At 44.8% G+C, this 282,023-nt stretch overlaps 4 protein-coding genes and 1 pseudogene across 5 annotated transcripts; 2 read left to right on the top strand and 3 right to left on the bottom strand.

Annotated features, from left to right (window-relative positions):
- Positions 1–31,507: 31,507 nt before the first annotated feature.
- Positions 31,508–32,224, bottom strand: LOC123841694 (nuclear transport factor 2-like). Its single transcript, XM_045871235.3, has one exon. It carries the CDS (start codon positions 32,160–32,162, stop codon positions 31,779–31,781), a length of 384 nt encoding a protein of 127 aa, XP_045727191.1. The 5' UTR covers positions 32,163–32,224; the 3' UTR covers positions 31,508–31,778.
- A 31,132-nt stretch (positions 32,225–63,356) lies between these two features.
- NINJ2 (ninjurin 2) lies at positions 63,357–141,901 on the top strand. 2 transcript variants are annotated; one of them, XM_064590360.1, is made up of 4 exons: positions 63,357–63,449; positions 140,052–140,283; positions 140,797–140,981; positions 141,511–141,901. In XM_064590360.1, the coding sequence occupies exons 1-3, from the start codon at positions 63,417–63,419 to the stop codon at positions 140,961–140,963; spliced, it is 432 nt and encodes a 143-aa protein (XP_064446430.1). In that variant the 5' UTR covers positions 63,357–63,416; the 3' UTR covers positions 140,964–140,981; positions 141,511–141,901. The 2 variants fall into 2 exon arrangements, with proteins under 2 accessions (XP_064446430.1, XP_045730043.1); XM_045874087.3 differs by lacking the exon at positions 63,357–63,449 and adding an exon at positions 105,732–106,086.
- LOC123845037 (U4 spliceosomal RNA) lies at positions 136,311–136,383 on the top strand (annotated as a pseudogene).
- Positions 141,902–142,638: 737 nt separating the features above from the next.
- B4GALNT3 (beta-1,4-N-acetyl-galactosaminyltransferase 3) lies at positions 142,639–233,116 on the bottom strand. The gene is made up of 20 exons (XM_045871226.2): positions 232,917–233,116; positions 168,213–168,316; positions 167,111–167,188; positions 160,278–160,373; positions 159,708–159,798; positions 159,192–159,292; positions 158,577–158,644; positions 156,650–156,728; positions 156,458–156,524; positions 154,650–154,793; positions 153,549–153,658; positions 152,495–152,595; positions 152,179–152,240; positions 150,717–151,512; positions 148,721–149,040; positions 147,910–148,063; positions 147,585–147,657; positions 147,025–147,178; positions 146,294–146,420; positions 142,639–144,858 (listed from the first exon to the last, which is right to left on the bottom strand). Exons 1-20 carry the CDS (start codon positions 233,083–233,085, stop codon positions 144,750–144,752), a joined length of 3,003 nt encoding a protein of 1,000 aa, XP_045727182.1. The 5' UTR covers positions 233,086–233,116; the 3' UTR covers positions 142,639–144,749.
- An 11,348-nt stretch (positions 233,117–244,464) lies between these two features.
- CCDC77 (coiled-coil domain containing 77) lies at positions 244,465–270,759 on the bottom strand. The gene is made up of 13 exons (XM_045874086.3): positions 270,637–270,759; positions 269,292–269,346; positions 267,815–267,868; positions 265,558–265,801; positions 262,589–262,731; positions 256,176–256,272; positions 255,200–255,275; positions 254,165–254,256; positions 252,592–252,740; positions 247,742–247,961; positions 245,916–246,041; positions 245,663–245,815; positions 244,465–244,879 (listed from the first exon to the last, which is right to left on the bottom strand). The coding sequence occupies exons 3-13, from the start codon at positions 267,850–267,852 to the stop codon at positions 244,733–244,735; spliced, it is 1,485 nt and encodes a 494-aa protein (XP_045730042.1). The 5' UTR covers positions 267,853–267,868; positions 269,292–269,346; positions 270,637–270,759; the 3' UTR covers positions 244,465–244,732.
- Between the last annotated feature and the right edge of the window lie 11,264 nt (positions 270,760–282,023).

The following is a 282,023-nucleotide window of genomic DNA, read 5'->3' as shown; positions in this document are numbered from 1 at the left end:
AAGGGAAATCCTATGTACTTCTTCAATATCCATAAATTAACATTCAGTGATAATTTTCTGAATCTAAAGATGATGATTTTACTGAACATATTTTGCTTAATAACCTTCACAGTCAGGCTCATTCTGAAACTAAAAAGAGTATTCGGTAAATTTAATAATAGCAATAATATTATCGTCTTCCAAATATATGTGTTGAGGCCAATTGAAGATATCGTAAATGTGCTTTCCTAGAACAGCTGAGAATTAGGAAAAGCGCTCCAGCTTCTACATGGAGTAATACTCTACAGTAGACAGAAGTATACGTTCTAAAACACTAATAATTGTCCTTAAATAGTAGTCTCATTTTTCTTCAACTTAATCACAAAGCTCATAAAATTATACACAATACAAGGAAACAATAGAGGAAAAAGATGAAGAGAAAGGAACCTGGGCCATTCAGGTTAGTAATGGATGAGACCTTAGCAAATTTCCTTTTGCAGAGCTGGACCTTTCATTGAATTGAATTAATAATAATGCTATTCCATTGTCAAGAGTGGCAGGTGACCTCAACCTACTCCCTTTGGGACTTCCTGTGAAGTTCCTTTATACCTTCTCTAGGAAAATTCTAAAATGATTATTTCTTTTCCCCTCTACTGCTTTCCCTCCCTCTTCTCTCTCCCCTAAGATAGTTCTAAATTTTTTGTGTGTGCGTATCTAGATTAGGTTCCCTCTGGAGAGGAAGTATGCTGAACACATTTTGTATGTGGTGTAATTTTAATTCTTTGATAAGGGTGCTAAGCAATAGTAACAGTCGTGATGATAATAAGGGGCCAGGTTAGATAAGCATGTGGAATCTAAATTTGGAATGTAGGGGTTTCCTAGAGAAAGGCAAGATAATGTTGCCTTATAGCTTAGTACATGTTGGGAGTAGCTTCTCGAAGTAGACATTTGCAACTGCCATTTTAGCTCTCTATCTGAGCATCTTTACAGCTCTTATCACTGAGCTTTGACAGAGGTATTAAGCTATGACAGAATAGATTTGGAGAATCTTACCACTTGTCTCCGCCTATAACAAACCGGGATAGGTTGAAGTGTTGGGCTAGCTACCCAAAAGAATCAGAACACAAATGCTAAGTCTTGATAAGAAAAAATAAAGTCAAGGGTGCTAATTGGAAGGAGGCCCAAAAGGCTAAACCCTGGCCCAAAGGAAAATTTAAAATCCTGTAAAGATTTAGCCCCTATTTTATGCTGAATCAATTTTGATTCAATTTTTTAAATGGAAAAAAATGACCTGCCTCTTCAGATTCCTGTGGTACATGGTTATTACCTAGAGATAGATAATATTCCAAAAAAAGATTGGCTAAGATGTTTTCAAGTGTACATGTCCTCTCCAGAGGCATCTTCTGGTCATCAAGTTACATGAATGAAACATCATGTAATGACTTGTGGAAAAACACATCAGCTAGTCATGGGGATTATTACTGATATTTCTGCAGGCTTAAACCGTGTTTCAACAATCAGATGTAAGCCTTCTGTAAACAAGATCTGTGCCTGATAATGATTCTGTCCTCTACAATATCTGTGAGGGAGCCCTGGTCATAGCAGATGTTAACTATTGATTAATTCAAAATGTTAAATTTAACTTTGTGTATACAAACCACTCCCACCATACATTCATACAACAAACTAGGTATTTAATAAATACTCTGTTCACTATAACACCAAAAGCCATATTTTTAAAAATTACATTATTTTATCTCTTTAAAGGCAAGAAAGCTTTTTATTTATTGCAGTCTTTAAAAAATGTTATTGTTTTATTAGTGCAACAGTATACATGTTCTTTTTTGAAAATTTAGAAAATAAAAATAAAAAAGTAAAAGCCACTCATAATTCTACCGCAGAGAGAATAACCAAATTATCTGATATTTTCCAAAAATATTTTCCAGTATTTTTTCTATGCTTTTATTTTTATGCTTTTTACATGGTAATTTTTTTTTACCTAAGAATATAATCATATTTGCATATTACCATCAAAATTATCACTAATATTTATTTACAATGTTATTTTATTTTATTTTATTTTTTTTTATTTTTTTTTATTTTTTTTTAATTTCTCTCTTACAGTTTTTTTTTGATTTATTTATTTTTTTATTCTTATGGTAATCCCCATACATTACATCATTAGTTCTAGATGAAGTGTTCCATGATTCATTGTTTGTGCATAACACCCAGTGCTCCATGCAGAATGTGCCCTCCTCAATACCCACCACCAGGCTAACCCATCCTCCCACCCCCCTCCCCTCTAGAACCCTCAGTTTGTTTTTCAGAGTCCATCGTCTCTCATGGTTCGTCCACCCCTACAATGTTATTTTAAATAACAGCATAGTCTAGGGGCACCTGGGTGGCTCAGTCGGTTAAGCGTCTGCCTTCAGCTTAGGTCATGATCCCGGGATCCTGGGATCGAGCCCCGTGTCAGGATCCCTGCTCAATGGGGATCCTGCTTCTCCCTCTCCCTCTGCCACCCCCCTCTGTCCCTTTCCCTGCTTGTGCTCTCTCTCTCAAATAAATAAATAAAATCTTTGAAAAAAAAAAATAACAGCATAGTCTAACCAAGACTTATTAAACTCTACTTCATTATTGGACTTTTAGGTTGTTACTAATATTTCACTATTATATGTAATATGCTTTTGGAAGATCTGTTTCTAAATGGAAGCTGTGAGCAGTGAGCAATAGAGATCAAATAAAATGTGAACTAACTTCACTCCTCCAGAGGCCTTTTTCCTTTCTCCCAAGGTTGGCCCATCAACAGACCTTCTTTAAGAAAGATTTTTTAAAATTACTATTTAAATACTAAATATAAGATCTAGAGCTTCATTTGCTTTCGTTCTCCATTCCTGTTGGACTCACCCAGTCATCTGCTTTACTTTAACTCATCGTTTTACTCTCCTCCTTCCCAAAATTTAATTTCTCTCTTCACACTAATACAATGAGTTTACTTCATAAGAAGACCACTTCAAAGTCTATGCAATCTAATAATCCTGTGGCATTTTAATCACATGTAGAAGATATACAATTGGACTGGATATTATCACTAGAACATTCTCTTGAGGAGTTAGGGGGAAGACCAAAAAGAACATCTTGATGAGATTCTGTTTGTTGGTACAAGCTTTGTGTTAAAAGCTTTATTCTTATTGATAGAAGCTCTGTAATGAGCTCAAATGAAATACTTCAGTAAATGTTATGTTAACTAGACTTACTATGGTGATCATTCTGCAATATATACAAATATAGAATCATTGTGTTATACATCTGAAACTAATATAATGTATGTCAATTACACCTTAAAAAGAAAAAGTTCAGTAAGGAGGAGAGACGACCTGTCAGTCTGTGTTGTTTTGGTCACATTAAGGCTCTCAAACTAATATATTTTTTCCATGACCATTGAGAATAACAAGAGTTGACAATGGGGAAAAGGTGGGGAAGGAAATAAGTAGGAAATTGTGACAAATAGACACGAGAGCCAAGCTCCATTTTAAAGGTCAACAAATCCATTTAGATATTATGATACCTTGTCAGCTCCTAACACACTATAAGCTTTTGGTATTTATTTAATATTAACTGGGATTTTAAAAAGACCTTCCCACTCAGTTTTTATATACAGTTTTTCACGTAAAAATAAAGGCACAGAAACAAACAGTCCATGTTGTGTCAAATAAGGTCTGACCTACCGAATTCTGACAACAGTCCATTCCACAGTTAAAATCCCTCATCAACAATAATCCCTAAACTAGCAGCTGGCAATTTATGTTGCTCTCAATTTAAATGAAGCCAGCAGTCCTAATCCTCACCTTTAATTTAGGATTAAATAGTTTTCTAAGTAGGGGGTGCCTCTCCATGTTTTTAAAAGGGGATGATGCAATGGCGTACTCAAACTGGTTATGATAATTGGTCTTTAAGGGGTTATTGTTCAGGACAGATCAATTTTAACAGCATCTTGTATTTTCCTGGTATCTTTCAAACTCAAAGCTCTTCTCATAGTCATACTCTTATGTCCATTTTCCCACAGTCCCTCCGAGGAAAGAGAAGAATGGAATAAAGCAGACGGGGAAACTGCAACACAGGGAAGAATTTAGCCACCCAGCCAGTGGTTAAACTGGCCTAGTATGTTCTTTGGTGTCCACATTAGAGCCTCCATGTAGACCACGTCACTGGATCTTACTGAATCTTAGCATGTTTCCTCCTCGTATTTACTGGTTAGAAAGAAACTCGCCTATTTTAAAGCCTACTTTTCGAGAGGCCTGGGTGGCTCAGTTGGTTAAAGTGTCTGCCTTCGGCTCAGGTCATGATCTCAGGGCCTGGGATCGAGTCCCATGTTAGGCTCCTTGCTCAGCAGGGAAGCAGGGAGCCTGCTTGCTTCCCCGTCTGCCTACCTCTCTCTCTCTCTGACAAATAAAAGTCTTAAAATTTTTTTTTTTTTTTTAAAAAGCCCCTACTTTTCTGGGCAAAGAGCAAGTGTTAAGGGTGCTCTATTCATTCTCTTTGACTCATATGTGCTGTGGAAGCAGGGTAGAAATCATGAGAGAGGAAACTAAATTCACACGTGAATTCTCAAAACAAAAACAAAAACATATCTGGGTTCAAACCCTGTCACTTAATAGCAATTTAACTGTACAAGTTCCTGAGCCTCCCTCAGCCTTTTTCCTTATCTATAAGATGGGGATGACAACAGTACCCACCTCAGAGGTTGTTAGGTCAAATAAATAAGTAAGTAGATACAAACAAATTCAGAACAGTCCCAGGCTGTTAGTTGTTAGTGATACACAATTTGCATAAATCTTCTTAGGAGGGCCACTGCTGCATAAAATGGTAAATATGTGTCAACCCTAAAATTAACTCCTTGTAATAATCCTCATTTCATTTTCTTTTTTTTTTTTTTTAAGATTTTATTTTTAAGTAATCTCTACACCCAACGTGGGGTTCAAACTTACAACCCTGAGATCTGGAGTTACACACTCCATCAACTGAACCAGCAGGCCCCCATCTCATTTCCTTTTCTGATAAGAGTACTACCCTGGTAAAATTTTTTTTTTTTAAGATTTTATTTATTTATTTGACAGAGAGAGAGACAGCGAGAGAGGGAACACAAGCAGGGGGAGTGGGAGAGGGAGAAGCAGGCTTTCCGCCAAGCAGGGAGCCCGATGCGGGGCTCGATCCCAGGACCCTGAGATCATGACCTGAGCCGAAGGCAGACGTTTAACCGACTGAGCCACCCAGGCGCCGCGTAAATTTTTTTTTTAAATGCCATAAGACATAGTGTCATTTTATTTATTTATTTATTTATTTATTTATTTATTTATTTATTTATTTATTAAAGATTTTATTTATTTATTTTGACAGAGAGAGACACAGCGAGAGAGGGAACACAAGCAGGGGAGTGGGAGAGGGAGAAGCAGGCTTCCCGCGGAGCAGGGAGCCCGATGCGGGGCTCGATCTTAGGACCCCAGGATCATGACCTGAGCCGAAGGCAGACGCTTAACGACTGAGCCACCCAGGCGCCCCTGTCATTTTATTTTTATCAAGGCTTATTACAAAATCCCTCAGGTTATTTTTTTGGACAGGATGGAGAAATGTGAACTGAAAGGTATCAAAAGAATATTGGTGACATGCTGAAAGGAGGTCTTCAGGAACATGCCACACAACTCTGTTCTTTGCCTATATTATTCAACAATTTAATCAGTGACTTCTACAAACACTAAAAGAAACAGGAACTAAATTTTCAGATGACATGAGGCTTGAAGAGACTGCCGATTAATACTGTATCAAACCAATATTTTGAAAGATCTCAATATTTTAGGGCGCCTGGGTGGCTCAGTTGGTTAAGCAACTGCCTTCGGCTCAGGTCATGATCCTGGAGTCCCGGAATCGAGTCCCGCATCGGGCTCCCTGCTCGGAGGGGAGTCTGCTTCTCCCTCTGACCCTCCTCCCTCTCATGTTCTCTGTCTCTCATTCTCTGTCTCTCAAATAAATAAATAAAATCTTTAAAAAAAAAAAAAATCTCAATATTTTAAAAGACATGGACAATGAGTCAAAATGATCAAAATAAAAGTTTACAGAGATAAATACAAAAGATCTAAACTTACATTTAAATAGTCATCTGTACAAGCAAGCTTTGGAGATATTTCATTAACAACAACAAAAAAGAAAAGGAAGGAAGGAAGGTAGGTAGGAAGGAATGAAGTCCACTATTTGCCAAAACTGATAAGCTGAATGTTCATTTTTTAAAGAATATTTTACTTATTTATTTATTTGAGAGAGAGAGAGCATGGGTGGGGTGAGGGGCAGAGGGAGAAGCAGACTTCCCGCTGAGCAGGGATCCCAATGCAGGGCTCAATCCAGGGACTCCAGGATCATGACCCGAGCCGAGGGCAGACCCAACTGACTGAGCCAACCAGGCGCCCTGACAAGCTGAATATTCAAATGAACAAACATGAGATAAAAGAAACCTTAGAATTTATCAAATATTCAGTTCAGGAAGGTGATAGACCTATTATATTCCATAAATTATGGAATTTAATAACTGGGGTGTACAGATACAGGCTTTAGACAATTCTCAAACTCCCTGAACAGCCTATGCAAATGGTGAGTTTTTTTGTCTACGTTTTTTTTGAGTGGGCGTAGTTTTCACTGGAGTCCCACAGGTGTGTCTTTGACGTCTCCCCCATCAAAGAAAAAGAGCTTAAGAACCACTAATCTATAATATGGTGTTCAGTTCTGAGCGCTATTTTTAAAGAAACTGATAAAACAAGTCCCAGTTAATAGAGCCCAGGATGGCAAAAGGCTTGGAAATCATGTCTTATAAAAACAGTGGAAACCTAGGAAACATAGCATGGATAAGAGAATTTTGGGGGGGACATGATAACATTCTTCAAATGTCTGAAAGGACTTGTGTGTGTAAAATGGATTAGATTTATTCTGTGTGGTTCCAAAGGGCAGAAGGGCAGAAGTTACTAGGAGACAGATTTCAGCTTAACATAAGCAAGAATTTGGTAATGATTAAAGCTGCCCTAAATTAGAATCAACTGTCCTGTGAGCCAGTGAACTCCTTGTTACAGGAAATGTTCAAACAGAAACTGGGTGACTGATCTTCAGTCAGTGATATTGAAGGGAATTTCCACATTGGACAGTAGGTTAGTCTCGATGACCACTAAGGACTCTTTCAATTCTAAGATTTTTTGACTCCCTGATCCTTGTCAATGTTAGACAAATTCCCTAGCACCTCTCCCCACCATCCCCCAATAAAAAGGAGAAGTGTTTTTATCTACATTGTGGTTTTTTGGTTATATTTAATGAATATATAATCTAGAATATTACCTTCCTAGAAGAAAAAAATTGACTTAAATAGAACCATAAAACAGATAAATAAACTATGACCTAAGGAAACTAAATTATTTGTCCCAAGATTCTGACATTCTTTTACTAGCTAGCCATGTTAAATCTACAATACTCTTGGGCGCCTGGGTGGCTCAGTCGTTGAGCGTCTGCCTTCGGTTCAGGTCAGGATCCCAGGGTCCTGGAATCGAGTCCCACATCAGGCTCCCTCCTCGGGGGGAAGCCTGCTTCTCCCTCTCCCACTCCCGCTGCTTGTGTTCCTGCTCTCGCTATCTCTGTCTCTGTCAAATAAATAAATAAAATCTTTTAAAAAAAAAAATCTACAATACTCTTTTTAAGCTGGCAAATGCTTGTGGAATACAGAAGGCTCCCCAGTCCCAACAGGGATTTAATTTTCCTGATAATTTCCTTATAAAACCAGAGTATTGTATACCAACTCCTTTTCATAATTCAGGTTCAAATTAGAAAGTTTGAGGAGTCTTTCTCCTCTCTTGGCCTGCCTATCTTTTAGGATACTTATATATATGATAAAGGAGACAAAAGGATAAAGAAGCTTAGGGGAAAAAGTGTGGGGAGGGATGTTGGGATAAAAATTACTGTCTAAAACTTGAACTTTGGATTATCTTTGGATTTTGTTTTTCCATGTTATTCCTTCTCCCATTATCAGTTAACCTACAACAATGCATCACATATTTACTGAGAACCTACTATGCGCGAGGCATTTTGATCATCCAAATAGCCATCAAAGGGATTATAAAAACTGTGCTATGCCTCCACCATATTTGCATTAAGCTTAATAGAGCCTTGAAGAAGATTAATGTTACGGTCAACATATCTTTTGCTGTTGTTGTTCCTGCCAGCACAAAATGGAAATAAACTGGTAGCTAGGTTCAAGTGTTTGTACAACACATACTGGGAATAAAACTAGCTCTGTTCATTCTAAATATTCAATAGGTGATTGAGAGATTAGTAAATTTCACAACTATGTATAAAATATTGGCAAATGACCAGGATGAATTTAGCAAGATGCTTAATTAGAAAAAAATAAACATAATGCAGACCCATAGCTAACATCATACTTAATGGTGAGAGACTAAATGCTTTCCACTAAGATCTGGAACAAAACAAAAATGTCTGCTCTTACCAGTTCTGTTCAACATTGTCCTGGAGGTTCAAGCCAGGGCAATTAAACAAGAATGGATTGGAAAGGAAAACTATGTCCATTTGTAGATGATGTGATCTTATATATAACAAATCCTAAGGAATCTACTAAAAAACTTAGAACCAGTATCAAGTTTAGCAAGTTTACAAGATACAAGATCAATGTAGAAAAATTTTAAAAAGACTATCTATTATTGCATTCTCCCCCTGGAATTGTCCTAATCAGGGTTCAGGTCTAGCTGCAGATTGGTCTTCAATCCAAGATTTGTAATAACTTTTTAGAAAGTTAAGCCTTGGCAAGAGCTAAAATAATTTGGGTTATCTGCCCTTGACTTTATAGACATCTCCTTCTGTGGGGATGCAGAGGGAAAGGAGGGTCTAAGTGGAACTACGGCCTGCTTCCAAATAATGTCTGGGAAACAGGCTGAAGGTAGAGTCATGATTCCACTCTTCCTTCAGAGAGGGAGTTCTGATTGTGACATTTCTGTTTCCTTTCTGTCTTTCTCTTGGTTAGAGGAGGAAGAAGTGGAAAGTAATTTTGAATGATGGTTGGTTCATATTACCTCCCTTTTACTTACTGTTTTTGTTTTTTACCCTCCCATTATTAGGGCAATAGCCCTTGGCCTGTCCTGAATAGGTATGAGGGGGGGCTAGGTCCAGCAGGTACCCTGAGGGAATAAACTAACTCCTTTCTTTTCTGGGGTGCGAATGCTCCCTACCATATAGTTGACATGTTAGGAATTCTCTCTTTCCCTACCTATTTTCCCTCTAACAGCAGAATTCCTATCCTTCCTTCCTTCCTCAGTTAAGTATGTTGATCACCCTGTAATTCTATTATGTCAGAGTATGTGTGTGTATGGGGGGAAGGGGTTCTTTACACATTTTTGTGGTTTGTGGCTTTTTCTTCCACACATTAGTTCCCACCACTCCTGTCCTGGGGCATTGGGATCATTGGGGAAGTGTAGTGAAGCTCACCACTGTCCTTTGTTTTGGAGATTATTATTTTGCCTAAGTAGTCCATCTTATACAGGTTGCCAACTAACTGTGTATTCCCTTTGCCCCTATGGCTGCTGGTATAAATAAACTGCATCTCTCCATTGGTAAACAGTACTAATTAAAATTTTTAAATGATTTTTTTTATTTCAAGTTTTTATTTAAATTCCAGTTGGTTAACATATAGTGTAATATTAGTTTCAGGAGTAGAATTTAGTGATTCATCCTTACACACAACACCTAGTGCTCATCACAAGTGCTCTCCTTAATACCCATCACCCATTTAACCCATCCCCCACCCACCTCCCCTCCAGCAACCCTCAGTTTGTTCTCTATAGTTAAGAGTCTGTCTTATAGTTTGCCTCCCTCTTTTTATTTTTATTTTTTTATATTTTATTTATTTATTTGACAGAGAGAGAGACAGCGAGAGAGGAACACAAGCAGGGGGAGTGTGAGAAGGAGAAGCAGGCTCCCCGCTGAGCAGAGAGCCCAACTTAGGGCTCGATCTCAGGGCCCTGGGATCAGGAAATGAGCCTAAAGCAGATGCTTAATGACTGAGCTACCCAGGTACCCTCCCTCCCTCTTTTAAAAGAATTATTCATTGGGCACCTGGGTGGCTTAATCGGTTAAGTGTCTGCCTTCGGCTCAGGTCCTGATCCCAGGGTCCTGGGATGGAGCCCCAGGTCAGGCTCCCTGCTCGGTGGGGAGCCTGCTTCTGCTTCTCCTGCTTGTACTCTCTGCTTCTCCTTCTCTCTCTTCTGCTTCTCCTGCTTGTGCTCTCTCAAGTAAAAAAATAAAATCTTAAAAAAATAAAACAAATAAAGAATTGTTTATTTTTAGAGAGAAAAAATGTACGTGCAGGTGAGCGGGCTGGGCAGAATCTTCACAAGCAGACTCCTTGCTGAGCTTGATCCCACAACCCATGAGACCATGACCTGAACCAAAATCAATATAGAGCTTGATCCCACAACCCGTGAGATCATGACCTGAGCCAGAATCAAGAGTTGGACCACCCAGGCACCCCTGCCTCCCTCTTTTTAAGATGACTTAAAAAAAAAAGATCAATATAGAAAAATCAGTTGTATTTCTGTACAATAACAATGAACAAATTGAGAAAACAGTTTCATTTACAACAGCATCAAAAAGAATAAAATAATTAGGAATAAATTTAGCAAAAGAAGTGCAAAACTTACACACTAAAAATTATAAAACATTGTGAAAAGAAATCAAGGAAGACCTAAATAAATAGAAAGACATCCCATTTCATTGATTGGAAGAGTTAATATTGTTAAATTCAATACTCTCCAATTAAACTACAGGTTCACCATCATCCTTACCAAAATCTCTTGCAAAAATTGACAAGCTGATCTTAAAATTTTATGGAATCTCAAGGGAAGAGCAAACAATCTTGAAGAGCAAAGTTAAAGCACTTGCACTTCCTGATTTCAAGAACATACTACATAGCTACAGTAATCAACATAGGGTAGAATTGGCATACAGATAAACATATAGATCAATGGAATAGAATTGAGAGTCCAAAAAATAATCTCTCATATTTATGATTAGTTGATCTTTTTTATTTTATTTTTATTTTTATTTTATTGTTATGTTAATCACCATACATTATATCATTAGTTTTTGATGTAGCTGATTTTCAACAAGAATGCCAAGACCAGAGTGCCTGGGTGGCTCAGTCAGTTAAGAGCCAACTCTTGATTTCAGCTCAGGTCATGATCTCAGGGTCCTGAGATTGAACCCCATGTCAGGCTCCATGCTGGGCGTGGAGCCTGCTTAAGATTCTCCTTCTACCTCTGCTCCCCTCCCCCACCACATGCTCGCTCTCTCTCTTTCTCAAAAAAAAGAATGCCAAGATCACTCAGTGGGAAAGAATAGTCTTTTCAACGAACAGTCCTGGAACAATTGGATAGCCACAGGCAAAAGAATGAAATTGAATATCTACTTCACACCACACACACAAATTAAATCAAAATGGACCATAAACCCAAATGGAAGAATTAAATCTATAAAACACTTACTAGAAGAAAACATAGGAGTGAATCTTTGTGACCTTTAGTTAGGCAAAGATTTCTTATATATGACACCAAAAGCACAAGCAACAACAAAAATAGGTATATTGGACTTCACTGTTGGTAGGAATGTAAAGTAGTGGAGCTGCTTTGGAAAACTGTCACTTCCTCAAAAAGTTACACACAGAGTTATGATGCAATTCCTGCAATTCCAGGTGCAATTAGGCTATTTATATATTTGATAAATGGAGATCAGAAGGATAAAGAAGTTTATAAAAATTCCACATCAAGGTGCATAGCCAAGAGACATAAAACCTATATCCACACAAAAACTTGTACATGAATGTTCATAGCTGCATTATTCACAATAGCCAACAAGTAGAAACTATTCAAATATCCATCAACTAATGAATGGATAAATGAAATGTTGCCTATTCACACAATGAAATCTTATTTGGGCATAAAAAAAGGATGAAGCACTAATACATGTACAATATGGAGGAATTTTGAAAACATTATGGATAATATGCCATTAATTCCAGCCAGTATAGTAATCATTCTCATACATTATAGTTTTCATTTCTAGAAGTTCAATTTGGGCCTTTAAAAATATCTTTCATGTCTCTATTTGATATACCTGATTTTTCCTCTAGCCTTTTGAACCTACAGAGTAGAGTTATAACTATTGTAATGTTCCTGTCAATTCTTTTTTCCTTTAAGACTTTATGTATTTATTTTTATTTTAGAGAGAGCGCCAGTGGGGGTAGGGGCAGAGGGGAAGGGCAAGGGAGAGGGAGAGAATCTCTAGCAGACTCAATGCTGAGTGCTGAGTCCGTCGCCAGGCCTAATCCCATGACCCTGAGATCACGACCTGAGCTAAAACCAAGAGTCAGGCACTCAACTGACTGAGCCGCCCAGGCGTCCCATTGCCTGTCAATCTAACATCTGCATCACTTCTGGATCAGTTCAATTAATTACTTTCCTCATTATGGTTCATATTTTCCTGCTTCTTTGGATGTCCAGTAATTTTTTATTAATGCCATTCTTTGTGAATTTACCTTGTGGAGTGCTGGATATTTTTGTAGTTCCATAAATATTACTGAGTTTGTTTGGGAGCACAGTTATTCAGGAACAGCTTGATCCTTTCAAGTCTTGCTTTTAAAATTTGTTAGGCAGAAGCCAGTCTCTTCAATAAATGGTGCTGGGAAAATTGGACAGCCACATGCAGAAGAATGAAACTCGACCATTCTCTAACACCATTCACAAAGATAAACTCAACGTGGATGAAAGACCTCAATGTGAGACAGGAGTCCATCAACATCCTAGAGGAGAACACAGGCAGCAACCTCTTTGACCTCAGCCACAGCAACTTCTTCCTAGAAACATCTCCAAAAGCTAGTGAAACAAAAGCAAAAATGAACTTTTGGGACTTCATCAAGATAAAAAGCTTCTGCACAGCAAAGGAAACAGTCAACAAAACAAAGAGGCAACCCACAGAATGGGAGAAGATATTTGCAAATGACACTACAGATAAAGGGCTGGTATCTAAGATCTATATAGAACTTCTGAAACTCAACACCCAAAAAACAAATAATCAAGTCAAAAAGTGGGCAGAAGATATGAAAAGACACTTCTCTGAAGAAGACATACAAATGGCTAACAGACACATGAAAAAGTGTTCATCATCATTAGCCATCAGATACTACCTTACACCAGTTAGAATGGCAAAAATGGACAGGGAAAGAAACAACAAATGTTGGAGAGGTTGTGGAGAAAGGGAAACCTTCTTCCACTGTTGGTGGGAAGGCAAGTTGGTACAGCCACTTTGGAAAACAGTGTGGAGGTTCCTCAAAAATTTAAAAATAGAGCTACCCTATGACCCAGCAATTGTACTACTGGGTATTTTTTTTTTTTTAAGATTTTATTTATTTATTTGTGAGAGAGAGAATGAGAGAGAGCACATGAGAGGGGGGAGGGTCAGAGGGAGAAGCAGACTCCCCGCCGAGCAGGGAGCCCGATGCCGGACTCGATCCAGGGACTCCGGGATCATGACCTGAGCCAAAGGCAGTCGCTTAACCAACCGAGCCACCCAGGCGCCCTGTACTACTGGGTATTTACCCCAAAGACACAGATGTAGTGAAAAGAAGGGCCATATGCACCCCAATGTTCATAGCAGCAATGTCCGCAATAGCCAAACTGTGGAAAGAGCCGAGATACCCTTCAACAGATGAATGGATAAAGAAGATGTGGTCCATATATACAATGGAATATTACTCAGCCATCAGAAAGGATGAATCCCCAACTTTTACATCAACATGGATGGGATTGGAGGAGATTATGCTAAGTGAAATAAGTCAAGCAGAGAAAGTCAATTATCATATGGTTTCACTTATTTGTGGAACATAAGGAATAGCATGGAGGACATTAGGAGAAGGAAAGGAAAAATGGGGGGGGGGTGGAATTGGAGGGAGAGATGAACCATGAGAGACTATGGACTCTGAGAAACAAACAGGGTTTTAGAGTGAAATCATGTGGTATTTGTCTTTGGCTGAATTATTTTGCTTAGTATTATATGCTCTAGATCCATCCATGGTACTACAAATAGCAAGATTTCATTCTTTTTTTTACAGCTAAATAATATTTCACTCTGTGTGTGTCTGTGTATGTGTGTTTATCTCATATTTTCTTTATCCATTCATCTATCAGTGGACACTTTCACTCACATTCATGTGCTGGTGAGTATTCTGTTGAATACTTGAAAGGGACCTTCTGAAGATATCTAGATTTTTGTTGTTGTTGTTAGTCATTTTTCTCTCTGTGCATAGCTGTCTCCTATCTGGTATTCTACCTTACAAATTCTAGCTGTCTTGATCTCCCTAGACTCTCTGCTCCATCTCCTCACCCCAGGGAATTTGCCAGGCTCTACCTCAATTCCACTTTTCTGTGCCACCATCTGGAAATTTTCTCAAGGCCATAAGCTAGGCAATCATAGGGGCTTAATCTCATTTATTTCCCATCTCTCAGGGTTCATTGTTCTTTATGGCCTGATGTGCAATGTCCTGAAAATAGTTATTTAAAAAAAACATTTTGGGGGCGCCTGGGTGGCTCAGTCGGCTAAGCGGCTGCCTTCGGCTCAGGTCATGATCCCAGGGTCCTGGGATCGAGCCCCGCATCGGGCTCCCTGCTCGGCGGGAGGCCTGCTTCTCCCTCTCCCTCTGCCTGCCACTCTGCCTACTTGTGCTGTCTCTCTATCTCTCTGTCAAATAAATAAATAAAATCTTTAAAAAAAAAAAAAACAGGGTGCCTGGGTGGCTTAGTTGGTTAAGCAACTGCCTTTGTCTCAGGTCATGATCCTGGAGTCCTGGGATCGAGTCCCGCATTGGGCTCCCTGCTCAGCGGGGAGTCTGCTTCTCCCTCTGACCCTCCCCTTCTCATACTCTCTCTCTCTCTCTCAAATAAATAAATAAAATCTTTAAAAAAACAAACAAACAAACATTTTGTCTAGGTTTTTAGTTGTTTTGGGTGAAAGGATAAATTTGGCCCTTATTATTCCATCTTCATAGGAAGTGGAAGTCCTCGCTCATGTGAATTTAGCAAAACCATAGAATTAATTGGCTCACATCATATAACCACAGAAACGAAGAATCTATACTAGCCTTAGGGTTGACTGGATCTATTGACTCAAATTATACCAGAATACCTTTTCTTCCTCTCTCCCTCCATCTTTCAATCTCATTTCTACTTCTATACATTGACCACATTCTAGTGGAGGACATGCTCAGTGTCAGCTCTAGAGCTGACCCCGACAGCCAACATGCCAAGGACTAAGAGGAAACTCCTTTTCTATCTCCAACTTGGATAATTCTGTGGAAGGAGTGACCTGACTAGGTTACATCCTATGTCTATGTACCAACCACTAAGACTTGGAGGGTACATTATAAAGAATTACCCAACAAACAACAAAAAATACATATCATCTACCTTACCATTGTATACATAGGTATAGGCATTTCAAAGAATTCTCTTAGAACAACTTCCTAGAAATTGCTGTGTCAAATAAATAAATAAAATCTTTTAAAAAGGGCGGGGAGTGCCTGGGTAGCTCAGTTGGTTAAGCCTCCAACTCTTGGTTTCATCTCAGGTCATGATCTTGCGGTCGTGGGATCCAGCCAGCCCCATGGGCTCTGTACTTAGCAGGGAGTCTGCTTCAGATTCTCTCTCCCTCTCCCTCCTGCCCTCTTGCTCTCACTCTTGCTCTCACTCTCAAATAAATACATAAAATCAAAGAAATTGCTGTGTCAAAGGTTCAGAAAAAGATTTTTTCATAATTGTCAACTTTCCCAGCAAAAAGTTTATACCATTCTACCCTCCCATCAACACTGGATATTAGTTTTCATTGTTGCAAAGCTGACAGGTGAAAATGGTATTTCACTGTGCTTTTAATTTGCAGTTCTTTGCTTAGTCCTGGAATCAAATATATTTTTTTTTAATATTTTTTTTTTAAAGATTTTATTTATTTGAGAGAGAGAGAATGAGAGAGAGCGAACACCTGAGAGGGGATAGGATCAGAGGGAGAAGCAGACCCCCCGCCGAGCAGGGAGCCCGATGTGGGACTCGATCCCGGGACTCCAGGATCATGACCTGAGCCGAAGGCAGTCGCTGAACCAACTGAGCCACCCAGGCGCCCCAAATATTTTTTAACAGACATTCATTCAGGGCGCCTGGGTGGCTCAGTCATTAAGCGTCTGCCTTCGGCTCAGGTCATGATCCTGGGGTCCTGGGATCGAGCCCCACATGGGGCTCCCTGCTCTGCAGGAAGCCTGCTTCTCCCTCTCCCACTCCCCCTGCTTGTGTTCCCTCTCTCGCTGTGTCTCTCTCTGTCAAATAAATAAATAAAATCTTAAAAAAAAAAAAAAAAACAGACATTCATTCATGCAGTAGATATTTATTGAGTGCCAACATGTGACAAGTACTGTTCTAGACACTAAATGTTTATTAGCCTTTTGTATTTTTTATGTTGGGACTTGCTTATCCTTTGGTCATTTTTCTACTGAGACGTGTGTCTTTTTCTTACTGATCTGTAAGAATTTCTTACATAATAATGATATCGATTCTGTCACATAAGTAGCAATATTTTAAATTTTAAGTCATCTGGGGGCGCCTGGGTGGCTTAGTTGTGAAGCATCTGCCTTCAGCCCAGGTCATGATCCTGGAGTCCTGGGACCGAGCCCTGCATCGGGCTCCCTGCTCCGCGGGAAGCCCGCTTCTCCCTCTCCCACTCCCTCTGCTTGTGTTCCCTCTCTTGCTGTGTCTCTCTCTGTCAAATAAATAAATAAAATCTTAAAAAAAATAAAAATAAAAATAAAATAAAATTTAAGTCATCTGTCTTTAATTTTGTTTTTGACAAGTTTTTGATGTACAGCTTTTTAATATATTTGCGTCAGATCCTTTATGGTTTCTCTCTTTGATGATGACACACTCATTTTTTAGCTAGTTACATCTCGCACGTTAGCCAGTTTCTGTTCAAGATTCACCAAATGGTATGTAAAAATCAGCTTTTGGTACGGATCTCTTCTAGAGCTTAATCTTAGCCTGCTTTGTATAAGACTCCCAGGGCTGCAGGCAACAATTCAAAACATGGTTTCTCCCAAAAGGCTAATTAAGAGAGGGAGTACATCTGCTGTGTTCACCAAATTCATCACAGACTTGGGTTATAAACTGATGTTCTGGTTGATGATGTTCTCTGATTATTAATTTAGAAAAATCTATAAATACTGATATTAGTAAGTTAGGTAGCAACACATTCACTTTTCATCTAGAACCTTTTAAATTTTGGCTTGCTAATTTATTTCCTGGTAGTCCCAGGAGAAAAGCAAGAACAACTGCACCCACAAATGTAGATTGCAAAAGCTGCTTCTCTTATATAAACTCATTTGGCTAAAACAGAGATCCTCCTACCTTTTAATCAAAATTAACTTGCATATTCAGTAATAATAATAGCTGGAACATGAAGACTATGGCTTCTTGGCTGCGTTAGAAGGGGCCAGCTGGGGTGTGCTGGCAGTTTTCCAGCCCCAAATATAATTTTTTTTATAACCTCTGAAATACACAAAACTTTCCTTCTATCTTTTGTTTGGCAAAAGTGGAGTTCAATCGAACTTTCTGCAATGATGAAACAGCCTATATCTATGCTGTTCAAAATGGTAACCATTAGCCACATGCGTGGCTATTAGGCTCTTGAAATGTGGCTAGTAAGACTGAGAAATTAAATTTTAAAATTTTTATTAAAGCTTAATTAATTTAAATTTAGATAGCCAAATGTTCAGTGTTATAGAGTTAGCAAGTAAAAATATGGGATATCCAGTTAATTATTTTTTTTTTTTAAGATTTTATTTATTTATTTGACAGAGAAAGACACAGCGAGAGAGGGAACACAAACGGGGAGTGGGAGAGGGAGAAACAGACTCCCCGCCGAGCAGGGAGCCCGATGTGGGACTCGATCCAGGGACTCCAGGATCATGACCTGAGCCAAAGGCAGTCGCTCAACCAACTGAGCCACCCAGGCGCCCACCAGTTAATTATTTTTTTAAAGATTTATTTATTCATTTATTCTTGGGAGAGAAAGCCAGCACAAGCAAGGGGAGAGGCAGAGGGAGAGTGAGGGGGAAGGAGAGAAGCAGACTCCCTGCTGAGTGTAGAGCCCAACGGAGGGCCCAACCCCACGACTCTGAGATCATGACCTGAGCCGAAATCAAGAAGCAGATGCCCAACCATCTGAGCCACCCAGGCACCCCAGGATGTCCAGTTAATTGTTAATTTCAGATTAGCAACAGATAATTTTATAGTTGAGTGTATCCCAAATAATGCATGAGACACATTAAAAAAATTTTCTGTTTTTATCTAAAATTCATATTTAACTGGGTGTCCTATATTTTATGACTAGTGGCTACCATATTAGACAATGCAGGTATGGATGGATTGTCTTGTTTCTTGAAAAGTTCTTCAAAACTACTCAGAAACTCCTATAGGATTAAATCAAGAAGGAAAAATGGTTATGGTTGTGTTTTGGCAAGAAAAGATAGCCTGACATTTTTAGTTAATTGAAGTATAATTGACATACAGATTATATTCGTTTCATGTATACAAAATAATGATTTGACATTTGTATACATTGTGAAATGATCACCACAATAAGTCTAGTTACCATACAAAGTTAAAAAAAAATTTTTTTTGTCTGTTGAGGACTTTTAAGATTTACTTTCTTAGCAACTTTAAAAAAAAAAAAAGATTTTATTTACTTTTTTGAGAGAGAGCGTGAGCACAAACAGAGAGAGGAACAGAGGGAGAGGGAGAAGCAGACTCCCTGTTGAGCAGGGAGCACAATGAGGGGCTCAATCCCAGGACTCCGGAATCATGACCTGAGCCAAAGCAGATGCTTGACTGACTGAACCACCCAAGTGCCTTTTTTTAGCAACTTTCAAATTTGCAATACCATATTAACTATAGTCACCATGCTGTACATTACATCCCCATGACTTATTTATTTTATAACTGGAAGTTTGTATCTCTTGATTCCTTTCACCCATTTTGCCTATTACCTTATCCCCCTCCCCTCTGGCAACCAATCTGTTCTCTGGATCTGTGAATTTTTTTCTTTGTTTGTTTTTAGATTCCATATATAAGTGAAATCATATGGTATTTGTCTTTCTCTGACTTATTTCACTTAGCATAATGCCCTCAAGGTCCATGTCCATATGTTGTTGCAGATGGCAAGGTATCATTCTCTTTTATGGCTGAGTACTATTCCATTACATATATATATGTGGTATATATAATATAATGTGGTATTCCATTACATATATATATATGTGGTATATAAAATATAATGTGGTATATCTAAAAAAGATATGATATATCACACATACATATTAATCACATTTTCTTTATCCATTCCTCTATCAATGAACATTTAGGTTGTTTCCATAACTTGGTAAATAATGCTACAATGAACAATGAATCTTTTCAAATTAATGATTCATTGAAGTGGATCATGACCTGAGCCGAAGGCAGACGCTTAATGACTGAGCCACCCAGGTGCCCTGAATGAATGTCTGTTAAAAAATATTTGATTCCAGGACTAAGCAAAAAACTGCAAATTAAAAGCACAGTGAAATACCATTTTCACCTGTCAGCTTTGCAACAATGAAAACTAATATTTAGTGTATAAAAACGCAACTGATTTTGCATATTGATTTTGTACCCTGCAGCTTTACTGAATTTATAGTTCTAACAATTTTTTGTGGAGTCTTAAAGGTTTTCTACATATAAAATCATGTCACCTGCAAAGAGTCATACTTTTCCTTCTTCCTTTCCAATTTGGATGACTTTTGTTTATTTTTCCTGCCTAATTGCTCTGGCTAGGACTTCCAATACTATGTTGAATAAAAGTGGCAAGAGTGGGCATCTTTGCCTTGTTCCTAACCTTAAGGGGAAAACTGTCAGCTTTTTGCTGTTGAGTATGACATTAGCTGTGGACTTGTCACATATGGTCTTTTTTTATGTTGAGATACATTCCATCTATATACACTTTGTTAAAGAGTTTTTTTATCATAAATTTATGTTGAATATTGTCAAATGCTTTTTCTGCATTAGCTGAAATGATTGTATGATTTTTATCCTTCGTTTGGTTAATGTGATGTATCATGTTGATTGATTTGTGGATGTTCAATCATCTTTGCATCCCTGGAATAAGTCCCATTTGATCATGGTGTTTGAACCTTTGAATTTATTGTTGAATTCAGTTTACTAATATTTTGTTGAGGGCTTTTTCATTTATGTTGATCAGTGATATTGGCCTGTAATTCCTTCCTTCCTTCCTTCCTTCCTTCCTTCCTTCCTTCCTTCCTTCCTTCCTTTCTTTCTTTCTTTCTCTCTCTTTCTTTCTTTCTCCTTTCTTTCTCTCTTTCTTTCTCTCTTTCTTTCTTTCTTTCTTTCTTTCTTTCTTTCTTTCTTTCTTTCTTTCTTTCTTTCTTTCTTTCTTTCTTTCCTTTCTTTTCTTTCTCCTGTGGTGTCCTTGTCTGGTTTTAGTATCAGGGTGATGTTGCCCTCATAAAATGAGTTTGGAAGCATTCCTTCTCTTCAGTTTTTTGGGAGAGTTTTTTTTTTAAAAGGCTGGGTGTTAAATCTTCTTTGAATGTTTTGTAGAATTCACCAGGGAAGCCTTCTGATCCTGGACTTCTGTTTGTTGGAAGGTTTTTGATTACTGATTGAATCTCCTCACTAGTAATTGATCTATTCAGATTTTTTACATCTTTATGATTCAGTCTTGGAAGATTGTATGTTTCTAGAAATTTATCCACTTCTTCTAGGTTGTTCAGTTTATTGGCATACAATTGTTCATAGTAGTCTCTTGTGATCCTTTGTATTTCTTCGGTATCAGTTGTAATTTCTCCTCTTTTAATCTGTTTCTGGGGAGGCTTACTGAAGATGTAGGTGGCTGAAATATCTCTTAAGTAATCTTCCAGATTTTTAGGACAAACTTCTAGCTTTGTTGAGATTGGCTTTTTCTGTTGCTTGGGAAGAATGTGGCCTGAACTGCCTTTTTCCTGACAGATGGGGCAAACTTCATCAAAGCGGGAGACTGAGCAGTTTCTGGAATGTGAGAGGACTTCCTAGGCTTGGTTGCATTAAGTGGGATGACCAGACTGGCAGGTGCCTGCAATTAATCTTCCTATTCCTCAGTAAAATGCAGATGACCCAATGAGATACATAGATCTTTAAATACCCTTGGGCTAATCCAATCCTGGCCAACAAAATAGTCACTCATTATAGTGAAGGAATACCAAGAACCAATTTCACCCTCTGCTAGGAATAATTACTTCCTCTTTCTTCCAGCAGGCCTCTCACTTATCCCTCTCCTCACCAACTTTTCTTGCAAGACTAAAAGTTGCTCTTTGGAATCTTGGGAGTGGACCTTGACACCTCTGATTCACAGCCATTTAATCCTGTGGAATTTGACTAACATCTCTCTTATGGCCAGCTGTCATCCATTCATCTCTCCTTTGGCTTTGTGCCTTCTTTCAGCTTAGCTGCAAAGTGGGAAATGAGAGCAGAGCAGAAGGTAGAGCTTATATGCGTGGAGTTCTATGTACTAAGCACTATATTGGGTACTTCACATTACCTCATTAAACCTCACAGTAATGGTAGAAGATGATAGATAAATAGATAGACAGGCGATAGATAGATAGATAGATAGATAGATAGATAGATAGATAGATAGATAGACAGATGGATCTTGTAAGCCAGTGAGTACTATCTGAAGTTTAAAATAATACCAAATAGCAGACTCCTGGTGCAAAGTCCTAGAATATAGCATTATGAGGCTGGGTGCCCATTGAGCATGATAATGTGCCTAGGAGATCAGGATAGGATAATACATATCTAACGCACAGATTCTGTTTTTCAGATGGATCCTCAAGAATCATTCTGACCCAGGCAAGACTTATTCTGCCTACATGACTTTAATCAAGACTAGTTCTGGAAAAGACTCCATATTAATGACTATCAGCCACAGTTTAAGTGTCTATCATGAGCCCTAAAATATAGGTATGGGAAAAGATTTGAAAAAATGTGTCCCTCTTTCAGAGAATTTATATAGTCTAGTTAGGAAGATAAGGTTAACATAGAATACGTTTTTATGACATTTATTGTTCTTTCTCCTGTTATAAAAGCAATACTAGTTCACAGTATAAAATATAAAAAAATTAAATAGAAGAAAATAAAAATCATCCCAAATCTCCCTACCCAAATTAACCATAGTTAAAGTTCTAGATTATAAATCTTTACACACATACATCCCCTTCCCCGGCCCTCCACAAACAGGCATACTACCTCTACTCTCGCCTCACACTTAGTCATAGGAGGAGGTTCTTATGCAAGTGGGTCAGAAATTCTGCCATTTCTTCTTTCCCTTCTAGAGATGTCTGCCTGGGAATGTGATTTGGCTTAAAGTACAGAGAGAGCTTTTTTTAAAAGCTACTTTATGTTCTCAGTGTATCCATCAATCAACTGTCAGCTCTGTAGAGGCTCCTGTTTCTTGTGCAGGTAGGCCTCTTAGGCTTATATTACCATTTAAGGTGAGGGGGAAAGGAAGTGACTGACATAGTTCTGCACCAACAACATAAAGCTATTCCCATTTGGGCAGAGAAGGTCAGTAAATACTATGTCGCATATGGGGAAATGGTTTTCTTCCATAAAGTAGCTACAAACTACATTTGAGAGTTAATATGAGTCAGGTATGCATGCATGCATGTATGTGAGGCAGAGAGAGAGAGAGATATTCTGGATGACTAAGAAGAAATCCTCATTCTGTATTTCTCAATGGTGGTGAGATCTTTAAAAAATCTCACAGCCCACTTTGGACTCATCTGCTGAAGGGAAGGCCCCCTGTGGTGGTAATCTAGGCTAGAGGGCCTAAACTAGGAGCCCCATACGGTGTTGGCTTATGCAGTGTTTAAAGTTTAAATTAGTAGTCAGTGTGAAACCACCAGAAGATATCCATAAAATGTAGGATTTCCAGCTTTTTTTGAAAGAAAGAGAAGTAAATAAATAAAAAAAGATCTGGCAATCTTGGGCTCTTTTTTTTTTTTTTTCTTTTTAATTAAGGAGATTAGCCCTTCAGGGTATCGTACTTTTTCCCCAGATTATTGTCTTTTTAATTTTTTTTTTAAAGATTTTATTTATTTCTTTGACACAGAGGGAGAAAGTACAAGCAGGGGGAGCGGCAGAGGGAGAGGGAGAACCAGGCTCCCACAGAGCAGAGAGCCCGATGTGGGGCTCGATCCCAGGACCCCGGGATCGTGACCTGAGCCGAAGGCAGATGCTTAACTGACTGAGCCACCCAGGTGCTCCTTGGGGTTTTTTTTAATTGTTGCATGTTTTTATTTCTGTGCAGAAATTTTAAGTGGTTATCTAGTCAAACTTACCAATCATTTCTTTTATGGCTTCTGAATTTCATATCTTGATGAGAAAGAATTTAGTTTCCTGTATTAATTTGCTAGGGCTGTCATAACAAAGTACCACATAGACTATGTGGCTTAACCAACAGAAATTTATTTCCTCTCAGGTCTGGAGGCCAGAAATCTAAGATCGAGGGGTCAGCACGGTTGGTTTTTTCTGAGGCCTCTCTCCTTGGCTTGTAGATGGCGGCCCCCTCCCTGTGTCTTCACATAGTCTTTCTTATCTCTGGGTCCTGACCTCCTTTCTTCTATGGACAGCACTCAGATTGGATTAGGGCCCACTACAATGACCTTATTTTAACTTCATTACCTTTATGAAGACCGTAGCCCCCCAAATAGGATCTGATTTTATTTTATTTTCTAGATAGTAACTTAATGTCCCAACTCTATTTATTAATCATATTTTCCCCCAAATTTTGAAATTCTTTCCTCTTACAGTCAATTTGCATGTATACTTGGGTCTATTTCTGGATACTATTTTATACCACCAATCTGTCTATTCCTGTGCCACTACCAAACTTTTAATTACAGTAATTTTATAATATATTTTAATTTCCTAGGGCAAATTTTACCCTGTTATTTTTCTCTTCCAGAATTTTCATCACTATTTTTGTATATTTGCTTTCAACAATTACTTTAGCATTGCTTTGCCTTATAAAAAAAAAAAAATCTGACGGCATTTTTATTGTGATAGGGTCAAATATGTAGATGAATTTAGGAAACACCTTACATGTTCATATTATTGAGACTTTACATGTCTATATTATTTCTTAGCATTGTATACTTTTTTGTACTGCTTAAATTTTTAACCATGTACATGTATTCTTTTTTATAACCAGAAAAAAGTTCATTTCCATTCTAAAAAAATTTTAAAAATAAAAGACTACAACAGGGGTAAACAATAATTAGCAGAGATAAATTTATCTAGACAAGCATTTGGGAGCTCCTTAAATCCTAAACCCCACAATTATATCTTCCTTTCTGTTTATGGATGTCTTGCTTTCTCACGGTTGGCACAGAATAGATTCAGCAACACAATTGACATAGTCGGCTTGTTATACTAATGAGAAATGTGAGTTCTCCCTTCTGCTCTCATTTCTTCAAATTTAAAAGATATGCTACTCTCTTGAACGTTGTCTAGGCTGAGAGAGGCAGACTGTAAACTTGGCAGGCATCCCTAACATTCCCCAGCCAAGGCCGTCATTGTCTGACTAAACTGAAAAGGGTCAGGTTTCTAGTGACAAAGGGGCAGCTTTGGGTCCAGCTCCAGCCTCACCAGCAACCAGCTGCTTTTCTCTGGTGAGCTCAAGTGTCTTCCCCGCCCCTCCTGAACACACGCATGCCCAAGGAGAGACCTGTAGTGAGCAATCAAGCACCTTAAGTGGATCATATGCCTTTTTAATGTAGTGAGAAAGTGATTAGGTGTTACGCTTCTTTTTAAGAGATCTTTTCTAGCGTTGTTTCTTGGTTTCCAGGTTAAGTGAAGGCTTCCTAGTTCTATTTTCTTTCTTGCCCCGTTTCCTTTCATTCATTCGTTCATCATTCATTCACTCATTTCAGCACATAGGTGAGAGTAATCATTCTAAAATATAAGTCAGAACCGTGTCACAACTCTGCTCATAACCCTCCACTGATTTTGTACCTCACCCGGAGTAAAAACCGAAGTCCTTACAGTGGCCTACTTTGGGCTCTCCCGGATCTATTCACGGATTGCCAACATCTATGACCTCCTCGCCACCTTTTCTCCCTATCATTCACTCTACTCCAGTCACACTGGCCTCCTTGCTGTTCCCTTAATGCTGGAACTCTCTTATCTCAGCTGGCTACCTGGGTCACTCCCTCACCTCCAGTGCTTTATGCAAATGTTACCATATGGGTGAGGCATTGTCTGGTCACCCTACCTAAAATTGTAAGCACTGTACTCCCAGCCCCCCTCCTGGCTTAATTTTCCTTCCTTGAGCTTACCACTATCTAACATAGTATAAACTCAGTTTCTTATTTATTATCTATCTCCTCTTACTAGAATATAAGGTCCATGAGGGCAGGATTTTTTGCCTGTTAGTTCTATTGTATCCCCAGAGCCTAGAACAATGCCTGCTATAAAGGCATTCACAAACATTCACAGAATGAGTGAACAACTTAGTAATCACGCTAGGTTGGGATCAGGGCATTCATCCATCTTCCAGCTGCCTTTCCCCAAAGCCACAGAGGTTTTGGGGTCTCTGGTTCTGTCTCATAGAGCAAGAGTTCAACTTTCATGGAGCCATTATATTAAGATGTGGGGATTCCCAGAGGCACCACTGACCTTAGAATTTTTTTCAGCGAAATTGCTTTATTTGCAGAGTAAATAATTAAGATCGCCTAAAAACAAAAGAAAGATAATAAACAGAATCTAACTTTGCCTACATTCGAACCTTTCTTTGGTTAATGGGAAAGAATCTCTTCTAGTAAGGATGTATTTACTTATCATGCATTCATTGTCATCTGATACACAGCACTATGAAATCAATTTGCTTCTTAGTTCCCTTAATGAGGATGTGGGGGACGGTGCTCAGAGACTCATTTATTCAACAAATATTTATTGAGTGTCCACTAGAGCAGAATCAGTCTACAGTGCTGGAGATAATTCTTTCCTTCATAAAATTTACAGTCTAATAGGGGAGATAGACAGTAAGCAGATTAATAAATATATAATCACAAACTGAAGAAAGCACACTGAAGGTAACAAGCAGAGTACTGTGATAAATGATAACTAGATGGACCTTCTTTGATACAGGTAGGGAAGGCTTGTCTGAGGAGATACTATTTGAGCGGCAATTTGAAGATAAGGAGCCAGCCAAGATGTACATGGAGACAGAGAGCTGATGTGTTCTCAGAACTGAAAGGGAGCCAAGGTGGCTGAAGCAAAATGAACAAAAAGAAAAAGGACCCAAGGATGTTGAAAAGATATGGCTAGATCATGCTAAGCAGCTTAGATTTTTTTTTTTTTTTTTAAGATTTTATTTCTTTCTTTGTCAGAATGAGAGAGAGAGAGAGCGCGCACAAGCAGGGTAAGCGGCAGGCAGAGCGAGAGGGAGAAGCAGACTCCCCACTGAGCAGGGAGCCCGACGGGCTCGATTCCAGGACCCTGAGATCATGACCTGAGCTGAAGGCAGACGCTTAACCAATTGAACCGCCCAGGCATCCTTGAAGAGCTTAGATTTTATTCCAAGTGCATTGTGAAGCCATTGAGGAGTTATTAAGCAGGTGATGGCCTAACCCAACTTACTTTAAAAAGATCACTCTTGAGGTGCCTGGTGGCTTAGTCGGTTAAGTATCTGCCTTCTGCTCAAGTCATGGTCTCAGGGTCCTGGGATCAAGCCCCTTGTAGGCCTCCCTGCTCAGCATGGACCCTGCTTCTCCCTCTCCCTCTGCTGCTCCCCCGCTTGTGCTCGCTCTTTCTCTGTCAAATAAATAAATAAAATCTAAAAAAAAAAAAAAAATCACTGTGGCTCCTTGGAGTATGATAGCCACTAACCACATGTGGCTACTGAGCACTTGAATTACGGTGAGTCCAAATTGAGATGGACTATAAGTGCAGAATATACGTTATTTTGTGTACTTGAAATTTTTCACTTAAAATCACATTAAAATGTAAAATATTTCACTAATATTTATATTGATTACATGTTGATATATTTGAATATGTTTGGCTAATTGTCAAAATTAATTTCACCTGTTTCTTTTTAGTTTAATGTAGCTACTAGAAAATTTGAAATTACATATGTGGTCACATTATATTTTTATGAGACAGTGTTGCTCTGGTTATTTATGAAAAACAGGTTGGAGGGAGAGCAAAAGAGGAAGCGAGAAGACCAGGGCTGAGGCTATATTGTTGGCATTTAGAACTGATGGACTAGTTGGGTTAGGGTGTTATCGTGGGAAATGGGGAGAAGCAAATACATCTGAGATATGGTGGGGGTTTCCATAGAATTTACTGATGGATCAAGGATGATTTCCACATTTCTGAATTGAGCAACAGGTTACATGATGGTGCTAAATACTGAGATGAGGAAAACGAGGGAAGGACTGGCTTTGGGGTGGTAAAGTCATGTCAAGCCCAGTTTTGGACATACTAAGTTTGAGCTACCTGTGAGCCATTCCAGTGGAGATGCCAAGCTGGCAGATAGTGATCTGGGACTGGAGCTCAAAGGAGAGGTTTGGACAGGACTAAAGAGAAAATTCTGAGTTCTCAGCACATACATGGTATGGAGGGTTAAGAAGATAGTGTCAACAGAGAAGAGAAGAGGGCCCAAGGACTGAGCCCTGTGTGGCTTACTTAGCTCATGTGCCACAGCGACTGTTGGGGGCTGAGTAGGAGAAAAGGGGCCTGCAAAGGAGAACAAAAGAAACAGAGACCTATGATCAACACGAGGGCAAGATGGTGTCATTGAACCAAGAGAGGAGCTTGAAGAAAGAATAGTTCTCTGCTATGGCAAATGTTGCTGAAAGGTCAGAGAGACAAGCACTGAGCAGTACTCACAGGTTCAAGCCACAAGGAAGCCATATACTAGGAATAAGCACGACAAAAGCCATTCATCCGTGGCAGGTGGGAAAGGAAGCAAGGTATTAAATGGAAGGTGAAGTAGCAGTGTGTGAAGACTTCACTCTTTAAAGAAATTTGGCTCTGAAGAGAGAAGAGACAAGGAAGTCACCCAGAGAGAGATGAGGAATCAAAGGGGAGACAGGAGTGTGGGAATGATAATAGATGGAGTGAGTTTAATGATGAAGGACAAGAAAGGTATAACTAGAGGAGCAAAGTCCTTGAGAGCTGAGAGGAGTTGAGAGCTGGGACAGGGGTGCAGGGAGAGAAAGATTTACCCCAGAGCTAATGAAGCTGAAGCCTCAGGGCTCCTTACTTGCATGGGCCTCTTTCAAGACCTAGTTTGTATTTGTAATTTTGTATTTTATTTTCTTAAAAAGGGGCTTCAGAACCAACCCCCCCGCAAACCTGGTTTTGCTCTGGCAAGGAAGGAGTGACTTTGGTTAGGAGGAGAGATGGCCCAGTGTTTCCCAAACTTGAGTGATGACAGTAAAGTAAAACAATGAAACAAAGTCTCAATATACCAAAAAATTTATCAGAGGAACCCCAGGAACTTGTGTTCCCAGCTTGAGAATCACTGTTCTGCTGGAGACATTCACATAGGAAAATAAGAATCTGAACTCTGTGTCTGGCTTCATCTCTGCCATGTGTGAGGCTGGCTTCTTAAGTAGGTGTTATGACAATGAATGCAAAGTTCTGTGAGTTCCTCCAATGAGGTGAATCTTTCCGTTAGGTGAACTGTCATACTTGTTTTTTTTTTTTTTAAAGATTTTATTTATTTATTTGACAGAGAAAGACACAGCGAGAGAGGGAACACAAATGGGGAGTGGGAGAGGGAGAAGCAGACTCCCCGCCGAGCAGGGAGCCCGATGCGGGGCTCGATCCTGGGACTCCAGGATCATGACCTGAGCCGAAGGCAGTCGCTGAACCAACTGAGCCACCCAGGCGCCCCCTGTCATACTTGTTTTGCATCCCACTACTTACCGCGCCTTGGTTTCTTGCAGCTGCAGCTGAGACTTTCTGTCTTTAACCCATACCGACAGGACTTTTTTTTCTTCCATTTCACACCAACGACGTTTTCCAAATGAGATTTAAAGACATTGATCACAGCATCCTCTTTCTGAAGCTCTCTCTGCTTGGTGGGGTTTGGATCTATCAATGATTGTTCTCTGTGGAAGGTATAAGCAGATACAAATGCAACACTTGGTTAGGCAAAGACAGTGCTTTTATCCCCATCTTACGAGGGTGCTCAAGATAGCAGATCAGCAAAATTAGTGAGAAAAGGGAAAAAAAGAGGCTGGTCTGTTTCTGACATTTGCTGGGCCCGAGGCACAAATACAGACAAGGAAACACACTATAGATTGAATATTTAAAATTTACAATTTATAGTAACAAACTTAAAAATCGTATATCCTTCTACCTTGACAAATATATTTTTATAATGTTGGCTTGGTTTAAATAGAAAATTTGGACTCCTTGGATTTCTTGCTGGAACACAACAGTGTGAGGTGAGCCAGCTGCCAGTCCTCCCCATGTTTTCTTCCTATTTCTGGCTCAGAAAGTTTTAGGGGCTGATGGAGCAGTAGCTACAGAGGGACTGGAGGTAGAGGATATAGAGAACTTCCCAGTCTCACCCTTGAGCTGAGTTGAGCATGTGAGGAGATCCTAGTTTTTATTATCATTATAGGGATTCATTTCTCAGAATTGGAAAAGATGCAGGGATGCTGGGGTCAACTGAGGAAAGAGCTCAGGTTGTGTGTCCTAGCCAATGCCCTGCACACCATTGGGTTTAACCTCACCTACCACTTGAGGTCCTCTCCCACGAATGGCTGTCCAGCAGTACCAGGCCCCTTTCCATTGGGCTTGACAAGATCAAATCAAAGGTACAAGCAGAGATAAAAAGGCATGGCAAGAAGTTTTAAAGAATGGGTCCTGAGACACGGTATTTTCTAGTCATCCTACAGCATATGTCCCTTTACAAGCACAGGATTAGGTACTTGCAATCTGAACATGTGGTGCAGGTTGGGTGCACCAAGAATATCTAGAGGAAGTGGTGGTGGGGAGAAGTAGTCTAGATATCTAGACTCCGAGAGTATCTCCAGAGTTTCCATCCAGATAAGAAAATAAGCTTCAGCCTGATGTTAGGCTCCTTTGTCACCACTAGGATGGTAAATTGAATTTATCCAATCCTGGTAGCTGCCTTGCTTTCTAGTATTTATGTCAAAGAAATAATGAGAAGCAAAGGGAGCTGCCAGGGGACATGGTACTGCCGGGTAGAGAGAGTCTTTTTGAAAATAAAGTCAAAACATGGGGCGCCTGGGTAGTTCAGTCACTTGAGTGTCTGCCTTTGACTCAGGCCGTGGTCTTGGGGTCCTGGGATGGAGTCCCACGTCAGGCTCTCTGCTCAGCAGGGAGTGTGCTTCTCCCTCGCACTCCCTCTGTGTTCTCTCTCTCTCTCTCAAATAAATAAATAAAATCTTAAAAAAAAGAAAAGAAAAGAAAGTCAAAACAGATAAAACAGAGCCAACAGACTCAGGAAGACAGTGAGCATGAGCAAACAATGTGATGACCATGGACTCAGCCTTGCCCAAAGCTTAGGAACTAACATTTACAGCTGATAAATTCCTCCTCCTTTTTTCTTTCCTTTCCTTTCCTCTTCTTTTCTTTTTCTTTTTTCTTTTTTCTTTTTTTTTTTGCATGAGTTACTTTAAGTTGGTTTTCTGTTATTCACAACTGGAAGAGTCCTGACTAACCCCCAGAGTAAGGCCCTATATTCATGAATGGAGAGTTGAGATGAGTTGATTAGTACAGGGAAAATATTTCCAAATTATTGCCAGTCCGTAAGTATGGTTTAAATTGGATACATTACTTTGAATAAGAACTGATAAACATTCTCTGGGAATCTGTATAAGCACTTGACCAGAAGGATTGGGTAAGCCATTCTCTGTAACCCCACTCCTTACATACAACAACAGTTGCCTGAATTTTTCCTGAGTGGAAAGCAAAGAAAACAAAAAAGCTAGATATATCTATAAATATCCACCAACCAGCTGACAATAAGACAGTTTTTTCTACTGACTCCCATGATAAAGGCCATATTGTCTTAATTATGTGATCACACACAAATACTTGAGTTCCTACTAGGTGCAGAGCATTAGGATCAATATGGTGGCAGATACAGGGAAGTAGAAAACATTGGTCCTTCTTTTTTTTTTTTTTTTTTTTTTTGGTTAAGAAAATTTTGTGGTTTTATTGTATCATGAGGCATTATTGAAACATCCGAACAAATCAATATCTGGGCGGTGAGGCAGCTGCTTTCTCCTTCACTTCTTTGGGTTACTAGAGCAACTTGTCAGTAGATTAAAAAAAAAAAAAAAAAAAAAAAGACAACCTTTTGCATTACTTAAGTCTTTCCAAGGCATGCGCTGGTACAACACAAACTTCTCCTGTCAGAAGTAACTAGTCTAGCGTCCAAACATCATGCACAATACCTCGGTAGCAGCGCACTGCGCCCGCTCCCGCCGCGGCCCTGCTCGTTTGTGTATGATATTTGGGGCATCTGGAGGAGTGTGAATAGTATCAGGAAGAGGAGGGAGGAGGAAACAGCATGAGTGCCTGGCTGGGAGGAGGTCAGCCAAAGTTGTGCAGGGCAAGCCTGAACATGTCATTGGTGCAAACCCAAGCATCGTTGATGTTCTTTAATAGGAACATCTGGTGGAACCCCATGATGGGGTCTTCATCAGCCTTGAGCTGGCCCACAACCATGCTGATGATGCAGCTATCTGGCGTGGGCTGATGGTCCTGTGCCGTGATGCTGTGCTGGATTTTCTGGAACAGAAGGCTAGACAACTTCTCCACAATGGCAGCTTTCCCCTGGAATTGCTGTCCTTCCCACGTAAGGCATGATGCGTCAATATAAATTGCCCCTAGTTGGGTTCTGTCGTTATCAAATAACTGGTAGTAATGTTGAACGAAGCTGGATCCAATCTGCTCCCAAATTGGCTTGTCTCCCATTCTGGAGCGTCACCCGGCCTCGTTGAGACCCGAGGGGCTGGCACGATGGCGGCAGCGGCGGCGGCGGCCAACATTGGTCCTTCTTTCAAGGAGTTTATAAAGTTAATTGGGAGATAAAACCTAAATAGTGTACATATAAAGTTAAAAAAATATGAGTGTTTGGAAAAGAGTTTGGCAGTTTGGCAGTTCCTCAAAAAGTTAAACATGGAGTTACCATTTGATTCAGAGTTCAATTTCTAGGTATTTACCCAAGGGGAAAGAAAACGTATGTCCACACAAAAACTGTACACGAATGTTCGCCGCAGTACTATTCATAATAACCAGAGGTGGAAACAACCCAAATGTCCATCAGTAGAGGAATAGATAAACATAAGCGGTATATCCATAAACTGGAATATTATTCCGTCATAAAAAGGAATAAAGTATTATGGTACAAAAAGAAATGTAGATATGGTCTTTTTTCCAGGTTCCTGGCACAGAGCTCCTAATACCCTTGGATTTTCCTATGTGATGGGGTGATCGGAGAGTCTTTTGTTATTCATAACAAACCCCTTTCAACTAACCATACCTGAGTTCATATTAATGGGGTGACTCTTGGTGGGCCCCTAGAGAGCTTCATGATGGGAGCTGGTTGCAACCAAGATCAGCCATGATTAGAGTTGGAAGTTTCTGTCCCACTCCCAACATCCAGGGAAGAGAAAGAGACAGAAGCTTGAGTTCAATCACCAATCCCTAATGGTTTAATCAATTAGTAATGAAATGTCCATAAAAGAACCCTAAACAGCGAGGTTCAGAGGGCTTCCAAGTTAGTGAACACATCAAAGTGCTGGCATGGAAATTCTGTACCTCCTCTCGCCGTACTTTCCCCATGCATCTCTTCCATTTGGCTATTCCTGATTTGTATCCTTTATAATAAACTGGTAACAATAAGTAAAGTGCTTTTGTGAGTTGGAGTTATTCTAGTGAATTATCAAACCTAAGATGTGGGTTCATGGAAACTCCTGAATTTGTAGTTGGCTGGGCAGAAATATGGATAGCCTGGGCACCCCATTAGCAGGTGGTGTCTGAAGTGGGGTTTAGTCCCACAGGACTGACCCCTTAACCTTGTAAGGTCTGATGTTAACTCCAGGGGTTAGAGTCAGAATTGAGCTGAATTGTAGGACACCCAGCTGGTAGCAAGGAACTGGTCCATGTCAAGAAAGAACCCCAGAAGCACTGACGCATGCTACAACATGGATGAACCTTGAAAACATTATAGTAAGTAAAAGAATCCAGACAGAAAAGGCTACATACTGGGGTGCCTGGGTGGCTCAGTCATTAAGTGTCTGCCTTCTGCTCAGGTCATGATCCCAGGGTCCTGGGATCGAGCCCCGCATCGGGCTCCCTGGTCGGCAGGAAGCCTGCTTCTCCCTCTCCCACTCCCCCTGCTTGTGTTCCCTCTCTCGCTGTGTCGCTCTCTGTCAGATAAATAAAATCTTTAAAAAAAAAAAAGGCCACATATTCTATAATTCCATTAATATTAAATGTCAAGAATAGACCAGTTATATAATCGGAAAGTAGATTCATGGCTGGCAGGGACTTGAAGGAAAGGGAGAACTGGAAGTGGCTGTTAATCAATATGGGCTTCTGTTTGGAATGATAAAAAATGTTTGGGAATTAGATAGTGGTGATGAGGGCATAACTTGGTGGATATACTGAAAACCACCAGATTGTATGCTTTAAAAATAAACAAATAAATAAACTTTTTGTTTAAAAGAGCAAGGGGAAGGACACGGTTATACGTGAGAACTTATCACACCAGTTCTCCCTGCATAGAGCAATGCATTGTGAAGGAAGCACTATAATGACACACAGGACAAATTATAGCCTCCAGTCAACTGACGGTGCCTTCAAATAGCTGATTCCATAATGGCTATTTTCAGGCTATTGCCTTAGCTTAGCCTGATACAGAAACCAAGAGTTTCTATCTTAATCACATAGCCAAATCTTTGCTGACTCCCAACATCTACTTTCCTCTTAGTCTTTTTTAACTGGTTATAAGAAATCATTTGTTATTTTCACCTAAAAATAGATACAAGAGATATCAAAAGACTAAGGTTGATGTATTAGCCCATGTTCCTCCTGGAAAGCAAGGATTGAGACCAAGCCTCGAGTAAAAGTATTTGGGGCTCGGGGACAGTAATCCCACAGAGGTAGGGAGAGTAAAACAGGAAAGGAGAGAAAACCAATACAAAGGTGTAATCTCAAAATGGTTGTTATAAGAAACTGCATCTCTATCTCTTTAGGGCTTTTTGAGGAGCTCTGTGGAATGGCCTCAGAATTATCCACCTTAGATCAGGAGGGATTGGTTCTTGATCACATTGGTCAAGGTTTGCTTTGTGGGGCACAGATTCCCCTGCACTTCGAGGTGGTGTGTGCATGAGTGCTGGGTGGATTTGGTAGGAATTCCCTCACCTCAGTCTGAGTTCTGGGGCAGAACATAAGAATTATGCCAGAGAGAAGTTGGTTGCTTCTCCATGGGACTTACACCATTGGTTTTCCTGGTTTTTAGGCCTTTGGATTTGGACTGGATCTATACCACCAGCTTTCCTGGGCCCCCATCCGGCGCAGTAGATCATGAGACTTCTCAGCCTCCATAATCATATACTCCCTTTGATGACACTGTACTAGAGGACATCAAATGCATGTGACCTCATGCCTAACATGGATCCTTAACTTGAAGTTAAGAGAATAACAATAAACTGTTCAGCTACTGAGAGATCGTAGGAACCTCTTTCTTGGTCTCTTAGATTACTCCCTCTCAGGATAGCTGACTACCATATTGTGAGGATATTCAAGCAGCCCTATGGGGTAAAGAAGACCCTATGGGGAAGAGCTGATGTTTCCTGCAAACAACCAGCATCAATCTGTTAGCTATGGATAAGGTGCAGTCTAGGAAGCAGGCCCTCACTGAATACTGAAAATGCTAGCACCATGATCTTGAACTTTCCAGCCTCCAAAACTGTGAAAAATAAGTTTCTGTTGTTCATAAGCTAAAAAAAAAAAAAAAAAAAAAAAAATCGGGGCTAAAGTAAGAGGTGAACCAATTAATAATTTTAAAAATATTACAACACCTTAAATTTACACAATGTTAATGCCAAATATATTTCTGTAAAAGAATTGATGCAAAATTTTAAAAATGTTATAGACAATGAAGGCTAAGAGATCAATAAAAGAAAGAATCTTTTCAGGCTGCTGACATATGGATTATAACAGGTGAAACTTGGATTTGTAACATGAACATAGTTCTGTATCATAGTTATCGGGTTTTATTACCATATACTTAAATATATTTTACTTATATATCGCTTACAATGTAAGTAGTTCTCACTTTCCTTACAACGCAGGGAGTCTAAAATCATGTAAACATAAAAGAAAATAAGATGGGGGAAGGAAGTCTTTTAAACAAATGGTGCTGGAAAAACGAAATATACACAAGCAAAAGAATGAAGTTGGACCTTTATCTTACACCGTATATAAAAACTGAAAAAAATGGACCAAAGACCCACATATAAGTGCTAAAACAAAAAGTGCTTAGAGGGTGCCTGGGTGGCGCAGTTGGTTAAGCGACTGCCTTTGGCTCAGGTCATGATCCTGCAGTCCCGGGATCGAGTCCCGCATCGGGCTCCCTGCTCAGCAGGGAGTCTGCTTCTGCCTCTGGCCCTCCCCCCTCTCATGCTCTCTGTCTCTCATTCTCTCTCAAATAAACAAATAAAATCTTTAAAAAAAAAAAAAGTGCTTAGAAAAGACTTTTGAGAAATTTCCATGACATTGGATTTAGCAATGCTTTCTTGCATTTGACACCAAAAGCACAGACAGCAAAAGAAAAAGCAAATAAATTGTACTTCATTAAAATTAAAACACCTATGCATCAAAGAACACAATCCAGAGAGTGAAAAGACAGCCCACAGAATGGCAGAAAATATTTGCAAATTGTTTTTTAAAAGGGTTTAGTATCCAGAATATACAAAGAACTCCTACAATTCAGCAACAACAAAAGACACTGCCCGATACAAAAATGGGCAAAAGACTTGAATAGATATTACTCCAAGACGGATAACTAGATGGCCAGTAAGCACATGAAAAAATGATCAATATCACTAGTCATTACAAAAATACAAACCATATTAAGATACCACTTCATACCCATTAGGAAAGCTACTATTTAAAAAAACCAAAACAGCTGAGAATAACAAAAGTTGGTAAGGATGTAGAGAAATTGGAACCATTGTACTTTGCTGATGTGAATGTAAAATAGTGCAGCCGCTATGAAAAACAGTTTGAAACAAAACAAAACAAAACACAGTTTGACAGTTCCTCAAAAGCTAAACATAGAATTACCGTATGATCCAGCAATTCCACTTCTGGGTATACACCCAAAGAATGGAAAGCAACAACTCAAATAGATATTTTGCATCCATGTTATAGCAGAATTATGCACAATAGCCAAAAGATAGAAAGAACCATGTGTTCAAAATATGAATGGACAAACAAAATATGATTTACCTATGATGCAATATTATTCAGCCTTATAAAGAAAGGAAGTCGGTACAAAAAGAATGAACCTTAAAGATATACTATGTGAAGACAGATATTGTATGAATTCACTTTTATGACGTGCCTACAGTAGGCAAATTCATGGAGACAGAAAATAGATAAGAGGTTACCAAGGTCTGAGGAGGGAGGTATGTGGAGTTATTGTTTAACAGGTACAGAGATTCTGTGTGGCGTCACAAAAACATTTTGGAAATAGATAACAGTAATAGTTACACAACACTGTGAATGTAATTAGTGTCACTGAATTGCACACTTTAAAATGATGAATTTTATATTACATGTACTTCGCCATAATAAAAAAGAACAAGAAAGAAGGAAGGAAGGGAGGAAGGAGGGAAGGGAGGAAGGGAAGGAGGGAGGGAGGGAGGAAAGGAAGGAAGGAAGGAAGGAAGGAAGGAAGGAAGGAAGGAAGGAAGGAAGGAAGGAAGGAAGGAGGGAAGGAGGGAAGGGAGGAAGGAGGGAAGGGAGGAAAGAGGGAAGGGAGGAAAGGAGGGAGGGAGGAAAGGAAGGAAGGAAGGAGGGAAGGAAGGAAGGAGGGAAGGAAATAATACAAAAAGTTCTTCAAAGGGACTTCTTCGGTAACATCCAGGGCAAATCTGTACCATCTTAAATTAACAAGACCATTTTCAGGGGTCTCTGGGAAAGACAAGCAGATGGATTTGAGCAGGACAGGTAATTCTCACTTGCGTGTCAAATAGGGCACCTACAGCTGCAGAGCCGGATAGCGACAATGCTTTGAGAAAAATAGTTGCAGGCTGGGCAGTTGGCTAGGGTTACTCAGAAATTGAACCCCTACAAGGTTTAGCTTTCCTTTCCACCTGTTTGTTTGGCTCCTCTTTCTTTGTCATGAGCCAAGGTCATGAGCCAAGGCCAAGACCAAGTCCAGATAACCACCTGGCACCCAAGGATTCAAGGGAGACTGATGCGCTATCACAGCATCTCCTCAGCTCCTGCCACGGGCTGCCAGAATCCTCCGTCTGATGCCCTATCTGTCCTGCACTGCCATCTTTGCTTTTAAAATGTCAGTCTTTGAATCCTTCCAGGCATTTATCCCCAGCGTTGCTGAATGGGGCTCAAGAACTGTTTTTCTGGTTCTTCCTGCTTAGCACCTGCCATTACGATTGTCCTCTGAGATTCACAACAAAAGGTTCTTCCGAGCAGTTTCCTCAGGCTGTGGTATGCGACCAGCTCCAGCTGGTTTGGAGCCATGAACCCCGGCCCTCTCTCCACTCTCTTCCTTTATTCTGCCTTCAGATCTTCTTTGTGGGACCCAACAAGTGCCTGTCCCTGCCGCCGCCACGTGTCAAAGCTTGTGGCAGGCACTCCTGTATTTGGCACCCTTTCCCCTAAGAACTTCCTGCTTGTTCTTTTCCATGATTCTTCAAGGCTTTGTCCTTCTCTGCTTGACTATACTTCCAGGGATCATTTCTATGGTTCGTCCTTCTCTGCTTGTATCCTGTGGGGAAAGATTTACCTCTCTCCCTCAAAGGCTTACGCTGGGCAGGATCTCAGATCTATGATCATTTTCAGAGAACTGTGTACACAGGAAAAGTTTGAGCAATGTTCTCTTCAATGCTGCCCTGCCAAAACTTAATTTTGACATCTTGCCACATAAAAGTTTTCTTTAACTGACATAAAATTTACCATAAAAATTACCATCTTTGGGGCGCCTGGGGGGCACAGTCAGTTAAGCGTCCAACTATTCGTTTCGGCTCAGGTCATGATCTCAGGGGTGTGCGATCAAGCCCCGTAGCCGCTCCTCACTCAGCGTAGAGTCTGCTTAAGATTCTCTCTCCCTGGGCGCCTGGGTGGCTCAGTCGGTTAAGCGTCTGCCTTCGGCGGCGCGAGTCATGATCCCAGAGTCCTGGGATCGAGCCCCGCATCCGGCTCCCTGCTCAATGGGGAGTCTGCTTCTCCCTCTACCCTCCCCCTCGACTCATGATATCTCTCTCTCTCACTCTCTGTCTCTCAAATAAATAAAATCTTAAAAAAAAAGAATATTCTCCCTCTCCCTCTGCCCCCCTCCTCTCTTTAAAATACATCTTTTTTAAAAAATTACCATCTTAGCCATTTTTTAGGGTACAGTTCAGTAGTGTTGAGTACATTCACATTGTTGCGCAATCTCCAGAACTCATTTCATTTTGTAAAACTGAAACTCTACCCATTAAACAGCAACTCCCCTGTGTCCTCCCCACCACCAGCCCCTGACAGCCACTGGTCTACTTGCAGTCTTTATGAATTTGACAACCCTAAGTACCTCATATAACTGGAGTCACACAATAGTTGTCTTTTTGTCATTGGCCTCTTTTGCTTAGCATAATGTTTTCAGGGTTCATCCTTTTTCTAGCATGTGTCAGAATTTCCTTCCTTTCTAAGGCTGAATAATATTCCACTGTATGCATGTATTTCATTTTGTTTATTTATTCATCCATCAGTTTTGGCTCTTGTGAATAATACTGCTATGAACATGGATGTGTAAATGCCTCTTTGAGACCCTGTTTTCACTTCTTTTGGATATATACCCAGAAGCTGGATTGCTGGATCATATGGTAATTCCATTTTTTAATTTTTTGAGGAATTGCCATATTGTTACATAAAAGTTTTAGAGGATAACAAAATCACTCAGAAATGATGAATGGAAACTGGGCTAAAGTGATGCAAGATGAGGAGCGCCTGGGTGGCTCACTCAATTAAGTGTCCGACTCTTGATTTCGGCTCAGGTCATGATCTCAGGGTTGTGGGCTCGAGCCCCACATCGGGCTCCACTCTAGGCACGGTGCCTGCCTGGGATTCTCTCTCTCCCTCTGCCCCTCCCCGCCGACTTGCATGCACATGTGCTCTCTCTCTCTCTCAAAAAAATAAAAAAAAAAAAATCATGCAAGATGATAAGTCTGGAATCTTTAAAATTTATCATCAATATTTTCTTTGTTCTTAGATTTTCCATAAGTCTGCCTCTTTCCTTTCATTTCAGTCTACAGAGTGAAGATTATGCTCTTTTTTATGTGCCTGAAGCCTATGGTAATGATCTCAGTTTATTAGAGAGTGTCTTTGGGATCAACAACTGAGGAAGAAAGGGGAAGGAAGTAAAATTGAGTAGAAGGAGAAGCTGAGTTGCCATGCAGGCCTGATGACAGCCACATCCCAATCCACAGGGAAGTGTAGAACTAAGATGGCTCATCAAGTAATTCGATGTTTGACCAAAACAGCAGTCTTTATACCCTTCTTGGTCATTGGATATGGGCTGCCTGAGAAGAACATGACCTTGAGCTAGGCTCAAGAGTTAGGCTCTCTGCAGTTGAGATAATCTCTGAAACATGTAGCTGTCGGTCACATTTCCAATAGCTGGGGCCATAAATCATTCTTTGAAGGGAGGTCTGGGCAGCGTACCACCATATCCATCACAGTAGTTTTTGTGAAAGCCTGCTGAGGGAAGTTTCAGAAGCACAGAAAATCATGGGCCACAGACACCAGTAAGAATGTGGCTGTGCAGTGCTAATAGAAGCTATATCATTCACTGTAAGAGAGTCTGTGTGGTGGTGAAGAGCGTGGACTCTAGAGCCAGAATAGCTGGTTTGAATCCTTGGTCCTATACTTCCCAGAGAGGTGAACTTGGTCAGGTTACTTGTCCTCCCTGTGCTTCAGTTTCCTCCTGGGACTAGGGGTCCTACTTAGAATCTATCTCATATACGTATTATAAGAATTAAATGAGTTAATGTGTATAAAGTGCTTAGGATAATGTCATGCCCAGAACAACCGTTATTATAACATATTACAGATATACAAAGTCTTATAAAAAGCTTTGAGTGACCACAGGGTTTTAGAACCAACAGGAACAGTGGGAAAGGAAGTTGAGAGATTCAGAGGGCTGGTAAAAAGAATAACAAAAATGAGCAAGGAAGAACAAGAGGTTGAGAAATGAGATACACCAAGAAAATTAAAAAATGGGAAAAAATTGTCCAATTGAATATTAAATCAAAGGGCAAAAAAATAAACAGTTTGAGAACATGACCGGGGAGTTGGTTCTCTGAGTACTCTGAATATTTAAAGGATCTTACTTTCAGCAAAATTGCTTCTGATTCCCACTCCCTCTTTCCAATCATCCCACCATAACCTTCCTTCTAGTCACTTTTCAAGTCCCAACCCCCTCCTGACCAATTATGAGGAATAGTCATTGTAGGAATATTTCTAATGCAAACATAGTACACTCTATTAATAGAATGTGAATGTTGCCATGAAGCAGGTCAAGCAAAAGATGAGACAAGATCAACACACGAAAGATGAGTATAAGCACATCATTCCATCAAGTGGTGGCTAAAGGCAAAACACATGTACTGTAAGAGAAAATGGAATTTGAACCCATGATCATAGGGGCACCTGGCTGGCTCAGTCAGTGGAGCATGCAACACATGATCTCAGGGTTGTGAGTTTGAGCCTCATGTTGGGTGTAGAGATTACTCAAAAATAAAATCTTAATGGGTACCTAAGTGTCTGCCTTCGGCTCAGGTCATGATCCCAGGGTCCTGGGATCAAGTCCCATGTCGGGTTCCCTGCTTGGCGGAGAGTCTGCTTCTCCCTCTCCCTCTGCCCCTCATCCTGCTTGTGCTCTCTATGTCTCTCTCTCTCCCTCTCTATCTCTCAAATAAACAAAATTTAAAATAATAAAATAATAAAATAAAATCTTAAAATAAAAATAAACCCACGAGCATAATGTTAAGGAAATAGACACTCCAATCCCTTTCACACTGGGCCATCAAGTAATCCAGAGGAGAAGCTGTACCTAGTAGGAGCATAATAGAACTGCCAATAGCACACAGAATCTCTCTTGATTCTGTGACAAACCGAAGACTGATGAAGTATATAAAAACCACACATTTTTCAAGCTAGAACATATAAAAAAAGAGTATCTTGTATACTTAACTGAAAATGATCTTTAATTGTTCTGACTCAGTGATAGTCCTGTCACTGTCTCATCCATGTGGCTGGAACTCTCCTCCCCAAACATTTTGGTCCTACTATGCTTATGCAGAGGACTGTGGGATTACATAGAGCTAACCCCACCCAAACCTCTGAGAAGAGTTCTCTTTGTTAAGTATGGTCTGAGTTTTAGGCCAATTATTTGCATTTTTTTTGTGTGTATGATTCTGTGTTGTATTGGATACTAGATTTCTCTCCTGACTTCCCAGCATAACAGCACATCTTTGAAAAGTGGCTAAGCTCCTGAGAAAACTCAGAATCAAAAGACAGGAGCAGGAGCGGATCCCCAAGTTCAGAGCTCCACCTTCAGCTGCTCTGCCAACAATGGAAGTATTATTCTCATCCCTCCATCAGCAGGATCCATTGTTCCCTGGTTACAACAGGAGTGAGATAAATAGCAGCTGTGAGCCCCTGCCCTTCCTCCTCCAGGCCTGGGTACTGAATGTGAGAAGCCTGGCATTAGTGCAAAGTGTTCTGACAGTTCTCGAAAGACAGAGCTGATGAAGATGTGGGCATAAGATCCACTCTTTAAACACCATATATTATCTGCAAGGAGACAGTAGGAGAAGGCTGAGATGTTACAAAACTATCATCACTAATATTTTCCTATATGCTGCATATGAAATAACTAGAGAAACAACATAGTTTTGCCTGTAATTTCATTTACATATATTTGCATTTGCCAAGCCTTACATAGTCTTCAAGCCAATTTTCAAGCTTTTCTCCTTCTTTTCTTTTCTTGATTTTTATGGTTCCTTCCTGCACCTTACCACCTCAGATTCCTTACAATACACACTCAATACTCAGTTTTCATGGTAGTTATGTTCTATGAAGTCACTGTGAATGCTGAATTAGTGAATACTGAACCATCGCTCCCAGGGGAAATACAGGGTTCAGTTCCTACAAGTCTCTAGTCACAACATTTGCACTAACTGATCATTCATGTGTGTTTCTGTTTAAAGACATCTTATCTAATATATATTATTGATTCATTAACATTGAGCTTACAGCCAACAGCCACTATAACTCTTGCCTGAATAAAGCATATCTAACACATTTTTTCTCTGTAAGGCAAGTCATATTCTTCTTGCACTTAAAAACACTAGACAGGGCGCCTGGGTGGCTCAGTTGGTTGGGCGACAGCCTTCGGCTCAGGTCATGATCCTGGAATCCCAGGATCGAGTCCTGCATCGGGCTCCCTGCTCAGCGGGGAGTCTGCTTTTCCCTCTGACTCTCCCCCCTCTCATGTGCTCTCTCTCTCTCATTCTCTCTCTCAAATAAATAAAATCTTAAAAAATAATAATAATAAAATAAAATAAAAACACTAGACAGCACTTGAGCACTATACTTGGAGGTCTTTTAAAACAACAAAATCACCAACAAAGAGTACAGAATTGTGAAAAACATGGCACTACATGGACCTTGAATAGGACATTTATTTACAGAATGAGAGCTGAAACAAGAAGGCGGAACTTCATATCGTTTGACAGCTGGGAACACGCATGTGCTTCAGGCAGCTCACATTTTTCACAGCTCTACATATGTGTACATATGAACTCAAAAGCATTGCTAGAGGGGCACCTGGCTGGCTCAGTCAGTAGAGCATGCAACTCTTGATTGCAAGGTCATGAGTTCAAGCCCCATGTTGGGTGTGGAGCCTATTTTAAAAAAAGGCATTGCTAGATTGATTTTGGGACTACAGATCAATTTTAGCAGATAAACAAATTCACAAAGACACAATCCTGTAACTGTACACATTAGTGAATGAGAATGTTTTGTTGGTGAAATCTTGCCATGGAATCAGATATCAAGAAAACATGGTTCTATAAGCTTTCCGAATATGGAGAATTCTAAGTCCACTTTGGGATGTGTCAGCCTTCCTATAGAAGAATGACACCGGCACATTCCCTAACTCCTGTCATGAAAACATATACTGGGAGATGTTTTTCCACTATTGGACATGTATTAGCTCTAAGCCCATGATTCTCAAGTACTGCCCCGGATGGACTGGCAGCAGCAGCATCTCCTGGGAATTGGTTAGAAATGAAAATTCTTGGGCCCCACTCCAGATGTGCAAAATTGGAATCCCTGGGGGAGAGGTCTAGCAATCAGGGTTTTAAAAGTCCCTCCAGGAGACTCAGCTGCACCCTCAAGTTTGAGAGCGCTGCTCTAAGTCTTGCAGTTTATATGGTCTGCCCACCGCCCCCGACGAGCTAATGGCCCATTGTCCTTTGGTGTAGGAAGAGCCAGGGCTTGATAGTCAGAAGAACTGGGGTCAAATACCACTTCTGTCTTTTATTGTGGGGAAACCTGAAGTAACTTAAATACTCTGCCCCTCTAGTTTCCTCATCTGTAAAAATGTGGAGATTAAAAGAAACAGTAGTAGATGAAAAAGTGCTTAGCACACAAAAGGCCCTCAGTAGACAACAGCATTCTTTTATTTCACTCCCTTTATTATTCTTTCCTGAATAAGACAAGAATGGTGAAGAAAAAAAAATCCCAGAGAGACAGTTTTCTTTCTTTAGAATAGAATAGAGCTTGGGGTTTTATCTCAGAGAAAACAATGATCATTTTCACCATGCTCTGTCCTCCATCTCTCTGCCCTCCCTCCCCGCTAAAAGCTGGTACTCTGGTCTCAGTGTAGCCACAGGGGGGGAAACTCGCTAAAGTCCTTCAAAGAGAACCCAGACTATTTCACTGAGTTCCTGTACCTTGATATACATTTAAAAAGTAAGTCATCTGGACTCATTCCTATTTCACTTCTATCTTCTACTTCCACCTGGAGACTTTTTGTTCTACTCTTCCGTTAGACTAAGACACGAAGGTTTCCACTCAGTTGGCTTGGTAGGATCCCTTGAAGACTTTCTTTGAAAAACAGATGAGTATGGGCTACTGCCAACTAGCCCCCCGACTCTCCCCAGATACAGCTGAGGACCACTCGTGGTTCAACCTACCAACGCTTCATCTTGAATCATGCAGTCATTAAAATCAAAACAGAGCCCAGCAAATTGTTGTGTTCAGAGATTGTAATTCTGCATATTGGAAGAATCTTTTCTTTGAAATTGCCTGTTTCGCTTCCTCCCTAGAATTGTAGTTCATCTTCTTTGGCTGCCGGCAGTGACATTATCTTCCTGTCCTTAAGGTCTACTGGGGTCATCTTGTAGACCTGCAGTTGTTGCCAATGCATAAAAGAGTTGTCCCAATCTTGATTCCTTTCCCCTGAGCAATTGGTAATGTTCAATGTGTTCATCAACATTTACGATGAGGAAGAGAGGGCACCAATCCTGGAATTTTAATGGGAAAAACCAAGGAGAATTTAATGGGAAAAACCAATTGCTCTGTTCTATGTCAGGGAAATTCCTTAATATGGGTTTCAAGACACCTCATCAGCCTTCCTCCACTCCAACCCACCTTAACTTTTTTAATACTCAACTCAGACTCTGTTTCAGCTAGACAAACGTGAATGCCATTTCCTTCCCTGTGAAATTTTCTTCTTTGAAAAACAGAGCTGGGAGAAGCTGAGACCCAGAAAAGAGAAATGATTTATCCAGATCATATTTGGTCCAGGCCTTTTTATCCAGCATTATACTTCCCATTCCTACTCCTAAGCCATTATCTTAGTCATTCCTTGTTACCATAAACCTTGCTTTTTCCTTTCTACCAAAACCTGTGTTCAAACTTTTCAACTCTTTCTGAAAATTTATCTTGTCTAAGAACCTAAATCTTTCTCGTGTTCATCTGGCTCTAGTCACACCATTTACTCCAAGAATTTTTTTCTCCTCCAGGTATAGGATTATAGACTGTAGGGCCGTAGAAATTTCTGACTTAGAGGGCCCTCCCAGTTTTTATAGATAAGGACCCAAACTAGCTCAGTCATTAGTCTGAGATTACTAAGCTAGTTAAAGAACAAAGCCAAGTCTTTGAGTCCTTAGTTCAAAAGTCTTCTTTACTACATAATAATATCTATTTGTGCTTCTTTTCTCTATCCATATTCTTATGTCTTTTCATGAGGTTCATACTTCTGATTTCTTTTGTCACCATTACTATCACCATAATCATAATCATCATCACTCAACAGGCCCCCAGAACTCCTTGCACAGTGCCAGTGGGTACTCTATACGAATTACTGATTGTCCAGCTCCTTAACTCCTTTTCCTTATATCCCAGATGATCACAGCTTTATCACCCTGTAAGTGTCCATCACCCACAAGCCTCAAGGATACCAGAGTTGGTACAATGAAAGAAACATTGCTACTGATGCAGGAAATCCACTTGTTTCTTGGAAACACCAAGTATCAAAATAGAACTAGCTGAACTAAAAGAGTAGCAAGGATGGGGACCACAGGAAATATAATTTCATGGACGTTGACCCAAGTCTTGTTTATTAGAATTCACAGGACCCAATGCCAACTAGTGCAGAGATGCTGAATTTCAGAAGAGCCCCTTATACCTTGGCAGCAATGAATACACTGGACACAGTGGACGACAATGAGTTCCTGACTCAAGCTGAGCCGACCCGATTCTCTTATGGCAATTTTTAAAAAAGATTTTATTTATTTATTTGAGAGAGAGGAAGAAAGTGAAAGAGATCACAGAGGGAGAAGGAGAAGCAGGCTCCCCACTGAGCAGAGAGTCCGATGCAGGGCTCAATTCCAGCACCCTGAGATCATGATCTGAGCCAAAGGCAGACACTTAACTGACTGAGCCACCCAGGTGCCCTTCTTGTAGCAATTTATAATTAAGACCTTGAATTACTGGTACTTGTCCTTTAGGAGCCAGAATTGTGAAGGATATAAGGCTAGAGCCCAGATGGTCATGGCTGATGATGCTCTGAAAGAGAGAGGATGCAGCAGAATCTCAGGGAAGCAGAGATGAGACCCTCAAAGAAACAGATAGCAATCTTGGGTCCTGATCATCATTCCTGCTTCCATTTCTTTGTGATCTCTAAGAAACCCAGTCAATCCACCAAACCCCTTCTGCTTATACTTCTTCCTCTTTTTCCCCTTGGCTTGAACCAGTTGAGTGGGTTTCTTTTGCAACCAAGAAGTGTTAACTAAAGGCTTCTTCATAGAGACAACTGCACATAGTTGGGAGACCTGCCAGGCACCTGCACGTAGTTGGGAGGTCAGGGAGAGGGTTGCCAAGGATTTGAAGGCATTGTTTCCTTCTCTGTAGGAGGTAGTAGTTGTCAGTGTGTGATTTTCTGTGATTCAGATCACACAATCATGGATATTTTCCTTGAACCCACCCCCACCCCCACCCAGGTAAACACAGCAACCGTCGCCATCCTTCAGCATTCATGGAACATCATTCCCTTGCTTGCACTTCCTTCTGAAGAACCTCCAGGACACTTTTGTTTGAGTGGAGACAGAAACAAGCTCAAAGCCCTGTTGCAGTGAATCCAACTGATTTTTGGCTTTTTGCCTCTAATGTCTCTGTTGGGAGGGAGAAGGGGATATTGCAGAGATTCTCCAACTTCAGTCAGTAGAACACTACCCTTATGATTTCTGACATTTCCACATACCACCTATCATTTGCTTAATATTTTAAAAAATATACTTTTTAAACTTTTTTGCTTATCCTCACCTATAATATTCATTAAAGATACCATGGGTTTGCTATGCATATTGTATTTTTCTAATATATATTAAAATGCAAAACTATTGCAATAAAAAATATCTTTTAGTACCCAAGATCATCTCATGTGTGCCACTTAAGGAGACATGAGTGGAGCATGGGCTCTGGAGTCAGACAGGCTTGTGTCAGGTCTTAGCTGGGCCGCTTAATGCGTGTATGACCTTGGACAAGTCACTTAATCTTTCTAAACTTAAATTTTATCATAATGAATATGTCATCATCAGGATTTTGGTATGGATTAAATGGGATGTTTAAGTATAGTTGGTTTCAACTGCGTAGCACAATACCTAGCACGTGGTTAAGTACTCAACAGATGTTGTTGCCATACCCTCTATTTCTTGACTTTATCTACCCCCCTTTATTTCCCCCTTCTTCTCTTCTCCACATGTGTTTGAAACAGGCACCAGCATAAAATGGGTTTGCCTGCTGAAGTGTATGGAATTTCTATAAATCCTTTCAGAGACCAGGATGGAAAGCTAAGTGTGAAGCATCTGCTAGGTCCAGATTTGTTGTATCTAATGATCTGACTCATTATCCTATTATGCTGATGTGGCTGAGATAATGGCATTGTTTCTATAGAACCTAGTTTCCAGGGTGTTCAAAGCCCTCATGGACATTATCTAACTTTTCCCTGTTAAATGTGGACAAGTGTTATCTTCCTCAATTTTCAGGTGGTGGACTCAAGACCCCAACAGGCCTGGCCCAGTTACTCAGCAACACTGACAGACCACACAGCAGAGGCCAAGATATTGCTTTAATGCAGCATTCCCCATCTGACATGGAAGGGGTAAGCACAGAAAGTGTTCCGTTCTCAAATAAGATTTGTACAATGAATCCAGTGTTGAACAAATCAAACCACTTTCTTTTCTGCAAGACTTGTCACCCTTTAATGCCCTAAAATGCATTATGATTCTCCACCAGAGATGCAGAGAATACTTACTTTTTCAGATCGACTACTACGTATACGTGCTTAGCAATTCTTAAGATTGTTTTCTTCGGAGGACTAGTTTGGAAACAGGGCCTTCGTTGATCCTATTGGCATAAATTCTATTCCACTAATTCCTTTCCGTTATAAAATCAAGCTGCTCTTGGAATGCTGAAAAATAACCATTTCTGAAATTATTCTGCCCCCACATCACCCTTGTCCCACCCTGGAGACTGAGATTTCATTCCTGTATCACAGGCCATTACATGCCTGAGGAACCAATTTCCTCCACAGCCTGTCTTCGATCACGTGCTTGCTCATGTGTCATATTTTAACTCTTTATTTGGTTCCTTGTTTCTTTCTGAAATGTGTATCATTTTTTAAATTTTGAGACCTTAAAATAATATAAGAAAATAATTATTTCTAATTTTTTAAAATAAGATCCCGAGAGAAAGTAAGAGTTAGAATTATACAGGAATGAAGCCAAATCCTACTGCAGCCAAGTCACACAGCAAGAGCATCGCAGTCCTAGAAATAGAAGTGAGGTACCCTGTGTCCTGACACTAGGCTGTTTTTCACTGATGTGATTCCTTTGCTTACATTGACGGGTTAGGTGTCTTACTGAGCCCTTCAAATTATCTTGATTCTGTGTTTCCCATTTGGATGTTTAGTATAAACTACTGTGTGGGAAGGAGAGGAAGAGATAGTAGTAGAAACATCTGCTTTAAAAATATGAAGTAGACCCAAAAATATCTATCTGCAGAGAGAACCCCCTTATTATACCCAAGTGGGAGATCAGAACTAATCCCAGGTGATAGACTCATCTTGGTTATACTGGGCTTTTACTTAGCATAGTAGTTGTGTAAGGATTGATGAGGAGACTTCTCCTGCAGTTGGGGTTCCCTTGCTGTGGGAGAAATAAAGCACAGTCAACAGAAAGAGCCCGAAAAGGAGGAAATCTGACAAAGAGAAGATTCGTGCTTTAATCACTTTTGTTTTCTGAAGAGGTTTGAGATAGCTTACACAAAGTATATGCATACAATAAAGTTAGTATCAGGATTGTTTAAAGTAAAAGGAAGGTTTACTTTAAAAAACCCGGAAGGCAACCATGCATACTGAGGACACATTTGTCTCTGAGCTTCCTGGCAACCATAACAAAAAGGGAAACAAGTTAAAAAGAAAGGTGGATGCCTACCAATTATCCACAATAGAAAAAGATTTTCCTGGAACCAAACTTTAAAAAATTCTTTTTCTCATATAGGACCTTATTTTAGGGGCTATTACACAATCTAATGGGTGATGTCTTGGATGGTAGCTTTATAACAAATGCAGAAAATCTTCATAGGACTATTTCGTGTAATAAGCTTGGATTGGAGTCAAGATTATTATAGCAAGACCTAATGGCTATGGCATTAGATGGGTCTTTTTTTTAAATTTCAAGTTTTTTATTTAAATTCCAGTTAACATAGAGTGTAATCTTAGTTTCAGGTATAGGATTTAGTGATTCAACACTTACAACACCCAGTGCTCATCAAAGTGCACTCCTTAATCCTCATCACCCATTTAACCCATGTCCCCCACCCCAACCCCCCAGTAACCATGAGTGTGTTCTCTATAGTTAAGTACTTCTTTCCCTTTGCACCCCCATGTTCATCCGTTTTGTTTCTTAAATTACACAAATGTGTGAAATCATATGGTATTTGTCTTTCTCTGACTGACTAATTTTGCTTAGCATAATACTCTCTAGCTCCATCCATGTCATTTCCAAATGGCAAGATTTCATTCTTTTTGATGGCTGAGTAATATTCCATTGTGTATATATGTGTATTTTCTTTATCTACTCATCAATCCATGGACATTGGGGCTCTTTCCGTAATTTGGCTATTGTTGATAACACTGTGAAGAGCAAGACACTTATTATTTCTAGGCCTCAGTTTCCCCTTCTTTAAAAGGGAGGAACAGACTTATACATCAGAGGAGAGGTTAGGGAAGCATTATCAAATTCATCTGGAGTTTTTTCTTTTCTTTTTTTTGAAGATTTTATTAATGGGGCATCCAGGTGGCTTAGTTGGTTAAGCGTCTGCTTTCAGCTCATTGTCTCAGAGTCCTGGGATGGAGCCCCCCGGCAGGCTCCCTGGTTGGCAGGGAGTCTGCTCCTCCCTCTCCCTCTGCCACACCCCTGTTTGTGCTCTCTCACTCTTTCGTGCTCTCTCTCTCAAATAGATAAATATAATATTTTAAATATTTTATTCATCCATTTGAGAGAGAGAGCACACAAGCTGCACACACTCATACTCAAAGTGAAGAGCTGTTAACATTCAGCTATATGTTCTTTAGACCTTCAAAGTAAAAAGAAGAAAGAAAACATTACAGGTAAAGATGAAGTCCCTGTATCAGTTAGGATGGGCTAAGCTACATTGCAGTAACATACAATCCCACACTTTTAGTGACTGAAAACAATGAAGCTTTATTTCTCAATTGTGCCTCATGTTCACTGTGGGTCATTCGGGAACTCTGCTATGCATTGTCCTCACTCCAGGACCCCGGCTGAGGAAGTAGCCTGAAACAGTGAAATCTGAAACATCGCTGGTCATCTTAGCAAAAGGAAAAAGAACAAAGCAAATTCTACATTTGGTTCTTAAATCTTCTGTAGTTCAGATGAAGGCTCTCATTTGAGAAAGGATGCTTGGAGTATAACCTAGAAGTAGATTGCAAGGTTTTAAAATATAGACATTTTCAACTTTTCTAGATATTGCCGAATTATTCTCCAAAACATATCTTGAAATTTCCATCAGATGTGTATGAGAGTTCTCTTTTCCTTACATCTTCACAGCACTTGCTATTGTCAAACATTTTACTTTTGGCCAATCCCGTGGGTGTGAAATAGTATCTTATTTTTGTTTCAAGTCGCATGTTCCTGATTATCAGTGAAATGGACTGTTTTTTTTTTTCATAGGTAGCAACTGACTTTTTTTTTTTTTAAGATTTTATTTATTTATTTGAGAGAGAGAGAGAGAACAAGAACAGAGGGAGAGTGACAGCAAGAAGCAGAATCCCCACTGAGCAGAAAGCCTGGCATGGGACTTGATCCCAGGACCCCTGGTATCAATACCTGAACCAAAGGCAGATGCTTAACCGACTGAGCCACCGAGGTGCCCCAGCTACTGCCTTTCTTTTCCTGTGTATCATCTATTGAAATTCTTGGTCTATATACTTTCTGGGTTGTTTGTGTTTTTCCTGTTCATTTATAGCAGTTCTTTATACGTTTTGAATCTAATGATCTGGGGCGCCTGGGTGGCTCAGTCGTTAAGCATCTGCCGTCTGCTCAGGTCATGATCCCAGGGTCCTGGGATCGAGCCCCGCATCAGGCTCCCTGCTCAGCGGGAAGCCTGCTTCTCCCTCTCCCACTCCCCCTGCTTGTATTCCCTCTCTCGCTGTGTCTCCCTCTGTCAAATAAATAAATAAAACCTTTTAAAAAAATGAATCTAATGATCTATCTGTTACATAGCCATATGTAATCCAGATAATCCTGGTATATCTTCCACCTACATATCCCTCCCACCCACCACCACCACTAATGTCTATCTCTAACATTTTATGTATCCATGTCATGACTCCACACAAATACAAATATACATCCAAGCCTAGGAAATTTTAAACCAAGCTAGGAAGAGTTCTACTAAATATATAGATGCATTTTATATAGTCTTCTACCCCTAAGTAACCTCTTCCTTGAACAAAGGACATATTCTGAATTAGCCTAAATTGCAAAGAACTTTTGCATGGTAAGATCTGGACAACGCTAGTTTTGGATAAACACAGTTACTGTTACCCAAAGATCAGCCAGTTCAAATGGTCTCCTCAGAGAGGCCTTCTTTGACCTAGTGGGCAACAGAACTGTTTAAAATAAGCTGGCCAGGGACGCCTGGGTGGCTTAGTCATTAAGCATCTGCCTTCGGCTCTGGTCATGATCCCAGGGTCCTGGGATCGAGCCCCGCATTGGGCTCCCTGCTCCGCGGGAGGCCTGCTTCTCCCTCTCCCACTCCCCCTGCTTGTGTTCCCTCTCTCGCTGTGTCTCTGTCAAATAAATAAATAAAATCTTTAAAAAAAAAAAACTTAAAAAATAAAATAAAATAAATAAAATAAGTTGACCAGTCCTTTAAATGAAACTGGCCTTGTGGTTACTGTCTGACAGATCAAGGCGGAGCGGTCAACGGTGCCCTGTGCTCACGAATTGGCAGTGGTGTCTTGAAAAGCGAACATTAGTTTAAAAGACATTCTTTTATTTTTTTTTAAGATTTTATTTATTTATCTGACAAAGAGAGAGACAGCGAGAGAGCGAGAGCACACACAGGGGGAGGGGCAGAGGGAGAGGGAGAAGCAGGCTTCCCGCGGAGCAGGGAGCCCAATGTGGGGCTCCATCCCAGGACCCCGGGATCATGACCTGAGCCGAAGGCAGACGCTTAACGACTGAGCCTCCCAGGCGTCCTTAAAAGACATTCTAACTGCAAAAATAGTGTAGTAATTACAGGAGTAAATGGAGAGTCAAATTTTTCCTAAAACATCATCATTTTTAAATTGCCTATGTGCAGGAGTGTGTTAAGATCGTGAAGTTATGGGGCTCCTGGGTGGCTCAGATGGTTAAGCATCTGCCTTCGGCTCAGGTCATGATCCCAGGGTCCTGGGATCGAGTCCCACATCCGGCTCCCTGCTCGGCAGAGAGCCTGCTTCTCTCTCTCCCTCTGCAACTCCCCCTGCTCATGCTCTCTCTCTCTGTATCAAATGAATAAATAAAAAAAAATCGTTAAAAAAAAAAAGATCGTGAAGTTATTTATGGTATTTTCCCCCTTCTTTCTAGTGCCTAAATATTCTATAATAGAATTATACTATATTAATAATTACAAAATCATAATGAGAACCAAAACCAAAATGTAACCACTGTGATTAGGATTCTCAGTTTCTCAAGTAGGCGTTCACCTCGAGCGGGGGGAGACATCAAAGGCAGAAAAGTTTAAGGGTCTTTCCTATCTGCAAGCTTTTCAGAGTAAATTTGAAAGTGCTAGCAAACTGCAGACTTATCTAGGATCAGGGGAGGAAGTGGCCAAATGCTTTGACTGACTAATGTAGAGAGAAATAACTGGTGATGGAGTGGGGAACAGAATGGAGTGAGGAAGTAAAATGGTGGCTCAGCCAAGTTCAGAGGGTCCCGCACATGGTCTTCCTTTTAACTACAGTTCACACGTGGGAAGAAGTGTGTACAGTGCTAGGCCTTACCCCTTCCCCAGTTCTTGATCCCGGGGACCACACACATGATTGAAGTTTCCATTGAGGAATTAAGGCCTCCAAAGAAAATTTAACTTGCAGTAACTGAAGGTTGGCTCTTGGCTTAGAAATCCCTGGCTCCGAGAAAGACCTACCTACTATGCCCTTTCTTCGTTACACTACTGAAGTAGCTCTTGAGCTCCAGGTTACAGATGTGGCTACTGAGACTTAGTGAAATTAAGTAAATTTCCCAGAATATGGAGTGGCATATAGTAAGGTTGTTAATATTAAGTTCAGAACTGGCTCTTTTTACATGTAACTCCATTGATTGTTGAGGGGGAGAGGGGGAATGCACACTCTCTGGAGTGTGTGTGTATGTGTGTGTATGAGTGTGTGTGTCTAAGAGGGAGGTTGAAATATGCAAAGAAATCTTCTTTAAGGTGGAGGACATTCAGAGCAGTGGGGGGTGAGGTGTTTATATTCCATTTATCAGATGGGGGATATGGGTTAAGTCTCTATGGCCACACGTTCCTGCTCTGGCCCATTGGTGCTTTATATTTAATATAATCTTGCAATGAAATTATTCTCAGTTCTTTGTCATCTGGAGCTTCACTATTTCTCACAAGTAGCCACTATTTTTCTTCTGTATTTAACGTCGTAGTCTATGATCTGAATGTTTGTGTCCCCCACCAAATTCATGTGTTGAAATCCTAACCCCCAAAGGTGATAGTATTAGTAGATGGGGCCTTTGTGGGGTGATCAGTCCATGATGATGGAGTCCTTATGGATGGGATTATTGCTCTTATAAAAGCACAAAGCTCCCTAGCCCCTTCTGCCATGTGAGGATACAAAGAGAACTCCGTGGCCCAGAAGAAAGGCCCTCACCCAACCCTGCTGGCACCCTGATCTCAGACTTCCTGCCTCCACAACTGTGTGCAAGAAATTTCTGTTGTTCGTAAGCTACCCCAGTCTGTGGTGTTTCCTTATAGCAACCCAAATAGACTAAGACGCAGAAGGGAAAAAGGCATTCATGATATAAAATGGAAAATAATGCAATATAAGATTTTATATATATTATAATCTCGATTTTATTAAAATTTTTTTGCTAGTTCATGTTAGTACCAGAAGCAGTGCCCTGTAGTTGGAGACAGCAAGGGCTTGCAATCAGAAAAACTAAGGTGTGAGTATGATCTCTGCTACTCACTAGCTATATAAATTCAGCAAGTTTTATCTGCAAAATGGAGGGGGGTGGGGAAAAGAATTACATTTATTTTAGGGAAGCTGAATTAAATTAGCACTAATTCAAGTAAAATACTTGACACATGGAAAGCACTCAATAAATGATTTGATTACTATTTTGAGGAGGGAGTATAACGAGCCAGCTTCATGGTTGTATGACTGTGTAGTCACGTAGGATATAAAGCAATTGCCTGCCTGGTCCTTGGAAGGGCTCTGTACCTTGCTTGAATGCTCAGCTGTTGCCACCTTAAAATTCGTAATAACTTTTGAACAAGGGGATCTACATTTTCATTTTGCAATGGGCCCTGCAAATTATGTAGCTGGCTCAGGGAAAAGGCACACACACACACACACACACACACGCGTGCACGTGCGCGCACACACACAGAAGAGATTGAAAAGCAATAAAGCAGAATGTTAATAGTGTTTATTTTGAGTGATTTTACAGGTTCTTTTTATTTCATCCTTTATTCTTCTGTATATTCTACATTTTTCATACTTTAATCAGAAAAAAAGTGAATACATGTTCCTTTAGAAACTTCTCCCCATTTTGCAGATGAGTGAAACCAGGGTAACAGATAGGAAATGAGTCACCAAAGATCACAAAGCAGTCGATGTCGCATTACGACCAGGGCTCAGGAAACTGCACTTCCAGTTCTGCACCCCACTGACGTGGGTCTGAGTTACCCAAAGTTTTTCTAACAAGAATCTCTTTGGGCGTCTGGGAACCCAGCAACAAGCACACTCTGCAGAGAGGGGGCCCCCTCCGAAGCCCGGGGTCACCCACTCTGTGCTCATCTGCACGGGCTGACCTCCATGGGAGGTTCAGAAGTAGAAACCCCCATCCCTGTTCTCAAAGGGCTTATAGACTAGCTGTATAGGAAATAGTGGTATCAATACACTTGTGCGAACTCCAAATGTAAGAAGTGGTGGGGGCGGGGCAGGAACTGGCTGTCAGAGGAGAAACAGATCATTTTGCACAAAATCTTTTCAGTAGTCTATTTGTTCGCAAAGCAAACATGAGGCGTGCTGGAGTTTTGCTCCTTTTGATTTCCCCCAGTTACTCTCTGCAGGGGTTTCCAAAGGCGAACAGTGTGAGAAGAGGATCTAAATGCACAGGATAATTCGGTTCATGTGTTTCATAGTTCACGGAATTAAAGGTCTCTTTGACAAACTCCCACTGAAAAGGACTCTTCATGTCCCCTTCACAGTAGCTCAAGCGACAGACAGCTCACCCTGCACGTTGAGCTGATTTTTCCCTTCTGCGCTTTCTCTTGCCCTTCTGCTTCTCCCAATCAGAGCCTTTTTGTTCTGCGGCCCACCTTGAGGCTTCTGTGAACATCCCTGCGTTTTATCCCCACTTCACCTATCCCTTCCTCCTCCAAGAACCAGACTTAGCATTTAAGTTCCTCTCAGCAGCACAGAACATCTTCATAGCTGAATGCCTTTTACCAACCTCTAGAACTCACCTCTGGCAGAATTATGTAGTCCCAGACTAGAGGTTCTGGGCTGAGATAAAGGAAGTCAAGAGAAAGACTCAGACGTGTCATTCAGCCAGGCTTATAATGACGATATTCATAGGAAATTTAATATTAGCTCCATTTTTTAAAAAAATTTTTCTTTTTAAGTAATCTCTCCATCCAACGTGGGGCTCAAACTCACAACTCCAAGATCAAGAGTCGCATACTATACCAACTAAGCCAGCCAGGCACCCCGATATTAGCTTCATTTAATAAGTGCTTCTTACTCTGCGCCAGACAAGCAATTTGCTTTACATCCATGATTTGATTTATTTTACTCCTCACATGATCTTTATTTATTTATTTATTTATTTTAAGATTTTATTTATTTATTTGACAGAGAGACAGACACAGCGAGAGAGGGGACACAAGCAGGGGGAGTGGGAGAGGGAGAAGCAGGCTTCCCACTGAGCAGGGAGCCCGATGCAGGGCTCGATCCCAGGACCCTGGGATCATGACCTGAGCCGAAGGCAGACGCTTGATGACTGAACCACCCAGGCGCCCTCCTCACATGATCTTTATAAATGAGATACTTAAGATCCCTGTTTTTACAGGGGGAAAGGAGGCCAAGTGACTTGCTCAAAAACACAGCTCGTCAAAAGCCATAGGGCAAATCCTAATGTACACTCTGGACTTGGGGTGATTGTGATGTATCCATGTAAGTTCCTGAATTATAACAAACGTACCATTCTGGGCCCCCACGTTGATAGTGGGGGAAACTGTGCGTGTGGAGGGGCATGGGGCATTTGGGAACTCTCTGTATTATCTCCTCAATTTTGCTGTGAACCTAAAACTCCTCTATAAAATAAAGTCTATATTATAAAACACACACAACTAGTAAATAGCAAGGCTGGGGGTAAAAACTAGATCTGTCTCCTTGGGTTGATGATGAATTTCTGTCATCAACAACCTACTCAGCCCCACGGCATAGGCAGCAATAGCAATCGGGTGCGCACATGCGTGCGTGCGTGTGACGCCTATCGTACATCCCGCTGGTGTATCTCTGTGGGTGGCAGGGTTGGGGGTGTGTGTTAAGTAGTACCATGTGGAGGAACAAGAAAGGATTGGAAAGAAGAAATCTTGAATTGAGTCTTCACTCCATCACGTGGTGGCTGAGTGATCTTGGGCAAGTCACTTTGGTTTTAGTTTCGTCAATTGTAAATTGCAACTGGGTCATTGTGAGGGATAAATGAAATCAAATACATACAGAGTTCCTTGAAATTCTAAGCCACTATTCCCATGTTAGTTGTCATTCACACACTCACACACTCACATGTACGGACCGCTGTGATTAAAAGGGTAACCAAGAAATTCAGTTTCTATTTCTCTAATTTCACCTTCACCACTAAGCTGCCTCTGTCATCGGTCAGATGAAGTGCTGGGACTGCGACCTCCATCTCAGAGGGTTTGTTCCGTCTCTGAGCTCTGATTTTCACACCACTCAGAATCCCACTGCTGTGCGCCTGAGCCTCCTGCCCCCGCCCTCTCCCCCAGTCTTCAGAGCTGTATGCCGTCCTCGTGCCCCTTCCCCCATGGCACCTTCCAGCCTTCATCCTCCCCACACACCCAAGCCAAAGTCCTTCGTGCTCTTGGGAAATGGCGCAACAGCGACTCTCACTTCGTAGAACACTGTCGGCTGAAAAGGCCCCATGGGCCAGCATCCCATCTGCTGCTGGGGTAAGTGGCCATAATTTTGACGGTGCTTGTTAAATCTTCTTCCTATTTTTTTATTTTTTTAATATGTCATTTCATGTGACTTATGAATGCCTAGCCCTAATACACCCAAAGGCCTTTAGAGGCTTATAAACTATGCCACCTGCCCAAGAATACCAGTGGTGCCCAAGAGGTCCCTTAAGGGATAACTTGAGAAATAGTGGGTGGGACAAGAGTGAATATGACTCCAGGATCTGAGCAGCTTCACTTTAACCTGCCCCCCCTTTTTTTAGGGGTGGGGAGGAGTAGAGGGAGAGAGAGAATCTTAGGCAGACTCCACACTTGATATCACAGCACTGAGATCATGACCTGAGCCGAAATTGAGAGTTGGACGCTTAAACGACTGAGCCACCTAGGCACCCCTAACTTGCTTTATATTAACTTCTGCATAAGATTTCATTTTAAAAAATGAAAAAAGGGTTCCTTGCTTTAAAAAGTTTGAAAACCATCGGTGTCTCTCTCCTGTTACTAAGCAGAGATCAGTTAATACCCTCCCTTAAGCCACCAAGAAAGTGCCAGGCACCTTTTAACTTCATCACAGAGGTGAGAGGTGGCCAGTGTTCCATATCAACACGAAGAGGCTCCGTTCTTAATCATTCATCGAAGAGTGAGTCACAGTTAAAATCCCCCTACCCTGAATGCAAAAGAACAAAGGGAAATTTTACTCACCACAACCAAGAGCATCCCCGGGGCTCGTGGGGGCATTCCCATGAGACCTGTGTGTCCTGAGTTCCTATTTATGTCAAATCAAGCTTTTGCTTAATGAGCATCTATCAAGAGATGAGTGGCCAGAATGGGAGCATTAAATATGTTATGGCCAGTGTTAAGCAATGTGTTAAATATACCATATTTTGGCCTCAAGCTCCATTGTCCAATATGGGAGCTGTTAGCTATTTAAATGTAAATCTATTAAAATTAAATGAAAGTTAAACTTTAGATCTTCAGCCACACCACCACATTTCACGTGCTCCATACCTACATATGGTTGGCGGCTTCCAGGCTGAACAGTGAAGGTGAAAATGTTCTTAACATTTGGGTCATAGCAGAAAGTTCCAGTAGGCAGGGCTAACATCACCCAATCTAATTCTGAATTACCATTTGGCCAACCTGGGCCCCTCATCAATCCCTGAACTGGTAGCTCCCCAAAAGTTTCCCTTTCCATCCATCCTGGCCCTAGGGTTTCTGGAACTGAGTCTGGAAGTGGGTGAATGACTGTGTGAATGAGCATAAAGGATTTTGTAAGCATATTCTGAAGTGTGCCTTTAGTCTCAGTTCTGTATTTTGTTTGTTCTATGTCTGCCCTGCCTGGTCTCATTAGCAGAGATAACAGATAGGGATCATTTTTCCTAATAATTTTCTTTTCTTTTTCTCCTAATAATTTTCTAATTATATAAGTACTCCATTAGTGATCTTTAACTTTTACATATCAAAATTCAGACCAGGATCTGAGATGTTACATTGTCGCACAGGAAGTGACTAATAGTGTTAATAGAAACAGACTTTTAAGAGCTAAAGGCATCTTAGGACGCATCTTTTTTGACAGCTTCACTTTTCACAGAGGAGAATATAAGACCCAGAGAAGTTGAGTGACTTACCTAAGAACACACAGTACCTCAGAGCACACAGAGGAACCTACATCACCTGGTTTTCACCCTGGGGTTTTCCTCACTGTTCACCATTGAGGATCTTCTTTTTTTTTTTTTTTAAGATTTTATTTATTTATTTGAGAGAGAGAGAATGAGAGAGAGAGAGCAGGAGGGGGGGAGGGTCAGAGGGAGAAGCAGACTCCCTGCCGAGCAGGGAGCCCGATGTGGGACTCAATCCAGGGACTCCAGGATCATGACCTGAGCCGAAGGCAGTCGCTTAACCAACGGAGCCACCCAGGCGCCCCATTGAGGATCTTCTTATTGCTGGTGTCTTCACTACACTGCCACTCTTTGCTCCCCCTACCTAGCAAGACACCCCTAGGGTCTCACTGTAGGCCACGCATTCCATGACTACTTTCTGAGTCGCTCTGCTCTGAGTGTTTGTGCCTCTATCACTTCAAGCATATTCTAAAAAATATCCTCCCCAAGAGGCCGCTTCCCTAAAAATGTCCCCTGGGCTTCACACTGCAAAAGTCACCCTAGCAGTAAAGAACAAGAGAAACCTTTCCTATCGAGATTGGGTAACGTCCAGGTAGGGAGAGTTTCAGTACCACAGCCAAATGTCAGAGCACACTTCACAAAGGTTAACTTTCCATGCCTGTGTCTCAGAAGGGTAGGCATTTTGTGATTTTTATATCCCCATAGTTAGTGTTTAACATACTCTCCTTACAGTAGTGGCTCAGCTGTGACCTCTCAAGTGGGAATCAGGTTTAAAAGACATGGTCTGAAAGACTGGACATGGTTGTGATAATTAGACCTCCAGATTCTCTTTCTGTTTATATTCTAGAACAGAAGTCAGCAGACTGTGACCTGTGGGGCCAAATCTGGTCCACTATCTGTTTTTGTAAATAAACTTTTATTGGAACACGGCCATACTCATTTGTTTATATACTGTCTATGGCTGCTTTCATGCTACAATAGCAGAGCTGAGAAGTGGCAACAGAAACCATTTGGCCACTGAGGCTAAAAAATATTTGCTCTCTGTCCCTTTTCAGAAAAACATATTTGCTGACCCCTCCTCCAGAGTCACAGTAGATAAACCACTTTCCAAATCCAAATTTCCTTCCAAACGATGCTTATGAGGTAGGGGAAGGTCCAAATCTGGAAAGGCCTTACCAAACCAAAACCAAGCTGTTTCCTTTTAAAATCAATAGGAAATTGGGGCGTGGGGGTGGGATGGGACTATGTTCAGATGCTTTTCTGTTTGGTTTTCTTGTTCTGATTTCCTCTCTATTTAGCCAGATGCATCCCTATTATCTAAAGGATGATTGAGATTATCACAACAGGAATGCAAAGAGAAAGAAAGAGTTGGTATTTTGCTTCTGACATCCAAAATGAGGTTTTCCAGCAAGATGATATTTTGGTTGTGTTTTGTCAAGAATGAGAATTTTGTCAGGTTTTGCTGAGAATGGGGATTTTCTAAATTTCTTTATTTCCTCTTAGAATTATTACCATAACGTTCCATATAAGGCATGTCCCAACCAAACAGGAAGGGAAAGAAGACAAAGCCCGCCTTTTCTGATTCTGGATTATGGGAATTATGGGAAGAACTAAAGTAGAGAAAGAGAAAGCACGTATTCAGACATGTGTCTCAGTCTTTCTTCTCTGAGCCAAAATCCTGGATAAGAGCATGGACTCTGAATCCTAATTACCTGGGTTTGAATCTCGGTTCAACCTCAGGCAACTTAACCTCTTCGTGCTACTGTTTCCTCATCTATAAAACAGGGGTAATAATATTACCTATCTCGCAGAATTGTTATGGGAACTAAGTAAGTGATGTGTGTTAAAGTGCTTAGAATAGCATTTACCACATGCTGTAGTTTTGGGGGATGGGAGTGACGGCTATTACCCATAGATCTTTGAAGGAATGCTGACAAGAGAGTTGGCTCCGTCTGTCACTCCTATTTTGGAGTCTAGAAAGAGATCACCTTAAAGGCTACCCTTGCACTAGCTGGAGCAGCCACATTAAAGCAAATCCTTTACCAGAAATGGGGCTGAGCTTGCCTCTCTCCAGTGTCAGTCCGCAGCTCTCTGTTCCCGTGTACCTAAGGGAGAAGAGCTGTAGCCCAGTGTCTGGTAGGAGAGTGTAGAGGGGATCGTCTTAGAGGGGTGGGCCACTGAGCTGGTACCACGGGGACGGGAACACGTATGAGTCTTAGCAGGTCTCAAGATGGTCCACATCTCGGGAGCTGAGATAGGGCCAAGTCAACAAGGGAGCCCACAGGGTCCTGATGAGCAGAGAGAGAATGGACCATGAGTTATCCTGGCCACAGACATCAGCCACCAACAGGAGTGGGAGGCCCAGGAACAGGCCCAGGAACAGTCTCTCCCCAGCAGTCACCAGCTCAGGGGGCAGCTCAGCCCCACCCAGCAGCTCCATCGCAGAAATTAGCAGAGGCTCCAGGGTACATCGAAAAGCCATCACCCCTCCACCTCCAAGTCTATATAAACCATACCCCTGTTCCACACACCCTAGATGCCTTCTTTGGGGGAGAGGAGTGGAAATTGGAAAGGCTAAGCATTCTCTCTAAACTGGACTGTTTACCGTTTAAATTAAATCCAACTGTGTTTATTAGACTAGACTGAAATGTGATCCTCATCCCGTTGACCAACCCTCCCACTCACCACATGTCTAGCAGTGCGGGGACATTACATCATTTAATAGAAACAAAGAATTGCCCCCCCCCCCCCAAAACACACACCTTGGGCAGCACATTTAAGTGTGGTGAGAGTAAATTTGTGACTCTGCTACTCTCCTCGCTCCCTTGAAACTCTGAATTGGATTATTCCCATTTAACACTGTCCCCATCCTGCGCACTCGCAGACATACCCACGCCCACACGAACACAAGCCGGTGTCTAAAACTAACTTCAGGGACCAGCCAGAAGAGTTTTAGGCTCTAAGGTAAACAAGAGAAAGAAAACCTTTCCAAAAAAAGACTCACTCCTGGTAGCTTTATTTTAAAAGTAGGGAAGAATGCAACGACTTGCATAAACAGAATTTGAAGGTATAACTTTTTCCTACTCTCTTTCTGTTGAATCAAGGGAGAAAATGAGGACATCAAGTAACCTGTCAATAAAAGTGTATTGCTTACTCTATAGAATAAGGCTTATGCTTCAGAGCCTATTAAGTCAACTACAGTTTTTTTTGTTTTTTTTTTTAACTTTCAGGGATAAGGGGAACAAGAGGAAGAAGTCTCTAAGCCTCGGTCTTGGGAATATGCTGTAGTCCACCCAGCCTTGGAGACTGGCAACCTCATTCAGCTCCACCAGTGTGAAGTCAGCCAGCATCCTCAGGCTGTTTTTCAATTTCCTTGATAAATCCACAGGGTTTCTATGCCATTAAGTAAAACTACTAACTCAAAGCAGGCTGAGTGACCTCGGCTGGCCCCTCTGGGGCTGGAGGGGCATTGGCGCCACTAAAGAAAACAATGCTGTCACTACAACTCAAAAGGCCACCTATCAATGTATCCCATGCCACCCCCAGGAGTGCATATGTGTGCACGCGTGCGCACACACACACGCACACGAGCACACAAGTGTATGCATGTGTACGCTTCCCGCAGGGGCTGAGGCCGGGACAGGCATCCCACATCCGATGGATGAATAGCAGGTCTGTCCCGCCCGCCGTGTGCTCTCTCCCACCCAAAGAGAGCAGTCGGGACTCAGACAGCAAAGCCGGGAGCAGCCCACGCAGTCTTTTAGCAGCACTGGTGCGTGTGAAGGCACTTGAGGGCAGCAAGATGGAATCAGAAAGAGAAATCATCGACCTCCAAGTAAGTTCTCTCTGGGAGAGAGCAAGGAGAGGGTGGAGATGGGGAGCAGCGGTAACGCTGAAGGAAGGAAGGATTAGCGTTTTGGTCACTTGATATTCTCCCCCTACCCCCCCTTTCTTTCTTTCTTACTCACCCCCTTCTCCAAATGTTCCCTAGGCTTTGTCTCTTTATTCTCTTTCCGTTTCCCTGTCTGGTTCTTTGCTTGTTTTGAAATATGTGAGAAAGGGATTGTTTAAATCCCTCTTGGCCTCTGCTTCCTCTTGTCAGTCAAAGAGCTAATTAGATTCGCGTTACCAGAAGATGATTTCACATTCGGCACAGATCTTTCCTCCAAACCCAGCACAGTAGAGACTTATTTGGGAGCTGCCGGGCCGTTCTCTGGAGACAAGGAAAGATAGGAGTTTTAGAGTTAAGAAGAGAGGCAGCTGGCCAACTTTGCGTCTTACAGGTTGGAAAAAACTGGAACCACTCCTCGGCTCTCTCCACAAAGCTCTGCTGTGTAGGACAGAGTGTCTTACTCGGCCAGGGCAAAAAAAGGGAAGCCAGTATAATCGGCTAGGAGGAAGCAGAGATGTGTGTCCCTGGCCACCTGGGACAGGCTGGGAGGGCATCAGATGTTCCGATCCATCATTGTAGGGGAAGGCAATGGGTGGTTGTGGTGTGAGGAGAGCCAGGTCCCTGGAACTGGCATTCCCTGACTCTGTCTAGTGGATGAAGTCAACCCTTCTGTGGGGATCACAGAAGTTGTATGGTAAAGTTTCATAGAGTTGGACAATTACAGAGTAGAGAAGGACTTCTGAGACCAAGGTTTTTGATCATGGCATCTGTCCTTCAGGCAAAAGCTTCAACAACACCCTGGTGTATGCTTCAGGTAGAAAAGGAGCTGCTGTGTGTGTTGGGCAGGGTGATGTGGGCCTGGCAGAGCCTCCGCCCCCAGCCCCACCACCCCTGAGACAAGACCAGGGAAGTCCTAAGATCACCCGGAGTACTGTGTCAAAACCATTGGTCCAGGACAACAGCAACACAGGGTCGTTTTCCCTGATTGTCATATAGCCCCAAACGTGGTCCCAACTCAGGGCTTGATGATTCTGCCGCCCAGAATACTCTTTTCCTTGGCTGGCTCCTTCTAGTACATTCAGATCCCAGCTCAAATGTTACTGCCTCAGGGAGACCTTCCCTTCACCCTCTGTAGAGGAACCCTCCTTTCAATTTGTCTTTATCGTTTGCTTTGTTTCTTCCATAGCCCTGCTCACTATATGAAGTTACATTGTTTGATTACTTATCCAATCTCATCAATCTCAGAACAGAAATGCGATTAGAGCAGGACCTCCTGTTTTTTCCATTGCTGTATCCCTAGTGCCCAGGGCGATGCTTGGTACACAGTAGTTGCTCAGACAATAAGTGTAAGTGGTTGACTTAAGGAAACCATGAGTTAGAGGGGATCCCCTGACTCAGAACCTCAACCCAGGTCTTCTGACCCTGGGGTGTATTTTTTTTTTTTTTTTTAAGATTTTATTTATTTATTTGAGAGAAAGAGAGTGTGTGAGCGCACAAGCAGGGTGAGGGGCTGAGGGAGAGGGAGAAGCAGATTCCCCACTGAGCGGGGAGCCTGATGCCGGCTTGGGCTTGCTCCACAATCCCAAGGTCATGACCTGGGCCGAAGTCAGACACTTAACTGACTGAACCACCCAGGCGCCCCCCTGGGGTGTATTTTCTTTTTATTTCCTCTAGTTCTTGCCTCCACTGGATCCTTAGTAGCTAAGGAAACAGTATTGCTCATTTTCAGTCTCTGAAGAACAAGTTTCTTATGCTCTGATGAGTTAAACAATCCCGAGCTATGGGCTAAAGACTCTACATTTGAAAGAACGATTCAGAAAGAAAGAGATAGGCGGACCTAAGGAAGAGAAAATTACTGGCCAGGCCTTGATAAATGTGTCTATTTCTAGCAGGTAACTGAAGTGTTAGGGTGCCCTTCTCTTCCTTGCTAGAGTTATGCTCTCTTCTCCTATTACACTCTTTTATTATATTCTGGTATCTTATTCCCACCTTCCTTTGGTCATTTATTTCTTTGGTTGGCCAGAAGGTCATCCATGAGTTTCCACATCTTCCTGTCCAGCTCTCTGGATCCGATTAGGTCTTGGAACCTTTTCAGGAACAGTCACTGCGATCTTCTGGGAAGAAGGCAAGTGAGGATTAAGGAGAGGCGGCAGTACCTGTCCCCTGGTAGTATGATTTTACCCTCTCCTCACGTGGCAGCTACCACAGAAAATCCAGAGGAAACACATATATAAAGACCCTAGAATATTATGTACAGAGTAAGTACTAGTCCCTCTGTTTCTGAGAAATGTTTTCCAGGGATGGTAAAGATATATTGACTGTAGCTAAGCCATTTCATTAACAGATATTTACTAATCAATGACTCTCTATTTCCCTCTGTGCTTGCTAGGTATGGAAAAGTGTTCTTATTTTATGAGGTCATTATGGTGGGTTGAATTCTGCTTGAGCTAAATAGTGCTACTCTGTTTTAAAGCCCTGAGACTAATTCTTTTTTTTTTTTTTTAAAGATTTTATTTATTTATTCATGAGAGACAGAGAGAGAGAGAGAGGCAGAGGGAGAAGCAGGCTCCCAAGGAGCAGGGAGCCCGATGTGGGACTCGATCCCAGGACCCTGGGATCATGACCTGAGCCGAAGGCAGACGCTTAACCATCTGAGGCACCCAGGCGCCCCCTGAGACTAATTCTTAAACTTGCAAATGTATTATTTACCCCAGGAAAGACAGCTAGAAAGTATGTGAATGATTTATTGTTTTCCACCCTGAACACCTCAAAACCCAAGTTCAAATAATGATGGCACAGTATTTAAACCAGGGCAACTCTCTTTACCGTATAAATATCGATCTCCCCCTTATAATCCTGATCTTGGAGACTTCATTTATGTTCAGTATATAGATTAATTCCTATTCCTCACTATCCCATTACCAAAACAAACCAAACCAAAGGGAGAACAAATATTTATTGAGCTTCAACACTGTACGAAGCACCCAATAAACCGTGATACCTGACCTTTGAAAGCTTATAATTAAGTGGAAGAAATATACACAACTTTAATATAGAGAAACTGTTCAGATAAAACAGTATTTCCCAAAAATGTGGTACAATACCACCAATGGGTAGTAAAGGGACTACCACTCGCTGAGAATTTTTTATTGGAATGGCCATCTTTATAGTTTTAGTGTGTATTACAAAAAAGGTAACGAATTCATCAAACCTGTGATTTCAAAATTTTTATTGCTCAGGATGAGGCTAAAATAAGTGGCATGATAGGTTTTAAGACCTTATTCAGACCTTGTGAATGTCACGGGCACACCCTGAACATTTTAATAATTATATCTGCCTTAACTGTTCAGAAGTGTGGCTGGCCTGCATGATATGAATCCCAGGTGTGTGTGTGTGTGCGCATATTGCCTCTTTCTTTTCATTGAAAGATTGCAAACAAGGTACAACTGACATTTGGGAAACTCTAATCTAAAAAAAAATAGCAATTGAACCCTTTATAATCAGTGTTGGAGGTGTTTCCGAGGTCCAAACCTGTGCGACTGGGATGGGTTCCTCTCCTTCCTCACCCTGAGGCTGTGGCATCCAAACTTCTGCCCTCTCTCTACCCTGAGTGCCAGCCCCGCCAGGGGGCTAAGGTGGCTCCTCTTCTAGGCTCTATACTTGACTAGCTTTCCATCTTTCCCCCAATCCCAGAGTCTGGATGTATAAAGGGTGGAAGACAATTGCTTTCCTCCCCTTCAACCAGTGTTGTAAGCCCACCCCAAAGTACAGAGTTCAAGCCACTCTCCTTGCTCCTTCCCAAAATGGAGCTCTTCTTCTGCTGACAGATTTACCTAAGTGGATGCAGTCCGCTGGCCCCTTTCTTCCACCTGTGCTGGATATTGAGGGTCACATGAAGATGGTCAAAGATGGTCTCTTAGGAAGGGAACGAAGACTTGTACACACTGAATGCAAATTCAAGGTGGAAAGGGTTAAGTACAGCAAGAGACAGAATGCAATGGGAGTGGAGGTAAAAATTACTTATGAGTAGAAGGAGGGTGATAGAAAAAGTACTCTGGAGGTATTTCCAAATGGAAATTCCAGAAAACAGTTTGGTAGTGTATATCAAGAGACTTAAAAATGACCCAGAATGGGGCACCTGTCTGGCTCAGTTGGTGGAGCATGTGACTCTTGATCTCAGGGTTGTGAGTTCAAGCCCCGCGTCAGGTGTAGAGATTACTTAAAAAAATACAATCTTTAAAAAAGAAAAATGACCCAGTAATCCCACTTCTAGAATGGGCCTAGTAATCAGACATGTGTTCAGATATATAAGGATGTTCACTGAAATATTGTTTATAGCAAAAAGGAGTATCCAACAATGAGGGAATGATTAAATAAATTTTGGTACATCTGTAAGTGGATATCATGAAATAATTTTTTCCAGTGTTTGGCAATAATATTTAAAGGAATACCAAAATGCTAATCATATGTAAATCAAAAAAGTAGGATACAGAAGTGTATAAACCTTTTATCCCAATTTCCTTTAAAAATCATATAGAGTAAATAATGTTCAGGAAAACTAGTCACAAGAAATACACCAAAATGTTAATGCTGGTTATTTTGGGGTTATAAATGACTTACTTTCTTCTTTTACTTCACTTTTATTTTTACTTTTCTTTCCTTTACACATTTGCACCAATGCATATATTTAGAATAGGAAAAAAACCTGTAGTTTAAAAAAGAAAATTAGAGAAGCAGATGTGCCTATATGCAAATGAGTAAATCTGTGAATATGAGCAGATATATACACACATATATATTTATTCCCGACTCTGATTACCATAGAAAATAAACAGCTGACTAGTCTTTTGTGTAAGTAGGCATCTCTTTGTAAGTGGCCGTCCCTCCTTTTAAAAGTTTTACATGGCATCTCCACTCTTGTTTTTTATGTCTCAGTATGCTTCAAGAACAGACTTTAGGGATGTGAAATCCAGGGACAGACCTGCAGACCACTGAGTTTCTGTGCAGCCCCTTCAGAGGGACAACATCAGATACAAGTAGGAGGGGGTGAGGTGGTTGCATCCTGATTTAAGTAGATCTTATACCTGACAACTGCAGTAACTTGTCCTTCTATCACCTAAAGAAAAATATAAAATCATTTGTATTCAGTAGAGAGACAGATACAAAGGTGATAGCTAGCTAGCTAGACAGATGACAGAAGGATTTGGGATGACTTCTTTTAGTCATCACTTAAACTTTGAATAAGACTTTGACCAGTAGAAGGTATTCCGGTGGTGAGAACAGCGACAACAAAGGCTGGAAGCAGAGCATCACAGGGTGTATTTGGGGAAGAACGAGTAGTCCAATTTGTTTAGGCTCTATGGTGAATGGGGGAAAAACAGTGGGAAATATGATTATAAAGGTAGGCTGGAACCAGATCATGATGGACGGTGAAGGCCACGTTACTCTCCTCAAGGATGAGCTGACCGGTGACTCTGGTGACTGATGTTCTTTGCTCCGCCAAAGCACCTGAGCTTGCAGGTGGGGATCCTGGAAAGGGGTGGGCAAGGAAAAGGAATGAGGCTATGCCTCCCTAGACCTAAGGTCCCTCCCAGAGTTGAGTTTCTTCCTATATGGGACCTGGAGGGGCCATTAGTCTAGTAGACCAAAGGACTTGTTTTATGGAAGAAAAAACCGAGTCCGGAGTCGTGATGTTTAACTAGGTCTTAGAATCCTCACATACAATCTGCTCAAAGTCAGCCATGACATTGGGCAGAGTATCCAATGGACAACAAAATACTCAATATATACCATATTTGTTGACTAATTCATAATTCAGTTTGCCATGCACAATGAGAGGCTCTTCCAAATACATGATGGAATCTAATCCTCCTAACAACCATCCAGTGGTCCTTACTCCACCTTTAATGGAAGAGGAAATGAAGCTCAGAAAGGTCAAGTACAAGATAGCAGAGCAAGAAAGTGGCAGGGCGAGGACTCAGACCTAGTTTTTCCATTTGCTATACTCTAGCTCAGTGGTTTTCTTTTCTTTCTTTCTTTTTTTTTTTTTGAATTCTTGAATCTTTATTTTTTTTTCAATTCAATTAGACAACATATAGTATATCATTAGTTTCAGATGTAGCGTTCAGTGATTCATCAGTTGCGTGTAACACCCAGTGCTCATCACATCACGTGCCCTCCTTCATGCCCATCACCCTCCGTGGTTTTCAAATATGGTCGCTGGAGCAGCCGTACCCCGTCACATGGGAACGGGTTAGAAATGCAGATTCTCAGTTCCCACTCCGGACCTACTAAATCGGGAACCCTGGCGACCGGGCCCCAGCAATCTGTATTTTAACCAGTCCCTTGGTAATTTTGATACACTCTGAAGTTTCAGAATCACTGCCCAGATACATTGCTGACTGGGTGTGGGGGGGTTGGGGTGGAGGCTCCAAGCCTGGGCCTCCTTCCTCCCAGGCAATCCCAGATAAGCCAGCGGGTAGCACTTGTGCTGGACCTGGAGTAAAGGCAGGGATCAGAATCAGGCAGGGTTGCCGGCAAAGCAAGAGGCCCAGGCTGGATGGGATGCCAGGCAAGAGGAGCTCCCTGTCACTTTCTGAGAGCACAAAGGATCTGAGTCCCTTGTTTCAATATGGGGGCACCGCCGCCCTGCTATATACCTGTGGGGATTTCTACCCATTCGATGAGAGATGGTGTGGGCTGACTCCAGCCTGGGGAAGAGCATGTTAGACAAGCCTCGGGAGAGGAAGCGGAATGAAGGGCCCAGGTGAAGAGGGATGTCTCTGTCCTGTCACCTGGCCTTGCCTCACACGGAGGGAGAAGAGCAACCGTGGGCAAGGGTGGGACTTGCCCATAGGGCACAGACACCCGGGGTGGAGGTGAGGGAGGACTCCCTTCCTGTAGGGGTGGAGCAAAGAGAGCACAGGAATGGGGTGGGGGGGAGGAGGAAGCCGGGCCGGGGCAGCCGCCAGGTGGGAGTGAGCTGCATCCTGCAATCTGGAGCATCCGGACGCGAAGGCTAACCCGAATCCTAAAGCCAGCCGTGAGCCTCAGAGCTGGCCGCCCCACCGCCAAGGGAACGGAAAACCCTGGGCCTCTGCAGAGGTGAACTCCGTTTCCAAAGCCCCGTGCAGGGAACCGGGACTGCTTAGCCCCAGGCCCAAGACTCTGGCCTTGGTCTTTGTGTGTGTGGGCTGGCCTTGTCTCCCAGGCACCGAGCCCAGGGACTCATCTTCTGCCTGGGCACCCATTTTCCGTCCTCATCTGTACACAGCTGGGCTGGTGTCATTCCCGCGGCCAAGATTTCCACACCCACCGCCCTTCAGCGGCAGTTTCCTAGAGATGTGACCGCCCCGTGGTAGGATTCAAACAGGGCTGCTTCCGGTCCGAGGGAGAGCAGGGCAGGGCGAGGCGGGGCGGGCAGTGTTGGGCCTTTAATGCCGAGTCCTGTCGGTGTCTCCCACTTTTCACAGCCGTCTATATCCTTTAGTGCTCATCCACATGCCTTGCGCTGAACTGCCTTCGACAGGGTTTGGGGTGGGAGTGGGGAGCAGCTATCCTGCAAGGCCTGGGACTTGTCCTGGTTGCCACAGCAGAACCTCTGGGAACCGGATCCCAGGCTGCTCCCAGCAATCGCTGCCAAGCCAGCTCCTTCCCAGCCCCGTGGAACCTTCAAGCTGCAAAGCTTGGTGCTTTCAGGCCCTCGAGGAGCAAGAATTGGACAGGAGCTCCAAATCCTCTGTCCAAGCTGAGATCGCACGCGTAGGGAAACATATCCCGCTGGTTGTGGGGGTACCTGAAGAGGAGGCAGGATGGGACGGAGGAGAACTAAGGGTGAGATGCGGTTTCCAGTGGCGTCCCAAACCCCAAGAGTTCAGTGTGGCCTGTAGGGTCCCCACGTGCTTTTCCCAAGAGTAGCCACTGAGACCTGAAGATGGAGAGAGAGAGAGAAGCAGAGAGACAGAGAGCAGCCCTGTTATTTTGTTTTCCATTCTCCACGTGATCTGCAGTACTTTTCCTCCTTCCCATTAGAAGTCGGCCTCCTCCCCTACCATCCTGATGTGACCTACTTATCTACTCCCTTTAAAGGGAGGTACTCTGGAAGGCATCCCAGTCTAGGGCGGTTCTGTCTGATTCTCAAAGAGACAAGCTGTCTCTTTAATGAGGGAAATCCAGAGGCGGTAAACTGGGGGTGGGGGCGGGGGGGGCGGGGCAAGGTAGCAGGGAGGTTAGGGAAGGTTGGGGAAGAAAGGCAATGGTGGAGAGCCAGGAGAGTGGGTCCGCGGTGTGGCTTTGACATCATGATGGATTTGTGCCATGACTAAGGGAAATGGGTTCTGGACCGGCTAAAGACTGGTGGAAGCAGCAGATGTTGACGGCTGGAGAGAGTGCGCACAAAGAAGTAAAAATAAAACAAAATTCCAGCTCTTGCAGGTTTCCCACTTTCTGCTGCTAGTTCACTGAGCTATCTAATCTCTGAGCCCCAGTTTCCTTATCTGCAAAATGGGGATAATAATTTCTACCACAGAAAATGGATGAAAAGATGAAATTATTTATCCCAGCCTCTGTTCCTGCCTCAAGAAAACCCAACCAGGTCTCAGAATAATGGCACATATATAATAACAGCTGCCTCTTGTTTAAAAGTACCTATTCTGTGGGAGGCACTGTATATAAAGTTTAAATTCCAGGAGGAATGTATTATGCCCAATAAGGAATCTGAGGCTCAGAGAAGTTAAAGCACTTAACGCAAGGTCACACAGCCAGCAAGTCGCAGAGCCGAGGCAGTCTGCTTCAAGTGTGTGCTCTTAACACACCTCCCCGAGACTGTAAAAACCCCAGCCTTCTTGAGAAAGGATTTGTCCCCAGATCTTAAGTAAATCTGGAATGCTGAGTCAGATAGGGGCTGGAGGAATCAAACAATAATTGGGTTGTATAAAGCTATCATTTTATGCTAATCTTGGCACCAAGGAGAGATTGTCTTGCAGTCTGGAAGTCTATAAATGCCTATCTGGTCTCCAGCCACTGGCCCTCCAGCCTGGCCTCCCTCCAATCCATTCTCTTCACTGTAGCCCCAGAGAACATTTTCCTGCTTCTATCAGTGGTTCCCAGCTGCCCCCAGGATTACATCCAAACCCAGTGTGGCCAGGGCTATCTTGTCCTTGGTAGGCCCTAGGCTTGGGAGGCCCTACTCCATTTTTATCAAATATATTAAAGTATACCCCTATCGTTCACTAAATATGAATTTTTTAATGTAAAAATTTTGAAAGGGTTTTTAATGATTTGAATGTTGAAATGACTCAAACGCTCAGTTTTCGCATGTAGGTGCCACTACATTTTTTTCAGTTCTCAAATAATTGGGGCCTTTGGAAAGCTCATGAGTACTACTTACACACATGGTGTCTAATAGGTGAAGCAGCCCTCGCTGCAGCCCCTTGCCACTTTCCCTGCATGCCAGGCGTTTGTAAATACTGTTTTCCTTGGCTTAGAATTGGGTTTCTTCTTCCACAACTATACCTGATCACACCATTCCCCCCTCCCTCATTGCCCTGCAGTTTATTTGACCTTAGTTCATAAGTGCTTAACCTCTCAGCTTCCTTGTCTATAAAATAGGAATGTGATACCTACTTTATAATGCCTTTAAGAGGGTAAAATCAACTAACACACCAAAGCCTTGCTATACAAAGTATGATTCCTGCACCATCACAGGGGAGCTGGTTAGAAATGCAGAATCTCAGGCCCCACCCAGATGTACTGATCAGAATTCTCCAGGTGACTGGAATGCACATTTAAGGTTGGGGAGCACTAGACTACAGCACTTAGAACAATGCCTGCTACATGATAAACAATACATGCTAGCCATTGTTATTATTATTGTTGTGCTTCTTAAAGGTCAATTTTTCATAGTTGTCTCCAGTTTCCCTTCTGACCCTACTTTTAATAACCTCCAAACTCTAGTTCAGTGCTTTTCAAATGGAGCCCCTGCTCCACACTTGCATCCTGGGAGCTGGACCATGCCTGGCATTTCAGCCAAATGCTGAGGTTACAGTCAAGATCTCTTTCCTACTACATTCAGGTAGCTTCCCGCCATCTACAGAGGGAGATAGCTAAGGAAATTGCAACAGGCTGTGTCACGAGGACTACCAAAAAAGGGATACAGGGGTGCTGTCAGGGGCAGCTGACCTACACTTATCTAAGACCTAAAAGGGGAGTTGGCCAGTGGTCTCCACAGTGGACTGACTGCTCCTACGGGGTAAAAGGGCCTGAAAAAGTTATCTTTGCTCTAAGGGATAACTACGGCCCTTGCTGTTTGCTCCCCCAAACAAACAAGGGAACCCATGGGGGTTTGAGTCTAGACACTACTTGGCGTCCTGGTATGAAGCCCAGTCACGTAGAAAAAACTATGGCTTCGTTGCAAACCGGGCCTTCAGAAGTTGTACAATCTCTCTCTCAGAAACTTGGTTTCCCCGTTTCCAGAACTAGAATAATGATACCACCCCCCCTAAGGGGCGGGGGGGGGGGGGCGGTGGAGATTGTGAGGATTAGGCGAGAGGACAAAAGTCAAGTTGCGGGCACGTGGTAGGGGCGGGATCAAGTGTTCCTTCTCGAGGAGAAGGCGGATTTAGGCCTGAGGGCCGGAGCTTCTGAAACCGTAAACAGTCCTGATACTTGCAAATCACCACCCTCCCTTCCCCTCCTCCAGCCCGGGCCTGGAGGCTGAGGTCCGCTGCGGGCGTGCTCGGTCTCTCGACTGCGGAGTCGGCCCGCAGCTGGAGGGGACGGGGTCAGTTAGGGTCACAGGTGGGCTGGTTTGGGACGGAAGAAAAGGCGCAGTGTTTGGGGGCAGCCCTCGGTGGATGCTCTGAAAGCTCCAGAACAGAGCCGGCAGTGTGGCCACGGCGAGCCTCGGGCAGCCGGCCTGCCCTTAGGAGGTGCGCTCACTGGCAGAGGCCGCCCTGGGAATGTGAATATTCCTTTCATGAGGAGACCGCGTCCGGGAAGGGCCCCCGGGGGAGCGCGCCGTCCCCTGCCCCAACTGGCCCGGGCGCCTGGGGGGGACGGCTGAAGAGGCCGCGGGGGAGGCCCGCGCCGCGCGGACCCCTCACACCCCCAACCCGGGCCCGCGGGGCGGGGCCGCGGGGGCGGAGGGCGGGGCCGCGGGGGCGGAGGGCGGGGCGAGCTGGCGGCGGCGACCGCAGGTCAGCTGACTCCCGCCGCGCGGGCGGAGAAGGGGGAAGCCGGCCGAAGGGCTCGCTGTCGGGGGACTTTTGGCCTTGAGCTTTTGTTTCGCGGCTGTCCCTCTTCCTTCCCCTGCAGAAGGCCGAGGGTCGTCCTCACCCTTTGCTGAAGCAAAACACCCCCTGCCCACCCCGGCTCGGCCCAGCCTCCGGCTCCGGTCCTGACCGTCCGGCTGGCTTCGGGTCCGGGGAAGGCCGAGGGGCCCCTTCCTGCTTCTCCCCCTCCCCGAGCGCACTTGCGGATCGCGGTGGGTGGAGCCGGGTCGCGGCTATTTCGGTTCCTCCTTCGCCTGGAGTCCTCGGTTTCCTGCTGAGTTTCCCTTAGGCATCCCTTCGTTGTTAATAATAATAGCTACCATTTTCTGAGCACTTTATATCAAGCAGGCACTTTACATATTTACTTTTCTATTTCAGAGCAACTTTGTAGTTATCGTTAACCCCAATTTACAGATGAAAAAACTTGAAGTTCAGAGAAGTTAATTTGCTGAAAGTCACAGCAAGCGAAGAGTTCAACGGGGATTCACATCCTAGGCTGTCTGACTCCATCGCTGGGCACTTTCCCCCCTGTCATGCTCTCCGGGTGAGGCCTTTGCCAGGAGCATGTTGAAGACTGATGGTGGGCAGCCAAATTCTACCCTAAAGCCACATTGTCTTCAGAAACACTTTTGGGGGGCGCCTGGGTGGCTCAGTTGGTTAAGCGACTGCCTTCGGCTCAGGTCATGATCCTGGAGTCCCGGGATCGAGTCCCGCATCGGGCTCCCTGCTCAGCAGGGAGTCTGCTTCTCCCTCTGACCCTCCTCCCTCTCATGCTCTCTGTCTCTCATTCTCTCTGTCTCAAAATAAATAAATAAAAATCTTTAAAAAAAAAAAAAAAAAAGAAACACTTTTGGGGGCTAGACTAGGAAATAACCTAGCTCTGGGGCAATATTAGAAAAGATTCCCCGAGCGCCTGTTTGTTCAGCACAGAGATCTAATCAAAACTAGTGATCTGGAACCGTGAGAGGCATCCTGGCTTAGGGCACATTCCTCCTCCCTTGCGCATACCCCTTCTTCTCCCCTTCATCCTGCCGAGAAAGAACAAGCCATTGCCTTTGTCCAAAGCCTCTCCAATTGGAACTCACCTGTAAACCAAGCATAAACAAAAACAATCTTGAGAAGGGGAAAGTGAGGCACCGGGAGCAAATCAATACAATCGCTTTCTGGTGCTCGGAGTGCTTGAGAAGGACAACAGTCTCCCAGGTCCCATCCTCCTTGTGCTCCTCAGAGTAGACACATCTCATGTCCTCAGAACAACTTCTCAGTGAGAGGGTAGGACTGTTTGAGAAGCAGCTCTGAAAGCCAGAGAGCATTATGAAAGACAAGGATTTTTGTTTTGATGAGACATCAGTAAAGGCAGGGGCTGGTGTTTAGTATTTTAAGATAGAACAAGCAAATTGTCAAATAATTCCACCTCGTAAACATAATTACATAAGAGGGAAGCCTGAAACCCACCTGGAGGACCTATATCAGAAGATCCCTGGACACAGGGCATGCAAACAATTTATGATCACTTCTCACCCCCATTTCCAACCTACAGCCCTCCATTCCTCTGCTACTGAAATTAGAACAAGTCTGCAGCAGTGAAGTGGCGGCGGGGGGGATGTTTTTTTTTTACATATGAGTAAACACAAACAGGTCATTTAAAAATAAGGAATACCATTGAAAAGGGAGGAAACGTTACTGACTAGCTGAGCACAGAAGGTTCTGGAACCATGAAAAGGGAGGTCTGAGCCAGCCAGCAGGGCTGTTTCTCTATAGTGTATTGTACTAGAAGAAATACATTTTAACTTTTCTCTGGCCAGGAGCCCTGATATTTACCCTTTCTTTAAAGCTTCAGTTTCCACATTTGGAAAATAAGGACTTTGGATGTGAGGGTTCCTAAGCTGCCCCCAAGTTTGGAAACTCCTGATTCTGCAATACCCATATTTTCATTAAGTGATGCTCAACTCCTCCATCTCAATAACATGTTAATCATCTGACTAACTGCTCAGCTTTCCGGCTTTATGAGATCATCACTGCCCGTTCCAAGTGCATTTGGCTGCCAGAGAGCAAACATTCCATGTGTGAACTGGGGATACATATTGCTGTGATAATAGCTGGCAAATTTGAAGCATGCTGATTTAATCTGAAACAGCACTAAGCTCCAACACACTATTGGGGACCTGGGCCTGGAGCAAAGCGTCCTAATTTGCTTTCAGGTAGCATCCGTCAGAATGCCTCAGGGCTTTGAGAAGGTAAAATATGCCTACCTACGATCCTCAAAAAGTTCTCTGGTCCACGCCCCACCTTCCATCAGGTAGGATTCGTTACACCTGGACCATCATCAGCCTTGCCTATGAGGCGGAGGTTCCACCTGTGATGATCCAAAGTTGGGACTACCACCGTCCTCAGGAGGCACTTGCCAAGGAAATCTATGTATATCGCATGACTAAATACAGACATGGCAAATGGTCATGATCTCTCAGTAACAGCCCACACATACTTTCCAGAAGGCATCAGTAGCTCCTTATAGGTACCTCGGAACTTCAAATCCATAGATGAGGCCATAGGTTAAGGTGGGGAACAGGATTTTTTTTTCCCTTTCCAGTTAATTCTCACACAGTGATCTGAGTGCCATCGTTGAGGCATACCAAAGATGTAGAAACACAGAGACGGTAGGAGAGGGGTGGGGAAAGAGGCCATTGATTGGACACCTTTAGCATAGTGGTTAAGAATAGAGGCTCTAGAGCTGGACTGCTTGGGTTTGAATCCTGGGTCTTCCACTTCCTTGGTGTGCTGTCTAACCTAAGGTAAATTACTTAACCTCTCTGTGCCTCACGTTCTTACAGGACTATTAATTCCCGTAGAACACTAAGAACAATGTCTGCTTCATGTCAGTGCTACATAAATATAACATTATTGCAGGAAGTCCCATGTTAACTGCCTTATTACTTAACATTAACAGCAGTTCTTTTTGAAAAGGAAATTACTGAATTCTACTCCACTAGTTATAACAATGTCTGTGGCCAGGGGAAAAAACGAGGAAGGAAATAAACAGATATATAAACCAAACCCTTGTTTCTTCTACTAGTCCCTTCTGCATAAAGGGTTTCATACTGTACCTGATAGCTTTTTCTCTTTTTGACACACTAATATGAATTGGAAGTCTCTCCATGTCGGAGAGATTCTTTTTAACTTCATTCTTTTTCACTGCTGTGTGGTAATATGGGTATAGAATAGATTATTTACACAGTCCCGTATATTTCTTGTGTATCTCATGTTTACTGTGTACAGTACCAAATGTGGGAGGGAAGCATAGGTGGTAAAGTAGCCTAGACCATAGTTCTCCAAGAAGCTGGTGGGGAAATTCGGGACTTAGACGAAATCATCACAGACCAATACAAGAGGTTATGTAATAAAATATTAAATGGAATTCAAAACTAAGTGTCATGCTTGTGATTTAATAGGAAATAACAATACATTGTGTATCACAATGGAGCCTAGAGCCTGCCACCTGGCTGGGATAGAGAGGAAATTCACCCATTAGTTCTCATTCTTCCAGCCTCATTGAAAAATGACTCAAGACAAGAAAGACAAGTCTACACTCCCTTAACAAGCCGAAACACAGCGGAACACTGGTGTCTCAGCTAGAGGTGGAATGCGGCAGGCCTACACATTCTCTTGCAACTCGTTGGGCATGTGGGCAGTGCCTCCCTAGAGCAGTGCAGGGGTTTGTTCTCACCTCAGCCTCTGGTAGAGGCTCCTATTGTTCTCCTTGAATCCCAAGTGGTGCAGGTAAGCTCTTTAAGGCACAGCGACTCTGCTCAAGGAACCCATGTGAGAACTTTTTTTTTTTTAAAGTAGGCGCCACGCCTGGTGTGGAGCCCAATGTGGGGCTTGAACTCATAACCCTGAGATCAAGACCTGAGCTGAGATAAAGGGTCAGATGCTTAACCGACTGAGCCACGCCGGTGCCCCGAGAACTCCCTTTCTTGAGATCCTCAGTCCTTTGTTTGGCTCTGCTTCCTTTGGAAGAATTCACAGGGTTGTGAGAGCAGTTGCCCCATGGGGCCTAGTTAGGGACATTCTGTGCTTAGGTATTCATAAGCTTTAGCCAAGGCTGTATTTCTTTTACCCCACCCCTAAGCACAAATCACTACCTAAACCAGTAACACCTGGTTGCCACAGAGAATTAGATTGTGTCAAAGCCTATACTTGATATTCCTTCTGCAAGGCCCTACCCAGCATCATCTCAAGACCTTGGTTGGGGTAAACCTTTTGCCTCTATCCTTGACCACCTGTACTTCCATGCTTGCCTTTCTGTCTATATTGATGGGATAGTTGATAGTCAGTTAATAGAAAAATATTTATTAGGCATTTTGGCTCTGTACAAAGCATGGGGTTGGGGATGCTGGCAGAGGGAGAGTTCTAAGAAAAGTGAGACGGGACGCCTGGGTGGCTCAGTCCATTAAGCATTCAACTCATGATCTCAGCTCAGGTCTTGATCGCAGGGTCAGGAGTTCAAGCCCTGCACCGGCCTCCACACCAGGCGTGGAGCCTGCTAGGAAAAAAAAAAAAGAAAGTGAGACATGGCCTGGGCTTTGGGGGCTTAAAACACAAGAATGCCACACAGTAGATCCTGAAATGGTCAAGGAAGACAGAGCAGATGCTATGTGCTTTGGGAGGGCAGAGAAGCAAGCCCGGAAGGGAATGGGGGGCCCAGTCAAGAGTCACTGTTGTTGGGGCGCCTGGGTGGTGCAGTCAGTTAAGCGTCTGCCTTTTGGCTCAGGTCATGATCCCAGGGTCCTGGGATCGAGTCCTGCATCGGGCTCCCTCACCGGTGGGGAGCCTGCTTCTCCCTCTGCCTGCCATTCCCCCTGCTTGTGCGATCTCTCTGTCAAATAAATAAATAAAATCTTTAAAAAAAAAAAAAAAAGAGTTGCTGTTGCCAGGAGCATCTAGTCTCACCTCCCAAATACTCCATGCCAGCTTCTTCTGGCAACCCTGGGGAGTCAGTGCAGTAAAACGGAATAATCCACTGTGGCAAACAGATCAATATTTTGCTCACGGATTCACAGAAAGTCAGTGTTTCCCTGATCATTTGGGCACCAACATGACTAGACTATATTTTTCCTGTAATATTTTATTTTCCAATAAAGAAAAGTAGAAAAACTGGATCAATGAATATTTGTAAACTCTTCCCCTTCATTCAACAATTTTGCTATATTTACTTTATCTCTTTTTATAGATGAACCCTCTTCCCCATTAGGAAGGAAGTTGCAGACATCATCCCTAAATACTTTAGCACGTATCTTCCAAGAAGGGTATTCTTCCACCTAAGCCCAATGTTAACTATCACTGGAGAAATTTCACATTCATATACCGTTCATATTCACTTTTCCCAATTGCCACACAACAATGACCTCTAGAGCTCTTATACAATCAAGGATTAGTCATTGCATTGGGCGTCTTTAATCTGCACAGCACCCTACTCCCTTTTTTTGTCCTCTCATCATCTTGACATTTCTGAAGAGTGCAGCTGAGTCGTTTTGTAGAATGACCCACATTTTTTTTTCTTTTCAAATTTTTTATTTAAATTCTAGTTAGTACCCATCTTTCATCTAGCCCATCCCCCACCCACCTCCCTCCATCAACCCTCAGTTTGTTCTGTCATTAAGAGTCTCTAATGCTGGGCGCCTGGGTGGCTCAGTTGGTTAAACGACTGCCTTCGGCTCAGGTCATGATCCTGGAGTCCTGGGATCAAGTCCCGCATCGGGCTCCCTGCTCAGCAGGGAGTCTGCTTCTCCCTCTGACCCTCCCCCCTCTCATGCTCTCTCTATCTCATTCTCTCTCTCAAATAAATAAATAAAATCTTAAAAAAAAAAAAGAGTCTCTAATGCTTTGTTTCCGTCTCTCCTTTTTCTTTTCTCCCCCTTCCCATATGTTCATCTGTTTTGTTTCTTAAATTCCACATATAAGTGAAATCATACAGTATTTGTCTTTCTCTGACTGACCCTATTTCATTTAGCATAATACACTAGCTTCATCATGGCGTTGCAAATGGCAAGATATCATTCATTGCCTTTCTGTCTATATTGATGGGATAGTTGATAGTCAATAGAAAAATATTTATTAGGCATTTGGCTCTGTACAAAGCATGGGGTTGGGGATGCTGGCAGAGGGAGAGTTCTAAGAAAAGTGAGACGGGACGCCTGGGTGGCTCAGTCCATTAAGCATCCAACTCATGATCTCAGCTCAGGTCTTGATCGCAGGGTCAGGAGTTCAAGCCCTGCACCGGCCTCCACACCAGGCGTGGAGCCCGCTAGGAAAAAAAAAAAGAAAGTGAGACATGGCCTGGGCTTTGGGGGCTTAAAACACAAGAATGCCACACAGTAGATCCTGAAATGGTCAAGGAAGACAGAGCAGATGCTATGTGCTTTGGGAGGGCAGAGAAGCAAGCCCGGAAGGGAATGGGGGGCCCAGTCAAGAGTCACTGTTGTTGGGGCGCCTGGGTGGTGCGGTCCGTTAAGCATCTGCCTCTTGGCTGAGTAATATTCCATTGTATATACATCACATCTTCTTTATCCATTCATCAGCTGATGGACATTTGGGCTCTTTCCATCGTTTGGCTATTGTTGATAATGTTGCTATAAACATTGGGGTGCATGTACCCCTTTGAATCTGTATTTTTGTATTCTTTGAGTAAATACCTAGTAGTGCAATTGCTGGGTCATAGGGTAGCTCTATTTTTAACTTTCTGAGGAACCTCCATACTGTCTTCCAGAGTGATTGTACCAGTTTGCATTCCCACCAACAGTGTGAGGGGTTCACCTTTCTGTCACTCTTCGTTCTTGCCAACACCTGTTGTTTCTTGTGTTGTTAATTTTAGCCATTCTGACAGGTGTGAGATGGTATCTCATGGTTTTGATTTGTATTTTTCTGACAATGAGTGATGTTGAGTATCTTTTCATGTGTAAAGATTTTTTAAAAAGTATTTTTATTTATTTTATTTTTTAAAGATTTTATTTATTTATTTGACAGAGAGAGAGACAGCGAGAGCAGGAACACAAGCAGGGGGAGTGGGAGAGGGAGAAGCAGGCTTCCCGCTGAGCAGGGAGCCCGATGCGGGGCTCGATCCCAGGACCCTGGGATCATGACCTGAGCCGAAGGCAGATGCTTAACGACTGAGCCACCCAGGCGCCCTAAAAAGTATTTTTAAATAATCTCTACACCCAACGCGGAACTTGCACTTACAATTCCAAGATCAGGAGTTGCATGTTCTACCGACTGAGCCAGCCAGGTGCTCCTGGGCTGATTATTTCCTCATGATTGGATTCAGGTGCTATTTCTTTCTTTTTAAAAATTATTGTGGTAAAATATCTGTACCACAAAAGTTATCATTTTAACCACATTTAAGCATACAATTCAGTGGCATTGAATACATTCATAATATGTACAATCATCACTACTACCTATTTCCAGAATGTTTTCATCATCCCAAACAGAAATTCCATACCCATTAAACAATAACTTCGCGTGTCCCCTACTCTCAGCTCCTGGCAACTTTCTATCATTCTACTTTCTATCTCTATGAATTTGCCTATTCGAGGTATCCCATATAGTAACATACAATACTTGTCCTTTTGTGACTGGCTTATTTCACTTAGTATACTGTCTTCAAGGTTCATCCATGTTGTAGCCTGTATCAGAATTTCCTTCATTTCTAAGGCTGATTAAGATTCCTTTGTATGTATATACCACATTTTGTTTACCCACTCATCTGTTGACAGACAAATGGGCTTCCTCTAACCTTTGGTTGTTGTGAATTTTGAATACTATGAACATTTGTGTACAATTATCTGTTTGAGTCCCTGCTTCCAATTATTTTGGGCATATACCTAGGACTGGAATTGCTGGATTATATGGTAACTCTATGTTTAACTTTTTGAAGAACCACCATACTGTTTTCCATAGCGGCTGCATCATTTTACATTTTTACCAGCTTCCAGTTCTCATGAGGTTTCCCATTTCTCCACCTCCTCACCAATATTTTTTCTTTTTTTTTTTTAAATAATAGTCATCCTAATGGGTGAGAAGTGGTAGCTCAATGTGATTTTGTTTGTTTTTAAAGATTTATTCATTCATTTATTTATTTATTTTTAATTTTTTTTTAAAAGATTTTATTTATTTATTTGACAGAGAGAGACACAGTGAGAGAGGGAACACAAGCAGGGGGAGTAGGAGAGGGAGAAGCAGGCTTCCCGTGGAGCAGGGAGCCTGATGCGGGGCTCGATCCCAGGACCTGGGATCATGACCTGAGCCAAAGGCAGACGCTTAATGGCTGAGCCACCCAGGCGCCCCTTATTCATTTATTTATTTGAGAGAGAGAGAGAAAGAGGGAGCATGAGCATGAGGAGGGGGGAGATGGAGAAGGAGAAGCAGGCTCCCCGCTGATCAGGGAGCCTCACATGGGGCTCAATCCCAGGACCCCAAGATCATGAGTCAAGCCAAAGGCAGATGCTTAACCTGCTGAGCCACTCAGGTGCCCCCAATGTGATTTTGATTTGCATTTCCCTAATGACTAATAATGTTGAGTATCTTTTTATGTGCTTCTTGGCCATTTGTGTATCTTCTTTGGAGAAATGTCTGTTCAAGTTGTTTGTCTGCATTTTAATTGTTTTTTTGTTGTTGTTATTGTTCTTTAAGTTCTAGAAGTTCTTTCATGTTTTATGTATTAATTCCATATTAGATATATGATTTGCAAATATTTTCTCCCATTCTGTGGATTCTTTTTCACTCCCTTGATAGTATCCTTTGTACAGAAGTTTTAATTTTGGTGACGTCCAAATTACGTGTTTTTCTTTTGTTGTCTGTGCTTTTGGTGTCATATCCTAAAAGTCATTGCCAAATTCAATGTCATGAAGATTTTCCCTTATGTTTTCTTCTAAGAATTAGATAGTTTTAGCTCTTTTTAGGTCTTTGATTCATTCTGCCTTAATTTTTGTATATGATGTAGATAAGGGTCCCATTTCATTCTTTTGCATGTGGGAATATCCTGTTTTTCTAGCACCATTTTTTTTTTAAAGATTTTATTTATTTATTTGACAGAGAGAGACAGCGAGAGAGGGAACACAAGCTGGCAGAGTGGGAGAGGGAGAAGCAGGCTCCCTTTTGAACAGAGAGCCTGATGCGGGGCTCGATCCCAGGACCCTGGGATCATGACCTGAGCCGAAGACAGACGCTTAACGACTGAGCCACCCAGGCGCCCCTCTAGCACCATTTGTTGAAAAGACTGCCCTTCCCCCATTGAATAGTTTTGGTACCCTTGTCAAAAATCAATTATTTCCGGCTTATTATTTCTGACTCTGTTCCATTGGTCTATATGTCTGCTCTATTCCATTTTAAGAAATATATGGTTTCTTCCAAACTCTTTCTTATCCTAGTACCCACTCCATCAAGGAGGGAATAAGGAGGAAAAGTCTTTTTTTTCTTTTAAAGATTTTGTTTATTTACAGAGAGAGACACAGTGAGAAAGAAGACAAGCAGGGGGAGTGGGAGAGGGAGAAGCAAGCTGCAGGGAGCCCGATGCGGGGCTCGATCCCAGGACCCTGGGATCATGACCTGAGCCAAAGGCAGACGCTTAATGACTGAGCCACCCAGGAGCCACCAGGAGGAAAAGTCTTAAACGCAAAAGAATTAATTAATTAATGTTATGGTGCCCTGGATTTGAATGCTAGGAAGAATGCAGCATTCTGGAGGTGCCCAATTTTCAGACTAGCATTCAAATTGTCAGTGTTGAACAAGCATTTTATTCTATTTTGAACCCATCCCTTGCTATCTTAGGCACAACCATTCTTTACATTTTTTCCCTGTGTTACCAAACTTAGAGGACCCAAATATGCTTGCAAGTTATGCTGTCTTGAAATCCCATGTGATGGGAATGAGAGTGAGTCTGTATGTGCATTCAGCCTTTAATTCATGAAAGAAGAATTGCTATTAGTCAACAGTTATTCATTGAGCACAATTTATGTGGGACACTGTAACATAAAATTTATATCCATTGTGGCTTTCAGTGTAATTGGGGAGGCAAAGAAGGTATATATATGGGTAATTACCTAGAGATGGAAAAGCTGAAAAAGGAAATAGCTGGCAAAATCTCCAAAAGTGGGGTCTTTCCGGGATATTTAAAGAGGAAGAGTAAGTTCAGGTTCAGAGGTTGAAGGGGAAGAATACAGGGCATTAGAACGAAGGCAGGAATGAATAAGCTATCTGGAGACAGTGAGAAGGCCAGCCCAACTAGATCAGAGGGTGTGTGGGAGAGAGCACTAGTGGATAGGTGCGGTGGGGCTAAATTATGTAGGATTTTTAAATAATCAGGCAGAGGAGTGTGCACTGGATTTAGTAAGACAAGAGGATACCCTTAAAAGTTCTTAAATGACATGATTAATTTTTAAAATAAAGGATGGTGGTACTATTTTAGGTAGATTTGTCCAGGAGGGAATGTTTTTAGAGAAGAGGAATTGATTCAGTTATCATAAGACTTCCCTGGAAAGAAAAGTAGATCTTTGCCCCAAGTCCAATGTCAGATTGAGGTGTGTTTCAGAACCCTTGTTAATTGAAATCCACTGTTAGAAAATGCACTGGTGCCTGGGTGGCTCAGTCGTTAAGCGTCTGCCTTCGGCTCAGGTCATGATCCCAGGGTCCTGGGATCGAGCCCCGCATCGGGCTCTCTGCTCCGCAGGAAGCCTGCTTCTCTCCCACACCCCCTGCTTGTGTTCCTGCTCTCGCTAACTCTCTCTCTGTGTCAAATAAATAAATAAAATCTTTAAAAAAAAAAGGAAAGAAAATGCACTGGATCTAAAATCCTGTAAGGTCTTGCTTGCCCAAGTTCAAGTAGACCCACTAATCTTTCATGTTAATGGCTTAAAATTTCCACTCTTGGTTCTGGTTTGGTTTGGCGCTCTCCCCAGATTGCCTCACTGTGGTGCCATGTTTCCAAAGCTACCAAGCTACGGGCAGGGCTGTAATTTTAGTTTCCTCGTTTTTTACAAAAGGTCAAGTTTTCTAAAGCTATTAGTGGATCAACTAGAATTTGTGTTGAAAAGGCACACAAAAACTGGGGACCACTGCGGTTGACCTTTAGAGCTTTTGCCCCACCTCCATTCCCCTAGATGCTCAGCAGGACCTAGCACTTTCTCTTCACTCAGTGCTCTCCCACAGCAGCTGAAGATTACCTGTGATGCACACAAGTGGTTCAAGCTGCTCAGTCCCAGACAGGAATGCCGAGCCTTGCCGGTTGACACATTGGGGGTCACAGGAAAAGAGAGGATAAGCAGGAAGTGTTTCATGGGCTAGAATCATGGGATATGAAAGGACACCCCGTGAACATTCCAGAGCTCAGGGCTAGACAATGGCATATGAGGAACCATTATAGGCTGATTTCCCCTGTGGTCAGAGGTTGGCTGCATTTTTATCCTCCCTTCCCTGCCTGAACACTCCCGACACTGGAATTTCTTCAGATGGCTACTGTGTGTGGTTTTCAACCAGGACAAACAAACAAACAAACAAACAAAAGGAGAGAGAGAGAGAATTTGTTTTCCTGTCTGCTTTTGCTGAATGGAATCTCTGATTCTACTTACTGGTCATGCCTTGGATACCCTGGGGCTGGTTAGGACTTTAAACCCTGAGCACATAGAACTAGCTTTACTTACTCCTTTACCACAGCCTGAGCCTGAACACAAATTTCATCCTCCTCCTCCCCCACAGCGTCCTGTCAAACTATGGCTAATTCTGCAGCCAATTCCCGGCTAATGTTCCACCCACAAATTGCTATTTCAGCTGAACTTCCCCAACTTGAGCATCCTTACCAAATATTTTGGGCTTTCTCACAATCTAGTTACTTTCTCAACTGCACACCTTTCTGGTATAATTTTGAAGTGGTGAAAAATTTCCCCTCATTTTAAAGGGCATATAGCGGGCACCTGGGTGGCTCAGTCGGTTAAGCAGCTGCCTTCGGCTCAGGTCAGGATCTCAGGGTCCTGGGATCGAGCCCCGCATCGGGCCCCCTGCTCAGCAGGGAGTCTGCTTCTCCCTCTGCCTCTGCCGCTCCCCCTGCTTGTGCTCTCTCTCTCAAATAAATAAATAAAATATTTTAATAAATAAACAAATACATAAATAAAGGGCATATAGTAAGTTCAGCACCGCCCCCCCCCCCAAGAGATGTTGCAGAAATCTGGAGTTCTACCCTCTTTATATCTAATTCCAGCCTTCCAGGAGTTTCAGTATAGGATTTCTCAAAACCTTTGTGCTTTGGTGTTTTGTTTTTCACCTTCTTTTTCCCCTAACTGAAAATGGGGTGAGGAGCAGGAGAAGGGATTGTGGATCACTGTGATTAAAAAACAAAACACAGAGAAACTCAAGGAGAGTCTTGGCACTTCCCGTTTCTAATCCCAGGGAGCAGGAGGTAGAAGCAACTCTCAGGTGAGTAAATTTGCAGATGCCCATGCATGTCCGGAACATTCCCCAAGGGTCATTAGAGACTGTCCAGCGGGGGCGTGGAGGCTAGTCTTCCGTTTTGATTTTCTTTCAGATCTTTTGTCCAGAGAGCATCCTGTTCTGTTATATACATACCCACTACTGCCCTCCAAATTGCTGGGTGGAGTACAAGACTCAAGTGCCTGGCATTGGGTTAGAAATAGAAAATGAGCTGGCAAGACCCTGGTCCCAAACCTGTGATGGGCTGTTGCTGAGTCCTCCCCGACAAGCCCTCTGTACTTCGCCTTTCCTTCTTCCCCTCCAGAGCCCCAGGGCTCAACCCCTTCCTTGCTCAACAGTTGAAGGCATTTTACAATGTTTTCAAATACACCCTTGATCCCTGCACACATTTAAGAAGCAGCTGCTTCCCCTCCAGAACATTAAGCAGAAAGCTGACCCTCTTCCTTCTCCCTGTCTTCTCCAGGAGGGGACATGCCTGAGCTGGGGCCTCTCAGAGGGGAGCCTGTGGCCCAAGATGCACACACCAGCCTTTGAGCAGGAAAAGCCAATGGGGAGTGGGGGCTGTACCCAATGGGGATTTGCATTTTGCAGGCGATATTTTATTTATTTATTTATTTACTTATTTACGTATTTATTTATTTTTAAGTGAACTCTACCCCCAACATGGGGCTCAAACTCACAACCCTTAGATCTGCAAGAGTTGCATTGCAGGCTATGCTTAGAAGCAGCTGTCCTGCTTGTAGAAAGCAGTGGCCCACTCTGGCTATACTTATCTTTTCTTCTTTCTTTCGTTTTTTCTTCAGCCACTTTCTTTCAGGAACTCGATTTTCAGGTGTTTACCATTTCCTGTAAAATGGAAAGAAAAATGTTGCCTTACAGGCATGTGGCCCCCAGTGCCTTCTCAGTGTCCTGAAGAAGGAATGGGGAGCAGTTTGGTAAAATTTCACTCGATCTTATAGTTACCGGAGAATAGGAACTGACGTGAGGCTTTCGGGACGGCAGGGACTCAAGTTCTCGTTTTCATCACCTAGACATTGGTGGACCGATTTAGAAGACAGGATTCCTGGGTTGTGTTCCCACTTTCAGCTTATCAGACCCATGCTACTTCCATCCAGGTAACAGCATGGTGGTCAATGGAGCCAGACTGCCAATCCCACATTACTGGTTGTAGGACCTGCTTACTAGTTATGTGAACTTGGACAAGTTCCTTAATAACAGGATCTGCTTCATAGGATTTTTTTTTTTTTAAGATTTTATTTATTTATTTATTTGACAGAAAGAGAGACAGTGAGAGAGGGAACACAGCAGGGGGAGTGGGAGAGGGAGAAGCAGGCCTCCCACTGAGCAGGGGAGCCCGATGTGGGGCTCGATCCCAGGACCCTGGGATCATGACCCGAGCCGAAGGTTTTTTTTTTTTGACAGAGAGAGACATTTATTTGACAGAGAGAGACACAGCGAGAGGGAACGTAAGCAGGGGGAGTGGGAGAGGGAGAAGCAGGCTCCCTGCTGAGCAGGGAGCCAGACTGGGGAGGGGGACTTGATCCCAGGACCCTGGGATCATGACCTGAGCTGAAGGCAGACGCCCAACGACTGAGCCACCCAGGCGCCCCCCGCCTCATAGGATTATCGTGAGCATTAAGTGCAAAGTGTGTAGGCTAAGGACTGGCATATATCGTGGAAGCATTCCTGTGATTATGGGCTTTCTCCTCTCCTTGGCTATAAAATGAGGAAGTGCTCAAAACTGTCGTGTCAATCGTTCTGCAGTCAGACAGGAAGAATATCCATTGTGTGTGAACACCCACTGTAAGTACCATTCTGAGCACAGAACCATTTGGCTCCTACCCTCTGGGAGGGGAAGAGAGTCCTCAGAGAGTTTCTCAAAGAACACTCAAAAAGGGAAAAATCTGCACCCTGCTTTCCCTGTGGAAAATGTCATGACACAGAGGCCTGTCAGAGGCTCGGGGACAGTGGTCACTTCTTCTGGCAAAGCGGTTTGTCAGCTGCGCCTGGGGATCGAAGGAAGCTGTGGAGGGATCATGCAGGCCGCTACAGGCTCAGCCTCGATCCTTGGACTGCAGCTCCCTGTCTTAGTGCCTCGCCTGTCTCTGTGGACGTCTTCACACCCTGAGGCCTCGTTCTGGAACAGGATGTGAAAAAGGAGCCGGAAGGACAGACAGGACTGCGATTTTGGCAAGGATCCCTTGAGCAGCTGATGAGTTCCGCCACTAGGCCCCAAATCCACCCCCAGGGGATTCTGGCTCCCCCTCTGGGCCTAGCCCCACACTCAGAGCCCAGGTTCTAGGCACACCGATGTCCTCCCTCATGTGTGTGTGGCATGCCATGGCTATGCTCTCCCAGTCTTCCCGGCCTCTCCTGAGCCCCCAGCCCATTCTAGGCTTTTATAATCAGAGTCCTCTTCACTCTGCTCCGTCCATCCAAAGCCTACCCAATCTGTTAAGGTCCACTTCAATCTCACCTCCTCCATGATGCTTTCCCTGACCTCACTGTCCTAGGTTTCCTTGTAGTGGAAAATAGAAATGTGGTTAATTCTATTTGCCCCAAATATTTGAGCACCTGTTCGATTGCAAGGCACTGGGCGTGGATGTTGGGGGCATCTATAAAAGTAAAGGACAGGATCTTCTTTTATCAAGAAGGTTAAACTCTAGGGCGCCTGGGTGACTCAGTCGTTAAGCGTCTGCCTTCAGCTCAGGTCATGATCCCAGGGTCCTGGGATCAAGTCCCCCTCCCCAGTCTGGCTCCCTGCTCAGCAGGGAGCCTGCTTCTCCCTCTCCCACTCCCCCTGCTTATGTTCCCTCTCGCTGTGTCTCTCTCTGTCAAATAAATAAATAAAATCTTAAAAAAAAAAAAAAAAAAAGAAGGTTAAACTCTAAGAGAATGGCCTGGAAAATCCCCTATTGCCATGTTGCTTTTCAGGTCTGTTGTTATTATTTAACTTAATAACAATAATAATAATAAACCATTGGGGGAACAATTGTTATGTGCCAGTACTGTGCCAAGAAGTTTACATGAACTATTTGACCCTTGATAGTACTCCTGTAAGGGAAATGCTATTATTTGAACCAGGCAGCTCAACTCCACTGTTCATACTCTTAGCCACGCTGCCATGTTTTTCCCGAGGTTTACCTTTTCTGCCCAACAAGCGTGAAACTCTTTTGAAGCCAGGCGCCTTGTCTCACCCTTCCTCAGCCCCTGTAGCCCTTAGCGCGTTGCTGCCTTTGGAGGTAGGTCGCACATAGGGGTGGTGAGTCGTCAGTCAGGATTCAGGGACGCCTCGGTGAACAGGCCCTGTGGCCAAGAGAAGACATTGCCCCAGGTTTCTTAGTTCAACAGAGCCGGACAAAGAGATGAGGAATCCAGGGCACCTGGGTGGCTCAGTTGTGAAGCGTCTGCCTTCGGCTCAGGTCATGATCCCAGGGTCCTGGGATCGAGTCCCGCATCAGGCTCCTTGCTCAGCCGGAAGCCTGCTCTCCCTCTCCCACTCCCACTGCTTGTGTTCCTGCTCTCGCTATCTCTCTCTCTGTCAAATAAATAAATAAATAATTAAAAAAAAAAAAAAAAGAGATGAGGAATCCAGGGTCCACATCTGCAGTGTACGAGCTCTCAGCTCACTCGCGGCCTCCAGGCCTAGACCAACATTACCCGCGAGGCAGGCAGCTAGGTACTAGGTGGGCTTTATCTGAAGACCCCTGTAGAGCATGCATGTAGGTCCATTAGGAACAGGCCCAGAGGTTAACAGTTAATGTTTACCAAGACCAGGAAGTCCCCAACATTGCCTAGAACTAAGAATGTCCTGTCTTGAGGACAAACTCATCTCATCTTCAAATCTACAAGCCTTCGGCCAACCTTACGATTTCTTACCGCATCTGCCAAGGTAGAGTGATTGTGGGTCTGAGAGCAGGGGCACTCGGAGCAAGAGAATATCTGTCCTCATTCAAGGGGACAGATTCTCTGATGTTTAATGAAAATCTCACTCCCGTTCTAGTTACTCATCTATCATGTTATCTATTTCTTTCAGAGTCATTGATGGCCTAGTTAGTACAAGAAGCTATGCAGGGGGCGCCTGGGTGGCTCAGTCGGTTAAGCAGCTGCCTTTGGCTCAGGTCATGATCCCAGGGTCCTGGGATCGGGTCCCCTTCCCCCCACCGCCCCCCCCTCCCCGGCTCCGGCTCCCTGCTCAGCGGGGAGCCTGTTCTCCTCCCTCTGCTGCTCTCTCCCTGCTGTGCTCTCTCTGTCAGATAAATGAATAAAATCTGAAAAAAAAAAGAAGAAGAAGAAGCTATGTAAGCACTGAGGGCACACACCACAAAACTGGTTTCCAGCCCTCCAGCAGCTAATAATCTCATGAAGGAGATGATTCTAGCTCTACACACACACGTATCTACAACACAAGTCATATGATAATGATTATCATATCAACCATTTATTAATTGCTTACCCTTTGCTTCTAAGCTAATAATGTTTTAGCAGATGTAATCACATTTAATCTTTATAACAAATCTAGATGTAATTATTCCCATTTTATGTATGATGGATAAAGCTCTGAGAAGTTGATTTGTAACAGAGCTATCATTCAAGCCTAGGTTTGTTGGACCCCAAAGTCGTCTTCTAACAACTCCACTGTAACGCTCCCCTTGAAAGTTCCAGACGGTGAGTACCAGTGAAAACAGAGATCAAGGTCATTTTTGGCTCAGTTAACCAGAAGTCTCCTCCTCTAAATGATACTTCCCACTGCCACTGTTCAATCCTTTTTTTCCCTTCACTTTTTCCCCTATCTAGCCTCCACAGTACTACCAAATTAACTTTTCTCTCTTTCTCTTCCTTCCTTCCTTTCTTTTTTTATTTCTTGCCTTTTTTTAGAGGGGTGGGGGCAGAGGGAGAGGGAGAGAGAGAATCTTAAGCAGACTCCACTCTCAGTGTGGACCCCGACACGGGGCTCGACGCGGGGCTCGACACGGGGCTCACAACCCTGAGATCATGACCTGAGCCAAAATCAAGAGTTGGACGCTTAACTGACTGAGCCACCCAAACACCCCCCAAATTAATCTTTCTGAGATACAGCTATGATCATCATGAACTCTTCCACTTAGAAACCTTTAGCGATGCCCCTAAAATCCCAACCTATGCTTAAGCCTGACATGCAAGGTCTTCCACTGGCCAAGTGTATCCTGGCTTTCTAGCCTTTGCTCTTTCTACTTCCGTTCCCTATATTCTTGCCAAATAGAACTATTTGCTATTCTGCATGTAGGTCCATCACTATTGCTTCCAAGTTTCTTTCCATGCCTTCTATCTAGAATGCCTTTTCCTCAGTTCGTCTCTCCAACTCTTACCCATTCTTCAATGTCCAACTTAAATGTCACTTGTTATGTGACAGTTACTAAGCTAGGGCTTAATATATATATATACACCTCCATGTATTGTGGCTTATTTTTGAGTCTTATTTCCTCTACTAGACAGCAGGTTCTTTGAAAGCAGAATCCAAATTTCCTTCTTATATTTTCCCATATGCCAGTGCCTAGTATCTTAGTACTTCTTTATGTACCTAGAACATCTTTATGGTCCCTCATAGCCTCCATATCCTAATTAAATACATTCTCCCATATCCTCCATGTCTTAACCCAACTAGAGGTCTATAACTATTTATTGGATAAATTAATTTTTAAAATCACAGGATAAAATAATTAAGTGGAAGGATTTGAATGTATAGCGCCTTCCTCTGCCAATCTTCCTTCGAAGTGGTCATACCCTTACACAAGCTGTGAGGATAGTTAGACAGCTATAGGTTTAGAGTCCTAGAAAGCCGAGATAGAATTGAACCCAACAGGGTAAGATTATAGAGAACAATGGATCATTTGCATAGTATATTTTAGAGGAAAAGGACAGGACATAGAGTTCAGGGTGGCGGGTAGAGGAAGGGCTGTAATAGCAATGAATTTCATTCTTTGAAATATTGCCCAACATCCTGGTATTTGGGGAATTTACCTCCCTTGCCTGGTGCACACTGTGGTATCCTAGCCAAGCCTGGCAGCCTGGACTCTCATTGGTGGTACCTGTTGCTTCCCCACCCCCAACCCCCACCCAGCACCCCCAGATGTATTGCCTTCTCTGTCTTCCCAGAGCAAGTGTTAGATGCAAACTAAGGTTAAGGATGGATGCTCTTGGGCTAACTGAGCTTGGGCTCAAGTTGGTTAAAAACCACTGGACTTTGAGAATCAGAATGATGTTCTACGTGGCTGGAAAAATCTTCCTCGATTTTGGCTTGTTCATTCAGGGACTCATAGGACTGAGCAGGCTGGGCAGGTGGCCTCAGCAGGAGGATGAGCCCTCAGACAAGACGTCTGCACACAGGATGAGAAGGTGGAAGAACAGTGGATATTGGGCAAGAGGAGTGGAAGCTGGGAGATCCTTCCCAGAGATGAGAACAGCTTTCCATTTCAAGGACTACAAGTCTGCTGGTCCAGAGTTCCTAGATAGACGCTTGTAAAAAGGGCCCTGTCAGGAGGCATTCTTGACTCTTAGGTGGCCTCTGTTCCTAAGCCCCTTTTGTGCTTCCATTCACCTTATTCCAGCTATCCAGGGGAGCTAGCGTCGAGATGAGGTCTCCGTGTGCGATGCTCTGCCTTAGAGCATGCAGCTTTTCTCTGAACCTGTCTTCCCAAGTCTAGGGAGCCTGGAATAGCAGCTGGGAAGTGGGACACTCAGAGGTCCCGTTAAAAGTTTTAGAGCTTCGATCTATAGAACACTAAGAGAAGGTAAAATCAAATTTATTGAAAACAACCCACACAAGAGCAGGATTTCCTGAAGTCTAGAAATGCCCAAGGAGGTCCGTGGTGACTTCAGGGGGTGGGCAACCTGCTGAAATAAAAATTAGATATGCCTGTGTCCGAGCGGGTACCTTTTTTTCTGGTCGAATGAGGGCCTGTCACCTTTATCACATTCTTCAAGGGTCTGTGACCTCCTGAAGTTAAACAAAACAAAACAGTGCATTTTTCTAGAGGACAAAGGTGGGGACTGGGTGTCAGGGGAATTTGGAGGACATTCCAACTCCTCCCACTTCCCACGTGCTGCAAACATGTGTGCAGTGGGAAACAGTGACAAATATAGGGAAGTGACAGGTCACTTTGGTGAAAAAGCCCTTCAAGCTGCTGGAGTCCTGAGGATTTCCCAGATTTTCTTACAAAGGTCGTCTTTCTCTTACATGACACAACTTGCTTACCCGTCCCTCTTTCTTCCATTGTCTTCACTGTTACAAGAGCTCCTGTTCTAGTGGCTGCATTTGTTCAAGGGGATTGAGGCTAGAAGGGGAGGCCTCGTTTGTCAGGCTGGAATGAAGAGCCACAGTCCAGGGAAGGTGGAGTGTCCTTCACCTGATCCAGCAGGGGCTGAACTTGTCAAGCTTGTACCTCTTCAAAACTTCTAAAACACTTTTGGATTCCTCCAAGTTAAGTGTAATTGTACTTTTAGGATCCCTGAATGAAAAACTGCATGCTAATAAAAAGCAACAGTATATGCGATACTCCTTCAAATATGTATTTTTAAGAATGATAGCAGCATCTCTGTGTGTTTGAAAAATAGCACAGCACCTACATGCGAGATGAATTATTTATTGCACCCATAGGCAATGATCGGTGAGCCTCTGGATTCAGGAACCCCATACTGTAACCGAGGACCTTCTCCTCTTCCCACAAAGTGGGAGTCACTGGTCTAATTTAAGGTCTTCACTTTATAGATGAGGAGACCAGGGGTGCCTGGGTGGCTCAGATGGTTAAGCGTCTGCCTTCGGCTCAGGTCATGATCCCAGGGTCCTGGGATCGAACCCCACATCGGGCTCCTGGCTCAGCGGGGAGCCTGCTTCTCCCTCTCCTTCTGCCTCTCTCCCTGCTCATGCTCTCTCTCTCTCTGTATCTCTGTGTCTCAAATGAATAAATAAAATCTTAAAAAAAAAAAAATAGGGGCGCCTGGGTGGCTCAGTTGGTTAAGCGACTGCCTTCGGCTCAGGTCATGATCCTGGAGTCCCGGGATCGAGTCCTGCATCGGGCTCCCTGCTCAGCAGGGGGTCTGCTTCTCCCTCTGACCCTCTTCCTTCTCGTGCTCTCTGTCTCTCATTCTCTCTCTCTCAAATAAATAAATAAAATCTTAAAAAAAAAATACATATAGATGAGGAGACTGGTCTAGAAACATGAGTCTCCTAGCGAGGTGGGTGGAGCACCTTCCAGAACCCAGTGGGCTTCCTTACTGTTTCCGTGGCTCTTTGTAGGACTCCTATGCGGCTGCAGAATGCTCTCAGAGCCTCCAGTCTCCCAGTGGCCCTGGAACTTTCCTCTCCCACACCCACACCCCCCACACCTCCCCTCCACTAAGAGGGCCACCTCTCCAAAGGGCACCTGAGGGAAGAAAGGACCCTGGCCCTCTGACAGGACCGTGTTGTTGCCATCCAGCACCCGAGCAAAATCTGAAGGGGTTCGGATTACCAGACCTGGGAAACCATCAGACAAGAGAGTCAACCAAGCCACACCAGGCCTTGACAACAACTCAGAACACAATGGCTGCTATGGGCAGAGGGGCGGGCCAGGGGCTAAGCCCTGCCTCACGTGATCCTTACCACACCCCTGTATTAGTCTCATCCTCATTTTACAGATGAGGAGACTGAGGCTCGGAGAGGTTAATGGCAATGCCACACGCTTACTAAGGGCTTTAGGGATGGGCTTCAATGCCAAGCTTAAAGCCAGAGCCTACAGGGGTAACCTCCATGCAGTACTCTGTTATGCAAGGCTGACTGGGCCCAGGATTCTTAGGTCCTTATTAGGACTAAATGATTTTGCGACCCCTTTACTCAAGGAATCATTCTAAAGCCAGCCATAGTTAACCAGTAATGTGGAGGTCCTTCTCTTCCAAGAGACTGGAAACCTCTTTGCCACATCTTCCAGGGACCCAGGCGGACTCCACAAACAATGCTCATCCGTGAGGACAGAGGCACTTAATCTTTAAAATTCTGATTCTAGCTCACAGCTCATGCACAGAGAAGGTCAGAAAAGGTGAGTTCCTGTGCTCATTCCCACCTCTGCCCAGGCTGTGCTCCACCCTGAAATGCCCCCTCCCTAGTCCACTCACCAACTAAAGCTTCTAGGCTTACACAAAGATTTCCCTATTCCATGAAGCTCTTCAGAACTATATGAATCCACGCTGATTTGTCTCATTCTTTTTTTTTTTTCAAAGATTTTATTTATTCGATAGAGAGAGACACAGCAAGAGAGGAACCCAAGCAGGGGGAGTGGGAGAGGGAGAAGCAGGCTTCCCGCGGAACAGGGAGCCTGATGTGGGGCTCGATCCCAGGACCCTGGGATCACGACCTGAGCAGAAGACAGACGCTTAACGACTGAGCCAGCCAGGCGCCCCTGATTTGTCTCATTCTTTCTGGAGTATTTTCTTTTTGGCCTAAACACAACTTCTGCCTTTTGTCTCTTTTGACTCATGTGAGAGGCTTTTGTCTCTTTTGACTCATGTCTCTTTTGACCCAGCAAGCTCCTTGAAAGCAGAGGCCAAATGTATTCTGGGTCCCCTGCCCCAAGCACCCAGCACACGGCAGACTGCTAGTCAGTACTTACTAAACTGAATGCAATGGTCCTGAGAACAAACTTCCTCCCTCCTGGACCATTCATGCTGGCTACTTCTCCCCTCCAAAGACATTGCTGGCCCCCCCACCCCTTACCTAATTCCCCTGAGGCTCATGACCTTTGAAAGTGCTGGGATTTGTTTTTCCTGCCTTGTCAGAAAGAAGCCTTGACCTTTCTGAGAATCTTTTGTCTGTGGGTCCCAAATGGCGGGGCCTGGAAGACGTGAGACCAGTTTTTCTGCACCTGAGCAGGGCTCTCATTGAGCTCTAAGAGGCCATTCAAGGCTTTGGCAGCTCAGACTTTTAAAACCACCTCTGTCCAGACAGTGGGTTAAAGGCAAGATTCAGAGAAAGGTGTGTGAGTTTTCTTCTCCAATCGTGTCTCTTTCTCAAGGGCTCTTCTCAACCAAGTGTGTTTGCCTTTCGCTATTCTGGGAGGCTGAGAGCCTCTTTTCCTCCGCAGACTGAGATAGAAGTTCTGGAGCAAGAAACAATGGGTCAGCCAGGACTGCTCACTGAAGCCTGCTGGGAGCCTTGAGCCAGCTATACCCCTCTCTGAACCTCAGTTTCTTTATCTGTAAAATGGGGGAGGGGGCTGGGCATTGATCACTGAATCCCTTCCTGCACTAAAACAGCATGGCCTTCTCAATGCTTTCCCCGCCTCCACCCCCACCCTGCCACTGACTTCCCATAGGATTTTGAACCACACTGTGGTCAGGGTTGCACCTTGGCCTTGCCCAGCTTGCAGTTCCTATAGGTTGGGAGAGTCCTATGGACAGAACAGGGCTCCTGCCATCCAGCGTCCTGGCAAACTGCCGAAGGGAACAGAGGGGTCTTTTATGCAGTTTGACATTAAATCAAGAAATCCTAGTCTCCCCTACTTACCTTTGCTTTGTCCCTTTCAGATTACCAGCATAACATCTTTCATTGAATAATTTAATAACAATAATAATATCTGAGATTTTTACCTGTTCTTTACAGTTTATAAAATGGTTTTACATCTATGATCTCTCTCTCTTTTTTTAAGATTTTATTTATTTATTTTTTTTTGAGAGAGAGAGAGAGAGAGAGACGGAGAGCAGGAGGAGTGGCAGAGGGAGAAGGAGCAGCCAACTCCACACTGAGCACAGAGCCTGATGTGGGGCTCGATCCCAGGACCCTGAGATCATGACCTAAGCCGAAATCAAGCGTCAGATGCCCAACTGACTGAACCACCCAGGCGCCCCAACAATCGCTCTCTTTTTTTTTAAGATTTTACTTTTAAGTAGTCTATACACCTAACATGCGGCTCAAACTCACAACCCCAAGATCAAGAGTCTGCACGCTCCACTTACTGAGCCAGCCAGGCGTCCCCGTACAACCCCATGTAAAAGACAGGGATTATTATTCCCATTTTGCAGACCAGGTAAATGGAATGATCTACCTAAATTATCCAACAAGAATGATAAAGCTGAGAATGAATGTACTGTGTCCTGCAGAGAAATCACAGGGACCTAGAAGCCAGGAGCAAATGCAGACCTGTTTAAGGATGTTTACCTTACCATGATAGGACTCAGTGTGAACATTTGAAGGAACAATCTCTGTAATATATGCAAATAATATGTAATTCTGCCCCTGGAGATTTTGAACCAAGAGCTTGCTTAGTGCTTTGCAAAGGAACACAACAGAACTCATTCGATTCCTTCCCACGAGCAAGAGCCCGAGAAACCAGAGGAGATCGTGAGGGCAGAGGATATTGGGTGATTTCCAGCCTGCTTTGTTCTTCTGATAATTTTTGTGGGGGAGACAGGGGGTGGGAAAGGAGGTAGGGAAAAGAGTAAAGAACTCCCCATGTTTGGCTCCATTCCCTTTTCATGCCACAGCTCTTGCTCAGAGCTAGGCAGGGTGAGAGAACCCTCTTGAGACCCAAGCTCCCTTCCTGCAGCTCCAGGGCCTCCCCCTTGGGAAGGGCAGTGATGAAAGCGCGCAGTGGGAGGGAGACGCAGGCTGTAATCTCTCCCACACGTCCCAGCTCTCTGATTCATGTAGGTCATGCCCTGCTGCGGTCTGAGGCTCCTGGTAGAAAGTGGCAGAGTGTAATTCTTCTCTCCAGAAAGGAGAGGCTTTGAAAATGGTACCCAAGTTCAATTAGATCATCATCGCTCAACTGGGCACAGGAAAACGAGGTAATCCTTAAGAAGGTGAAGCGAGAGCTTCGTACCCACGGCATGGTCCTGTCTGGAGAGGTCAAACCGTTGCGCCTCAGACACTTCTCCTGTGGCTTTGTAGCCTGTCCCCTGGGCTCGGTCAGAAAGTGCAGCTACCCTGAAGCAGGAAAGGCACCGGGTCAGGCAGGAAAAGCCATTCGTTTGGGCTATCCAAGGAAGACTTACAGATCAGAATCCAGGGCCACTGTGGACAGTGTTTCTCAGAAAAGGACACCACTTGGTTTGCACTTACCAAAGCCGAGGCACTTTGAACAAATTCTCTCATTTGATCCTCACATCGTCTCTGTAGGGGAGGAACTATTCTGAACCTCATTTTATGTGGGATGAAGGTCAAGGTCACACAGCAAGCCAGTGGCAGGTCCAGGATTCATGCACAGGGAGGGTGACCCCAGAGTCTGCACCCCTGACCAGAGCACGACACTGTACCGGGGTGCCGGGTGTGGACAGGGGTGTATGAGACCTCTGAACGGCAATGCCCGGAGAAGGAGTGACCAGAATGCCAGGGAGGGGAAGCTCTGGAGAACAAGTGACTTCAGACCACCTTGTGAAGGAGCAGCCCTTTCCTGGGAAGCTGGGCCCTGGGCCTAGGCCCCACAGTCATTGCCTAACCTCCGTGGCTAAACAAAGAGAGCTGAGGTGAGGAAATCAGAACATCCTGGGGAAGGAGCAGAGAACAGAAAACACACTGACGCCGCGGGGCCGGGGGTGCCCAGGGACAGGGCACCCTGCGAGCCTGGCTGAGGGCTCTGGGGTGGGAGCCACCTCGCTCGGCCGGCCGTGTGAGCCTCCACCGGCAATAACCACGTCGGAGAGCTCAGGGAACCGTGAGAAAAAGCACAGGAGCCAGACAGGTCCTTTTATCCCAAGGAGCTTGAGAGCCTCACAGACACCCCTTAATTACAAGCCCAGGAAGAAAGGGAGGGAAACGGTGCTTTGGCCGGGACACTTGCCTCATCAGCTATTGTGGAGACAGGTCTGGGAGGCCGGAGGAGGTGGATGCAGAGAGGCGGGCATCCGCAAGAGTGTGTCTCAACCCAGGGCCAGAGGTTTCATCGGAGGCAAGAAGCCCGCAAAGCCTCAGCCAGACACACCGCGCTCCAGCTGCGGCATGCTCTCCCTGCCCATGTGCTCTTAGTCGGCACCGTCCTCTACTACGACGGCCTTGCTCGAGCGAGGGCAGGGGGCGCCGTCCAACAGCCTGACTACGGCCTTGTAATGAAATGCGGCCAATCTCAGCATCGCGTGTGCCAGACACTTGCAGCATTTATTCTGGAAGGTGAAGTAAGGGTTAGTAATCCTTTACCGGCACAACTGGGGACTCTTGTCTCCAGAATCAGGTCACCTAAGGGCTGCCGTATGGAAGGGTGTTCCATTTCAGACAAAGCTTAAAGGTATGAGAAAGCAGATCGCTATGCAGTTTCCTTGTACCACACAGAAGTCTGGCTTCTAATTTATGAATTGGTAGAGAGACCCGTTTCATAAGTCCCTGCTCTTGGTGTCTTGGCCTCCTGCCTATTTGGAGAGGGGGTGGGAGTGCCATTCCTGGTGAAAACCCCTAACACTGTCCTTGTCATTGTCCCTGGGACTGGAGCGATCACATGTTTCACTGTAATGACACACAGATGTTTTCTGGCCTTCCAACCCTTGAAAACCTTAGGCTGCTATGACCCTCAGCACAATGCAAACAATCTTGAGGGATAAACCATAGAGCGCTGAGTAATTTATAGGTATGCAGTCTGGTTACTCTGTGCATGTTGACAGCTAATCCCAATGACCAGGTTATTAGCATTGCCTCGTTCCCTTTCCTCCTCTACCTTCCATTCCTGGTGAGGTCCACGTCTGCTCTTGCAGCTTTTTGTCTGTAGGCCTTTGTCTTCAACCTAGGCCAGGCAACTAATCAGAATAGCAGGGTGGTCCTGATTTCCTACCCTCAGAAATTTCCAGGGGTACCTGCATGGCTCAGTCGGTTTAGTGTCTGCCCAGGGTCCTGGGACTGAGCCCCGCATTGGGCTCCCTGCTCAGCGAGGAGCCTGCTTCTCCCTCTCCCTCTGCTCCTCCCCCCTGCTTGGGCTCTCTCTCTCTCCACCTCCTTCAAATAAATAAATAAAATCTTAAAAAAAAAAAAAAAAAGGAAAGAAACTTCCTTGAACCAGTCCTTTACCCTCCCAGGACCTTCCTCTGCCCCCAACAAATTCTCACTAGTTCTTTCTAACCAATTGACCTTTAGCCCATTAAAAGTCCTCCTCTCTGAAGCCCTTCAGAGTAGATAAAAATCCCCTGTAACGTAGACCCTATCTCTCAGAGAATATTCCTCACTTTTCTCTTCCGTCCTTTCTTCCCACATGTTTCCTACACCAGCACCACCTCTCTGCCAGTTAACAGGATCTTCTCTTGCCTGTCAGTCGACCCTGAAATGGGTACAGGAAGTCATGTGAGGTGCATTTCCCGTGCTCGCAGGGGAGCACGCACCCCTGGGGTGACAGTGTCTCACATAGCCCTCGGTAATAGCCCATGGTACACACTGTACCAGTGGGATGAACCAAATGCTTTGGGAGAACTGAAAAAGAGCGATCAATTTAGCCTATGGGGCTGAGGAAGGCTTCCCAGGGCTTTAAAGAGTAAGTAGAATTTCTTCAAGCAGAGAAAAGAATGGGAAGCAGTATGTCCTTTGTATGGGCGGAGTCTGTCCTTTTAAAAAATCATGCTCCTTTGGATAAATGTAAAATGTTCCCATTGATTACTCTGGTCCCTGAGATTTGATGAAACTTCCTAGTGGGGCCTGCACTTTTCCTTTGAGAATCAGTCATTTACCGGAAGTGAGAGGTAACTATAGATTATTGTTTCTACAATCCCCAACGAACCAGAGGTTTCCCTGCACGCACCCTTGTACACATTCACATGTTGAATTCACCCTTGATTCCTCAGAGAGACCATGGAAGTGCGGAATCTTTCTGGAGTCCCGGCGGGGCCTCTGTGGACGCTGTCAGGGACATGAGTTTGTGTGCTCAATGGAGGAGGTCGACATGTCAGGCTTACGTACGTCTTCCGCAGCCTCCCCAGGCCTGGCAGCTTCCTCATCTTTGCACGACAGCTGTTTGTTTTCTAGAGGGTGCTCACAATGCTGACAGTGTATGCCACCCGGCGTGTGAAGACACAGTCCTGCCCTCAGGCCTCTGGGAGCCTGAGCTAGAGACTCGGCTCTGGGTGCAAACACAGCTTGAAAAGCAGGCAGGCTGAACCCGAAGGTGTGAGGCCTTTGTTTCCTTCTCTGAGGAGAAAAAGAATGAGCTGGCTAGATGAATTCTCTGAAGAAGGGAGCACACAGGAGTACCCAAGACCTCCCTTTGTGGAGGGTAAGAGGGGAGGCTGGGGTCGTCTCAGTGCCCAGGCACTAAAGACTGCCTAGGGATGGAGAAGGGAAACACAAGCCTGAGGCAAGTGGGAAAGAGATGGAGGCCAGCAGTGAGGGATGACAGGCCCCAGAGGGGAAATGAGAGGCCACCCTGTGAGAGGAGTGCCATCTGCTGAGCCTCCCATGGCCCCACAGTTCTCACCCGGCACGCCGCCCCTCCCCCACTAGGGCCTGGGGCTCATGGCCCCACACCCACTGACCTAAATCAAGCCCTGCTGAGCAGGTGCCCATGGAGAAAGCTGGAAAGTAAAGGCCAAAAGGACTGCTAAAGATGGAACTTCAGGAGGCAGTGCGACATCGTGTCAAAGACACAGGGTTTCGAGCCAGACCAGCCAGGGTTCCTTCCCTAGTACCATTCCTACCAGCTGTGTGTCTTGGGCAAGTTGATTATTCCTTCTCAACTTCACTTCCCTCTCCTGGAAAACAGCTTCTTAGAGGGTTTAAATGCAATAGCAATAACGTGCCATGCACAAGTCCCTGGTACACGGTAGGCGTACACCCGTTACTCCTTCCATGGAAGAGAAGATGTTTATTCTTTAAAATCCACAGTGAGATTTAGAATTAGAAAGAATGACCCAGAAAAAAGAGAAGAGTATCATTTTGCATTTTTCCTTAGGAGCCACAGAAAGGGCAGGTCTGACACAGCTGTCCTAGGGAGTTTGCTCACAGCACGCAGGAGCTATTTCTGGTGTGTCAGAGCACCCCCCAGATCAATCAGCCTGATGGCAGGGGAGGTGGAGTAAGCCTGTGGGGTTCAGGGCCCGGCAGGGTTCCAGTCCAGGCCCTGCCATTAAACTTCCATAGCCACACTTTGCTTGATGCTTTTGGCCCCCTTCACTCCTAACTCTGTGATTCCACGAGGCCTGCTTAGAGTCCCTTGGCAAGTCCATGGATTGACCTGCTAACCTATCAACCAGGCAATCGATCTATCCATCCATTTATTTCACCTCAGATCCATCTATTATAATGATTGAAGGATCCAGTATGCCATGGAGTGGGCCGCAGAAGCGTGGGCTCCCTGGCTTGCAAGGATACACAGGTCTTTATAAGGATCCGAAGACGCTTAGACACTTTTGGTTAGAGGTAACAGAAATGAACCTAAAGTATCTAAGACCAAAAGGGAGAATTTATTATAAGATGTCAGAGTCTTTCCTAGGAACCATGGGGAAAATGATCAGGGAGGCCATACAAAGGCCTGGAACCAGAAACTAGGAAGCCAGTACTCCAACCTCGGCAACTTCTTTCACTCTGCTTTTCCAAGGATGACTGACCGTTCATTTCTGCTTCTCCTTGTGTGTCTTAGTTCATGTCATCATCAGTGGATGGATAGCAATAGTGAATCTCATTTGCAATTTTATGGGAGACAGAATCTGATGGGCCCTGCTTGGATGGGATGCCTATGCTTGGTCCCCTCAGCCAACAGCCAGATGAGCCAGGCATTCATAGATCACCATGATAAGCTCTCATAAATAGAACTCACTAGGCTGCTCCTGGCTGAGTAGAGTGGGGGAATTTCAGAGAAGGGGAGGTTGTGACTGCCCTTGTACCCCAAAGGGTGTTTGTTGTGTTAGTCAGGATACAAGTTTGGCAGCCCTGTCAAGACCCAATATAATAAGGGCTTAGACAAGATGGAAGTTTATTTCTCTCCTGTGGGTAACAGTCTGAGAGCAAACACTGCAGGGATAATATGGTGGCTCCCCAATGTTAGAAACCCAGGCTTCTTCTAACTTGTTACTATGCTCTTAGGGTATTTGTCTTATGCACATTGTTGAGGATGGCTCACTGTAATGTCCAGTCCAACTGGACTGGCCTTCCTTTTAAGTTCATGATTGTTCCTGCTCACTTCTTTTTTTAAGATTTTATTTATTTATTTATTGGGTGGGGGGCAGAGGGAGAGGGAGAGAGAATTTCAAGCAAACTCCTCGCTGAGCGCAGAGCCCAACTCGGGGCTCCATCTCATGACCCTGAGATCATGACCTGAGCTGAAATCAAGAGTCAGACGCTTAGCCAACTGAGCCACCCTGATGCCCCTCTTGAAAATTCCTGTTAGCTAGGACTTGATCACGTGGACATACCGTAAGAGAGATTGCGGAAGGTTGGCTTTAGCTAGGTGTTCATGTGTCTGGTCAAAAATCCTACCACTCTGTAAGAAGGTCAAATATATATTGGGGGATGACCTCCTACAACAAGCAGTAGTGGCCTTGGTTCCTGGAAGTTCACGGAAGTTTTTGTCCCTCCTGACTCTGGCCTGGGGAGGAGGTTCTTGCCCGGGAAGAGATATGGCAGGCATGGAAGCATGGACACGGGAATGGCGAGGAGGATGCAACAGGACGAGTTTAGACCAAGCGATGTCTAAAGCCCTTTGCACTCTTACGCCACTTGGAGAAAGCATGAAGATGATGTGCCTCTTCCTCTATCCTAACTTAGGGGATAGAAACGGAAGTTCTTGGGACAGATTGCGGAAGTGAATTGTATAACATGGAGTTCTTTAAAGAACACATCTTCAGGGCTGCGGTTCTCCTGGTCATAGCTCAGCTGTGTTAACCAAGAGGGAGTTGAAATCATTTCCTTTAGGCACTAGACCCACATATTATGCTCCTGCCTAGCAACCCCATCCTGCAGCTGTGCTGGGCCGAGCAGTTCAGAAGAGCTAATCCACCAGTAACGCTGCACTGGGCACCTACTGCTTGCAGGGCACTGTGCTGGCTGCCGCAGGAGAGCCCAGGGCAGGGGAAGTGTGTTTAACAGAAGCTTGCGCTCCCTGGCCCCTTCCTCTCAGCCACCAGACTGACCTTATCTTTAGCTGAGGACTTCCTGCGCACCGTAATTACTTGATGGGGCAAGAGGCTTCAGTTCCGAGTCAGCGGATGGGCTCATGAGTCATGATGCATATGGTAGCGGCGGCTTTGCTGACTGTGCACTCACCCTCTCAGCTCTGCGCTTTGGGCTCTGCACGAGAAACGAGGGCTGCCAGAGGGGGCTGATGGTCAGCTACTCCATAGCATTGACCTTGCGTCTTTCGGGGGTCCAGCCTTGTGTGTGGGGGCGCGCGCGCACGCACGTGTGTCTGCGCTTGTCAGGATGGGGAAGGCAGGACGGAGGTACAAAATGACTGGGGGAAGTGAGGAACTCAAAGTGGACTTTGTAGCTTTTAGTCGCAGTGATGTCAGGATGAAGTGGGAGGGTCGGGAGCAGAGAGGGCCCCGAGCTAAGAGTCACCCTGCGGTCACACTCTGTTTGGCTACAACTGAACTGAGTGTTCAAATATCATTTCCCCCATTTAAAAAAAAACAGGGTTAATGATGGCCTTGCTCAACTCCAAAGGAATTCTAAAATGAAAGACAATTGGCCCGTGAGCCTTGCAAAGATAAGGTCTCTACTTCATTTGTCTGTGCCCTTCAGCACCGGGCATAGCGCTTTGTGCACCTAGTACATCTCGAGTGAGTATTGTCTAGACCAATCACTGAAGTCACCTGTTCCACCCGACGTGTAAGGAAACCGAAACCCAAGGAGGGACAGCGACACGGGGAGATCAAACATGGAAAGCGCCCAGTACCTGACCTGTGTTGAGCATTCAGTCAACGTAAGTGTCCTTCCTTTTGAAATGGCAGCTTCAGGAGTAGAATCCAGATGTTTGACCTCTGACAGCTCTGCTCTTGCCCCTCACCGTGTTGCTCTGAGTTGTCTGGCTAACATCAGATGGCTTGTTTAAGGGGGAGGAGGGCTCAGCTCGCAGGAGAGCTGATGCAGGCACCTGCGCCCGTGGTCTAAGTCCGACGCGTGGTTAACGAACAAGGGGCCCTGGAGCTGGACGGCCTTGGGTTTGAATCCCAATTCTGCCATTGACTGCGTGACCTCATTTACTCTCTTTCTGCCTCAGCTTTCTCATCTGTACAATGGGGACTGACATTGTATTTAAGCTCGCAAGGTTGTGGTGAGGATCAAATGAATTAAAATAGAGTGCTTGGAAAAGTGCCTGGCACATCGTAAGCGCGTTATTGCCGCTTCTCACCGGCAATGTTAGGCTTTTGTCACTGAGATGGTGCCTGCAAGGGCGGCGCCTACCCTCAGCCTTCACAAAGACAGCCGTCTGATGGCGGTGGAGTGTGCTATTTCTGAGTAGGGTAAGATTCCCATAGATGTTCTAAAGGACTGGACACCCTATTGCGTAATTTCTTTGAGGGCTGCGGTGCTTCTGCGGTAAGGACTCTCAAGGACTGAGTTCGGTGCCATTCAGTTGGTGGGCAGTTAGGAAGCAATGATCAGTAAGAACTCTTGGGGACGTGTGGATCTGGGGTCATCGTGCTCTAGCCACAGCACACTGATGGCTGAGTTAGGACACAGGTTTTCTACAAGCACATCTCCTTCCCTTCAAATCTTTCCAATCCCAGGCTTCATTGAGATTTGCTCAGCATTAAAAAGTCACTGGAACACCCCCCCCCGCCTCCCCAGCACAGAGAAGGTGGCTGAACGCCAAAGGACTGGAGCCAGGAAAACTATGTGAGAGGCAGTCTTGCTCCTGCCAAGAATGGGATGCAATTTCCTACCCTTACCCCCGCAGTGGGCCCCCCAACCTCCTGTCATTCCCATTTCCCATCCACCCCCAGTCTATGAGCCACAGATTTCTGCCTGAAAAAGCAATTCAGCGCTGCTCACTTAGGATATTTCCTCCTGACCTACTTCCTGAGTGCTGGAGCAGAACGCTTGCCCTGCTGAGAAAGGCAACGTTAGCTCAGCATTTCCCCTGCCAAACGTCACCCAGATGATGAGTGTCTGTCACTCACTCCCAGCCAATTACCACACCTGAGAGGTGGCTTTTCTTACTGATTTCCCATGTCAACACCTGGACTGACTAACCTGACAGGTTCCCTGATCAGAGCTGAAAACTGTTTCCTGGTAGAAACGTACTTTTGCCTTTTCTGTTGTGGGCCTGTTTTTGTAATTTGGTTCAGAACCACCATTTACCATGGACCCAGGGACTGAGATTGTCATTCCTGAGTGTTTCTAGTTCCTTCTTCTTCTTCTGCCTCTCCTCCCCCTCCTCCTCCTCCCTCTTCTTCTTCTTCTTCACATTCAATACCTTACAGAGTGCCTACTACATGGTCAGGTATTTCTACATATTACCTTTAATATGCCCAGTAGAATATTCTCATAATTCTACATATTACCTCCCAATATGCCCAGTACTCAACTTTGTGAGGTAGATATATTAGGACAGTGCTTCTCAGACTTTAATGTGCGGAGAGAATCTTGTTATAATGCGATTCTGTTGAGTAGGTCTGGGAGACAGCCTGAGATTCTGCATTTCTAACAAGCTCCCATGAGATATTGATGCTGCTGGTTCTAACTCCTTGAGTATCAAAGGAATCCTTGCACACACTTCATTGCTTCATTCTCCCTCCATCCCTTCCTTCTTTCCTATCCCCTCCATCCTGTTTAGGGCCAAGGCAACTTTACCCACAGTCCTGTGGACCCTACGTCTTCTGGTTCCTTGATTTACTACCTTGGTTTGGTGGTGCATATCTTCCAGGAACTTCCTGGGAAAGTGAGCAAAGAAAGTAAAATGTTACTTACTAACATAACTGAAAATGTCTTTACACTGGATTGATAGTTTCCCCATGTATAGAATTCTAACTTCCAGAGTGGCTGTTGTAATATCCAATACCACATCAAACCTCTGTCCTTTCTATCTCACTTCTGAAGGTTTTTAGATTCTTCTCTCTGACCTCCAGTGTTCTGGAAGTTCACAATGCTGTGCCTTGGGATGGTTCCTTCTTCATTCATTATACTGGGCATTTGATGGGTCCTTTTGACCTGGAAACTTATATCCTTCTGTTGTGGGGAAAAAAAAAAATTCCTTTGATTATTTCTTTAATTATTTCTTCCTCTCTCTCTCTTTTTTTTTTTTTTTTTGTTCAGTCCATCTGGAGCTCCTGTTATCAAGATGTTGGATCTTCTGACCTGATCCTTTGATCTTCCTAGCTTCTGTATCTAATTTCCCATCTCTTTATCTCTCTGTTTTACTTTCTGGAAGATTTTCTAAACTACTTTTTCTAACTTTTCTAGTTGAATTTTAAATATTTATATTTTTAAATTCTCAGAGTTCTCTTTTGTTGTTCAGTGAATATTCCTTTTTCTTTTTTTTTTTAAAGATTTTATTTATTTATTTGAGAGAGAGAGAGTGAGAGAGAGAAAGAGCACAAGAGGGGGGAGCGGGAGAGGGAGAAGCAGACTCCCCGCCGAGCAGGGAGCCCGATGCGGGACTCGATCCCGGGACTCCAGGATCATGACCTGAGCCGAAGGCAGTCGCTTAACCAACTGAGCCACCCAGGCGCCCCTGAATATTTCTTTTTCTAATAGGCCACGTTTCTTTCACAGGTGTAACAGCCTCTCTTCTGTCTCCAGGGCATGATTCTTTTCCTTTTTTTGAACTTTCTTCTCTCTACATTCTTTTCTTTTCTTTTTTTTTTTAAGATTTTATTTATTTATTTGAGAGAGAGAGAATGAGAGAGAGCACATGAGAGAGGGGGGAGGGTCAGAGGGAGAAGCAGACTCCCCGCCAAGCAGGGAGCCTGATGTGGTATTCGATCCAGGGACTCCAGGATCATGACCTGAGCTGAAGGCAGTTGCTTAACTGACTGAGCCACCCAGGTGCCCTCTCTACATTCTTTTCTCTGCACTTCTTATTTCTTTAATTTGTTTTCTGTCTTTCATGTAGACTTTCTATTTATATTAAAGGCACTAAACAGTTTACCAGAAGGAAACGAAGAAGTAACTGACAGAAGACTCTTCATTGTACCCTTTTGAATCTTTTGAATTCTGAACCATATTAGTATAAAGCCTATTTGAAAAACAAAATAAACCTTTTAGAAGTTTATTTTAAGCTTTAGGTGCATGGGTATAGCTTATCCATTGAAGAGCTTTACTGTAGTATGGTGACTAACATAACATAATAAAATTAAATTAAATTAAAAAAAAAAGAAGAGCTTTACTGTAGAGATATTGAGATGGGGTGTCAAGCAGTTTTTTACCTGAAGGGACTTCTAAGTGTCAGCATTTAAAAGTCTCTCTGGGCCATTAAGTCTTTTCTGATAAGAATCTTCTAGACTCCTGTCTGGGGAGAGATGTTGGGGGAGGATATAAGCCTACCGGCCAATTTTCTTGAATGAGTGTGGGAGGAAGGCTGGATAGCCTATCGTTGAAAATGAAGCCTTTTAACCAGGACCCTCAACCGCCTCCTAACTATACATACCATGGAGTCTGTCAGCCTCCAGAGCATGCTTCTCAAGCTGTCTGTGGTGAAGGACCAGTTTTTAAAATTTCCGATCTGTCAGGGACCCACATGCAGTTCTAACGCACATGGCTAGTCCATATCTCCTATCACACATGACTCCCAATAGGAGTTCAAACATCCAAACTGGTCTATATCCTGTTCAGCAAGAAGAATCCACTGAGAACTCACTTGAATGTTGAGGCAATTTCAAATTTCTATAAAAATTCTAAACACTTATTCTTACTTTCTGTACTTATCTTATTAGGGCCAGTAACAAAGTTTGTGGGCCTAAACCAGGTCATGAACCACGATTTAAGAGCACTGCTCTAGAAAAGAGCAGATCTCTGATCTCTTGCCTTGAGGAGAAGCTGTCACCAGGCTTTGAGGGGATGTGTGGGGACTCCTGGAGTGTTGGACTTCTCTGCAAATAGACTTCTAGCTCATCCCCCATCTCCACTCTGCACTTCACTCCACATTCCTTGGTACCCTATGTTTCCAAACCCAGTGCCTTCCTGAACTTCTCATGTCCCATTATTGGTTCCTTTCTGCAGGCATCAGACCACAGCTTCTACTGCTTGGTCAAATCATTTACCCCTCCTTACTCTACTTTCTTCTCCCGTTCTCTTTGCCCTTGCAATTTATACTTTAAAAGATCCCTTTCAAGGGTGCCTGGGCGGCTCAGTTGGTTAAGTGTCTGCCTTTGGCTCAGGTCATGATCCCAGGGTCCTGGGATCGAGTCCCGAGTTGGGCTTCCTGCTCAGTGAGGAGTCTGCTTCTCCCTCTCCCCAACCCCTACACCCCTACTCATGCTCTCACTCGTTCACTCTCTCTCTCAAATAAATAAATAAAATCTTTTTTAAAAATGCTTTTCACTGGCTTTTCAGGGCACCTGGGTGGCTCAGTTGGATAAACATCAGACTCTTGATCTCAGCTCAGGTCTTGATCTCAGGGTTGTGAGTTCAAGCCCTGCATTGGGCTCCACATTGGGTGTGGAGCCTACTTAAAAGAAAAAAAAAGTCCTGCTGACTTCTTTGCAGAGTTGATCCTAAAAGTATGGGATTTCAAGGGACCCAGAATAGCCAAAACAATCTTGAAAAAGAACAAGTTTGGAGGACTTACATAGCCCAATTTTTAAACTTATGGCAAATCTATGGTAATCAAGTAATCAAGTGTGATACTGGCATAAAGATAGACCTACAGATGGATGAAATAGATTTGAGAGTCCATAAATAAACCTTCAGATTTGTTTGATCTCTGATAAGAATGCCAAGACAACTCAGTGGGGCAAAGAATAATCATTTCAGTAGGTGGTGCCAAGACACCTGGAGATCCACACACAAAAGAATGAAGCTGAACCCCTACCTCACACCACCCACAAAAATTAACTCAAAATGGATCATAGACCTAAATGTAAGGAGCTAAAAATTTAAAACTCTAGAAGAAAATATAAGAGTAAATCTTCATGAGGGAAAGCTTTCTTAGGTGTAATACCAAAAACAAAAGTAACAAAGGAAAAAATAAACTGGACTCATGAAAATTAAGAACTTTTGTGTTCCAAATGACACCATCAAGAAAGCGAGAAGAGAACCTTCACAAAAGAAAATATTTTCAAAGCACATATCTGATAAGGGACTTGTATTCAGAATATATAAAGAACTTTTACAATTTATAATAAAAAGGCAAATAACCCAATTTTTAAATGGGCAAAGGATCCAAATAACATTTTTCCAAAGAAGATACACCAATGACCAATAAGCTACATGAAAAGATGTTCAACATCATTAGCCATCAGAGAAAGACAAATTCAAAACTACAATGAGATACCACTTGATACTCACTAGGAGGCTATTATCACAAAGACAGATAGTAACAAATGCTCTTAAGGATGTGGAGAAATTGGAACCTCACATTGTACTCATCGGAATGTAAAATGGTGCAGCCGCTTTGGCAAACAGTCTTGCAGTTCCTCAAAAAGATAAACATAGACAATAGGACCCAGCAATCCCACTCTTAGGTGTATATGTTCACACAATGAATGAATGTTCAAAGCAACATTATTCATGATAGTCAAAAAGTGGAAACAACTCAAATGGTCATCAGCTGAAGATGGATAAATAAAATGTGGTATATCCATATAGTGGAATTTTATTTAATGATAAAAAGAAATAAAGTACCGATACACACTACAACATGAGTGAATTTTGAAAACATTATGCCTAGCGAAAGTCACAAAGTCACAAATGCTTCCATTTACATAAAATGTCCAGAATAGGGGAATCTACACAGAGAGAAAATAGATCAGTGGTTGCCTAAGATGGAGTCCAGGGGATGGGGAGAAAATGGGTATGGAGTTGTTTTTTTCAGGGTGATAAAAATGTTCTGAAATCAATTGTGGTAATGGCTGCACAACTTCGTGAATATACTAAAAGCCACTGAATTTTGCACTTTGGATAGGTGAATTGTATGGTATGTGAGTTACATCTCAATAAAGCTGTTACAATGGGATTTCTAGAGTCAACCCAGCATGTCTAACTGCAAGTCTCCAGCATCATCACTCTTGAATGTGGAAGTCTCCAGCTTATCTTATGCACAGTGCTCTCAATTTATCAACACATTAGATCAAATCTGAGGTGACACATTTGCTCTCAATCTGATGGTGACTTAAGGGATTGCTGTTGGCTTCATTAGGGGATGTATCAATATTGAGTCAGACAACTTAATAAACTGTGCCTAACTTGACACTCTCATTCCATAGAAAATAATTTCTTTGCTTTTTAAAAAGATATCTCCTGGGGCACCTGGGTGGCTCAGTTGGTTAAGCGTCTCCTTCGGCTTGGGTCATGATCTCAGGGTCCTGGAATCGAGCCCCGTGTCAGGCTCTTTGCTCGGCAGGGAGCCTGCTTTTCCCTATGCCTCTCGCTCCCCCTACTTGTGCTCTCTCTCTCTCACTGTCAAATAAATAAATAAAATCTTAAAAATAAATAAATAATAAAAAAATTAAAATAAAAAGATATCTCCTTTTATTAACAGCAAATAATACAAAAAGCACCTCCCTACTTGCAAGCCTCAGAATGTGTTCTGAGGGGCACCTGGGTGGCTCAGCCGTTAAGCGTCTGCCTTCAGCTCAGGTCATGATCCCAGGGTCCTGGGATGGAGCCCTGCATCGGGCTCTCCCTGCTCCGCGGGAGGCCTGCTTCTCCTCCCACTCCCCCTGCTTGTGTTCCCTCTCTCACTGTGTCTCTTTTTGTCAAATAAATAAAATCTTAAAAAAAAAAAAAAAAGAAGGGGCGCCTGGGTGGCTCAGTTGGTTAAGCGACTGCCTTCGGCTCAGGTCATGATCCTGGAGTCCCTGGATCGAGTCCCGCATCGGGTTCTCTGCTCAGCAGGGAGCCTGCTTCTCCCTCTGACCCTCCCCCCTCTCATGTGCTCTCTCTCTCTCTCATTCTCTCTGTCTCAAATAAATAAATAATCTTTAAAAAAAAAAAAAAAAAAAAAAAAAAAAAAAAAAAAAAAAAAAGAATGTGTTGTGAATGAGGATGCAAACCCAGTTTGTCCATTTATTCAACAAATATTTATAGAGCATTCACCATGTGCGGGCTGCTCTGGCAGGTTCTGCAAATGCAATAAATGGCGGATGAATTACAGAGAGGAGAGAGCTGAATAGGTGGCCCTAAACCAGTCTATCTTGAATCTCAAAGGACAGAGGAATTGGTGGTGGTTAACTATTGAGGGATTCAGGGAAATGTCTACAAATCTTTTTTTCTCTTGGAGAACTCAGGGTGGGGTTTTTAAAATTACATAAATATTAGAACAACACTAACAGAAATGGGGAACAAAAGAAAAGAAGTTTAATAACAGTTCTGCCCCCCACCCTTCCCCCCATTGATCTCATCTCAAACCATGTCTCTGCTCCCACCCAGTTTTGAAGATTCTAGCTTCATCTCTCCCTAACTTTGGCCACCTCCATTCCATGCCTCTCAGAGGACCTAGTTCAAAGGACCGTCCAAGACTCACTTGGAGAAAGTCAGACCTGAGGTGTTGAAGCTTGGTGGCAGCCAAGACCCCCCAGTTGCTCAGGAGGTTGGGGGAGGAAAGGAGTAGATGTGAATCCCAGTGCCAATTTGCTTCAGGACACATTTCTTGAGACTCAGAAGCCAGGCAGGGGAGGGCTGCTGAACATCAGGGCTCTGCTGGTTGGGCCGAAGGAGGGGGGGCCACTGCCTCAAGTGTGTAAATCTTGGCATTGGAGGTGTCCCGTGTTCAGAGACCGGCCGTGTGAAAAGTGTCACCAGCAAGTCAGTGGGGGACATCTTAGGGAGGAATGTGAGCCCCTACTCAGGCACGCTGGGCTGCAAGTCTGACCTCGCTGAGGAGGAGAGGCAGCAGGCCAGTCACCCCCCTGGGGGGGGCACTTTTCCACACTCTGGGGGTGCTGGGGGTTCCTAGTGCCCAACCCTACTGCGGAGAGTTGGGTCCAAATGCCAGCAAAGCCGGAACATGCTGTGAGATCTTGATGTGTCTCTTCACCTCTCTGAGCCCATTTATTCATCTGTAAATGGGGATAATAATCCTCACCTCGGGGAATGTTGTGAGTGTTAGAGATGGTGAGAAGCTTAGCACAGCCTCTTCCTCTCAGTGCGTGACTTGCCATTGTGTCTAGGACACATACCTATTCTTGTGGGCTACGAGCCCCCCTAAATTTCTAGGATTTAGCTTTGTTATTCTCCTCTCTCAATAAATAGAATTTTTTTAATATTAAAAGGCTTATTGTACAACATGACTACAATGTAATACATGTTTATTATAGAATCTTTGAAAATTTCAGAAAGACAACCCCAAATCAAAATAAGCCAATAATCCGACCCCTCAGAAATAACCACAGTTAACATTTTCATTTTAACACTCAGTCTTTTTTTTTTTAAAGCTTATAATTTTAATAGTGGTTCCAATGTAGTAATTACTTCACTACAAAGGTACAGCAATATAAGATATATCAATATCCGCTTATTCTTAAAACGAAGCCATCAGGGGCACCTGGGTGGCTCAGTCAGTTAAGCGTCTGCCTTCGGCTCTGGTCCTGATCCCGGGTTCTGGGATCAAGTCTGAGTCAGGCTCCCTGCTCGGCAGGGAGTCTGCTGCTCCCTCTGCCTCTGCCCCTGCTCCAACTCTCTCTCTAATAAATAAATAAAATCGACAAAAATTTAAAAAATGTTAAAAACGAAGCAAATTCAGAATTTGGACCTTTTTTTTTTTAGTTTCAGAGGTAGAATTTAGTGATTCATCAGTTGCATACAACACCCAGTGCTCATTCCATCAAGTGCCCTCCTTAATGCCCACCCCCCACCTCCCTCCCCTCCAGCAACCCTCAGTGTGCTTCCTAGAGTTCAGTGTCTCTTACGGTTTGCCTCCTTCTCAGTTTTCATCTTATTTTATTTTTCCTTCCCTTTCCCTATGTTCACCTGTTTTGTTTCTTAAATTCCACATATGAGTAATCATACGGTATTTGTCTTTCTCTCACTGACTTATTTTGCTTAGCATAAGACCCTCTAGTTCCTTCCACGTTGTTGCAAATGGCAAGATTTCATTTTCTGATGGCTGAGTAATATTCCATTGTGTGTGTGTGTGTATATATATATATATATATATATATATATCCCACATCTTTGTCCATTCATCTGTCGGTGGACTTCTAGACTCTTAAGAGTCTCCCAGTCTTTTGATTTATCTAGTAGTGTCATGAAGTACACACATTTAGTTACTGATTTGTGTTCTACTCTAAGTATCTGTCATCATAATTCTCATATAATAACATTTAAAGTAATTAGCATTTAAAATACTAATACCCCATAGTATGATTATATCATAATTCTTTAGCCAACCCCCTATTGTTAGTTATGTCCTGTTCTCACTGTTTTAAATGGTACCATAGTGAGTATTCTTAAAGTAGTTCCATTTTACCTCAAACAGGAAGCACATTTTTAAGGCTTTTGAGACCCACTGACAAATTAACTAGACAGGAAAGACTTTTTAATTTTGTGTTTTATCTATTTATTTTAATATTTCTCTTTTTCTGCTTATAAAACAAATACAGTCTTGTCAAAAAAATCAAACATTGTAGAAATATATATTAAAAAGGATTTTAAATTTCCCTTAATTCTATTGTCCAGAGATCATTGCTATTAAGTTTGGTGTACATTAGGAGTACCTCGAATGACTCCAGTTAGATGCTTAGGTTCGATTGATGACCACGTTTTAATCATCTGCCTCTCTCTTCATTTCTTACAAGCCCAGGCTGAGTCATGAGTGAGCTCCTTCTTTGAAGGTGGCCTGTGGCCAGGTCTACACCATTCACACCCTTGGCACAGCCCAGTCTGGTTATCACGGGCAAGCTCAGGCAGCCACCCCAGCCTCTCTCCGGAATCCACTGTGGGTCCCCTCTCCCTCGAGAGGAAAAGCGGGAAGGGGGCACCAGAATGCGGCTGTAAACCTAGGTTCTGGCACTCACCCTCTGGATGCCCAGGGGGATGTGAGTGAAAACACCTGTGATGCAGCCAAGTCTAGAATCACCCCTGGGCATTCTAGAAACAGGTCATTGGCAAAGTGCTATCTGTACATATCTACACACACAGGGAACAAACATCTATGGGCTCACACACAATTCAGTGCCTAAATTCTGTATGTCAGCAGCTGTCTCTGTACCCATGAATAAGCTCAGTTCTCTACCCAAGCCTTATCTGCAGATGTTTGTGAGATGCGTTTACATGTGAGAGATCAAGTTGTCTCTGGAGGGGACCTCCCACCTCCACAAGAGCCCAGAATTACAAAGAAAATCCTATTGGTGAGAGCAGAAAGTCCCTTATAATAGAAGGGTTCAATGGTATACTAGGGGGGTACAACAAGGCAGAGGCCTTGGGCCCTCTGGCCCTTAAGAGTGCAGCATTTCTCCCAAACTGACCACACCCCAATCCATCCACACCTTCCATTCAGATTTAGCTCTGTTCTCAGAGCTACAAGCTCCCATGACACTTCTTAAGGCTGTTAATGGTAACTCCAACCAATAATTCTCTTCTGTGGCTGCTAAGATCCTTAAAAGAAGATCCATGAAATCTTCTTGGCCAATGGCAAGAGAAGTAGGAATTTCACTTGGCCTTATTTCATCTCAAGATACATTTTTTTTTTTTTTGAGACTTCAATGCATCACATGTGTATAATAACTCTTTGGCTTTATGTAATGTGAATAGTATGCATTATCTTTATTCTTTGACTTGTCAGACCTATTTTCACTTATCTGATCCTTATAACATTTAAGTCTGTTGGTGTCAGACAATGTTCTCATGCGTTACAATCCTTAATATCCTGGGTCACAGAATGGAATCTCCAAAAGCCCATCTGTAAGGAAATATATGATAATAATAGCAATACTGGGATTTATTGAATGCTGACTACGTGCCAGTCAATGTTGTAAGCTCTTTGCATGCATCAATTCATTTAGTCCTCACAACAATTCTGTCAGGAAGACACTATTGTTATTTTCATTTTACATATGAGGAACTTGAGGCACAGAGAGGTTCATGACTTGCCCAAGGTCACCCAGGTAGTAGAACCCAGACAGTACTCATAAGCTCACAGCCTGTAGCTGCCAGCATTTTGGTGTTTAGCATTCTGGTTTCTTCCCTGTGTATATAAAGGCACTTTGTTTTACTTTAGAAAACTGAGATCATGGATATACTTAACACGCATTAAGTGTGTCTTTGTTCAGGATATAAATTTGTGGCATACCTTTAGATTTTATTGATTTATTTATTTATTGAGAGAGAGAGTGCACGAGCGCATAAGTGGAGAGACGGGCAGAGGGAGAGAGAGAATCCCAAGTGGACTCCACACTGAGCCCAGAGCCCCACTTGGGGCTCCATCCCACCACACAGAGATTACGACCTGAGCTGAAATCGAGTCAGATGCCCAACCGATTGAGCAACCCAGGTGCCCCATGTACCTTTTAAGAAGTTTTTCAAGTGGCAAAAGTTTAACATTTGTGATGGCTATTAATCTTTTCCTTTGTGATTTCTGTCACTTTTTAAAAGATTTTATTTATTTATTTATTTATTTGAGAGCGAGAGAGAGAGAGAGAGAGCACGCAAGCAGGGGGAGGCACAAAGGGAGATGGAGAGAGAGAACCTCAGGCAGACTCTGCACTGAGCTCGGAGCCCAACTCAGGCTCGATCTCACCACTATGTGATCATGACTTGAGCCAAAATCAAGAGTCAGATGCTTAACCAACTGAGCCACCAGGCGCCCCCACATTTTTTATGTTTGGAAAATCCTTCCCCATTACAAGATCACTATCTTGTCTTCTGGTTTTATTATTTCTTTTTTTACCTTTAATTATTATTTAAGTTATTTGAAATTTATTTGATGAATAATGTATCCCTTTCCCTTATAAGTCTGATATTTCCTTAACATTCATTACGTTCTTATTTATTCTAAGATCTGTTTCAAAGTTGACTGATCTGTTTATTTAATAGATGTTATTTTCTAGAGCAAGTCTTCCCCCTCATTCTTTTTTTATTAACAATCATGCCTTAATATTTTGCCAAATAAACAATAGAATTATTGCATCAAGCAATATTATTGGTTAACCTAACAACTTAATTTGAGAAGTTGATAAATATATTTAAGATATTCAGATTTCTAATTTTTTCCATTTTATTTATTTTTTTTAAGATTTTATTTATTTATTTATTTGAAAGACAGAGAGAAAGCACAAGCAGGGGGAGCAGCAGAGGGAGAGGGAGAAGCAGGCTCCCCACTGAGCAGGGAGCCCGATGCGGGGCTCAGTCCCAGGACGCTGGGATCATGACCTGAGCCGAAGGCAGACGCTTAACGACTGAGCCACCCAGGCGCCCCTAATGACAGCATTTACCTTTAATACAGCTTTTACTACATTCCATAATATGTTTGATTCCCAAAATTAAATATAAAATCTGTAATTGATTTTTTTAAAAACAGCTTTTTTGGAATATATATATATATCATCAAATTCACCTGCTTAAAATGTACAGTTCAATGGGTTTTAATATATTTAGAGAATTATGTAACTATCACCATCATCTGTTCCCAGAATGTTTTCATCACTTTTAAAAGAAAACCTGGGGGCACCTGGCTGGCTCAATAGAAAGAGTGTGTGATTCTTGATCTAGAGATCATGAGTTTGAGCCCCACGTTGCGTGTAGAGGTTTCTTAAATAAATGCATAAATAAATAAACTTTTTTAAAAAAAAGAAAGAGGGGCGCATGGGTGGCTCAGTCGATTAAGCATTTGACTCCTGATTTCGGCTCAGGTCGTGATCTCAGGGTCGTGAGATTGAGCCCTGCGTTGGGCTCTGCACTGGACGTGGAGCCTGCTTGAGATTCTCTCTCTCTCCCTCTGCCCCTCTTCCTCCCTGTAAAAAGAAAAAAAAAAAAAAGACAGAAAGGAAGAAAAAGAAACCCTGTACCTATCAGCATTACTTCTCATTCCTCCCTTCTCCCAGTCCCTGGCAACCACTACTCAACTTTCTACCACCAAAGATTTACCTATTCTAGACATTTCATAGAAATGGAATTCTGTAATATGTGGTCTTTTGTGTCTGGCTTTTTTCACTTAGGGTAATGTTTTCAAGGTTCATCCATGTTATCCCATGTATCAGTATTCCATTCCTTTTAATCACTGAATAACATTCCATTGTATGGATATACTACATTTGATTTGATTTTTAGACCAAATGGACTGATGGACATTTGGGTTATTTCTGCTATGGCTGTTATCAATGCAATGCTGCTATGAACTTTCATGTACAAGTTTTTGTGTGGACATATGATTTCCTTTCTCTTGGGTAGTTTCTGGGAGTGGAATTGCTAACTCATACGGTAACTCTATGTTTAACCTTTGAAGAGCTGTTTTCTAAAGTGGCTGCATCATTTTACATTCCCACCAGCAACAAGATTTCCAGTTTCTTCACATCCTCATCGACAGTTGGTATTTTAATGGTTTTTGTTGTAGCCATTCTAGTAGGTGTGAAATGGTACCTCATTTATTTACAATGATAACTAATGATGATATTATGCTGAGCACCTTCTCATGTGCACGTGGCTGTTCATGTAGCACTTTCAGAAAATGGTCATTTTTAATTGGATCATTTGTCTTCCTATTTATTGAATTGTATGAGTTCCTTATACGTTCTAGATATTAACCCCTTATGAGATACATGATTTGCAAATCATGTTCATCCATTCTGTGAGTTCTTTTTTTTCACTTTCTTGATGGTGTTATTTGAAACACAGAAGTTTTTAATGTTGGTGAAGTTCAATTTATTGTTTCTTTTATTACTTATGTTTTTGGCGTCATATCTAAAAATCCATTGCCTAACCCAAGGTCATGAAGATTTACTCCTATACTTTCTTCTAAGTGTTTTACAGTTTTAGTTTCTTAATTTAGGTCTATAATCCATTTTGGGTATTTTGTTTGTTTGTTTTAGGTTGATTGATTGGTTGATTGATTGATTGATTTTAAGTAATGTCTACACCCAATGTGGGGTTCAAACTCATGACCCCGGGATCAAGAGTCACATGCTCTACCGACTGAGCCAGCCAGGAGCCCCTCTATGATCCATACTGAGTAAATTTTTTTATATGGTGTGAGGTCAGGGTCCAACTTCATCCTTTTAGACATAAATTTACATTTGTCCCTCATTTGCTGAAAAGATCATTGAATTGTCTTGGCATCCTTGTTAAAAATCAATTAATCATAAATATGAGCATTTATTTCTAGACTTCCAATTCTTTTTTATCAACCTATATATCTATCCTTATGCAAGTACTATGCAGTCTTGACTATTGTGTATTTGAATTTTTAGTTTATTTTTGGAATATAAAAGTGTATTGAAAGCATATTTTTAAATTTTCAAGTTTTTAAAATTTTTTTTAGATTTTATTTACTCATTTATTTTAGGGAGAGAGAGAGCGTGAAGGGGGGAGGAGCAGAGGGAGAGGGACAAGCAGACTCTGCTGAACACGGAGCTTGACATGGGCCTCGATCCCACAACCCCGAGATCATGACCTGGGCCAAAATCAAGAGTCAGGCACTTAACTGTCTGAGCCACCCAGGTGCCCCTAAACTTCCAAGTTTTTAGGCACTTAAGCTTTAATATTCAGTTTTATGACATGTGGTCATTTAAGCCTTAATTTACAGTTTTATTGCACTTTGATTAAAAAAAAATAAAGGTAAGAATTTCATAAAGTACACAGCCCAGCGTGTAATTATTAGGCTTATGAATTATAATATTTAGAATTGCCCTGTCTAATACAGTAACCACTAGCCACACGTGACTCTTGAGCAACTCAGAATGTGACTAATGTAACTAAGGAACTGAATTTTAAAATTTTATTTGACATTTTCATCACCCTCAAAAATTTCCTCATGCCTGCTTGCAATCATTTTCCATTCCGCCCTTGTGTCAGGCAATCTGCTTTTTGTCTCAATAGATTTGTCTATTCTGGACATTTCATATAAATAGAATCATACAATATGCAGTCTTTTGTATCTGGTTTCTTTCACTTAACACAGTATTTTTGAGGTTCATTCATGCTGTAGTATGTATCCATACTTCATCCCTTTTTATTGCTGAGTAGTGTTCCATTATATGGACATGCCACACTATATTTCTCCATTTACCAGTTGGTAGACATTTGGATTGTTTCAATTTTATGTAATTTTAATTAATTTAAAATTTAAATACTGAAGCAGGTAAAATAGCTCTCCTTCAAGCCAACTTTACTGCATTGGGAAGACTACATTTCTCTTGAACCTCTGAAAATTTAGTACCTGAATTAAGATGTGCTGTAAGTGTAAAATACACACTGAATTCTGCAGACTTAGAATTATTAATGTGCTTAAAAACATGAAGTAAAAGACTGAAAGAAGGAAGATGGGGGTGCCTGGGTGGCTCAGTTGGTTAAGTGACTGCCTTCGGCTCAGGTCATGATCCTGGAGTCCCAGGATCGAGTCCCGCCTCAGGCTTCCTGCTCAGTAGGGAGTCTGCTTCTCCCTCTGACCCTCCCCCCTTCTCATGTGCTCTCTCTCTCTCATTCTCTCTCTCAAGTAAATAAAATCTTTAAAAAAATAAAATAAAAGGGCGCCTGGGTGACTCAGTTGGTTAAGCGACTGCCTTCGGCTCAGGTCATGATCCTGGAGTCCCGGGATCGAGTCCCTCATCGGGCTCCCTGCTCAGCAGGGAGTCTGCTTCTCCCCCTGACCTTCCCCACTCTCATGCTCTCTCTATCTCATTCTCTCTCTCAAATAAATAAATAAAATCTTTAAAAAAAAAAAATTAAAAAATAAAATAAAATAAAATAAAATAAAATAGAAAAAAGAAGGAAGACGGAACAGAGACTATCAAAATAAATTTGAAAGATTAACAAAAATCACAAATAGAGTTTCTAGAAATGGGGGGGCAGGGGGAAGCATTAGAAACTCACCTCTGAATACCTCCAGGGCTGAAAGTGTCCCCTTGTATTATTTATAGGCACTGCACTATTTTACATGTATTCTCTCTTTTCATCTTCCTAGTGACACAGGTGAGGTAGGGACTATCATTTGTTCCTATTTTGTGCTTGAGGAAACCAAGGCTCAGAGAACTTAGCTTGTCCAAGATCACCTGGGTAGCATGTAGGAAAGCCAGATTTGACACCATTCTGACTTCAAAGACCACATTTATATCCATTATAGATCAATGGAAAGTTCACCAAGAATGCGAACCAGATATGTGTTTGGCTCCAGCCTGGCCTTTAGTTTTCAGGAACTGTTGGCACAATGAGCAGAGCAGGAGAGGCAAGGGGATGACTTGGTAAAAATAGGGGTCTCTTTGCTCAAAAGTGACAAGTTACTTCATGTACCACATCTGCCACCCGCCAATTCAGTCTTCCAGAAGGCTCTTCTGTTACACTGAGGCTCAGGCCCTGCCCCCTCATCCCTGAGAAATTCTGGAGAAACACACTTGGCCTTCAGAGGCGGCTCCCACAAAGCCCGGCAGCGCCCCCAGCCCAGCTGCTCCATAAGATAAGACACCCAAGGGACTGGGGAAAGAAGCCAGCCCGGTGACGCCCAAGAGCTCCCTTGGTGACATCTGTCCCCAGCAGACACCATTCCTCCAGGGACTCCAGGTTCAGCTGAGAGGCCTCTGGTTTTAAGACCAGCTCTATGGAGCTCTCATAACACTGCCCTTCCAGAGCCTTCTGCAATCAAAATGGCCCCCAGCCTTCTGACCAAGCGTGCAGCCCAGTCAGCATTCAGTCCCGGGCAGGGGGTGGCGGTGGGAGGGTCCTGTCTTTCTTAGCAGTACTGAGCAAGAAAGGTTCTTGCCTCCAGAGTCAGCAGCCCCAGCCTGCTGACATGTGCGGGGCTGGGCGCTGTGAGTGCAACGGAGCTATTTTTACCCCGCAGAGCGCTGTCAGCAGGCAGGAGGTGAGGGGTGATGCTGCAGGGGTTGAGAGCTGGGCACAGTGCCACTTGAACCTTGCTGAGGGCTGGGGCCCCACCAGCCTGCAGAACCTAAAACCGCCTTCACTGTTGGTTCACAAGAACCCTGGGAAGGTGAAGGGCCCTAACGACTGACCCTGGGAGCCATCACACCATTTTGAAAAGAGGCGTCAGGGGCGCCTGGGTGGCTCAGAGGGTTAAGCGTCTGCCTTTGGCTCAGGTCGTGATCTCCAGGTCCTGAGATCTCCACGTCGGGCTCCTTGCTCAGCGGGGAGCCTGCTTCTCCCTCTCCCTCTGCCTCTCCCTCTGTTTGTGCTCATGCTCTCTCTCAAATGAATAAATGAAATAAAATAAAAAAGAGGACCTCACGAGGACCTCTTTTTCTCACCACTTCGCTGTAATCTTGATCATAATGCATTATTCGCCACCTGCTTGGAAGAGGTATTGTCCTGGGTTATGCTCAGCAGTGAGCATCAGTCAGGGAGGACTTTTGGCCCGGACAGGCTTCCAAATGCCCTGCTGCAGTGGCCCGGGCAGCCTGTTGTAATGGGCACTAGGCAAATAGACCCATGCAGAAGATTACCAGTGGTGCGCTCACTTTATGCAGGAGCCAGATTCCTGGAAAGTTGCCCTCAGGTTGAATCCTACTGGGGCAAGAGTCCAGACTATGAATCCATAGGAGTTGCTGCCCTGCCAGACACACAGATGTCACCCTTTAATTAATTTTATCTTTATATCTCTAAATATTTTATCTACATTTAATTTTATATTTACTTTTGTTTTTCCTGATTATAAAAGAATGACCTTTTGGTTGTCAAAAATTCAAATTGAGGGGGCACCTGGCTGGCTCAGTTCGTAGAGCATCCAACTCTTGATCTCTGGCTGATGAGTTCGAGCCCCACCCTGGGTGTAGAGATTCCTTTAAAAATTCAAATTGGGAAAATATATAACTTAGAAAGGGAAAGTCCTTATCGTGATACAAATTCCTTCCATATTTTTTCCTATGCTTATACAAATGTATAGTAATCTAAAACAGATACTCTGAATTTTTTGTTTAATTTGTACCAATATAGGTTCATAGTCATATTCATAATGACTTTTTCCTCCATTTTATATATCCTGCCATATTTATGCATAAGAGTCTAACTCATTCTTTTTAAAGACATACATAGTATTTCCTCGTGTGGATGAAATGCACTCCGGAGAACATGTTCTATGAGAGAAACTCCCAGAAATGCACTTATTAGGTAAATGGATGAGAATATTTTAAATTTGAATAGATAATTGCCAAATTGTCCTTCAGAAAAGATTGTAGTAATCTGGGTACATCTGGTAGTAAATTACATTTACATTCCCACCAAGTGTATGAAAATGTTTGTTTATCCACATCATCACCAACATTGAATATTATCAGTCAGTTGAATCTTTGCCGCCAGTGTAATGGGGACACGCATTTTTCTGCATGGGTTTTTGTCTGTTGGGTTCACTTTAAAGACCTCTGTGTATATCAGAGAAATCAGTCCTTTGTCCCATGCGTTGCAATCTTTTTTCTCATTTGTCTTTGTCTTCTGACATTTATGGTGGCAGTGCAACACGTGGCTAGCGCACGGGCTCTGACGGCTGGCTCCAGCTTGCTCTCTAACAAGCTAGTCAAATCAACAGAATTGCGTTACTCAATCTCTGGCTCCCCGTCTGTAAACTGAGGAATCAGAACAGCACTTAGCTCATGAGATTGTTACAAGACTGACATGAGTGCAGGCATATAAAGTGCTCAGCCTAGTGCTTGCATGAAATAAGCACTATAGGGGTATATGCCATGATGATGATGATGATGATGATGCATTCAAATAGTTCTAATTTTATGCAGTCAAATTTATTGATCCTTTATGGTTTCTGATCTCCTGTCATGATTATGAAGGCTTTTCTCCATCTAAGATTAGAAAAATACTCAGGGCACCTGGGTGGCTCAGTGGGTTAAACAGTGGACTCTTGGTTTTAGCTCAGGTCATGCTCTCAGGGTTGGGAGATCAGGTCCCACTTTGGGCTCATGCTCAGTGTGGAGTCTTCTTGTCCCTCTCCCTCTCCCTCTGCCCCTCTCCCCACTGTCTCTCTCAAATAAATAAATAAAATCTTTTTAAAAAAGAAAGAAAAATATTCACCAAGGGTGCTATTGAAAAGAGTCTTTCTTTTTTTTTTTTTTTTTTTAAGATTTTATTTATTTATTTGACAGAGAGAGACACAGCGAGAGAGGGAACACAAGCAGGGGGAGTGGGAGAGGGAGGAGCAGGCTTCCCGCCGAGCAGGGAGCTCGATGCGGGGCTTGATCCCAGGACTCTGGGACCATGACCTGAGCCGAAGGCAGACGCTTAACGACTGAGCCACCCAGGCGCCCCCGAAAGGAGTCTTTCAATATGAATCCCCCCTCCCCCATTTTGCTCTCTTGTAAATTAATTTGGCTGTTTGCATACCAGGATTTTTTTTCAGGAAGATAATTTAATTTTGCTTAAAATGGAGGCTAAAAGTCCAAAATCAAGGTGTCAGTGGGCCTTGCTCCCACCAAAGGCTCTAGGGAAGAATCCTTCCTTACTTCTTGTATCGTCCAGGGGATGTTAGCAATCCTTGGCATTCCTTGGCATAAGTCCAATCTCTGCCTCTGTCTTTACATGGCCATCTTCCCTCTGTGTGTCTAAGCCCCTGTTTTTTCTTCTCCCCCCACCCAGTTTTATTAAGAAATACTTGACATACATCTCTGTATAAGTTTAAGGCATACGGCATGGCATGAAGGTTTGATTTATATATATTGGGAGATGACCACCACAATAGGCTCAGCTAACATCCATCCTTCCCATGCAGTCTGTCTTGGTCTCTGTGGTGCAGGGGGGTGCTTCAGCTTTACCCCATGTCTTATTCTTGAATAGTTGTTAGCTGTTCTTCTTGTGAGAGGGAGTGAAGTCAGGAACAACCTAGATCACCATCTTGGTGACATCACTCCTCAGGAGTTTTTTAAAAGGGGAGACCTACAGCATTTAGAGTATGCGCAATGACCAGGTCGGGTTGTCATTATGGTGACTTGGTTTGGGGAATGGACTGTGCTAGCTTGCGGTTTTATGTCTAGAGAGTGGGCCTGGCAGGTCATACCACCCCTCCCTCATAAACTAAACAACTTCTACTTGTCAGAAGTGCCAGCTCCATGCCAAGGTCCCCACCCTGAAGGAGTTCACAGTCCAATGAGAGAACAGAAGAGTTATCAGAGGGAAGGTGTCATCCAAGGCCTTATGCTGAAAATAACACCCTTGATGGAAGGAAGAGCTTATTGGGTAGATAGCAAGGAGGGGGACAGAGGACATTCCAAACAGCGGGGACAAGATGTTCAGTCACTACTCTACAAATATGTACCTGCCTCCAAAGCATCAGACTCTCTTGCTACCACTGCACAAAGGCACAGAGATCGGGAGGACAACCTGCAGCATTGGAAAGAGGTGGGGGATGGAGAGTAGCTGGAGGCCAGATCACAGAGCATCAGACTCAGAATTCTTGTCCCAGTTCTAGAACTTCACTAGTCAGGCAGCCTTAAGAAAGTGGCTTCCCTCCTCTGGGGCTCATTTTGCTGGTCCTTAATGTGCAGCCTCAGCTTATGTCCTTAGGCAGCTATGGAAATTCTGTAAGATGACGCATGTGTAAACATTCTGTCCCGTGCAAAGTAAATATTTGACACCCTTAGGGCACTTTGAGACACTAATTAATAACTGGAGTGTTTCCTACCTAGGGGGCTTCGCTGTGGGTTCAGCCTGTCTGCATTCCCCGGGGGCTCCTGCACCTGCTTCCAGCTGGATCCCAACCTCCTTGTCCACAGCCCGCCCTGGTTTCCTGAGTCCTGATTCCTGCCTCTCCTAGTCTTTTTGTTGACCCAGGTCCCGACTCCAATACTCTTTGACTCTGACAAAGATACTCCACAGGAAGGTCTGAGCCTCCTCCCCTGATAGGTTGTAGCAGATTAGAATTTGCCCCCGCCCGGTACCTACTGTGTCCCTTTGGCCTGTTTTTCCCAGACATTTGTATAGGCACCTCTCCATCTCTGGCAATTCTACCATCTGCCCATGAATAAGCGTTAAAGACATGCAGGTAGGGCAGATGAGCATCTTCCAGCCAGACCTCAACTTCTCTCCACACCACTAGAGCCCAGTGAACTGCATCCTCTTAGAGGTCTGAAGACCACTGCAGAATGCAGCACCCTGCAATCTTAGTCCTGTGCAGAGAGCACTGAAAGGTACCTGGCCAGTAGGGAAAGGGCCCTTGATAGGAGTTAGGGAAACTTGTGCTCCACTTGCAGCCCTGTCTAGTTGTGGGAACTTGGACAAGTCCCTTGCCTGCTCTGGTCTTCAGTTTCCCCATTTATACAAGGAGAGGGCTGGCCATAGGGCTGTCCTGTTACAGACAGACGTTTGCAGGGTTTGAAGTTGAATGTCTTTGGGTGGGGCTGCACTTCCCAGTGAGAAGCATTTCCCACCACTTTTACCACTGAAGGCATCTGAATTTGTGTTCTTTGCTGCTCCCCAATCCTGGCTCTTGGGAAAGGAGCCAACAGCCCCTGGCCTTTTTGGCTCCATTATTTAAGAGGCAGAACACTGCACTGGCTACCAAAGGGAAGAGGTACGTACAGAACAGATCAGGCTAAGTTACCTCACCTTTTGGAGGTCAACCTTGACCCAAGATGCAAACAGTGAAGCAGTCACTGGGTTTCCCAAGGCCTGTGGTCCTCATGGCAACAAGAAATCTTTCATCCTTTTCTCCCACACTTACTAGGAGGCTGGCCTGGCTTCACAGGACCTGCTCAGAAGGACCCAGCACCACAGAGGGTCCCCACTTGGTTTAGTTCTCTGCCGACGCCATCTTGAAATTCTCAATAATTTTGAACTTGGGTCGCCACATGTCCATTCTGTACTGGGCCCAGCAAATTACTGTGGGCTACATTATACCCATTTGGCAACCTTTTATCATGTGTCTACCAGTCTCTCCCATTAGGGTACTGGTTCCTAAGACAGACTCTGTAATCACCAGAGGAAGAACATTCTGAAGGATTTTTCTTACCCTTCAAGGTCCAGCTGAGATGGCATTGAAGCCCATGAGGTCTCCTCTGATGTCCCCAGTGGATGCTCTCCTACTTTCCCACTTTGTCTTTATCTCACATGGCACCCATCCCTCTCTACAATTTATCACAAACTCCCCGTCGCAATGAGTCATCTCCACAGTATGCCCTCTGTGCTTTGACTTGCCCCCAGTAGATGCTCAGTAAGTGTTTGCTGACTGACTGGAGAGCAAACAGAGCTATCTCCTCGGTACAGAGTACGGAGCACTGCACCCAGTGGGTGCTCAGTGTTGCTGACTCATCCATGGAGCAGGCCAGGTAGTTACACCCCATGGCCAGGCCTCTGTGAGGCTACACGGTGAGGCTAGCACCCACGAGGTCCAGAGCGGGACTGCCCAGTTACAGGGTCTCCTGGTGGGGAGGTGGGAGCAATTTATCCCCTACCCACCCCTGCTGTTCCGAAGTGCCCGCAGGCGCCATTGTATTAAGAACCCCAGACATTTGCAAAGCACTTCAGAGTTGGCCAGCTACTTTCATAGACATTATCCTCAAACCGTCCTGTAAGTCAAGACAAACACTTCAGTACCAATGATGTGGTGGTTGTTTCAACATTTTTTTCTTTTACTGTTCATTGTTCGTTTTCTTTTGCTGTTCATCTATGTTCATTGAGGAAAAATAAGAAAATGCAGAGAATGCAAAAAGGGAAAGAATACTAGAGATGACACTGTTCATATTTAGTCCATAGCTTCTTAGATTCACCTAAAAATAGGATAGCACTAACACTGTTTCACAATCACGTGATTCCCATTTTTCACAGGTGGCTAACAGAGGTCCCGGGGACCCATAGCGATTGAGGGGCAGCGCTGAAGCCTGACTCCAGGGGTCCTCAGAGGCCAGTATCCATATCCTGGAACCCAGCTGCTGTTCCAACTCCAAAGGGGCCAGAGAGATTGATTGCCCCTATTTGATGGCTGTTAGGAAAGGAACCCCAGCAACAAAGTGATTGCCCTATTGGGCTGAGGGGAAAAGACACCAAAACTGTCCCGGTGCCCCACAGTTCAGCAGGGGTGAGGCTGGGCGGGGCCCGGTGGCCCCGGAGCTCCTACCGCTGCAGAAGTGGACTTTGCCTTGCGGTAAACAGTCCCAGGGATGACCGGGGTCGGCTCTCGGGCAGGGGGCCCAGAGGAAGCAGGTGCCAAGTGGCAGGATCGAGCCCATATACGACTGACCCCAGAGAGCAACTGGATATCTGTTTGGTAGCCTTGACCAGCCCATGCTCTTTGTATCTTTAGAAAGGGAGCGAGGGACAGTGGTGACCCAGCAACCCCCTCATTGCCCTGGGGCATTGCCCCGGGCTGTTGAAAGGGTCCCTCCAGGCTGGGTCTCGGCCCACGGCTCAGGGCAGGGCTAGCCGGCTTGCCTGCCTGCCCTTCCTCCCCCCTCCTTCCTTTCTTCTTCCTTCCTTCCCCAGCACACACTACCGGTCAGATACTGTGTCCGGCACCAGAGGAAAGGCTTCCTCAGAGATCCGGCCTTCCAAAGCTAGACAAGAGGCTTACAGAACAACACAGTGGTTAAGAGTTAGAGATCTAGCCTCAGACAGACCTGGCTGTCTGTCTGGGTTCAAATTTGGACTCCGCTCTCTCTAGTTGTGTGACCCCACGCACGTTACCTAGTCCCTCCGAGCCTGCGCTTCTCCCATAAGGCTTCTACGAGAAGGGAGAAGATGCATAAAAACACTCAGAAGAGTGACTGGGACGCGGTGAGTTCTGAACAGATGCAGCTATTAAGAGAGAAGCTGTGAATCTGGAAAACTTCTGGAGTTTGGGCCGTTTAACATGTTCAGCACCCACGGTGAATCTAGTTCTAGAGCATGTCGGGGGGCTGGGTGAGAACCAGCCTGGACCCACTGGACATTTTTGCTAAGGGTTTGGCAGAGTTTGGCAGAGGTTCATTCCTTCCACGTCTGTAGACTGGACCATGCTCTAGCTCCTCACAATGGGGGAGGGGGGGTCCTCTCATTCTACAAAGGAGGAAACTGAGAAAAAGGGAGGTTCCAGGACCGGCCCCAGGCCACAGAGAGAAAAAATGGCAGCCAGGCTCAGTTCCGATCCAAGCTCAAGGCCAACCATTTCCCCAGCCCCTGGTCCATGGCATCAGAGCCCTCGCTCAGAGTGCAGGAGTTGGGACGGTGAGAATGTGGGATTTTGCACCTCCCTTCCACATTCAGATCCTGAGGACGGAAGGGAGAGCAGGTGTGAGACGCCAGGCGAGGTCTGCGGGGTCTGCAGGGCCTGATGGCAGAGCGGGGCTCCCGGGGCTCGGGCTGCAGCTCTCCCCGGCAGGCTGGCAGGCCAGAAGTGAGGCTGCCACCTCTTTGGACTGGGTGACGCCGTCAGGGGGCAGTGACGCAGGGCTGGCGGACCCCTGATGGGGGATTCCACCCTGGCTGGAGTCCCTGAGACTCTGCTCTGGGGACTCCTGTCTATCTTGATCGCATCTGCTTCTGGGGCTGCAGTGAGTGTAACAGCATCATTCCCTGCCGGCGGCCGGTCTCATCTATGCCAGGACCCAGGCACTGCGACCGCAGGGACAGCAGACACACACACACACACACACGCACGCACACACACACGGGTGTGCACTAAAGCTGTAGGGAGGACGGAGGGGGTCAGGAGTTGACATGCCCATGTAAGGGGCTCCATAGAAGAGAGAAACCTGGGGAGCACAGCTCACCATGCTTCTGCCTCTCAAGCCCCATCTGAATGAATATGGGGTGACAAGTGCATCATTCGTTCATTCAGCCTGCCGGGCTACAGCAGTGAACAAGACAGAGTCCTCGTTCCCATGAGGTTGATCTGCTGGGGTGGGATTGAAAAGGTCTTTTTCATCTCCTGGCTTCCCCCCCTTTATACACTTTATTCTCTGCTAAGCCTTGTCATTTTAGGGGATTAGGAGAAGAGGGATATGGGGAAGAAAGGGATCTCTGCTGTCTCCTAGATGCCTGGCACATGATAGGGACCGAAAACATGTTTGTTGAACTGAACTGAGTAGGAATCTTGGCAGGCTCTCCCGGCAGGCCTGGGTGGGGTGGGAAATGCACCACCTTCCCTTTTCCCACCTCGCTGACAGATAGGATCTGCTTCATGAGGTCTCCTCACCTGGACTGTCGCCAGAGATTGTGGCCTCAGCTCTTACTGCTTCTTATTCTAATTGCCTGAAATCCCAAGGAAATCATCCTCACCTTTGAGAAGCGTATCATCTAGTGGGGACAGGGGCGCCTGGGTGGCTCAGTCGTTAAGCGCCTGCCTTCGGCTCAGGTCGTGATCCCAGGGTCCTGGGATGGAGCTGCACGTCAGGCTCCCTGCTCAGTGGGAAATCTGCTTCTCCCTTTCTCTCTTTCTCCCTCTGCCCCTCCTCCTGCTGTGTGCACTCTCTCTCAAATAAATAAAATCTTTTTAAAAATGTATAATCTAGTGAGGACCTTAAAAACTCGCACACACCGTCATGTGGAATGTTGATATTTTGCTTTATGATTCATGCCAATGCTTCCAGGGACTATATGGTGTCGTGGGTAAGCACCCAGGCTCCAGAGCCTGCCTGGGTTCAAATCCCAGCTCTAATACTTAGCAGCTATGTGAGCCTGGGCAAAGTTACTGGATCGTTCCTAGTCTCGATTTTCTCCTCTGTAAGATAGGTGTTGTTAAAAGCATCCAGTCACAGAAACAATACGCAAGGGTCCAGCACCGAGCTTAGAGGACAGTAAGCACTAACTGTGGCAATTTGATAGCATGGTGTAGACCAGCGGCCCTCCAGCTTGAGCTCGTGGGAGAATCCCTTGAAAACACAGATTGCTGGGTTCTGCCCCCCACTTTCTGATTCAGTAGGTCTGGGCTGGACCCTGAGAACTTGCATGTCTCACAAGTTCCCAGGCGCTGCTGCTGATTCCCCAGGGACCACTGTGAAAGAACCACCCATATCGAAGAGAGAACATCGGTTTAGGACTTTGACAGTAGGACCATCCCGTTGGATATGGGGGCTTTGGGCAGATGATTTTGTAGAGCCTCGATGACTTCACCTATAAAACGGGACTGTTACCACACACTTCTGGGTTGAGGGGGTATCTGGCCTACAGCATTATCATTATTATTGTTCACATTTTAGCTCAATTTCTTGGCCCTTGAAAGACGAAGAGGCTTGCAGTGAGTGGAGATGGGTGGGGTAAGTCTGGGGAATGCTGTGGAGAACCCCAAAGTCAAAGTGGGGCCTAGAGCGAATGCCAGATGGGTCTGGAAGCCCCAGAGCAAAGTGCTAATTCAGAAAGTACTCTCATTGAGGGCACTGGGACAGAGAGCAGAAAAATTCTTTGGAAATTTCTATGTGGCAAAGCCATGATTAACTTTGGATCCTAACTGAGATGACAGTGTTTCCTGAAAGCCACTGACAAGGTGACCTCTTCCAGGGGAGGTGGAAAATCCTTCCTAAGAAAGAGCAAACAGGCGCCATGGGGTTCCTATCACAACCCCTATGCCTTCCTGTCCCTCCCTGCACACTCTCTTCCTTTTATATATAGCCCCCTTTTGTTAGAAAGCAACCCTGTCACCTCCTGAACTCACAGAGGGATCAAAAGCACTTGGGCTCCTGGCCCCTGGCAGGTGGAGCTAACCCCGGGCTCCCGGAGCTATTTCCTGGAGTGGGGGGCCCTGGTGGACAACAGTGGTACTGCAGACCTTCCCGCTTAGGGTAGAGGGGGCTCTGCCCACGTGGCCCGTGTTCCCGCTCTAAAGCCGGGGTTTGCAGCCTGGGCCAAGGGCTGGAGCTTCTCAGCAAGCCTGCGCCCAAGGCTTGGAGATTTCTGGGTCAGTTGGGTATTATTACCGGAAGAGCATGCAAGACACCCGACCCGAGGTGGTTTAGAGACCGTTGATTTGTAAGAGTGAAATCCACTGCTCTTGGCACGGCCAAGCCCTCAGTCAGAGCGCCTGCCCCAGACGGAGGCCACAGGGGTCTGGGCCTTCGCAGGTTTTGGCCTGAATATCAGTGGCAGCTTCCAATCTGAGTCATTCACTCCCTGAGGCTGGATACCAGCCAGGGGGAAAGGGCTATCCCTGATCGGGGGCTTTTCTTTTAAAGGCAGATTCATTGTCCAAACACTACCCCCTTCACCCAGAAGTCCTCATGTGCAAAATCTCACCCTCAAACAGCAGTTCTTTTTACCTTTTCAGAAAAAAAGCTCTTTCAGAAAAGAAGTTCAATGTTATCATCCTTTACTGTGCTTTGAATGCGAGCAAGTCACCGAGCTAGGCACTGAGGGGACCCAGGTATACTGAAGATGAAATCCCTGCAGTAAAGTAGGTGGCTGCAGGTGCCGTCTAGAGAGGTCTCAACAAAGCCTAGGCCAGTACGGAGCCCGGCAGCCTTTGCCCAGGGTCTAGGCAGAGCGTGCCCAGGGACAGGTTCTAGAAGGGAGGGGAAGCTTGTGGGGTGGAGAGGGCTTGGGAAAGAAAGGCCTTTCGTCCTAGAGCCGAGCCGGAGCAGGCCGGGAAGGGTGGGGTGTGTTCAGGGAACAGTGAGTAATCTGGCGTGGCCCAGGGCTGCTGAGCGTCGCTGCGCCTGGCACGGGCCGAGTGAGCGATCATAAGTAAAGGTTAGCTCTCTGCCCCCTCCTGGGCTAGAGAGACGGTAGACAGAGGCCAGCTGCGAGGGCCTGCCCACTGGGTCCCAGCAGAGACCCCAGAGACCCAGCATAGGCGGGCTTGTCGGAGAATTTCCCTCCCTGACAGATGAGCCTGGGGCAGCTCGAAGGTGAGGCTCCCTGGGGTGAGGACAGAGGTTGCGGAGTGGGCAGAGAGGGGCATTTCAAAGACCCTAGAGGTTGCTGGGAAGACGAGTGATGCCTTCCTTCGAAATTTGGGCTGGGACAGGCCCTGAGTCACAACATATTATTTAAAACGCCTCTAGGCCCACAGGTGCAAGTATAATCCCGAGTGGGAGAGATTGCTCTCTCATCTCTTTGAATACTTTACAGTTTTCAAAGCCCACTCACCCACTTTATCTCATTGATCTTTTTAACAGCAGCTTTGTGCTAAACAGGGCAGACATTACTCCCATTCCACAGATGGAGAAGCTTCTACTTTGTTTTAACCATTGGTCTTGTTACAGTGAATGTTTGTTTTTGTCTCAAATTTATTATTATTATTATTATTTTTAAAGATTTTATTTATTTATTTGACAGAAAGAGAGACAGCGAGAGAGGGAACACGAGCAGGGGGAGTGGGAGAGGGAGAAGCAGGCTTCCCGCTGAGCAGGGAGCCGGATGCGGGACTCGATCCCAGGACCCTGGGATCATGACCTGAGCCGAAGACAGACGCTTAACTACTGAGCCACCCAGGCGCCCCTCAAATTTATTATTATTTGTTAGATAGTTCAAACATTTAAATGGTTCAAAATTCAAAAGGTATGGATACAAGTCTCTCTCTCAACCCTACCTTCCCCCCTGCCTGGGTCACCTCTTGCCAGTTTGAACCCAAACCTTTTGACCTTGAGGCTAGTACCCTCAGGGACACTGCAGGCTCAGGAAAGCCTAAAGGCAAGTTTTACTTGCTAAGGGTGTTTTACCTCCTCTTAGCAAGGGTGAATATGTATCCTTGGGGACAAATTGTCTTCTTTCCTTTAGAAAGATCCACATCTTTAATTTTTCCAACCTAAACTGCTTGGAGGCAGGGAGGATGCCTTCAGCTTCTGGGAGATGGTGGAGTGGGGATTAACATTATAGGGTCTGGCACATAGAAAACTGGGATACAAACTGTGCTGTGTGACCTTGCGCAAGTTGCTTGGGCTCTCTGAGCCTCCAGTTTTTCAACTACAAAGATCATGCCCTCACCCATTTCCCAGGGTTCTTGTGAGGACTCAGTAAGATGACTCATGTCCCACATTCAACCCTGTGCCAGGCGCGAGGTATGCACTCTGTCAGTGGGAGCAGGGAACTGAGTCTGTGCACAGTACGACAAACCCTAGGCACCCTTTCCCAAACTTAATTCTGACAGAGGGCTAGGGATCTTGGGAACCTAATTAAAGGCACATTGACATAGTAGGCCACCCCAATCCAAACACTTGAGCAAATCATTCTTCCTGGGCTGGGATCCACCCTTTCCCAAACCAGCCTTCCAAAGGTCTGGCTCATCCCCATCTGCTTTTCAGGAGAGGCCTGGCCTTTCTGGATAGTCAGTCATTTTGAGACCAACAGAAGGGCCAACGGGCAAGGGCTCCTCTGGGCCTCTTTTGTCTGTAGCCTTGAGTACGAGCGGATACACAGGAAGATGATACACACATACGGCTTTTCTCAGGGCTGACAGTAATGACTCACTGGAGGGTCACCAATGCCCTTGAGCTGCCTGGGGCAAAGTGACTCATTGGATCTGCCTCTGGGCCTTGCTCCACAGCTGCCTGGCCTCTGCCTCTCGCAGGGGAACGTCCTCAACCCCTGAGACTCTCAGACACGGGCTTCCCCACTCCTACCTCACTCTGTGTTCAGAGGGACCCTCCACATCTCACAGATGAGAAAAGCAGCCCCGTGGTGGCGATCAGCTTGCTCATACCACCAGCTTGTAGCAGACCCAGGATTTGAACCCAGGGCCCGGGTGCCCTCTGTGATACCCCCCTGGCTGCCACAAGGCCCTGCCTCCCAGCCTGCTCCTTCTCCGCAGGGCACTCGCTGCCGGCCTCAGGCTCCAGGTCCTGAACACGCCATGGCTTTGGGGTGGGACCGTTACTTACCCCTTTGAAATCTTGTTTCTATGAAAGGACAGAATGATCTCTTGGAGCCTGTGGTTCCCACTGACCATGATGTCAGTTAACAATGTAAAAATGTGTTTACTTTTCTGTTAAAAGAGGCATTCCTTTCCTATCCGACTCCAGTTTTGAAAAGCAACAGAAGAGCTTTGCGCAGTGGCAGTATCGGAGCCAATGAGGTTTATCCGAGGCACGATTATCGCTAATTGAAAAGCAACAGAAGTGTAGGTCAACAAGGATGAAGGCACACATAATTGTCTGGCCGAACAATGGAGCAATCGGTGACTTCCAGGGATGGAATCCACACCAGCCTAGGGAGCTGGGACCTGGCAAGACAAGCAGGGTGACAGGGAAGTCTGAGGGGAAACAAGAGGGAAGGACAAGGAAGCGAGAAGAAATGATCGAGCTGCGGCAGGCCCAGGAGGCAGGCAAACCGGGAAACCTACGGAGTGGATCTGGGCTGTCCCCTAAGCCCCGGCTCCATCCCTCCTCAGCAAAACCATGCCCTCTTGGTGTCCAGAACCACGCAGTGCTCCAGCATGGGACTCTGGATCCACCCCCACCTGCCCCCACACCCACCCCTGCTCCAGCTTCCTACCAACCCCAACTCTCCTGGTGTTCAGGTGTCATTGACTGGCCGGGTTTTGATGTGTCGCCTTTCCCACAGGTATCCGCATTTTAAACAGGGACTCTGGAATCTCTGGTCCCGCCTGTCCTCAGGTAGAGGAGGAGGGGTTGAGTGGGGTGGGATGGAATAAGACAGAAGATTCTGAGAGGGTCATGGAAAGACAGATCCCAGCCTGAAGGAAAACATAAGAGCTTGGAGTTCTCTTTCCTTTGGGGAGAAACAAAGACGGAATGAGTTCCGTCTCCCCATAGCCTCCCCGGCTCCAGAGATGGGATTTTCCTCTTCTGCCGTAGATGTGGAAACTGAGGCCCAAAGCGCCAAGCGCCGAGGCAGAACGGGGCTCAAAGGCTGAGAGTGCTAACCCCCAGGCCCTGCTCTGAGGAGCCAGGTGAGAGGGGCCAGGAGCTGGGGCGAGGGCATGTGGGTTGGAGGGAGGGGAGGCTCGGGCAGACAGGCCTTGCGGGCTGCAGCAAGGGGCCAGGGGCCGCCCCTGGCCAAGGCCAGAGGAGGGAACAGGCAAGAGCCAGGGATTCCCAAGTCCCGAGAAATATAAATGACTCACGCTGGGTGGCTCTGCAGGCCGGCCCAGCCCAGCCCACATTCCCGGGCCTTTGTTCCCAGCCAGCCTGGGCCCGGCCTTAAAGGGACAGCTCCTAGGGCACCAGCCAGGCCACCCGGCGCCACCCCCACCCTCCTCTTTAATCCTGACCCTTCGCGGCCTTGCTCCTGGACTCCGGGGTGTGGGTAAAAAGGGTGCCATCCCGCAGGATTTAGGGGTTCATCCAGTTGAATCCTCAAGCTGTAAGGAAGGGCCGTCAGGTCATTTCATCCATTCCTCTGCCTCTGCCCCTAAACTGGCCAAGAAGGATTAAGAAAATCCTTGTCCCGCTTTGAAAAGATGTTACCACGAGGGGACCCTTTTCAAAGCAACTTCTTCCTGAGTCTCAAAGCATCTCCCCTCTAACACCATCCCCCAGGCTGCGGCGTGGGCTAGAGGCCCCTCTCCCGGGAGGAAGGAGGGGAGGGGGAGTGGGCAGCGGGTGTCTCTGTGATCGCCCCACCCCACCCCGGGCCCTGTCAGTACTGGTTTTTCCTTGAGCTCTCATTTGACGCACGTGTTTGCTGGGTTTGGGGTTGGCCCAGCCAGACTTGCGAACCCGGCTCCCCGTGCTGGGCCTCCGAGGGCTCCGGTTCCGGGCCAGTCCGGTCCTGCCCGCGGATTCCTCAGGGGGGAAACACCGTCCCGGCGCCAGCACCCCCGGGGTGCCCCCAGGAACTTCTTTGGACCTCGTACGCCACCATGTGGACACTCTGGGGATCGGGAGCCCTCTGCGGCTTCGAGGGGGCACCCTGCGGCCGTGCCCACCGCCACCCAACCAGACACTGAAAAAGCATCCTTAGCTAGAAAATAGCCCCGAATTAGCACAAGTCAAAATAAGAGCAGGCCCTAGGTTAGAGAGGAAAAGATAGGCCTGTACCCTCTTCTGCTCACTTTGATTCATACATCCTCTCTGAAACAAGGGCTTTCTTAGAGCCGTTTAACAACAGAAGCCTAGCAGCTCTGTTAAAACTTAGAGCAGAATTTTTTGTTAAAGCTTGGGAAGATCTTTGTGTCCCCAAGTAAACCACCCCCTCTATCCCCCAGCCCCTCACACACTTTTTGGGCAATGCTCAGAACACAACACTAGAGCTTTGGGTTTCAGGTTTGGTCCACTGTTCATAGGCAGATTTTAAAAGAAGGGGTCTCCTTTGATGCTTACGCAGTAATTTCAAAGTTTCTCAGATCTTGAACTGAGAGCCGGCTTTGGAGGGAGCAGAACGTGCAAAGCCTCTAGCTACCAGGCATAGTGGGGGGTGGGATAAGGAGAGGAGGAGTGGGTGTGGCCTATGGGAAAATCCATGGGCTGGGAAGCCTGCTCACAGTTGTTCCCCACTCAGAAGCACTTTGAACTGTGATGAGGCCTGGGGGCTGCTCCACAGACTCTGTCACTTAATAAGTGTCCTTTGTACCCAGGACAAACCTGTACCAAATGGGCTAGAACCACAGGCTGTAGCTTTGAGGTCTTTGTGGGGTACTGGCCTTCGCATCCCTGGCCCTAACCAACCAGGCCAGCGGGCTCCAGATAAACCCAGCATCCAGAAGGAGCTTCCAGAACCCTCTGGGACCTGCCCCATCCACCCAACCATCCATCCACCCCCCCACACTCAATAGATAACTTCTGTGGTCATCTGTGGGGTCAGTTTCCCTACCTCCAGGCTGTGACATCTTTCAAAACTCCCCCTTCTTCTCCTTTCTCACTTGTCCCTTGTCATCCCAACCCCAAATCAGATCATAATCTTTCAATGGGTCTCTCTGCTTCTGGGCCCTCCTGGGCCAATCCATCCTGAGTACCACTCCTAAATTAATCTCCCTACAACATACCCAAGTTCTCTTGAGTGACTGCAGATTGCCTGCAGCATCTGGTCTGAATTTCTGCGCCCAACCCAGAGGCCCACTCCTTATGTTCTGTATCGTCACTCCGTCTTTCAGAGTTGGTGACTTCTTGAGAATACAAGCTATGTTTTATTTTTCAAAATCAAATCAAATGTAAATTACATGTCAATAAATCCTAGCCAAATAATAATTAAAAAAAAAAAACAAATTAAATGAGGTGCTTTTCACTAGTACGCATTGCCGTATGCATCCATACACGCATCCAGACATGCATTGTGATGAGCACGGCTGTGGTCTCGGTGCCCTTGGCCACAGGGCTGAGTGGGATCCAAACACAGCTCCTGACCCATTTGCTAAGCTGTGCACCCCGCCTTGGGGCCACATCATTTTGGGAGAAGAGATGCCTTTCCCATTCCACCCAAGCCTAGAAGCTCCTCCTATTGTCTTTGAGATACCTTCCTCACAGAGGAAAATCGACAGGCCTGAGGCCAGGCCTGTCTCAGGCAAAATAGAGAATGAAATGAGGGTGGTACCTCTTACAAGCAGCTGAGAACTCCTCCCCACCGCCCCCTCCCCTTCTTCAGATAGATGTGGGAGACCCTAGGGAAACAAAAGACAACATACCATCATTTCAAAGTTCAAAGGTACGTAAGGGCTTTCTAGTCCAACTCTTTATTCTTTCAGGCCATAAAACTGAGCAGGTGTTACTTGTCCTCAGCTCCCCACCCGGCTAAGGGAAAGCTCGAAAAGCTCTCTCCTCTTTCTAGTCTCGACTACTTCCCTTCGGGAGCCTCCTAGGTCAGCCTGCGCTTTCTCTATTACAGCCTGGGAACCCCAACCCCGGGAGGAGCCAGCCCATCAACCTGAACCACTATGCCACTAAGAAGAGCGTGGCAGAGAGCATGCTGGACGTGGCCCTCTTCATGTCCAATGCCACGCGGCTGAAAGCAGTGCTGGAGCAGGGACCATCCTCCCATTACTACACCACCCTCGTCACCCTCATCAGCATCTCTCTGCTCCTGCAGGTGGTCATCGGAATCCTCCTCGTGGTCATCGGTGAGGACCCTAGGCCTGGAGTGGGCCTCAGTGGCCCCTGGTGGGAAGAAAAGCCCCGACTGCTTCTCTGTGCTCCCTCTGCTTTTGCCCACGCCAACGTCTCAACCGTCTGCTAACCTAGTGGTAGCCCTCTGCACCTACAAATGCCCAGCTAACAACAACTACACAGTGAGAGCAGGCTCCCTATCCTACCTCCTGGTCTCCCACATAGTGGTCCCTCCACGATACCTGCTGAATGACTCTCTTCACTTACTTGTAGCAGAGGTCCTTATGGCCTTTTGTGTGAGCATGTATCCCCACTCTTAAGACCCAGTATAAGTGCCCAAATCCCGATTTCTTGAGGTACAGTGTGGTGCTGGCGCACTGGTCAGTGAGGGAGAATATCCCTCAGCCCAATGCCTACCACCTCGCTTGCCTTCTGCCACACGGGTCGGGTCTCCGAGGTGCACGAGGGAGGTTTTGGGCTGTGGCCTCACGCTGAGCCTTTGCCCCCTACCCCCCATTGGTCCACAGCACGGCTGAACCTCAATGAGGTGGGCAAGCAGTGGCAGCTGAACCAGCTCAACAATGCTGCCACCACCCTGGTCTTCATCACGGTCGTCATCAACGTCTTCATTACGGCCTTCGGGGCACACAAGACGGGCTTCCTGGCTGCCAGGACCTCAAAGAATCCTCTCTGAACACAGCCTGGGCCCCAGGTGAGGGAGGAGGGGAGGGCCCTGGGGCCAAGGGCTCCAAGTGACCCTTCTCCCAACTCTGGGGATTTGGGGTAAGAGCAAGATCTTTGCAAGTAACAGGTGTTACTGGCACTCTGAGGCAAGGAGGGGGTCTGAGAGAAGAGCTTGGATCCGGGCCCGGAAAGGCCCCTCCTGCTGCTAACGGGGGACTTTTCCTCAGCAGTCAGGCTGGGGTTCTTTAGCCTGGGATGGGTGGGAGGCAGTGTGGTTAGTGCTTGGCTCTGCTCCTCTGGCAAGAGGAAAGATGCAGTCTGGGATGTCTCCCTGGCACTGCCCAGCAGCCCTTGCTACTCGAACTGCGGTCCGTGGACCAGCAGCAACACCAGCTGGAACGTTGCAGGCAACGTGGCATCTCCAGCCCCACTTCAGATCTCCTGAATGGGCACCTGCATTTGAAAAAGGTTGCTAGGGGAATTGTGTGCACAGTGAAGTCTGAGGACCGCTGGTCTGGCCTGCCCACCTCACCATCTCTTCTCTGCTTCCTCTACAGGTCGCAGGTCTGGAACAGCTTCCGCCTCTTTCCTCCCCGCTCTGCTAGGCTGATGGGCACTTTCCACAGCCCCTGGGAGAGCTCCGAGAAGGGCAATGGAGATGCCCTTGCTCCCTACCCAGAGCATCTGAATGAAGACGTGCTATTTTACTGGTCTAAGTGAATCCCATCTTGGTCTGAGTCCTGAGCTCAGACTGGGGTACTGCCGACCTTGCTTTCTGGTAGCATCTCCCGCACCTAAGGCATGTCTACCTAAGGCCAAGCCTGCCCGGCTTGAGGACTTCTTAGTCCACCTCATTCCTTCCCTCTGACCTATCCATTCCCTCGGCTCCAGTCCTCAGTTTTCCCTTTTTGTAAAATGGAATGATCTCTATCTATAAAGTTTTCTGCAAATCCACTATGAGTCAATGTTTATGCATCCGGGCTGCACTCTGGATGCCCTCTCCAGCTGTGTTCTGGAAAGGGCTTGACTCCCTCTTCTCTAGATCCTGCTCTGAGTCAACTTTCCTGGCTCCATATGCCTTGAGCTAGTTACCATCTGCTACATAAATGGCAGATTAGTCAATTCTGGATTGATCCATGTATATGCACAATCCTTTTTGAGAACCTGTCATAAACCTATCCTAGCTTTCAAATTAGCACCTTCCCTTGGCGTGTGCTTAAGGCATACAAACTCATTTGATCTTTGCCTTGGCCAAATAGAATGCGCAAGATAAATCTGTACCTGTAAAGCATCAACCGGGCATCCCTAGCTCAAACAGAAATGATTTTTAGATTGTCTGCTACTTTACCACTGCTCCCCAAACCATCCTAGCCGTGTCTAGCTTTCTTCCCCCAGGGCTTCCATCAACCCTTCTCTACTGGAACCACCAATCTGCACTAACCTGCTGAGCAGAAAATGCCCAGTCTACTCTCAGACGGTGAACTCCTCAGGCAGCTCCCTACAGGGCAGGCACCAAACGAATGGTAAATGGTGGAGGGTGGTGCGGGAGGGTCCTTGGCACATCCATCAGAGGCCTGACAACTGAGGGACAGAGATGCGAACCCTAGGCCCTCAGCCCACCCCTCTCCCATCTTTATGGGAGATGAGGAAAACACATGAGCCACTTTGTTTTCTAAGAAGATGCTGTATTTAATGATTTCCCTCCCCCGCCCCCCAACACATTTCCCTACAGAGTAGGGGCCGTACCAGGGCCTCCCCCTTTAAGGCAGATGGTGTGGAGGTAACAAACGAAGGAAAGGCACTGGCCAGGGTCAGAGGGGACCTTGAGCAGGGCAGGGTAGGCTGGGCTGGCTCCTGTCATTAAGAGGATAGAGGCGGCAGAGCTGTTTGGGTTGGCTCAGGCCTACCAGTGCCACGGCCAAGGGGGACAGTGGCCCCAGAAAGAAAGCCGGCACCCTAGCCAGCCAACTGTAGCTCTCACCTATTCCCTACAGCTCTTTCCCAAAGGTGGTAGGCCTGAGCAAGGGCTGCAGGAAAAGTCAGGGCCCAAGGGGCAGGTATGGAATCCAGAAGCCACAGCCCATTAACTGGAAAGTCTCTGTCCTTCCTGATTTCTTAGAGGGGGGCAAGGATTCTCCAGGAGGTTCTCAATGGGCTCCATTCTCCTAAATGCCAAGTGTGTGCTCTTGGTGAATGCAGGGCCTACTGGGTAGATGTTGGAGCTCCAAATGCTGTGACTTGGACTCTATCACAGCAGGGGGACTGGCCTCCTGGGCCCTGCCGCATCCCCGTGAGCGCTTCCTCACAGCAGGAAGCCCCGTGCTCCCCTCCTTCGCTGGATGCTCGAGTGCCAGAGCCAGCGTCCAATGCACCATTGGTCAATTCAGCAGTGGCGGAAGAAAGATCCCCAGCCCCAAAGGCACCTGGGGATTTTTAGTGCAAGATTAAGTGAGTGATCGTCAGGTGTCAGGGCGGCCGGAGACTACAAAGGCCAAGGGCTATCTTCCCTGAAATGGCTTCACTTTCCAGTTCCTCCTGGCCCCACTCCCCTCCAATTGGGGAAGAGATCTCAGGGTGATGCCCTTACCTCTCCGAACCCGTGGCCCTGCCCCTTCCCACCCTGTTCCCTATTCCTCCGTCTTGTCCACACCCCTTCCTCTTCTTCCGGGCAGGCTACGGCTGGGGATCTCCCTGCAGGAGGCCAAGTCTGTGGGAGAGTGGGGCTGTGGGGCCTCAAGTTTCCACTTCCCTTTCCTCCCTTCCTGCTGGATGGCCACCCCGTTCCCATCTAAGCCCAAGGCTTTCTTACATCTCCATCCTCTTTCCTCTCTGCTTCATGTTCTCCCCAAGGCTTCAGCCTACAAGTGGGCCAGGCCGGGGGCTTCTCCTCCCTCCTTCTCCACTGTGCCCGTCCTGCACCACCTCTACGCCAAACACTGGGGAATGACGAGCCCACTGCCCGCCAGCTGTCACCCAACCCCGCAGGGGCATCGTGAAGATGATGCCAGTCTGTGCTTCTGGTCAGGCTGGAGTTAGCACCGCCGGGAGGGGAAGGTTAATGCCCTCCTCGGTGGCCAGCTGTTCAGTGGCTCCCTGGGAGAGACACGCGTGTCTCTGGAAGGCACGGGCTGGGGATAGAGTTGAGAACAGATCCACGCGGTGCCAGCTCCTCTGGTTATAAATGAGCTGCCAGGTCAAAGACCGAGGGACACGCTGCGCTACACAGGAGTGGGTCTGAGGTATGCAAGTGGGGACATGCCCTAAATGCATGACTCCATCCTCATCCTCATGACTCTCTCACAGTCAAGGCTGGGTCTGGATAGGTACAGTTTTGGTTTTCTGTTAGAAAAATAAAAACCCCAATAAAATATGTCCAAGAGAAGAGTTTCCAGGTTGTGGTCACTACTCCCCAGGAGGAGCCTGGAGGGGATGCTGAATGCACCTCACAGACAGGTCGGTAGCACGCAAACAGGTCTTTCCTTCCTTGACTGAAGTGTGCCACCTTTGCCAGGAGCCGGTCCATCTCTGTCAACTGAGTGAACGGCCCCTCCTGGTCCCTCTCCCAAGGTCCTCCCTTCAGCGGCCCCCAGAGTAGAGAGAGGGGCCTTGGCAGCTGTCTGCGTGAGGCGACAGCTCTGGGTGGAGTGATGCTGTTCGCTCTGAGGCCTCTCGGGGCCCAGCCATGGCTTCTCCCCCACCACCCGCCCCCTCCTCCTCAGCAGCGAGTGGGGGCACTGGGAAGCCAGTGCAAGTCAAGGAGCGGGAAGCAGTCAGTCCAGCGGGCCGCCCCTCAGGATCACCGCATCTTCATCTGACGGCGGTTCCACATGCCTCGCTTGGAATGGAAGTGATGGAAGAAATTCCTGAGGGCGAGCCGTTCCACTTCCAGGCCTGCTTGGAGGATCCTGCATGGGGGAGGGGCAGGGTGAGTAACAGAAGCACAAGAGGCAACTGGGGACTCCACCTCCCACATCTACGTCACCCCCCGTCTTCCTCTGTTTACCCCCACGGAGCAAGAGAGGAGGCCACGGTGCACAGAAGGTGGGCTTCGGAGCCAGCCAGCCTGGGTTTGAATCCCAGCCCCATACCGTGTAACGCATGTCACCTTTCAGAGCCTCAGCCTGCCAGTCTTTAGAGAGAGGAGAACGATATGCAGTCGACCCTGGTCCTTTCTTCCTTTGATGTCTCTCTCCCTTTCTCTCCTCTGCCCCCTCCCCTTCAACCCAAATCTCAAGTTACTGTCCTCTTTCCCTCCCCTTTTCTTAGCAACAAATTTCTTTTTTCTGTAACTTTTATTAAAAAAGCTCTACCCCCAATGTGGGGCTCGAACTCACGACCCCGAGATCAAGAGCTGCATGCTCTCTCAACTGAGCCAGCCAGGTGCCCCTCGTGGCAGCAAATTTTTAAAAAAAAAGCAAATTTCTTGAAAGAGGAATCTCGTACTAACAGCTTTGGCTCCCTCACCACCCTGCCGCGGGGTCCCGGCCTGCCTGCTCCTGCCTCAACACCCTCATCTGCCGCTTGCCAAGTCTGTAGCCTATCCTGGGTTCTCCTCTCTCCTTCCCAGGGACTATTTCCTGCTCCCTGAAACTCCCTTCTCCCAGGCTTCTAGGGCCCCAGGACCTCCTGGATATCTTACTGCTCTTTTTTTTTTTTTTTAAGATTTTATTTATTTATTTGACAGAGAGAGAAAGAGAGAGAGAGCACAAGCAGGGGAATGGCAGGCAGAGGCAGAGGGAGAAGCAGGCTCCCGGCAGAGCAGGGGGAGCCTGATGTGGGACTCGATCCCAGGACCCTGGGATCATGACCTGAGCTGAAGGCAATCGCTTAACCAACTGAGCCACCCAGGCGCCCCTTACTGCTCTTTAATGACCCACACACTGTCTCTTTTGCTGGCCCCCAAGTCTTTCCTGACCCTTCATCTGTCTCTCTTGTCCATGCCCAAGCCTCAGCTTCCCCGCCAGGCAGTGGTGCGGGGGAGGAAGGCTCTGATCCGGGAGAACGCAGCCGTATATCGTATTCTCCATGGTGCTGGGCTTGCGCTGAGAGCATCAGCATTTACACGCGTACAGCTCACCGGCTTTTGCTTTACCCTGACAGCCCACCATGCACTCTGCTCTCCAGGCCAACCCTGAGACATAGGCGGAGGCAGGATCATCCCCCTTCTAATAGACACACAAACTGCGTTTCAGCCAGGCGAGTAATATGACCCCCTGTGAGTGGCAGGGCTTCCTCTGAGTCCAGTGGTCAGGAATCTGCTGCCCTGTGGGCCCGGCCTTGGCTGGTCTAGCCCTGCTCTCTCCCCGTAGCCCCTCTCAGACACCCTCCTCCTCGAGTCACCTGTCCAGCAGCTCCCAGTCTTCCCCACCCCAGCGGTCTCGGAACTCCTTGGTGTTCATGCCGCCGATTCTGTCCAGGTCCGACTTGTAGATGCCGAGCAGTCCAAACCCATTCACCTCCCAGTAGCCTGTGGCCAGACAAGAAGCCCCCATGAGATGAGCCAGGAGCCAGGAGGAAGCAATGAAGGCTGCTGGGCTGCATTCCCAGAGCCTTCTCTGAAAGACAGGGGACAGGGTGCCTAACACTGAAAACTGTCTCCTGTGAACAAGTCCCTGCCTGTTCTGGGTGGAAGCCCCCGGGCACTCAGGTCAGGGTCCAATGGAAGCTGCGGTCCTACCAGGAGGGGGCTACCGGCCCTACAACAGGATCTCACAACGGCAGCCACTGGGGACACAGCTGACCATGCTTTCCGTGTCTGCTTCCCTCTCCAGAGGCAAAGGGCCTGTCTTGCCATTTTTCTATCTGCACAGGGCACAGAATCTGGCACACAGGAAATATCTGATGACTGAATGAAGGGAAGGTGGGGAGGAAATGTTCACCGGTGCTGCTGCTGTGGCTGTGAGCACAGCCCTCAGGCACCTCTGGTGGGCTGTCCGGCGGGGGGGGGCAGAAGGAGTAGGAGGAAGAGGGAGGCTGCCATGGTAGACACGGCTGCTTCCAGCTCTGGGGTGAGGAACCAAGGCCAGACAGGGCTTTCCTACCCGCCCGCCCTAGCCCAAGGCAGGGCTCACCCTCAGGCCACTGGGGGGTGGCCCCGCAATGCAGCCTCATCACCATGGGGGCAAAGGCCATCTTGCCCTCCACACAGTGCTTCCGGATGGTATCGATGACTCCAGCTGGGAAGTGGATGTGGAGGTCACAGAGGAAGATGATGCTGTGCGGGTCCTGAGGACACATCAAGGAGGGTCAGCAGACCCCACAGACCAGGGCTCGCGGGTCAGGCCACTCCCAAGGACAATCCTCAGGCTCCTTCCCACTCATATGATGGACAAACTTCCACAGAACAAACTGTCGGGCAGATTTCCACAGTACTGGGCACCAGAGCGCAGTAGTCAGAGTCAGAGAATGAATTCTGACACCTCTCATTCACCCTTTATGGATGGCAAGGCCTCTGGACAAATGCTCCACAGTCATTTGCTCAGTCCCACCCTGGCACCCGCCCTGCAGCAGAGGGGACCTCCGTGTCCTCATTCCTTCTTCCCTGAGGAGCTGGCCACCTCACACATCCCAGATGTCTCCACCTCTTAACCAGTCTGTAACCGTGTCTCCCAAGCCTCTCCCAGGCTATTACCTTCACCAGGTCTATGCCAGCCTGAAGCCCAGCCGAGCGCTCGAAGTTTCCACTCAGTTTCACATACTGGTAGCTGCAGGGAGAGGAGAGGAGAGAGGGGCAGAGTATGAGGGCTCGGCAGCAGTGGTCCCTGGAGGACGCCAGCGGGCCCAGAGAAAGATGATGTGTGCTCCTAGGATGTGTGCAGGTGAGTCGTCTGGAGAAAGCCAGACAGTGGGACTCAGGAAAGCCAGCTGGGACTTCGAGCTCTGCCCAGCACCCAGCAGTCCCAGGACTCTAGAAAGCGGGTGGCTCCGGCCAGACTCCGGCCGGGGAGCCTCCTCACCTCCGCAGCTTGGACCTCTTTAGGGCCATCTCGATGTCCATGTCCTCACTGCTGTAGTCAGTGATGATGATATTGAAGTGTGGGTCGCCGGTGGCCTGGAATAGCTTTTCCATGTCCCTGATGAACTGCTGCACCCAGCGCGCCTGGTTCTTTACTACCGCAGTGGGCAACGGGAAGAAAGAAGTGGTAACACCGAAAAAGGCAGCCCCGCTACCAGCTCCCGCACGAGTCAGGGCCCCAGCAGACCTCTGCCACTGCGGACCCACCAGCAATGCAGCGGGAGAGGGACAGCTGACCCATGAAAGGGGCCTCTGCACCCTGGCGCCCACAGAGCCTCCGGGCAGCGCCTCATGGGAAGGCCTGGGACCGGGGCTCGTCCTCAGTTCTCTCGTAGTAACCCGACTGTGCTCTCACACTCAAACCCCGTTATCTGCCCATCCTACTAGCACTCTTGCTCTCCTGTCCCAGCCCACGGTTATACACATCTGCTCCATGCTCCTCTTTCCCACTACAGAAACCAGCTAAGCCACTCTATGTCTTGTTCCCCAGAGCAGGTGCAAACCCCGGTACGACAACACGGCCACGACCGCCCCCCGCTCCGAAACCTGGCGCAACAGGGAGCACCTGGCCTACGAGTTGGCATCTTTGCCAACCGCAACACTCGGCCATGTGACCTCAGGTCCTCGCCTGTCGAGTGGCCTCTCCCACAGGTTCTTGTGAGATCACATCAGTGAGCAGAGACCTGGGTGCTCATGGTGACTTTTAGGATCCCCACTCTGCTGATAATGGCCGGGATCAGCTTGAGGCTCACCAGGCACAACGAAGTGGACCACGGCTCGGTGATTCCAGGAGAAGCCCTGGGGCCAACACAGTTTGGGCTCTGGGGCCCGGACATTCAAGACATGTCTCCGGCGGTTGTGTGAGCCCCAAACCAGGCCCTGCAGGTTCCGGGCCTCGACCTCTTCCCCACCAGCTGGATCGATGCCCTGCCAGCCTCGTGTAGACACATACTCGGAGAGCCGCACTGGGCGCTGGCCTTGTTCCAGCAGCTCAAGCTCCAGGAGGTAGCGACCTCCACGTAGCTGGTCCTGGCGCTTCTCCACATTCACGATGCGCTGTAGCTGGTACTTCCTGTGGCAGAAAGGGTGGGCAGCTTGAGTAACTCCTTCCCCCACTGTGGGAGGTAACATGGTACGTAGAAGCCTGTGAGGCCAGAGGTCAGGAGACCCTGATTTTTGTCCTAGTGTTGCCATTGGCTAAGATGCTGACACAAGGGGCTGGCTCAGTCCGTAGAGCATGTGACTCCTGATCTCAGGGTTGTGAGTTCAAGCCCCACGTTGGGTGCAGAGCTTACTTAAAAAAAAAAAAAAATGGAAGGAAGGAAGGAAGGAAGGAAGGAAAGGAAGGAAAGGAAGGAAGGAAGATGCTTCCACCAGATGTTTTATCTCTAGTGTTCACTGCCTCCATCTTTAAAAATGCACCTACTGACCTGCTCTAAGTCTGTTATAGCTCTAAGATCCTAAGTATATAAGGTGAATATGTTTCCTTCAGAAACTGACCCTCATTAATAAAATATTCTACTCACAATCCATAACACACGATGGGTTATTAGAGAAATGTTGATTGGTTAGAACTCCGTATCATTAATCACTAGGGAAATGCAAATCAAAACCGCCATGTGATACCATTTTGCACCCATTAGGATGGCTATTTTCAAGAAAGGAAAATAACATGCATTGACAGAGATGTCGAGAAATTGACACCACTGATGGGAATGTAGAATGATGCAGCTGATTTGGAAAAGAGATTGGCAGTTTCTCAATATGTTAAACACAGAGTTACCATATGACTCAGCAATTCTACTAGGTATATCCCCAAGAGACCTGAAAACATGTTCATGAAAAAAATTATGCACAACTGTTCATAGCAGTATTGTATTCATAATAGCCCCAAAGTGGAAGCAACTCAAATATCAATCAACAATATGCAGAATATTCACACAATGGAATATTATGCAGCAGTACAAAGGAATGAAGCACTCAATACATTCTACAACATGGAGAAGCCTTGAAAATGTTTTGCTAAGTGAAAGAAGCCAGAGACAAAAGGCCACATATTACATTTACACGAAATATAACTCCATTTGCATGAAATGATTATTATAGGTCAATCTATAGTGGGAGAAAGTCAAATAGTGGTTGCTAGGGACTCAGAGAAGGAAGAAATGGAAGTAATACTAACAGGTACGGGGGTCCTTTTAAAAGTGATGAAAATGTTCTGGAATCAGATGATGGTTGCACAACATTATGAGTATGCCTAAAACCACCAAATTGTACACTCTAAAACCGTACACTCTAAAATGGTACATTGAATGTTACGTGAATTGTATCTCAATTATAAGAATGTTGATTGGTTAAATGAATGAATGCGAAAACAAAGAAATTAGGCCCTGCTTTCTGCCCTAGCCCTTCCAGCCCACGCTGGGGTCTTGTCTCTTTTAGTCTCAGTTTTGCCTGTTCTATCCCTTTACTACTAGCTCCTTCCCTGAGAAAGGGGACCCCATCTACCAAGCCCTTCCTGGTGCTCAACACATGTCCTAGGCCAGGTACCAAGGGATGTCAGAATCTTGCCCGAGGGTGGACAAAGACCTGACAGGTAGAGCTCATTCTCAGGAACAGGGGGTCCCAGGCGGGTGATCGTCCAGGGAGCCTGCAGCAGGGGAACGGGCAACAGCCCCCAGGTTCCTGCCCCCAGGCCAGCTGGCTGCTGTGCCCCAGCCCCGGTCCCAGGAGAGCCCTTTACCTTACCCCCGGCTCCTCTGGTTGAGCTTCTTCAGGAAGACTCGTGTGACCTCGAGAGCCTCCTGCTCTGGAAGCAGCAGGTTGCCAGATGTGTTACAGTTCAGATCGATCCAGTCGGTCCGCAGGGCTTGGAAGTCAAGGTTCCGAGCACTGAAGGTCTGGTCCCAGTTTACCACTGGGTCAAACATGGGCACGTATTCGAATACCTCACTCATATCCTCTTCCTCTTCTTCTTCTTCCCCCTCTTCTTCTCCCTCCATCTGTCCTTCCTGGCCTGCAGCGACCACGATGTCTTCCTCACCGCGCCAACCCCTCCTGGGGGCTGGGGGCTCCATCCTGTCTCCCCTTCTCTGCTCTGCGATGTATGTCTCAACTTGATTCAGCCACTGGGACTGCCCTAGTGTTTTCCTGGGACTGTCACGACTGGGCCTAGGCCCCTTGACAGGAGGCACTTTCCCCGCCAGATGCCCCTGGGGCCACTTCTCAGAGCGAGGTGGATCTTGGCTGGGCTGGGGGCTGGGTCTTCGCTCCATCTTCTCTGGTTGCTGGACTGGGACATCACTGGTCCTCCCAGGGAAAGGAGCTGTGGAGTTCTGCTTGGAAAACGGTGCCAGCAGACCGTCCCGGGGCTGAGCTAGGAGCTTCCGCAGGCTCGGGAGGTGGTAGTCAGTGACATCCTGCCCAAGGGGAAAGGTAGGCACTTGTCTTCCCTCTGGCATCCTGGCATTCTGGACATTGGAGGCAAGGGTCTCCTCTGCTGCTTCTCCATACTGGGATTCTTCTAGAAGGCTTTCCTCAAAACCTGTTGTTAATAACAACAACCATTCCTCACATCAGAGTTTCCAACTTTCCCAAACAAGGTAAGACGCAGTTGATCCTATGAATGACACCCAACGAGTGTCAGGTGGGGATTGCACCTGGGCTCTGCCACTGGCTTACTGTGTGACCTTGGGCAAGTTACCAACCTCAACTAACCCCAGTTTCTTCCTCTGCATAAAGGGAATAATCATGCATCTTCCTAAGGGCTGTTGTGAAGATGGAGCGATATAAAATACCTGAAGTGCCTAGCAGGTGCCTGGCACACACAGGGCCCAACAAATGGCCCTGGCATGCCCTAATCCCTCTAGAAGAAAGGCCACAGGACAACAGGGCTTTTCTCAGAAGAACTTCCCCAGTGACGTGCCAGGGAGAGTGATCCCTCCAGCAGTCCAAGCAATCTCCTCTGGGGCTCTAACTCTCCTCCAGCTGGCCGCAGCATGCTGTTAAATACAGTGTCACTTTCCGCATGTGCCTGGGATGGAAAAGGAAGGAGTACCACTCTCTCCTCCTTTGCGTGTAGGGGGAGCGGCTGTGTGGTTCGGATTTTAAGCTCCTCAGGGGCACGGCTGGCCTGGCCTGAACTTCCTCTAGAAACAGACCATGCTCATCCCTCCCAGCCTGACCTGGAAGCCTCAGCAGTCACTGTTACCTGGCTGCTCCGGCCCCTGCTTCTCAGGCTGGTCAATCTTGATGTACTCCTGAAAGCTGAACCTGCAGGAGGACGGGAGAAGCAGACTGGCACCCAGGGCCCCACAGGCTAGCGTGTGAGGCTCTGCGGGAAGGGCCAGCAGCAGTATGGAGTCATGCCCCAGTCTGGAGGGCAGGAGTGTGTGTGTGTGTCTGTGAGTGTGTGGCATGCCTGGGAAGGGCCAAGACTCCTCGGGCTGGAAGGGCATTTGCCGCCCCTCTAGTCCTGTGGAGCCCCTCTGTAAGGCCATTCTCTTGCCCCATTCAGTGTTGCTCACCGGTCCTGGTAGTACGAGTTTTCCTGGTAGAAGCATTTATTATGAGTCTCCATGTGGCTCAGGCGGGTATAGTCATTGGGGTAAACGAAGGACAGATGCACCTGGAGGCAGAGAAAGAAGCATCAGGAATGAGAGAGTGGGATCTCGGTAAGAAATCAGCCAACCAGGGTGAAGCCTGCACCTGGCTGGGCCCACACAGGGCTCACAGTGAAGGGAGAAGGGCTGCTTTGAGCTTCGGAGGAAAACATTTGTTCCGCAGACCGGGATTCCATCCACTCTTCAGGCCTCCTCTCCTGGACTCTCTGGACCAAATGCAACCCCGGGCTCAAGCTTCCCAGTGCACGCGCCCTTCACCTCCCATCCTAGCTGCTTCTGCCAGCTGCAGCCAGCACCATTCTCTCCTCCTCCTGCCACCTCCAAACCTTCACCTGCAACCTCCCATGGCCCTGGGACAACCCCCCTTTTGTTACCCACCACTGCTTCCTGCCTCCCTTACAGCTTCAGGCAATGCCACCAACCAACTTCCCAGTTAGACCACACCCACTCTCCACCCAGAGGATGACTCCTGGCCGCTTCTTCCTGCCTCGAGCACTCTCCTAATCGTTTCTAGATCTGGATATATAGGGTGCCTTCTGCCTCTGCAGTTTCCACCTGGGCTATAGGTTCTCTAGAGCTAACCTCCCCTCCACAGTTCACTTTCCCCAGGGCCTCATCTATGAGTTTAAGAAGTACTGCTGGCTGGTCGCCCGGTAGGACAGGGTGTGTGGCTCAAGGTGCTGAGAGTATAGGAAGGCTCAGGCCAGTCCACCTCCCATCACCATCATCACTGTGGCAGAGCTGGAGTTGGAGTTCTTCCTAAGGCCGAGCATTTATTCTCAAGGTTTATAGTCCACTGGGCCATGGGCAACGTGGAACACAAGTTCACCCAGCCCATGGACCTGTGAGGCTGTCCTGTCTACTGCTATGTGGCATGGGGAGGAGGAAGAGTCAGGCCCGGCACCCCTCTATCTCAGCCACAGGCCGCAAGCCCCCACTGCCCAGCCCCCAGACTTACAAAGCGGAGTCCCTGGTAGCGCTGCAGGGGGAGCCCATCCACCAGGTAGCTGGGTTTGTAGGGACAATCAGGCAGGATGTGGCGGAGATGAGTCTTGGGGATCAGAGGCACTGAGGACAGTAAAGGAAGAGGGATGAGGGTGGGGATGGGAGCCTGGAACGGGCTGGCTTCGAGGCACAAAGGCTCTCAGCTGAGGGGGAGGGCCGAAGGCCTCTGCTCTGAGCAGGCACCGTTTTGTATTCACTCATAGCAGCCATGGGCAGTCCAAGTCCATCAGCTGAGGTTGCCAAACTAAGGCTGGCACCACTCTTCTGGGGTCGGTACATTCAAGGAGTCTTGGAGGCCAAGGATTCAGCCACAGTCCCCGGTTCATGGCATGGGGACGGCTGTAGAGGGCTAGCCTCAGTAAAGGTTTAGAAACATCCAGGAGGCCACCGAATCTCATCCTGGCTCAGGGCCAATGACTGAATTTCCACCCAGTTGTTGTGGGGGTTGGGGCTCTCTCATCTTTTAAAATGTAAATGCTCCCAAGAATGTAAGACTCTAACACCTTCATGGGAACATATTTCTCTCACTGGATTAAGAGCTGGGATCCAGGGGCGTCTGGGTGGCTCAGTCGGTTGGGCATCTGTCTTCAGCTCAGGTCATGATCCCAGAGTCCCAGGATCAAGCCCCACATCAGGCTCCCTGCTTAGCGGGGAGTCTGTTTCTCCCTCTGCCCTTCACCCCGCTTGTGCTCTCTCTCAAATAAGTAAAAAATCTTAAAAAAAAAAAGAGTTGGGATCCAGTAGAAAACTATGATATATGTGATTGTGGAGGGACACGTAGGGGATTTCTGGGCTCTAGTTCTACTTCCTGTCCTGGGAGGTGGTTACCCAATGTTTGCTGTGTAATGATTTGTGGAACTGTAAAACTGTACACATATATTTTTGTACTTTTCTATACGCATATTATATTTTACACTCCTAAGGGAAAAGCAAGATTCTCTGACTTTGGAATACTGTAGTAGAAGTGACAAGTCTGCGGAGTCCCCTCTACTAACACCCATGGCAGTGGATATGGTCCCCAGACTGGATGAGAAGTGTGCGGCCAAGGCCTTACCTCGATAGAGGGTGTCCCGAGGGTCGGGCCGCAGCATGTCTGCGAGGGGCAGCTCCTCTCTGGGAAGAGAGTCTCGGGAGCCTGCATGGCTGGCTGCTGTCTGAGGGATATGGCCCACGTCATCCATCCTTAGGACTGTCTCATCTGGGCCCAGGGAGGAAAGAACAGAAGCAGCTGTGAGTCCTGGAGCAAACCCAGAACCCAGACCCCTGCCCCTCTGAGAGGCCAGGCAGAGCCAGAGCCCAGGCTTTTGTAACCGCTCCCAGGGACAGTATGGGGTGTGCGTGACCCCACTCCCCTCTAGCTCTGCCCTCTCACAAGTTGTGGGCTCAGCTACTGATCTCCTTTGGACCCACTCTACCAGCCCCATGGCTACCACACACCACAACTTGGTGTAAATTGGAAAAAGACACCACTTCCTCAAATGTGTTACTGCTCTCTGCTGGAAATGTCATTTAAGTCTGCTTCATTTATCTCACACACATGTACAGAGCACTTAATAAATAACCAGCCAGGCACTGTTCTAAGCATCTTATAAATATCAAACCACTTCATCTCCATAAACACCGTATACCTTAGGTGTTTAGTGATTATTCCTACTTTACAGACTAGGAGCTTTGGCAAAGAGAATCTAAGTCATTTGCCGAAGACCACACAACTGGTCAGTGGCAAAGCTGAATCTGAACCTGGTCGGTGTAGTCTCAGCCTCCAGGTTATGCTGCGTCTCAGACAGACAAGCCAGCAAGGCAGACCACGGCAGGGCGCCGCCTTGCCCCCTCCATCACCCCCAGACTAGTATTCTCCCTTCCAAGTGAGCCAGGCCTCCTCCTCCCCTTTTCTAACTGCCCTGGTTGCTCCCTGCTGTCTGGATTCATCTGCCTTCAGCCCCAGGTGGAGCTCTCCTTCTCTACCTGGGGCTGGTTACCTCTGGCTCATCTTACTAGTTTCTTCCCTGAAGTTTATTATGGGCCTCTTTCTTCTCATTTCACATTGCATCTATGGACTCCAGCTCCCCCTTCTTCCTCTTGCATCAACTTAGCAGCTCACGATCTGCCCCTTCTGCCTTGACCTTGTGGCCTCTAGCTTCACTCACCATCAACCTCCTCTTACCTATCCTGCCTTTGCCACACTGCCTCCCCGGCCTGTCCCCATCCTGCCCTCCTTGTCTCTCACACACTTTCCACTGCCTTCCCAGTCTCCTCCCAGCACTCAGCTTTCGCCTCCTCCCTTGGGGTTCTGGCCCTGCCTACTCTTCCTACACCCGGGCCCACGTGGCCCCACTTGCCTGCTGGTGATTTCTCAGTGGGGCCTGCGGATGCATAGGAAATCATGAGCAATACATAGTACAACTGAAGAGTTCATTTACTGCAAATCTAAAGCAGGTGAGAAAGTTTCTTCAGCTCTGGTCATGGCTTTGCAAAGAACCATGGGACCCTCAACTGTAAAATAGGAAATTGGCCTCACTCAGAGGTTTTTCATCTGGAGGGAGCCTCGTGGTCTCTGGGTGCTCCTGAAATTGTACACAACATATTGTGTGTGAATGGACAAGGGCGTTCTTCTGGGGCAAGATCTCAGCAAGCTTCCAGCAGGTTCTCAAAGGGGTCACTGACCCTTGAGAGTTAAGGATCTCTGACCTTAGGCTCCCTTTAAGTTCTGTTCCTTGTTCTGGACCCCCTTTCCACCCACATTCCAAGCACCCTGAGCTTTAGCCTCCACCCCTCCCTTAACCAAATCCCCTCAGTGGACTGAACCCCACATGTTGGCCCCAGCTCACCTCTGTCTCCAGGGGAGGGGCAGAGCCTACTCACTTGTGAAAAGGGACAGGGAAGGGGAGTCAATAATGGTGAACTTGGCTCCAGGGTCATTCCGTCGCCACTGGAAGAAGAGAAAGGGTGGATGTGGAGGCTTGGAGGGAGCTGGATTTAGAAAAGAGTTCAAGGGACAAGGGGCGAGGAGCGGCTCCGAGCTGAGCTGGGGGGCAGGCATAGCAGGGCTCTCACCGCGACTTCCACATGATCCGTGCCCTCATCGTTCTGTTTGTGCAGCACCTCGAAGTAGTACCTCTGGGAGGCTGCCAGGCTAGCAGGAGAGAGCAGAGACAAAGAAGGCTATCTTCTCAGGCCCTGTGGCTGCCTGTGACCCACTCTTCCGCCATCCTACCTTGCTCCTGCCATCCGCAGCCTCCCCTTGTCTTTTTTTTTTCTCTGCTTCCAGAATCCCAGGAGCTTTGCTTTTAATGCTGGCCCTCTGAGAGGCCAGGCAGAGCCAGAGCCCAGGCTTTTGTAACCGCCCCCAGGGACAGTATGGGGTGTGCGTGACCCCACTCCCCTCTAGCTCTGCCCTCTCACAAGTTGTGGGCTCAGCTACTGATCTCCTTTGGACCCACTCTACCAGCCCCATGGCTACCACACACCACAACTTGGTGTAAATTGGAAAAAGACACCACTTCCAGGTGCCTGACACCTGGTAGTCCCCACACTACCTCTTACTCACAGTGTGACCTTAGTTTGCTCTTCTGTAAGATGGCGGTACTAACAGTACACACTTCACAGGAGAATCAGGACGATCAAAGGAAACACAGATCTTCCTCAACTTATGGGCTTACGTTCTGATAGACTCCTCTTAAGTTGAAAATATTGGAAGTCGAAATGCATTTAATTCACTGAACTCCCGAACATCATATCTTAGCCTGGCCCACCTTGAACGTGCTCAGAATACTTGCATTAGCCTACAGTTGGGCAAGATCATCTGACACAAAGCCTAGTTAAAACAAAGTACTGAATATCCCATGTAAGTTACTAAATGAAAGTGAAAAACAGCATGGTGGTATGCGCACAGAATGGCTGTTATCGGCTGTTGACCCTGTGATCATGTAGCTGACTGGGAACTGAGGCTCACGGCCACTGCCCAGCATCACAAGAGACTATTGTACCCCTTAACTGCTAGCCTGGAAAGAGATCCAAATTCAAAATTTGAAGTACAGTTTCCCTTGAATGCATATCACTTCTGCACCATCGTAAAGTTGAAACATCGTAAGTCGAACTATTGTAAGTCTGGCCATCTGTAATAGTAACCCTTACAGAGTTGTTATTATGTGCCAGACACTGTTCTAACGGTTTTATACATGCCAACTCACTTAATTCTTGGTTATAGATGAGAACCCTGAGGCACCGAAATCTTGGGTAATTTGCCCCAAAATCACTGAGGTAGTAAGTGGTGGAGCTGGGATCTGGACCCGGGCAGTCTGGCTTCTGGGTCCATGACGTTAGCTGCCATGCTGAGTTACATGTGAAGTGCTCACCACAGAGACTGGCAAAAGGCAAGCGCTCTTCGCCAGCTAAGCCGTCTTCTTGTTACCAACATCACTATTATCACCATTAAACCAGTGCATGTTCTTGCTTGTGTGGGCAGGCCACCAGGTGGCACTCTGAGGTTAGGCTAAGTTCCCCTTCCAGCACGACAAAAGCAATTCCAGCCACTACAGGCTGGGAAAGGCCTGGTCTCGCTCCAGTCTCCCAAGGGATCACAGCGATGAGGAACTTTCCACAGCACAGGCAGTGTCCAGGCTGTGGACATCTCCAGGGATGGAGCAAATGGGAAGGGCAAGGACTGGGAGAAGAAAGACCTATTTTGCTTTCCAGTCCTGAGTGTCACTAAATAGCTGTGTGACCTTCTCCCAGTCACACCCCGCTCTGAGCCTCAGTTTCCCCATCTGTAAAATGAGGAAGGATGGGCCAGATGGTTTCTAAGTCAAAGACTTCATTTAGCAGAATGCACGAGAGCCCAGGCATGCTGCATATCTGGATAAGGAAGGCTGGAGAAAAGGGAGGGTACAACTGGACTCCCTTGCCTGATTTGACCTCAGCACTTGAGGTAGGTTGGGCTTTTTCTGTCGCTCATAGGAATGTCACGAGACTCCCTACTCACCTCACTGGCTTGGAAATTTGACTCCGAAATTTCCCAAACTCTCCAGGGGCAGTCCACTCTTTTCCAGTCTAGAGGTGTGGGGAGAGCGAGAAGAGAAGGAAGGAGGAAGATGGACAATATGAAGGAAGGGAGGCGGGGAGTGAAGAGACAAAGAAGGAATGGGGAGGAGATGTGGGAGAAAAGAAGAGCAGGGAGATGGGAAAGAAAACAGGAGAGGTGAGGGGAGTGACAGGTAACCCAGGCAAGAAGGACCTCCGCCCTTCCTACAAGGGGCCCGAGCAATCAGGCTCCACGGCGTTCATCCTTGGCACCATGCTAAGGATGCTGGAACCCAAAAACGGGACGTGGCCCAGTCCCAGCCCAGAGATGAATCTTCCTGAGGTCTTTCTGTGGCCTCAGACTAACTCCTCACTCCTCCCCAATTTACACTCTGTCTATCCCTTTGTAAAACGGGGCAGGGGTGAGAGGGAGGATGCTTCTCTCTCACGCCTTCTTCCCTGGCTGTCACACCAGAGAGACTAATGGTAATGAGGGTTTCCTGATGCGGGCAGGTGCCTCTTCCATGACCTGGCTCCTGGGCCCAGTGGGAGAGTTCTGGAGCTGGGCTGACCCTACCTTGCCCACACTGGCCAGCAGCTGAAGGCCTGACACCTGGTCGTCCCGGCTGAGCCAGAACTCAGCGTTGTCATCTGCAGCAATGGCAAACTGGATCTTCCCTGGACAGTTGGGGAGAGAGTTTGCAGATGAAAGCAAGAAGGGCATTAGCATAAAGGGCTGAAGGCCTATTTTATGTCTTAGCGATTACATTCTCTTCAGAGGGCTTGGTGCCATGACTTCCCTCTCTGTAAAGTGGGGGTTCCACATCCTAGGAGACACCATGAAGACAGGGAAGACTCCCAGGAAGAGACAAGCTAGTGCCAGACTCTGCAAATCAGGGTGTGAAGTGGCAGCTGGGGGGCACTGGATGAGACCTCACTGTGACTAAATTTCCCCCCTCTCCCCAGTGATGGACTAACAGGGTCCAGGTAGCCTAATGTGGACTTACTTCTCAACTACAGGCTTATGTTCTCTGGGTACCGTAAAGAACCTGGAGCAGGAAGCAGGAGGATGGGACTTTGGGGCTGGCCTCACCATCGGTGAAGGGGTGCAGGTAGCCAAAGATGCGGAGGCCATAGTTGGTCCATTTGGGCGACACGGCCAGCTTCCTCAGGGTTGTGCGAATCTACGCCAAGAAAGGGGAGGGAAACCATTACCCAGAAGAGGGAAGAGGAAACTGAAGAAATTGGTCCACTCAGGGCTGGTGGGAAGACCAAGGTGGGGAGGGAGACAGGAGGGACTGGGGCATGGCTTGGTGAGTGGAGTGTAGGCAGGATTTCTACTCCCACTTGCTTCTTTGTTCATGTAACCTTGTACAGTGCACAACCAGCCCAACTGTATGTGGTGGCTCTGGCTAAATTATATCATGAGGCACAATGAGAGCCTGAAGCTGAAATGATGCAGAAGATGGCAGAGAACTCAAAGGAATCCTTGGGAAGGGAGCAAGAGTAGTAACTGTGGGCAGAAGAAAAGAGGACCCAAGATATAAAGGAAAGAAAATGAACCAGAAAAGAGCCAGGACAGATGAAGAAGACAGAAGACGGGGAGATGAGACACAGGAGTGGGCCGAGGGAGGGAAAAGAGGCGCGCCAAACAAACACTCACATGTGGGTACAGTGGGAAGTGAAGGTTCCTCCTGAGCTGCTGAATGGAACTGCCACACCAGTCCTCAAACACATGCAGGTTGGCGTGGCCCCGGAACTGTACGGGGCAGAGAAGCAAGCAGGTGAGTGTGAGCGCCCCGGCACCCGTCCGGCCCGCGGCTTGAGGAGGCCGGGTGGACAGACGACGCCCCGGCCACCGCAGCCCCAGCCCCGGTGTTCCCCTCACTACTGAAGGTCACAGTCCAATTCAGTCCCATCCCATCCTCACACCCACAGCCTCTCTCCAACCTCATCCCCACTGCCTGGCCCTAAAGCCTGGGTCTGTTTTTCTGGCTATGCTTGTGCGCGCGCGCACACAGAGTCCCGGCTCTTTCCATGCAGGAAGGGGGCTGGTTTGCATTCCCCAGGCAAGGGGCAGTAATAGCTATGACAGAAAGGCAGAGATGACAGAAAGAACTGGATGGAGCGCCAGGCTGGAGTTGGAGCTAAAGACTTGCTCTCCTCCCCTCCCCTCCCCTTCCCCTTATGCCTAATAGTAAGCTCGAACAGCTGTCTGCTGGTGAAACCTTATCTACCCAGTAGTCTTCACGCTTCTGGCTCCCCTTGTGGGGAAGCAGCTGGGAAAGCGCTGCAGGAGGTCTTTGGGGGCCCCATCCGGCAGGACGGCCTCCGACTGCTCCCTTAGGAGCTGGAAGCCTCTCTCCTGCTCTGCGCGGGCCTCTCCTGGCATAACTACCCAGGCGCCCAGGACTTGGGCAGCCCTGGGAAGCTAGGAGCAGAGGATGTATGCTCTCTGCTCCTTGGCTGTGGCATCGGTGGGGCAGAGACTGAGCTTGGAGGCCAGCGGCAGAGGGCCCCCTTCAGAAGAGAGGGCCTTAGAGCCAGTGCTCTGAGTGGGTGGAAGTGCTGGGCGTTTGAGAGGGGAGGGGAAGCGTGGGGATCCTGTCCCAATTTGTCCTGACAAAGAGTTTCAGATTACCCCATCTCAGCAATTTTCTCCTCCCCCTACCCCCAGCTTAATCTCCAGGTTGTGGGAGGTGGGGCCTCAATTACTCTATACAAACAGGCCCTGCCCTTCCCTCCCCACTGTGGCCCATCAGATATCAAAATCTGAGCTGCCCTGAGGAAAACAGAGGAGTAAGGGACACCCAGACTGGAAGCCCGGATAAAAGGAAGTAGCACAAGATCTTCAGCAAGCGATCTGGAGGACAGATGCTTGGGAGGGGAGAAGTCCTGCGCACAAATGCCAAAGATCTGAGGTGCGGCCTCTGAGGAAACACGACCCCACAGCTGGATCCAGAAGGGACACAAGAGAGCCTGTCACTCCCCATCCCTTCAGCAGCCTGGCACTTCCTGGGCACACTGGCCTGGTCAAAGCTGAGCATGTGGGGCCTTGGGAAGCAGCCATCGCACCAGGGAATATGAGTTGGGGGCTGGGATGGGTGGGAGAGAGAATGTGGGCTGGGTAGGCAGGGGGCGGGCTGAGGCTTCTTGGAAGGAAAGAATGGGGACATTGTGCTACTTCTGGGGAAATTCCTTAAATCCAGTTTATAAGACTCAGTTGTCTCCTACAAATGACCTCTTCTAAGCCCCTCCCTGGAAGACTTTCAGGGCAGTGTGCTCAGATGCACAGCAAACTGCCGAGGGAGGGCTTGCCACCAGAGAAATCTGTTTTCTTCAGCCAGGAGGCCAGAGGCCACAGGGGGTTTGGGCAGGGGAAGGAGGGAAGAAGGAAGAAACTGGGCTGGCCGCCTCCTGCCTCCCACTCAGGGCCTTGCTTGCTACAGCAAGGGTAGCTTGAGATGCTCCGGAGAATGGAAGGCAGGGGAAATGAGCGTGTAGGAAGAGGACTAGCCCTCTCCTCTGAGGTCTAGGCCCTCACTCGGCATCACAGTAGCCTTCAAACCATGCTTCATCCACCGTCTCTGTGGGACCCGTGGGCACCATCTTCCTCCCAGGCCCAAACTGGCAACCCCCACCAAGATTTGCATCTCTCTAAGTTTTGGAGACTTTGTATCTGGCAGGGATGAGGGATTCCAGCTCGTCAGCACTGCCCTTTGCCCGCTCTCTCCATTGTCCAGCAGGGGCTAAGGCCCAGGGAAGGACACTGGTTACTCCTATCACCAGATTTGGCCAATGACAGATTTGGAACTTCCAGTTGTAAGTAGTGGAGAAAATACTTGTTGGAACCCTCTCATTTTAGAGGTCAGATTATTGAGGCCCAGAAAGGTAAACTGACTCCCCCAAAACACACAGCAATTAACCCTGTGGAAGTGGGGAGGGTGTCTGGGAGTATGGATGCAGGAGGGGAAGGTCAGCCAGGTAGGTCCTCAGACAGGAATGTCCACTGTCTTCCATTCCCACAACACTGCCTCTACCAGGCCCCACTGGGCTTGCCAGGCCTGCAGGAGAGCCTCCTCACTGGAGGGAAGCTTCTCTCCCTCCACTGATTCTTCACACTGCCTGCAAGATTGTCTTTTCTAAAGCACAGACCTGATCATGTCACTCTGCAGCTCAGGAGACTCCCAAAAGGCTTCAGAACAAAACCTCACCCTGGCATGAGAGGTCTTTTCGACTGACCTAACCTTCCCAGACTCACCTCCTGCCACTCCCTGTCACACACCTACACGCCACCCACACCCATCTCCCTGTCTTTGTCACGTTCCTTCACCTCTCCATGGCTTTACAAACACTACTTGCCGGTGGCAGGGCCTTTTCCTTTCTCCCCCACCTGGCAAACCCTGGTTCATCCTTCTCTGACTTCCTCACAAGAGTTAATAGCTTCCCTCCGCTGTGTTTCCAGAACATCTTAATTATTTGAATGAACAAATGCTCGCAGAAGCTAAGCTCAGAACCGTATGTTCCTTCATTGATTCGGTAAGTGCCGAATGTCTGCTTTGGACCGGTAAGAGATGCAAGGAGATGTGGTCCTCCAAGGAGAGAGACATGTTAACAATCGGTGTCACCCGTGCCAGGGGCTATTGCAGAGGGGTCGGGGGCACATGGCATGAAGGCAGGAGCAGTCACCTCTGCCCCCAGGAGACGCAGGAGCCAATCACAGAAAGTACACTCCAGAGTGGGTAAATAAAATGTGGTGCGGCCACACAATGGAACAGTACTCAACCATAAAAAGAAATGAAGTGCTGGTAGAGGCGACTGCATGGACGAGCCTTGAAAACATCATGTTAAGTGAAAGAAATCAGACACAAATGGTCACATTATCTGATTCCATGTATATGAAATGACCAGAACAGGCAAACCTAGAGAGACAAAAAGTAGACTACTGGGCACCCTGGCTGGCTCAGTCGGTAGGGCATGTGACTCTTGATCTCAGGGTTGTGAGTTTAAGCCCCATGTTGGGCATGGAGCCTAATTAAAATCATAAAAAGTACAAAAAAAAAAAAAAGCATTCCTTAAAAAGAGAAAAGTAGATTATTGTTTGTGTAGGGCTTGTGGGATGGGGGTAGTGAGGGGTGATGGCTAACGGGTATGGAGTTTCTTTCTATGGTAATGAAAGTGCTCTAAATTAACAGTCATGGGTGCATAACTCTATGAATCTAGTAAAAGCTAGTGAATTACACACCTTAAATGGATGACTTATGTGGTATTTAATTTGTATCTCAATAAAATTGTTACCAAAAAAAAAAAAAAGTAAGCCTGAGAAGAAGATTTGGGGTCTCGGCCTTCTCATCAAGAGACAGCAGCTCGCCAAGGCCAGGGAAAGGCTGACTTGTTTTGATCTTACTTGGATTTACCGAATTTCTTTCTTGTAACTCTTTTTGTTTTCCAGATGGAACATCCTGAGCATCAGACAGTGTTTTGGTCAATGGACATAAATGAATAAATTGGCATTGAGGTTTGTTAATCAGTGGGGTTTGTGAACTACAGTCTTATGATTTGGGGTGCCATGAATAAGTTTTTGAGGGCAGTTACCCCGTGAAGCCATTGCCAGCTTTCTTATCCTCTGTCCTTGCTCACTTTCAGGGCAGGGCTGTGTCCTAGTGATGCCACCTGGAAGAAGTGAACGAGTTAACCCCTCTCCGAGCCATTACCTGCAAAAGGGGGATAACAGTACCACCTGACAGCTCTTGACAGCTAGATGTTCAATAAATTTGACTGTCTGTCAAAAGGGCAGGAGACAGGTAAGGAGATCGCAGCAGAGAGTCACCGGTGGTGGGGGCAGGGACCACCATGCAGCTCTATGGCTGCAAATGTTAAGTTATTTAGCCTTTCGAAGGGCCTTGGTTTCTCTGTTGGTGAAATAAGATGATTGGATCAGTGATTCCCTGAAGATCTATGAAGATTGTAATGAGGATTTTGTAAGGGTTTTTTTTGGTAAAAACTACTTTTTTTTTTTTTTTTAAGATTTTATTTATTTATTTGAGACAGAGAGCACATGAGAGGGGGGAGGGTCAGAGGGAGAAGCAGGCTCCCTGCCGATCAGGGAGCCCGATGCGGGACTCGATCCCGGGACTCCAGGATCATGACCTGAGCCGAAGGCAGTCGCTTAACCAACTGAGCCACCCAGGCGCCCCTGGTAAATACTACTTTTTTAAAGATTTTATTTATTTATTTGAGAGAAATCAAGAGAGAGCACGGGCTGGGGGAAGGGCAGAGGGAGAGGGAGAAGCAGGCTCTGCGCTGAGCAGGACCCTGGGATCTTGACCTGAGCCTTGAGCGGAAGGCAGATGCTTAACCGACTGAGCCACCCTGGCACCCTGGTAAAGCTACTTTTAATTTAAAAAAAAAAAAAAAAAGTCAATGGAAATCAGGCATTTATCACCAAAAGGCCATACACACTTATTAAAACATCAACTATTTCTTTAAAAAATTAATCCTATTTTAATCACTATTTACTATTTGTTCACTGTTTTAATCTCATATATATTTCCATCCTTGATTGGCAAAAAAAAAAAGTGGGGAAATTAATGATTAATAAAGGCAGAATGGGGGCATCTGGGTGGCTCAGATGGTTAAGTGTCTGCCTTCAGCTCAGGTCATGATCCCAGGGTCCTGGGATCGAGCTCAATATGGGGGCTCCTGGCTCAGCGGGGAGCCTGCTTCTCGAACCTCTCCCTCTGCCTCTCCCCCTGCTCATGCTCTCTCTCTCTCTGTGTCTCAAATGAATAAATAAAATCTTAAAAAAAAATAAATGCAGAATGTTATACAGCCATAATCTTTAGAAAAAACGATCTGGGGCGCCTGGGTGGCTCAGTCAGTTGAGTGCTGGACTCACGATTTTGGCTCGGGTCATGGGATCGGGTCCCACGTCTTGCTCAGCACAGAGTCTGCTTGGGATTCTCTGCACCCCCCCGGCCCCGCTCTCTCTCTCAAATAAATAAATAAAATCTTAAAAAAAAAAAAACCAAAACAGAAAGAAAGGAAAATGATCCCAACTGTCCTCAAAGGATTGAAGGCTAGATCATGGAATCAATGGTCTTTAAGGCACCCTCTTTTCAAAACACTCCAGGTGGGGTGGGGCGTAATCACCTGATGACGTCATCTATTACAGGTGTGCCAGTGTTGTAATGTGTCCTCTCTCAGGGCTTCTAACAGAGGCAGTTTCACGGCGTGAATAACCTAACATCATATTTAGCACGATGCTACCTCCTCTTCTCCTGCCCCACAGCAAATAGGTGGATTGGAAATAAAATCACGCAGGCTGAGACAGTGGGCTGGCCAATACCACCCAGCCAAAAAAAATAATACATGTCCACAGGTCTCGGGACTAAAAGGCACTGGGTTATGGGCAAGTTGTCGAATATGCAGCCCAAATTTAAAATTTTCACCCCCAAAGAACCATGCTACTATGGAGTCTCAGCATAAGCATTTACTCAAGGTAATCTTGAGCATGTTAATTAACCTCTCAGCGCCTCAGTTTATTTACCAGAAGAAAAAGAATCTTTCAGATCCTATATAAGTGAAAGGTATCATAGCAACTCTTATTCACATGTTTAACCACTTCCTATAAAAGTTTTCTAAAGCAGTGTTTCCTAGAGTGTGTTCCTCAAAACACTAGTTTCATAGAATATTAAGAGATATTTCATGGGGGAAAAAAAACAAGGCAGGAGACACATAGGTTTGGTACCTGCTGAGCTAAACCAAGTTAAACAGCTCACTACAGAACTTCTCAGAACCTTTCCTATGTGAATGTGTATTTCCAAGAAGTGGATGTAGTATATAGTTTTTATGCCTTATTTAACAACAGACTCCTTTCTTCCTGGAATACCCTATGAGACTTGCTGTCCAAGAAAGTTTGGGAAGCTTATCTTTAAGAATGATGTGGATGTGAAAGTCATGTGGCTTTCCTGAGTTCTGTTTTTCTCACTTATAAAATGAGGACAATGATACTATCTTACAAGGTCATAAAACTGATAAGGGATGATATGCAAAAACCAGCACACAATAGGCTCAGAGCAAATGGTCTCCTTCTCTAAAGGAAGAAAACTGAATGAGCCTGAAGACTTTTTTTTTTTTTTTTCCAAATTAGGTGAAAAAAATTCTGGGGGGGTAAGGGGGAGAGAGAGAGGGCAAGAGTGCATGCAAGTGGTAGGGGGTTGCGGAGGGGAAGATGGGCAGAGGGGGAGAGAGAATCTTAAGCAGGCTCCAGGCCCAGCGCAGAGCCCAACCTCAGGGCTCCATCTCTTGACCCTGAGATTCTGACCTGAGCCGAAATCAGGAGTCAGATGCTGAACCAAATAGCCACCCAGGTGCCCCTAGGTGAAGATTTTTAATTATAATCACTAGAAGAATATTTTCTGTGGTCTCTGGAATTATCTGTGAAAACTATGTTTTGACTGTCTCCAAGAACAGGGACAGTTACAAATCCCTTACCTCTGAGAGCCAGGGGACAGGCTTATTCCATTTCAGGTAGCTGTAGTTACCACTCTCACCTCGCTCCACGTCTTGGTCCTGGCAGAAGAGTGAAGAATGAACTGGGTGGGAATATTAGGATTGGGGGCCCCTTGAAAGTGCCAGTGGGGAGGCAGAGGGCCAGAAGACCCTGCCTCTGGGGAAGCTTATCAATATAAGGGACACTCCCATTTATGATTCACCCTGTATCCCTCAGAAGGACACCCCCTTACAGTTTCGTCAATGCATACTCTCCTAAGGTTCTTTTACTTTCCTGAATTTTGTCTTCCCATATGGAAAAAAAATTTTTTTCTTTCTTTTCTTATTTTTGGAAAAATAATTTCTAATAGATCAGTGTTCTGAGAACAGGAACTTGCCTCAGTCTTCATCTACATCCCCCCCAGGACTCTGCCCAGGTCTGTCACTCATTTGTCCTGACAAGTGGAAGCCCCCTGGGGACATCACAGCCCTTCCCCTACCCAATATGCACGTTCATGGGTTCAGTTTGGTTCTGCTCCAGCCTTGGAGATCCATGTCTCTTCTAGGCTCAGAGGCTCAATCTTAGGGTTCCAGACTGAATTAGAACCCAATTTCCCCAATTCCCATCCAGAGCTCCTCCTACCTCCCTAGGGACCACTGGCCCAAGAGACACTATAGAAAAAATGCTCCATTCCAAATCTGTCCCCCAGCCATGTGCAGCTACCTCATCATCTCTCTTAGCAGTGAGCATCTGGGATTATCACTAAGGCACCGGCCTAGGCCTCAGGCTGCAGAGACGCAGGATGTGATGGTTCTGCTTTAAGCCCTTTAAGATGGCCCTTTAAGATGAAGGCCACATGCCTGGAACAGTTCAATTCTGGGCCTCTTGAGCTGCCTGAGGGAGGCTTTGAGGAGGGCAGGATGGACATCTCTACCCACCCAGCTAACGAGATCCTGTGATGTCCGAGTACAATTCCAGGAATTCTCTCCTTGAGCCCTCTTACCACAGAAAAGTAGGGGATTCCCTTAAGGCTATAAGGTCACGGACACGTGAGGACCCATGTTAATGCACTAGTAGAGAAAATGGGCTGGCCCCACCACATACCTTGGAGCCCAGCCTCTGGGGATGATAAAACTGGAGATTTGGATCCACAGCTGGAATGTTCCTGTTGGCCAGAGCCTTGGCCAGTTCTCGCCAGCTGCCATATCCTATGGAAGGGACCGAAGAGAGAAAAAGGTCAACAGAACATGAAGACCTCATAGGTCTGTAAGGCTTGGGGGGAATAAAAGAGTTAAGCTTCTTCCCTTGTGCAGCTCTTCATACCACTTCCTATGGTGTGCATGAAGTGGGGGGAGGGTCGGGAGATAGTTGCAAGCTTGGCCAAGGTCAGTAGCACAGAGGGAGAGGAAAAGAGCTCCTAGCACATTAAAATTTTGCTGTCTTCCATAATCGGAGAAGGAGCCAGGCCAGGTGAAGACGAAACACGTCCATTTGTCCATGGAGTGTGTGCAGCACCATAAGCTGACTCTTCCCCAGTTGCCTTTTGAGGCTGATTTCTCCCCAAAATCGCTGTGGGGAGAAAGTTGTGAAAGGCAGTGAAACTAAGCTTGCTCCCTTTCCAGCTCCGTCCCCTTCGCACCCAGGGAGAAACTGTTGGGGTGCCAGCAAAGAGTCAAGAAGCAGAGCTCTGTGCTGAGGGTGAGGCTGCGAGAGTCAAGGTTCAGGGGTCAGCACAGCCACGCACTGAGGGGTCAGAGCCCCCCACGTGTCAAGGGGGCCACTTGGGCATGACTGTCAGACTTTGAATATGTGAAACCAAACCACTACCGGCCATGAACCCAAATCATAGACTATCAGGAGCTAGGCTAGCAGAGGCTTTCAAGATCATCTGGTCCTCATTTCAGATGACGAAAATGGGACCCCAGCCGGCCAAATGACTTTTCTCGGCTCATTCAGCAAATAGCGACAAGGCTAAGACTGGCACTCAAATGTCCAGATCCCCCACTGGGCTACTACTCTGTCTCCAACAGCTCCATCAAGATGCTCCCAGCGTGGTGGGTGCTGCACAAAAGGAGTTAGACTCATGCTCACTGACCGCTGGGAGCCAAGAGCTGACCCAGAGCAGATGTCATGAACCCCGATGTGAGCCCAGTCGAGACACAGCCAACCAGACACAGAGGAAAGAGCACAATGCACGAATGTGGGCCGACAAAAGGTGGACACCACCATTTTGTGGGAATGTTGATGTAACTGACTCCAGGAGGGGGATTGTGGTAGGTAGGGAGATGCTTTTCTTCCAGTTCTGTTTGGTGTGGCCCTTTAGTGCTTACTAAGCATCTCACAGGAATGATCTCATCTGAGTCTTGTAATACGATTGTTGTGAGAGGGGCGCCTGGGTGGCTCAGTCAGTTAAGCATCCGACTCTTGATTTCGACTCAGGTCATGATATCAGGGTCATGAGATCCAGCCCTGCATCGGATTCCACACTCAGCACAGAGTCTGCTTGAGGTTCTCTCTCTCTCTCTCCCTCTGCCCCTCCCCTGCATGTGCGTGCGTGTGCCCCTCCTCAAATAAATAAAATAAATAAATAACTAAAAGAATCTTGTGAGATAGGCCAGGTCTGATTACCCCCATTTTACAGATGGGGAAAGAGCAGCGCGAAGTTTAAAGTCACAGAGTGACTTGTTTTGAAGCCAGGATCAGAACAGAGAGCCTCCCTGTCTCATGAACCAGCGTTTTCTCATTCTGCCTACATTTTCTCCTGTGGGCACTTTTTCACACAAACTTTGAAGAGTCCCAGGGGCAGAGGCCTCAGCTGGGGATCTGTGCCTCTGGGTTTCTGCACAGACATTAAACCTCTGCTCATGTTATGTTTATGGGGACTTCTGCAGGTTTATCCCTCTGCCATCAAGGTCTCTCCTGTTTCCATGGCTGGCCAGCTGGCAGGCAGGAACAGGTCAGACTAGTTCAGTGCAGGGGGATGTCCTGGGGAAGCCAGATTCTGGCGCCAGTGAAGTGAGGTGAGGATATGGGAGGGAGGAAGAGAAAGAATGCTCCCAGACCTACTCCCTGCATTTCTGGATGAGCTCAGGAGAGAGCTGTTTGTTCATCTGTTAATCCCGACTCAGACACATCTTATTTAAGAGCCCCCGCCCTTCCCAAATCCAGGGAGCAGTTGGCTAGTGGTTGGGGAGCTCAAGCGCCTGGGTGATGAATGAGTCACATGGTGGGGTGGGGTGGGGAGGCTCAGCTTTGCTTCTGCCTCTGAATGATTGGGTCGTCTCTTCCTTGACTTCGCTCTTACAACTACAAGCCATCTACTTCTAGACAAAGTTGTGAGGAAATAATCATAAAAATACTACTTCCCCTATCCATGGGAGTTACAGTTTGTCTCAGATGCAATTCTTTCTCATAGACTAGTTTTAGTTCCAGAAAAATTCTTTGACTCTTGGAAGTCACACCAAAGTGAGACAACCCAAGGTCAGTGAACTATATCACTGGCATTTGCTGGAAAGTGATGAAGACTCTCTCTTTGACGAAATTTTAGACAGGCTCTTCTGAACCCTCCTTCTGAGTAGGCCTTGTCCTTGGGCCCTGTGCTTGGCTGGCCCAGCCCGGTGTTGAAGAAGAATCCTATTAAGTCTTTTTAGTAGGAATCTCCACCACTTTTGATACCTGATCAATTCTCCATCTTCCCACCCTTGATGTATAAGTCCTCAACCCGCCTTTGGTTTAGAATACTGTTAGGCCAGTTTACCCGGATATCTCCTCTTGGTAATTTTCCATCTCCTGGCCCCCTCACTCTGCTTGCTGGCTATAAATCCCCAGCTGTCTTTGCTGTATTCCGAACTGAGTTCAGTTCTCTCCTGAGGTCTCTTTCCTATATCATGATAGTACTGAATAAAATCTGCCTTTATCACCTTTAACTAGTGTCTGGCTCTATTTCTCTGTATAAGAAGATAAGAGATGGTTCTCTCAGTAAACAAGCACAAATCCACTGGTGGGGATTGGGTGGGGGCAGGGGGGAGGAGTGATATCAGTGAGGTTAAACCCAACCAGGCCCTGCACCTGGTCCCAGGTGTCGAGATGGCTTTGAGATACTTAGAGACTGGGGTAGTCAACAGCCCAGGCTTTAGTAAGTTCAGGAGTAGGAAATTCCCTTTGCAGACTTCAGAGTAGAGGAGCAAGACAAGCAAGGCTTTAGAGTCAGACCTAATTGTCTATCTACCACTTATAAATGGTGACTGCTTAAGCAAGTAATCTGACACACTGTAAGTACTCAGTAAGCACTCCTTCCTCAATGAGTTTGGGGTTCCAGACCTGGGAGTCAGATATGAGTTCAAGCCCCTTTACAATCTTGTAAACCGCAAACGGCCAGTAGTTCTCTTACTCTCCTCTCTCTCTGCTTACTGACTAGAGAAGTAAGCAGACTGTGGGCCAGCAGGGACTCAGCGGAAGCAGAGCAATGGATGACAAACACCTCTTGTCTGTTTCTCGGGTATTACTCTCCGTTCCTCCCCATTGCCCATCCATCCCCCCTGTGAACATTCACTGAGTGCATATCAGGCATCAGGCAGTGTGCTGGACATCTGGTAATTCCTCTTCCTGTTTCTTTGCCTCTGCATTAACCCTGCCAATGGATCCCCAGGCATTGCTCAGCCTGCTGGGGGAACCTGGAGCTAAAGAATGTGCTGATTCAACTATTGACACTTGTCACTTGCCCTCTGATAAGTGAACTCCTCCTGCTCCTGGCCAGACCTCTCCTCCCAGAGTGCCAGCTGCCAGGGCCTGTTTCTCCTGCAACAGGTGTCACATTTGTGCCAGGAGACAGACACCCCGATCTCAGGTGACAGATAAAGCACCACCATGGGCCTCACATTGTGCCCTCACAGAGCCGGGCTATCAAATTCACCATCAGCTGGAATTTTGCCAACATCTCTCTTCAGTGCATGTGAACTCTTCAAAGGCCTGAAGATGATCATGTTGGCTCTTTGCTAAAAATATGGGATACATATATCCTTTGGTGCTTTTTTCAAAGACTCTCACGTACATTATTTCACTGGATCCTTACAACCTCCCCATGGACTGCTGTCACCTCCATTTTAGAAATGAAAAAACAGAAACAGACAAGTGAAATCATCAGCCCAAGGTCACACAGTGAATAAGATAATCCACGTAAAGGACTTAGTACCTGGCACATAATCAGCAATAAGCAGGTTGCAGCTTATTTTATTATTCATCACAATGTGGCAGGTCTGAAACTTGCATTCATTTCTCCTGACCTCTGGCCTGATTCCCTTGGCAGGGTGTCATGTGGTCAACAGGGATATTTACACCAGGAGGAAAGGAAGTCCCTCGCAGTTTGGGCATCTTTTGGATAGATTTTTAAGTATAGCTGACACGCTTTGCTCATGGATTGGATAGGAGGAGAGGAATCAAGAATGATTTGAAGATTCTGACCTGGGCATTTACTTAAGCAGGGGAACCTAGTCTGGGGTGTCCCCAGGAGAGGTGGAGCTGAGAGTAATGTCAAGTAATGCAAGACGGGAAGACTGACCTGGACCCCACTCCAGGGCAGTGGGAAGGTAGGGCTGAAGGAGGAGCCTAGGAGGGCTGGTCCCACCGGCTCCATCAGATGTAAGGGACCCAAAGATCCAGGGTGAATGCAGAGGATTTGCTTAGAAGTCCAGCAGCTGTCCAGAGAAGAGGTGATGAATCCAGAGGACAAGAGTTTGCCGAGGGAATGCGAGGCTGGGCTACCCAGGACACGGTTCCACAAATGTCAGCAACCAGCACTGAGTCCTCGGACAAAAAAGCAAGACTGTGGCTCTGTGGCTCTGACCTTGGAGTGCCCTTTAGGGCCAGGCACATGTCCTCAGCAGAACAAAGCCCCTATGTCTAGAAGCCAGCAGGGCCTGGACCCCCCTCCTCTTCCCCCCACCCCCCCACCCCCGCCAGAAATCTGTGGTGACACAGCCAGTCAGGGATGAAACCTGGGACTGTCACCTGGGAGGAAGTCCCTGTGGCAAACAGAAAGCTCCAGGGGCAGAAACAGAGCTGTGTGGCTTAACCTTTCCTTCCCAGCCCATGACACCATGATGCAAGAGAACTTATTATTCACGTAACCTTACCAGTTAACATTGATGTGTGAGGCATAGATACATATATATATATATATATATATATATATATATATATATACTCATATTAAATGAGAATATTTCAGGAAAACAAGGCTTAGAGGTTAAAAATCTTGCTGAAAGTCAGAGGTCGTAAGTGAAAGAGGACCAAAGCCTGTGTCCTTAATTCTACTAGTCTCTACTGAATATACTTGAGAAGTTCTGTCCACCTCTACCATCACCATCACAATCACCTGGTGTCAGGCACTCATTTAGTCACCAAACTATCCGCTCTCTTACCTCCCCCTCACCACCCACACCTGCCAACGCCCCAACCTCTGACTATACTCTTTTCTAACTTGGCCACAAACACCTCTCCATATAAGCCAAAGAAAAGCAAGAGGGAGTGTGGAGACCCAAGTATCCCAAAACAGCTGAAAATTGGACGTGAAAGCATCTTCACACAGGCCTGCTCCCCTCTTCCTGGTTTCTGAGCATCTTCTTTCCCAACATGAGGGTAAACAATCCAGCATTGTGTCTGCCAACAGGGGTTGGCCCAGAGGAAGATTAGAAGTGGTTTCCTCAGTCTGCTCACGCTCCCTCACAGCACAGGTATGTAATGTGGGTAATGAGGACCAGGAGAGAGGTGGGGTCCAGGTGTCTCCCCAGCCCCTCCTTGACGAGCCTCTTCCCCCACTGTCCCCACCCCCACCCCCAAGCTGCTGCCTCTCAGAGCGGAGCTCAGGAGCCAGAACAGCCCCCTGCTCCCCAGCTCCCTGCCAAGCTAGCACCTGAGCTGCTGTAATGGTTTTGGCTGCCGGCAGGCTGAAGCTTGCCAGCAAGACCAAGGGACTGTCCCTACTGCCCTGTTGGGTCCCACCTAAAGGGGGCCCAAAAGAAGGCATCAGAGCTGTGCCAAGTATGTGCTTGTACATTTCAGCTCTGCTTTCAGTACTTCCTGTTCACGCAAACATCCAGACTCAAGCATAAAACTTTAAGGGGATAGTTGAGGAGAGGAGCTAGAGAGGGCAAATACTCTTTCTATGGCGCCGCCGCCACTCCGGGAATGTAGGGTCTGTCGGCACACAGCCTAGCTTGTAACTTTCCATTCCCTGAGCCATGGATTTGATCGGTAGAGGCCCCAGAAGGTTTGGCCAGGTCCCAAGGCACCTCTAGGATATCGTCATCGTCATTATTATAAACAAAAACAAAACCAAAAACCCCAACAACATGTAAGGCCCCATTTGCTAGTCAATGTCGACAGGACAATTACAGCCACAAACACAGTTCTGTCCAAGGCGAATTCTGACTGAAGACCCTTGATGCAATCAATGGGATGGGTTCAGGAAAATCTACAGGTAACAGGGTCCAGGACTTCTAAGACTGAGCCAAGCCAACTGAAGAGGTGTTTTCATCCTCTGGTGGACTTGACGAGGACCACTTAGGTAGTTTTAAGGTCCCTCAGATCATGATGGAAGCCACTAGGCTTGTCGTTTCCAGTCTTCTTTCTGGACTGGGACACAGACAAACTTCTGAACATGGAGGAAAATGGGGGACAATCCTTTCCCTCCCTGGCATCCTTTCAAAGAGGATGTTTAGTGGTGCTTAAGAGTAAGCAATTAGCAGGTTGGGAAAGAGTGAATAAATGAATCAGTGAACCAACAAATCAGCAGGCATGTATTGAGCACTTGTTGTATACTAAGAACTCTGCTAATTGCTGCAATAGATAGAAAGGTACAAATTGAGGGGCACCTGGCTGGCTCAGTGGGCGGAGCATGCGACTCTTGAGCTCAGGGTTGTGAGTTCGAGCCCCTGATGGGTGTTGAGATTACTTAAAAGTAAATCAAAAAAAGAAGAAGAAGAAGAGAAAAAGACATGAGAACCAACACGTCTGTGGACTCGTGTGTGTGTTCTGGCACTCACACCTGTGTGCACACTCAGGGCATGTACAAGCCAGTTCTGCTTTATGCAAACAGACCCACATTAGACAGCTAGGCTATGTTGCTTGATGATTTTCCAGACTTGCAGGAACCTCAGGCAAGACGCTCTGCAAACCATTCTGGGATAAGGGAACTGGTCTTCAGGGTCCCAAAGAGTTCAGGAGAAGCAGCACAGGAATAGGAAAACCTTGGTTCTGTAAAATGGCAATGGAGTCATTTCAGCAGAAATATCCCCAGGACGCACCTGAAGGTTGACACTGCCTACTTCCGGAAGCCCTGACAGGTTGGAGCCATAGTGGAACAATAGCCCAGGAGCTAGTCAAAAGGCAGTGCTCTTTCTTCTACTTCTTTTCAGGCGGGAGGAGGGAGCAGTAGAGGCCCAAGATCCCAGAACACTTTCCCAACTGGGTGGAGGTGGCCCCACCCCCACTTGAGGGAGAGGAGTGGTTTCCATAGTTAGAGGTCTTGGGGGACCTTCAGGCACACAGAAGGTGTTCTAGAAAGAAAGAGTTGGAACCAGAAGGAAAAAAACGAAGCCTGGAAAAAAAGACTAGGAGGGGAAAAGAGCTTTGAAAAAGAGAAGAGCGAGTCCCACCCAGCCAGCTAATGAGACAAGAGGGGAGAAGTGGGAATATTTGATAATAACTATGTTAACTATGAAGATTGTGGGGTTACTACAGTGAAATGCCAAAAGAGATCTAGGAGGGGAAGAGCACTGTTGACAAAGCCCTCCTCCATGCATTAACCCACTCAACCCACTAAACAGGTTAGTACCAAGTACATTTAACAGAGAAAAACCACAACAGCTAAGATCTGTGCACTCGTTCAGGCCAGTTAGCGTGCTAATAAGCATTCATTCATTCTATCCTTCCAGGTAGATATTAATATTATCCCCATTGTACAGATGAGAAAATTGAGGCCATGGGCAGTGAGGAGGGTACATATCTGCCCAAACCTCACAGACTCTAGATGAGAGAGCTATTTTCAAACCCAAGCACCTGACTCATTAAAAAAATTTTTCTTAACAATTATCTTACACACACCCTTTTGTTTGCTGAGTAAAAAAACAATGGGATCCAAATGAAGCCGGAAGAGAGAGGAGCCAAGAAAGTTTTCTAGGGCCACACAAGGACTGGGTTTGGGGACAGAAGTCAGGAGCCACACCTTCCACCCCCCTCTCCACCTGATGTCTCCTCTTAGAACAACACACTTTTTTTAAGCATCTTGTTGAGCCCCCTTCTCTTTTCTGCACCAGGCCTGAAAATGAATCAGATGCATTATCTGATCTGATGGGCTGCCAACTGCTGGGTTTGGGAGGGCTGATGAAGATGACTTGCCAACACCAAGCTGGGGTTGTTATGACCTGTTTGGGGGAAGGAGAGGTGATAATGGGACAGGGAAGGCATGGATGACAAAAGAGAGGAATTCAGGGACTCTACTTTCCTCCTTTCCACAAAATATCCTGTAACGCAACCTCACAGGTTGGACCAGCTGATGATAGAGGCCTGGGTTCTGTGTTTGCCCCCATCCCCGCATCACCATCCCACCACAACCAACCCAGCCCATGTTTTATATCAGAGCTCTTTCACACTCTTGGTCTCATTTTTACTTTTACCCCCATCCCGGGAGGCATTTCTGTGTGGCTGAGGGGACACAGAGACCCACAGGTAGGTTAACAGACTTGTTTAATGTCTAACAGAAGCCAGTACTAAAGCCAGGCTGGAGCCTAGCCTTTGATTCTTGGCTCAGGGCTGCGCATCATGGCACGGTGCGGATCTGCAGCTGCTGGAATTCAGTGGCACTCTTGATGGGAGTCCACACGAGGAAAGGGCTGGAAATTAGCACTGTGCTGGCGGGAGCTAGGTCTTGTTCATCATTGTATTCCCACTGTAATAAATCAGCGGAAATTAGCAGTTTTAACACATCTCTCCTTCAGAGAGGGGTTAAGCTACCTGGGCCTGATTTTATATTCCCATTGTAGAGATCAGGCACTTCACACATACAGAATGACTGACTGACTGATGGGCTGAATGATAAGGAGGGTGACAGGAGGGGCCTGGTATGTTTATCATCGTAGAACTATTTAGGGGTCTTCTGGCCACAACTCTGGGCTAGGGCCTGAATGAACTGACACACACCGGCCCTGACTTCTGAGAAGTTAACCCGCTGAAGGCTTTCTCCATACCTGTGGGCACTCAAAATGGCACAACCCAAAACTACCTCTAAGAAAGCTCTCCTAGGGCCCTCTGTCTCTCTTTTTAAAACTTTAATTTCCAAATCGGGGGGGGGGTGTAAAATATAATTAACATAAAATTTACCATCGTAACCATGTTTAAGTGTTTCGTGGCATTAAGTACATTCAGTTGCTATAAAACCACCACCACCACCGTCTCCAGAATTTATCATCTTCCCAGACTGAAACTCTGTCCCCATTCAACACTAACTCCCCATTCCTCTCTGCCCCAGGTCTCTGGCAACCACCATTCTACTTTCTGGCTCTATGAATTTGACTATGCTAGATACCTCATACAAGTGGAATCATGTAATATTTGGCCTTTTGTGTCTGGTTTACTTAGCATCACGTTTTCCAGGTTCATCCATGTTATGGCGTGTGTCAGAATTTCCTTCCTTTTTAAGGCTGAACCATAGTCCACTGAATGAATAGGACCACATTTTGTTTCCCCATCCATCCATCAGTGGACATTTGGGTTGTTTCCACCTTTTGGCTAATACAACTATGAACCTAGATGTACACGAATCTGCGTGAGGCCCTACTTTCCTTTCTTTCATAGGGCACTCTCTTTGAAACAACTAAAAACTTTGTTCATTCTTACAGAGATAGGCCAAGGGGTCCAGGCTGCTGTCCTCACAGCAGAGACATGGTGGCAAACTTCTTGTTCAATGGAGAATACAAGAAGTCTGGGGACAGTGAGTGGAAGGAGGAGGAGGGGTGGGTGGGTGGGATCAGGTTGGAGCAATCCCAGCCAACAAGTTAGGAGGAAAAGCAGAACTTCTGAGTGGGCGCAAGGTAGGGGTTTCCCTAGGAACCGTCCGAGTACACTAGCCTATGGAGAAATTAGCAGCTTTACACATCCTGGCTTCAGAGAGAGGTTAAGTTTCCTGGGCCCCTAGAAACTCCAGCTCAGTGCTGATGCTAGTCCTCAGTGAGATAGGTACAGAAACTAGAGTAAGCACTTAGAACCTGTTCGAACATCAACATGGAATAGTGGAGTCATCTCACCGAACATGGTATAGATCATTTTTGGATGTTCTGAATGCTGCATCCTGGCAAAATGTAGTATGACCACATCAGTCAGTGACAGACTAGGAACTAAAACCAAAAACTGGAAAAACTGGTCCTTCACTACAGTTTGTTCCAGTTAGCATCATAGACCTGCCTGTCTTCCTTCCTTCCCTCTGTTGCTTCCCAACTTAGGCCAGAGGTCTGGAAAAGACTGGATCACAGAGCCAGAGGGAATGACACAACCAGGCCCCAGAAAGGTCAAGAACCAGGGTAGGGAATCTCAGCAGCCAGCCCAAGGCTCTTCTCCAAACAGCTTCTGTGTGTCTCTGCTCAGAATTCAAATTCCCAGGAAAGAGAATCTGAGTGGTTTTAGCTTGGGTCCGCTGTCCCCGCGGTGGTGGACGGATGGGGCATGTTGTGTGGAGTGAAGGTGAGACCCCTGCGGCTCTGTTAGAAGAACAGGTGGAGGGAAGGGGCAGACATAGCATGGGGATTTTCTGAATCTTCCATGTGAAAATAGCTTAGCTCTCAACAATTGACTTTTATTCCTTTTTTAAATTATTTATTTAAAGTAGGCTCCACACCCAACTTGGGGCTTGAACTCATGACCTTGAGGTCAAAGGGTCACATGCTCTGCAGACTGAGCGAACCAGGAGCCCCTGACTGTAACTCCTAAGACAAAAGTGGAATTTCGGGTGCCTGGGTGGCTCAGTCAGTTAAGTGTCTGCCTTTGGCTCAGGTCATGATCTCAGGGTCCTGGGATCGAGCCCCACATCAGGCTCCCTGCTCAGCTGGGAGTCTTCTCTCTCTTCCTCTGCTGCTCCCCCCCCCCCAACTTGTGCGCGCGCTCTGTCTCTGAAATAAATAAATAAATCTTTAAAAAAGTGGAATTTGTCGGAGAGTCATTATATTTTTAAAGCAGGGGCACATAAAATGCAGAGATAGCTAAAAGTACAAGAGACACACACATGGAGTTAGTTCTGCAATACTTAAGAGACTTTACAGAATATGTAAAAGATGGGAGAGTTGATTGTTTAGGATGTCCTCAGGAAAAGTTCCAGACTCATACAGACAGACAATGTTCAAAACACATTTTCTTGGAAAGAGAGGTAAAATAATCAATTTGTTGGAGGCTTTGAAAGTGACACTCCATCGAATTCATTTTAACCTCAGTTTTAAAGAAAGAGAGAGAGAGAATTAAGAGTTGTTGTCGTGTGGGGGAGCTTAGACATCACCACTTCTGGAGCCTCAACGTAGATCACCGAAAGCTTGAAGAATGGGGACCTGCCTAAGGTAGCAAAGCAAGTTAGAGGCAGAACCAGGACTGGAATCCAGGTCTCCTCTCTTCTGGATCAGGAGTCTTCCATTCAGACCAGAGAACTACTGCTAATGCGTGAGGTTGTTCCCAGGTTGTGGGCCTGCTGAACAGACACACAGCAGTATGGGGTGCTGGATGTAGCACTTTGTCGTTTGGAATCCTAGAACTGAGCACAGCCGCTCTTGTGGAAACGGGGACGTGCTCTAAAGAGACAACCTGGGGGGGCGCCTGGGTGGCTCAGTCGTTAAGCGTCTGCCTTCGGCTCAGGTCATGATCCCAGGGTCCTGGGATCGAGTCCCACATCGGGCTCCCTACTCTGCGGGAAGCCTGCTTCTCCCTCTCCCACTCCCCCTGCTTGTGTTCCTGCTCTCACTATGTCTCTCTCTGTCAAATAAATAAATAAAATCTTTAAAAAAAAAAAAAAAGACACAACCTGGGGAACAAGTTTCTCTGAGTTTCTGAGAGCCTGCTAGTTTGGGTCCAGACCATTCCAAATCCAGAATCTATGACTGTTTTTCTTTCTTTTTTTTTTTTTTATTTATTTGACAGACAGACACACAGCAAGAGAAGGAACACAAGCAGGGGGAGTGGGAGAGGAAGAAGCAGGCTTTCCGCGGAGCAGGGAGCCCAATGCGGGGCTAGATCCCAGGACCCTGGGACCATGACCTGAGCCGAAGGCAGACACTTAACGACTGAGCCACCCAGGCGCCCCCAGAATCTATGACTGTTTCATAAAGGAAGGCTTTTGAGCTTTTCCGAAATAGAGGCTGTATCACGCTTAGCTTTGACCCTCCTGTAGGCACACATTTAAATATGGAAGATGTTCAATAAATAATTAATGGATTTCACTGAAATAACTTTGTTTTTATTATGTTTTGTTCTCTAATTATTTTTTTAAGTTTTTATTTATTTGAGAGAGAGAGTGCATAAGCAAGGGAGGGGCAGAGGGAGAAGGACAAGCAGACCCCTCCACTGAGCAGGGAGCCCGATGTGGGACTCGATCCCAGGACCCTGGGATCATGACCTGAGCCGAAGGCAGACGCTTAACCAACTGAGCCACCCAAGTGTCCCTGTTCTCTTATTATTAAAAAATACTTAACCTATAACTATAAGCACATTAAATACTACTTTGCCATGCTATCTATTAACACTCTACATGGAAGGAAAAAATGCTCTTTTCTCTGGGTTAACACCTACTTTTAAAATAAATGGACAAATATATCTGGGAATAGGAAAAAATTTAGACTCAATTAGAAAAAGGCTGAGTAGGGGTGCCTGGGTGGCTCAGTTGGTTAAGCGATTGCCTTCAACTCAGGTCATGATCCTGGAGTTCTGGGATCGAGTCCCACGTCGGGCTCCTGGCTCAGCAGGGAGCCTACTTCTCCCTCTGACCCTCTCCCCTCTCATGCTGTTTCTCTCTCTCTCTCTCAAATAAATAAATAAAATCTTAAAAAAAAAAAAAGGAAAAGAAAAAGGCTGAGTAGAAGCACCAATAGCTCACTTGATATTATTTGTCTTCTACCTTCACAAATAAGAATCTGCTACCTGGACTGCAGTGTCATTATTATAATATCTACTTTAGCTTAGACACTATTGGTCATAATATGATCATTCCATCAATATGATCATATGATCATTCCATCAATACCATACAATTTCTACCAGTCTACTCTTATCTTCACAAATGCAATAAAACATTGACTCTTAGGACGGCTGATTAAACTATTTAGTATATGGTTTTCATATCCCATACAATCAAAGCACCAGCTCTATGTCTACAGGGAAAGGTACAATAAGTAGAAAAATGAGTATTTGATTAAATCAACTGGTTATCTGATGTGTCAGTGACCATATTTTCCGAACCCCAAATCAGTATATGTGGTGTAACCAAGGCAACAGAATGTTTGAAACAGTTAATCTTTCCTGGAAACTCAAGCCAAACAGTCACATTGTTTATTTGACACTAAATTATCAGTTTTACAGACCTCTATTGTCCTTAGCCTCACCAAATTTGCTAAATTCACTAGTGAAATGGCCAACCATGACTGATCCATACAACTCTATCGAGCCCATTTATAGCCAGATTAACAAGAGGACTGCCTAAAGATACACAAACGCTCAAGGGGATAAAAGGTCATTCTGAGGCCCTCCATCTCCCACCTTGCCTGCCCTTGACCCCCCACCCTCCAACAATTTCTTCCAGCACTCCCATTCCCTGAGCCAGCAGGCCAATCTACCACCATGCCTGGACACACGTGACTGGTGGCCCAAACCATACACAGAAGTGGAGAGAGCACAGAATCATGGCTAAGCCAAATATATTTTGAAATCCCCCCACACAGAGGACATATGGAGATGGGGGGAAAGCCAAAAACATGAAAGTGACCAACCTGGCAAATCAAAGAAAACTTTCAGCATTATCACGAGCACTACTGGAAGTTTAGTGAGTGGCTCAACTTACCCACTCTTTGCCAAGTAGACTGTGCTAAGAAGCCAGTCACTCAACCTGAATTTGCGTGCCTGATCTGGCTCAAAGAACCTCAGTGAAACAACCAATCAACAAGGTCTGGTGGGAATCAAAGAGGAACTCAAGGAGAGCTAAAGAGATGAGCTGATAAAAACTGCTCAGAAATCGGGCAGACTACTCTGATCCTTTACCAAAAAAGGAAAAAGTAACAGTCAGAGCGCTTTGGAGAAGCCGATGCTACAAGAAAGCTCCGAAGATTAAAAAAGCAAGAGGGAGACTTATTACCCTGAGCCCCGTGCCGCTAACAGTTTAATATTTCCCACCTTTCCCATCTGTGTGACTCTCATTTTACCTGTGTGATGCCCGAATAGTTTTGGGAACATTCTTTTACTTGAGTACTTGTGAAGACAAGTGAGGCTCAGAGAACTTAAATTATTTTTTGGCCTCCTGAGCATAAACTTTGATATTTAATGACCTGTGATAGTAGTCGGTATCCCAGTAATACACAAAACCCTTGGGAATCTATTAACTGTTTAGCATTCCCGGGTCTTAGGGGAATATGCTTTCCATCTTTCAAAGAGCCTGTTGTAGGCCGTTTGTGGAGTAAGATGCAAATATTTCCTTGAGCGGGTGGAGGCAGCGAGCTAGGTCTGCCCAGAGCTCACCACCGGACAAAACAGATCCGGATTTCTCACAAAGCCGGCACAGTCCACTACTGGTTTTGAACTGGCTTCTTGGATCTGTTTATTAGAGTTATAATGGTTGCACTAAATGGCTTGTAGCGGGAAGGAAGCTTTAAAAGAGAGACCTGGGGACAGAAAGAGGCAGCTGCACAAGCAGTCCGTTAACTAGGTTTCCTGAGCATCTAGGACGGAGATGGTGCTGCCTGGCCTGGCTCTGGAGGGCGGCTGACCACGTATTTGTTAAAGAACCGTGTTTGGAGTCAGAAAGATCTAGAAATGAATCCTGGCCCTGCCACCTTCTATCTGTGTCACCTATGGCAAGTCCCTTCACCTCTCAGAGCTTCAGCTGTCTCATCTCCCTGCTCCCCCCAATTCGGTTAGAAAGATTAATTCAGTCCATGAATGAATTAGGCAGCTCCTTGATTGTGGTACCAACTACTTACTGATTAACCAACCACTAACTCTGCCGGGCATTTTACATGGGTTAATTTCCAAGAGAACCCTGTAAGGTAAGTACTATTTCCCCCATTCTCCTCATAATAAAATTGATGTTTAATGAGTTTACATGATTAAGAGTTTACATGATTTGCTCAAGATCCTATAAATAGCTGAACTGGGATTCAGACTGGTTCTATTTGGTTCCAAAGTCCACAGTCTTTCCACTGCTGCCCAGTTAATCCTCACTGCCACCCTGCACAAACCAGTATTCTGGAGACCCATTTACAGTAAGGAAATGGAGCCAAATGAACCAGCCCAGGGCAGGAGTGAGAAGTCACCGCCAACAGCTCTGCCATCTCTGCTAATGTACCCCTGAGCTGGATTTTCACACCCAGGTCTGTATTACCACCACCACCCCCGCCCCGTCCCGTGCTTTTTTCCATGACATAACTGCTCTACAGATGCAGGATGGGTTTGGTAACATGACATGGTGCACAATGAATCACCAAATAAGGTTCCTGTAATGTTGAGAGGAGGACCTGGCAGTCAGGGAAGACTTCATGACAAAGCAGGTCCAGAGTGTGCTTTGGGAAGGAGGTGGAGTTGCTGGGTTTGGGAATGGAAGTCAGTCACTGCCCCAAGGAGACCTACAGATTTTACAGGGCAATCTGGATTGTTTCCATTTGCCCTCTCCAAGCCCCACCCAGTTCCCTGACTGGAACCCAGAAGCTTTTTTCTGAAATAAAAGTAGCATATGAACACCATCCTCCCCCAAGATCACAGTACAGACGTTTACGGAGCAGAAAGTGACCATCCCCTGTACTCCCCACTCTCCTCCCTCAGGGCCACCCCTCAGTCCTTTTGCTAGATGCTCCTCATTTGCCCATCTTTACCCACCATATAACTTACCTTGGGGCTTAGTCTGTGGACTACTTCTTTTTCCAATCTACACTCTGACCCTTGGGATCTCTTCTGATCTTTTTGAATACCATCAGTCTGCCATGCCTGCCTTAGTTTTAGCCCTGACCCTCCCTGAACTCCACATTTATTTATCTGATTTACTTACTCACTTCCCCACCTGGAGATCTGAGAGATATTTCAAACTTAACAGGTCTTGACTTTTCCTGCCAAACCTGCTCCTGCCCATCCTCCCCATCTTCCCCATTTTAGTGAATGGCGACTCCGGCCTTCCAGCTGCCCAGGCTGGAAATCTGTGAACCATTCTCGATTCCTCTCCCCACATCCCAATTCATCAGCAGGTCCTGTCAGCTATACCTTCAAAAACTATCCCAGATCTGCCTACTCCCGACCCCTCGCCTTCTACCGCCCCCATCAGACCCATTCTCCTCTAGTCTCTGAACGCACACCCTCATGCCTTACAGTCTAGAACAGGAGTGACTGCACTAAAATGTAAGTCGGGCCATGTCAATTCCCTGCTCAAAATCCTGCAAATGCCTTCCCAATACACTCAAATAATAATCCAAGATCCTCTGGATCACCTAGGAGTAAAGTTTGCTGGGGACGGCAGTGTTATTAACAGCCAGGACTCACTTTTCCTATCAAAAGTGTCCCAGTTTGGACAACAAATGATACAGTCACCCAGCTAAGGAGGCCCTATAGATTAGATTAAATCCTTGCCCTGGTCTCATCTCCTGTATCTCTTTATCATCATTCCGCTCCAGCTGTGCATTGCTGTTTGTCCCACATGCCAGGTACACTGGACCTCAGGGTCTTTGCACTTCCTCTACCTGAAACACACTCCCTCAGGTATTTACATGGCACACTTGCTCTCCTCACTCCAGTCTCTGCTCAAATATCAGAGGCCTTCCTGATCATTCTACCTATACAACAGATGCTATCTACCCCCAGCCCATCTTTCTCCCTTACCCTGCATTATCTTTCTTAATAGCACCTACATATAGCTTGACATATTATGGCTGCATATGTATAAAATTTGTCTTCTCCCTACATGTATTTTGTTCATTATGGCTAGCACAGAGTAGACACTTAGAGAATGAATGATGTCACTGTTAACAGTGTCCATATACTTCCACACGAGGGTTAAAAGCAAGAACTCTACGGGCAGACGCGATGGTATCTAGCTATGTAAACTTAACCTCTAAACTTTGGTTTCCTTCTCTAAAACAGTGATACCAGTAGGATTTACCTTATTGGAGTTATTATGAAAAACCAAATGAGAGTGCTCAATAAATACTGAAGAGAATACTAATAGTTAATATATTTACATTGACTATGTGCCAGGCAGTGTGCTAAGCATTTTACAAATATTGTCTCACTTAATTCTCATAAAAACCCTTTGAGATAGGTACTATTATTACTTCCCTTTTATAGATGAGGAAATTGAAATTCAGAGAGGTTAAGTAACTTCCCAAGGTCACACAGCTGGTAAATGGCAGAGCCAGGATCAGAACCCAAGGTCTCTGGTTCCAACGTCTGTTCTCATCCACTATTCTGCTTTGATTACAAACTCCTTCTATTGCATAGTTCCTTGTTTCCTAAAAATTCCAAGTGTTCACCACAACAAGTGAACTCTAGGGACATATTTTTTAAAAAGTATCTCATCTCCTCTATCCCTCCCCACCATAACTAATGTTAATAGTTAAGTAAACATCCATACCTTTCTACTTGCTCACACACTAATAGAATTTATTAATAGTTTTTTTGTTTTAGAAAATAGGTTCATATTGCATACATATTACTCTGCAATTTCTTTTCTTACTCGCAATCACAGACATTTCTCTGGGTCAAAACATATATATATATATATATTTTTTTTTTTTGACAGAGAGAGAGAGAGAGCTAGAGAGGGAACACAAGCAGGGGGAGTGGGAGAGGGAGAAGCAATGCGGGGCTCGATCCTAGGACCCTGGGATCATGACCTGAGCCGAAGGCAGACGCTTAATGACTGAGCCACCCAGGCACCCCCATGATTCATTTTTTTAAAAACAGCTGCAAAAATATTCCATAGTATGGCTTTAGCACAATTTCGAAAACTAGTTTCCCACTGATAGAGAGACATCCAATTGTGTCCAAACAATGCTTCAAGCACGTATGGGTGCTATGGTTTCTACAGATCAAGTTCCAAAGTGAGATTGGGAGGTAAAGTGCATTTTTAAAATGTCAGTAACTGAATATTACTTTTTTTTTTTTTTAAGATTTATTTATTTATTTGAGAGAGAGAGAGCACAAGCAGCAGGGGCAGAGGGAGAAGGAGAGTGAATCTCAAGCAGAGACTGAGACACGGGATCTCACGACACTGAGATCGTGACCTGAGCCAAAATCAAGAGTCGGATGCTTAACCAACTGAGCCACCCAGGCGCCCCTGAATATTACTTTCTAAAAAGGTCTGAAAACAATTCACATTGTCACCAGCGTTATTTGCAAGTTTCCAGGCAACTTCATCAGCACCACATATTAATCTTAAAAATTTTTGCCAATCTGATGGGAGTGTACATTTTTAAAACATAGATGGCCTTATACTATATACATCCTATCCTGCAACTTGCTTTTTTCCCCTCAACAACAGTATCATGGACGTCTCTTTAATAGCTTAAAAATGTTGCTGTTTATATCATACAATTCACCTCTGTGACCTGGAGCATATTTCTTTCCCACCTGGAACAGTTGATCTATGACTGAAACGGGGATTACAATGTTGACCTTCCTGCATTGACCAGAGAAGGTAGAAATTATTTCAGAACAAGTACAGAAGCACTCCATACCCACTAGGATAGCTATCATCAAGACAGACCATAACAAGAGGCGAGAATGGCAAGGATATGGAAGAAACTGGGACCCTCATATAGTGCTGGTGGGGATGTAAAATCATGTGACCTCTTTGGAAAATGGTCGGGCAGTTCCTCAAAACATTCAACATAGAGTTATCATATTTCTACTCCTTGGTATATGCCCAAGAGAAAGGAAAACATCATAGCAGCATTATTTATAATAGCCCCAAAGTGGAAACAACCCCACCATCCATCAGTTGACGAATGTAGTATACTCATACTATGGAATATTATTCAACAATTTAAAAAACTGAAGTACCAATATCTGGATGAGCCTAGAAAACATTGTGCTAAGTAAAAGAAGCCAGACACAACCTATCACATATTGTGTGATCCCATTTTTATGAAATGTTCTCAATAGGCAAATCCAGAGAGATAGAAAGCAGAGTAGAGGTTGCCAGTGTGGGGGGTGAGGGAAACAGGGAATGACTGTAAAATGGGTACCGGGTTCCTTTTGGGAATAAGAGTGTTCTAGAATTAGAGGGTGATGATGGTTGCATCATCCTTGTGAATATACTAAAACCATCGAGTTTTATACTTTAATGAACAAATAACACCCCTGCGGCCTTTTATTCTCCCTTCCCACCCCCCACGCCAGCATCTCCACCCCCAGTTTAATTATCTTGATCCCTAGAGAGCAGGCAATAGGTTTCTTTTCAAAGCTGCCTAGGTAGTGTTTGTGCACTGCCCCTCCCTCACAGACCCAAACCCCTCCTCTTTGTACCCAGATCGTTTACTTATTAAACCAATTAGATTAAATGACTCATGTTGCACCCTTGGACATGAGGCGGGATAAACAGCTCACAAAAGAGTCTGACTTGCACTTGAAAGGGCCTGCTCCCCTCTCCTTACCCGTCCCACCCCCTGCCCACCGACCCCCACCCAAGTTGTTTCTCAGACTGCTGGAAGAAACCTGAGGATAAGGGGGCTGTTGCTACCCCTACCTACTGTGCTCTCTCACCCCCAAGGAAGGCCACACCAACCCTTCAAAGAGCTGACACAATAGTCTTCTTTATTTCATTGCTTACAAGGCCAGCAGGCAACCAGCTCAGCATGTGGGCAAATGTTTGCAGAGTTCCCAGTTCTTCGAAGGCTGGTCATGTGCAAGATTGCCAGGAGGGTATCTAGAGCTCTCTTGCCTGCCCTTTGCTGCCACATCTTAGCCTCAAACAGCGGTATCCCACTTTGGGTGCTCCATCCCTGCCCAAACTCGCTTGAGTTGAATGCCCTGGAGATGACATGCAGCTAACTCCTGAAGTAATCTGGATGTAGGTGGAAAGTAAGGGTCACGGTCTAGATCATTTCTCCAGGCTCTAAGACTGGTGAGTTTTCAGTTCAACCAAACACAGACTAAATTCTCTAGGTCCTGGAGGGCAACAGAGGTCTGTCAAACAAAGTCTCCATCTGCAGAGAAGACTCGGTGGTCCAGAAGGATGAGAGGACTGACACATAATCATTTTGATATCATGTGGCAAGGGATGAAATAGAGCACAGAGGCTCTCCAGGAGTGTGGAAGAAAGGTTTCCCTGTGCCCTCTCCTCCCTGCTCCCACCACCCCACCCACAGTGTACTTCTCTGCCCCTGCACCCTCGGGCACTGGCAGGACACCCATTATCAAGGCTGTCAGGAGCTTCTCTAGGCCAGGGTTAGAACCACCAGCTCTGCTCTCACACTTCTTTCCAAACACCACCTCGGAGGCATCCCTCCTGACAGCCTGGAATCCAGGAGAGGTGTGATTTGAGTCAGATCCTGTCCTGGAGTAGAATCACATCCTCTTGCCACCCTCCCACCCAGGCATTTCCGCCTTTGTATATTTATAAGACTCTCTTAAAATAGGTCCCAGCAAACAGGAGCAGAGACCTGATGGGGGTCAATGAAATCAGCATTTGGGAGAGTGAAGACTCCCTCCTGAGAGTAAAGTTGCTATTTTTTCTCCTATCCCATATCCGGGTTTCAGTATCATCCAAATCCCCCAGGAAGCCTCCCCCTGCCCCCACTCAGGGTTGCTTCCTGAGTTTCTCCTGCCCTGGAAACCTCCCTCTCTCCTGTCCTCTCAGTGCAGATAAGTCTCCTAAAACAGTGACCCCAGGCCACCTTCTAATGCTCACTTATTATTATTATTATTATTGACAGAGAATGGTGTGAGGGCGAAGGGGGAGGGAGGGGCAGAGGGAGAGAGGGAGAATCCCAAGCAGGATCCACGCATGGGGCGGGGCTCAATCTCACAACCCTGAGATCATGACCTGAGCTGAAATCAAGAGTCAGTCTTAACTGACTGAGCCACCCAGGCGCCCCTAATGCTCACTTACTAAGCAATTACACTTTGCAAAGTACTTGTCAGCTGTCATCCCTTTTGCTCAACAAGCACATCCACCCACTCCTAAATGGGGTCCGAGTTCCATAAAGGAAGGGGAGAAAGGGACAGCGGAAGGTCTGTGGGTGCAGGTGTCCTGGACCTACACCATCTGCCCCAGGCAAAGTTGTCCAGCACCTCTGAAGTGTTGGAAAGCAGGCAAAGATGGGGAAAGCAGTATCACGGGAGTGTGTCCCAGATACCTGCAGAGACTGGCAGAGATTCTGTGTTGGGTGAGAAAAACCAGCTGAGTGTGTTGTGTCTACACCTTTCCCAAGTGGAGCAACTCCCTTGCAAGTCATTCGGAGCCTGGCGCCTCTGCCCAGCTCGGGTAGTCCTGTCCACCGCCCTAGGCTGCATGGCTCCTTTCTGAGAAAGGACTGATTCTATTTTGCAGTGTGGGAAGCCTGCTGGGGGGCTCTGTGGAATGAGACAAAGAGGGCTGTCTAGGTGTTTCCTTCCTCTGGCTTAAGTATTGAGTCAGAGAAGGTGTCCTGGGAGTGTGTTTGTCAGCCCAGGTCGGGGGAGGACAGCCCTGGAGCTCTGTCAGAAACGAGGGGTCTGAGGCGGAGAACAGGGGGCCTGGATGGTGGTGAATGTTTAAGTCGGAAGGTGTGAGGCAGATCAGAGGCTATGATGTTCCCAGGGACGTCTGCAGAAAACCAAACCTCAGTAAAATAGGCGAAACGTTAAAATTAAACAGTTGTTTCAAAATATGTACTAGCCCTTCTGAGGTGACAGAAACTATCTGTGAAGGATGTGTAAGCTTTGTCTTCATCAGCTCATATTAATGGGATGTCCAGCCTGCACGGCAGTGGAGTGAGAGCAGACGTTCTGCCCCCACTGGCTACGGGACCCCAGGCTACATGATTTTTTGGATCTTTCTGGTTATAATTGATAATCATCAGAAATCTCCCACACAGGTTTATACCAACCTTCTACTCAAGCACTCCTGACCGGTGGCCACCAAGCCATTGCTAGAAATAGCCAGGGACGGGGAATGTTCTGCCTGACAAGGTAGTTGCCCCACTGTTGGTTCATATCGTTAACGAAATTCTTGTGTTTTGCAGGGCCTCCCAGAACAAGCCCTTCATGGGAAGGGGCTTCAACCAGAAGCATCAACTCTCGCACCCGCAGAGGCACGTGTGGGGTGCAGGGGGCACAGGAGACTTTCTCTGAGCTCTGTCAGTCCACTTCCACCGGAGTTCTCTGCCTCTGAGCGTGTCAGAACTCTGAGACAGCAGGAAGTGTCTGTCTAATTCACAAGCAGCACCTAGGCTCCGGGACACTGTCCAACAGGTGCTCTCTGCCAATGCCACTGTAAAATGATGGCGTAGAGCCCTGCCGTGGCGATTTTAAAGGGGGGCAAGGCCTCACTCACTAACCCTGAAGCACTTCAAAACATACGGTTATGTGAAAAAAAGGTGCCATATAATGTTACAAAAGTGAAGTGATCTAAAAAAAGTGGTTTTTTTTAAACTGTCACAGCCAAGAAGAACCTAAGGAGACATAAGTGAATATAATGTGATGATGTGGATGAGATCCTGGAACAGCACAAGAACATTTGAAAGGGAATAAGAATAAAGTACGTACTTTAGTTAATAACAATGAATCAATATTAGTTTATTAATTGTAACGAATGTACCATACTAATGTTAAGACATTACAGAGGAAAATGGGTGTAAGGTAAATAAGAATTCCCTGGGGGGCACCTGGCTGGCTCAGTTGGTGGAACAGGGGACAACTGATCTCAGTGGTGGTGAGTTCCAGCCCCACCTTGGGTGTGCAGCCTAAAAAAAAAAAAAGAACTCCCTGTACTATCTTTGCAATATTTTGTGAATGTAAAACTATTCTAAAAGAAAAGGTTTATTCAAAAATGCACTTACGTCAGGGCGCCTGGGTGGCTCAGTTGGTTAAGCATCGGACTCTCGATTTCAGCTCAGGTCATGATCTCAGGGTCGTGGGATGGAGCCCCATGTCGGGCTCTGCACTCAGTGTGGAGTCTGCTTATCCCTCTCCCTCTTCTCCTCCCCCAGCTCATGCTTTCTCGCTCTCTATACATAAATAAATAAATAAAATCTCTTTTTAAAAAATGTACTTATGTCTACGAATACAGGGGTTTATATGTGTACATGTATCATACAAGCACAGAGGAAACTCTGGAAGGCATATTAAACTTTTTATGGTTACCTCTGGGAAGACACGGTTTCCATTATACACTTCTAAATTTTTTTTAGCATTTTTAAGGTTTTATTTATTTATTTGTGAGAGAGAGAGCGCGGGGAGGCGGAGCACCAGGCAGAGAGAGAAGCAGGCTCCCCGTTGAGCAAGGAGCCCGACGCAGGACTTGATCCCAGAACCCTGGGAGCACGACCCGAGCCAAAGGCAGACACTTAACCGATTGAGCCACCCAGGCATCCCTACACTTCTAAATTTTTATTTTTATTTTTTTTAGAGGTTTTATTTATTTATTTGACAGAGAGAGACACAGCAAGAGAGGGAACACAGCTGGGGGAGTAGGAGAGAGAGAAGCAGGCTTCCGGCTGAGGGAGCCGGATGCGGAGCTTGATCCCAGGACCCTGGGATCATGACCTGAGCCGAAGGCAGACGCTTAACGACTGAACCACCCAGGCGCCCCCACTTCTAAATTTTTTAAAAATGTATTTGAGTAGCAGAGATAGGAATGAAAATATAGGAGAATCAAAACTGGAAGAGCACGGGGCTAGGTGTCAGGAGGCCAGGGTTTTGGTCCTTGTTCTCTCGCTAGCTTTGTGATCTCAGTGACCCTCTCAGACCGCTGGTTTTCTCACCTATAAAATGATGACATTTAGGGGCATTCCAAATGTCACCCTCTGTGATTTGATGATAAACACACACAAAGAAAAGTCTCCTGTTGCTACCAGATCCATCATCGTTTCCTTTAAATAACAAAGCCCCCCTAATGCATTCAAAGTATTTCAGCCCCTAAAAAAAAAATCTGAACCAAATAGAATTTTTCAGGGATATATCTACAGGTATGCTGTAGTTTTAGAAGTTAAAAAAAAATGAGGGAGACAAATTGGGTTACAGACTGATTTTTAAGAAGAGTATTGGCTGATGCTTAACTGGCTCGAATCTATGCAAATGAAGGAAGACAAAAAAAGATGGATGGAGTTGCAAATGGCAATGCTCCCACTTGTCACTGATCTAGGGCTCTTCATGGGAGAGGGTTGAAAGTCCTTGGCGGGTTCCACAGAGCTTTGTTTCCAGTTCCCCATTCACCTCCCCCAACTCCTATCAACTCCAGATGCAGGACAATTTGAGAGGCAGAGCTATTCAGACCCCTATCTCTCTGAAGATAGCAATCCTGGACCCGGTAATGTGAAACAAGGGTCTTCAGGGCACCATCCCCCATGACAGCAGTGTGCCAGGGAGACAATATCTCATCCACTGCAAACATTCTGATAATGGGACAAGAAAGCATGAGAAAGGCCAGGAATCACAAAAGCCAAACCTAAGGATGGGGGCAAATTTCTCCCCCAGGAAAATTTCAGCAAAAGCCAAGTCGTGATTTGGGGTTTATCCAAAGCAACTCTCCAATCCAAGAAGGATGCGGATGGAGGGGGTAGTGTAGATAGTACCCTCCTTTCCCTGGCTGAGCTCTTGGGAGTCCAAGGTTGGCGGCTGCAGTGGGCATCAACAGGGAAGAAGGCTATTGTGAAAGCCACTGGTGCTGCTGCCATTTCTCTGGGTAAAGTCAGCATGGTGGTCACCTGTCCCTCTCTTTATTCTTTCACCTGATGTTAATTTATTCTAGGAAGACAGCCAAACCCCAGGTTGTCTCAAAGCACAGCTACCAAATAACTAGTTAACTCCCTGGTTACATAGTGTAGAATATCTGTTAAATCCTATGATGATGTCTTCATAAGACCAGAGGCATGTGTATATGCACATGGTGGGAGGGGTGTGGGGTTTGAGGGCAAAGGGTAAAGGGTAAAGAAAGAAACAGAAGGTTTCAAGGCATTCAAGGCAGACAGGACTTTGGATCTAAAAGTCAGACCCACACTTTCATCCTGGTTCTGCCACTCACCCATGCTGCCACCGTTGGTGAGTGGTGGGCCATTTTCTGTTTTGGCTTCATGTCATAAAAGAATAACTACTGCCCTTTCCAGGATGTTACAAGAATCAATAAAACGCCCGTGTGCGCACACGCGCGCGCGCACACACACACACACACACCATTACATATATAATTTGTGCTCTGAGGTCCACGGAGGTAAAAAGTGCCACGATCAATTCAAACCAGGTCTGCTTATTAGTTTCCAATATGAAATAAGAGAGATTTCAAAAGCAAACCGAACAGTGGTCTGTGTGATGTAGTCCACGCTTGTGCATATGTCATATGAACATGTTAGCAAATACAGTAAGTCTATCAATGACCCACCATTTGGCACCAAGAAAGGAAGAGACCGGCTTGGCAGGACACCAGTTCTGCCCACTGTCTCAACTAGCTTCTCCCTTATCTCAGCAGGACACCCAAAGCCTGCTCCTCTCCCCCTCCACCGCTGCCAATGATTTTACAACTGTGGCTGGGCACAGCCTTTAATTGCCTCCTTCTTCCCATAAAACCTATTGCCTTCCGGCAGCTTTTGGATTTCAAAGATACTAGAGGCCTATGGCTGTAGCAACAGCCTTCTCTGCAAATCCTTGTCTGTCTGTACCCCTGGTCTTCCTCAGCTCCCTTCTTTCCCCAGCTCATCTTCTTTAATTGTCTTTCTTCAGCCTCCCTTCTTTCCCTGGAGTGGCATAGGAGACTCCCCCAATTTCTGACTAAGGGGGTCCAAAGGAGAGAGGGAAGGGTATGAGGACAGTGTTGTGGGAAGCGGAGACATGGCTTTGTCTTGTTATCTTTAGCTGCTGTGCAACAAGTTAATCTTACTGTACCTTTTCTCCGTAACTAACTTTGCAGATTGGTGGGGGGTGGGGGGGCATTAAAATCTCATTGTCTGGGGCGCCTGGGTGGCTCCGTCAGTTAGGTGTTCAGCTCAGGTCATGATCTCGGGTTCATGAGATCAAACCCTACATAGGGCTCCACACTGAGCATGAGCACGGAGTCCGCTTAAGATTCTCTCCCTCTCCCTCTGCCCCTCCCTCCACCCCCCTTCAAAAATAAATTTAAAATCTCATTGTCTAAGGGCTGCCTGCTCAGTTTTAGGCTAGTAGTACTAGATAATATAAGGCAGGCTTAGCTGTCACCTTGGCCAAACATTTGGGGTACAAAGAAATGGGCCACATTTAATGATCCTTGATTAATGACCCAGTGAAGGGCTGATAGAGCCTCCAGGCAAAGTGCCAGAGAAAGGGACATGACTCAGTGAATGGGCTTTAGAGTCATACAGACCTGCATTTGACCCTTGGCTTTGCCACTCATCGGGTATACATCCTTGGACAGAGCCTTACTCTCACTGAGCTTTGGTTTTCTTAACCGAAAATTGGAGTTAACAAGATATAGCAGAATGGAACTGAAAGAAAACAAGTGGAATCATTGAACCAGACAGTATTTTATTTTATTTTATTTATTTATTTGACAGAGAGAGACACAGCGAGAGAGGGAACACAAGCGGGGGAGTGGGAGAGGGAGAAGCAGGCCTCCCGCGGAGCAGGGAGCCCGATGTGGGGCTCGATCCCAGGACCCTGGGATCATGACCTGAGCCGAAGGCAAACGCCCAACAACTGAGCCACCCAGGCACCCCAAGACTGTATTTTTTTAATTGAAGATCACAGTGGTCCATGAAATCAATTTAGTGGGTTGCAAACAGTATCTTTAAAAAAATGAAAAATATCACAGTATCCCCCATAGTTGCAGTAAGTATTGTGTTGTTAAATTTTTGTTCCACTTAGATCTATGATGTGTTAAGTGTGTGTGTGTGTACTGGCAATGTAAAGTGTACCTCTTTGGTGGATCACGGTAACAAGTTTGAGTGTCTGACATGGAAGGATCAGCAGAGATCTGGAGAAGAGGTAGCCGGTGATGTCACAACTGCTTCCCACATGGAATAACCTGTCTGAATCTATAAAAGTTGACCTAAAATTCATTCATTCATTCTTCTTAAACTAACAACCCAGCCTGCATCCCCACACATACTCCTGGAAGCTCTCTTTCTGTGTCTTCCTCCGTGTCCCTCCCCAGACACTGGGCCTTTGGCTCAGCATCTGTACTGCAGGTCCACTGGGTGGGGCTTGGCTACATCTCCCCAGTCAAACCATAAGCTCCCCAAGAGCAGGCTGGTGAAGGGCAACTGGGTCCCTTTAGAATCGGACTCCACAAGCACTGTGCTGGTGCTATTTCTGACATCATATTTAATTTCAAAGGAAGCCCATGGGGCAGCAGGAAGGTCACGAATTATTCCAATTTTAAGCGTGAAGAAACAGGTCCACCCAACAAGGAAGCAGCAGAGATTCGAACACTAGTGCCATTTTCTTATTACTAATTCATTCATTCCTTCATTTATTCCTTCAACAGATATTTAATGAATGCCTACAATATGGTAGGCATTGTGCCCAACAATGAAGACATACAGATGAACAGTCACTGACCTCAATCAAATAAGAGGTAACAGACATTTAACACCTGAATATGGTAAATGCTTAGAAAGGGGGATGAAGAGAGGGGGCTGAATTGGAGACAAGCTTCATGCCATATGGGGGAGGTGAGAAGACTAGTAGTTTTTATATTTTACTTAAATTCAACTCTACAGTGTTGGATTTTCTTTCTTTCTTTTTTTTTTTTTTAAACAATGAGCATGCATTACTTTTACAATCTTAAAAAGGAAGTAGGTGGTCAACAGCATCAAATGCTGCAGAGGTGAGTGGGATGAGGTTGGAGAATTGGGGTCTACCAAGGTTCACAGACCTCAGGTGACTTGCTTTGGTAATCAAGGGCTCACCAGCCTGGTAAACACCAAGAAACACCAAGAAAAAAAAGAGCAGAATTTGGTTCAGGGGTGAAGGGGAGGTGGGGTGGGGCGGGAGGAAGAAGAGTAGAAGCTGACTGTGGCATCTTTCATCTGACAGGCTCCAAGCTCCTTAAAGATGTCAATTCAGTGCTCCACACAGCAACGAGGAGTTAGCAGTGAGCCTGAGACTCATTTCACAGGTCAGAAATATGAGACACAGACGGGAAGGATGCTTGGTACAAGAACGGGCAAAGGATTTGACACCTGATGGAAGAGAAGTCATGGCTCCCAGGAAACTCTGGAGAGAAGTGGCGGTTGGAGGGAAGAAGATGGTGTGTGAACACACTTAGAGCCCTGCCTGGTGGTGAAGAAAGCACGGTTGAGGACCTCTGAGAGAGTGGGGCGTGGTCTCTGAGTGGGTGGTGGATAGGTGTGTAGGTGAGAGAGAACAGGTAAGCAAGACCAAGGCTGTAAAGCAGGGAGGCCTTGTGGTCATGTGAGTCACTGCACGCACACCCTACAATTCCCAGGATCTCACTGCTGGGAACATCAGTCAGTGCTTGCAAACCCCAAACATCCTACCTATTGCCTCTACTGAGTCAAGGCATCTGTCTAGGGGTTCCTACTCAGGAACGTGTTTAAACAAAAAGGAAACAGTGCTCATGGATGTCACTCCTCAAATAATAGCAAGGACTTCCACACTCTGCACATATGTGCTAAGAATACCACTCACCTCTTCACTGGCTTCCCAGATTTTAACTTCTCTCCTTAGGTCTTTCTTGGCCTCTCTTCATGGGATTGTTTTCTGTCACTTCCTCTTTTTTCTGTCTCTGGTTTCTCCTTTCTTCTTCTTCCCATCTCTCTGTATCTGTCTCTCAGCCCTCTATCCCTATGCAGCTTTCCATGTCCCTATCATTTGGAACTAATGCAGCACTGGGAGCAGAACTCTCAAGGCGGTACTATAATATTCCACCACTAAGCAAGGCCCCCGAGGGTATAATTATGAGGCACTGAGTGCAGCTGCCAGGCAGAAGAGGCACTCAGCAATGACAGCTACTGCAAGTCAGAGAGTCTTGACGAGGAGAAGGCAGCAGGAGGGTGCTGGAGGCCCAGCTCAGGACACAGGAAGCCCTGTCAACAGGTGGCTTGAACAAGGTCAGGCAACTGGGTCCACACCCTAAGGGGATATGATGGAGAAAACACTCATAAACAAGCTAATCTGCCTAGACCGGATCTCCCCTCCTGGGATGGAAACCCCATCCTCGCCCTGTGTGTTTAGTTTATCTTGAAGCCCAACAAGATCCCTGTGCTGCTTCTCCCCTTGTCCTTTGCGATCAGCCTTAGGGGACACCCAGATCCCATTGGGGGAATGGGACAAGCTCTATGACAGAGGAAGCAATAAAGCATGGGGAAAAGGCCCCCATCCCAACTGGCTAAGGAACACTCATCTGTTCACACCGGCCCATCAGACAATCCTGTGCACTGAGCACCTGATGCAGGTAGACTGTGGCACTGGGTTCTGTGTGAAGAGGCAGAGGCACTCACCTTGATGAGAGAATACGATAGTTCCTCGATCTGGCTGCCAATCAGAATCATCTAAGAGTACCTGATAAAAATAATGATTCCTGGACCCCACCATACCTCCAGAATTAGAATTTCATGAGGGATCTACAGTTAACCACTCAGTGATTCATTAGCACCACCAACTTTGGGGACCCAATGGGTCACATCATTGTGCAGACCCCCAGCCTCTAGTCTCTGACCTCTACTTCTCCAAGCTCTGTGTAAAGATAAGGTTAGAAAGGATGCTGTTTCCTGCTTAGAATACGGAAAACAATAATAATAGGAGCCTGATCTCAGTTAATTTTCACAACAACCCTATCAATAGGGTAGTATGAGTAGTAGTATCTCCATTTTATGGATGAAGAAAGTTAAGGGGAAAGAGCTTAAGTAGTCAAGGAACACTCAGCTAAGTAAGAAGTGGAGCTAGGATTCAAACTCAGGTTTACCTAGGGGTGAGTTCCAAATACTTGACCCGCGCTATAGCACCAGCCCTGATTACTGAGAACACAGATGCCGGCCCTGGCAACGGAACACAGTCCTGGAGACTCACTAATGGCCAGGCGTCGCCTCTTTGGTTATTAGACTGAATGGAGGTTTAGAGAGTTGGGGGGGAGGGTGGGGGAGGGGAACGGCACCCAGGGGATTCAGCGCAGCATCCATTTACTTCCCAATGCAGAAATATTTCAATATTGATGCGTATCAGCCGAACATCCATGCTCCAAATCCCTGGCTTCTTCCACTACACCATTCTGCCCGGTTCAGTTATCCTGGCCCCCTCTACCTACCATTGGAGCTTTTTTACAGGTAGAACTTGATTCACACAGGAAGACATGGTAGGAACCAAGCCACAAGTACAACTTAAGTAGTCAAAATCTTAGATTTGCCTCCTCCCATGATCTCTTTGCTCTGAGAACCTTTATTCAGCTTGATAGGTTCATCATAACATTTTGAAGAGATACTTCTCCTATAACCTTGTGCATTTGCTAGATCAAAAGCTGTAAGTTAGGAGTTGCAAACTCCTTAGAGTTCACGGTGCTTTAAATAAATTTGAGCCAATACTTAAAACTTGGGAAATTTCACATAAAACTCCAAATTTCTAGTTTCTCCTGAAAAATAGGGTAAACTGGCAGAACAGGACCCATAACCAAATGGAAATAAAGGGTTGGAGCCAAGTAGTGGCCACCCCCCCTTCATTCATTCATTTATCAAATGCATTTTTGAGTACCTGCCATAGGCAAGCACTATTCTAGGTATAAAGAGCATGCACTATTGCACTATGGTCTATCTAACTCACACAAAGGTGTGTTTGTACTTACAAACGGCCTGTCTTCATTTACTTAAGTCACCTGCTTGAACCTTAAGCTTCAGACACCCCACCCCCACACTCTGAGCTAAAGGTACAAAGGTCAGAATTGGCCAACGCCAGGTTGCATCCCTGCACCAGCTCAAGCTTCCTGAAGGGAGACTATCAGTCCCTAGAAGCTTCTCCAGCACCCTAAAATTAGAGTCCTGTACTCAGATTTTACGTTGTTGGGGTCTCTGGGCTCTGACCCAGACTCCTACCAGATTTTGGGTCTTCTCTCCACACCAAAGCTCCATTGTTGTGCCCCTAGATTCACCAACTTGCCATTTATCATTGGATTTCCCAATTCTACTATCCAGGTGACACCATCATTGAGATTCTTTTCAGGGCAGGGCAATGCACCCTTGACTGTCCACCTTGCTGGAGGAAGCCTCTTTAAGGATGGACTTGGGAATATCCAAGAAGACAAAGTTATACATGTTGCCTTATCAATATAAATCCCTCTAGTTTGCCATTCTGGGTCTTCTAACCTAGCCCCACATGTCTGCTTTCTTCAGCTCATTATTCCAATCTGAAAATTTTCTTTTTCTGTAGCTGCCATCTAGCCATACCTGCCTCTCCCACCTACCCCAAGCATGTCATCTTACACATGTACGAATCCTTGCTTTCTGAGAACTAATGGAAACTCACAACATGGGTATATATAAACACACAAGGAACGTATCAAGAACAAAGTAAAATCAGGAAGTCAACATTCAACAGGGCCACAGATATAGTTATTTAAATTCAACATGGGTCAGAGAGCATCATTCTAGTGCATGGTAGGGGGCAATGGTTTGGAGCATCCAAAGCAGCATAGTGTAGCCTAGCAATGACCTGTAGCCTGAAGTGTCTATTCCTTGGGTGGCAACTGGACCTGGATGGAAACTGTGCTATGGGAGCTGGGGAATTGAGCATCTCATTCAAAATTACCTCTGAGCAGTAACAAACATGAAAATTGGCTTCATGATATCCAAACAGAAGCAGCATCAAATAGGAAGAGGGAAAAACAGTCTCTCTTCAGGTCAAAGGTAGGGCACTGCTAAGGTATTAATAAGCCCAGGAGAAAGCACAGAAGACTTGGCAAATGGCCAGGGCAGTGGGGGTGAGGAGGGCATAAAACTAGAAAGTAGAGGCAGGTCTGTTTATTGTTTAGCCCCTACTACACAGGAAATCTGGGGTGGGCGTGGAAGAGGAGGAGTGAGGGTGGGAAGAGCTAAGTAACCCAATGTGCACTGTCCCCAGGAGGGGACTTAAGGATCACAGTCACTGGAAACAAACTAGGAAGTGCTTAGAGTAGGAAATCAAAACACTTTGAGGATGGTTGTGCTATTGAACAAGAGGCATGACAAGAAGATGGCAAGAACAGCTTAGGAACGGTGGGTTTGGGAATGTTGGTGATGAAAACAAGAAAAATAAAATGTCTACATCCTGACTTGGAGATAAAGTGAGGTGTAGGAATGGAGAGCGTGAGGGGTGCCTGGGTGGCTTGGTGGGTTGAGCGTCCAATTCTTGGATTTGGCTCAGGTTCTGATCTCGGGGCATGAGATTGAGCCCTGCACTGGGGTCCAAGCCCAGTGGTGTGTCTGCTTGAGATTCTCTCTCCCTCTCTCTGCCCCTCCCCCAGCTCACACATGTACTTGCTCACGTGCTCTTTCTCTCTCAAATAAATAAATAAATCCTTGGGGGGGGAAAAAGGAATGGAGAGGGAGAGACCAAGCATGACAGAGAAGAAGCTACTACCTGGTTCAGTGCAACAAGAATGGATGAAGGCAGTTCCTCAGAAAATTAAACACGTATTTACCATATAACCCAGCAATTCTACTCCTAGGGGTATCCCCAAGGGTTGAAAGTGGGTATTCAAAGAAATACTTGTATATCAATGTTCATAGCAGCACTACTTACAACAGCCAAGGTAGAAGCGAACCAAATGTCCATCAACAGATAAATGGATGAACAAAATGTGATATATCCTGCACAAGTGGAATATTATTCACCCAAAGAAAGGAATGAAGTACTACTAAGACGCTATGATATGGATGAGTCTTGAAAACATTAGGCCAAGTGAAAGAAGTCAGACACAGAAGTCATATAGTATATGAATTCATTTATACAAAATATCCAGAATAAGTGAATCCAAAGAGACAGAAAGCAGATTAGAGGTTGCCAGCGGCTAGGGGAAAAGGAATGGAGAATGACTGCTTCATGGGTACAGAGCCTCCTTCGGGGATGGATGAAAATGTTTGGGAACTAAATGATATTGTCAATGTAAAAATTGCCACTGAATTGTACACTGTATTATTTTTTAGAGATTTTATTTATTTGTTTGTTTGTTTGTTTGACTGAGAGTGTGTGTGGGGGGGGGAAGGAGCAGAGGGAAAGGGACAAGCAGACTCTGCACTGAGCATGGAGCCTGATACGGGGCTCAATCCCACGACACTGGGATCATGACCTGAGCCGAAATCAAGAGTCGGACACAAACGACGGAGTCACCCAGGCACCCCCTGAATTATACACTTTAAAAGGTCAATATTAGGGGCGCCTGGGTGGCTCAGTTGGTTAGGCGACTGCCTTCGGCTCAGGTCATGATCCTGGAGTCCCGGGATCGAGTCCCGCATCAGGCTCCCTGCTCAGCAAGGAGTCTGCTTCTCCCTCTGACCCTCTTCCCTCTCGTGCTCTCTCTCTCTCATTCTCTCTCTCTCAAATAAATAAAATCTTAAAAAAAAAAGTCAATATTATATGAATTTCACCTCAATTTGAAAAAATGAATGAATGAATGAGTGAATGAATGAAGGCAGCAAGGGAGTCTAGGGAACAAGGCTTAGAGATACCAAAATAGAAAGGCAGGAACCAGAGGTGGGCAAGTGACAGAGATACTACCATCTGTTCTCTAGTTCTGGATCTCTCAATCCTTTTTCTGCCATGATCCTTGACAGGTGACAGGTCATGACATATCTATGGGCATATTTTAGAGTTTTTCACAATTCTCAAGAACCTAACAAATTCCAACCTTTTCTCTACCTCTCAAGAAAGGGTACTGGAATACACATGAGGGACAAGGATGTAAAACTGCTTTTATTATAGATACATATACAGACACAAAATATATACTATCGAGGCACCTGGGTGGCTCAGTCGGTTAAGCGCCTGCCTTCAGCTCAGGTCATGATCTCAGGGTCCTGGGATCGAGCCCCGCATGGGGCTTCCTGCTCAGCGGGGAGCCTGCTTCTCCCTCTCTACTGTTCCCCCTGCTTGTGCTCTCTCGCTGTCTGTCAAATAAATACATAAAATCTTTAAAAAACATATATATACATATGCTATCAGTAAAATATAAAACAAACGCATACTTTTAAAATTTAAATCATTCATGGATGCCTGGGTGGCTCAGTCAGTTAAGCATCTGCCTTTGGCTCAGGTCATGATCTCAGGGTCCTGGGATCGAGTCCCGCATCGGGCTCCCTGCTCAGCGGGGAGTCTGCTTCTCCCTCTCCCTCTGCCCCTCCCTCCCCAACTCATGTGCTCTCTCCCTCGCTCTGCTCTCTCAAATAAGTAAACTCTTAAAAAAAATAAAACAGCCTTCAAAAAAAAAAAAAAAGGAACTACTGATATAAGCAATGGACAAATCTCAAAACCACTTCTAGTGAAAATCCCAGACGAAAGACTACATATTGTATGACTCCATTCACATGTGAAGTTCAAGAATAGGCAAAGCAAATCTACTACAGAAATCAGAAGAGTGGTTACCCTAGGGAGGAAATTATTAAAAAGGGGCTTTAGGGAATATTCTGAGGTGGCTGAAAATATTCTGTGATTTGGGTAATTGGTAGCATGGGTATATACCCTGAACTACGTGTGCAATTAAGATGCAATCTACATGCATATTACTGCATGTAAATTATTCCTCAATAAAGAAAAAAAATACAGGAATACAGAGACCAAATACAAATGGGTCTTTTAATGGGTAGAATTTTATTGGGAAAACAAGATACACAGCTTTTATAGAGGCCTTGTGGAGAAAATGAGGATGTAAGATACACATAAATCAGATCAGGGTACCATGAATCCTCAAATCACTATGGGACTGAACTCCTTGCCACTTAAACTTGTCTTGTTTTTTTCAGAAAGAGCTATCATACTTAGAGAATGGAATTTAGATGAGGTTAGTCTAAGAGTCTGAGGACACAAGTACAATGAAGCCTAGGAGACTTATAAGAGAATAGGTTAAGGAGGCTGAGGATAATGGCTGGAAAAAAATGTCAGTTAGGTCCGGTCAATAGGAGGCTTCATTTCCAGTCCGTTTACATATTTGTAAAACAAGTAGGTTTGCCCAGATTATCTTTGAGATTCTTTCTGCTCCAAAATTTTTAACCTATAAGTGGAACCCCTAGCTGTAGATAACAATCATCCAGGAAACTTTTGGAAAGTGCTAATGCCTGGGTCCTACCCAGACCAAATAAATCAAAGTACCTAGGGAATGGGGGGGATGGTAAACAGCAATTTTTTGTTTGTTTCTTTATAACTCTAGACCTAGGGGCATACACCTCACAGACCCCTCCCACAATTTTTTAAATTAATAAACTTATTTTTTAAGAGGAATTTTAGGGTCAAAGCAAAATTCAGCAAAAAGTACAGAGTTCCTATATACCCTCGTCCAAAATACCCACAAACTCCCCAACTATCAACATTCTCATCAGAACAGTACATTTGTTACAATCGATGAACCCATACTGACACATCATTATCACCCAAAGTCCATAGTTTATGACAGGGCTACTAGTGTCTCTCTTGGCTTTGTACGTATTATGGGTTTTGACAAACGTATAATGACATGCAGCCACCACTGTGGTATCATACAGAATAGTTTTACTGCCCTAAAAATCTTCCTTGCTCTGCCTATTCATGCCACCCCTCCCCCTAGCCTCTGGTAATCACTCACTTTTTTCTTAGGCAGCCACAGTTTTGCCTTTTCCAGAATGTCAACTAGTTGTAATCATACAGCATGTAGCCTTTTCAGATTGTCTGCTTTCAACTTAGTAATGTGCATTTAAGGTCCTTCCACGTCTTTATAGAGCTTGATGGCTCATTTCTTTTCAGGACATTGTCTGAATGTACCAGTTTATTGAACCATTCACCTACAGAAGGACATCTTGATTGCTTCCAAGTATTGATAATTATAAAGCTGCTACGAACATCTGTGTGCAGGTTTTTGTGTGGACATAATTCTTCAACTCCTTTGGGTAAATACCAAAGAACATGATTGCTGGATTATATGGTGAGAGTATGTCTAGTTTTGAAAGAAACAGCCAAACTGCCTTCCAAAGTGACTGTACCATTTTGCATTGAATGCTTCATATACTTGCCTGCATTTGGTGTTCTCCATACTTTGGATTTAGCTATTCTTACAGTGTGTGCAGTGATCTCTCACTGCTGTTTTCACTTGTAATTCCCTAGTATCATATAATGTTGAACGTATTTTTCATATGCTTGTCATCTGGATATGTTTAGTGAGGTGTCTGTTCAGGTCCTTTGCCCATTTTTAAATCAGGCCATTCTTTTTCTTATTGTTGAATTTAAGAGTTCTGTGTATATTCTGGGTAACAGTCCAGTATCAGATGTGTCTCTTTGAAATTATTTTCTCCCAGTCTGAGGCTTGTCTTCCCATTCTCTTGACATTGGTATTTGCAGAAGTTTTTAATTGTAATAAAGTCCAGCTTATCAATTATTTCTTTTATGGATTGTGCCTTTGGTGTTGTATCTAAAGAGTCATTGCCACACCCAAGGTCATCTAGGTTTTCTCTTATGTTATCTTCTAGGAGTTTTATAGTTTTGCTTTTCAGATTTAGGTCTATGATCCGATTTAGTTGATTTCTGTGAGAAGTGTAAGGTCTGTGTCTAGATTCTTTTTTTTTTGCATGTGGATATCCAGTTATTCCAGCACCATTTGTTGGAAAGACTATCTTTGCTCCATTGTATCACCTTTGCTCCTTTGCCAAAGATCAATTGACTATATGTGGGTCTCTTTCTTTCTTTTTTTCTTTCTTCTTTTCTTTCTTTTTTCTGTGGGCAGCAAAGCAAGGTTCATTGAGTGATAGCAAAGTGATAGTACAAAGCTCCCAAGGAGAGAGGGGACCCAAGACGGTTGCCCTATGTGGGTCTGTTTCTAGGATCTCTATTTTGTTTCACTGATTTGTCCATGTCTTTCTTTTTGTTTTAAAAAAGATTTTATTTGAAAGAGAGAGAGAGAGAACGAACAATGGGGAGGGATAGAGGGAGGGAGAAAGAGAGAGAAGCAGACCCCCGCTGATCAGGAAGCCTGACGTGGAGCTCAATCCCAGGACCTGGAGATCATGACCTGAGCCGAAGACAGACGTTTAACAAACTGAGCCACCCACGCCCCTGATTTGACCATTTCTTTTCATCAACACCACATTGATTACTACCATAGCTTTATATTAAGTCTTGAAGTCAAGTAATGTCAGTCCTCCAACTTTGTTCTTCTCCTTCGATATTGAATTGGCTACTATAGATCTTTTGCCTCTCCATATAAATTTTAGAATCAGTTTATCAATATCCATAAAATAACTTACTAGGATTTTGATTGGGATAGCATTGAATCTATAGATCAAGTTGGGGAGAACTGACATCTTGACAATATTGAGTCTTCTTATGCATGCACATGGACTATCTTTCCACTTAGTTTTTCTATGATATCTTTCATCAGAATTTTGTAGTTTTCTTCATATAGGTCTTGTACATATTTTGTTAGATACCTGAATATTTCATTTGGGGGGCATTAATGTAAATAGCAATGTGTTTTTAATTTCAAATTCCACTTGTTCATCACTGGTGTATAGCAAAGACATTGACTTTTGTATATTAATTTTGTGTCCTACAATCTCACTATAATTGTTCCAGGGGTCTTTTGTCAATTCTCTCCGATTTTCTATGTAGATGAGCTTGTTATCTGTGAACAAAGATGATTTTGTTTCTTCCTTTCCAATCTGTATACCTTTTGTTTCCCTTTCTTGTCTTATGCATTACCTAGGACTTCTGTTGGAAAGCAGTGGTGATAGGGGACATCCTTGTCTTGTTCCTGAACTTGGCAAAAAACTTCGAGCTTCTCACCATTAAGTACAATGTTAGCTGTAGGTATTTTGTAGACATTCTTTATCAATTTGAGGAAGTTCACCTCTATTCTTAGTTTGCTGAGAGTTTTTATCACGATAAATGTTGGATTTTGTCAAATGTTTTTTCTGTATTTATACAAACACGTGATTTTTCTTTCTTAGCCAGTTGATGTAATAGATTAAATTGATTTTTGAATGCTGAACCAGCCTTGCATACCTGGGATAAATCCCAATGGCTGTGATGTATAATTATTTTTATTACTTATTGGATATGACTTGCTAATATTTTGTTAGGGATTTTTGTAGCTATGTTCATGAGAGACAACGATCTGTACTTTTATTGTAATTTTTTTGTCTGGTTTTGGTATTAGGGTAATGCTGGCTTCATAGAATTAATTATAAGTATTACCTCTGCTTCTATCCTCTGAAAGAGACTGTTGAGAATTGGTATTATGCTTTCTTTCTTAAATATTTAGTAGAATTCGCCAGTAAACCCATCTGGGTCTGGTGCTTTCTGTTTTAGAAGGTTATTAATTATTGATCCAATTTCATTAATAGATGTAGACCTATTACGACTGTTCATTTCTTCTTGTATAAGTTTTAGCAGATTGTATCTCTCAGGAAATTGGTATATTTCACCTAGATTACCAAATCTGTGGGCAGAATTATTCATGCTATTCCTTTATTATCTTCTTAATGTCCATGGAATCTGTAGTGATGTTCCCTCTTATATTTCTGATATTAGAGTAATTTGTGTCTTCTCTTTTTTTCTTAGCCTGACTAGAGACTCACCAACTTTATTGATCTTTCCAAGGATCAACCAGCTTTTTTTTTTTTTTTTAAGGATTTTATTTATTTATTTGACAGAGAGAGATATAGCAAGAGAGGGAACACAAGCAGGGGAAGTGGGAGAGGGAGAAGCAGGCTTCCAGCAGAGCAGGGAGCCCGATGCGGGGCTCGATCCCAGGACCCTGGGATCATGACCTGAGCAGAAGGCAGACGCTTAACGACTGAGCCACCCAGGCGCCCGGATCAACCAGCTTTTAATTTAGAGCATTTTCTCTACTGATTTCCTATTTTCAATGTCATTGGTTTCTGATGTAATTTTTATTATTTCTTTTCTTGCTTACCTTGTATATAATTTGCTTTTTTTCTAGTATCCTAAAGTGGAAACTTAGATTAATGATTTCTTATCTTTCTTCTTTTCTAATAAATGCACTCAATACAATAAGTTTCCCTCTAAACACTGCTTTCACTCTATCCCACAAGTTTTGGTAAGTTGTATTTTCATTTTCATTTAGTTCAAAACATTTTAGAATTTCTTTTGAAATTTCTTTGACTCGTGTGTTATTTATAGGTATGTTGTTTAATCTCCAAGTATTTTGAGATTTTCTAGCTATATTTCTGTTATTAATTTGTAGTTTAATTTCACTGTGCTCTGAAAACAGACATTGTATAATTTCTATTCTTTCAAATTTGTCAAAGTGTGCTTTATGGCCCAGAATGTGCTCTATCTTGGTGAATGTTCCATATGAACTTGAGAAGAATGTGTAATATGCTGTTGTCAGGTGAAATAGCCTATAAATGTCAATTATATCCAGGTGATTGATGGTGCTGTTAAGTTCAACTATGTCCTTACTGATTTTCTGCCTGTTAGATCTATTTGTGATAGAGGGGTGTTACAGTCTCCAACTATCATAGTGGATTCATCTATTTATCCTTGCAATTCCATCATTTTTTGCCTGATATATTTGATGCTCTGTTGTTAGTCACATACACATTAAGGATTGTTATGTTCTCTTATATTTTATCAGTACATAATGCCCCCTCCTTATCCCTGATAACTTTCTTTGGCCTGAAAGATTCACTCTGTCTGAAACTAATATAGTTACTCCTGCTTTCTTTTGATTAATGTTAGCATGGTGTATCTTTCTCCATCCCTTTATTTTTAATCTATATGTATCTTATACTGAAAGTGGGTTTTCTGTAGACAACATATAGTTGGGTCTTGTTTTTTTATCCATCTGACAATCTGTCTTCTTTTTTTTTTAAGATTTTATTTATTTATTCATGAGAGATAGAGAGAGAGAGAGAGAGGCAGAGGGAGAAGCAGGCTTCCCATGGAGCAGGGAGCCCGATGCGGGACTCGATCCCAGGACCCTGGAATCATGACCTGAGCCGAAGGCAGACGCTTAACCATCTGAGCCACCCAGGCGCCCTGACAATCTGTCTTCTAACTGGTGTACTTAAACACTGATATTTACAGCATACATAAGAATATGGATAGGTGGGGCGCCTGGGTGACTCAGTCGTTAAGCGTCTGCCTTCGGCTCAGGTCATGATCCCAGGTCTTGGGATCAAGTCCCACGTCGGGCTCTTCGCTTGGCGGGAAGCCTGCTTCTCCTTCTCCCACTCCCCCTGCTTGTGTTCCCTCTCCTGCTGTGTTTCTCTCTGTCAAATAAATAAATAAAATCTTTAAAAAAAAAAAAGTATGGATAGGTATACATAATCAAATACATTGCTGCTGTTAAATTTTGAACTGTTATCTGTTAAATTAATGAATATGAAAAATTAAAGTTTTAATCTTACCTTCACATATTCCTTCTTTATTTTTTCTTAAAGATTTTATTTATTTATTTATTTATTAGAGAGCGAGAGAGAGAGAGAAACAGCATGAGAGGGGAGAGGGTCAGAGGGAGAAGCAGGCTCCCCACTGAGCTGGGAGCCCAATGCGGGACTCAATCCCAGGACTCCGGGATCATGACCTGAGCCGAAGGCAGTCGCTCAACCAACTGAGCCACCCAGGCGCCCACACATATTCCTTCTTTAATGCTCTTCCTTTCTTTATATAAATCTGAGCTTCTGACCTATATCATTTTTCTTCTCTATGGAGAACTTTTTCTTTTTAATTTTATTTATTGAGAGAAAGAGAGAGAGAGAGAGCAAGCACAAGCAGGGGAAACAGCAGAGGGAGAAGCAGACTCCCCCACTGAGCAGGGAGCCCAACATGGGGCTCAATCTCATGATCTGAGCCAAAGGCAGATGCTTAGCTGAGCCACCCAGGTGCTTCTGGAGAACTTTTTTTTTTTTTTAAGATTTTATTTATTTATTTGTCAGAGAGCGAGCGAGCACAAGCAGTGGGGAGTGGCAGGCAGAGGGAGAGGGAGAAGCAGGCTCCCCGAGGAGCAGGGAGTCCAATGCGGGGCTCAATCCCAGGATCCTGGGATCATGACCTGAGCCAAAGGCAGTCACTTAACCAACTGAGCCACCCAGGGCCCCCTCTGGAGAGCTTGCTATTTATTTATTTATTTACTTACTTACTTACTTACTTACTTACTTATTTTTAAAGATTTTATTTTATTTATTTGACAGAGAGAGAGACAGCGAGAGAGGGAACACAAGCAGGGGGTAGTGAGAGAGGGAGAAGCAGGCTTCCCGCTGAGCAGGGAGCCCTATGTGGGGCTCGATCCCAGGACCCCGGGATCATGACCTGAGCCGAAGGCAGACGCTTAACGACTGAGCCACCCAGGCGCCCCTGGAGAACTTTTTAAAACATTTTTTGTAAGGTAGGTCTACTGGCAATAAATTCCCTCAATTTTTGTTTGTCTGAAAAAGTACTTCTCCTTTGCTTTTGAAGGATAATTTCACAGGATGCAGAATTTTAGGGTTTTTTTCTAACACTTTAAAAACTTTACTCCCCTCTTCTTGCTTGCATGGTTTCTGAGATGACAAATATAATTCTTATCTTTGCCCCTCTATAGGTGAGGTGGGTTCCCCCCCACACCTCCCCCACCCCGCTCCAGCTTCTTTCAGGGATTTTTCTTTATCTTTGATTTTCTGAAATTTGAATATGATTGGGGAAGGGAAGCCTGTTTAGTGTTCTCCAAGCTTCCTGGATCTGTAGTCTGATGACTGACATTAATTTGGGGAAATTATCAGTCATTATTGCTTCAAATATCTCTTCTGCTCCTTTCTCTCCTTGTTCTCATCTGGTGAATATTGTGCATATGTTACACCTTCTATAATTGTCCCACAGTTTTTTGATAGTCTGTTCTATTTTTTTTTTCCAGTCATTTGTTTGTTTGCTTTTCAGTTTTTTAAGTTTCTATTGTCATATCCTCAAGCTCAGAGATTCTTTCTTTGGTCATGTCCAATCAACTAATGAGCCCATCAAAGGCACTCTTCAGGGGCACCTGGGTGGCTCAATTGGCTAAGCATCTGACTCTTGATATCAGCTCATGTCATGATCTCAGGGTTGTGAGATCAAGCTCTGTGTCAGGCTCCATGCCAGACATGGAGCCTGCTTAAGATTCTCTCCCCCCTCTGCCCCTCCCCCAAGTCCCTCTTTAAAAAAAAAGGCACTCTTTGGGTGCCTGGGTGGCTCAGTCGGTTAAGCGACTGCCTTCGGCTCAGGTCATGATCCCAGGGTCCTGGGATCGAGTCCCGCATGGGGCTCCCTGCTCTGCGGGGAGCCTGCTTCTCCCTCTCGCCCTCCCCCTGCTTGTGTTCCCTCTCTCGCTGTGTCTCTCCATCAAATAAATAAATAAAATCTTTAAAAAAAAAAAGGCACTCTTCGTTTCCACTACAGTGTTTCTGATCTCTGTAATTTTTCATTCTTTCTTAGAATTTCCATCTCTCTGCTTACATTATCCATCTGTTTTTGCATGTTGCCTACTTTTTCCATTAAAGCCCTTAGCATATTAATCATAGATTTTTTAAAGTCCTGATCTGATACTTCCAACATTTCCACATTATCTGACTCTGGTTCTGATGTGGGTTTAGTCTCTTCAAACTGTGTTTCTGCCTTATAGTATGCCTTGTAATTTTTAATTGAAAAGTAGACACAATAATACTAGGTAAAGGGGACTGCAGTGAATAGGCCTTTAGGGACGTGACAGTAAGGGGAAGTATTCTAGAGTCCTATGATTAGGTCTCAATCTTTTGGTGAACCTGTCCATCTGGACTGTGACCTTCACTAGTGCTTCTCAATTCCCACTCCCTGCCCTTAGGTGGCACAGAATGACTAGAGAGGGCTGAATTTGGGTATTTCCCTTCCCCCAGGTAAGTTAGGCTCTGGTAAAATAGTTTCTCTGTAGGGCAGGCCTTGTTAAGAAGAACAGACTGCTCTGGAGTATTTCATAGTAGTTCTTTTCTCTTCCACCTGGTGGAAGCACAAGGGTATTTTTCTCCAGTATCCACTGTGAGGACCTGGTAGAGCTCCTAGAAGTAAAACACAAAAGTGGGAGGGCTCCCCTATGAATGGGTTCCCCTGAATTTTTGTTTGTTTGTTTTTAGAGATATAATTGGCTTACAATATTGTGTAAGTTTAAAGCACACAACGTGTTGATTTAATACATTTATATACTGCAATATGATTACCACCGTAGTGTTAGCTAACACCTCTATTGTGCCACATAATTATCATTTTTTTGTGGTGATAACAATTAAGATCTAGTCTTAGTTACTTTGAAGTTTATAACACGGTATTGTTGACTATAATCACTATGCTGTGCATTAGATCTCCCCCTGAAGTTTTTAACTCTCAGATTTGTCCACACTGAGCCTCAAGCAATTTGTCAATTACAATTTAGGTTTTCCTATGCTGGCACTGGTTCCCATGGAAGCTTCTGCTCCAGTATGTTTTGTTTTAAAATTAACTATGCTTAAGTGTAATTTGTATACAACAAAATGTACCCATTTTAAGTGAACAGTCCTGTGAGTGTTGACAAATGTATACACTTGTATAACCTCCACCCTTTTGTGTCAATTATTTTTTAAGCTTCCTGGATGACCCAGTATGTAGCCACGGTTGAGAACCACTGCTCTGCCTTTCTTCATTGCCAACCGAGGCCCTGGGACGGCCAATCCTGAGGTTATTCACTTATTTCTGGGTCATGGTTTCTTCACATCTTTTGTTCCTAGATGCAACACCTGTAAACACCATCCCACCGGAAGGGGTCTCAATTTGCTGACTGCTCATGTTATAGAATCAGGCTCAAAATGGAAATATAAAATTTATTTAAATGATCAAGTGATTCATCTATCCTTCATATATCTCTTGAGACTGTACCCATTTCCCACAGCTGGTTCCTTCCTCCCTTTCTCGCAACTTGAGCTGCCCCTGGACTGTAAGGACCTCTTTCCCCTCCCTGGCCACCCTCCCTAGGGAATGTAATAGCCTCTTCTATCAGACCAGGCTCTTCATCGTGCCCCTGGCAGATCCTTGTTTGCTCCATCTTCAAGCTCCTTTATCTAAGCCCTCTGCACCATTTAAGTCCTAATTCAAATCCCACCTCCACCACAAAGGCTTCCTCCCCTAGCTAGATTTTATTTCTGTTACTTCCACTAGGCACTTGAGCACATAATCATGCTCCCAATGTCCTTACAGCTCACCTTGCTTTACTTGTTTCAAATAATCAAATTCAATAAACAAATATGGAATCCGTTGAGGGCTTTCTCTGAAGTGGGCATAATGCTAGGTTCTGGGTGATAGAGTGGTGACTAAGACACAACACAGACATGTTTCTTGCCCTTACATGACAGACTCTAAACAAGTGTAATAAGCTCTACCCAAGGTGAAAGGGTTTCTGAATGCTGGAGAGAGCATTGTCAAGGGAATGCATTATTTCTGACATATACATCCATCTGTGCAAGAATACCATAGCTCTTGGAATACCAACTGGGTGGAGTTCACACTTCTATGTATCTCCTGCAATTCACACATACCACATGATCAAATATTTATTGGGTGAAACAGCTCATGAAACAGGTACTATTAGAAAGGTATGGGGCCGGGCGCCTGGGTGGCTCAGTTGGTTAAGCGACTGCCTTCGGCTCAGGTCATGATCCTGGAGTCCCGGGATCAAGTCCCGCATCGGGCTCCCTGCTCGGCAGGGAGTCTGCTTCTCCCTCTGACCCTCCTCCCTCTCATTCTCTCTGTCTCAAATAAATAAATAAATAAAATCTTTAAAAAAAAAAAAAAGAAAGAAAGGTATGGGGTCATTACAGGGGGCAATGTAGCAACCTCTAACACCAAGCATTTTTTCCCCCAATTTCTCCTCTTTCCTTTCTACTTCATTGTCTCCTTCTTTCTCTGTTACTTGTCCCATTTCCAGTCTTCACTGGCCTAATCCTGGATCAGCCTGGGGTCCAGGGCATTCTGGGTCATTGCTTAGCTATGTACTCCCTTATCTTTTCATCATCCTTTATTTCTTAGCTCATCACATCTGGAGAGAAAGAGCAGACGTAAGTTTTTTTTTTTACCTTGACTACCCATTAGAATCACCTGCAAAGCTGATGCTTCATTCCCCCTCTTCTCATACCTAATTGACTGACTTGAGGTGAGGTCTTGGTATGGATAGTTCTTAGAACTCCCCAGGTGATCCAAATGTGCAGCCAGATTGAGAACCACTGGGACAGATGAAGGATTTCAAAGCCTCCACCTTGTCAGCGGAGGGTGACGGCCCCTGGGATAACCATGGAAGCTGGCATGTGGCAACAGTGGCATGGCTTGCACTTAGGGTGGGGTAAGGACAGATACTTCCTATCTCTAGCATCTCAGCTCTGGAATGACTGCCACTGACAAAGTGAAGCAAGCACCCTGGGGAAAGCAGGGAGAGGAGATTTGTTAATAGAGGAATGCTGACAGCAAGGAGGCAAACTGCCCTGTAAAATAGCAGTCATGTGGTCTTGATGGGGTCAAGGGAAGATAAGAGGTAATACCCGGGGCGCCTGGGTGGCTCAGTTGGTTAATCAACTGCCTTCGGCTCAGGTCATGATCCTGGAGTCCCGGAATCGAGTCCCCCATCGGGCTCCCCGCTCAGCGGGGAGTCTGCTTCTCTCTCTGACCCTCCCCCCTCTCATGCTCTATCTTATTCTCTCTCTCAAATAAATAAATAAAATCTTAAAAAAGAAAAAAGAGGTAATACCTGAAAAGTAGCTGGCATAGCATTCATTCTCAATCCATGCCAGTTTTTACAGTGATATAGTACTTTTACATTCATATTCAAACTGTTTACACAAGAAGGAGCAGCAAGTAAAATGAGTTCCATTTTATAGATGGGAAACAAGTTTAGAGAGACTGCCCCGCCCCCATAGGCCAGCTCACTGTGCAAGACAACTCACTTGCATCATAGCGTGCACTGGCCAAGATGTGAGCGCTCTCACCTGACTGCAAAGATTATTCGCCACAAAACCCTGAACAAGGTAAGTAACCTCTCTGACCTTCAGTCTCCTCATCTGTATAAAGAGGAGAGGTTCCGTGCTTTCTGGGCTTCTTTGTGGCGTAAGTCTACAAGTACCCCAGGAGATGTGTCCGGGGCTGCGACTTGGCAGTTTCCCACCTGCTGCGCCAGGGCCTTCTAATGGGCTTCAAATGGGTAACAGCTGCGCCCAGTACCAACCCCCTGGGGTCCTGGGGCAGTGGAACTCCAGGGCTGGCTGCATTCGTCCACAAATACCTTTATTGCTTTACCCTCATGTGGGACACAAATACCTTTTCCTGTCACTTTCTGTGTGTGCCAGTTAAGAAAAAGGCCGAGGCGTTGAGGGGGAGGCTGGAGTTAGTCTATAAATCCAGGACAGTTTGGGGACATGCTCTTCTTCTTATTGCCTCCAGCGCCCCTTTTCAGAAACCACCAGCCCACTGTGGAGGTGCTGTATCAATCACCTGGAAAGGGATAAAAGATAGAAATACCTTAACGCAAGAGGTCTTGGAGAAAGTGGCAGCTTCCAGGCCCCGCCCTCCGTGCAGAGGAACCCGAGTCCTAGGCTTCCCCTGCAGCAAAGGCAGAGGCAGGAATGTGCCCGAGAGCAGACCTGGAGGGCTGTGTCCATGGCTCCCTGCAAGGAGACTTAGAACTCCCCACAGGCGGCCCAGCCCAGCTGCCTGGGCCCAGCCACAGCTGCTGGCAGGGAGTCTCCAGGTCTAAAATTAGCCTCCAGCTCTCCACCCAGGCAGTTCCACCACTCACTCTGGCAGACGAGGCCCTGCGGTGAGGTAATGACTAGGAGCCTGTCTGGCCCAGGACAACAAGGGGTTAGGAGAAGGCAGCACAGAGCAAAGTCCCACTTTCCCATCATGGTCAGCCTCAGGATGGAACTGGGGAAACGGGGGAAGCAAGAACATCCATGTATGTGGGACTTGACTTTTGCTTTGCTTCTGCTTTTCCTCCGGGTCTGCACCTATGGGGTCTACCCTGTCCTATTCTGCACTCAAGGCACGCCAAGGAAAGGAAAGCAAAAGTTTAAGATGTGCCAGGTTTTCAATTTGCCACCACAACCTTGTGAGGTCAGGATCATTATTCCCATTATACTGAACACCACAAGGATGCTCATCAAATTAGTTGACCTAAGTCAGTGATTCTGTGAAGAAGAATCCAAGTATCAGTCCTCTTCTTTTGGAGGGGAAGTCTACTTCCTGGAGGGGCACCTCTAGGGAGGGCTCCCTCCCTGAGGCAGTGTCTGAGCCCATGACTCACTGACCCCCACCTCTAGGTCCCCTAGCTTCTGATGGTCTGGTCAGGAAGCCTGTGGTTGGAGCTGCTAAAATAAGCAGCAAACGCCTGGGCCAATCCCTGGGCATAAGTCCCTCCCACCCCCGGGCTGAGCTGCGGGGGCAGGGGGTCCGCAGCTCAGAAGGACACAGGAAGAGTAGGTGGGAGGGCTATGGGAAAGATGACCACGGTCACTCGGGCCCACAGAAATATCCTGCCAAGTCACTAAGCCTCTCCAACCAAAGGTTCCCAGAGACCTTAACGATCATTAGCCACTAACAATCATTCCCCTGGGCTCATACCTCAACCTCTCCTTCACTGTCCCCACTTATGGAACCTGTCCTTCCCAAGTCAGTGGAGGAGGAGAGAAGGAAGGTGGAGGTGGGCATCGGTCTCTGGGATAAGAGCTGGGCCCAGGACCCAACTCCCCGTCCTGCTTGAATGAGAAGGCAAGGTTCCATAGCAAGCGACTGGAGCCAGGATTTGAATCCAGGCATCTCTCCGAATCTCTTTTTTCCAATCTTTCTCTAGCCACTTCCAGTTCAGAATCCTCAGTGCTGGTGCAAATATCACTTTCTCTGGCAATAATATTGGAGCCAGAGGGGACCTCAAGGACCAAGTAGCCAAGGCTTCTCGTTTACAAATAAGAAAATTGAGGCCCTGGGGTGGCTGGGTGGCTCAGTCGGTTAAGCATCTGCCTTCGGCTCAGGTCATGATGCCAAGGTTCTGGAATCAAGCCCCACGTCGGGCTCTCTGTTCAGTGGGAGCCTGCTTCTCCCTCTCCCTGACGCTCACCCTGCTTGTACTCTCTCTCTCTGTCGAATAAATAAAAAAAAATCTTTAAAAAAAAAAAGAAAGAAAAGAAAATTGAGGCCCAGAGGCAGAAATGACTTGTTCAAAGTCAAAGAACCAGTTCATATCAGGGCCAAGACTGGAACCCAGGTGCCCTGACTCCCAGCCCAGGGTTCTTAGCCCTAACCATGTGCCTAAAAGTAAAAGACCTCCAAGTTCTCTTTAGACCAAATATTCTATGATTCTATAACCTGGTTTCTACTCTCCCCCTTCTGTTATGACAGATCTCAATTGACCATGCAATTCACCATTGACTCTCCCTGCTCCTTGGCCAAATATGCTGGTTTCCTCTCAGGTCTCATCCTTCTGGACCTTTCATCTGCACCTGACACTGTTGCTCACCTTTTTCCTTATCAAGACTCCTTAAGGGCACCTGGGTGGCTCAGTCAGTTAAACGTCTGCCTTCAGCTCAGGTCATGATCCTGGGGTCCGGGGATTGAGCCCTGCATCCAGCTCCCTGCCCAGTGGGGAGTCTGCTTCTCTCTGCTCCTCTGCCCGCTCATGCTCTCTCTCAAATAAATAAAATCTTAAAAAAAAAAAAAAAAAAAAGACTCCTTAGAAGAATGACTCCCTCCTCCACATTTCCGTAACTGCTCATTTTGTCTCCCTCATTGGCTAGTTGCAGGCAACCAAGGGTCCCCCCTTGCCCTGCTGGTGACCAGATTCCAATGTGTGCTCTCTCTACCCCAGCTTTGACAGTCCAACGAACGTCAGCTCGCTGGTCTAGGGGAGAGTTCTGGGCAGGGCCACAGCCATGAAACAAAAGGTTAAGTTACTCAAGAGAGATTCTGGACTGCACACTGAGGCCTGCTGAGCTTCTGGGCCATCCCATAGCCCTGACCTAGAGCTGAGAGCCAGCACACTGGAGTGAACTTCCTTCCTCAGCAGGCTTACTAGGTTTGTGTGTACCTCTTGCCACCTCTTGCCTTGGTTTTCCCTCTATAAAGTAGGCAGCAGGCTGCACCTTCTGTCTTCCAAGTGACACGCTGGATGAGTGTCATTTCCCACCCACATTGCTCCATATGCATCCTTAGACCATGGCAGAGGACACCTTTGCAGACAGGTTGAAAGGAGCAATCTTTCTTCTGGGAGAAGTAGCAATCTCTGATCCTAAAATGTGGATGCAGCCTAAGTTGCTCCAAGTTCCCAGAAAAAAGTTCCTTGTGAAAACAAGGTACTATTGTTCTCCCTCGCCTTCCATTGCTTCCCTCACATGATTGGATCATGAAACCCCTGCCAGCTGGGGAAAGTGTTCACTACTCTGGAACTTTCTAAACCTTATTAGAGATAGAAAGGGGCAGGAAAATATAGAAAAACAACTCCTTCTTGAGGACTTTTTTTCTTGGTTTTAGAAGAGACAACTTTGGGTTTTTTTTTCCCCCTGCTTCTCAGGCTTTCCAATTTCTAAATATACCAAGCACAATCATTTTGAGCAAACCAAGTTATGTACGATATATGTTTATCTTGCTAAACTAACAGAAAACGACTTTAGATCTGTAAGGGGCACTAAAAAATTTCATAATTGTTTCCCTAAAAATATTACAATATATTGCCATTTCCCAGAAATTGAAACTCTCTAATTTTTGTATCAACAAGTCCCTTAGGCACTTTATTATGCTCATTTCTTTCTCTCAGAGTAAATACCAACTTCCAATTTAATACTTCTTGCTTTGATAAATGTCATTCCATGACAGACAGGTGGTATTTCCTGAGAAACATAATTAAAGCTTCACTATTGTAGAATGTCCCTTATGCAAATATTTTTCCAACCTTCATGCATCAGAACAAAGTTGAATTCTTATTCAATAGGTTAAATCAAACTTGAATACTAATTTTTCCACCTCCTCTCTATAGGCTTCCAAACGCATTCTGAACCCACTTATTATTACCTCTCTGCAATTTATCTTCAATTTGTCATCCATTTCACTTTTTACCCCCGCACAGAATTGCCGGCAGTGGACTTCCATTTGCTAACAAGGGCTAGGATTATGAAAACATCAGCCCTTATCAGCTTGTATCTTTCTCCAAAGATGAGAATAACGGAGATGACAACATCTTTTAAAAATATGTACTTTTCTACCAGAGGATCTCATGATTTATATGTTTCAACACTCTTTTGATTTACCTTATTTTTTTTAAAGATTTTATTTACCTATTTGAGAGAGACAGAGAGAGAGCACGAGCAGAGAGAGGGAGAAGCAGGCTCGCTGTTGAGCAGGGAGCCCGACAAAGGGCTCTATCCCAGGACCCTGGGATCATGACCTGAGCCAAAGGCAGACGTTTAACCGACTGAGCCACCCAGGCGCCCCTGAATGGTTTTTTTTTAAAGAAGCTCTTTACTCCTTTACTAGAAGGGGCTGTTCTGAGGATAAGAGGGTGTAGGGAACAAAGGTACCTGCTGGATGAGAAATGTCACGTCTTGGCCTGCCCTTTGCAGTATGAGAATTCAACATCAACAAGAGCCTCTTTGCAGGTTACCCTCAGCTATCAGTATCAATTCAGGGTGTCACTAGAGAAATTTCAGAAAACTCACAAGTCACCCCACAGCAGCTGAGGTGGGCCCACGATCCACCCCAACTAGGTGACAACTTCCGCTCATTCACTGGCAAGAAAAGATAAATAAACAGACTTGAGAATGGGTTATATGCCTGCTTCACACACTGTCAGACTGCTTGGATGGGTAGGAAAAAAGGACCTCATGAAACTCAGTCATGAAAAGAAAGCACTCTCAGCAAATAAAAAGGGAATAGGTAATGGCAAAATGGTGAGTGGCATGGTATGCTGTAAAGCGCACTGCTCAAGCATCAGGAATCCTGAGCCCAAAGCTGCGCTTTAGGCAGGTTGCTTAAAACTCTCTAAGCCTTAAACTCTCTATTGGTGAAATGAGGAGTTTGAGCAGATTACACTTGAAGAGGCAACTTGCCACTGCCTGATGAGATGTGTTGAGAAAGATTTTGAGACTGCATCTGGGCTTAGTAGAAGAATTACATGTTCTACTGAAGATGCCTGCCATTCGCCTGGAGTAAAAATTGCAGGTATTTTCCATCTCAGAATTTAAAAATCTCTGAGATCCATTCTGCCCCAGGATTCTCTATGATATGTGAAGGACAGTTCCCAAAAGCCAGTCAAAAGAGAAACAAAGGGGCTTTAAAGGCTGATTAAATGATTAAAAAAAAAAAAACAATAATAATGAAAAAAATAAGACAATGATAAAAACAAGCAGCTAACACTTATTAAACATTATGTATCCAGAACTGTTCTAAGTACTTTGTATGTCTTATTTCACTTGATTGCCACAACAAAAACCCAACAAGGTAGAACTATTAATATTCCCATTTCACAGATAAGTAACTGGGGCATATTGAATCTTAGTACTCTGCTCACTAAAGCACAGCGTACTGAGAATTGGAGCTAGGATTCAAACCCAGGTAGTCCGCCTTCAGAGACTTGCTCCTGACAACTATGCTATGACAGAGGAAGAAAAGGAGTTGCGGGGGGGGCGGGTAGAGACACTGGCAGATGGCACAGAAGACACAACAGCAACCTCGAGAGTTAAGGTAGAAAGGATGGCTGTGTCTGTATGGAGGAAACGTGGGCACAATGAAGCCTGTGCCCACTCAATTCCAAGTTCACCACCCGCCTCTTCCAAGCACTTCATTGATGCTTGTGGGAGGGATGAAGCCAACTGCCATCACCAGATCCTCTGGAGCCATCTTTGGCTTCTCTAACAACCTTAGTTGGAGTACATAAGACCAACCCAGACAAAGTAGAGATAAAGAAAATATCTAAAATAACAAAAGAGGGGCACCTGGGTGGCTCAGTTGGTTAAGCGCCTGACTCTTGATTCCAGCTCAGGTCATGATCTCAAGGTCATGAGATCGAGCCCCGCACTGGACTCCATGCTGGGCGTGGAGCCTGTTCAAGATTCTCTCTCCCTCCCTCTCCCTCTGTCCCTGCCCACCTGCCTCTCTCTCTCTTTCTCTCCCTCTCTCTCTCAAGAAATAAGTAAAACAAAATAACAAAACAAAGTATCAACATTTGAGTTGCAGACAACTTAAGTGCAACAGAAGTTCCCAAAAGGGTAAGGTCAGCTGAAAGAGAAATAACTGAGGCAGGCGTCAGGGAAGAGATGGGGTTGAAAGAATGGGCAGACCTTTGAAAAGCAAGCACAAGGAACATCATATGAGACTGGACAGCAGCATTTAAGAGTCGGGGAGAAGACCAGCCCAAGAGGGAGGATACACCAACTCTGACTCTGTGGGGACAAGAAGCGACAGCAAAGCTATTGCTCTCTGGATGGTTACTTCTAGTTTGTACACGCTCTTCTCCATCACCTACAAGTGGGACTGCTTCCTGGCTCTCTCCCACGTAACATCTGTCCCCTGCAAATAGAGTAAAGGGATTTAACTGGGAGGAAGACCCCAAATCAATCAAACTCTGGGAACTTACTGTGTACCAGGTATTGGGCAAATCACTCAGGCAGAGTTCCTGACTGGAGATCCACAGATAGGAGTCAGGGGCCTGTGTACCTCCCCAAAATAGCATGCAAAACATTCGAGGGGGCAGGCAAATTTCTGCACAGATTTCCACAGTTTCTTCATCAGATTCTACAAGTGTATATGAGCCACAAAAGGTTAAAAATCTCTGCCCTAGGGAGACAAAGGGGGGAAAATGTCCAGGTCCAGCACTCTAGAAATTCACTATCCCATGGGGGAAGACAAACACAGACATAAATAACTTTGATGGAAGGCAGACTTTGATAAGTGCACTAATGGAGATACAAAAAAAAAAGAAAGCAAGCAAGCTGCGAGGCAAGGAGAACAGAGGTGGATTCCAACTGCGTCTCCCCTCATCCTGGTTTTGGGATCCAAGTTCGTAATGAGGAAAAACAACCACTATGTTTTTTTTAAAGATTTTATTTATTTATTTGACAGAGAGAGACACAGTGAGAGAGGGAACACAAGCAGGGGGAGTAGGAGAGGGAGAAGCAGGCTTCCCGCTGAGCAGCGGGCCTGATGCGGGGCTCGATCCCAGGACCCTGGGATCATGACCTGAGCCGAAGGCGGACACTTAACGACTGAGCCACCCATGCACCCCCAAAACAACCACTATCACTTCTCCTCGGGCCCAGACAGAGCCTTTGGCTAGCCCCTCTTTCTCAGGGACTCCCAGTGAAAACTGAGTCTAAGGCTGACCCTATTCCCACCAAGGAGGTGAAGGAGGCCATTGCTTTCAGGACAATGGGAGGCCTTAGCAAGAAGATGCTCTCCTCAAAAAGAGCAGTGACTCTGTTCTACATTTTTTCCCTCTTCTACCTAGTTCCCATTCTCTGAACTCCTGAGGTACTCACTTGTTTTGTGCTTAATCATGTCCTCTACCCCTAGTTATCTATTTTGGATAAGTCACTTCTCAGAGACCCCCTCACTCTCCAAGCTAGTCTTACCTCCCCCCTCTCATGTGCTCTCTCTCATTCTCTCTCTCTCAAGTAAATAAATAAAATCTTTTATAAATAAATAAATAAATAAATAAATAAATAAATAAATAAATAAATAAATACATGAGTGTCTGTCTCCCGTCCCTTTGTATTGTCCTGCAGGACCAGCACAATATCTAAATCCCAAAGAGGAAGCTGTAAGGAGAAATGAAAGCACATTTTTCCTCACGAGAACATCTTTTGAGATGCTCGTTGTACAGGGTTGCCCATAATTAAACTAATCATGGCAGCGTAGCCAGAGAACCGTGTGTGAAACTCACCACCCAACATGGCACCTTCTACATCAACTCTACCAGCAAATTCTGTCACTTCTTTCTTTGACAGGTCTCAGCTATTCTCTGTCACCCTTCTCAGCTAGACACTCACTGCCCACACTTTAGGTCACTGTGATAAGTAACTGAGCGGCCCCTCTCTCTCCACGCCATCCTGCAAACTTCCCACAGTATCATCTACCTACAGCCACAGTTCCTAGGACATAAAAGGTATTCAACAAATGTCTGAAGAGTCAAAGTCAAGTCAGTGGATAAAAAATAAGAAAACACTGCCTTCATCACATCAAATCCCTGCTTTAAAAAAAATGTATGTTACTCTCCACCAAATCCAACCACAGCAGCCTGGCACTTGAGACACCACAATCGTGTCACAACCATTGTCCCAACCTCATCTTCAGACCATGTGAGCCTCTGTGCTACAGGATTTGCATTCCCTCAACGTTTACCTAGCTTCTACTATATTCCTCAAGTGGGGCATTCACCTGTGCTTACACACACAACTCCCAATAATCACAGGCTATAGGGGCTGGAAATGGTCTTAAGCATTCAAGCCAAAGGACTTCCTTTTGGGAAATACAGTGAAATACTAAGAAATGCTGGACAAAATATGACAAACTTCTTTTTATTTACAGAGAACACTTAAGTTCCATAAAGCAAGGGAAATCTCCAGGGGCCAAAATATAAAGAATTGAGGGGCGCCTGGCTGGTTCAGTCGGTAGAACATCCGACTCTCAATCTTGGGGTTTTGAGTTCAAGCTGCATGTTGAGTGTAGAGTTTACGTTAAAAAAAAAAAAATGAACTGTCAGAGCAGCAAGCAGATACTAACACTTTGGCAGCCTCAACTTTAGACAATAGATTAGAAAAAATTAGAATAGATTATAGTAACATATTTCTGAACAGAAGAACAATATAGTTTCTAAATAGTATTTTTAAAGGAACCAAATTTGAAATCAAACCAAATAAAACTTATAGCTTTGAAAAACAGAGTCACTGAACCAACTGAGAAAATGGGATAATATCTCTCCCTCAATTTCTCCACTTCATTGTGCTGTACGTACACGTCCCTGCCTTCTCCTGGAAGCTGTTCACCTGAGATCTGCTCCCCATCATCCTCTCCCTTTTTCCAGGCCCTCAGCTCAGCTGGAACAAAAAAGACCACCAAGAACTGAGATGCTCCATTAACACTTAGTCCCTGGTTCGTGAGGAAATCCTCAGTGTCCTCATTCCTCCTGCCAACCCTTGACTCAGAGGTGGTGGTGTGTAGTCAGGAGACCAGCTGTTTGGTGAGAGGAGGGTGTGTAAGTGCACATGCCTGCATGCATCCATTTGAACCCTGGGTTGGCAGGCAGGGTGGAAAGGAGTGGGTCAGAGGATTTGTAAGAAGATCTCAGCAGAGAGGCCTTTAATCTTTGAGGCAACGGCTTGTATGGAGACCACGTTGTCAGAAGTGACCTTGGAGACCAAGTAGCCAGAAGCACTGGGATAGCTGCCACCTCTCAGTTCAAGGCAACTGAGTCATGAAAGACCAGTGCCAGAATGGCAAAGATTGGCTGTCCCCTTGACACCTCAGTGACACCGGAGAGGTTCCAAACCTACTCCTGAAAGGGGCATCTCCTTCCAAAGACTATGAAACTGAAGCCCTCCAAAGAAAAGGCACTTGCCCAAGGACCTCAACAGGTCAGTTACAAAGCTAGGATTTAAACAAAGATAAGTGCCCAGTGTTTCTGCCTTCCAGCCCCAGAAATCCTCAAGAGTGTGCTCAGGGACACGCAGCAGAGTGCCCAGCTACCACTTCCCAATTGCAGAGCTCTTGTGCCCGGACACATCCCCAACAGATCTCCCATTTCCTTGACTTCTGACCCGCCCCTCCCACCCCCTAATGCAAGTCTTTGCCTGGGATGGGGATAGAAAGATGGAGGCGGCGGGGGAGGGGGGTGCCTGGGTGGCTCAGTCGTTAAGCGTCTGTCTTCGGCTCAGGTCATGATCCCAGGGTCCTGGGATGGAGCCCCACATGGGGCTCCCTGCTCAGCGGGGAGCCTGCTTCTCCCTATCCCTCTGCCTGCTGCTCCCCTGTTTGTGCTCTGTCAAACAAATAAAAAAACAACAACAAATTCTTAGAAAGATGGAGGCGGTGCTGAGTATCACAGAAGGAAAAAAGGAAGAACATGTATTTGCTGGCAGGTGCTGGACATAGATGGCCTGGGGACTGCTGAGGACCGGGCACAGCTGTGTCACGGACTGAGATGCCAAAGAGACACTGGCAAAGGGCTAGCTGAGGAATGTATCTATCCACTCCTGCCTGCCCAGCCATTTTCCAGTTCCTACCAGACTGTAAACTCTCAGGGGGCAGAGATGGGAACTAACATCCACTGAGCTCTTAATATGTGCAAGGTTTTTGTTAAATCTAATTGGGCACCTAATATGTGCTAGGCTCACTAAATCTTACTTAGTCATAAGAAAAGCTCTACAGGGAGGGCATTATAACCCAACCCGCCAACCCCCTCTTGCCCAGATGAAGCATCTGAGTCTTGAAAAGGGCTAAGTACCTTATGCAAAGTCCTGCAACTAGTGAGTAACAGAGCTTGGATTTGAGCCCTGCCTTGTCTTCAAAGTCCATAATTTTTTCCAGGAACTATCAATGCTTTTTACCCCACTAAGTCCCCCACAAAAAAGTAAATGCTCCATAAACATTTTAAGTTTGAAAATGAATCACCTCTGCAGCCACTCAAGATTTGCAAAATAAATAAAAATTGAAAAATACACATCACTCGACTTCTGGGCATTTACATACAAAATCCTTGGTCTGTTTGGAATGTCATTTCTCTATCCCCACCCCCACCTTTCTTTCTCCTTTTCCCATCCGTGGGCCCTTTTCCCAGGTCCTGATACTAGAGTAGGATGCATGCATAGCTTCTGCTAGGCGCCACAAGAATACGGTTTAAAAGAAATTAGTAGAGGAGGGAGATATCATCTCTTCCCTGGACCTGGTTTCTCATCTGTTAGTAAAGGGACTGGATCTCTAATGTTTGTAACTTTATGCATCCATAACCACAGGCTGGGCAGTGGCTACAGGTCTTCACGCTTATGGTCTCACCATTGGTCTGGCAGGGTAAGAGTCCACATGACAAACTTGAGGTTCCTGGCCTTCCTGACCAGTCCCTTCAGTTGCTTTAACAGTGGTGATGGGGCTTGCCAAGCTTTACTGAATTTTCCTTGTATTTATGTCACTGTTCTCAATGACACTGGCTTAGGCCCCAACATCTGTCAGTAAATTCTAAGCTTTTAATGATACTCATGAAGAGGTGAGAATTTATTTTTGAATGCCATTCAACTTTTCAACACCTAAATAAACTACAAAAAAAGAAGAAGACTGGGAATGTTATTGTTTGGCTTTTTTAAATCTAGAATTCTTGTTTAAGATATGCCAGAATCCAGCATCTGGTTATCACAGATTATACTTTATTTTTTTTCTTTTCAATAATCTCTAGGTCAAAGTAGTGGGATTATAGGTTATTTTTAATTTCTTCTTCATACTTTTATATACACCATAGTACTTCTTTGATTTCTTTTATGCCTTGATTTGCTCTGAAAAAGTTAAAGTGGTTTACAAGGACCATAGAATATAAGATGACATAAACTAGAAGTCATTGTGGGAGGAAAAGGAAAAATAAAGATATAAGAGGCATAAAATTAATACCAAGAGGCAGATCATAAAACCTTTTACACTTTTTTCCAGATGAACCAAAAACTGAATTATAAAGCTTTCTAGTAACCACCACAAAGGGAAAAACCTGGTAGGTATACAATTTACATGGCCAATAAAAATTTAAACAAACTGACTACTCAAAACAAGCACAGCTATTTCTAATATCAAGACCAGAGAAACATTTTTGGATGGTTCTCACACACAGGATAAGCAATGTTTCTCAACCCCACCCTGGTAGCAGTTCTAATGAAGAATTTCACGGGGCTCTATCTCATAGCTTTTAGGTCCTAGTCTTCACTGGCCACTCCTTAAGTTATTGTATCAGTTGTAATGGGATACTACCGCACAAAAAAGTGATTTTACAGGGGTTAATGTGGTCCAGCTACAAAGCTGTCATCTGGTATAACGAACATGTACTATTTTTATAATCATAAATATCAACTTTAAAATAAAGCACGTATTTTTATACAGAAAGTATAAAAATAGGCTAAGTGAATCTGTCCTGAGGGTAATGACTGAAAGGGAATTCAAGGGGCACTGCTGGGGTGCTGGTAATGTTCCATTTCTTCATCAGGGTGCTTGTTACACAGGTATGTTCAGTTTGTGAAAATTCAAGCTGTATACTTATATGTGTGCTTTTCTGAACACATAAGATATTTCAACGAAAAGTTACAAAAAAACAAAACAAAACACACACACAGCCAGGGACCACAGGGATAATTTGTATCCTTATTTTCTAAAAAAGTTGGGTTAGTAGTTAAAAAAAAAAATTAGCATAAAAAATAAATTACATACAAAAATATCACAAGGGTAAAAATAATATTCATTTTTGCTTGTCTCATGGATACTCGTAACACTGAAAGCAGCACTTGTTAGAACCTAAAAGTCTGCAAAATTTAAAGAGCTATCCATCATGCTTTGCTCAGAATATATAACATATTCAGCCCAACGCCCTTTATGTACACCATCCAAACTGTTCTCACCTCTTCCAGTAGTATTTTTTTCATATCGGGTAACATATAAATCTATTAATTGTGGATCACAAGGCTAAAGGGGTCTGAAAGCAAACTGTAGAGCTGGCCTGGTTTAGACCTCACCATCCTTGGATATAAGGAGAAGTATTTGTGGAAAATAAAAAGAGTAGATTTTGAGACTGGTGGAACTTGGTACAGAACTAGGCTCCAAGAACAGCCTGTAGGCCCCCTTCCAAAGCAAACTCTGCTATGGCGGCCGCTCTGCTCTGCTCCATAAAGCTCAGCACTAGAGGGCAAGACCAGCAGGCTCTGTGGCCTGGAAAATGACTGCAGTCCGAGTACCAGCAGCTCCTAAAACCAGCACAGAAGTGGTTGCTTCAAAAGACCTGGTGCTGCGAAGCAGTTATAACCATGCAGGGCGTCCGACAACTCCCGGACAGGGAGCGGTAAGGAGCCTTGGCACCCCTGAGCAGGCACACCCTCAACTCGGACTGGGGGTCCCTGGGTGGTGTGGGCAGGATAGATGGCGAGGCGTGTTGCCGCAATTGTCCTGGCCACGTCACAAAGAGAACGGGAGAGACCAGGGAAAGGAGATGCCAAGTCTGGGTAAGGTCTCCTACTCTCCGTCACACACGGCGTTCTGGGTAACAGACGGTACTGGGTCCAAAGAAAACACTCTTATATAAAAAGGCATTGATGGCTTAATTCTCACCCTTTGCATATGTGCTGAAAGGCTATTGTTTATATGTATTACGCTACAAGGAACAAGAATTCCGAGGTTCTATTCTTGCATCGGTCACTGATAAACAAAGTATCTGCCAGTGGAAAATATCAGGTGCTTGGAAATTCAGAGCTTACCATCCATAACCAGAAGGTATTTATTCAAGTGCCTAGTGTGTGCCCAGAATGGAATACTGATTTGAAGATACACACAGCAGCCAGGTGGCCAGGGTGGCAGCATAAAGAGACGTAAACAGGACACAGGAACACGAGTCAGAGGTTCCACGGGAGCGAGGGGCAGCCCGGCCAGCGCAGCAGCAGACATGGTCCCGGGCCACGGGGAGCACAGAAGGAGTCATGTTCCCCTGCAACACTCACCTCTGCTCTGAGCGTCAGCCCTAAGCCACACCATGCCCGCTCTGCCCACACATCGGTCTCATTTGTTCCCCCTCTCTCCCTGCCTGCAGCTCAGATTACTGTTCTGCCCTGAGTTACCTCTGCTATGGAGGGTTTGTATCCTTTCCAAACCAGCGTGGCTGTGGTGACCCCAGGAGCTCAGGTGCCTGCCTGACATCTGTGGCTGTGGCTCCCTCAGCCCATTCAAAGTCCACCAGAAGTCACAGGGGCCAACCAGAGAGGTGTAAAGCCGATTCATTCCTGAGCCTGAGAACACTTTGGGGTTCAGCGGGTAAAGCTGACACTTAAAAATGGAGACACACTGGAACTGGCCTTGTGAGATCTAGAAAGAGGCTGGTGCATGCTATCATTCTGCCCTGGCTCCATGCCCAAATGCAATCTCTTGGCTCCAGCACCAAGTTGGTCCCAGCAGTAGGTCAAATAGAGAGCAAAGACCCTAGAAACCATTTTAGTCCAGATCTCTGCCCTCGGGCAGGATTTAGCTAATCCAATCTGAACGAATGGGTATAACTTGTTAAAACCTGCCAGGATGGAGAGTCTTTAACCTCCACTAATAGTCTGTTCCCAGGGCTGCTTTTCAGCTGGTACACTCCAGTACAGCTGTAGCAGTTATTAAGCTACTGAAAGACTTATGAACATGGTGGCATATGGTGACTGCCCCAAGCCCTCTGAATGCCCCACTACCACCCTGACCTGACCTGTCCCCAGGAGAGCTTCATGACTCAGCAGCTAAAAGGCTCAGCAGCTAAAAGGCTCATGCCAGCCACAGCAAGGGACCCTCAGGACCCTATTCAGGCATCCTCCATACCAAAGTATCATAAAACTGCTTGACCCTGGCTGGCTCCATTCTACAAGGCTACCTACCCTATTCTTTTTTTTTTTTAAGATCTTATTTATTTATTTGACCGAGAGAGAGAGAGAGAAATAGAGAGTGCACACACAAGCAGGGGGAGGGAGAGAGGGAGAGGGAGAAGCAGGATCTCCACTGAGCAGGTAGCCCCATGTGGGGCTCTATCCCAGGACCCCGGGCTCACGACCAGAGCCGAAGGCAGATGCTTAACTGACTGAGCCACCCATGTGCCCCTACCTACCCTATTCTAAAACTGCCTTCTCTTATCTACAGAATAAATGCCAGTCTTTAAGGTTGTTTTCTAAGTCTTTCATAATATAGCACCATCCTATATTCTCCCCTCCTACTCTCTGCTTCATCAAACCCAGATGCTCGACATTCCCAAACTCTAACTTTTCCCTGGTCTTTGTTTATACTGCTTTCTGTCTGGAATAGCCTTCTCTTTCTATATCCATTAAAATCTTACCAGCTCCTCAAGATCTCCTGAAATGTCACCACTTGCATGAAATATTAGTTGAAAGAGCCCCATCCCATTTCCGGGAAGTGTCACAGCAACATCTAGTTTCCCCAGCTGTAAAACTTAATGATTATTCCATAGTACAATTATTTTTATATATGCACCTGAACTCCCCTCTTAGAGAGAAAGCTGCTGAGAGGGCTAGAAACCATATCTACTCATCATTATATCTAAGTGATCTAGCACAATGCCTTGCTTGAGGTATGTGCTAAATAAATATTTGGTTAAATGAGTGAGTGAACAGCTCTAATTCTTTTGTCCAAGGGACTCATTTTCTATCTGTTAAAGATTTGGGTTTTTTTTCTCTGAAGTTACTCCAATTGTGGTTGTATCTCTTTCTATATATGGAGCCCAAATTGCACATCGTCCATATCTTAAACTACTGGGTTATTCCATGAAGATGAAGCAGGAAGCATGCTCCCCTGTCATTACTTTCCCACCCTGGAGTTTGTGACTGCCATTTCTCCATACACTTCTTCCAGGGTCAGATCAATGTACCTGTCACACAGGGACAGGCAAATGAAAGGTTTTTGGTAAAGGAGGCCGGCCTTACAGATGATAGGAAGGCTGCTGGTAGAGTGAGTTGGCAGGGATTGCTAGAGAGAGGAGGCAGGGTGGCTTGTTGGGAAGCAGAGCCAAGCTGGGACTCTGGTTGCTGTGGTAAAGGCCACGGGTGCAGTCCTGGGAGGGGAAGTTCTACTGGTTGCTGTTGGTATGCCAGGGTGTAAAGGAGGGAATGCAAGCAAGCCTTTCTGTACTTCTATTCTTTAATTCCTCCTCTCCTGCTCTCCCCCCAGAGGAATAGCTCTGAGCTGGGAATAAGACCTATAAGACAAGAGAGGACTTTGATGAAAGACGTCTGGGCTTCTTAAAAACAAAGGATGGGAGACAAGGAGCCAGAAACCACAGCCACTGTCTAAACCTCATTCCAAAAGGAAATCCAGGCAAGAGGAGAATACAATGAGACAGCCCAGCATGAAAAGTCACCCTGCAGAGCAGATGGGTTTCAGGGTTCTAGGAGGCTGAGATGAGGAAGCAATGAGCCATCAGTGCCTGGGCTTGGGCTCTCGTTAAAAATGATGGTTAGACAAACAAAGATGTTGCTGGAATTGGAAGCTGGGAACATCTTTCTGGAGAAGGGTCAGTTTGGAAAAGGAAACAAAGAATAAGGAAACCCAGAGCTAAGATTCATCTAGAAGGGAAACCAAACAGATCCACGAATTGATAGCTGAGGATGAGACAGCCAACAGGAGTCAGAGGGTAGGAGACAGAGCGTGAGATTATGATGGTGGCAAACTGGTTCTGGTCTCTGTGGAGAAAGCACACCTGAGGTAAAGGGAAAGTGTATTGGGGTGGGGGTGGAGGGTGGGAGGAAGACACTAATTTCAGCATCACAAAGCAACTGCTTTCCTCCGTTTTTAATCTGTGCAGAGGATCCCACTGGCTACCACATTAACAAAATGGTGGCCACGTTGAGAAGGGGTGTCCCAAGGAGGAGAGAAGGGAGATCCCTTCCCAGGGCCTCCCACCTGCACACACTCCAACGGGGCTCACCCACTTGGGACTGAGCGGCCACAGTATGGACGAGCACTGTCTTTCAGAGAGAAGAGCAAGGCTCAGGGGAGGGAAGAACTAGCTATGGGAAGGCAAATTTTGGTCATCAGAAGGAAGAACTCTCCTATTTAGAGCTGGGGAGCTGTGGCTAAGCAGAGCTGTCCTCACGATGTGCTCAGCCCTCTGACCCTGGAAAAGCTCAAGCAGGGGCGATCACACAATCTAAGCATCCAGACTCAAAGGGACCTTGGAGGTCATTTAGTCCAACTTCCTCCTCCTACCTGAGAAGCTGTCATTTTCCCTTTGATCCCCCAACTCATTAGTGGCAGAACCAGGACTGGAAGCCCAGTCTCCCTACTCACAGCCAGAATTACTTCAACAGAGAGGTTCTGCCATAAATATATGTCTCTACCCTGAACCAGCTCAATTACTGACCCTAGTGATTCCCTCTCTTTGGCCACAGGAGGAGGCAAAGCACCACGCCCAACTCTGGGCAGAGCAGTTGACACAAGGACATGTCGAAGCATCTTCTCACCAGCAATTTCATCACCACACAGACCTTCAGAATTTCCTCAATGGGGGAAGTGAATGCATGGGAGACAATGTGCTCCAACTACGAGCCTCCACTCCTCAGGCTTGGGCAGGGAGGCTCCTCTCTGGGAGTTTCTCCACTTTTTCCTGCTGTTACACTGACCTTTTACAGTCGCTGACACTTTCGGAATTTTACTTGGTTAGCTCCATCAATAGTAAACTGAAAATGACGTCGGATAGCCATGCGTGTCGAAGGAAAACGAGAAAGAGACCGTTCCCACACATTTTCCTAAGAGGAAACTGAGGCACAGAAAAATTAAGTGGCTTTGGCTACGTTAAAAAGAGAAGTAGGAATCTAGCCCCTGCCTGGTCCACTGTGCGGTCCACTGTCTCCATGACCAGGACGTTCTGAAGGGTTCCAAAGAGAGCTTCAGATAACTAGCTGGAGGGGTGGCCAGGACTAGGAGTGGAGGCCGGCTCAGTGAGGAAGCGGAAGGGGGGCGAGTGGCGTAGGGGAAGGGGGAGGTGAGGGGGCTCTCGGAGGTATGGTTAAAATAAAGAACCCCAGAAAGCGCAGCGGGAGAGGAAACGTAGCGAGCCACAGAGCAGGCGGCAAGCAAAGTTTGGGCCGCGCTAACCGGAGCGCGCCTCCTCGGGGGACTCACGGCCGACGGCACCCCGGGCACAAACCCCGAGCCCACGACCGGACCGCGCGTTTCTCTCGCTGGGGGCGGCTGCAAGCCTAGCGCGCGCGAGGTGCCCCGCGTCTCGGCCCGCACTTCCGCGGGGCAGGCGGGAGCCTCTCTCCCCGCAGTCCTCCGAGGGCAGCAGCGAGCAGCCCCGAGGATGCCCCGGCCCCACACGGCCCGGCGGGCAGGCCCGGTCTCGGAACTCAGCGACCGGCCCCCACGCCCCCCTTCTCTCCCCGAGTAGGCAGCGGGGCGGCGCCGGGCACCTGGAGACGAAAATGAGCTGGAAATCGGGTCTGAGGATGAGAGGCGGGTCTCCCCAACCCGGGAGCCACCGGCCCGGCCTCCTCCCACCTCCGCGCCCCCGTCCCCCCTCCCCCGTCCCCCGGCGCTACTTACTTCGGTTCAGAGGGTTCCCGCCGACCTGGGCCGACGCCACCAGTTCCAGATAAAGAGTCCAGAGCCCCACGAACACCAGGGCGAGCGCCAGCAGCAGCCGGAAGCGCCTCCGCAGCAGCTTGACCGGGCACAGGAGCAGCAGGAGCAGCGCGGCCCGAGGGCTCCCCATGGCGCGGCGCCCGGGCGGCCGCCGCCAGCGCGGGCCGCTCCGCACCCAGCCCCCGCCCCCCTGCCGGGCCCAGCGCCCTGGGCGCACGGTGGCCCAGCCCCAGCCCAGCGTCTCAGGACTGCGCCGAGGCCGTCTCCCCCGGCCGCTCTCCAGCCGGGCGCCGGCTCATGCTCCGCGCGCCAGCGGTCCCTCGGGCGCCTCGCGCCGCCTCTCAGGTCTCTCTCCGCGAGCACAGCCGGCGCCTCCTCCCCCGAATGTCCTCCGCGCCCGGCTCTCCTCTCCACGCCTCTCCTCGTCGCAGCCTCGCCGCCTCCTGCCCGCCTCCTCGCCCGCCTCCTCGCCCGCTCGCCCGCTCTCACTGCCCACAGGAAGGCTTCCCTAGGTGCGCGTCTGCCAGCCTTTCGCCGCCGCCTCCCGCTCCGGCTCTTCCTCCCAGCCCAGGGCGCGACCGCACACCCACCTGTCCCGCCCCCGCCCAGGCCCCGCCCCCGGGGCACAGGTGGGCTCCGCCCCTGAGGAGCCCCGCGGAGAGGGGAGAGCTCTCGTTGGCCTCCTTGGGGCAGCGAGAGAGGCGGCCAGAGATCGTCTGGCACCTCCCCGACTCGAGACCGTTGGGGTGTTGGAGGGGGCGAGTTCTGATCCGAAGTCTGTGTGACCGAGGGAAACTGAGGTACCGCCCAGGCACTTAGTGGTGTTGCGCCCCAAGCAGAAGTGAAGTAGAAGCCGGGTAGAAGGTGGGGCGCGGAGTGGGGGGGAGTGGGGGGAGCGGTCACTCTGGGGACGAGCTGGGGGGGGTGACGCCGAGGTTTGGCTTCAGGGCCTCTCGGGGCCAGTGACGACCCTACTTCCTACTTTAAGTAATAAGAGTAGACATGGTATTAGTTGGGAGGCAGTGGGCCACTTAAATCAGCCAGTTTCTTCGTCCGGGCTGGATTTGAAGACCCTTCCATCCCAGCCTCAACCACCTCAACAAGAAACTCTGGCGAAGTTACACGCACCCGGGACTGAATCCCAAGTGGTTTTTCCCAGACTGGGATGAAATAGCTACTGGGGGAGAGCAGATGTTGGAGAGTTCTGAAGAATTAAAAATCAAAAAGAGGGGGGCCTGGCTGGCTCAGTTGAAAGAGCAAGCTACTCTTGATCTCCCTGTCGTGAATTGGAGTCCCACGTTGGGTGCAGAGATCAAATAAGTAAATATCAAAAAAAAAAAAAAAGTAAACAAGAAAGGCACTCAAAGAGTTGAAAAGATCATCAAGATATTCTGTATTCCAGTGCTCTGCCTTCCGGCAGGTAAAATTATTATCTGATTTAAATGAGATAATCAAGGTCCAGTGGAGCAGAGAGTTGCCTAAGGACAATCATAGTGCAGTTTTCTTTCCACTCTCCTGCGGAAAGTGGTCAGGAGACGACGAAGAAAGCAAGAATCAGAGAAGCATTCCTAGAGATTTTTAACTCAAACAACATGCAAGTAGTGTTCCAAGACAGACGTTCACAGAATTCAGTGCTGTGTTTCCCATTCTCTCCTACCACCTTAGTTGGATGCTCAATAGTCCAATAATCTCTAGGGACTGTTTAACTTTTCCCAACTAGCACCCCACCCCCACCATCCTCTCCTGTACCGCCAGAGAGTCTATACAATTCTTTGACACATTCATACACATGCTCAAAAACATTTAATGGCTTCCTAGTGCTTACTAATTAAAATGCAAACTGTAAATCTGGAATTCAAGGCTTTCCAAAATCTTTTCCAACTTTATGTGACCATATGAAATCTGCTTGAGTTAAAATGAAGTCACTTACTGCCCCCCTCCCCCCAATATATATATATTTTTTGGTCAGATTTGACCCTTGCTTCAAGGTCCATTTCAGGCTCTCTGAAGTTTTCTTGGACCAACCCAGTCTTGAGCAACCCTATCCTGCTTGGAATTTTAGTAGAACTGACAGCCTGCCCCACAGATATGTACAGACTCCCCAACCTCACTGCAAGGCTTCAAAAGTGGGAGCTTCTTTGCCTCCTCAATAGGTACACAATGTCCATTTTAGTAATGTTTGAGGATGAAGATAGCACTTGGAGCAAACATCCGCCGTGTAGTTCTTTAACAAAAGGTAGATCTAAGGAACAATCCTCTAATGGCCCCAAGGAAATGTCTCTGCAAAGTTCCAAACCAGAGACGTGTACACTTGCCATTTTCTTCTTTCTCTCCAAAAGGCTGAGAGGCAAGAACAGCCTGCATGGACAAGCTTGGCTGAGGCAGGTGCGAGGTGATCAGGGTCTCTAGAAATAGAGTCTCTCTCTCTCTCTCTCTCTCATTGGGAGCAACCAGACTGACTGGCTGTTAGGCTGAGTCACTTTCAGGTGCTTTGTCATGGAAACAGGTGGCAGCCCCTTCTATAATCCTCTCCTCAAGATGGTTCCTCCTGGGCGCCTGGGTGGCTCAGTTGGTTAAGCGACTGCCTTCGGCTCGGGTCATGGTCCCGGAGTCCGGGGATCGAGTCCCACATCGGGCTCCCGGCTCAGCGGGGAGCCTGCTTCTCCCTCTGACCCTCTCCCCTCTCATGCTGTTTCTCTCTCTCTCTCAAAGAAATAAATAAATAAAATCTTTAAAAAAAAAAAAAAAAAGATTGTTCCTCCTGAGAAAACACATGTAACCACTTCCATCAACCAAACCCTTGAAGTATCTGCTATGTGGTAACGGGGAGAAATAAAAAACAGAGAGCTTGCCATTTAATTGAGGAGAAAAGATATTCCACAGAAAAAGAGATCTGACAATATAAAGGCTAAGTTTCTGGTCCAAATAGTAAATTCCAAAGAAATTCAGAAGAGGAAAGAGATCACTCCATACATCTCATTTCTTTGCCTTCGTCTTCCCACTCTATGTTCTTATACCTTAAACAGCTCATTTCTGGGATGCCAGGCTGGCTCAGTTGGAAGAACATGTGACTCTTGATTTTGGGGCTGTGAGTTCAAGCCCCATGTTGGATGTAGAGATTACTTTAAAAAGTAAATATATAAAAAAAAATTTTTAAATCATTTTTTCTCTACTTATGGTGAGAGAGTGCAGGGGTGGGCAGGGAGAAGGAGGCCAGGAAACCCTTGTGGCTCTCCCTCTTCTGTCTCCTCAGCACTGAGATTTCCCTCACACCCAGACGCTGCTTTCAGACAACTTGCTCCAAATCCCCTGTTGACTCCTAATATCACAGCAAGGCAGCATCCAAACTTTGAGACCCAAATTCTTTTTTCAATCATTTGAGCTGGCTGTCATTCTCCCTCAGGTCCAGAGTTAAGTATATAGGTTGAGGTATAATTTTAGTGGCACAATATTGCCACCAATGTCTGTTCATTGTCATGTCAACTTATCTGGATCCTCACTGGTTCTTCTGATGACTTTCACTGTCCTTTCAGTCTCCCACTTCAGTGCTGGCCCCTGTCCAGAATGGCCCAGCGTCACATTGCACAAATCACACCTGAAAGGAAAGAGCATTTCCATCATGTAACCTGTAATATGGATGGGGTGGGTTCTGGTCTTTGGCTTGGCTAGGATGTCAGCATCAGGTCAAACCACAAAGTCTCTTCTCCCAAATTGCAGAGGCTTTGTGAGAGAGGTCAGTTGAAGCTTTCTAAAATGGGCCAAGGCTAGCACAGGGCCAGAAAATCCTGGTTTGTAGAGAATTCAAAAGGGAAACGTGTACAGTGACCAGTAGGTGTGGTAGCAGAACTCTTGTGTCCAGAGCACTTTATTCTAGTCATAGGGATGGCAGCTTATACTAAGTAACTCCCATGATCCCAGGGCCCCCTGCCCATTTCCTCAAACCTGACACCTATTTTATAATGTGGCACCTTGAGCTTACAGAGCATTTTTACATCTTTATCATATGTGTTTTCTTTCTCACAACCACATGAGAATAGTAGGAAAGGTATTCTCCTCTATTGACAGATGAACTGTGCAAACCTCAGTTTCTTCAAGGTGATCTGCACCAAGTTCACATGACCAGTGCAGTGGTGGAATCAGAACTAGAACCAGATCTTTAGCCTCTGGTTCTCTTTCCATTGGACCCAGAGAACTCCTTCTCTGAGCCGACATTCCATATTGCCTTCTGCCCATACAGACCCTCGCTCTTGTCTTTTACTTCAGGAGCTTCTCTGCTATTCAGAAGTATTTTATGGAGATATCTTAGTTAGCGGGAATTCTGATGATAATTCAGTGAGGGTTTCTGGGCCATTGCTAAGTCAATGTCTTAGACTGTGACAATGGGGAGAATTCCATTCTCATACTTTGAGAGAATTCCTAAGAGAGAAAAGGACAGTGCTGAAGCTATCTCTCAGTGCCATGCCCATCTTGGCAAGCATTTATTTATCTCTTTCAGCTCATGTAAGACATCATGCCTATAGATTTCACTAGTTCCATTTTACAGATAAGCGATGTTAAGTAACTGGTTCAAGGTGATGTAGGTGACTTGTATCTTAGATGGCGCTCAAACTCAGGCTTTCTAACTTCAGATCCAATGCCTTTTTTTTTTTTCCTTTGCACATATTTCCCTGGAAGTTTCCCTGGAGCAATATATTCACCCTGGAAACTCTGAGCTCACTCTCAGCACATCCATAACTCACCAAGCCACATGATAATTCTTCTCCTCCTCCTCCCCACCCTCTTCAGTGCTGCTTGCTCTGCTCTTTACAGAAGAGGTCCCCTTTTCCTCTCTCTTCCTTCCACAAGTCCATCTTCTACAGGTCTTTTTGCAGAGTTTGCTACTGCGAAGGCGAGTCCCAAGGTGGAAACGCTCACTGAAGGCTTCTTACTGGCTACTTCTCTTGATTGCCAGTGTAGTTGGGCCCTTCTCTCTGGATGGTGGAAAGAATTGTATGAACTCTGGCCAAGCCCCAAGCCTTAGTTTCCCTTCGTTTGTGGTCCTAAATAATTTTGCATACTGGATGGGGAAACAGATGAATATTTACCATCTTTATAGAAGAATGTGTACAAGATTGCATCATAGAGAGCCAAAGGAACCAGATGAAAAGAGTCAAAGGAAAGACAGAGGACAGAGATGTTTTGTGTCAGAACAAAGCTCTTTAGCTTTTAGGAAAGGATCCCAGGCAGTTCACATACTGAGAGCTTATGGTTTCCTCTCCCTCCCAAGCAAATGAGTTGTGGATTTGATCTTCAGTCTCAGCACATCCATAACAATGGATGCAAGGCATGATCCAGACTGGAACTATATGCTTCAAAGCTTAAATTTGGCATCTATTGCTAGGTCTTGCTTCTCTTTCCAGTCTGCAGTGTGAATGCCTCCAAATTACTACAACCTTTCTTCCTGCCTTCCTCCCCCAAGGAAAGGGATTCTCTAGCAAGTCAACAGACAATTATCTAAGTCAAAAAATTAACTTTGACTTGTTCGGGCTTTTCAACTGAGTAATAGCAATTATTCCCCTGCACTCAGATTTGCTTTGTTGCTGGGAAACCCACAAGAAGAAAGGGTGAACAGCACTCTGTTGCTCATTAGTTGGTGCTGAAACAGAGGCTAAATGAGCCTTCCCTGGAGCTCCACCTCCCGTCTCTCTGACCACTAAACCTCACTAGAAAGACATTCTCTCACCCTTCTGTGGAAAGACATTCTCTCCTGTCTGCAGTCTGCAGTCTGCTACTGCAGAAAATGGTGAGGGGCTTTGTAGCTGAAGCTAAAGCATAGCGACCCCCAGCTCTGAGTAGCTTCTTCCCCACTCCCACGTCCTGGTAATGTTTGATGTCTGAGAGCTATGTGGCTTGCCATGGCTTGAAACCTCTGACCCACATACCTCTGAGTGAACTCCTGGTGCTTTCTTCTCTTCTCCCGAGACACATCCCACAGGCTTGGTCCCCACGAGTACAAATACAGGTGTACACACGCTTCCCTTTATGGGGGCTGTACAGATGGTAGACTCGGAGGCAGCTTTCTTGCCTGACTTAGCTCTCTGGCACCACCTTCTGCAGCACTGAGGGTGTTCTCAGCATTTTCAGAATAAACTATGGGTCTCTAAGCCTCTGAGGGAAGCTGGATTTCCGACCCCTGTTCTTTCATCCTGAAGAAACTCTTCCATATATATCTACCACTCCAGACTTCACAGCTTCCCAAATCCCTAATGGGGCTTGTCAATGACCACAACCTGTACTCCTTCTATAGCATCCAGCCCAGAAGTCATTCTGTAAATACTCTGTAATAATGGAAAGTGTTCTTATTCTCCATCCTAGGAGGCTCTGCCTTCTCTTCAGCCCACTCATTTAAGGATGTCTTCCTCTATTAAAGCAAAAGTGGGGATATGGATGTTCCTTCTCTTGCTTCAAATACAGTCAAATCCACTCACCTGCTGGGAAAGCTGCAGGCAACCCAGGTAAGTGGACAGCAGGCTGGATTAACCTACCGTATGGCTTTGCTAGGGAAGAACAATGATCCTAATGGCCAGTACATGTGCAGAGTGCCACAAAACAGCTCCAGTGCTCAAGCCCCAGACAGACTTTCTGAAAACCTTCTTTGTCTAAGTTCATAGGTCCAGGCTATAAACTCTGGTGAGAGCCCCAGCCATGCCACTTAACACTCAATCACTGTGGCATCTCAGCAGCATGTCTCGGTTTCCAGACGGTGATGCTGGGCACTGATGAGAGTCAGAGCTGTTGGTTTCAGGTTTCTCAGCTGTGTTATCTAAGGACCGGCTGCTTGGGATTTGATCAGGGCTGGTTTGGGAGAGAGGCAGACGCCGTCTTTTCCCCAGAACAGACTACCCTTTGAGCTCTGCCGCCACCCGGACTGGGGATGGAAGAGAGAAAACAAAAATCCTCACTGTATGTGGTTCTCCGGAATTTAACTTGGCTCTGGAAAGGGGAAGTTGAAGAGCAACATTGCTCATCCACTCTCAACGCCCTCTGCAGGTGGCAAGCCCCGTGAACGCTGAGGCTTGTCAGGAGCGGGAAGGGGTTAGAGTGAGGACAAGGATTTCTGCCCCTCTTGGTGGTGGGGGAAGCTCCCACCTCCTTCTATGGTCAACACTAAGATGTTGAGGAGGGGAGTCTGATTTAAAGTCAGTTTACAAGAACCAGCCCCTTCACGAAGATGGCACCGAAGGCGAAGGAGGAAGCCCCTGCCCCTCCCAAAGCCAAAGCCAAAGCCAGGCCACGATAGGGGTGCCAAAAGGTGTCCATAGTCACAGAAAAAAGATCTGCACGTCACTTGCTTTTGATGGCCCAGGACACTGCGTCTCTGAATGCAGCCCAAATATCCAAATTGAAAGAGCACCCCCAGGAGAAGCGAGCTTGACCACTATGCCATCATCAAATTCTCCCTGACCCATCGACTGAGTCAGCCATGAAGAAAATAGAAGACAACAGCACATTTGTGTTCATTGCGGATGTCAAGGCCAACAAGCACCAGATCAAACAGGCTGGGAAGAAGCTCTATGACATTGTCATGGCCAAGGTCAACACCCTGATCAGGCCCAATAGAGAGAAGAAGGCGTATGTTCGATTTAACTGGCTCCTGACTATGATGCTTTGGATGTTGCCAACAAAACTGGGATCATCTAAACTGAGTCCAGCTGGCTAAATCTAAATATAAATTTTTCACCATAAAAAAATAATAAAGTCAGTTTCCAAGAACCAATTGAAACAGAACATTCTCATTGGGCTAAGCTATGAAGAGAAGAGATAAACGCAGTCTAGTGATTTGGGACAAGGACAGCGCAACTAGTCACGTGTTGAGGTTTTTTGTTTTGTTTTCCCGGCCCTTCATACATTCACCACATTCACACTGTGTGTGTATGGTGGTAGTGGAGGGTGGTCAGGGTGGGTGTTGGGTATAAGGAGGCACTTTTGGAAAATGTGAAGTGCTGAGTCTTCCTAAACTTTTATATTCCCTAGAGCTTCTAAAAAAATTCTTCTGCCTTGACAAAGATTCTGCTCTTCAACCTGACATCATCTTACCCTCAAAAGTGGGCCGTCAGTGCTGGTCAGCGAGAGATCTGCATAGAAAAACCTTGCATTCCATCATCCTAGATCTTTTTAGGGGACATTTCATGCTCTCAGTTTTCCTTCAGATTGTTAGAAAGTGAACTCGGGGACTTTAAATCAGTCTCTGATTTATTTTTCTCACCTGGGTTCAGTCACTCTTTGCTATACATTTTCCCAACCCAGTGCTACCTTGGCTTACTACGTGGAAAATTTTGCTTTCAGCTACGTTTTCCATACTGTTCTCGGGGTGCCTGGCTGGCTCAGTGGGTAGAGCATGCAACTCTTGATGTCGGGATTGTGAGTTCAAGCTCCATGTTGGGTGTAGAGATACTTTAAAAAATAAATAAATAAAATAAAAAGATAGTAAGTTTCTCAAAAAAAAAATTCCACACTGTTCTCAAGGAAGATTACTACTGCTTTTTGAGACCTCCAGGAAAGAAATCCCACAACATTCTCATCATTATTTGTTGGCATGATGGAAAAGCATGAGATCACCTAGGGAGGATCATGTGGGTGACAGAGTCCTGGGATAAGCAGAAGAGAGTCACACAAGGAGTGAGCAAACCCAGCAGACAGAGGAATCAGGACAGAGGTCTACAAAGCAGGGAGAACAGGTGAGGACAGGGTGGCACCCTGAGATGCCAGTGCTCAGGAGGTGAAGCTGGGAGGCCAGGTGTGACACACAAGGAGAGGGGGCAGGATGAATTCAAGAGGGTTATGGTCAGACTGAGTAGAGGCAAAATACAGAATCCCAAAGATGTTATAGAGGATTTGAGCAGAGAACATACAGAGAAAGAAGAGTTTTATAAGGTCGTTTTTTGGGGGAAGGAACTCATTGCTGACACAAAACAAGAAAGAGAACATAGCTTTTGGCACATAGAGAACATAACTATTTTCTGCAGAAGCTTATCAGGTGCTGGCCTGGTGTAGAGTGATACAAGAGCTGTAGGGCTGGAGTGGAGAATCACTCTAGTTTAAGTAAAAGAACTCCAGACAGACCAGTTTAATCTTATTAACCTGATTATGGAGCTTGGGGCCAAATGAAATCTTATAGAAATCTGCATGACAATACTATGGTACTACATTACTCAGATTTTAGATCCCTCTATTTAATGTTTCATTATCCCTTTCTAAACATCAAGGCAAAGAACAGTCAACAATAACAATATCAAGATTGTATGAATTTAAAATTAGCACTGATATGGTTAAATACTAAGATGCTTAGTGGGTAGGACAGTTGTAAGCCAAAAGGGGGGAAAAAGTCACAAAACCAACACAAGGCCCATCAGAAACACTGTGGTCCTGTTTGGAGTTTGTTGGGATGCAAAAACTGTAGACTAGCCATGTCAAAATGGAGTGCTGGGGGAAACTGGACAAAAAGGATCACTCTGTATGATTTCTTATAACCACATGTGAATCTGCAACTATCTAAGAAGATAGATTGACATAGGTATCAATAGATAGAGGTAAATGAGCTAACTTTTCAAGCATAGGATTTTATAATAAATATTTAACTAGAACAAATATCTATTTAGCACACCAACTTGACTCTATTATAATAACCTAAATTCCAATATTTAATTGGGCCTATTTCTCCACTTCATATTCTGTGCCATTGGTTGGTCTGTTCATGTGTCAATATAACACATTTAATTAAAAAAAAAAAAAAAAAGGCATGGCTGGCTCAGTTTTCAAAAAGAAGCCACGCAGTCCAAGAAGCAAAGAGGAAGAGATATCAAAAAGATCTGCAAACAAAAGCAGTAATCGCTGCCATTTGACGGGCAAACTCCCAGAAAGCTGCTATGGCAAAGGGCAGTGGGTTTCTTAGTAACAGCTTACTCCATACACTTATGTTCCACTTAAGATGTGAATATTATCATCTGGTAGTTCAGAAATAAATTACGTCATTTCCAAACTGAGAACTACCCCGTACAGGATAACATGGGTAGATTGTGATGCCACCTTAGACAACGAAGTAATCAAGAAAGTGCTCCAGAAGTCCAGGTTGTGTTCACACTTGCTTTTTGTAGGACTAACTAGAAACTAAGCTACCAGTCAGTCTAGGAGTGGACTACTTCACAGCTTAGAGCCATAAAGCAATGTAGAGGCTTAAACAAAACAAAACAAAACAAAACAAAACAAAAAACAAACCTTTTGGAGGCTGGTTCAGTTGGTAGAACATGTGACTTTTTTTTTTTTTTTTAAGATTTTATTGATTTATTTAAGAGAGAGAGAGAAAGCAAAAGCAGGAGGAGTGGCAGAGGGAGAAGCAGACACCCCGCTGAGCAGGGAGCCCAATGCGGGGCTCGATCCCAGGACCCTGGGATCATGACCTGAGCCAAAGGCAGACGCTTAACGACTGAGCCACCCAGGTGCCCCCCTCTATATCCTTTCTTAAGCAAATTGCTGTGCATCTGGGGCAAAATAATTGCATATGTCCCTGGACAGCCTCTGGAAAGTCAGGGGATCTTAGCTTAGTATATATAGCATCATTCTGATTCACCCAGGACAAAAGAAAGAACTCAGGTTTTCACATTTGTGTTAAAGGAAAATGGTGATTGAACTGCCAGTAGGAGATGCTTTTTTTTTTTTTTTAAGCCTATGATAACAGATCACGTTTTTTTTTTTCACTAATAAATCCAACCAAAAATTCCCAGAGGTATCAGTCTTGGGCTTCAGAGGGACAAATAAAATGGATGGTTCTTCCTTTTGTTCCAACACTTAAGGAATTGACGTTTTATTACAGTTGCTGTTTTGATGCTAGGCATCAAACAAAAAGGTTATTAAATCATAAAATTTCAGAGTAAAACTTTAATACTTGTACAAAACTGCACAGACCATGGAACAAGTAAGTCAACCAAGTCATTAACAAAGTTATAAATGTGGTTTTTAGCAAGAAATTACAGGAAACTAGAATCTTTTCCCAATTACATTTTTATTGAAAAATAGTTGATTTAAAATATATACATTGTTTTTTTAAAAGCATGTTATTGGTAAAATAATGATCTTTCATATGAGGATCACTGAAGTTTCACTCACTCTTACCAAAGTGGCACCTTTATTTTCCTAGATGAACATTTTGCTTAAAAATAGGGTCTCTTAAAAAAAAGAAATGAAAAAAGAAAGAAAAAAAAAAGACTAGGGTCTCTAGTGCCCTCTGGTGAAGCTTCCTGAGACTGGGTATCCAAAAAAGTAATTCAGCTCATGACGGAAGAAAGTTAAATAACAGAATTACTACCTGTTCACATGTGACAAATTGTGATTTGCTGCCTTGGGCAACCTCAGAGGATGTCCTGATCTCAGGCAGAGTTCAACTACTGACACTCAGTCAATATTTTCTTCCGGAATTTTCATCATCACTGCCTTCTTAAAAAAACAAAAACTGTCATTATATTATAAATGGGAGAAATAATGTGGGAAAGTCTCTAAGTAATTCAGGCTATAATCCAGACCAAAAACACAAAAAAGGTTAACAGGACAGCAAAAATGATAGCTAAAGCTTAGCATGCAAGAAGGGCTCTTTTAGTGGTCCCTAATTCTTAGCCCTGTCTTCTTAATAACAGATATCATGATTCTAGCCAACTCTGTGCATAGTTTCTGGGAGAAGAGGACCTTTTCCTCAGATTTCAGGAAGCAGACCTATTCCAGATGAGGGCCATGTCTAAACGTAAACATCAACAGAGTCTAAGTTCATTCTCCAGACCAAAGACTTTGGACTTAAGGTTCTTTAGTTCTCCTTGTAGCTTATGTGCCCGTCTATTGCTGTCACGCACCTCACACAGAATGGCAAGGTCCTGGTTTGCCCGGGCATTAAGTGTTGCCTAGAGATTTGGAAAAAAAAAAAAAAAAAAAAGAAGAAGAAATGATTATGGCACATGCCAGGGAAAAGAAATCATAAAGACTAGGCTATGCTGGCTCCTTTTGGGGAGACTTTTAGCACATAAGATAAATTCAATCCTTAGCTTGCTTAATGACTGACTAAAAGAAAGAAAATGTAGAGTAGAATTAAAGCAGAAAAGGCATGGGACTCTGCTCTCCTATACGATAGTAAAGAAGCCATAGGATAGAAATCAATAGACAACAATGAGTAAAAAAAAGAGATCTATATAAACATTACTGGTAGATTTACCAAAGAATGAAAAAAAAGCGTCTCTTCTATAACTAACCTTGTTGGGCACATAGCAATCATTTAGGATATGTGGATGACTGGTTAAATCTCTTTAAGAAGGATTCTGAGGCAACCTGAATTCTAAATAAAGCTGTGTTTGACAGGGAGAAATTACTTCATTACTTACTCACTCACTCTCCCCATTGGTAAAACAGACACAGTTCTTTTCATCTACTTCTTGATCTGGGAAGGATGAAGCTTTCTGATAAGTTTAACTCAGATCAAAGTACGATGGTGCAGGCTAGCAATGATTTCAGTCTACTGTGTCCTCCCTCTGGTGTGTACTTAAGCTAATTTTAATGAGACTTAAAGGATGGTGATCCGCTAGGGTCTACCATCAGGGAAACAGCCCATCTTTCTTCTGAGGAGCCCTCACGACCATGTTTCCTTACCTGCACCCCTTTTCCCCCCTCGGTAATTCAGAGTCAGCAATTACCTTATAGAGGATTTGCTCCAAGTCTTTCAGCTTCTGCCGGAGAATCTTAATATCCGTCTTAAAGCCTTCTACTTCCAAGATACGCCGATTCTCCAAGGCTTCATAGCGTCTTGTCATCACCTGTAAACGCTTCCCCATCTTGTTAGTACGATCCTAAATATAGGGACATGGCAAGGCATTTGTGAAGATGAGGGAAGCATTCCCGGAGCATCTGCGCTTCCCACTCAGTCAGAAGTGGAAGAGAATTTTGTACCTTGAAGATCTCTCTCCTCACTCCCTCTTCCTCACGAATTCGGGCAAGTTCCTCTTCTAGGGAAATGCACTGCTCTTGATACATGTTGGATAATTTTTTCTCTTGTATTAACTTATCCTTTAGGGACTGCAGGTCAGAAGGAAAATAAAATTACAATTTTGGTAATTCAAGTAGCACTTAGGCAACGAAAGAAAGGAAATAAATGATTTCCATTAAGTCTAAAACGAGTTAAGGAACAAGATGGCAAGGAACTTTGGAGAACATCTGAAAGCCTCCTATTTCTAGATGATTCTCTTAACCTTTTTCTAAAGTGTCCATACTAGAAATTCTTTAAAATAAAACAAATACTTTTGGCTCTGAGAAGGGTCAGATAATGGAGCTCAGAACTGTACCAAATAGGACATGACAATATATGTTTTGGGACACATTTCTGAAGCTCTTCTTTAAAATAGAAACAAGAGGGGCGCCTGAGTGGCTCAGTCGGTTAAGCGGCTGCCTTCAGCTTGGGTCATGATCCCAGGGTCCTGGGATCGAGCCCCACATCAGGCTCCCTGCTCGGTGGAGAGCCTGCTTCTCCTTCTCCCTCTGTCTGCCGCTCTGCCTACTTGTGCTCTCTCTCTATTTCTGTTAAATAAACAAATAAATAAAAATCTTTAAATAGAAACAAGAACATATAATACACATGTTCCATTGAGCAGCGGGAATGATCGGTAAAAACCTTAATCAGATCACGTTTCTTCCTTACACACAATCCTTCAAAGACATACAATGTTTAGAGCTAAATATTCTTACCAGGAAAGTAAAGGCCCTGTAAGGCCCTCCATGACTGGCTGCTGCCCACCCTCCAACCTCTTTGCTTACCACTTCCTTCTTGCTTATTCCTCTGTGACCACACTGATATTCCCTCTCTTCCCTGAACATTTTTTTTTAAAGATTTTATTTATTTATTTGAGAGAGAGAGAATGAGAGAGAGAGAGCATGAGGGGGGGAGGGTCAGAGGGAGAAGCAGACTCCCCGCCGAGCAGGGAGCCCGATGTGGGACTCGATCCCAGGACTCCAGGATCATGACCCAAGCCGAAGGCAGTCGCTTAACCAACTGGGCCACCCAGGCGCCCTCTTCCCTGAACATATTTTAGACTTGCTTTTCCCTCTGCCTGGAATGCTCTTCCCCTAGGTCTTTATGACAAGCTCAGTACCATTTTATAGGTCTCAGCAACAATATTAGACTTTACAGAGGGTCCCTGTGCTTCCCTACAAAAGCAGACTTTCAGCAACTATATATAATCTTCATGTAATCTTTTTAATTTCTTAATACCACTTTTTAATAAGCTATCATTTTCTGTTTTGTTTCTGTACCTTCTCACCCATTAAAGTTTCTATTTATGTATTTATTTATTTATTTAAATAATCTCTACACCCCATGTGGGGCTTGAACTCATGATACTGAGACAAAGAGGCGCATGCTCTCGCCACTGAGCCAGCGAGGTGTGCCCCCCCCATTTTCACCCATTAAAATGTAAATGCCATGAAGGCAGACCTGGTCTAATTTATCTACTGCTATAGCCCCGGAGCCTAGCCCATAGTAGGAGTGCAATAAGTATTTGCTGAAAGAATAAATGAATCAATCAATAGTTTACTTTTCTAAATCCCCAAACACTATAATGGTAAGCTACTCTTTGAAACCTATCTCTTGAGGGTGCTGCTACAACAGCTTCCTGGGCTGAATGGATCTTGTATGACAATTCTTAGGTTCTCTGGAATTCTCTGAGTTCTTTTTCAACTTTTCTAGAGAAATTAACAATTTCTGTAAGACATAAGAAAACTACCTTAATATATTGATTTTGGTTATGATGAGTCTCATGAATGACTGGCCAAACTTTTCCAATTTTATCTTCTTTCTTCTTACGCTGCATGCTGTATTGCTTAATCTTTGACATCAAATGATCCTTTTCAAGCATCCATGACTTCTCTTTATTTTGGTTTTCAAATCTGAGTTGCAAAAAGTCTTTCGTGCTCTCATAGAGAAGTTCTTGGGTATGATGGAGACTATGAAAGAAAGTACAAATGTGGACACCAAGATGCTTACTGGTACATATGATGCATAGTTACTCAAACAAAGGGAAGATACAGGTTCTTTAAAAATGGTGCAATATAGGGCGCCTGGGTGGCTCAGATGGTTAAGCGTCTGCCTTCGGCTCAGGTCATGATCCCAGGGTCCTGGGATCGAGTCCCGCATCGGGCTCCCTGCTCCACGGGAAGCCTGCTTCTCCCTCTGCCTCTCTCTCTCTCTCTCATGAATGAATAAATAAAATCTTAAAAAAAAAAAAAATGGTGCAATATATAAATTCTATAAAATATCATTAGCAGTATTTAAAACACAATCTGATCACTGGCAAACTTACATATTTTACTGGACAAAGTGTAATATACCTACCCATGTGCACTAGTTCACAGACTGGTCTTTTTATTTTTTTAAAAGATTTATTTATTGGGCACCTGGGGGGCTCAGTTGGTTAAGCCTCTGCCTTCAGCTCAGGTTATGATCCCAGGGTCCTGGGATCAAGTCCTGCATCGGGCTCCCTTGTCAGCGGAGAGTCTGCTTCTCCCTCTACTGCTACCCCCTACTCATGATCTCTCTCTCTCAAATAAAAAAATTAAATATTTTTTAAAAAGAGAGAGAACATGGGATGCCTGGGTGGCTCAGTTGGTTAAACATCTGCCTTCGGCTCGGGTCATGATCCCGGGGTCCTAGGACTGAGTCCCACATCTGGCTCCTTGCTCAGCAGGGCTCTCCCTCTGCCTGCTGCTTCCCCTGCTTGTGCTCTCTCTCTCTCTCTGTGACAAATAAATAAATAAAAATCTTAAAAAAAAAAAAAGAGAGAGAGAGAACATGCACGCATGCAATTGAGCATGAGGAGGGGCAGAGGGAGAGAAAGAATCTCCAGCAGACCCTCCACTGAGTGTGGAGAACAATGCAGGGCTTCATCTCACGACCCTGAGATCATGACCTGAGCTGAAATCAAGTTAACTTGCTTAACTGACAGTGCCACCCAGGTGCCCAAATAGACTGGTCTTTATAGATATTTTCCCAATGCTAATTCCAGGTTATATAATGAAAAGACATAGCCTGCATTAAGTATGGACTATTCCCTGACTGAGGGTGAACACAAGTTCTAAAATGTCAAAAATGGTTTTGATTTTCTTTATGCTGTGCTCCACATGTAAACTGCCTGATATCAAATCTTGTCCTTTTCTCAAGATCAGTTTCCTCCGTGGAGAGATCGTGACAACCTTAGCCCATTTCGTTTCTCCATTTTCTGAAATTCTTTATCAGTTTAAATCTCTACCCCTGTGTTATAATTTGACACTTGCTCATAAACTGTGTCATGTTTTATTTATTTATTTTTAAGATTTTATTTGAGAGAGTGAGCGAGAGAGAGAGAAAGCACAAGCAGGGGCAGGGAGAGGGAGAGGGAGAAGCAGACCTCCGACTGAGCAGGAAGCCTGACTCCGGGCCCGATCCTAGGACCCCAGGACCACAACCCAAGCCGAAGGCAGATGCCTAACCAACTGAGCCACCCAGGCGCCCCTGTCATGTTTTAACTGTCAAAGGCATAGTTTCCTTTTTTTTTTTTTTTTAAGATTTTATTTTTAAGTAATCTCTACCCCCTACGTGGGGCTCGAACTTACAACCCCAAGATCAAGAGTCACATGCCCTACTGATTGAGCCAACCAGGCACCCCAACATGCATATTTTTTAACCTGAGTGAAAGCATATCCCTTATTTATCGTTTACTTTTGCCCTGCTACCACCAGATTGTCAAGAACAGTTACCAACTACTAAACACACAGAGTACTGAACAGATTCCTGCTGACTACTGAGATTTAGGAATAGGCAAATGATGTTTCTATCTTCAAAAAAGGATATCCCTAGAAGTTAGCAACTCATCAGTTTAACATCAACACTTTCTAGAAAAATACTGTATCAAATGATCAAACTGCTTGCAAGGAATATTAAATACCATGAGGCAATCACTGTAATTTTCCACTGACTAAATAATGTCAGAAAAACTCAGTTCTTTCCATGAGTAACAGGATACATAGATAAGGGAAACATGATAGCATAATGCAGGCACAAAGCAGGGTAACTGTCACCGAACGAATGTATATACACTCAGGTATACATGTATGTGTATAAAGAGAGATTGATTCAGTTACCACAAGATCTCTCTTGCTTTCAGTGAGTTATTTTATTCTATTTTACATTATGTTCTCAATTACAAACTGGGCAAGTAATAGTCTTGTTAATGTATAAATGGTTTGAAAGTGAGACCCAAAGGACAGTCATTAAAGGCCTTGGATTTCATGCCATTCAATATCCTTAGGATGATCTATCTAATGTAAGGGACTGATTATATGCTCAGATGTACAGATAATACCACACCAGGATGGCTATTAATATTCTAGAAGACAAATACAAAATTACAAATTACTCTGACAATTTAAAAACACTGTTTCCTTAAAAACAATTAAAATCCAATGAAAAGTGAACATGCTATGTGTAAGCACAAAATATCAAAAATAAAAATAAAGATGGAGATGTGCTGGCCACATGCAAACATATTACACTGTGTTAAAAGAAACAGAGCCTGCAAGAGCCAGAAGGCATTTTCTATCCTGTATTGGTCAGAGATCTTAATTTAAGAATCACATCCAATTTTAATCATCACACTTTTTTTTTTTTTTTTAAGTAGACTCCACGCTGGGCCTGAAGCCCAACATGGGGCTTGAACTCATGACCTTGAGATCAAGACCTGAGCTGAGATCAAGAGTCGGATGCTTAACTGACTGAGCCAACCCAGGTGTTCCAATCACCGTACCGCTAAGTGGAGGAAGAGGCACTAGAGAAGTTTAAGATGACAGTAAAAGAAGATAAAAGGACGTTGGACGTTAAAAATGCAACATGAAAAAAAATTTTAAACATAGAATGTTTAATGCAAAAAGAAGTAAGATGGAACTTGATAAGGATCACCAAGTGTTGGACAAATGTTTATTGTGTGCCTGTTATGCATACAGGGCAGGGCAGAGGCCACAGCAAGCCCCTGGGGAACAGATGTGACTCTAATAGGTGGCTCTAAGTGCCACCGGGGGCAGGCGAGTCATCATAGAATGTGGAGGAAGAAAAACTGAATTCTGCCTGGGGAAGTGTTCAGAGAAGAGGTGAACATGCACAGCAAAGTGCCTGCCACACAGCAAGGATCCCACAAGCAACAGACATTAGTAGTCAGACTGAAGGACAGGGTAAAACACAGCAGTAGAGGAAGAGCTGAGACTGAAAAGGTTAATTTGGTGCGAGATGACGAAGATTCTAGTAATTCATGCTGAGGTAGCAGGACTTTATCATAAGTAAATGGGGAGCTATCGCATGTTTTTGAGCTGTTGGTAACTCCTAATGGAGGCGCCAACTCATAACAGTGAGGAAGACGGTAGAAGGCAGTGGGATCAGTGAGAGGAGGAACAGTTAGATTACTGCAGCAATGTAAACAAGAATAGAGCTGGGGGACGCCTGACTGGCTCAGGAGGGGGAGCACACGACTCTCTGATCTCAGGGTCACGAATTCGAGCCCCATGTTGGGGGTAGAGATAACTCAGAAAAATATAAATCTTAATAATAATAATAATAAAAGAATAGCTTGAACCAATGTGAGAAGAATGAGAGGGAGAGAACGGACTGGAGAGCCTTCCCAGGCTCATACTCAATAGGGCTTCAGATTCAGGAATAAGAGAGTGCGGAGTTGAAGATAACTCTAAGGCTGGGAAGCCTAGGAAACGGGATGGATACCATTAAACTAAATGGGAAAAAGAATGAAGTAGTAGGTTTGAGATGGGACAAGGGGGTGTTTCTTGGGAAAGAAAAACAGTCTGTTTCAGTCACAGTAAGTTGGAGGTGTTCGAACATATTCAACTGAAGAGATCTGTACAGCACAGTCTAGCCACTGGAACCAGACAAAAAGCTGAGGAGGGTCAGACAGGTAGAAGAATCAAGACAGGTGTTGCAGAAATCAAAGGGAACTAATTTCAAAGAAAGGGTGGTTAGAGGTACCAAATATGCAGAACGATACTAGTTACAATGAGGACTGGAAAGAGATAACTGGCCATGGGAATTGAGAAGTCAGTGATGACCTTAGAAAGGACATGCTTAGTAAAACGGTGCAGATGAAACCAGACTGCAGAAAGGTGAGGAAAGGCAGGCAGGTGAGGAAATAAAAGCAGTGAAGACAGAGAGTTTGTGGTTTTTGCACAGGTACGTAGTCATTTTTCCCACATTTGTGAAAGACCAAACAAAAGAAAAGGTCCCTACCATACTGGGCTGAGTTGGATAACCTGTCAATGGGTAAGAGAACATTTCTTAACCACTAAGATCAAGCTAAAACTCTAAAGTGGGTTAAATGGAGCATGTGGGATACTTGCCAACGCTTCAAGAAAAGAATCAACAGCACTCCTAGAGAAGCCTGGACACCCACCTACAGAGAGGCAGGGGTGTCTAACAAAGACAGATTTTTCAAGGTCTCTTTCAGTTCCACAGTCCTATGCTGCTAAAGGACAGGATTGTTTACTTTTACGCCACTCAGAAAAGTTTACAAATCTGTCAGGTACAGCTGTCTTGAACACTCACTTTTTGGTAAGCTCTTTGATTTTGTCCTGATTTCTCTGATGATGAACTTGTATTTCCTCAATGCGAATCCGTCTATCCTCCATGAGCCCTTCAACTTGCTCTCTAGAAAGCTTGGTCTGCTCTTCCAGCTGAGCCTGCAGTGATTCCACCTAGACAGGCCAAAAGGGGTGAGGTATCCACTCCTGTCTTGCTTCCACTTATTTCTTACCTCGAAAAGCGAGTCTTTCTCCAGAAAACTTTAAAAAACAAAACAAAAAATCCACAAACAAAAGCACAGCAACAAAACAAATAGAAGAAAAATCTTAAGTGTACTCCTTTTTATGTAATGTCTTATAAATGGGGTTAGGCTACACAAGAGCAAGCTCTGTCCACACTAAACAAAGCATCTGCATCACACACAAAAAGCTAGAAAATCCAGTTTCCTCTATACCCTAACAGTCTCAGCTTTTCACTATCTCCCCCTTGGGATTCTTAGGACTATCTCCCTTCTAAGACTCCCTGGTTGCATAGAAATAGAATGACTCTTTTCTTCATTTTTTAATTTAAAAAGTAGAGCAAAATCAGTATCATGTAATTTCCTTCTCTGGTTCTGGCTGTCACTCCAAGCAGAGATACTGGCCACAGGTAGAAACTATCATTTAAGGCAACAGACTCCTCTTGCACCCCTGTAAGGACAGGAACTTGAGTGCACCTAGAAAAAAAATCATGGTTGCAAAAAATACACAATTACTAGGTGGTAAAAGGATGATTGAGGACTTCGGAACACATGCACTAAATAAACGGATATACCCCTACAGGTTAATCTATCAGCAGAGACAATTTTAACTCTGCGTGTCTCCCCTAAGGCCAACCACAAAGGGAATTCTTACTGTATGACAGTTTTGTTGGGTAGGGCTAAGCATATAAGCTGAACGAACAGAAGGTTCAGAATAGCACTTCTAGAATGGCTGAACAAAGAATAATGGTTTTAAAACATAAAGTCTTAGAAATTAGGAACAACCTAAATTTTCTTAATCACTTGATGCCTAGATATAATATGTGTGCAAGGCCATCAAAAAAAATGAAATCTTGCCATTTGCAATGATGTGGATGGAACTAGAGGATATTATGCTAAGCAAAATAAGTCAATCAGAGAAAGACAATTATATGATCTCACTGATATGTGGAATTTAAGAAACAAGGCAGAGGATCATAGGGGAAGAGAGGAAAAAATGAAACAAGATGAAATCAGAGAGGGAGACAAAATAAGAGACTCTTAATCTTAGGAAACAAACTGATGGTTGCTGGAAGGGAGGGGGGTGGGGATGGGGTAACTGCGTGATGGACATTGGGGAGGGTGTGTGTTGTAATGAGCATTGGGTATTATATAAGACCGATGAATCACAGACCTGTACCCCTGAAACAAATAATATAGTATATGTTAATAAAAAAAAAGAAATGAAAACATGTCCACACACACACAAAAAAAAAAAAGAAAGAAAAAAATATGTGTGCAAGGAGATACTTCTATGATAACAAAGATATGTTACACAAAGCTAAACTTGTGGACAGAAACTGTCCTGGTCTGCTTTACCTGTAGGATAAGTGTTTGTATGTCTCTTTGGTATTGCTCAGAAGTTTCTTCCTTCTCTCTCATTGCTGGTTTTCTTTTGTTTACTTTAGAATCTAAGATAGAAAACAAAAATTAATCAAGACCTTTATTCAGTTTTTCTTTTGGCTATTTGAGCATCAGCAGACCTCTGCAGAAGAGGTTTCATTTACCTAGAAGAGAAGGAAAGGAAAAAAAAAGGAAAGCATACAATGACTATAGTAATACTTTTTCAAATGGGAATCTCTCTAAAGGAACTCTGCGAGGAGGTCTCCTGGATAATAATATTCATCTTTCTAAAGAATTTTCCTTTGGAGTTGTATCTTCATAATTTTTTATGAATTTTTTATGTATTTTTCTTCATAAAATCTTATTTAATCAGAAAAGGTAAGGAATAAGGAAAAGTAAGTCTAAACATTCGGTTATGATGGATCACCCAATTTTCAAAAAACAAGATTTTAAAAATAAGCAACACTAAAATTATACTGAACAAAATTCCTAGGATGATTCAAGAGGCTTATGCTAAGAGAATAGATCTTAAAAGTTCTCATCATAAGAAAAACAAATCTGTAACCATGTGTGGTGATGAATGTTATCTAGATTTATTGTGATGATCATTTCATAATATATACAATTATTGAATCCTTACATTGTATACTTAAATGTAATGTTATATGTCAATTGTATCTCAATTTTCTAAAAAAAGGCAAAGAAATAAAATTGGGATTTCCATTTAAAAAAGAGAGAGAGGAGACTGAGGCTTAAAAGCTAATTAACATTCTGTGATCCCAGAAGTTATCCAAATCTGTTTTATCATCTGTAAGCATGTTTATTATGTATTTTTTATTCTCCTTTATTAAAACATCATGGGAAGGTTAAAGGAACAAAAGCTCAGTGAGATCTTAAACCAGCAGAGACATCATTATGAAAATTTATTATTATTACATAGTGGAAACGAAATCTAATTATTTGCACCATGTTTTTGAATTCTGCCTCGAGAATTTATAATATGGCTGGTACCTGCTCTGAAAGCTGAGGAAGATTCATTCTGTTCACATATACCTACAGCCTGGATAGTCTTTGAGTGAATGCTGACCTGAAGAAGCAAAAAAACCAAAAAGTACAGAATTAGCTTTCCTATAAATGTCGTATTTCACTTTTTAGCTTTACTTCTGTAGATCAAAACACTATTCATAAATCCAATTGGTCAAAACTGCCATAATCATATAAGGATGTCATGCATGGGAGACACCAAAGTGGACAAAGTAACAAAGTGGATAAAACTCAATGCTAGTGATATAAACTAAAAAATTAAACTTCAGAGTTATTTCATAATATCTGCTAAAAGAAAGGGGCAGGGGATCTTTGGCAAGGGCCTTTAGGAAAATAATGGGAACACAAAAGCATGCATATGTAGATATGCATAAAGATGCTCACTGATCGCTTCTCGGCCTTTTGGCTAAGATCAAGTGAAGATGCTCACTGAGGCAGTTTATAGAAGAGTAAAAATGGAAAAACTATATATACACATAAATATTTCTATATGAATGGAAAAAGAGCTTTATCTCTGGGATAAAAGAGACTGCCACTTTTATATGACAGATTTCTGAAATCTGTCTGTTTTTAATAAAGACCATCATTACTTTTGTCATCAGCATAAACTAAGATTAAAAAAGAAACCTGAGTATTGCAAACTTGCTCCCATACTAAGTCAGCTCTTGCTTTCCTCTCTAATCTCACCCAAAACATCCACTCTTCTGTGCTTTAAGGTTTCCAAACAGTGAAATGGGGTAAATGATGGTTTTTTGGGGAAAAAAAGAGTAAGTAAAAGCACAAAGCTCTTTGTAATTACAGAAAATGCTTTGAAGACTTAGAGACTATGACAGCTAATTCTCTTCTATCTTCTTTAGCAAGTACCAAAATTGCTCTTATTTTGGACCCCAGCCTGCATTTTATAAAAAATCATGCTTACCATGCCATACCAAATATTACTTACTTTGTTTGGAGGCTCCTTATAAAAATAGGTCACTTCTCCAGTGTCTGTGCCCACAAGAGCCAAGAGATTCTGAATCTTTTTCTTGTCTTCTAGCTCCCTGCAATTCTCATAGAGAGTAAGCACACATTGTGTTCAGAGGAAGTAAAATTTTCTATTTAAAGGATCTCCTTTCTGATTTATTTTTAAGACAATGGCAACATCAAATTAAAATTGAATAAGATTTATTGAGACCTTAGCTCTAATTTTTAAAACATCAGATATTTATATTCAGGAATTCAGAGAGAAGGGACCAGAAAGTAATTTCTTAGTTGGTTCTAGAAGAGAATTATAGTGGATGCTGGGGTACACTGCTCAGATTCTCCTCTTTAGCACTGATGGGTTCATTCCTCCAACTGTCAGCAATGTTGCAAACTGTGGCTCACGGGTGAATCTCTCTCCAGAATTGTCCTCAGTTAAGAGGGACTTGCTTAACCAACTGTATATCCAATGGACAGACTACACCCAATGCCTGGCTAATGAGAGGGCAGAAAAGTCCAATCCCCTTGCCTTAATTCAGGATATCTCTGAAGGGCCATCCCAGCTTCAGTGCACCCTGTGGCATTGGCTGAGGTCTTTTGAAATTAATTAAATAGTTCAACTGCTGCCCAATCAGACTTTCCTTATTCCTTCATAGGTGGTTATTCCTGAGGGCACTCTCCAATAAATCTCCTGCAAGCAAATCTCCACTGCAGAGTCTGTTTTCTTGGGAACCCAACCTAAGACCATTGATATCAGAAATGGACCAAGGAAGCAAACTCTAAAACGAGATTTCAGAGCCTGTGATATGGAGATGGTTAATAGAACATAGTGTTCTTGGGGCGCCTGAGCGGCTCAACTGGTTGAGCATCTGACTCTTGATTTGGGCTCAGGTCGTGATTTCGGGGTCATGGGATCCAGCCCTGCATTGGGTTCTGTGCTCAGCAGAGAGTCTGCTGGAGATTCTCTCTCTCCCTCTATCCCACCCCCCACTTGTGCTCATTCTCTAAATAAATAAAATCTTAAAAAAAAACCAAACATAGTGTTCTTAGGAGCAAGACAGATGGGTGGTTAACAGGGTACAGCTTAAAAAATTAAAATAAATCAAAGATGGGCGCCTGGGTGGCTCAGTTGGTTAAGCATCCAACTTTTAACCTCAGCTCAGGTCTTAATATCAGGGTCATGAGTTCAAGCTTCACACTGGGCTTCATGCTTGATGTGGAGCTTAATTAAAATAAATAAATGAATAAATAAAATAAAATAAAATAAAATAAATCAAAGATGGAGGGAGGCTAAGGGCAGCACCCTATACAAAATCACAATCTCTGACCCATCTTCCACACCTCAGCCAGTTTTAAGACTATTACTTGACAAAGAAGCTGGGTCCCCAGGAGGTAAGACTTGGTAAGACAGCAAGTGTACATGATACTGAGTCCCCTAGTCTCCCCAAAAGACCCATGGCCATTTATTTAAGTAATTATACACTGGAGGAAAGGAATTACCCAGGTAATTCAAGGACTGATGGATCCAGGGTCTGAATTGACATTGATACCTGCATTATCATGGCACTGGAGTATATAGGAACCATGTAATCAACAGAATTTTGTTCCAGGTCCAGCTCACAGTGGATCCACTGGGTCCAGACCCAATCAACGGTCAGTTTCCCCATCTCCAAATGTATAACTGCAATGGACATATTTGGTAGTTGGCAAAACCTTCAACAAACTTCTTGGCTTTTGGGTTAAGGTAAGAGGAAGACTCTGAAACTGCCCCTCCCTACCCCTGCCAAGATGGTAAATAAAGACTTAAAGGATGTAGGGGTCAAGGTCACCATCAAATCCCCATTTAATTCACAGTATGACCTATGCAAAACCAGAAGGATAACAGTGGACTACTACCAAGTAGGTCCCAATTTTGGTCACTATGCTAGATGTAGTGTTTTTGCTAGAGCAGATTAACTTGGTTTTAGGTACATGGTATACGGATACTGATTAAGCAAATGTACTCCTTTCCATTCCTAACAGGACCGGAAATAGTTCCCATTTGTGTGGGGGGTGAACACAGTATACTTTTACAGTCTTTCCATAAAACCAGGTTAACTCTTCCGTGTGCTCTCAAGTAAGCCTAAAGAGACCTGGATCTGGCCATACCACAGATCTCATTAGTTCACTACTAATGATATCAGATTAAATTAGACTGTATAGGCAAAAAATGGCAGATGCGTTAGAACCCTTGGTAAGATACATGTGCTTCAGAGAGTTGGAGGTAAACCTTACAAAGCACATCAGTGAAGTTTTAGGGGTCTGATCTAGGCATGACAGGACATTCCCTTCAAAGTAAAGGACAAATTATTGTACCTTACTCTTACCAGGAAGAAAAAAAGACTCTTCAGGTCTCTCCAGAGAACAGAGTCCATACTCTGGAATACTGCTCTGACCCATATATCAAGTGACATGAAAGGTGAGCTTTCAGTGTGGCCCAGAGTTGAAAGGAAGTTCTGTATTAGGTCAAGGCTAAAATTATTAAGAAGATTGAGTTGGTAATCAAAAACCTCCTGACAAAGAAAAACTCTGGACCTGATGTCTTCACTCAAACCAAGTATTTAAAGGACAAACACCAATAATTCTCAAACTTTTTTTTTTTTTTAAAGATTTTATTTATTTATTTGAGAGAGAGAGAATGAAAGACAGAGAGCACGAGAGGGAGGAGGGTCAGAGGGAGAAGCAGACTCCCTGCCGAGCAGGGAGCCCGATGCGGGACTCGATCCGGGGACTCCAAGATCATGACCTGAGCCGAAGGCAGTGGCTTAACCAACTGAGCCACCCAGGCGCCCTTCTCAAACTTTTCTAAAAATTGAAGATGAGGGCGCCTGGGTGGCTCAGATGGTTAAGCGTCTGCCTTCGGCTCAGGTCATGATCCCAGGGTTCTGGGATCAAGTCCCACATGGGGCTCCCTGCTTAGCGGGAAGCCTGCTTCTCCCTCTGCTTCTCTCCCTCTCTCTCTGTGTCTCTCATGAATAAATAAATAAAATCTTTAAAAAAATAAAAAAAAATAAAAATTGAAGATGAGGCAACACTAACTCATTCTATGAGGCCAGCATTGCCCTGATACCAAAGCCAGACAGACATTACAAGGAAACTACTCTATACCAATATCCCTCATGAACACTGATGTAAAAATCCTCAACAAAATACAAGCAAACCAAATTCAGGAGCATATTAAAGAATTACACATCATGATTAAGTGGAATTTATTTCTGGACCAAGCATAGTTCAGCATATGAAAATTGATCAATGTAATACACCACATTAACAGAATAAAGGAAAAAAACCACAATCATCAATTGATAAAGAAATCTCATGTAACATTCAAAACCCTTTTATGATAAAAACACTCAACAAACGAGGTAAAGAAGAAAACAACCTCTACCTAATAAGAGCCATGTATGGAAAACGCATAGCTAACATCATACTTAATGGTGAAAGACCAAAAGTTTTCCTCTATGATCAAGAACAAGACAAGGATGCTCACTTTCACAACTTCCATTTAACACAGTACTGGAAATTCTAGCCAGGGGAAGTAGGCAAGAAAAAAGGAAAAGACATCCAAAGTGGAAAGAGAGAAGTAAAATTATCTTTGTTCAAAGATGACATGATCTTCTATGTAGAAAACCTAAGGGTTCCACAAAAACAACAAAACCAAACCAAACAAACCAAGGAAATCCTATTAGAACTGATACAAGAGAATTCAGCAAAGTAGCAAAATACAAATTCTTCATGCAAAAATCAGTTGCATTTCTATACACTAATGGTGAACAATCTGAAAAGGAAATTAAGATAATAATTTGCTTTATAACAACATCAAAAAGAATAAAATACTTAGGAATTAACCAAGGAAGTAAAAGACTTGTATACTAAAAACACTGCTGAAAGAAATTAAAGAACACATAAATAAATGGATTGGAAGACCTGATATTATGATGTCAATATTACCCAAAGCAATCTACAGATTCAGGGCAACTCCCATCAAATCTCGATGATATTTTTTGCAGAAATAGAAAAATCCATCCTAAAATTCATATGGAATCTCAGGGAACTCAAAATAGTTAAGACAATCTAGAAAAAGAACACAGTTGGAAGACCCACACGTCTTGATTTCAAAACTTACTACAAAGTTACAGTAATCAAAACAGTGTGGTACTGACAATAATGACAGACCTATAGACCAGCGGAATCAAATAGACAGCTCAGAAATAAGTCCCACATGTATGGTCAAATGATTTTCAACTTTCAATGGAGAAAAGACAGTCTTTTCAACAAATGGTACTGGGAAAACTGGATATCCAACACACAAAAGAATGAAGGTGGACCCTTACCTAACACAATATACAAAAATTACCTTAAAATGGATCAAAAACCTACCTGTAAGAGCTAAAACTATAAGACACACTGGGGGTGCCTGGGTGGCTCAGTCGGTTGAGCGTCCAACCCCTGATTTCGGCTCAGGTCATGATCTCAGGGTTGTGAGATGGAGCCCTGTGTTGGGCTCTGCACTTGGTGTGGAGCCTGCTTAAGATTCTCTCTCTCCCTCTCCCTCTGCCCCTTCCCCACGTCCACTCATGAGCGCTCTCTCTTAAAAACAAACAAAAAAAACAACTATAGTGATATTGGATTTGGCAATGATTTTTTGAATATGACACCAAAAGCAGATGCAACAAAGGGAAAAGTATACCAATTGGACCTTACGAAAATAAAAAGTTTTTTTGCATCAAAAGGATTATCAACAGAGTAAAATGGCAACACTCAGAATGGGAGAAAATATTTACAAATCACTTATCTATTGGATTAAAGTGGATTAAATCCAGAATATATAAAGAACTCTTAAAAACTAAACAACAGTAAAAATCAAAGAACCCAATTCAAAAATGGGCAAAGGGCTTGAACAGACGTTTCTCTAGAGAAGACACAAACTGGCCAAAAAGCATGTGAGAAAAGGCTCAATATCACTCATCGTTGGGGCAGTGCAAATCAAAACAATGAGATACTATTTTTACACCCATTACGATAGCTATTATTAAAAAAAAAACAGAAAACAAATGTTGGTATGAATAAGAAACTGAAACTCTTGTGTACTTCTGATGGGAATGTAAAATGGTGCAGTCACTATCAAAACCAGCATGGTAGTTCCTCAAAAATATAGAATTAGCATTTGATTCAGCATTCCACTTCTGGGTATATACACAAAAGAACTGAAAGCAGGGACTTGAATAGGTATTTGTACACCAATGTTCATAGCAGTATTATTCACAATAGCTAGAAGGTGGAAACAATTCAAATGTCCATCAGTGGATGAATGGATAAACAAAATGTGGTAAGTACATACAGTGGGATATTATTTGGCCTTAAAAAGGAATGAAATTTTGATACATGCTACAACATGGATGAACCTTGAAAACATTATGCTAAGTGAAATAAGCCAGACACAAAGGGACAAATACTGTATGATTCTACTTCTGTGAGGTCAAATACATATATGGAAAGTAGAACAGTGGTTACTAAGGGCTGGGGGGGGTGATGAGTTATTGTTTAATGGGTACAGAGTTTCTATAAGGGACAGTGGAAAAGTTCTAGAGCTGGATAGTGGTATGGCTGCATGATAACATAAATATACTTAATGCCACTGCACCATACACTTGAAAATGACTAAAATGGTAAATTTTATGTTAAGTATATTTTATCACAATTAAAAAAAATTTAGTAGTGGATGCTGTGGAACACTGCTCAGATGCCACCTTCAGGACCAAGACACCCATCACACAAGAGCTGAGTCCTTCTCCAGGAACTGCCCTAGGCTGAAGGAGGCTGCCTCTCTCAGGTTTACATCCCCTCCCTGGTGACAGCCGACATCCAATGAGTATAAAAGGTCAACTCGTTTGCCTCTGAATGGCTGTCCTGGCCTCAGAGCTCCCCTTGTGGTTGGCTGAAGCCTCTGCTACCACGGAATCACAGTTCAAATTCTCCCTCTGCCCAAATCTGCTCATAGATGTTATTCCTCAGAGTCCCCCCTACTAACCATCCTCACATCCCTCTCAGAATCTGCTTCCTGGGGAACACAACCTAAGAGGACCATAGAGAAATGTATCTTGTTTAGTGTAATTTATTTATTTATTTTCTAAGATTTTATTGATTTATTTTACAGAGAGAGACACAGCGAGAGAGGGAGCACAAGCAGGGGGAGTGGGAGAGGGAGAAGCAGGCTTCCAATGGGACTCGATCCCAGAACCCTGGGATCATGACCTGAGCCGAAGGCAGATGCTTAATGACTGAGCCACCCAGATGCCCCTCGTCTAGTGTAATTTAGAAATAGAACCCCAATATTTCCCTTCTCCCACTTGGTACCTGATTCTCAGTCGGTCGTTTTCTGAGTAGAGGCGTAAAACATGCTCCCGTTCCTGGAAGAGGCAGACCTGTATATCACTTAGAGCTTTCTGCAATTCAGCAATCTCTTCCTCCCTCTGCTGCAAATCCCCTTCTAGTTTATGCTGGGGGGAGGAAAAAAAGGTAGTTGAAAAGATATTGCACTTCACAGGAGTATCTCTGATTGGATATGGTGGATCAGTTCATGCAGAAATATTACAAAGTGAATGGTTTCACCAACACGGAATTCAAATGACAACAACAGGTTGTGTACAGACTTGAGTTTAAAAGCTGAAGGGTAGGGCGCCTGGGTGGCTCAGTTGGTTAAGCGACTGCCTTCGGCTCAGGTCATGATCCTGGAGTCCCTGGATCGAGTCCCGCATCGGGCTCCCTGCTCGGCAGGGAGCCTGCTTCTGCCTCTGACCCTCCCCCCTCTCATGTGCTCTCTCTCTCTCATTCTCTCTGTCTCAAATAAATAAATAAAATAAAATAAAATAAAAATCTTTAAAAGCTGAAGGGTAAAAAAAAAAAAAGCTACAGGGTGAGTGTGATGTTTGCCTATAACATCAAAGCTCTCCTATCTTTCTTTTACAGACTACAGAACCCTATAATGCCGTATGATTTACCTGTTCTAGTCACACTTTTTTTTTAATGCTTTCTATGTAATAAGAATTATATAATTTTGGAAAAACAAAGATAAAAAGGTATGATTCTTGCCTACAGAGTTGGAAGAATTTTGTGGGGGGAGAGATGTTTAATGTGTAAACATTAAAATGAAATAGTTATTTCATGAAAGAGTGTGCATCGTAAAATGGAATAAAACCTCTGCAGGTATTGAGAAGTCAGAGAACACAACCAAAGTTGGAACTTGAAAGATGAAAACTGCTAGAGACGAGCAGAGGGCGGGTACTCTTGGGGAAGAGCGAGAAAGAACCATCAGAGCCTTACGTGTCTGGGCAACCCCAAGTATTTCAGTGCTGCTGGAGTGGACAGTCAGAGGCAGAGTGGGAAAGTATGAGGCCACAGGCTGGATACTGGTAAGGAGGACACTGTAATAGTTTGGGGGAGACATAATGAAAGTTGGAACTAGTGTTGAGGAAACAGTGACTAAGTTGTTGGAATGGGTGAAGTGATATTTAGGAAGCAGAATGAAGAGGACTTACCAAGTGAGGGAAGTAGGGGCTGGGGAGAATTGCAGGCAACGATACCATTTACTGGACATGGAATTAAGAAAAAGTGAAGAGATAAGGAATGGAGGGAGGGGAAATGTTCGTGGTACAGATTATGTGTGGGTAGGTAGGAAAGAGGAGAGTAGTTCAGACATGGACAGGTTAATGTGGAACTCAGGAGAAAAGTGTGTTAGTTATTTGGTGTCATCATCTCATATATAGTAGTAGAACACATGAATACGACAAGACCATATATGGTGGAATCTAGAACTTTGATATTTAAGACTAAGGAAGGGGGGCTGTTGATGGAGACTGAGAAGAACTGGTCAGAGAGGTAAGACAGAAACTAGGAAAGGAAAATGACACGGAAATCAAGAAAGGACAAGTCTGCAGAAAGGAGAGATCAATAGTGACAAATACTGCAAAGGCCACAAAGAGATCATTTTGACTAGCAGGTTCCAGAGACCATAGGAGGTGCACCTTTAGTGGAGCAATGGGGACAGAGACCAAACTGCAGTCAAGAGGTCACTGAGTAGGTGACAAACTCAAACTATTCTACAGGTGTGGTTGAGAAAAGAGCCATCTACATATGAGAGTAGTTAGAGGGAAGCACAAGTACAGAAGAAAGACTTGAGTAGGTTTATATACTGAGGACAAAAAGCCAACGTCAGGCAAGAAGTTAAAAATAGAGATGATGAAGCAGGGTTTCTGAGGAGGAGAAAGGAATGGGGGCTAGGGGGACTGTTGGATCAGTGCAGCTTGAACAGGCAGAGATAGCTTGTCCCTGAAGCAGTAAAAAGAAGAGAGATGGATATAGACATAGATGACCTGTGTGGATGGGCAAGAAGAGAGCGCATGTGTGATAGCCAGTGTCTCCTCCGTGAACTAGGAAACAAGATGGCCTGAGAGAAGAGAGCTAAGAAGGGGTTGCAGGCTGGTGGAGGGTGAAGGTATGGCACAGATATGCACAGGCAAAAAAACTGCTGTATAGTGACTAAGGATACAGATGGACAAGTTTACCATGAATTTATTCTGTAATGATAGGTAACTGTTCTAGGACAATGGTTCTCAACTGGGGGCGATTTTTGCCTATGCCCCCAGGAGGAATTGGGCAACGTCCACAGGCATTTTTGATGGTCATGACTGGAGGTCGGGGGGATGGGGGAAGAGGTGTGCTACTGATATCTAGTGAGTGGAGGCCAAGGATGCTACTAAACATCCTGCAATGCACACAACAGTCTTCACGACAAACAAGTACCAAGCCCCAAATGTCAATAATGCTAAGGTTGAGAAATCCTGCTCCAAGAGAAGAGGTGGTGGAGAACTGGATGAAATTATACCTAGCGTTTGTGCTATGCAAGCAGGGCCAGAAGAATAAGCATGGGGTCCCATGCAGGCAGTACAGTTACTGAAGTGAAGCACAGTGGAATTTGGGTTAGGAAGGAAGGATGTGAGGTCAGAAGCTGGCAGGCAACACTGAGAAAATTGAACTATCAAGGAGTTACAGAGCTAACAATGAAGTTAAATGAAGTCAGGTGTAAGGGGGTGAAAGAACTAGAAGTATAAAAGAGACCTCTAAGGTTTTAGAGGTCTAGCAGTTGGCGGAGATTATAATCTAGTGAGGGACCCAAAGGGTGGATAGGTAGCTAGGCTGCGGTAGAAAGGAATAAAAAAAGAATTTTTAAAAGAAAATATCTGCTTATAATATGAGCTGGCACTTCTCTCAGGAATGAATAGACTCAACCGGAGTCCTAAAAGGGTATAACGCATCATCCCTTTCACCTGTGCATCACAAGCTGCTTTGTAGAGTTCCAGTTTCTTTAACAGGTCTTCATTTTCTTCCTCACACTCGGCCATCTTCTTTTGGTAATATTCCAGAAGCTCCTGAGAAGGGCAGAGGACAGCCAGACGATCTTCCGTGGAAAGCAAGGGAGTTGACTCCATCGAATCCAAGAAAGACATTCCCTTCCACTTGGTGGGACCACTGAAGTCACAGGGAACATCATGTTTGGAGACAGTTGTTGGCCTGTGAGAAATCAGAAAGGACATATTCATTAAACTATTTGAACACTTACAAGACATTATAATTTCTTTTTTTTTTTTTAAAGATTTTATTTATTTGACAGAGAGAGACACAGCAAGAGAGGGAACACAAGCAGGGGGAGTGGGAGAGGGAGAAGCAGGCTGCCCTCTGAGCAGGGAGCCTGATGCGGGGCTCGATCCCAGGACCCTGGGATCATGACCTGAGCCGAAGGTAGATGCTTAATGACTGAACCACCTAGGCGCCCCGAGACATCATAATTTCTTTTTTTTTTTTAAGATTTTATTTATTTATTCATGAGAGACAGAGAGAGAGAGGCAGAGGGAGAAGCAGGCTCCCAAGGAGCAGAGAGCCCGATGCGGGACTCGATCCCAGGACCCTGGGATCATGACCTGAGCCGTAGGCAGACGCTTAACCATCTGAGCCACCCAGGCGCCCGAGACATCATAATTTCTTAAATAAAAAAGGAGTTTATGTTCTTGAAGTGCTATAATTAAGGTGCTCACAAACCTTCAAAGTTTGATGTTCTGGGTTAGTGACTAATTTTATGAACTGGTTCCCAAGTATTAAAGACTTAAAGCTAGATTCAAAATATATGTTAAAAAAGTAAAAAGATCATTAAAAAAATGAAATATTACCCAAGTAAGACCAGGTAATAACAGAAAATTTAATACTATTAAGATACATAGCAAAAGAACACTATACACTTGACACTACAGAGAGTAATTTGGCAGAATCTAGTAAAACTGCTATTCCTCTTGTCCTAGAGAAATTCATGCATATGTGTACAAGGTGACACATATGAAAATGTTCATAGCAACATTATTGTAATAACAAAAATGGTAAACCTTCCAGACATCCACTCAGTAGGGTAATGGATAAATTGTGGTATATTTATATAAATGGAACATTACTCAAAGTCATTAGAAACTATGGATTAGAGATATCCAAATATGAATGAATCCTCCAAGCAACATTAAATGGGGAAATGTGCATAGATGCCTATGTAGAAGATATTACCATTTATTTAAGAATGGAACTTGCCAAATGAAACTGTTTTTAGGAACAGGTACATATAAGTGGCAAAATTATTAAGAAAGGGAATGATAAATATAAGATTCAGGATTAGAAAACATAGCCTTAGTTAGTAACCACATAATCACATCAGCATCAGAGACATTTGAATTACACAGACCAAGACTAGACAAGATCAAAGGTTAATGAAAGGCTGGGCAAGAAGTTCTCTTTGCTTTTAGCAAACAAGAGCGTTCGTCTAAAACAATGCAAGTCAGAAAACAAATGGTGTGGAAGTGGAGAAACCCCGTGAAAATTAATCCACTTTGGCTTACTCCCTGCAATTTACAACATAACAAAATAGACAGTGTGGAGAAACTTTATACTGGATGCCAGAGCTGTAGTTAACAAAGGAGATGGTCAGCACCTTTAATAAGTAGGCATGTATAGAAGAGATATTAAAATTTACTTTCAGCTAGCATGAAGGAAAAACCCCTAGCATTTTCTCAATCACTAAAAGCTCGTGACAGAAATGTTCTTTTACTTAATGTTTCATGTCTTCAAAGGGAGTTATAACTACTCTGGGAAAGAGATCAGTAGATGAACTAAGAGGTACTGCTGAGATTTTGCAGTTTAGAGTTGTGGCAATGAGGATGAGGATGTCTGTCATGTGGAAAGTTGATGGCATAATCAGAATTAAAAGTCCCCTGTTTGCATGCTGGTTGGTTGTTTCCTCTGTAATCCAGGATCCACGGGCACTATACCAGGCCCATTCAAACTGCCTGGATTCGGGTATTAACACTTAATATGTCCTAGTTTTAAATCCGAATTGCACATAATAAGAATAGAGAAATAAGGCCTAATATAGTTCAAATCCAGAGTTTGGAAACACTTCTAAAACCTTTCTAGTTCCTAAGCTAACTTGCACTTACGGCTACAGAAGGCTTGATTCTTTAACAACTTGAAAATAAGCAAATGTCTTACTTTCTGCAGATGGGGGTATGCACTGGGGTAAAGTTCATGTTGTCCTTTTCACACCTGTAAAATACATGAAAATTCAGAATGAAGGGTCAGGAACAGACCAAAAAAAAAAAAAAACAGTACAGGATACACAGACATGTTCCCTTTCCACCATCACCAGATGTACCTGCTGGCGAGAATGTGATGCTCTAAAATGTAGGATTCTTTATAGTAGTTCCAAATCCTGAAAATCTATGACTTTTGAATTTTCCTAAGGCATTCGTCATTACTATTTTTAAATAAAATCAGAATGGCATCTAATGTTTGGGTGGATAAGCACACACAAAAGAAAAGCCTCCTTAACAACAATGCAAAACGAATTTACAATCCTTTTGCTGAAATAGGAGGGAGATGCAGAAAAGTTTCTAACAAGTAAGGGACGGTAAATGGAAATTAAGGTAGAGGGCCAATTACACTAAATTTAAAATAAATACAAAGCCACTGACATCTGGTGAGCTTTACCTATTGTTTCATCTTAGAGAAAGAAAAAATTACAAGCTTTATAAGGTCCATTTACAATCTCCATTCCAATTACTAACATGTAGCTTGGGTTCCTCTATTTGAATAATCTTATCACAGAAATTTTTATGAAGATAACCTCACAAGCAGGGAGGGAACAGGAGAGAAGGGAAGAAGGGGGAGAGAAGAGGAGAAGAAAGGGAGAAGAGGGAAGAGCGGAGAAGGAGGGAAGGGCAGAGTTTATTTTATTAGCTTAGGGAAAGCTGGCTTATCAAGGATGCTTTTGTGCTCTCTGACAAATAAATAAATAAAATCTTAAAAAAAAAAAAAAAAAAAACACCAGGAGATACCAGTATACACTCTCTAGTGTAACTAATATTAAAAAGAGAGATAATATCAAGTGCCGACAAGGATGTAGAGCAACTAGAACACACACTGCTAGTGCAAGTGTAAAATGTTACACCTATTGTGATGGTTAATTAAAAACAAATAAAATGTAAGTCAAAACACAAAACTCCTCTGCTCAAAAGCCTCCTAAGACTTAGTTTTAGTCAGAGAGCCAAGGTCTTTAAAATGGCTTCCAAGGTCCTACATGATCCGCCTACCCTAGGACTTCTGTGACCCCTACAACTCTCCCCCTGCTCACTGCACCAACAATGGTCTCTGCTATTCTTCAAACACGCCAGACAAACTTTTACTTCAGACTTCAAACTTCTACTTCATTTATGATGTTCTTTTCCCATTTATCTATATATGGCTTGCTCCCTCTCCTTGAGGGTTCTAATGTCACCTTCTTGGTGAAGTCTTCCCTGATCATCTGGCATTCCCTTACCCACCTTCTCTGTTTTACTTTATCACTATCTGACATAGCTAGAAAAGCAGTTTCTGCTTCTCTCTTCCATTAGCTTTCTTCTGCCAAACAACCCTTCGAGTACAGCATCTTTTTCTCACTCTCTCCTTTAAACTCCTCCTTTAAACTCACCTCCTTCCACAAAACTTCTTCAAATTGGGTGAATTTGTCTCTTGTAAAAAACAACCTAGAAAATAAAAACGGTACCTGGGTTGGTATGGTAGGATTATGGGTGACATTTTTAGCAGCTTTATTGAGATATATAATTCACATTCCATACAACTCAAAGTGTACAATTCAATGATTTTAGTATATTCAGTATATGTGCAACCCTCACAATTACATAACATTTTTATCACTTCAAGAAATCCTATATCCTTGGGTGCCTGGGTGGCTCAGTTGGTTAAGTGACTGTCTTCGGCTCAGGTCACGATCCTGGGATCCCGGGATCAAGTCCCGCATTGGGCTCCCCGCTCAGCAGGGAGTCTGTTTCTCCCTCTGACCCTACCCCCTCTCATGCTCTCTCTCAAATAAATAAATAAAATCTTAAAAAAAAAAAAAAGAAATCCTATATCCTTTAGCCATCACCCCTGTGCTCCACCTCCCCCCCCAAGCCCTAAGCAACTACTAATCTACTTTCTATTTCTATAGATCTCACTACTTTGGACTCCCATATGAATGAGATCATATAGTATGTGGTCTTTTGTGATTGGCTATGATGGGTTTCTTCTCTCATGATGGGTATGTTCCTTGCAGAAAAGAAAATGGGCTTTACTCATTATTGTATCTCCCAAAAGAACAATGTCTTTGTTTATAGATAAGGGTTTCAGGTAGCTTCTATTCCTCTATCTCCTGTGGTATCTTCCTTTAGGGTTGTTGTTGTTTTTTAATATAGCTTTATCCCTCCTTACAATTAAATCTTTTTTTTTTTAAGATTTTATTTATTTATTTGACAGAAAGCACAAGCAGGGGGAGCAGCAGGCAGAGGGAAAGGGAGAAGCAGGCTCCCTGCAGAGCAGGGAGCACGATGAGGGGCTCAATCCCAGGACCCCAGGATCATGACCTGAGCCGAAGGCAGTCGCTTAACCAACTGAGCCACCCAGGCGCCCCACAATTAAATGTTGATTAGCATTTTGACATTTACTTTGATTACCCCCACAATAACTGTCAAGTATTTTTATTATTCCTTACTTCTACAAATGAGGAAATTTAGGGCTTAGACTATCTTGGGATGAGGGAATATTGGAACGCATTTCCAGGACCTCCAAAATTCTATACTCCTTTTTACATTTCATCCCGTTGTCGACTCCTTCATTGCTATGGCTCCCCAATCCTCCAACACCCCCGAAACCTTTCACTTTGCACGTTCTAACTTCCCTCTTCCGGTCCCCGCACTTACTTCTCCCTCACCAGGTTTTTTTAGCCCAAGGCCCCATTCCCTAATCCCAGCATCCTAAACCCAAACCTCTGTACTCACGCCAAACTAAGCCTCCGAGTCAGAGACCCCAACCGAAAAACAAAACTTAAATCCGGTAGCGTCGCGGCGCCAGTGAGCGTGCACGAATTCTTCCAATCGCCCACGAGTTTACACGGCCCTTTGGATTGAGCACCAATAGGAAGGCTATTCACATAGAGACACGCCCCCCCCTTTCCCCGCCCTTCCTCGCTACGCGTCTAACCGCGCAGAGATCGCCGGGAAGTGTAGTCTTACTTGTGTACATGGCTTCCCCGGGTGGAGCATGTAAACCAATTGCAACTCAGCCCATCCCAGTACTGGCTGTGTGATGTTTGGGGTCAGAACGCACTAGCTCTGGGTACACCCAGTTTAAGTTTGTTCAACTAGTTTGTTTTCACGAAAAATTACTCAGGAACGCGATGCATAATTATGGAATGGATCACAGGATTATTATGTGTTGCAATTTACAAGCTTATATCAAGGTGAAGATTCTAAGAAGATAGTTTCTCCTTCAATGACCTGGTGGCCTAGAGCCAAGATAGGACCTGTGGTTCAATTTCTACAGTCAGAGGATTATGTATATAAATGCTACTATTTTTTTTAAGATTTTTAAATTTTTATTTATTTGACAGAGACACGGCGAGAGAGGGAACACAAGCAGGGGGAGTGGGAGAGGGAGAAGCAGGCTTCCCGAGGAGCAGAGAGCCCGATGCGGGGCTCGATCCCAAGACCCTGGGATCATGACCTGAGCCAAGGCAGACACTTAACTGACTGAGCCACCCAGGCGCCCTGCTACTATTTTTGTCAGATAGCAGACATTACTTCCTTTTCCTGAAATTTGTGAACGACTGACTTTAATCATATTAAGCTAGTTCAAAACTCAATTGTAGTCTCATCCGTCCAGAAGAGCAAGGTATAGGGGTAGCGGAAAGGCACTTCAGTCTCAGAGTTACAGCTACTGCTATGGAAAAGCTGGGACTTCTCGCCGGTGTCCCTTGACATCTCCTAAATTTACTTTTTTCTATCTTGTGATTTTTCTCTGTTAGTTACATCAAGATCTTCCCAGACATTAAAAAAAAAAAAAAAGATCTTCCCAGACATATGAACTCAGTATTTTTGTCTCTCTTTCTGTCCTTACATTTAAAAAACAAAAAAACAAAATCATGGTGATCTTATCTTCATACTGGCTCTCAAATATTATATCTTCTATAAGACATTCTTCCTATTTATTTCTACTCTCTGTCTCATTACCTTTCACTTGGGCTACTACAATAAGTTTCTAACTGATGTTTTTTTCCTTCTCCAATCCATTCTGTAAAAGGTGATTGTTTTTTTTAAAGCATATTTCTGGACATGTCACACTCTTGCTCATAAACTTTTGGTGACTCCTGAAGAGTAGAGGGTAAGTACAGATAGTAATATGGCATTCAAATACTGAAACAATCTGGCCCCTACTTATCCCTATTATATAATAATTAACTGGTTATTTTCTGACTGTAGCATGGACTTTCTAGCTTTGGCTCATACCCTTCCTTTTATCTTGATTGACCATTTCCATGAAACTTTACCCATAAAATCCCTACCAAGCCCAACACAAATGTCATCTCCTTTACTGGAAGTAATCCTTTCTGTTTTGATACTCAATTAGCAATTTGTCATTTTAATTTACAACATAGCTTCTGTTCAAATGTCATCAATCTTAAGCCCTTCTCTGACTACCCTATCCCCCCTTCCCACCCTTCCACTCGCTGCCTTCTCTACTTTTATGAGATCTTATGAGCACCTAAAATCATATTTATTGCCTTGTACTTATTATTTTGAATCCCCTCACCACTAGAAAGTAAGCTCTATGTCTTTTTGTTGTTGCTTACGTCATATATCCAGCATCTGGAAGAGTGCCTGGCACATAGCAGGTGTTCAAGAGTTGTCGCCAAATGAATAAATGCTTATGTAACATTCCTCCCTACACATGTATTGCCTCTCCTGTTAGATTGCTCTTCTTCCATTCTATGTCAAGGTTAAAATGGGTCATCATTCATTCAAATGCCAAAGGGTTATCTTCAACCCCTCCCTCTCTCACAACCACCTAACATCAGATTTATTTTTTTTTAAGATTTTTTTAAAGATTTTATTTATTTATTTGACAGAGAGATAGAGAGCACAATAGACAGAGTGGCAGGCAGAGGGAGAGGGAGAAGCAGGCTCCCGGCTGAGCAGGGAGCTGGACGCGGGGCTCAATCCCAGGACCCTGGGATCATGACCTGAGCCGAAGGCAGCCGCTTAACCATCTGAGCCACCCAGGCGCCCCTGATTTTTTTTTTTAAACACTCTGGTGGCAGAGGATCAATTAAGAACAACACTTGAAGGTTTGGGAGGCTGCAATGATAATTCATGTGAAGGAAAATGCCTAACTAAACAAAGGAGGCAATGATGGAAATATGAAGAAGAAAATGGGAGATGTTTAAAAGTTCCAATTGACTGGATCCAGGACAGGGAGACTAGCTGGAATAGCTGACATTAATCAGAATGGGAAATACAAGGAGCACCTGGCTAGCTTGGTCAGTGGAGTGTACAACTCTTGATCTCGGGGTTGTAAGTTTGCGCCCCACGTTGGGTGGAGGGATCACTTAGAAATAGAATCTAAAAAAAAAGAGAGAGAGAGAATGAGAAATACAAGAGGAAGAGCAGACTGGCAAACTCTTACTTGGTATATTCTCCTGCCCTGGGGCTTTACTTTCCTATTCAGCTTAGTTCTGTGGTGTGTAACATTGACTATTCTTTCCAGTAATCTCACCTTGGTTTTTTTTTTTTTTTTAATAAAGATTATTTATTTATTTATTTGACAGAGAGAGAGACAGAGCACAAGCAGGGGGAGCGGCACGCAGAGGGAGAGGGAGAAGCAGGCCTGCCACTGAGCAGGGAGCCCGATGCGGGGCTCGATCCCAGGACCCCAAAATCACGACCTGAGCCGAAGGCAGACGCTTAACGGCTGAGCCACCCAAGTGCCCCTTGTCTTTCTGTTCTAACAGTGCTGATAACCCCTACACTTCAGATTATTCTTACTTGCCTTCTATGTGTGCTGCTGGAGAACAGCACATTTACAGATGATATCATCATAAATTTATGGTCTCTAGGGGTGCCTGGATAGCGCAGTTGGTTAAGGGTCTGACTCTTGGTTTTGGCTCAGGTCATGATCTCAGGGTCATGAGATCAAGCCCTTATCAGGGTCTGCACTCAGTGGGAAGTCTGCTTGAGACTCTCCCTCCCTCTCCCTCTGCCCCTCCCCCTGAGCTCATGTGTATGCGCTTGAGCTCGCTCTCTCTCTCTCATAAAATAAATAAATCTTTTAAAATATTGTATGGTCTCTAACCTTAGTTAAGCCCTCAGAAGGGAAGAACAACACTTCTCAGGAAACATTTGCTCCTTCTCCTACTTCCCAAAGTAGCCATTTTGGGCATTCACAATTTGCTTTAAGCCCTTAAGGGAGCTCTCCTGGTACTTTCTCTTTGTTTCCCAAAGTCACCAACTGCCTTAACTTCTTGCCTTCTCATTCACTTAACGTCACTGTACTTGTACTTGCTTCCTTCCCCCCTGCTTTAGAGGAAGGGGTGTCTCTGTTCCCATAATGTGCTACTTTCTTTCATCTCTTCAGGGACTTTGATTTTTCTCTTACTATCTTCAACCTTCCGTTCTCCATTAGTTCTTCCTTCTCAGTACTGAGACCCACTCATCTGTACTAGTTTCTGAAGACTTTCTTTCGTTCTCCTTTAGTAACTTCCATCTTCATGTACCCAACCTTTCCTCCACAGCCAAGAACCTTGAGTCTATGCTTGGCTTCTTTTCTTCACCTCCCATTCGCTTCCCAACTTACTAGAAACTGCATTTTGACTCCGTAGTTTTGTTGAAATTGCTCTATGATCTACTAATTGTTAGACTGAATGATCATTTCTTAACTTGTCTTATCCCATTCTTTCTGTCATTTTATACTGTTGCCAATTTTCATCATTTCTCCAAGTTTCACTCACTTGACAACCATGAAAGCACTCTCGAATCACTCTCTGCATTCATTCTTAGCACCATGTGCTGGTTTTTCTTCTTAAGGTGAAAGAACTAGGGGTGCCTGTGTGGCTCAGTCGGTTAAGCATTTGCCTTCAGCTCAGGTCATGATCTCAGGGTCCTGGGATTGAGCCCCACATTGGGCTCCCTGCTCAGCAGGGAGTCTGCTTCTCCCTCAGCCTCTGCCTCTGCTCCTCTCCCACTTGTGTTCTCTCTCTCAAATAAATAAATAAATAAATAAATAAATAAATAAATAAACAAACAAACATGGGTACTAGCTATTTCTTTGTTCTCCTAGTGTAAGCTCCCTGGACAGGGACATACTTTTTTGAGTACTCATATTTCCTTTAATGTGCTTGTATGTACATTGTCTGTTTTTCTGTGATCTCTCAGAGGGCAAGAGCTATTATTGTTTTTAAGATTTATTTATTTATTTATTTGAGAGAGAGAGAGAGCTAGAGAGCGTGAGCACAAGTCGGGGAGTGGTAGGCAGAGGGAGAAGCAGGCTCCCCGCTGAGCAGGGAGCCCGATTCAGGACTCGATCCCAGGACCGATAAATCAATCAATCAATCAATCAATCAATCTTAAAATAAAAGGTGAAAGAACTATTACCTTCCTGGAAAAACTCACTTTTAATTAGCTCAACACAAATAACTCAAGAGTAAACTTCTGGTTTCTCTTACTTGTGCAGGAGGAACCATAGGCTTCTATCAAAGTAAGAATAAATATAACTGAAGAAATATGTATCTGGTATGCTTCCTATCCTCACTTAATGCTAAATTTAAGAAATAATAGCTCTTGGGGTGCCTGGGTGGTTCAGTCGGTTAAGCATATGCCTTCGGCTCAGGTCATGATCTCAGGGTCCTGGGATCGAGTCCTGAATCGGGCTCCCTGCTCAGCGGGGAGCCTGCTTCTCCCTCTGCCTACCACTCCCCGACTTGTGCTCACGCTCTCTAGCTCTCTCTCTCTCTCAAATAAATAAATAAATAAATAAATAAATAAATAAATAAATCTTAAAAACAATAATAGCTCTTGCCCTCTGAGAGATCACAGAAAAACAGACAATGTACATACAAGCACATTAAAGGAAATATGAGTACTCAAAAAAGTATGTCCCTGTCCAGGGAGCTTACACTAGGAGAACAAAGAAATAGCTAGTACCCATGTTTTATTTATTTTTATTTATTTATTTTTTATTTTTTTTAAAGATTTTGTTTATTTATTTGACAGAGAAAGACACAGCGAGAGAGGGAACACAAACGGGGAGTGGGAAAGGGAGAAGCAGACTCCCTGCCGAGCAGGGAGCCCGATGCAGGACTCGATCCCGGGATTCCAGGATCATGACCTGAGCCGAAGGCAGTCGCTTAACCAACTGAGCCACCCAGGCGCCCACCCATGCTTTATTTTTGAAAAATCACAGGACAGAGAGAACATAGAATACTGACATTTACCATTTCCTTTCCATTACTATCATTTGTATTCTTATTTTTTTAAAGATTTTATTTATTTATTTGACAGAGAGAGACACAGAGAGAGGGAACACAAGCAGGGGTAGTGGGAGAAGGAGAAGCAGGCTTCCTGCTGAGCAGGGAGCCCGATGCGGGGCTTGAACCCAGGACCCTGGGATCATGACCTGAGCCGAAGGCAGACACTTAATGACTGAGCCACCCAGGGGCCCCCATTTGTATTCTTACTGTCATGTGTAGGTTGGTACATATAGTGAATTAGGTCTGTGTTATCTGTTCTCTATGAAGGCATCTGTGATAAAGAAAATTACTGATAAAGTCTTTGAAATAAATTTGAGCTAATCCAAACCAAATGTGAGAGAATACTTCACCCAGGTTTGTTTTTTTGTTTTTTGTTTTTTGTTTTTTTATTCTTTTTCTTTTTTTTTTTAAGATTTTATTTATTTATTTGATAGAGTGAGAGAGCACAAGCAGGGGGAACAGTAGAGGGAGAAGGAGAAGCAGGCTCCCTGCCAAGCAGGGAGCCTGATGTGGAGCTTGATCCCAGGACCCTGGGATCATGATCTGAGCCGAAGGCAGGCGCTTAACCATCTGAGCCACCGAGGCACCCCATGTTTTTTGTTTTTTTAAATATGGCATTTGACTTTATTCTTGAATTCACCCAGTTTTTGAGGGTAGAAGCTCTTGGTACATTACTTCACAAATTATGCAACTATCTCGGTAAACACAGATTTAGAGATTCAAATGACATTTTTTTTTAAGATTTTATTTATTTGACAGAGAGAGCACAAGCAGAGGGAGAGGGAGAAGCAGGCTCCCCACTGAGCAGGGAGCCTGATGCGGGACTCGATCCCAGGACCCTGAGATTATGACCTGAGCCAAAGGCAGATGCTTAACTGACTGAGCCACCCAGGCATCCCTCAAATGACATGTTTTGCCTGGCTAAATTATTTTTTATTTATTTATTTTTTTAAAATTTTTTTAATTTATTTATTTGAGAGAGAGAATGAGAGACAGCATGAGAGGGGAGAGGGTCAGAGGGAGAAGCAGACCCCCCGCTGAGCAGGGAGCCCGATGTGGGACTCGATCCCAGGACTCCAGGATCATGACCTGAGCCGAAGGCAGTCGCTTAACCGACTGAGCCACCCAGGCGCCCTAAATTATTTTTTACAGTACATTTTGAAAGTTCCACTAATTATTCTAGGAAATAAATGTAATTTTTCACTTACTACCTTTTGGAAAAGAGGATATCAAATTAAATTCCAGAATTAAATCATAACCCAGGAAAGACAGCAAAGGACCTTATAAACTGAAAAATACATTATATTATTAAATTTTTTTTTAATATAACCTCTACCCCCAGTGTGGGGCCCAAACTCACAACCCCAAGATCAAGAGCTGCATGCTCTTCCAACTGAGCCAGCCAGGCACCCCACATTATATTATTTTAGAAGTGATTACAAGATGTTCTCAGAAAGATATTCATGGTTTTACTACTGAACAGAACAATTTACAATGCACCTAAATTTATTGATAATCTTGTGCCTTGCCTTACAACAATCCTTTATCTGCTAAGTACAAAAGAATAGATGATTAAGAATCCATTAAAGGTCATATGAGTATAAGTCATATTCAAATAAATAATAGAAATATCTTGGGCAAAACAAGCTGTGGGAACTTTGAGGGAATGTAGACATAGACTAAATAGGAGTGTTCAAATAATCTGATTGGAAAGTAGTTGTTGATACTTTAAATAAGGGAGGACAATAGAGAGTGATAATTTATAAGTAGTTTCTTCTTAAAGCAGGTCTCTTTCAGCTCTTCCATTGTTTATGTTAATTCAAATGATAGGATAAACCAGCAGTCCCCAAAGTGTGGTCAACAGATCTTGTTTGTCCCCAGGCCCATGTTGGTCCCTGAGATACTTTCTGAAGGTCTTGAAGTCAAATTATTTTCATATTAATACTAAGATGCTATTTGCTTTTTTTACCAGTGACATTGGCACTGACAGGGCAAAAGCAATGGTGGGTAAAACTACTGGTTCTTTAGTGACGCTAAACTGTACTTGCAACTATTGTCTTCATTACACACACTGATGGTTTAAAAAAAAAGCCAGTTTCATTCAAGAATGTCCATGATGAGGCAGTAAAAATGATTAGTTTTAATAAACTGTGACTCTTTTTTTTAAGATTTCATTTATTTATTTAACAGAGAGAGAGAGTGCACAAGCAAGGGGAGCAGCAGGTTCCCCGCTGAACAGGAGCTCCATCCCAGGACCCTGGGATCATGACCTGAGCCGAAGGCAGACCGTTAATCGTCTGAACCACCTAGGCATCCCAATAAACTGTGATTCTTGAACTTGTCTTTTTAATAGTCTGTGTGCTGAAATAGGAAGTACAAATAAAGCAGTTCTACTGCGTAGAGAAGCAGGAGGGTTTCCTCAGGGAGAAGGACTTACAAGCTAAACGAGCCACTTTTTTCATGGAATGCCAGAGGGTCTAACAGATAAACTACGGCTATTTCGATCTAGGTATTTGACAGACATTTTTTTGAAAATGAACAATGTGAGCCCATTTATTCAAGGGAAACAACTGATGGTATTTGTTGACAATGAAATTTTGAGCTTTAAGTGAAAATTATTTTTTGGAAAACTTGTTTCTGTTACTCTGAGTTTGACAGCCTCGCAATTTTCTGAGAACATCAATGGTGATATTGTTATGATTTTTAAATAGTATATAATTATGTGCATAAACATTGGAAATACCTGTATAACTCAGTTATAATATTGAACTAATATTTTCGAAATGATCAATGCATGTTGTCACTAAATCATGATTGAATAAAAAATCCATTCAAGGACAATGTTGATTGTCAATTTTAATGTAACAGAGTCAAAAAGTTCATTGATAAAGTTTTAGATTCCACATAGCTAGCTTTTCAGAAATTACAATTATCTGAAAAGGCTGAATATTGAAAAAATACTATTCCTTTTCCAATTACATATCTATGTGATGTTGCATTTTTTTGTATATGTCAACCCAAACAACGTATCACAGAAGATTGAATGCAGAAACAGATAAGAATTCAGCTTGATCCCACAAGCCAAACATTAAAAAGTTTTTCAAAAAATGTAAACCAAACCCACTGTCACTAAATTCCTTTTGGAAAATATTGTTATTATATATAAAATATATTTATATTAACATGTGTGATGGTTTTTGGATAAGATTAATGTTTAATCTGTGAACTTGGAGTAAAGCAGATTGCTCTTCATGATGTGAGTGGACCTCATCTAATCGGCTGAAGGCTTGAATAGAACAAAAATCCAGCCTCACCAAGCAAGACGGAATTCTCCTGCAGAGTGCCATCAGAATTCATCTTTACGATAATCAGCTTTCCTGGGACTCCACCCTGCCAGCCCACACTGCAGATTTTGGACTTGCTAGCCTCCATAACTGTGTGAGCTAATTCCTCATACTAAATTTCTCTCCATACATACACATCCTAATGGTCATGTTTCTCTGGAGAAAGCTGACCAATACAACATGTAATGAGTTTATTATTTTTATTTTTAAATGAGTAAATATTTTAAACATTTCTTAATTTTAATTTCTAATATAGTAAATATCCATATATAATCCATATAAATAAGAAGTTTTGGGGGTTCTCAATAATTCTTAATAAAAGTGGTCCTGAGACCAAAAGTTGGACCAAAAAGTTTGAGAACCACTGGTAAAAACTATATTTAAAACAAAATAGCTTTTCCTTAAAAATTCAGTAATTTTGACTGTTGGCTCTCTGACACCAGCCTTCCCTCAATTACTCTGAATTTATGAACTCTTGTTATGTTTTTAAAAAAAATTCGGAGATCACAGCCTAGCTAAATGATTATCAGAGTTGGGTATTCATTTTATCCTATTCTTACACTAAGAACAGCAAATTTTGGATAAAACCTAATACTTTAATATTATTTAATTTTTTTCTCAAAAGTTTTTAGGAACTGCTTAAATAATGCAAACAGCACTTTTAAACTCCAGCTAAACCTAACTGTTCTGTCCAGAGACCCAAATACTACTGATGGTCAATTTAACAGCCTGTTTGCAGAAAGCCCTCATAGGAGCTGATTAAACACAAGTTTTGGATCTTTACAATAGTGATGTTCAAAGGGATGGGCATGAAGGGTGAGAGTGGCTTCACCTATCCTTCCTGAGGGAGCATCAGAATCTCATGTGGGTGAAACTGGAGAACTTTTTTCCATCCCAGCGGAGATATTCACTGCCCTTCTCTTACAGACTCACTGCTTAAGTGACTGCTACAGATTTCTTGGGCATATCAAAGCAAAGACATGCTTGGGGATAATTACTCTGTGATTTTATATTCTAGGGAGACAGTTTAAAATAAAGTACTTGGTAAGTATAACTCGAAAGACTAAAAGGAAATAAACAGAAACACAGCTTTTAGGAATTTGTGCTTATTCTGAGGGTCAATCAGGGCTTTGCTGCTCTATTAATAATATGAAAGCAAAACCATTATACTTTAATTAATTACATATTTAATGATTATTTCAATGTTACTTGCTTTACTTAGAATTTCATTATCTCTCTTTTTTGTGAATAATATGGATTTTCAGATTTAAATAGTACAAAATCTCACTTTGTCGTGAATCATTATGATTGTATGTAATGAATTACACTTTTCTTTCTCTCTGCCCCTTTGCAATGTGATATTATTGTTCTTCCCTTCAAGATATGTAGTCTGTTTCACCACCCTTTTGAATCTGGGCTAGCCTTATGACTTGCTTTGACCAACAGAATGCGACAGAAGTGATCTTGTATATTTTGGAGCCTAGGCCTAAGTCCACTCTCATACTTAGAATGTTTCACCATCCTATGAAAAAGCACCGTCTATCCTACCAAGGATGAGAAGTCATGTGGAGAACTGAGGTTTCCCAGTCAACAGCCAGCACCAACTGCCAGACAGGTGATGAGGCCATATGGGATCCTCCAACTCCAGTTAAGCTGTCAGATGTCTGTAGCTGCATGAGTGATCCCAGGGGAAACCACGAGAACACCAGATTACCAACTCACAGAATTGCATTAATAGTTTTCATTTTTAGCCACTAAGCTTTTTTAGTCATTAAGTTTTGAAGTGGTTTGTTACGTGACAAAGACTAACTGAAACAAGTGTTTGTGTGAGGTGCCTGGGTGGCTCAGTCGGTTAAGTGTCTGCCTTCTGCTTGAGTCATGATCCCAGGATCCTGGGACCGAGCCCCACATCGGGCTCCCGGTTCAGTAGGGAGTCTGCTTCTCCCTCTCCCTCTGCCCCTCACCCCTGCTCATGCTCTCTCTCTCTCAAATAAATAAAATCTTAAAAAAAAAAAAAAAGGAGTAGGTCAGAAAGGGGATATATGAAACTCTGGGGTGGGATCAGGAGAGTAAAACATGTTCCAGACAGAGGAAACATTATCTGTGAAGCCTCAGAGACCAGAGAAAGTATGGTGCATCAAAGCCATCACAAAACTCTGGGTGTGGTATATACAGAAGCGTAACAGATGAAGCTTGGGAGTAAGATGGATTTTAGACAAAGCAATCTGACAACGGAGTAGAATGGGATTTGAGAGGGGGTAAGAACTGAGCTATCATAGTTCAGGTGGGAGAGAACTGAAATTAGGATAGTGATAATAAGAATGAAGAGGCATGGGTGAATTTAAAATTTTTAGGGGACACAATCTCTAGACTTGACATTTGATTATACATAGTAAGGGAGGAGGCCAAGGATTTCTGGTTCAGGCTGAGTAGGTGGATGAAGTCATTCGTGGAAACTGGAAACACTGAAAAAACAGAGGGTACTTGAATTAACCAAGTGGGAGATCTAGTAGGTAGCTAG

The sequence above is a fragment of the Mirounga angustirostris genome, unplaced genomic scaffold, assembly GCF_029215605.1.
Source record: "Mirounga angustirostris isolate CCGP_5_RB_7025 unplaced genomic scaffold, mMirAng1.0.hap1 SCAF_5, whole genome shotgun sequence".
NCBI classification, from domain to species: Eukaryota; Metazoa; Chordata; class Mammalia; order Carnivora; family Phocidae; genus Mirounga; species Mirounga angustirostris.
Note: the sequence above shows the minus strand (reverse complement) of the source record. Positions and strands in the feature narration are given on the sequence as shown.

Coding starts and splice junctions, on each gene's coding strand:
- B4GALNT3 (XM_045871226.2), bottom strand. CDS start 233,085: ATGGGGAGCCCTCGGGCCGCGCTGCTCCTGCTGCTCCTGTGCCCGGTC. Junction 154,794..156,457: donor TTCCCTGTCCCTTTTCACAA/GTGAGTAGGCTC, acceptor CCCTGGGCCCAG/ATGAGACAGTCCTAAGGATG. Junction 153,659..154,649: donor TCGGGACACCCTCTATCGAG/GTAAGGCCTTGG, acceptor TACTGTCCTCAG/TGCCTCTGATCCCCAAGACT.
- LOC123841694 (XM_045871235.3), bottom strand. CDS start 32,162: ATGGGAGACAAGCCAATTTGGGAGCAGATTGGATCCAGCTTCGTTCAA.
- NINJ2 (XM_045874087.3), top strand. CDS start 106,042: ATGGAAAGCGCCCAGTACCTGACCTGTGTTGAGCATTCAGTCAAC. Junction 106,087..140,051: donor GTGTTGAGCATTCAGTCAAC/GTAAGTGTCCTT, acceptor TCTCTATTACAG/CCTGGGAACCCCAACCCCGG. Junction 140,284..140,796: donor AATCCTCCTCGTGGTCATCG/GTGAGGACCCTA, acceptor ATTGGTCCACAG/CACGGCTGAACCTCAATGAG.
- CCDC77 (XM_045874086.3), bottom strand. CDS start 267,852: ATGAACTTTACCCCAGTGCATACCCCCATCTGCAGAAA. Junction 255,276..256,175: donor ATAAGGAGCCTCCAAACAAA/GTAAGTAATATT, acceptor TTGCTTCTTCAG/GTCAGCATTCACTCAAAGAC. Junction 244,880..245,662: donor TGGAGCAAATCCTCTATAAG/GTAATTGCTGAC, acceptor CCAAATCTCTAG/GCAACACTTAATGCCCGGGC.